Below are 288,358 nucleotides of genomic sequence, written 5' to 3'. Positions count from 1 at the left end.
GATCAAATCCCACGTCGGGCTCCCGGTGCATGGAGCCTGCTTCTCCCTCTGCCTGTGTCTCTGCCTCTCTCTCTCTCTCTCTGTGTGTGACTGTCATAAATAAATTTAAAAAAATATATTTAAAAAAAAAAAGAAAATATAGAGAATACCTTGGAATAAAAAGTCATTTATATCATGGTGTGTGTGTGTGTGTGTGTGTGTGTGTGTGTGTGTAAGTCCCACCATGCTAGTTTCATTTCTCTTGCCAAGTCTTTGCCTTAGGAATAGGTACATGATACAACTTCGACCAAGAGGTATAAAGGGGAGCCTGCTGAGAGGGCTTCGGGGAAGGTTTTCTTCATCCTTAAAAGAGGGACGAGAGGCAGGAATTTTTTGTTGTTGTTGCTTCTGGACATCACCATCCCCCTATGACTCCCAGATCTCTGCGGCCACCTTGGGGTCTGGATGGGAGGCAGACGAAAACAAGCTAGAAATGGGAAAGAGGGAAGTAGAGAAAAAACCTGGCTCCCAAATTAACTAACCAAATCACCACCCCTCCAGACAGCCTAGTGCCAAAGTTCTTAATAGATGGTTAATCAATGACTTTATTGTTCAAGCCCTGCTGAATTCCATTATTTGCAGCTAGCCTATCCTAACATGCCAGCTCCTCCAAGATACTGAAAAATCCAGAACTTTCTCTCTTTTCCTGTGGAATGCCTTTCTGTGAAGGCTCTGAGTATGCAGCAGAGTGAGAAGGGAACTTTATTAAACTCAATAAGTCAAATAAAATCTTCAGAAACATAGGATATCACTGGTTTGCTACAACCCAAACCTATGAGCTTCAAGTGGCTTCTCAGAGAGCAAACTATTTCTTTGCTTCCTTATAATGATACTTACCTGCTTCTAATATTATCATTTTATTATTTCTTCTTGTTACTTTAAAGCTGAGTTATTCAGAAGCTAGGTTAGAAATGACTCCAAGTGTCTTAGAGCTTACTTTGCTAAGATAGAAAATCATTTTAAAGATTATAAAAAGTTAAAGCAAAATGTACCTTTTGAGATTCTCTAGAGCACTGGTTTCAACCTTGCTGTACATTGAAACCATCTGAGAAAAAAATATTTTTATTTATTTATTTATTTATTTATTTATAAAGATTTTATTTATTTATTTATTTATAAAGATTTTATTTATTTATTCATGAGAGACACAGAGAGAAAGGCAGAGACATAGGCAGAGGGAGAAACAGGCTCCTTGCCGGGAGCCCCAGGCAGGACTCGATCCCAGAATCCTGGGATCACGACCTGAGCCAAAAGCAGATGGTCAACCACTGAGCCACTCAGGTGCCCCGAAAAAAAATTTTTAAATACTAATGGCTGGATTCCAGTCCCAGATTTTTAGATTTTATTGTTCTAGGATGTAGCCTGAGCACCAGGATTTTTTTAAGCTTCTCGGGTGTTTATCACTTTAATTTTTTTTAAGGAGATAGAAGTTTATTGAATATGCTATAAGGGAGCAATGAGCAGGACAGCAAAGGAGAGGCTGTCTGCCCAATGTATTTTAATTTTATAATATTTTAACTCAAACTTTCATTTTGGAAAAATTGTAATTGCATGATAGTAAAATGAACTTCATATCCTTCCCCTAGATGGTTGACATTTGGACATATTTGCTTTGAATAATTCACTTTATGATTCTTTGTAGTAACTTTCACTCATTTTAATACATTTATAACAATAAAAATGAAGCACTGGAAATAAATGTAAACTCTGCCCCTTGTGGTTATTTTTCTCCTCCCCCAAATGGTTATTTTTTTAAGCAAGTAATATATTCTCCTCTTCCAAAATATAAATCTATGAAAGGATGTACGGTGAAGGTCCTTCTGGCTTTTCTGCTCTGTCCGTACCGTTCTCTGCCCTGGAAGAAACCAGCCTCAACATTTCTCATGTGTCATTTTGGAGACATTTTATGCTCTCTTGTCTTTACTCTGTATCTCAGCTTGACCAGATTTCATGTACTTTACTTTCAAGATTTTATTTTTAAGCAATCTTTACACCCAACATGGGGCTCAAACCCATAGCCCTGAGACCAAGAGACGCATGCTCCACCTACTGACTCAGCCAGGCGCCCTTTGTGTACTTTCCTAATGCAAAATTACCTGGTCCTCGTTCCAAAGCACCTATTTCTTATAAAAAATATATATATTTATATATAATTTTATATAATTTATATATTTTATATTTTTATAAGAATATTTTTATATTTCTTATAAAAATATACATATAATATATTTTTTTACTATTTTTAAAATTAAAATATAGTTGACATACAATATTATATTCGCTCCAGGTGTACAACATGGTGTGATTCCACATTTACAGACATTACGAAATGCTTGTTACCATAATGTGTCACCACACAAAGTTATTACAATATTATGGACTATATTCCTCAGGCTGCACTTTACACCCCTGTGACTTCTTTATTTTATAACTGGAAGTTTGTACCTCTTAATCCTCTTAACCTAAAAAACAATTTCAGGCGTGCCTGGCTGGCTCAGTCAGAAGAGCCCACCACCCTTAATCTTGGAGTTGTGAGTTCAAGTCCACATTGGGTGTAGCGATAAATAAATAAAACTTTAAAAATAAATAAACAAATAAGCATTTTAAGTGAAAGAATTCCCTCCTGGTGGTTAAAAATTGATCAGCAGCAGAAGATTAATAATGAAAAGCAAGGCTGCCCTGTCCCCAGGTCGAGGCCTCTGAGAAAAAGCACTTTAAATCTTCCTGATTGTAATTCTTCTAGTTCTTACTTCTGAAATCTGAGTGTTACATTCATAGCCCCCAGTTGTAGAGTATCGACTGGAGAATTTCATCTCTTGACTTCCTGCTGGAGAAGATGAAGCTCTCACCTCCCTCCTCCTTTTCCTTTATAGTTAGAGGTATTTCATTGCTCTCATTTGTTCCTAAAGTATCTTTTTTTGGAAAGATACTAAATAACTATTTTCTAGCCATTTAGGTGGGGAGGATGATTTACTAATCATAGTGAATGAAAAGTAGCTCTTTCAAGTGATTGTAATCTGCCAAATGCTTTAGGGGAAAAAAAATAGCCTTTTCTTATGCTTAAATAAAGTGGGTAAATATATTTTGTTTGGTTGAGCTATGTAGTAACAAACCAAATCTTAGCAGACTCTTTTTCTGCTCTAGGGTTTGAGAGATGACACTCTTGGATTACCGTGGAGTGTGGATCTGTATCATGGGCTTTTGTGTTCTTGTAAATAGGTAGGCCTAAGATCAAAGTCGAAAGAACTGTGATTATAGTCTTAAACCATATCTTTATTTATTCATTCAACAAACACCAGGAAGAGCCAGAAACTCATGATCCCAGGATAAGGAAGACTCCATTGTTTCATGAGTACAGGGTTTTATTTTGGATTGATGAAAATGTTCTGGGGGGAGGCGCCTGCCTGGCTCAGTGGATAGAACATGTGACTCTGAATCTCAGGGTTGTTGAGTTTGGGTCCCATGTCGGGTGTAGAGATTACTTGAAAATAAAATCTTAAAAAAATAAACTAAGGAATAAAAAATGTTCTGGAACTAAATAGAGATGGGAGTTGCACAGTATTTTGAATGTAGTAAATACTACTGAGTTGTTCAGTTTGAAATGGTTAATTTGATGTACATTTTTTTCAACAAAAAAAAAGAGGGAGAGGGAGGAAGGATTCTGGGGCAAAATAGATTGGAGAAACATTCTTTTGTGTAGCCGTCTTAAATCTGTACATTGTGTCTGTCATATCAAAGTATCTGAGAGGTCTTACAGCAAAATTTTCTAACTTCCTCTAATCTAAGATTTCAACGTAATCTTACCCTAGACGTTCTTTCAATACCTGTTGACATTCTTTGGAAACCACTTTGGGAGATGCTTTTAAGGAAATTTATTTATTGGCATGGAAAGATGTTTGTGAGAGTTATGCACAAAGCAGCCACAACATAGTTAATGAATCATGATCACCTTTTTGCAAAAATACGTAAGTATATTCAGGTGTAGAGAATACACCGACAGGGGCACCTGGGTGGCTCAGTCATTAAGCATCTGCCTTTGGTTCAGGTCATGATCCCAGGGTTCTGGGATCCAGCCCCACATCGAGCCTGACATCAGGCTCCCTGCTTAGTGGAGAGTCTGCTTGTACCCTTCTCTCTCCCTCTCTCTCTCTCTTTCTCAAATAAATAAATAAAATCTTTTAAAAAGGGAAAGAAAGAAAGAAAATACACTGACAATTTATGCCAAAGTAGGTATCTGTTTCATATTCTAAAAAGTGAATGCTTTATTTTCTTTTATCTATATTTTAAATTTTGTCTACATGAGTATGTATTACTTGTGTAATTACATTTTTTTTAAAGATTTAGTTTATTTATTCATGAAAGACACAGAGAGAGGCAAAGACACAGGCAGAGGGAGTAGGCTCCTCACAGGGAGCCCGATGTGGGGCTCAATCCCTGGACCAAGGGATCACACTCTGAGCCAAAGGCAGACACTCAAACCCTGAGCCACCCAGTGCCCCTGTAATTACATTTTTTTAAAAAAGAAAAGAACTCTCTATGTATATTTATTTTTTCCCTGTACCTACCTACAAAAAAAAATCCTGACTTTTGTCCTTGTATTGTTGCAAACTTTACAAATTAAATTGTATCATTAAAATAACAGAGAAGGGGGTATTTGGGTAGCTCAGTCTTGATTTTGGCTCTTGGTTTTGGCTCAGGTCATGATCTCAGGGTCGGGAGATTGAGCCCGCAGCCAAGCTCCACACTCAGTGGGGAGTCTGCTTGAAATTCTCTCTCTCTCCCTCTCTGCCCCTCCCCATCCCACCCTCAAATAAATAAGTAAGCCTTTAAAAAAATGTAAATACCAGAGAAGGTAAAATTTCACAAGATGAACACAGCTTCAGACTCTGATTCTTTAGAGACGCATGGATTTGCCTATGCCATAGTTTTCCTCTTCCATTATTACAGCTAATGATCAATTAACAATTGCATAATCCAAATAAAACCAGAGGCTCTTCACAGTCCAGTCAATGAAGGAGACACATTTAAAGAAGTGCAAATAAGCAACAAAAAGTTGCCCCATCTACAAACACTTAAAGGAGGGACAGTGTAAAAGCAGTAGCATTACTTATGAAAGTCTCCTTTTTCTGTTGTCTGCAGTTCACCATGAATATTTGTTCCCTATTGTGTCTGTGACAACTGAACACGAGCTTAGTGGTCTGAAATAACGCAAGTTTACTATCTTAGAGTTCTGGAAACCAGAAGTCCAAATTAGCCTCACTGGACCAAAGGCAGGGTGTCTCTAGATTTGGCTCCTTCCAGAGTCTCTAATAGAAAATCCTTTTCCAGGGGCACCCGGGTGGCTCAGTCAGTTACACGCCCAACTCTTGATTTCAGCTCAGATCTTGATCTCAGGGTTGTGAGTTCCAGCCCCACACTGGGCTCCTGTGCTCAGCGAGGAGTCTGCTCGAGATGGTCCCTTTCCCTCTGCCCCTCCCCACTCTCTAAATAAATAAATAAATATTTAAAAAAGGAGGAAGAAAAAAAAAGGAGGAAGAAAGAAAGAAGGAAGGAAAAGAAAAAAGAGAAGAAAACTCTTTGCCTTTATCTTTCTTCCAGAGGGCACCAGCATCCCTTGGCTCCTGGAACCTTCTTCCCATCACCCAACTTCTTGCTCCTGTTGTTACATCTCCTATTTCCTTCTTTGACTTGCTACCTTCTTCATATAAGGATGTTAGTGATTATGTTGGATCCACCAGCATAATCCAGGATATCTTTTGAATCTCAAGGTCCTTAATTTGAGCATACCTGCAAACCTTTCAGTGTAGGGTAATGTACCCACAGGTTTCAGGGATTCGGATGTGGACTTCTTAGAGTGGGTATTATTCAGTCTACCATAGTCCCTGTTATTTCTTTGGAGCTTCCTGCTCCACCAAGCCCTATAAATTTCTTCCCCACACTCTGCTCCTCTTTCCACCCAAATGATCCCCTGAGACTCCTGCCCTTGTCCATCTGTCTTGCCAGAGCTCTGTTTCCAGCAGAGGCCTTAGCATCTTCAGGTTGGTCCCTCCACCCCAACCCTTCCTTCTCATGCACACAGCCCACAGCAGGGCATGGTCATCCTCTTGATCTAGCTGCTTTTCTTTTCTTTTTCTTTCTTTTTTTTTTTTTTTTTTTATGATAGTCACACACAGAGGGGGAGGGGGGGCAGAGACACAGGCAGAGGGAGAAGCAGGCTCCATGCACCAGGAGCCCGACATGGGATTTGATCCCAGGTCTCCAAGATCGCGCCCTGGGCCAAAGGCAGGTGCTAAACCGCTGCGCCACCCAGGGATCCCGATCTGGCTGCTTTTCTTACAGAACATTGTGATTATAATAGTAAGTGCCAAGTTATTCAGTGCATTCTCCATATGCAATGCTGAGTCCTTTATTATTTATTGGTTATGTTACTGGTTATCAATCCAAAAGCAGAGTATATTCATTATTTATGTCACTTCAATGATGATGTTGTCTTAAGTTTCCGTCCTAGGGCAGTATAAAGTAGTGCTTGAGAACACAGATACCCAAGCTACGCTCTCTGGGTTCAAATCCCAGCTCTCCAAGTTACTAGCTGCATGACCTCTGTTAACCTCTTATCTTAGATTACTCACCAGCTAAAAATGATCAAAAAATATCTACACCATCAGGTTGTTTTGAGGACTTATGTAAAATAAAGGATGTAGTGTGCCTCATACACAGTAGGTCCACAGCGTCTTTAAATACCCTTCTCCTGGGACCCCTAGGGTGGCTCAGCGGTTAAGCATCTGCCTTCAGCCCAGGGCCTGATCCTGGAGTCTCCGGATCGAGTCCCACATTGGGCTTCCTGCATGGAGCCGGCTTCTCCCTCTGCCTATGTCTCTGCCTCTCTTCTCTCTGTGTCTCTCATGAAAAAATATTTTAAAATCTTTAAATAAATAAATACCCTTCTCCTTATTTTTATTTAAGATTTTCTTATTAATTCATTTGACAGAGAGAGAGAGAGAGAGCACAAGCAGGGGGGGGAGCGGCAGGCAGAGAGGGAGAGGCAAACTCCCTGAAAAGCAGGGAGCCCGAAGTGGGGCTCGATTCCAGGACCCTGGGATCATGACCTGAGCCACAGACAAATGCTTAACTGACAGAGCCACCCAGGTGCCCTAAATCCCTTCTCCTTAAAGATCAGACACAGTATTCCAGGCCAAGTTTTCCCTTAGAGTGCTTACAGCCAGTGCCAAAAGATGAGATAATAGTCTTTATTTCCACTTTTATAGATAAAAAGACATAGGGATGATTTGCACAAAAGAGTAAGCAGTGAGTGAAGAACTTGCCTAGGACAAAAATTAAATACAGATACACACACACACACACATATATGTGTATGTATGTCTAAGTTTGGGAGGAAAAAAGCAAATCTTAGAAAAGCACAATGAATGAAATGACGTACTGTTAGAAGTAATGTATAGTCACATTTTTAATTTTTTTTTAAGATTTTATGTATTTATTCATGAGAGACACAGAGAGAGAGAGAGAGAGAGAGAGGCAGAGACACAGGCAGAGGGAGAAGCAGGCTCCATGCAGGGAGCCCAATGTGGGACTTGATCCCGGGTCTCCAGGATCACGCCCTGAGCTGAAGGCAGCACTAAACCACTGAGCCACCTGGGCTACCCATGTAGTCACATTTTTTAGAAATTAGGTACCAAATGAGGCACTTGGGTGGGTCAGTCTGTGAAGTGTCTGATTCTCGATTTCATCTCAGGTCTTGATCACACAGTCATGAGTTCCAGCCCCACCTTGGGCTTCACGCTGAGCATGGAAAAAAAAAAATAACTACTTTTTTGGTACCCCGCCCCAAAATGAACAGTTTCCATCTAAAGAGAATCACTATTTGCATTCTGGCAGCCTCCGCTCACACGTTCTGCTGAGCATATGTGTTTCATTTTGCTGCATACATCCTGCGGATGCATTCTGCTCCACCATCTGCGTCTTACAATTTCAACAGAATGTCATGGGCATCTATTTTACGAGTCATTTTACTCTGTATTTATTTTTTTTCATTTACAAACTAAGAGATGCCCTCTTAAATTTTTTATTTTGAAGTGGTTATAGATCACAAGAAATGTAAAAATAGTACAAAAGGTCCCATCCCCTAGCTTCCCCCACTGGTGACATCCCATGTAACCACAGAACATTTATCAAAACCAGGAAACTGACATTGGCATAATACAGTCAAAGAAACTACAGACCTTACTCAGATTTCACTAGTTTTTACATGCCTCATTTTTGTCTTCTGATATGTCTTTATGTATAGATCAGTGACATTTTTATCCTTCACAGTCTTTTTAGAAAATGCATTTGGGAGCACCTGGGTGGTTCAGTGGCTGAGCATCTGCCTTTGGCTCAGTTCGTGATCCTGGGGTCCTGGGATCGAGTCCTGCATTGGGCTCCCTGTGGGGAGCCTGCTTCTCCCTCTGCCTGTGTCTCTGCCTCTCTCTGTGTCTCTCATGAATAAATAAATTTTTAAAAATCTTTTAAAAAATAAAAAGAAAAGAGAAGAAAAGAAAATGGCAGTTGGGGCGCCTGGCTGACTCAGTCAGTAGAGCATGTGACTGACTCTTGGTCTTGCAGTTGTGAGTTCAAGCCTCACACGGGGTGTGATTCCTTTAAAATAAAAAATCCATATATTTTAAATCTATTTAGTTTTTTTAAAGATTTATTTTTTGTTTATTTATTTGTTTTAGAGAAAGAGAGCAAGCACATGAGCAGGAGAGGTAGAACGAGAAAGAAGAAGAGAGAGAACCTCATGCAGACTCCCCACTGAGCATGGAGCCCAATGTGGGGCTCAATCTCACGACCCCCAGATCATAGCCTCAGCTGAAATCAAGTGTCAGACGCTTAACCGACGGAGCCACCCAGGTGCCCTGACTGCATTTTTTAAAAAGGCCATGATGAGATAAAAACGTGATCAACACAGAACTATAAAGGACAGAATATTCCAGTATAATGTTTGCAGTTATTTTCCCCGGTTGTTTTCTCTGTATATATGCTCATCTTTTTTTTTTTTTTTTTTTTTTTTTAAACAGTAACAAAAGAAAGGATCCTCTGAGCTGTATGTTATATTTAAGATTGCTTTTAAAAGAATCATGGGTGGGGTGCGCCTGGCTGGCTCAGTGGGTAAGCATCTGCCTTCAGCTCAGGTGGTGATCTCAGGGTCCTGGGATCGGGTCCCCTGTCGGGCTCCCTGCTGGGGAAGGTGTCTGCTTCTCGCTCTGTCTCTCTACCCTTTCCCTTCTCTTTCTTGGCCTTCTCTCTCTCACTCAGATAAATAAATAAAATCTTTAAAAAACAAAATAATAAAATAAAATAAAATAAAATAAAATAAAATAAAATAAAATAAAATAAAATAAAATAAAAGACTCATGGGCATCTTGCCATGTCAGAGCCGATTCAGACCTGCTGCAGTGTGAAAGTGCACAGGATAAAACAGCTACTGTGTAGCTATTGAATTCTCATGGCTGTAGCAACCCCAATTTACATCCAGGCTCTAAATCTCTTTGGAAAAACCCACTGTCAGAAAGCCAGGACCCAAGCACCCCCACTGTCAGAAAGTCAGGACCCGAGCTACTGGGTGGGTGCCCTTCCCTGGCACAAAGGAGAGGACCTGTTCCCCCCCCCCCCCCCCGGGGGCCCCTTGTTCATCTTCCAGTCGCCCTAGCCCTGGCCGTGTGTGCTGCCCTCACACCTGCTCTGGCCTGAATTGCTGTTAACATTTACTAAACATTTTTATGAGACCTCCACCTTTCACACGTTCCAGCAAATTCATTCTGGGACCCCACCTCCCAGCCTTCCCTTCCCCCAAGGCCCACCAGGGCTTATTTCAGGTCTGATGTGACCGCTTCCATTTCTGTCTTTACGCATTTGGCATAAATATTTCTTGCAGCTCATAAACACCTGGGCCATTTTACCAGTGTCGTGAAAGATGTTTATGGCCCAAATATGAAAACTTTGTGAGAATTAAGGCCCAGGCGAACAGGCTGTGTTATTCTTGGAAAGCAGCATCTTCTAGAGAGGACCCCAGGCAGGCGGGGGCCCGGCGTGAGGGCGCAGGTGTGCTGGCCTACCTGTCCCCAGGTCCACCCCTGGCCTGGGATTCAGGCTCTCTGCTGCCTTCCAGCAAGCGGGTGGCCCTGCGGCTCCCAGGGGTTATCAGCTTCCTGTTGGGGTGTTTTTACAGCATTATTATGTTGCAGAGTGAATGAAGCAAAAGAAAATAGGAAAAGAGATTTTGGAGCGGGGAGGTTAATAAAAATCCATTTTGTCACTCGACAGCCTGCCCCCCGCCCAGCTTCCTCTTCCAGGGCCCTGAGTCTCTTTGTATTGACAGATGCCATTTGCTCATTTACGACGTGATAATAAAAACCTTCAGCCTCGCTCAGTGTTATTCTTTTCCTCCCCTGACAGGAGGGAGCCAAATGGCTTGTAGTCACCTCCACAGGCAGTTTTTCATTAGATAACTTTACAATGAACAACATTCGAAGGACATTTCGGAAAAGGAGCAGAATCTGATCCCAGAGAGAAAGATCTATGGAAAGTGGTAAGCACAGAGATGGACCCAGACAGGGCCCAGTGTGCCAAAGGACCCAGATTTTACACAAATAAGGAATATCCAACAAGCTGGGTGAATGCTGAGCGAGGATGAGTTGGAACCACCTACAAACCACGCGTAGCTAATTTTACACACGCGGTTCCCCTCATTTTTGCTGTTGTGTTATTTGTATGAAAGAAGGCATTTAAGCAGTAGTTGCTCAACTCCCAGCAACTTGTAATCCATCTTACACTTTCTTCTACGAAAACTTTTTCTTTAATTTCCTGTCATTAATTTGTACCTGGCATTGGAAGATCCTTTATTTTTATTTATTTATTTATTTATTTATTTATTTATTTATTTATTTATTTATTCATAAGAGACACACACACACACAGAGGCAGAGACACAGGGAGAGAGAGAGGCAGGCTCCATGCAGAGAACCCGATGTGGGACTCGATCCCAGGTCTCCAGGATCACACCCTGGGCCGAAGGCAGCGCTAAACCGCTGAGCCACCCGGGCTGCCCTGGAAGATCCTTTAAAGCACATTTTGAGGACTCCTAGTTTCTTATTCTAGAAATTTATGTTTTATAAATTGTCATGATTCATCAATCATTTTCAAGCATAATTCTTTTTTCCCAGCAGAGCTACCTATGTTTTTTTTTTTCTTAACACATATTATTATTAGTGCTTCTTAATTCCTGGTTCAAACCATTAAATAATTAAACCCACTAGCTTAAAACTAGGCCATATTAGACAGTTGTGACTCAGATTGTTCCATCCCTATATATGTCATTAGCTATATGACATATGGCTTGGTAGACAACTGATGTCTTTAAAAGGACACAGACAGGGCAGCCCGGGTGGCTCAACGGTTTAGCGCCGACTTCTGCCTAGGGCGTGATCCCAGGGTCCTGGGTTCGAGTCCCACGTCAGGCTCCCTGCATGGAGCATGCTTCTCCCTCTGCCTGTGTCTCTGCCTCTCTCTGTCTCTCATGAATAAATAAACAAAACCTTGAAAAAATAATAATAGCTAAGATTATTGAGCATGTAGCATGTACCCAGCCTGATTCTAAACCCTGTCTGAAGGATCCCTTGGTGGCGCAGCAGTTTGGTGCCTGCCTTTGGCCCAGGGCGCAATCCTGGAGACCCGGGATCAAGTCCCACGTCGGGCTCCCGGTGCATGGAGCCTGCTTCTCCCTCTGCCTGTGTCTCTGCCTCTCTCTCTCTCTCTGTCTGTGTGACTATCATAAATAAATAAAAATTAAAAAAAATAAAAAATAAACCCTGTCTGACCATGAACTCCTTTCATCCCCATCATCAACCAGTAAGTATTCTGAATATCCTCATTCTACAGGAAAAACTAAGGAAGTAGGCAGTTAAGTGGCTGAGAAAAAATACCAACAGCCCTACTGGTGAGGTTGTTGCCAGTCTTTCTCACAGGACGATGGTGAGCATCTTTGCTCATCTATTTTACACGCCCCCCCACCCCATGTCTGATTAATGCTAATGCCAGGTGTAGAGTTACCACATCAAAAGCCAGGTGCCTTTTTCATATTGGAAGATATTACTGCCAAGTTATTTAGGATTACTAGTTATTCTTCCTGCCTTTAGCTAAAGTCGTCATTTCTTTAGATAGATGATGCTTGGAAGGATGGATGGATGGATGGATGGTCAGGTAGACAGAACCCATTTTCTAAAAGTTTCTGAATTAACAGCGTTCGTGCTCGTTCTCACCACCTCCACCACCACCCCGAATGTAGAGCCTGGCCCAAAGGATTGGGATATTTTCCTGAAATTTTGGGACAACTATTTGGAGAGTACAAATCTCAGCTCTTCCTCATTTCATCTCCACTCTGTTAGCAAGTTCCAGAAACTTCTAAAATTCAGTTGTTTCATTTTCCTTCTTTCTTTCTTTCTTTTTTCTTTTTTTCTTTCTTTCTTTTTTCTTTCTTTCTTTCTTCCTTCCTTCCTTCCTTCCTTCCTTCATGTTATTTCTTCCTCATCCTTCCTTCCTTCATTCCTTCCTTCTTCTTTCTTTCTTTCTTCATTCCGTCCTTCCTTCCTTCCTTCCTTCCTCCTTCCTTCCTTCCTTCCTTCCTTCCTTCCTTCCTTCTTACTTCCTTCCTTCCTTCCTTCCTTCCTTCCTTTCTTTCTTTCTTTCTTTCTTCCTTCCTTCCTTCCTTCCTTCCTTCCTTCCTTCCTTCTCTTTCTTTCTTTCTTTTTTCTTTCTTTCTTTCTTTCTTTCTTTCTTTCTTTCTTTCTTCTTTCCTTCCTTCCTTCCTTCCTTCCTTCCTTCCTTCCTTCTTCTTTCTTCCTTCCTTCCTTCCTTCCTTCCTTCCTTCCTTCCTTCTTTCTTTCTTTCTTTCTTTCTTTCTTTCTTTCTTTCTTTCTTTCTCTTTCTTTCTTTCTTTCTTTCTTTTGTCATAAATTCATTCTGAGAGGTAATACACGCCAAATGGTGAGTCCCAGCAGTGCCCAGACTGGGAACGAGACTCCACAAGTTTTAAGCAAAACTTGTTCCCCGGAAAAACACTTGGTCATCAACATTCCTGGAGCACCGCCACCCCCCGCTTTTGCAATGAGCACCGAGCAGAGGCAAACTGATCTTACTTCAAAAAGGCAGATCAACCTGAAATGAAACGGGGCCTTCCAAATTCACAGTTCAACACTCATAAAATCTGGTAGTGACCACGAAGGCTGTGAGTGTCTGCACACCTTCATACTCAAAGAGACAGAACAGAAACTCACTTTAGCAATTCCTGATGACCGGTGGGCAGCCCTGTCATCTGTGAGCGGGAAGATCAAAGGCTTAACTCCAGGACGGGAAATGGGGAGAATTAGTGTCCCACTAGGAGCCTCTCGCCCCACCGTAAGCCTGGTGGTTCTTCTTACGATCATGAGCTATTTGGCTCTTAATTTGGGGTTTCATTAAGGACATATCCACACTTGAATAAGGGGAATGGGCATCTGCAGTTTCTTTTGAAGTCCGGCTGTTGGAATGAATTGTGATCTGGAACCCTCTGTATTTGCAAAGTCCGTAACTCTGTGCCTGATACACGGAAAACCCTTCGTAGCTTTGGCCACGACTTCTATTATTCAGATAACTCGATGGCAAAATTATCTGCAGGGTTCATGTAAATTGATCTTATCCTACTTTTCTGGGGGTGCTTTCTAGACATTCAAAGTGTACATGACTCGAAGACTCCTGGATGGTAAAACGTGGAGCTGGTTCATTAACCCCTGGGAAACTGGCTGAGGCTCCAAAAGCTGACATATTTGCCTGAGGTGGGATTTAAACCAGGGCTTTAGGAGCTTGTCCCGCCTTCATTCTGCTCCTAAGTCTACCGGGTTGAGCAATCGAAGTAACTGAGGTTTCTGTCCCCTTCCTGGAGCAGCCAGTACGTGGAAGAGATTGCTCGGCCCATGTCAGTGATCATCAAGCCCAGCCTGGCTGGAGCCCCCCAGACTTGGACTCGAAGCCAAACCCTGACACTTACAGCTGTGTGATCCTGGGTGAATCCTTTACTTCTCTGAGCCCCAAGGTCCCTAATTAAGTGCAAGACAGAGGTAATGATCTACACATTGCAGAGGCCCAACAGGATCAAAGAAAATTCAGTCTGTAAAGAATCTACACCCTATTGGATGTGGAAACACTGCTCTCCCTACAGCCCACCAGGTCCGCAAAGGTGTGCTTGTCCCAAGCCCCAGAACCTGTATTTATGCTGTGTTACGAGGCAAAGGGGAATTAGAGCAGCAGGTGGAATTAGGAATGCTTCTCAATGGACCTGAGATGGGGAGATTATTGTGGATTATTCCAGTACAACCCACAAGAGTTTTCTGTCTGTTTGGTATGTAGCAGGGGTCAGCAAATTTTTTCTGCTTTTGCTTGTTTGTTTTTGTTTTTAAAGATTGTATTTATTTACCTGAGAGAGACGGGGAGAGGGAGAGAGCACAAGCAGGGGGAGCAGCAGAGGGAGAGGTAGACCGAGCAGGAGCTGTTGCGGGGCTCCATCCCAGGACCCTGGCATCATGACCTGACCCGAAGGCAGATGCTTAACCGACTGAGCCACTCAGGCACCCCACATCATCTTTTTTCAAAATTCACGATTAAAATGTAAAAACCATTCTCAATTCATTGGTGGTAACAAAACCAACTAGGGGGCCTGGTTTGGCCAGCGGGCTCTAGTTTGCTGACTCCTCTACATGCAGATGTGCGTGCATATATTTTATTTCCAAAAAGAGGCTAATGCCATACATACACAGATTTTAATCCATTTTTAAAGACCATTTATTATGAACATCTTCTTACAGTAAGTTTTTAACAATTCCATGATTAGAACTGCATAATATTTTCTCATAAGAAATGTAAAATGTCCATTTCTATCTCTCACTGTTCTTTTTTTTTTTTAGATTTTATGTATTTATTCATGAGAGACAGAGAGAGAGAGAGAGAGAGAGGCAGAGACACAGGCAGAGGGAGAAGCAGGCTCCATGCAGGGAGCCCGATGTGGGACTCGATCCCAGGTCTCCAGGATCAGGCCCTGGGCTGAAGGCAGGCGCTAAACCACTGAGCCACCCAGGCTGCCCTCACTGTTCTTTTTTAAGTGCTGTAAGTACTGTCGTGCTAAAAACACTTTTGATCTTTGTCCATATCTCTGGTTATTTCTGAGGATTATTCCCCAGAAGTAGAATTGCTCTTACTTGGTCCATTTGGACCAAGGCCTTTGAAAAGGTTAATGGAATGAGATGTGATTTGGGCAAAGAAAGCAAACCCTTAACGTGGAGAAGAGTGTGGAGGGAAAGGGCTAGTCGAGGAGGGTCCTGGCTTGCCAGCTGGCGTCATATTCAAATCTGACCCTGCTGCTTACTAGCTGTGTGACCTCGTGCTGCCACTTGACCTCTCTGGGCCTGCTTCCTCATCTGTAAAATGGAGATCAAAATAGAACCCAGGGGTGCCTGAGTGGATCAGTCTATTAAGCATCTGATTCTTGATTTCTGCTCAGGTCATGATCTCGGGGAGGGGGGATCAGGCCCCAAGGGGGGGGTTTGTGCTCAGCAGGGAGTCTGCTGAAGGTTCTCTCTTCCCCTCCCTTCTCTTCTGCTCCTCCCTCCACTCATGCATGTATGCACACTTTCAAATTAAAAAAAGAAAAAAAAATAGAACCCCTTTCCCTTCCTGAGATCCTACACAGAACTGGCCAAGAGTAACTGCTCAATAAACAATGGCTTTGATCATTTTTATCGCTGTGACTACTACTCAGCTTGAATAAGAAGACTCCAATGCGGATTTGAATCCGCGATGTGCTTGATTGACTCCCAGGACCCTGGTTTTAACTCTAAAATTTAAATGAAAAGGGAAAAAAGTCAACAATGTCCTTGCTAGGAATCTCTAGCAATCTTCCAGCACCGACAGTAACATTATGTCCTGGGCTTGTCTGTGCACCAGGTTCTAGTCTAGAACCTGTGGGAGTTGGGACAGTTTGCCTAACAAGTTGAGAATCTGTGCCTCAGTCTCCCCATTTATTAAATGGGAGGTAATCACGCATCTCCTACTTGACTCCTGAGGATAAGATGAAGGAATTAGTTTGAAGCTCAACTAAAGAAAAAAGTCATGTTTCTAACACAGGAAGAACAGGTCTATTAGTTCAGACGGATGGTGCGGTTCAGCATGTGTCCATCGAGGAAGGTAATGCAGCGCGTCTACCATATATGTGTAGGCGTCTGGAACAGCGCCCTGCCGTCAAGTACGCTGATATTTCTGCAGCAAAAAAGTATGAATATTCACACAAGTAGTCTTGTGTCAATCCAGGTCAAGTTTTGCCACCAAAAAGTTCATATCCGGTGAGCTTTGTCTACCAAATGAGTTAAAAAATAACATTGTGTTTTTCAGCTCTTGTGCATACCTTTTTTATTTCTTTTTTTTTTTTTTTAAGATTTTATTTTTAGGTAATCTCTACACCCAACAAACTCATGACCCCAAGATCAAGGGTGGGACACTCCACCCAATGAGCCAGCCAGGCACCCCTGAGCTTTTTATCTTTAGGGTTTTTTTTTTTTTTTAATGTTTAAAAGATTTTATTTATTTATTTGAGAGAAAGAGAGAGCACAAAAGTAGGGGGAAGGGGCAGAGGGAGTTGGAGAAGAGGCTCCCCACTGAGCAGGGATCCTGTTGTGTGGCAGGCAGGACTCCATCCTAGGACCCTGGGATCATGACCTGAGCCAAAGGCAGTCACTTAACTGACTGAGCCACCCAGGCGCCCCTGAACTTTTTGTCTTGAAGTAACACTCTTCTACATACATTACATACAGAGTATCCTTCAGCTTGCACAATATGCTTATAAGATGGATACCATTATCACGCCCATTTTACAGATAAGGAACCTGAAGCCCAGGAAAGGTGAGTAACTTGCCCAGTGCCAGACAGCTGATAAATGGCAGAGCTAGGATCCCAATGCAGGGAGCCCAGACCAGAGCAGTTCCTAACCTGAGCCTTGTAGGTAGATTTTACACTGTTTGTGAAACTGGATAAGGATAAACCAAAAAACCCCCAAACCTTTCATGTTTATTTTCCCCGCCTTCTAACTAAAATTTGGTATCCCTTCTGTTTTGAATGTAAGCAATGAGCCACAGTGGTGTGAACGATGTCTGTGACTGTCATCAGTGGGAGTCACAGAATTTCCCATACCTGTTGCCACAGACATCTGGAGCTATCACTTATGCTCATCACTACTTTGAAATGATTTTTTTTTAAGATTTTATTTATTTATTCATGAGAGACACACGGAGAGAGAGGCAGAGACGTAGCAGAGAGAAGCAGGCTCCGTGCAGGAAGCCTGATGTGGGACTCGATCTCAGGACCCCAGGATCATGCCCTGAGCCAAAGGCAGACGCTCAACTGCTGAGCCACCCAGGCGTCCCACTACTTTGAAATTAAAAGAGTTTTTTTTTTTTTTTAAGATTTTATTCATTCATTCATGAGAGACAGAGAGAGGCAGAGACACAGGCAGAGGGAGAAGCAGGCTCCACGCAGGGAACCCGATGTGGGACTTGATCCGGGGACCCCAGGACCACGTCCAGGACTGAACTCAGGCGCTAAACCGCCGAGCCACCCAGGGATCCTCAAAATTAAAAGAGTTCTTAGATTCACCACTAGATGTTGTCATTGAATGGATTAATAAAGTAGCACAGACATTATTGTCACAAAATTTTAAAAGTATTTTGATAATTGCTTTTCAGTGTAATTGATTTCCTTTGGTTCAATTGGGCTTGTTTTTTTTTTTTTAAGATTTTATTTATTTATTTATTTATTTATTTATTTATTTATTTATTTATGAGAGACACAGAAAGAGAGGCAGAGACACAGGCAGAGGGAGAAGCAGGCTCCCTGCGGGGAGCGCGATGTGGGACTGGATCCCAGGACCTGGACATCATGACCTGAGCCAAAGGCAGACGCTCAACCGCTGAGCCACCCAGGCGCCCCTCCTTTGGGTATTAATCAATGCATTTAGAAACAGCTCTGAGAGGGATCCCTGGGTGGCGCAGTGGTTTGGCGCCTGCCTTTGGCCCAGGGCGCGATCTGGGAGACCCTGGATCGAATCCCATGTCGGGCTCCTGGTGCATGGAGCCTGTTTCTCCTTCTGCCTGTGTCTCTGCCCCCCACCCCCTGTGTGACTATCATAAATAAATAAAAATTAAAAAAAAAAAAGAAACAGCTCTGAGAAGGGGTCGATGGGTTTTACCAGACTTTCAAAGGAGTCCAGGGCCCAGAAGAAGTTGCCAATGCCAGGCCCGCCGCTGAGCTGTAACCACTACACCCTGCGGATCTAACAGGCACGTGCATTGAAAAAAAGGGCACACAAAGGAACACTACAGGTGTTACTGGTCATCCTGCGTGGTGGCATACTGGCTGACTTCCTTTCTATTTATGCACGTTTGCATTTCTGAAATCATTACAGTCAGCACGTACGACTTTACCATTCAGGAGAAAACACAGCTCTGTAAAGAAACAGCACATTCTCTTTTGGCTCCCAAGATACCCCCTACCAGACAGCAGCGACCACGCAGGCACTGACCAAGCTGCCCCTGAGGTCTGACTTCAAGGGATTTAATGAGAGCCAGTTGATCACACTTCCCCACCGTGCACTACAACGCAACAGCAGGCCCATCCCCACCCCAGCCGCCCTGGCCTGTGCCCACACCACAAAAGAGGGGGTCCTACTTCTGCCCTGACTCACCTCTTCCATTTCACAGAAGCAACTATTGCTGAGGCACGATGGCTAAAGATAAGGCCTTCCTCTTAGCGCTGTCCCGTGAATTAGCACGGTGCGCCCGGGCTCTTTCCGGCCCCTTTCTTTCTCCATCTCACACTGTGAGCTTCAACCGTTTTTCAGTTCTCCGCCGGCAGTTATTGTGGTCATGGCAGAATCAAACGGGACGCTGAGCACCAGTGACAATGGGTGGGAGTCACCTGCCCGTGGTGTCGGGCACTGGGAACGCAAAAGGAGAGACAAGAGAGCACTGGGTGAGGAGCAGGGAACCCCCGGATTGAACAGTGGTGATCCTGAGCAGGTTGGTGACCCATCCTACTCGGCTTCCGAGAGGTCCTGAACTTGGGATTTCTGAATCCTGCAGGACTAAAGTTAGAGCATCGCAGTGGAGTCTCATATTTTTATTTTTTTATTTTTATTTTTATTTATTTATGATAGTCACACAGAGAGAGAAAGAGAGAGAGAGAGGCAGAGAGAGGGAGAGGGAGAAGCAGGCTCCATGCACTGGGAGCCCGACGTGGGATTTGATCCCGGGTCTCCAGGATCGCACCCTGGGCCAAAGGCAGGTGCTAAACCGCTGCGCCACCCAGGGATCCCGCAGTGGAGTCTCATAAACACGGCATCGCCATCAGAAGGACCGTGATCAAACCCCGCAGCCCCAGATCGGCTGCCCCCGGGGCCTTTGCTGGCTAACCCCCACCTGCCAACCAGTTTCCAAGCCAGTCCCCTCTGTTCTGACACGGAGCACGTTTATTCCTTTGTGCACTTAGACTGCACCGCGCTGTCCTGCCTCAGTGCCTCTCCACAGGGCTTCCCCGCTAAGCGCTCCACTCCTTGGGGGCACAGGCTGGGTTGAGGCAGGGAGTTTCTTGCTGTGGATACGAGCACGGGTGAGAATTCTGCTTCTGTCAACCCCTGGTTGTGTGATCTTGGGGAAGGCACCTCTCTCTCTAAGCCTTTGTTTTGTCCCCTGTAAAACAGGTAGTCAGGGATTTGACTAAAAACTATTGAGGGCCGGGGTGGCCTGGGTGGCTCAGTTGGTTAAGCATCTGTTTTCAACTCAAGTCTTTTTTTTTTTTTTTTTTTAAGATTTTATTTATTCATTCATGAAAGACAGAGAGAAGGAGAGGCAGAGAGAGACACAGGCAGAGGGAGAAGCAGGCTCCATGCAGGGAGCCTGACATGGGCCTCGATCCTGGGACTCCAGGAGCACGTGTTGAGCCGAAGGCCGGCACCTAACTGCTAAGCCACCCAGACGTCCCTTCAGCTCAGGTCTTATCCCGGGGTCCTGGGATTGAGCCCTGCATCAGGCTCCCTGCTCCATGGGGCGTTTGCTTCTCCCCCTCCCGCTCATACTCTCTTTCACTATCTCTCTCTCCCTCTCAAATAAATAAATAAAATCTTAAAAAAAAAAAAAAGTATTGAAGCCTAATTATGTGGCAGGAATCCTTCTAGAGGCTGGAGATTGAGAACCTGACAAAAACCAGCGTCCAATTGAAGCAAGTGTTCTAGTTGGAGGAGGGGAATGGGAAGTGACAGGCACATAGTATAGTGATAATAGTCATGCACGTCATGTGGACCAACGAGAGGGTTCTCTGAGATGATGCATTTAAAGGTGCTTAGCATAAGACCTGGCTTGTGATAAATGTCGACAAATGACAGTATTGATTATTTTTCTCGGAAGGCATTCCCGATCCCCATGACAACTACCACTCCAGGCCTGGCTATAGGGCCTCTGTCTTGGTCCAACAACACATCTTGTGCACAACCTAATCATGACACACTTATGCTCTTGTATGAAAGTATCGTCTTATATGCATATGTGTTCCATAGTGACTTCACGGACTTGAAACATGAACACCAGGTGTTTGCTCATGTTTATATATGTTCAGCATCTCACCCAGTGCCTGGCCCATGGTTGGTACCAAATAAATGCTTGTTGGATTAAGCAGAGATCAAACCTAAAGAAAATGCCAAGGCCTCAAATGACATTTCTTAAAAATCTGTCTCAGGGCTCCTGGCCAACTCAGTCAGTAGACCATACAACTCTTGATCTTGGGCTTGTGGGTTTGAGCCCCACATTTGGTGTAGAGATTACTGTAAAAAAATCTTAAAAAGATTAAAAAAAAAAAAAAAAAACTTGTCTCAGGCTTATGTTGAAAGAGTCCTGTAGTAGCCAGCCACCAGATGGCCTTTCATGATCCTCACTTCCTCATGTTAATGCCATTGTGGAACCAATAGAAGATAGAGGACACGATAGTGTGTGAATTCCCTGATAAGGTCACACAAGGCATCATAACTTCTGCATTGCTCTCGCTCTTGTATCACCTGCTCTGAGGGAAGCCAGCTGCCATGCCATGAGGACCGTAAGCAGCTCCATGGAGATGCCCACGTAGTGAGGAACTAAGTCCTCCCACCAACTTGCCAACCATGAGAAGGCACCATTTTGAAAATAGATCCTCCAGCTCTAGTCAAGCCTTCAGATGACAGCCACCCTGGCCAACTGTTTGTCTGCAAGTTCACCCCACTAACCCACTCTGGAATTCACGGGCAGCCCACAAAAATTTTAAAAGAAATGTATTGGCAGAAATATAGCCAGCTGGGACTGAATGAGCAGAGACAGTACAAAAATGAAAAGAGAACTTTGACCCTTCAAACTTCTACAGGCAGGAAGCAGGCTGCAAAACTACTCAGCTGCAAACAGGAGCTACCTTTCATGAGAAAACAAAAATGACTCAGAGTATATAAATCCATGAATCCAGAGGGTGGACCCAAGAAATTTAGTCACTCACTCTAGGTTACAGAGTTAATAAGATGTAGAGTCAGGTTGCAAACTAAAGCAGTCTGGCCCTAGAATCCATGGTCCTCCCTTCTATGTAATGTCATATCTTTAATGGATAGATGGATGGACGGATGGATGATAGATGAATGGGTAGATAAATATAAAAACGGTATAATTTTGGTTCTCTACAATAACTTTTGTATTTTTTATTTATTTTTTTTACAATAACTTTTTTAAATAGCAAGTGTGATCGTATAAATACATAGGAGGTTAGAATTTTAGAGACCCTGACCTGGCATGTGTTGATCTGATGTTTGATTACCTCTATGACCATTCACTCAATAGGGCAGCCTCTGATCTTGAGCCTTTTCTTTGAACACAAAGAAAAATGCCAAGGAAGGTGTTAAAGATAAGGAAAGACAATAACCTTACTAGACCAGGTGTAGAAGTTTGTACTTCATCTTATCTTTAACACCCTGGAGTGGGTCTACCTCTTCAGACTTCATTTTATGCTTCATTCTTATTTTCTTTAGTTTTTTTCTTGCATAGATAGTTATAATGTACATGATCATTCTAAGAAAATCAGAACTGACCAAGAAGCAAAATGAAAACAGAGATTGCCCATAATCCCATTACCAAGAAATAGCCCCTGCTAGCAATGTGGTAGATTTTCTTTTCAGTTTTGTTTGGCTTTGTTTTTCAATGTGCATTATATTTGCATGATCTGTTGAAGGAGCCAGTTTGGTTGTACTTGAACACTTTTTTTGAAAAGGTGTCAGCATCTTTGTTTTTTTCTGGAGAGATTCCTACACCTATAGACGTTTTATTTCTTCTTTCTCAATAGTCTCAATCGTGGACTAATATAAATACACAACAGTGTTTCTTTCACCCCAGGTGGGTTCCAAAGAGTATTACATGGAAATATCTCCTTTAAAATCTTCACCGTCTTTCGTTTTGCTACCAAAAGTCTTGCCTGACACACTGTCTATGCATTATAAGCATAACTAATTAAAAAGTCGATTTACTTAGTCAACCTTTTGTTTGGAGTACGTGACAAATGGTTGACTGGTCATTTCCCTCTGAATTGACTGGATGGTTGGTATTGGGGATTCTTTTTTTCCCTACCAAACTGACAAGTTGTTTGAAATTGTGTGGGTACTGTCTGAATAACCACTCCATCTCATGGAGAAAACTTGGTAAATGATGGATCTTTCCAGATGACCAGAGTGTATATATATGTTTGTAGGCTACTCTGCCTTCCAAAGAGAGATATTTGGAACCAGTATGGGTGGATTAAATGTTTATCTAAATTCACTGCAACCGTGACATATTTTAACATAAAAACTGATGTTTATTGGGCTTTTCCTCAAGAGAGATTCAGGCTTCTGGAAAACAAAGATCAGAGTGCAGAAGTGAATAGCACAGAGAGTGGAGGCCTTCTCTCAGCCTGCCCACCAGATAACCATGGTTACCATCATTCATTTCAATGCTTTACATCGTGACCTATTGAAACAATTTCCGTACCCGCAGGAAAAGTGTGTGTGTGTGTGTGTGTGTGTGTGTAAACTAGAATGCTCACAGTTAAAGGTCATTATTTTGGGGCACCTGGGTGGCTCAGTCACTTAAACATCTGACTTTGGCTCAGGTCATGAACTCAAGGTCCTGGGATCAGGGTCCTGGGATCAAGCCCCCTGTCAGGCTCCCTGCCCCGTGGGGAGTCTGCTTGTCCCTCTCCCTCTGCCTCTCCTCCTGCTTGTGCACTCTCTGTCTCTCAAATAAATAAAAATAAAATATTTTTTTAATTAAAAAAAAAAAAGGTGGTTATTTCAAGATGGCAAGATTATGGGTGATTGTTTTTCTATTTCCTGTTGTATTTTCTTCAACAAATATGTGACTTGTATAGTTTTAGAGAACGTACATGGGCTACAAAACTCAATTTAAGGGGTACCTGGGTGACTCAGTTCTTTAGGCATCTGCGTTTGTCTGCAGTCATGATCTCAGGGTCCTGGGATTGAGCCCCACGTCAGACTCTCAGCTCAGTGGGGAGTCTGCTTCTCCCTTTGTCTGCTACTCCCCCTGCTTGTGCTCCCTCTCTCTCTCTCTCTGTCAAATAAATAAATAAATAAAATCTTTTTTTAAAAAAAGAGCCAATTTAATTCATTATATACATGTATTTGTTGTGGTTTATACACTGGAATGTTGGATTCTACACTATGGTATTTCATTATACAGAAGCCTGTGAATGTTGTATTGGTGGACTTTGGTTCTTCAGAAATTCCTCCCCCAAAAAGGAAATGTGTGTGACATGCACTCCGTAACTAACCAGGAAACCATAGTTGTGAAATGCACACACTGAGCGTCTGGTCTCATCTTCATAAGACTATTTCTTCTCTTTCTTCCTCTTCCTCTCTCTCCTCCTCTTCTCCTTCTGCTTCCTTCTTATTTTTCTTTAATATTTTATTTTTATGTGATCTCTACATGCAGCGTAGGGCTTTCAACTTACAACCCCATGATCCAGAGTCACACTCTCCCCAACTGAGCCAGCCAGGTGCTCCTCCTTCTTATTTTCTTTTTTAAGATTTTATTTATATATTTGAGAGAGAGAGACAGTGAGAGAGCATGCAGGGGACGGGCAGAGGGAGAGAGAGAGAGTCTTAAGCAGACTCCCTGTTGAGCAGGAGCCCAGTGAGGGGCTCAACCCCACAACCCTGAGATCACAACCTGAGCGGAGCCCAAGAGTCAGACATTTAACCAATTGTGCCACCTGGGCGTCATCTTATTTTTAATGGAATTAATAGTTGCCATTCTTTCTGGAAGATCTCAGAGCATCAAAATTCTGTTGGAAACAGACAATGCAGAGACTGAGGAAAGTAAACAGCATCACCCGTCACCTTCCCCAGAACCACAAACACCGCTCTGACATGGTAGCAGTTCCTCCTGAAGATGTCAGTTAGATAAACACTCCACCAAGTCGAATTTTGAAGGGTAAACCCGGGTACCAACTAATTTATTCATTTCTGATGGCTTGCATTCAAACATAAAAACAACCACAGTTATTATCACAGTTTTTGAGGGCTAGCGATATTCCAGTGTCGGGATGAAGAACCCTGAGTGCTCGCCAGACCTCCTTTACACTCAGAATTCCCATGTGAGTTAGTAGCTCCCCTATCTCCTGGCTGTGGGACCTCAGGCAAGTTACTTTACCTCTCTGTGGTTCTAGCTCCTCACCCATATAATGGGGACAATCATGCTTTTCATAGGGTTATTGTTGTTCTTTAATGAATTAATACATTCAGGGCATCTAGAACATTGCTGGACACTCTGTAAACTTAGCAACTGTTGTTCTTATTAGCCTCATTAAGAGGCAGAAACTCTTAAAGATCTTAAAGAATGTGCTCAAGGTCGGATGGCTAGACAGGAATGGATTCTGGATCTGAACCCGCCGAATTCCAACATGTGGGGCATTAATATCTAACAGGCCACACAGCAAGTATTTTAGGCTTTGCAGAACAGGCTGTCATTGACCTAACCACTCCATTCTGCTTTTGCAACATGCAAACAAGCCATAGACTATAAATACATAGAAGAATGGGTTTGGCTGTGTTCCAATAAAACTTTATCTACAAAAGTAGGTGGAGGGCCAGATTTGGGCCTTACTTTGCCAATCTCTGTATTTGCTACGTAACAGGAGCCTACAATGGCAGTAGACTCTCAGGCTTTAGCTGCACTGGAAAGAATCACTTCTGGACATACATTTCTTTCTGCTTCTGTCGTGTTTGAATTTTACAGAGGAGCCCGTGTTTAAAAACAGTATTGCTGTAAGTTAGGCAATGCTCTCTTGATTGACAGGGCTAACGCCTGCCTGCTTAAAGCAGATAAACAGAGAGAGGTCAGACATTTAGATTTTTTAATCAATATGGTCTTCTCTTGGTAATGTTTAATTGCATCCCTTTGCATTGGCTTTTAAAGTCCTTTGAGAATGAACATTGTCAGCATTGAGTTTCTTTGTCAATACCTAGATCCATGGGGGTCTTTTTTCCCTATGGGTGAGTTTTGACAAGTGTGAGATTAAGGCCAATCTTGGAAGCTTTCTGGAATTTTTTGGTGTTTGGAGATACTAAAAGTTTGCATTTCGAAAGTCGAGGCTGTTCTAGATAACCGGGAATCCCAGATCTGTGTGATACACTGGAATGTTTGATTCTACGCTATTGTATTTCATTACACAGAAGCCTGTAAAATGTTCTATCGGTGGACTTTGGTTCTTCAGGAATTCCTTCCCCGAAAAGGAAATGTGTGTGACATGCACTCACCACCAATACTGTCTTCCCAGCTTCAAATATTAAATTTTAAGGGGAAGCGAGAAAACCTGGGAGAAAGGCAGGGAGAGGGAGACAGAAAAAAAAAAAAAAAAAAAAGCTGTGGTTATACTTTTACCCTCTTAATTCATCTCCCTTATAGAAGACTCCACCCGGAAAGTTAACTATTCACATTATAGATAATACAGTGAAATTTGATCACTTGAACTAACAGAAATGGTTTAACTGGTTAATCAGCCTCATCCCTTATCTCCACACTCACCTTCCCTCTCCTATTTTGAAAAATAAACAGAGGACTTATGAGAAGTTGGGTGGGTCCCTTGGGGGCATTGGAATATCTGTGTTGGGGCGGAATCGTTGTCAGAGTGAAATGGAGAAGGAAAAAGACAATAACCACCAGGTGCTATCATGAGAGATGAAGGAAGCCCTCCCGCCCTGTCTTCACATTTACAAAGGGTCTAAAATGTGGACTTTTGACATTATCTTCAGAGTCCCACTCTGAGTCACAGAAAAAGGCAGGGAAGACTGAAACCGGGTAGTGTTTTCCATACACCTCTTCCTCCCCAAAATATCCCTGTGCTCAGTCCAACACCCTCATTTGTAATATCGATGCATATGTCAAATGCGAGCTTATTACTTTATAGTCCTCACAAGCTCCTAAGCTTTCTTTGTACTATTTTTACTTTTCACGAGGACAATTTTCAAGTATGCAAAAAAGTACAGAGAGTAGTGTGTATCCATGCACCCACACCCATGGTCTAGATGTAATACTCATTGACATTTTGCCATAGTTGCCTCATCAATCATTTCTTTTTTCCTTGAGCCATTCGAATGATAGACATCATGACTTTTATCTCTACGTCCCTCAGGTTGTGACTATAAAACAATAGGGAGGTGTTTTTTTTTTCAAATCCCATCACAGTTTTCCCCAAAATAGCCTTTACACCAGGTTTATTCAAGCCAGGATCCCCAATCAAGGACCATGAATTACATGGGGGTTGTTGTATGTCCTGTGGCCCTTGTAAAATCCAGAATACCCCTCACTCCTACCCCACAGTCTTTTTTTTCTCCATGATATTAATGTTTTTGAAGAGTCCAGGCTAGCTGTCCTGTTCAATAATCTGCCTTCAGGAAGATTTCATAAAGTTTAAGCTTGTGTCTCATCACCCAAGCACAGTAGATAGCACAGATGAATGCATGTTTTATTTTGTTTTTTAGAGAGAGAGAAAGAGCACACACATGTGAGCAGGGTGGGGTATAGGGAATAGAGGAAGAAGGAGAGAGAAACTCTTAAGCAGTCTCCATGCTGAGCCTGGAACCTGGGATGGGGCTCCATCTCACAACCCTGAGGTCGTGACCCGAGCCCAAACCAAGAGTCCAACCCTTAACCGGCACCCTCTGCATTGCTTTTTAGGATTCTTTTTTTTTTTTTTTTCCTTTTCTTGGGGGGAGGTCTGTTAAAAGTTATAACTGCATACATTTAAAATATTCTACAGTATTGTATACCACACAGTTTGTTTCATGTTTTTTGAAGATTTTATTATTTATATGAGAGGGAGACAGCAAGAGAGTACATGAGCAGAGAGGGGAGGGAGAGGCAGGCTCCCGCTGAGTAGGGTGCCTGACCCACGGCTCAAGTGGGGCTCAATCCCCAGACTCTGGGATCATGACCTGAGCTGAAAGCAGACGCTTAACCAACTGAGCCACCCAGGTGTATATCACACAGTTTAGCTGTAATGCTATACTTTTAATTGTTTCTTTATATATATAAAATATAATTATATATAATATAATACATACATATTACATATTATTATATTAATTAATAGCTATGATTGTATATTATATATACAGAATATTCTGTATTACAGAATATTACAGAATATTCTGTATTACATACACAGAACATATTATGCATTCTGCATACAATTTGTACAGAATGTATATAAACTGTGCATATTTAGAATGTATATGTACAGAGAATCTCAAGAAATGGAAGTGACATGTGACCCTCATAGCCACTGACTATATGTTCAAAGGTAAATGTGGGCTCATCCTTTTTTTTTTTTTTTTTAATTTTTATTTATTTATGATAGTCACAGAGAGAGAGAGAGAGAGAGGCAGAGACACAGGCAGAGGGAGAAGCAGGCTCCATGCACCGGGAGCCCGACGTGGGATTCGATCCCGGGTCTCCAGGATCGCGCCCTGGGCCAAAGGCAGGCGCCAAACCGCTGCGCCACCCAGGGATCCCAAATGTGGGCTCATCCTAATGTGAGGTGTTCTGGTTCACTCCATTCATCGTTATTTATTTCCAGGCATGTAATATAGTCATTCCTCCATCCAGAGCTAGCTGCCCTGGGGCACATCACCTGCAATATGAATTTATTTCCAGCTCTGCCGGACTGTTTTGGCCATGTCTGCACCGATACTGTCCTAATGCTTTGACAATCATTTCCTGGAGATTAAGCTGAATTATTTAGCCAGCAGCTTATGACTCATTTTTTCCCTTGTCACCTTAATTTCATGCCAACCTTTTCTGGGATGGAAGAGTTTTCCTCCTTCAGTACAAAAGCCCTCTGCTTGGGGTTAGTGTAGATTCTAATCTGTGTCACCTGGAAGGATTATTTGATCTGGAAAGGTCAGCTGAGCCACCCTAGATGGGATGAGCTACATCAGCAGTGGTTGTATTAAGCCATTAAGTGCTGGGGTGGTTTGTTATGAAGGAAACAGAGCTGATTTTTGAAAATGTTAAATTAATTGCTAACATTGAAAACTTAGTCCCATTCACGTAAGAATTCGGATCACTGGTTCTTTTGGCAAATGGGCAAGTGTGGCCACACTAGGCTTGCTCACACACATGGCTATAGGTAACTGGCTGAGACCAAGGTGGTAGGCCACTCCCACTTCTGCTACAGAGAGGGAAGCAGAAGCCCTTAGAGGGCCAGGTAGGGTCCCCCAACAAAACATATTGAACATTATGCACCAGGCACAGGATTAAGCAAAAACAGACACAGTGCCTTCCTTTGAATATTCTAGAAGGTGAAATAGATAGTAGTCAAGTGGACAGATATTAATTGTTCGACAAATAGTGACTGAGCCCTACCAGGTGCTAGACACGCTAGCAGGAGATAGAGCAATGAATGAAGCAAAGTCCCTGATCTCATGGCACTCACAGTGGGAGGCAGAAGGGGGGGTGGGCGGGGAGAAAGGGCAGGGACAGAGACAAGAAACAAAATAAGTGAAACAAATAACCCATTAGATAGCAGTATGAGCTATGGATAAAATTAGTAGAGAGGGGAACCAGGATCAATGGGTAGGGATTGCCATTTTATAGCAAGAGGTTGGCAAAGGTCACAGAGAAGGTGTTTTGGGGAGGGAGGGAGGAAGGGAGGTAACTGAGGGAAACTGCTGCAGGCCCAGGGAACCACCAGTGCAAAGGCCCAGTGGTGGGATCAGGCCTGGGGTACTTGCGGAGTGAGGAGGCCAGTACGGCCAGAGGAGCTAGCAGGACAGAGTGCCAGAGGAGCCACGGCCAGGGAGTCCGGGGGGCCAGCTTCTCCTGCACTGCACAGATGGACCGTGTCACCAGCCTACATCCTCACAGGCACCCCCTGCCTGCTATTGGGTAGAAGTTGGGAAGAGGGCAGACGGAGGCAGGAGAGTGCAGCTAGGAAGCCACTGCTGTACCTGGCCTGGGGCCGGATGAGCGCTCTGCGAGGGAGAGGATGGTCACTTCTGAACATTTGGATGGCGGAAGTGGATGTGTGGGTTATATGGGGACGACAGAGAAGGAGAGGAGCCAAGGAAGTCCCCTTGCTTTCAGCCAAGGGGTAGGAGGGAGCTGCCAGGAGCCAAGCTAGAGAATCCTGGAAGAGCAGCCGGTGTGGGGGACACCAGGAGTTTGGCTTTGAACATGTTGTTACCTTTGGGGGGCTTTTCTGGGCCTAAGCAGAGGTGCCCAGAAGGCAGTGGCTACTCAACCCCAGAGATCAGGACAGGGGTGATCTGGTGCTTTTTTTTTTTTTTTTTTAAGATTTTATTTATTTATTCATAAGAGACACAGGCAGAGGGAGACGCAGGCTCCCTGTAGGGAGCCTGAGGCAGGACTCGACCCCAGGACCCTGGGATCATGACCCAAGCCGAAGGCAGATGCTCATCCACTGAGCCACCCAGGCGCCCAAGCTGGTGCTTTGCCCAATGGACAGTTGGCGTGTACAGCCGTGGAGGCCAGATGAGACCATGAACAGAGTGGGCGCCACCAGAGAAAAGAGAGTCCCAGGACTGGGCTCTGGGCACGACAGCATGACAAGGGCCGGAAATGAGGTAGAACCAGCATGAGAGGCAAAGGAGAGGCTTGTGATCTGATAGAGGGGAACCAAGCAAATGTGATGTTCGGGAAGCCCAGACTGTGTTTCAAGGGGGGTATTATCAGGTTGAGGGCTGCCGGCAGGATAAGAAAGACGATCTCAGAGAATTAATTGACCATTGAATTTAACAGGGTGGAAGGGTCCGTCTCTTCCAGTCTCTGGCTTCATCCCCCTTCAGTTAGCAAAATCATCCATCCATTCATTCAAAATCTAAATCAAACACTGTGCCAGCCGGTCTCCCGGACGGCCCCCAATGCTTCCTGCCTCCCATCCAGAATAGGACAGGCCTGTTAACTGATAGGATATTGCAGGAATAAGGGTGTATGACTTCAGAGACCAGGTCTTAAAAGACATGAGTCTGGGATGAGTAGTGGTGGTTTTGCAACGTGGTGAATATACTAAAAACACACTGAATTGTGTACTTTACAAGGGTAAATTTTGTGGTATGTGAATTCATCTCAAAGGTAGAAAAATATGTATGTGTGTGTGTGTACATACATATAATAGAAACAATTGAGATGATGTGACTCAGATAGTCACACCAGTTACCACAATAAATGTAAATAAAATGAGTTATTCTACTTGACCAAAAAAAGTCATTGTCAGGATGCCTGGGTGGTTCAGTGGTTGAGCATCTGCCTTCAGCTCAATGGTGATCCTAGGGTCCTGGGATCAAGTCCCACATTGGGCTCCCTACAGGGAGCCTACTTTCTCTGCCTATGTCTCTGCTTCTCTCTGCATCTCTCATGAATAAATAAATAAAATCTAAAAAAAAAAAAAAGGCATTGTGACTCCCAGCTTGCTCTCTCTCAGGCCTCACTGGTGCCATGTTGTGAGGACACTCAAGCAGCCCCGTCGAGGGGTCCACATGGTTGTGCCATCTGGAAGGAGGGCCTTCCTCCCCTGGACAAAGCTTCAGATGACAGCACTCCAACCCCTACTTTACAGGGAACTACTGGCCAGAGCCACCTGAATAAGCCACTCCTAAATTCCTGACCCATAGAAACTATGAGATAATAAATGTTTATTGCTTTAAGACACTAAGTTTTTAGGTCATTTGTGACACAGCAATAAACAATACAAGCACCGACTCTGCTCTAGGCTCTGGCAATGGGAAAATGAGAAAGGCATATGATTGCCTCATGGACCTTTTCTCCATTACTGCACTCATCCCAGTGCGGGTTGTATCCCTGTTATCCCCACTTTCCAGGTAAAAGAACAAAGACCAAGCAAGAATAATGACATTGACCACTGTACGACTCCTAACACAGGGAGACAAGGGCTGTGACAGCTGCCTGAATTCAGGGCTGTACAATTGCAGAGGATGCAGCTTTTATCTTAGTTGAAAAGTATCACCAAGAGCTTGGGGTGCCTGGGTGGCTCAGTCAGTTAAGTGTCTGACCCTTGATTTTGGAAGGTCGTGATCTCAGGGTCATGGGATCGAGCCTCACTGTTGGGCTCCACGTGTTCAGCGGAGAACCTGCTTGAGATTCTCTCTCTCCCTCTCCCTCTGCTGCTGCTGCCACTCTCGCTAAGTAAATAAATAAAATCTTTAAAAAATAAAGTTAACCAAGAACAGAGGAGGTACACACCTGTCAGAATGGTTGAAAATCAACAACCCAAGAAGCAATAGATGTTGGCAAGGATTTGGAGGAAGGGGAACCCTCGTGCACTGTTGGTGGGCATGCAAACTGCTGCAGCTGCTCTGGAAATCAGTATGAGGGCTTCTCAAATAGTTAAGAATAGAACTACCCTACAATCCAGCAATTGCACTACTAGGCATTTACCGAAAGAATACAAAAACACTAATTCCAAGGGATACATGCACCCCAATATTTATAGCAGCATTATCTACAATTGCCAAATTATGGAAACAGCCCAAGTGTCCATCGATTGATGGAATAAAGAAGATGCGAAATATATACATATATCTATCTCACGTGGAATATTACTCAGCGATAAAAAAGACTGCAACCTTGGCATTTGCAACAACGTGGACAGAGTTGGAGAGTATAATGCTAAGTGAAGTAAGTCAATCAGAGAAAGACAAAAATGGTATGATTTCACTCATATGTGGAATTTCAGAAACAAAACAAACGAGCAAAGAGAAAAAGAAAGAAGCAAACCAAGAAACAGACTCTTAACTATAGAGAACATGCTGATGGTCCCTAGAGGGGGGATGAGGGGAGGAGGGTGACGGGGATGAAGGAGGGCACTTGTCATGATGAGCTCCAGGCGATGGATGGAAGTGCTGAATCGCTATATTGTATACCTGAAACTAATATCATACTGCGGGTTAACTCACTGGAATTTAAATAAAAATCTGAAAAAAAAAAAAAAAGAAGGAGAACAGGGGAGGTATAACCAAATACTCCTGCTGGAGAAGTATGACTTCAAAGCTTCTTGAGATGTATCCATACTAATATCTATACCCACATCCACACCCACATTCACCTCCACATCCACATCCTTATCTATCCATAGATAGAACTCTCAAAAATAAGAAACAAGGAGATTATGGAAGATTTTGCATCTTTAAAAAGTGTTTTCTGCAGAAAAATCTCATTATCTGTTCCATCGTTTCCTTCAAGTCCCAATTCAAATGTTACCTTGCTGATGGAACCTTACTGGAGATACTCCCATAATGAATTATCTATTCACTGAAAAACATTTATTGAGCACCTACTATATACCAGGCTTTTACAAGGAGTCAGGAACACATCAGGGAACTTTCCAGCCCTCGAGAACTAGGATCAGTATCTAATTGGGAGGTTTGCTGACAAGTACAACAATTTGAGTTCCACAAGCAGAAAAGTATACCAGGAGATGCTATATAGCTTTATGGCAGGGAATGCTACATTTGGAGAAAGGCAGAGCAGAAGGCGATGTTGGGGGGAAGAGGGTAAGGGTGGTGGTGGTATAATGGCTACAACCCTTAAAAGATCAGGGATTGTTTCATGGGCAAAGTGACATTTGAACTGGGTTTTGAAGGCTGTGTTAGTGACAAAGAAGTGGCCATGGACACTGTGCTATCTTGTTCTCCTGGCATTACTGAGCCATAACTGACAAATAAGAATTGTGCATGCTTGAGGTGTACAATCTGATGATTTGATACATGTGTGCAATGTGAAACGATTACTGCAATCAAAGTGATTAACACCTCCATCACCCCACAGAATTATCACATTTTTCTGTTTTTAATGTGAGAAATCACCATACATTTCACAAAAGAAGCATCACGTGGGTACACTCGCGTGTGGCAGATCAAGACAAAGCTTGTCCCCAAGGCTCCCAGGTCCATGTGAAAAAAGAATTATTACATAAAATTTGCTTTTCTCTTGTTTTTTTTTTTGTTGTTTTTTTTTTGTTTTGTTTTGTTTTTGTTAAAGATTTTATTTGAGAAAGAGAGAGAGCATGCAAGCGAGCACGAGTGGTGGAGAGGGAGAAGCAGGCTCCCCGCTGAGCAGGGGCTCGAACCCAGGACCTTGGAACCATGACCTGAGCGAGCCAAAGGCAGCTGCTAAGCCCCCTGAGCCACCCAGGCACCCCTGCTTTTCTCCTGTTAATCTGCCTGGTCTCAAATTCATTCTCATGCCCAGAGACCCTACAAGGTAGACAAAGAGTTTTGCCTTCCCTACAGTATTATCTTGCTTAGTTAACAGCCATATTTCATTGTCTTCCAAGTGAAACATTGTTAACATTGCCTTCTATGCTCTGTCCTTAGATGCTGTGCCAGCCAAAAGGGAACCATAGTCAAGGATTGAAGTCCATCCGAGCTGCTGGCCTGAGTCTTCCCAGGTAGGAGTGATAGGAGAAGGTCACATTTATGATAAATTGTCTTAGGATGGGCAGTCAGAGACTGAAAGGATGGATTAGCTCTGGAGAGGGGTGGAGCTGCGGAGACCAGCTCTGCGGGGCCCTAGAAGCCTGGACCTCCAGCCCTCCTTCCATTCTCTCCAACCCCACTGCTCTGTGGTCCACTGGCACCAACCCCCACACCCTACACTCTCCCGCTCTTCTGTGGCCAACCCAGCTCTGGGGAATACAGGAGCACAGCAGAGCCTCACTGGTCACAATCTATGGAAAATCTAAAGCAACCGTAGCTCCCACCTATTGAAAATTGTCCTCAACATGCCATATATACACATGTACGTGTATAAACTATTGCATGTGTAATGTGATACACGCACTATGTAGATGCATAAATAGATGCATGCAATGTTATGCACATGTGTATCCTTAAGATAACCCAACAAGGTAGGCACTGCTATTAGCCCCATTTTATAAATGAAGAAATGAGATACAGAGAGTGAAGGAACTTGGCCAACACCAAGGCGGGGGGAGGCTTGGGTTTGGCCCTGGACAATCACATTCCAGACTCCACAGACTTAACCACTATGCCATACACTGAAAGGGTTATGAACAGGTGAGGGATGTCATCAGAAAGCTTTTTAACCTGGTACACATTTGATTTGAAATATCAATGCATCTGAGAATATCTCAAGCCACCAATTCAGATTTCATATTTTTAATACCAAAATATTACACAAATATCAATATTGTAGTTCTTAGAACAAGCACCATATACAAGGATATTAAAATCTCCCAAAATGGCTCTGTAACGAGTACTCGCGAATTACAAATGAAATTTCAAAGGGGAGAAGGGTGCCTGTTGAGTAGAGTCCCAGACACAGGATGTGGTCGGGTAAAGGATTGTGATTCCACAGAAGTCTTTTCACTGTGTTTGTCCACGAAGAGGGAACCCATAATCTGCGATTTTATGCTTGCGCATGTCCCCCTTTTGATACACTTGCAGGGCTCCTATGGGGCAAGCTCCAGGCCAGGCTGTAAAAAGGCATTGTCCCCAGAACATATTTAAATTTCAAATACATGCCTAATAAACCCAAGCCCTGTGCTGATTAAATTCTCTGCATAGCTTGAAGGGTCATTTCATCTCTCTCCAGCCCGTTTGGAGTTTTGCACTGGACTTTCGTCCCACCTCCCTTCTGCCCCCAAGCCTGTCTTCCTTTTTCCTCTGCAATCGGCTAGTGGCAATTGGCCTAAAAGATATACCTTTCTGCTCTGGTTTGGTTTAAAAAGGCATTAATCTTGGTTATGGGGAATACTCTATGCTAATGTGTGTTTTATTTTCAGCAAGTCTTATTGATCTGCACTTTCCATTCTTCCTTATTAACGTCCAGCAGCCCAACTTTTAAAGGGTCAAATTTCAAAGAGACTACATCCTCTCCTTGGGAAGTACTCCCCCTCATATTTCTGGAAATACAAGTAGGCCGTCTGCCACTGATCCATATGCATGGATCGGTTCAGGCGAACATCGCGTGGTTTCAGGGCCCTGAATCTAAGGGTACCCAAAGGAGAATTTCTCAAGGTCACTGGAAAGCTTTTTTGAGAGCTAAGGGGGAGAAAAACGTTAAAATCACTTCTTCTAAATCCAAGATCTCTATTTTTCTGTTTTGGAACTACTTCAGCTGAACATTTCAATACTTGCCTGATCCCAATGCTGTTTATAGAAATGCTATGGATAGCAATTCCAAGAGTGGTCATTTCAGGGATGATTGCTAAGGGCAGCAACAGAAAATGAAAAGCTGAAGGATTATTCCAACTTCAGAACTTATCTTTCTAAAGTAAATTTCTTAACTAATATTTAAAAATATGGGCAGCCCGGGTGGCTCAGTGATTTAGCGCCGCCTTCGGCCCAGGGTGTGATCCTGGAGACTGGGAATCGAGTCCCACGTCGGGCTCCCTGCATGAAGCCTGCTTCTCCCCTGTCTGTGTCTCTGCCTCTCTCTCTCTGTGTCTCTCATAAATACATAAAATAAAATACTTTTTAAAATTTTTAAAATAAAAATATTAATTTTTAATATTACAGGAAGATTGCAAAGACGGTTTTGAGAGTTCTCGCATGCTCTTCACTCAATTTCCACTAATTTTAGCATCTTATATACAATGGTCCATTTGTCAAAATTGGGAAATTAACATTGGTGAAGTACCATTGACTAGGGATGCCTGGGTGGCTCAGCAGTTGAGCATCTGCCTTCAGCCCAGGGCGTGATCCTGGTGCCCCAGGATCGAGTCCCGCATCGGGCCCCCGCATGGAGCCTGCTTCTCCCTCTGCCTGTGTCTCTGCCTCTCTCTCTGTATCTCTCATGAATAAATAAATGAAATCTTTAAAAAACAAAACAAAACAAAAAAAACACTGACTGAAGTCTGGGCTTCATTATGATTTCATCTGTTTTCCACTGCTGTTCTGTGTTCTGTTCCAGGGTCCAGTCCAGTGTATCACATCACATTTTTCATGATATTTTCCTAATTTTATTTTGTTTTCGGCACTTTTTTTTTTTTTTTTTGCCACTCAATTTTAAAAAAAATCACTGGACAGTGGATTTTTGAAAAGAATCCTAAAGTCTATTTCTTCTAGTCATTCCTAAATGGTAGTAACAAATCTCACTAGTGATACACAGGAGATCATTTTAGGTAGTAAAATGCTGAATGTTTTTAATTTAAATAATTATATATATATACTTTAATGGCTTTTAGAAAAATATGTAACAAGCCAAGAAGACCATCTTACAGATATTATTTCCAAGGATGAGGCTCAATGAAAAAAGTGAGCCCTTATAAAGATAGCTTAAAGGAAAATATTAAGCAAGTTACTGAACGAGAGGATTCATAGGTGAAGGAAGGCTGGAGTTTGGAAACACTGATCACTTTCAAACCCTTCCTGATATACATGAGGGAAACTGAGGCCCAGGAAGGAGGTTGCTTGTCCTCTGTGGGTCCTGCCTCTCTGCAGACCCAGGGAACTGAGTGGACCTGTGCATCCTGCTGGGCAGTGGGTGCAGTTATGGGCATGAGGTCATTCTGGTCTGTGAGACAGGAGAGCAAATCCACCAGAGGCTTCAAGAAGGTTTTCCTCCATCTTTAAAGGGGACCCAGTCACCCACAGTGGAGCGGATCCATCAGCCACGGTGCCTCCATGAGAAAAAGGCTCCACGGGAACGAGGAATATGTGTTTATGTACCCCACAACCTAGGGATCACCAAAGCTTGCTGTCCTGAGGAAAAGGCGGGGAGAAGCGTGTCTGGTATGTGTGCTGCTGTCCATCTAAGATGGCCCGGGACCCAAATACATATATGTGTTTGCCTATATTAAAAAACAAATAATGAAAAAAAATAATAAAAATAAAAAACAAATAATGGAAAAATGAACGAAAAACTTTTAAAAACTGGTTACCATTATGGAATGGGAAAAGAAAGCAGAAAGTCAGGCCAGAACCTTCTCTGAAAATGTTTTACTTTTTTTTTTTTTTAAATGTTTTACTTTAGTCTCATTTAAGTATCTTGCCTAATGAAAACTTAAGTTCAGTTCTTAAGAAAGCAATCCCTAAAATTTGAAAACAGAATTAAAAAATTAAACAAAGGGAGTGCTTGGGTGGCTCAGTTGGTTGGACATTTGACTCTTGGTTTCAGCTCAGGTCATGATCTTTGGGTCATGGGATCGAGCCCCATATAAGGCTCTGTGCTCAGTGGGGAGTCTTCGTGGGATTCTCTCTCTCCCTCTGCCTCTGCCCCCACTCTAAAATAAATAAATAAAATGTTTTTTTTAATAAAATATTTTTAAAAACATTAAAGAACCTAACTGCATTTACTCAGTAGCATAACCACACACAGGGGAAAGATGTCAAGAGACTTAATACACATAATTCGGCTGTATATCTTTGGTGCTCTAAGGACAAAAGGAACTGCAGATAATGAATCTTTAGAACTATTTTTCCAAGGGCACCTGACTGACTCACTCGGTGGAGTGTGTGACTCTTGATCTCAGGGTCGTAAGTTCAAGCTCCACATCAGAGATTACTTAAATAAAAACTTTTTAAAGAAGAGAACTTAAACATCTATTTTTCCAGAATCATCAGATTGTTGGTAGTCAGGCTGATACTGCTATTCTTAGATGGTTATGTATGTATGGTGGGATAAAACAAGTATTTGTCTCCTAGGTTAAATAATTATCTGGGGGGGGGGAGGAGCCTTTTAAGCACAATCTTCTTGCTCATTAATGTGTATTTCTTCTATAAAATGTTGGAGAAGGCAAGTAACCTTCATGAAAACTGCCCCATAGTCTCATTGTTCAAAGAGAGCTGGTGTAACAATTGAATATCTTTAAGTTGTCTTCCTCTGTGTGCCTATGTATTTCTTTTATAAAACACATCATTCTGAATATATGTTCAGTAACCCATTTTTCAAATTTTTTTGTGACTGCATGAAAATCTTTTCATTTCCCTCAAGGGTGATTCTGCATCTGCTAGATTGTAAATGCACGAGGGCAGAGCCTTTGAACAGTATTTCTCCAACTTATTCCCATACCCCAATCTCACATTTTGCGCCATATACATATAACATCTATACAAGCATTTACTTAATGCTTCCCTTTAAAGCAACTCACATTTTGTTCTTAGCCTAACCTTATGCAATTGTCTTCTTGAAATTATAGCCTTGATAAACTAGCTATTCATTCTTCTTCTTGTTTTTAAGATTTTACTTTTTAGCTCTACACCCAATGTGGGACTCGAACCCACAACCCCGAGATCAAGAGTTGCATGCTCTACCGACTGAGCCAACCAGGTGCCCCTAGCTATATGTTTTTCTAATATGAATTAATGTAAATACATAACTAATACAACCCAAATGTTGGTGTGGGTATGGTTGTTGGTCATCTTGTATACACCCAGAGGTGTGTATGCCACATCTTGACAAAGTTCTATAGCATCGTGCTTAGATTTTAGATTGCATTATCAACTTTGTATATGTGCCTTCATTCTCTGAGCTTTAACACACTTTGAGAGAGTTGTGTGACCACCACACAATTAGGACACAGAAGAGTTCCTTCTGCCCCCCCAAATTCCCTCCTGCTGCCCCTTTGTAGACGTCTCTCCTCTGCACAGCCCATGGTCTCCTACTGTTGGGTCATCAAGTTGTTTCCTAGTTTTCTCTTTGATGATTAACTTGCTTCCTTTCGGCACTGTTGTGTTTGAAGCCCTCTGGGATAGCTTCGGATTGTAAGCAATCTGGGGCTTTAAGCACTTATATAAATACCCAGACAGACATAACTTACCTGGTTTTTCTTCTATTTCAATTCTCTGTCTCCCTCAAGATTTTATGCATTCATAAGGAAGTCATGGTCTCTCTTGTTTCTGAGCACAATCAAACGAAGGCAAACGGTGTAAACAACTCAAAGACGGAGTATCTCAGATCGAATACACAACACACTTGGAAGCCTGATTTTGGTTTGAGGCTTCTCTCTTTTATTCCCTCCGTTCTTCCCTGGGCTCTGGCAGTAGGCAATCCAGCCCTTATGCTAACAGTGCTACCCAGCATGTGGGCCACCTCTGCACTAGCCTGTGTCCCTGAGAGACATCACTAATCAATCACGGCCCCTTCAACTGAGCCCCTCTCAACCCAGCATTCCAGGCAGTGGGCTGGAGGTAGCCCACCAGGTGACAAGTCTTTGCTGTCCTATTTCAGTCTCCTGTTAAGGTCGAAGTAATGTCTCTATCTTGACCTGCTGGGTCTCTTAGCCCGCATACGGTCAACCTTCACAGCTGAGTTCACTTATCCCCCAGTGTAGAAGCAGGTCCAATCCCAGCTTAGTGCTGGGAGGAGGGTGTGACTAGAAAGGGTGGCACAAAGTAGTCCTTTGGGGACTGTTCTGTGTTCTTGACTGTGGTGACAGTTATACAAATCGGTGTATGTGTTAAAACACAACAAAATGCATACCCCCCATAAAAAAGAAAAGTTAATATTAAAATGCTAAGGTAAGTGAAAGTAAGGTGCTATTATTCCAGAGGTGATTTCGAATCTATTCTTATTTATTTATTTAAAATTTTTTATTTTAGGGGAACTCTGGATAGCTCAGTGGTTTAGTGCCTGCCTTCAGCCCAAGGCATGGTCCTGGAGTCTCGGGATCAAGTCCCACATTGGGCTCCCTGCATGGAGCCTGCTTCTCTCTGCCTGTGTCTCTGCCTCTGTCTCTCATGAATAAATAAATTAAAATCTTTAAAAATAATAATAAATAAATAATTTTTTTATTTTATTGGGGCACGTGGGTGGCTCAGCAATTGAGCGTCCGCCTTTGGCTCAGATCGCGATCCCAGGGTCCTGGGATGGAGTCCCATATCAGGCTCCCCACAGGGAGCCTGCTTCTCTCTCTGCTTATGTCTCTGCCTCTCTCTGTGTCTCTCATGAATAAATAAATTCTTTTTTTTAATTTAATTTTTTTAAGATTTTCTTTTCTTTTTTTTTAATTTTTATTTATTTATGATAGTCACAGAGAGAGAGAGAGAGAGGCGCAGAGACACAGGCAGAGGGAGAAGCAGGCTCCATGCACCAAGAGCCCGACGTGGGATTCGATCCCGGGTCTCCAGGATCGCGCCCTGGGCCAAAGGCAGGCGCCAAACCGCTGCGCCACCCAGGGATCCCTTAAGATTTTATTTTCAAGTAATCTCTACTCCTAGCATGGGGCTCAAACTCACAGCCCCAAGATCAAGAGTCACATGCTCTGCTGACTGAGCCAGCCAAGTGCCCTATGAATCTACTCTAATTTATTAACAGAAGGTAATGAACCAATTTCCAGCCTGGGTCCTCATTAGGCAGGTTGCTTGGCATGCGTTTCATATGTAAGTGTCCTTATGTCTTGACCTCAGGGAGGTTGGAAGGTGTTGGCCAAGGGCAAAGCCAACTATCTGGTTTTGAGCTTTTCTGTTTGGGCCATAGGTATTCTCATTTCCTGGCAGGCAGGGTCCTTCCTTGTGGTTGTTAACTGCCTGGGGACCCTAGAGCCCTCTCCCTGCTGGCCTCATTGCTCTGTCAACTCTTCACCCCCATGTGCTGCCCCTGGAGCATGGATCCCAAGTGTCCGGAGAGAGCCAGCTTTCTCCTCTTCTCCTCACTTAGCCTGGTCTGAATCTTGCCCGTCCTTCCTGCTCCCTTTCTGCCCCGGCCAACCCAAAGAGATGACTTCATTTCAATTCACACAGTGTCTGTCCTGATCTGGGCCAGAGGAAACCTTTCTGGGAATGGATTAGATCAGTGCTCTGCAGGGTCAGTTCCTAGAAGGGAGGGAGGAAACAGTGTCCCATCATTACACACGCTCCCCCCACAAGCGGTGTTTACCAAAGCTGTTCTGATGCCACCTACAGCCGTGGTTCTCCAGATGTGGTGCCAGGCCGGGACCGTCAGCAGCATCTGTAAGCTTGGCATGAAAGCAAATTCTCGGCCCTCACCCACAACTTAGTAAGTCAGAGACTCTGGGGGTGCCACCTGACAGCAAGTGTTTGCACAAACCCTGCAAGTGATTTTTGCATTTGCTGAGAAACACTAAGGTTTGAGAGCCACTGACCTAAAATACAGTCCCCATCCCCACTGCATCTTACAGGGGCTGTTAAATCCCAACCCCCGGGCGGGAAATGATGGCGTCTGGGACAAAGGTGGCAGTGATGGAGGGGATGAGAGATGGTCAGCCATGGGCTGTATTTTAGTGCTGGAACCAATACAATTCGCTGAAAAGCTTTGGAGGAGAATGCAAGAATTAGAATCACCTGGGGAGCTTTGAAAACTGCTGAGTCAACCCCCCGCAGCCCCTGATCGCGGGCATTGCTGTATGTCCCAGAGTCCTTCCAGACATTTCCTAATGTGCAGCCAAGAGTGAGCACCAACTTAGGAGAGCACTTCTCAAAGTGTGATCTGCATGGGGAACAGCTGGGGACCTCATTAAATGTCAGTAGGTGGTGGTGGAACCTGAGAGGCTTCATTTCTAACGAGCACCCATGCGATGCAGGTGTCACTGGGGCTGCTGGCCCGGGGACCACTCACTGAGGCCCAAGAGCAGGATCCCAGCCCCACCTGAGGCTCGTCAACCTGCCAGTTTCCTTTGTCTCACACCCTGCACCGAATCACAAGGTAAGTCCGGTCAACATTGCCGTGAGATATCCAGAGATTCACTGCTTCTCACCTCCTCCACCACTCCAGTCCTAGCCACCACCCACCACTCACCCGGTATATCCCCATTTCCAGGCTTCCCCACTGATGACTTGTCTGTGCAGCAGCCAGAATAACCATCTTAAGCCCTAGCTCAGATCACACCATCACTCTCTGCTCAGTTCCGATCACTGGTCTGACCTGGTATCTGCAATACCCCTCCTGTCTTTCTGACTTCGTTCCCTGCCACTCTCTCTCTCCCGTGTCTCTCCAGCTGTGCCAGCCAGAACCACAGGTACATTCCTACCACAGGGCCTTTGCATGTGCTCTTCTCACTACCCTGAAAGTTCTTCTCCCCTATCTGCATTGCTCACCGCCCACTTTATTCGGGTCTCTGCTCAGATGTCCCCTCAACAGAGAGGCCTGCCCTGACCATCCTATTTAATTAGCACTCACCCCCTGACACCCTCCACCCCCATCACTCATCCCCCTGCATTAGTGATCTCTTTTTGTGTAGCAGATTATCCTCAAACTTGATGGCTTAAAGCAACAGTAATGATTTATCATCTCACTTGGTTTCTGTAGGCCATGAATTCAGAAAGGGCCCGCAGGGGTGGCTTATCTCTCTCCATACTGATTGGGGCCTCAGCTGGCAGACAAAAAGGCTGAGGCCTGAGATCATCTGAAGGCCTCCCACTCACATGCTGGCTGTCACCTGGAACCCTCGGCAAGGCCTGTCCATGTGGCCCAAGCTTCCTTTCAACATGGTAGCCGGATTCTAAGGGCAAGGGTCCCTCCCAAGACGTAGAGAGAGGGCCAGGCAGCATCTGTATCCTCGGAAACCGCATTGCACGGCTCTACCTTTCTGTTAGATGTGGCTTCTCAGTCCACCCAAATTCAAGGGGAAGGGAATAGACCTCACCTCTGAAGGGAGGAGGGTCCAGGAATTTGCAGACTTATTTTAAAAGGCCCACATTCCCGGGATACTTGGGTGGCTCAGCGACTGAGCATCTGTCTTCCGCTCAGGGAGTGATCCCGGGGTCCCAGGATCGAGTCCCGCATCGGGCTCCCCGCAGGAAGCCTGCTTCTCCCTCTGCCTGTGTCTCTGCCTCTCTCTGTGTGTCTCTCATGTATAAATAAATAAAATCTTTTTTTTTTTTTAAAAAGGCCCACACTCCCCCTTACCTTGGCTATATATTTCCTTAGAACCATGTCACCTCCTGACATATTATGTTTCTATTTCTGTGTGTTTCTTGTCCTTCTTTCCCATCTAAATGTCAGCTCTTTGTGGGTCCTGATCACTCCCCTACCTGCTTGCTGTGCTGATGACCATGCATGAGGAATAGCAGGTGCTCAATATATACTTTTTGAGTGGACCAATTGCCACGTAGTAATGCCTGTTTGATCTGGAAAACAACTACACTGTTTTCTGGGATTCCAAAGACCCTGCATGAGGGAAGAAACAGTCTGCTAATGGAGAGGAGAACCAAAAAAGCTTGAGATTGGCTGAGATGTGTCTTGTTGTCATCCACCTCCTGGATTTATTCCTGATCTGTGGTTCAAGTGAGAGCCTCTTGCCTACCCAGACAGGCGGCTTGCTCCCAAAGGGGGAGGCCACCTCAGTGTCTGAGCTTTTTGCTGTCCCACACATAATGCAGCATACTTAAAATTCAGTGGCTACCTACACAAAAGACACCAAATGTGGTAGAAGAATAATAAAAGCTACTGTTTTTATTGAGTGTGTGCTGGGTGCCAGGTACTGTGTGAAACATCTGTGGGCATCAGCTCTTGATTCTCAAGAAGAATCACGTCGCTCTTAGGATGAGGACATTGGGACCAGAGGGATGAAGAGCAAGAGTCTGAAAAATGAAGGAGAAAAAAAAAACAGGTAAAGAAAAAAATTTATACTAAGGGCACCTGGCTGGATCCGTCCACAGAGTATGTGACTCTTGATCTCAGGGTCGTGAGCTGAAGCCCCACATTGGGTGTGGCGTTTACTTAAAACCAGACAAAAAACAAGAGTCTGACACACTGTTGGGAACTCAGTACATATCTGTAGAATGTCTGGATTCCCGTTGTCTGGTTAGGCCTCCACAATATATACGGTGTGGGAATATAGAATTGATGTATTTGACTTAGAGGTTAAATTGACTCCTCATTTGGCCATAGGCTGCCAGCACCTGAGATGCCACATCCAGACTCAAGCAGGGCAAGGCACATCACCTAGAAATACTCGGATACTGAGGTGCCTCCTATTGGGTAAGTCTGCTTTACTGTATCAATACTGGGTAGCACGAGGTAGTATTTTTGGAATTTTGTGCAAGGAAGAAAGATATGTATGTCTGTGTGATTCTCTGAGAATGGTGGCCCCTGGATTGTGTAAGAGATTGCTCCTGTCTTCAAGCAAGCTTTTTCTTCCATGGCCTCTCTGCTCCCTTTGGGGAACTCCTTCCCCTCTAGGATCTCAGGGAGGTTGCCAATCAAGGTGTCTTATTGTATAATCCGGCCCCCCCCAATCCTGAGATCAACCAATGAGAGAACTCTATTCCAGTCCCAACAACCAACACTGCCTCCCTGATCGGTTCAGAGATGAACAAGGGCTCACACTGAGCCAATCAGAGTACTCCCTGGGACTCTACCAGAGTTGGCATGGAGAATAAGTCGGGCTTTAAAGGTTGATGAAGGGAGTCCTGGGAGGCTCAACGTTTGAGCATCTGCCTTCAGCTCAGGGAATGATCCCAGGATCCTGGGATCCTGGAGCCTGCTTCTCCCTCTGCCTATGTCTCTGCCTCTCTCTGTGTCTTTCATGAATAAGTAAATAAATCTTTAAAAAGTAAAATAAAATAAAGGTTAATGAAAACTCCCCAGATACCTTTAGCTCCGTGTTATCCTCAGCTCCACCTCTGTCCCTGATAGTCAGTTTACTTAATGGCATTATCCTGAAGGCGATGAGAGATTTCTGGCCCTCCCCAGAATGGCCATCTGCTCTATACTGATTCACATATAGCAGGAATTTGATTAGGGCTGACAATCATAGGGCAAAAGAAAGTACTGGTCTCCTTTCTTTATATTTAGAGTATTATTTTTTAAAGGGGGGCCAGGGGGTGCCTGGATGGCTCAGTCAGTTAAGCCTAAGACTCTTGATTTTGGTTCAGGTCATGATCTCAGGGTCATGAGATCAAGCGGAGAGTCAGGCTCAACACCAAGTCTGCTTGAGATTCTCTCTCTCTCTCTCTCTCTCTCTGCTCCCCTAACTCCTCCCCTCCATGCTCACTCTCTCTCTCAAAAAATAAAATCTTTAAAAAAAAATATGGAGGGGAGCCTAGCTAGCTCAGTCAGTGGAGCGTGCCAGTCTTGATCTCAGGGTTGTGAGACTGAGCCCCAGTTGGCTGTAGAGATTACTTAAAGATAAAAATCTTAAAAAAAAAAAAAAAAAAGGAAAAAAACTCTGTTTGCATATTGGCCCCAGCAAAGACCACATTTAAATTTGGATGGTAGGGGGATCCCTGGGTGGCGCAGCGGTTTGGCGCCTGCCTTTGGCCTGGGGCGTGATCCTGGAGACCCGGGATCGAATCCCACGTCGGGCTCCCGGTGCATGGAGCCTGCTTCTCCCTCTGCCTGTGTCTCTGCCTCTCTCTCTCTCTCTGTGACTATCATGAATAAATAAATAAAATCTTAAAAAAAAAAAAAAAAAAAAATAATAAATTTGGATGGTAGGGGCAGCCCCGGTGGCTCAGCGGTTTAGCGCTGCCTTCAGCCCAGGGCCTGATCCTGGAGACCCCGGATCAAGTCCCACGTCAGGCTCCCTGCATGGAGCCTGCTTCTCCCTCTGCCTATGTCTCTGCCTCTCTCTCTCTCTCTATGTCTCTCATGGATAAATAAATAAAATCTTTAAAAAAAAAAAAAAGATGAAAAAAAAAATTTGGATGGTAAATTCCTGGTACTGACGTGTTTGAATCAGCCTCTCATGCTCATTCATGTCTATTGCACAGCAATTGCATGCTAGTCCCCATGAAAAGCACAGAGCACATATCCATGGAAGACACACTGTGCTGGGGCAGCAGGACATCAGAATTCAGCAACATGTCCCAGGGAAAGCCACTACTTCTAGTTTGGTGTATTTGCCATCAGACTTGTTTCAGTGTATAAAGTGACATATATTGGAGCCGCTGGGTGGCTCAGTCATTGAGCATCTGACTCTTGATTTCAGCTATGGTCACCATCTCAGGGTTGTGGGACCAAACCCTGATCTGAGTTGGGCTCCATACTGGGTGTGGAGCCTGCTTGGAATTCTCTCTCTCCCTCTCCCTCTGCCTCTCCTTTCTTTCTCTCTCCCTCTCTAAAAAATAATTAATTAATTAATTAAATTTTAAAAATAAAGTGACAGGACACTTGGGTGGCTCAGTGGTTGAGTATCTGCCTTCTGCTCAGGTCTTGATACCGGGGTCCAGGGATCAAGTCCCATATCAGACTCTCCACGGGGAGCCTGCTTCTCCCTCTGCCTGTGTCTCTGCCTCTCTCTGTGTATCTCTCATGAATAAATAAATAAAATCTTTTAAAAATAATAAATAAAGTGACATATTATTTATTATCTTTTAAGGGAATCATACTCTTCACACTATTTTTCAACTAACCTTTTCTTCAAACAATACATTCTAGATGCATGCCGTCCAGCACATTACCGTGGCCCTCATGTGAACATTTAAATAAATAAATTAAATAAATAAAAATCACACCTTCAGTTCTTCGGTTGCACTTTGCATATTTCTAGTGTTAAATGTGACTAGTGACTACCACACTGGACATAGAACATGCCCATCATCACAGAAAGTTCTATTGGACAACAGTAGTCCAGATAACTTTCTACATCAACATATAGACTTCTTACTTCGTTCCTATTTTTTTTTTTTTCTTTTTGGCCATCCCATCATTTTTCTAGATATGGACATCCAACAATAATATATTTAATCATTTCTGCTTTTGGATAGAGTTTGTTTCCAGTTTCCCATAGTTGCAAACAATGCTGCAAAGCACATCCTCATGTAGAAAATTTGATTCATCTGTGCTGTGTCTATGCAGAACAAAGTCCCAGAAGGGAAAATGCTCAGATTGAGAGTGTAAAACTCTACTCAGATTTTTAGTTTTTAAAATAAAACCTTGGGATCCCTGGGTGGCTCAGCAGTTTAATGCCTGCCTTTGGCCCAGGGCGTGATCCTGGAGACCCAGGATCGAGTCCCACATCAGGCTCCCTGCGTGGAGCCTGCTTCTCCCTCTGCCTGTGTCTCTGCCTCTCTCTCTCTCTCTCTCTCTCTCTCTCTGTCTCTTATGAATAAATAAATAAAATCTTTAAAAATAAATAAATAAATAAAAGAAAAGAAAACCTTTAAAAATAAAAATAAATAAATAAAATAATAAAATAAAATAAAATAAAGTAAAACAAAATAAAATAATAAAATAAAATAAAAAAATAAAATAAAATAAAATAATAAAATAAAATAAAATAAAATAAAATAAAACCTTTGTTCTCCAGGAGCTGAGACCAAGAGGAAATATTTTCATTGTTTAATATGTCTGAGTATATGTCAGTATAGAAGAAAGGAAAAGTTCTGTGTCTTTGGGTTATTTTAATATCCACAAATTATAGCAGTACAATTTATAAAGTTGTCAAGATTTGATTTTGAAGCCAGTATGGAAAGTAAAAAAATGCATACAGTCAAAAAATGTCCCTCAAAAAATCCCTTAAATGGCCAATAAAATACAGTCTGACTTTGTGCACATTATACCTTCTCTTCATAGGTCTGACATAGCCCGTCATTCCTCTGTGGCAGGAAGCACTGAGTGTTTCATGGGCCTTGAACCAAATAAAGAAGTAGCCTTGGTGGAAGGGCCACTGTGTCAGCTGTGCTGAAGTGTGCTGCTGCCACTAGAGCCAGGCCTGTTGCTGGCCGCCTCCCTCCCAGAACCTTCACTAACCAGATACAGGCAGCCTTCTGGGAGCCAGGACTTTTGGTGTTTCTTGATCCCAGGGCTGACCTCCAGCCTCTCACAGGAGAGGAGCAGTTTGTAAATCTTCCTATCATTGCTCTGTATAACACAGACTCTCCTCCATGCTGTATGGACATTTGCCATCCCATGTAACAGACAGAAAACTGTGGGTCCAATGTGGTGGGTGCTGGCCCAGGAAATCCTGCACATTCACAGCACCATCTCCCGTGAACACCCATGGGAGGTCATGTCTGATCTCAGCTTCTAAAGAGATTCTGAAGAGATTGAGAAGGAAGAGCAGGCTACTGCTGGAAAGGCCATGACCCAAGAGGAATTTGGGTGCTTATGGATTGCTCTGGCTGCTGAATCCATGAATCCACTGCTGCTCAACCCAAGGCCACAGGCTGGACTGAGGGCACGCAGGTGGCTCCCTGGGGAAGACCACGGTACTTGGCCCTCTACTAAACACTGGCCTGTGGCTCCCACTGCTCAGGCCACCAGATAGGCAGGAATGACAGCTCTGAGTGGCCTGAAGCTGTTCTTCCATGGAAGCTTAAACAGGAGACAGAAATATAGTTGGTGGAAGATGAAGTTTCTAGAAATAATAATAACAATTGAAGGACATTGTAGAAAGAGAGGGAAATTTTTTTATAATAGAGAAACTTAAATACAACCTGAGCCAGGTGATTAAAGTTAACATCAAAGGTGAGAAGTCACGTTGTTAGGATGTACCCCTGATGTGAAGTAATGAGACTGGCTTTACCTCTGTGGTCTTCCTCCCACAAATATATAACATCAGACAAATCCCAGGTGAGGACATTCTGCAAAGTACCTGACCAGTAATCTTCGAAACTGTTACAGAAAAAAAATAAAAATAAAAAAATAAAACAGTCTATGAATCTGTCACAGCCAAGAGAAGTTTAAATTTAGGACGACTACATATCGTGTGGTGTCCTGGATGGAATCCTAGCAAGAAAAAAAGACATTAGGTGAAAACTAAAGAAATATCAGGAAAAGCATGTGTGTTTATAATAATGAATCTATACTGGTTCATTAATTGAAATAAATGTACCATGCTAATGTAAGAGGTTAATAGTAGGGAAAACTGAGTGTAGGGTATAGCAACCCTCAATACAATCTTCACAACTTTTTCTGTAGAAATTCAACTGAATTTCTAAAATCCAGTTTTTTTTTCAGAATAATTGCTTAAAACAAAGACTTTCAGAGTTTATAACATAAGTAGTAGTAAAATTTATGACAAATACAGCACAGAAGTATTTTGGAAGCATTTTCCAACAAGGTTTTTACATTATATGTGAAGTATTATAATACCATTTGATGGTAGACTGTGATAAGTTAAAGAGGCATATTAGAAACCCTCAAGCAATAACTAAGAAATAAAAAGATATAGCCATTAATCCAACAGTGGAGATAAAATGGAATCCTAAAAAGTAACTCAATCCAAAAGAAAACAAGAAAAAATAAAAGAACAGATGAAGCAATATAAAAAAAAAAAGAGCAAGATGGCATATAAAAAGCATATAAAAAATTACTATAAGTATAAATGACCTAAATATTCTGTTAAAAAGCCAGAGATTGTCAAGCTGCATAAAAGGGCAAAAGCCAAGACACCAATTCTAAATATAAAGACACAGGGACGCCTGGGTGGCTCAGTGGTTGAGCGTCTGACTTTGGCTCAGGGGGTGATCCCAGAGTCCTGGGATCGAGTCCTACATCGGGCTCCCTGCAGGGAGCCTGCTTCTCCCTCTGTCTCTGTCTCTGCCTCTCTCTCTGTGTGTCTCTCATGAATAAATAAATTAAATCTTTAAAAATAAATAAATATAAAAACACAGATTAGAAGTAAAGAATTGAAAGAGAGACACCATGTGAATATTAAACATAGTAAAATGGAAGGCTATACTAATTTCAAAGTAGACTTCAGCACAAAAACTATCACCCGGGTTAAAATAGGACATTACAAAATGAAAACGGGGTTAATTTACTGATGACATAATCCCACATGTTGTATACTTTTAATAATACAGCACTGAAAGAATAATGCATGGAGGGGTACCTGGGTGGTGGAGTCAGAGGAGTGTCCGACTCTTGGTCTCAGCTCAGGTTGTGATCCTGATGTGGGATTGAGCCTCACATCAGGCTCCATGCTTGGTGCAGAGTCTCCTTAGGATTCTGTCTCCTTCTCCCTCTGCTCCTCCTGCCTGTGCTCTCTCTCATGGTCTCTCTTGCTCTCTCTATTCTCTCAAATGAAAAAATGAATCTTAAAAAAAAAAAAAAAAAAAAAGGAATACACGCACATGACATGGAACCCCAAACAAAAATAATCCGTTTGACACATAGGCTGGGAGTTTATCTGCGGATGAGTTCCTGTAAATTGAATTGCTGGGTCAAAGTTCATGATGATCTGAAATTTGGTAATTACTGCCAATTGCACTCAAATGAGGTTATATCAACTCAGACTTCCCCAATAATGGGGGACAAACAAGTGAAGGAACAATTGCTCTTAACAATGACTTAATAACAGCTAAGATTTTTTAAGCACCTGCTGTATGCCAGACTATTCCCACCTATTAACTTTTACTCTTAGGAGAGGGGCACTCTGCTCTGTCCCATTTTCTAGAGGTTAATAAAAGGAACTGTGAGTGCAGGGGACACAGCATGTTATGAATATCACGACTTCTAGATATCTTCACTTATACACATTTTTTATTTTTCCTGCGTAGGTGGGAGGCTAAAAATGGAAAACAGCGAATTCATCTTCCATGTTTCCCTCTCTCACAGGTGCTTTGCTTTCCTATTTTAGCTCGAGTCTGGAAGCTGCATTCCAATAAAATTCCAATAAATTTTCTTGATGGATATTGAAATGCAATTTCATATCGTTTCCATGCATCATGAAATAGCCTTCTTTCTTTATTTTTTTTTATTGTTCCTCCACCCCATTTAGCCGGAAGAAAGTGTTTCACCTTTCTGTGCCCATCCCCTGCATGTAAACTGAACACCTCGCCCCTCCCTTTCAAGGATTTTCAACCACCTCCACACCCCCACCCCACCCCCACCCAGCTTAACATGTTTCCTTCCATTGTGTAAAGAAAATTCCATGAATGCAGAAGCTGAGACTCATGAATTTTTTTCCTCCTCGAGGTGCTTACCTAAGATGAGCTTTGCGATTGGAATGCAAAGGGGCATCAAACAGAATCTCAATCGCATTAGAGAAGATAAGCAGTTATCAGATGGCTTGACTGATTGGGTGGCTAAGTATTTTACTAAGGAAGCCACTTTCAGTGTTGCATTCAAGGGGCTTAACAGGCAGGGATCTGGTCTGGTGAAGTCCTGTTGCTAACTTTTGCTTTTGGTAATAATCTTTTTTTTTTTTTTTTTCCTATCGCTTGCAGCCAACATGGATTTTGATTTTCCAAATAAAAAGGCTGGAGAATCTCCCTGCTTTCTTGCTCGCTGAGGCAGTCCCCAAATCACTGAGGTTATCCCCACTGTAATAGGAGTCATCTATCTTCTAAAATGAGGGTGTGGATCAAAATTAGGTTATTTGGGGGGTTTTCTCCCAACATACATTCTTCCATTTCTGCAAATAGAATCCTAAGGCCACTTGAGAGCCACTGGTAAAAATTCTGAGAGGCTCAAAATCCCAAATGCACAACTGCTCCCAAAAGCAAACTAATCATTTTGAATCAGTTGCTTTTCTCTCTGAATAAAGACAGTCTCGGCATTTTGAAAAATCCCATTCATGGGGCGAGATGTAATAATTATTATAATCATAAAAATGACAAGGATTTAAAAAGCCAGATGCCAACCGGGTGAGAATAGGGCTTAACAGGGCTTTGGGGCAGAGGGACCCAGGCAGGTTTCCCATCTGCAGTGAGTAACTTGAAGGGAAATCCTGACTCCAATTATAAAGCAAAGACAAAATCCCTTGAATCCTTTCAATACATCCATCTTCTCTGGCCAAATTGTGTTCTTTCTCCTCCCCACACCCTACGCCCTCCCGCATTTCCATAAACAATATGACTATCGGCTGAGCCCCTTGGTCAGCAAATAAAGGCAGAGGGCTAAGTAAATTTGCTTCCCAGCAATTATTTTTGTGAGGTCACGGAGTTAAGCATTAAAAGAACACTACTGCGGCCGGGGGTATTCAGTAACTGTATGATTTGTGCTCAAAACTGACAAAAGGACTCAGCCAGTCTTTTACTTCCATACCCACAGAAATCATTGACCACGGGGTCTTTGTTCCCTAAATTCATCTAAGAGGAATCTTTCACATGAACGCCCCTGCATGACAGCTAATCCCCTCCTGCACTCTGCTTCCCAAAGAAAAGTCCGTTTGGTCATTTGGTCTGAGTCTACACCTGCAAATTATCAGGATAATTATGATCTTTTAAAAAATGAAAGAAAGTAAAAGAAAAGACTAAGGGCTCGGGGAGAAGAAAAAGAAAAACCTACCAAGATCTTTAGTCTCCAGAGTAGGAATTAGCAAACTTTTTCTGTAAATGGGACAGAGGAGAGTATTTTCAGCTTTGAGGGTCATGCATAGAGTTTCTGGGGTGAGACCACTAACTCTGCCTCATGGGATGAAAGCAGCCACAGACAACACCCAAGTAAATGATGGTGGCACGTGGACTCCAGAACAACTTCGTTTATGGGCACCGGAGTTTGAATCGATATCATTCTCATGTGTCACAAAAATATTCTTCTTCTTTTATTGCTTCTCAACCATCTAAAAATAGAAAAGCCATTCTTAGCTCATCAGCAAATTTGCCCCCCCCCCCCCACCGGGGCCATAGCTTGTTGATCCTCCTTGATCTAGAAGAGCCAGCCTTGGAGACCCCTTTTGGTCTTGGAGATGTGGATCCTTCTTGATGGGTCTCACTACACTCCCGGGCAGCATGGACATTTGAAGACACGGATAATGGTTTCTGGATTTTTAATAACCTATTCAAAATGGAATGAGGAATTCCAGGAATTGAAGCCAAGAAACTGAACACCATGCCACGTGCAACGAAATGTCCTCATCAGGCTTTTAATAGCAAATTAATCCATCTAGATCCTGGGAAATTTAGCATTCTGGTCACAAAGAGAAAACTTGTCAGCCAGGTGTCTTCCTGTAAACCATGTTTCTCAGCCTCGTCCCTGTCGACGTGCTCTGTAGGGTGTCTAGCAGCATCCCAGCCTCTACCCACTAGACGCTAGGTGCACTCCCCCACTTGTGTTCCCCACTAGAAAATGTCTCCAGACATTGCCAAGTGCCCTGGAATTCAATCAACTCTGTCAGTAGAATTTTCCATGAGGATAGAAATGTTCTCTATCAGGGCTATTTGCCACTTGCGAGTACTGAGTACTTGAAATGTGCTAGCGTGCCTGAGGAGTTGAATTCTTACTTTTATTTTTTTTAACTTTCATTCCTTAAAAGTCAAATTTACGTAGCCACATGTGGCTACTGTATTGGATGGTCTACTCCAACTCAGGATCACCCCAGCACACTTGCAACCACCGTGTAGGATATGAGAGGCAGCACAGCTTTGTGTCTGCAGCAGGGACTCATCAGACGCCGATTCTGAGGTTCATTCATTCAGTTAACACATTTATTGAGCACCTACTGCATGCCTGGGGATAAATACATAGATGAACAGATGGAGGGATGCCTGGGTGGCTCAGTCAGTTAAGCGTCTGCCTTTGGCTCAGGTTGTGATCCCAGGGTCTTGGGATCAAGTCCTGCATCAGACTCTCTGCTCCCTCTGTCTCTGTCTCTCACAAATAAATAAATAAAATCTTAAAAAAAAAATAACAGGAGGAATAAAATCCCTTAGGGGACTTTTATTCTAGGGAGAAGACATACCAAAATATAAATTTAAATAAAGTAATTGAAAGTCATGATCAGGGCTTTTTGCAATAGAAAAAGTGGGTTGGGAGAGGTTCTTCTTTAGATCAGATCCGGAGATGGCTCTCCAAAGCACCATTTAAATTAAAATTGCAGTGTGAATTGCTTAACACAATGCAGGAAGCCTGGAACAGAACAAACACTTAATGAATATTACCTGTTCTTCCTTTTAAAAGCCAGCATTCCTTGACCTTGTATGACATTTACTACTTGTACTAAGTCTTGTAATCCTCCCACAATGTTACACCTATTATGCCCATTTTACAGATGAGGAAAACAGAGTCCCATTAATTTGTTCAGTATTACACATCTAGGCTATAATCGAGCTAGGATTAGACCCCAAGCTGTGCCTGCTATTACATGAATGTGAGCAACTCACTTGGATTTTCCAGAGCCAAAATATCCAGCATCAGTTTTTAAATTTGCCTTACACACAAAAGATAGGGAGATAATTAGATGCGCCTTCCTGCCCTAGGGAAGAAAGACTTCTACAGCCTTCATCTCTTGATTGAAATCTCCTAGCCACCAAGAATTCTTCGACAATAAATTGTAACTTGTCTTGAATGTATACAAACCTCTGGTTTCTAGGTACAGTGAAAAACATTGCCTTTGCTTCCTTATTCCTGAAATTGGAGAAGCTGGGTCAGCTGGGAGACTCTCAGCTGCAAACAAGTGAGAAACCATAACTCACCATTTCTGCAATAGCCCTGACACCTTGACCATCAGCACGAGGAGGCTGCCTCCGCTGACCGAATTCACACCAAGGTGATTTTCAAAAGGGCGTATATCCTCATCATCCCAGAAATGCATGTTTTAGGCTGCCCGCTAAAATTTCTTTCCAACCCCAAAATCAATATTCTGGGTCCTTTCTCAGGCATTTGCAGACATAATGCAGAATAATGCCCAGGACACATTGCAGTTTCTTTTTCTTTTTTCTTTTCTTTTTTTTTTTTTAAGATTTTATTTTTTGGTAAACTCCCCAATCCCGAGATCAAGAGTCGCACACGCAGCCAACAGAGCCAGCCAGGTGCTCCATACACACACTGCAATTTCTCATCTCAGCTCTCAGACTGTACACATGGCCTTTTCCGGTCTATTTGGTGCCACATTTCACACATCTTTATGCTTTTTGTTGGTGACTTTGTTGTTTAGAATGGCCCCCGACCCAGGGCTGAAGAGCAGGCTACTGTTCCCAAACATGTGCCTTGGGAGGGAAATCCTCATGCTAATTAGGCTTCCTTTCAGGCATGAGTTACAGTGATGTTGGCCATGAGCTCAGTGCTAACGAATCAACTATGTATATTAAAGAAGGTGTCTTTCAACAGAGACACACATAAAACAAGGTTGTGTATTGATTGGTTGATGAAATGTTGTGACCAGAGGCTCCCGGGATCCTAACCCCGTATGTGTTCTAACAGCAATGGTTCAGAATTTGAGAATTCAGCATTCACAGCGACTTTATAGAACACGGTTACATTGAATAAGGACAATCAGTGTATGTAGCTAACTTCGGGGGGTGCCAATCAGAACACACCCCCGGGGTGTAAACCCCCTGAGTGGTACCGCCAGTTCATACAAGTGAATCCCCGCTCAGAGCCGGGCCTAACAAGTACTTATTATACGTTGGCAAGGCTCATACTGCTGAACTTGTTTTCTCTTTTATGGCCTGAATTTTTAGCAAGTGTAACATGGAGTCTAGAAAAATCCTCTAGACTGTTTTATCAGGTACATCAAACTAGCGTAACCTTGGCATGCACCATAAATGGTGACAGCTGACACTTACTGAGTAGAAACTAGATGCTGGCCATTCTTGTAAAGGCTTTATTTGTATTGGCTCATAACCCTCCCAACCACTCTGTAAGGGAGATTTTATTATTGTGCCCATTTTACAGATGAGGAAACTAAGGTCTTGAAAGGCTAAAAATACTGGCACCACCTCACATAGGGAGCAGTTGAATCAGGATTTGAATTCTAAGCCCAGGCTCATAACCATAAAATTGGACTGTCGTCTGGTCCCTATGCCCTCTTTTGCCCTATCATGCCACCCTGTGCCTTCAGCAGGTGTCAAACAGAAAGGAGCACATCTGTTCTTTGAGTTCCCAGAAGATCCTGAAGGCTGGCTTTCCCAGCCTTTCTTTCTTTCTTTCTTTCTTTCTTTTTCTTTCTTTCTTTCTTTCAAGAAAGAGAGCCTGCAAGAGGTGGGGGCAGGGAGAAGCCAAGACAGAGGGAGAGAAAATCTTTTTTTTGTTTGTTTTTTTTTTTTTTGAGGGAGAGAAAATCTTAAGCAGACTCCCCACTGAGCATGGAGCCCCACACAGGGCTCATTCTTACAACCCAGAGATCATGAGCCAAAACCAAGAGTCTAATATTTAACCAGCTGAGCCACACAGACACTCCTTTGAACGCTATTTATTAAGTGCCTACTGTGTGCCAGGCACAATTTTAGGAGCTAATGGTGAACAAAACAGACACAGCACTGGCACTCACAGCATCTATAATAAGGCAAGATTTTAACAAGAATTTATACAAATCATTTAATTTCGCTTTTGAGCAGTGCCATGATGGAAACACGCAGGAATGAAGGGCAGGGAGAAAGCGGATATGGCTGTCACATGAGTAAGATGGTACTAGAGTGAAGAGAATGAGGTTGCAGATATGAGATAGGGCCAAATCGTGGGGGGTCTGGAGGGCAGCAGAGAATGGGGTCTCTCTCTTGACACAACCAAGAGCTATGGAAAGTGGAGGCTGTTTCCTCCAACCTATCTTTTTAAATTCAGACATATTTTGGGGGCACCTGGCTGGCTCAGTTGGTAGAGCATGAGATTCTTGATCTCAAAGTTGTGAGTTCATGCCCCACATTGGGTGTACAGCTTACCTAAATATATATTTTTTATATTTATATTTATATATATTATATATATAAACATATATATTTCACTTACTATAATATCCACCCTTTTATTTATTTTTTTTTAGGTAAGATTTTATTTTTTTAAGTACACCCATTGTGGGGCTGGAACTTACAACCCCACAAGATCAAGAGTCTGGTGTTCCACCGACTGACTCAACCAGGCACCACTAAAATTTGCCCTTTTAAAGTGTAAGGGGTATATTTGGGGTATATTCATCCAGTTGTGCAACCATCGCCACTGTCCAATTCGAGAATATTTTCATCATTCTTCTCTGACCCCCATAAGAAACAGTACCCACCAGCACTGACTCCCCACCCACCATTCCCTGGCAACAACTGACCTAATTTCTGCCTCTATTGATTTGCCTCTTCTGGATGTTTCATGTCAATGGACTCCTGCAGTATGTGGTCCTTCATGTCTGGCTTTTTCCACTCACCATCATGTTCTCAAGGTCCACCCATGTTGCAGCCCGTGCCAACACTTCATCCCTTTCTGTTTGTATGTTTTGTTTTGTTTCTACCAGTTTCTCTTTTGTTGTTGTTGTTTTAGTGTGGTTTTTTTGTTTGCTTCGCTTTTTGAAGATTTTATTTTTAAGGAATCTCCACACCCAACATGGGGCTCAAACTCACAACCCCCAGATGATGAGTCACATGCTCCGCCAACTGAGCCAGCCAGGTGCCCCTACAGTATTGAGAACTATATGCCCACTGTGGTACAACAGATCCTTAGGATTTACCATCTTCCAGGACTGAACCCTGTACCTCCTGAATAGTAGCTCCCTGTTTTCCCCTCCTCCTAGGCCCTGACAACCACTCTTCTACTTTCTTTTTTAAGATATTTATCTCTATCTATCTATCTATATCTATTTATTTGAGAGAGAGAAAGAGAGGGAGAGAGCATGAGCAGTGGCAGGGGCAGCAGCAGAGAAAGAGGGAGAAGCAGGTTCCCTGCTGAGCTGGGAGCCGCTGCGGGGCTCAATCCCAGGACCCCACAATCATGACCTGAGCCGAAGCCAGATGCTTAACCGACTGAGCCACCCAGGCACGCCTACTTTCTATTTTCATAAAGTTGATTATCTGTCATACCTCATATGAATGGAATTATGCAGTATTTGTCCTGGGGACTGGCTTATTTCGCTTAGCTCCGTGTCCTCTAGGTTCATCCCTGTTGCAGCACATGACAGGATTCCCTTCCTCTTTCAGACCAAATAATATCCCATCATATGAATATACCACATTGTCTTTATTCACATGTCGATGGACATCTGGGTTGTTTGCACACCTTGGCTATTGAGAATAATGCCGGAATGAATGTGGGTGTGCAAGTATCTCTTTCAGCACCTGTTTTCAACTTTTTTGGATAAACACCCAGCAGTGAGATTGCTGGATCGTGTGGTGATTGGTTAAGGAAGCTTCATGCTGTTTCTTACAGTGGTTGCCCCATTTTATAATCCCACCAACAGTGTGTAAGGGTTTCATTGCTCTACGTTCCTGTCAACACTTATTATTTTCAGGTGTTTTGACAGTGATGTTGCTAATGAGCACAAGGTGGTATCTCATTGTGGTTTGGATTTACATTTTCCTGATGATTCATGATGTTGAGTATCTTTTCATATGCTTGTTAAGCATTTGTATATCTTCTTTGGAGAAATACAAGCCTTTTGCCCTTTTTTTTTTTTTAATTTTTATTTATTTATGATAGTCACAGAGAGAGAGAGAGGCAGAGGGAGAAGCACCAGGAGCCCGACGTGGGATTCGATCCCGGGTCTCCAGGATCACGCCCTGGGCCAAAGGCAGGCGCCAAACCGCTGTGCCACCCAAGGATCCCCTGCTGCGCCACCCAAGGATCCCCTTCTGCCCATTTTTAAATCACTTTGTTTTTAAATTATTGAGTTGTAGGAGTTCTTTTTTTTTTTTTTTTTTTTTTAATACTCTTTTGCTCAGTGTAGGGCTCCAGCTCACAAATGACCCCAAGATCAAGAGTCACAGGCTTCACTGACTGAGCCAGCCAGGTTCTTTGTGTATTCTGAATACTAACCACTTATCCAAAATATGACTTGCAAATATTTTCTCTCCTTCTATCTGGGAAAAAACTCTGTTGAGGGATCCCTGGGTGGCGCAGCGGTTTGGCGCCTGCCTTTGGCCCAGGGCGCGATCCTGGAGACCCGGGATCGAATCCCACATCGGGCTCCCTGCATGGAGCCTGCTTCTCCCTCTGCCTGTGTCTCTGCCTCTCTCTCTCTCTCTGTGAGACTATCATAAATAAATAAAAATTAAAAAAAAAAAAACTCTGTTGATTGTTTTCTTTGCTCTGCAGAAGTTTTTAAGTTTGCTGTGGTCCCATTTGTCTATTTTTGTTTTTGTCTCCTCTGCTTTTGGTCTCATATCCAAGAAATCATTGCCTATTCCAATGTCATAAAGCTTTTCCCTATATTTTCTTCTGGGAGTTTCATAGTTTCAGATCTTACATTTAAATCATTGAACTAGGGAATCCCTATGGTTCAGTGGTTTAGTGTCTGCCTTTGGCCCAAGGTGTGATCCTAGAGTCCTGGGATTGAGTCCCACATCAGGCTCCCTGCATGGAGCCTGTTTCTCCCTCTGTGTCTCTGCCTCTCTCTCTCTCTCTCTCTCTCTGTGTCTTTCATGAATAAATAAATAAAAATCTTTAAAAAAAATAAATCATTGATCTATTTTGAGTTAATTTTTTATATGGTATAAGATAAGAGTCCACATTTATTCTTTTGCTTGTGGTCATCCAGTTTTCCCAATACCATTTGTTGATGAGACTATCCTTCCCTCGTGGTGTTGTCTTGGCACTCTTGAAGGTCATTTGACCTTATACACGAGGGCTTTTTCTGGTTCCATTGGTCTACTTCATTCTTTTTTTATGACTGCATAATATTGTATTGTATGCACGTACCATATTTTATCTATCTATTAATTAGACGTTTTTATCTATCTATTAATTAGACGTTTGGGTATGGGCACTAGGCTGTGATAAACACTCATGTACAAGTTGCTGTGCAGACATATGTTTTCAATTCTCTTGGCTACATACCTATACATAGGACTTCTAGGTCAATGGAAATTCTATGTTTAATATTTTAAGGAACTGGGGTTCCCTGGGTGGCACAGCAGTTTAGCGCCTGCCTTTGGCCCAGGGTGCGATCCTGGAGACCCGGGATCGAATCCCACAACGGGCTCCCAGTGCATGGAGCCTGCTTCTCCCTCTGCCTGTGTCTCTGCCTCTCTCTCTCTCTGTGACTATCATACATAAATAAATAAAAATTTAAAAAAATATTTTAAGGAACTGACGAAATTGTAATTTCTGTACATCTTTATCAACCTTGCTATTGTGTTTTTATTATTATTATAGCCATCCTACAGGTTATGAAATATCTCATTATAGTTTTGTTTTTTGTTTTTTGGGGGGTTTTTTTGTTCATTTTAGTTTTGGTTTGCATTTTCCTAATAATTAATGATGTTGAACATATTTTCATGCTTACTGACCATTTATATGCCTTCTTTGGAGAAATATCTATTCAAATTTTGCCCACTTTTAATTGGGTCATTTATCTTAAAAAGCAATAAAATTGTGAGGTTGTAAGAGTTCTTTATATATTTTGGATACTAGTCCCCTATCAGATTTATTATTTGTAAATATCTTATGACAAGGTGTTAATTGGGCAGTGAAATGATTAGAGTAATGGTATACAGAGATATCTTGGACAGGTTCATCCATTCCTACCTGTTTACCAGGGGATAGAGTCGATAATAGTACACATAAATTTCTTTGTATGTTCAACTTATCAACTAGAAATGGCACAGATTTTAAGAATATTATTGGTGGCTAGAACAGTGATACATTTTTAAGTACATAAGTTACCATATGTCAGATACTGTCTTAAGCATTTTACATGTTTTGTTTTGTTTTTTTTTTTATGATAGTCACACACAGAGAGAGAGAGAGAGAGAGAGAGGCAGAGACATAGGCAGAGGGAGAAGCAAGCTCCATGCACCGGGAGCCCGACGTGGGATTCGATCCTGGGTCTCCAGGATCGCGCCCTGGGCCAAAGGCAGGCGCTAAACCGCTGCGCCACCCAGGGATCCCACATTTTACATGTTTTAAACTCATTTAATCTTTCTGTACTTACTCTCATCTGCATTTTATAGATGCAGAAACTAGGGTATAAAGAATTTATGTACTTTGCCCAGGGTCACACAGGTAGTAAATGATGCAGCTCAGATTTGAATCCAGGCTTCTGGCTCCCAAATCTGAGTGTTTAACCACAGCACTGCAGGGAGTCTCATGGGCAGCTGGCGATCTTTCTTCTCATTTGGAATATCTTTCCTAGTTTGTGACCCAAGATAGGCTTCCAGCCTCAGCATTCTCAAATTGGATTGTTTAATGAGATAATTTTTCTTCTCAAAAATCTGTGATATGGGGATCCCTGGGTGGCGCAGCGGTTTGGCACCTGCCTTTGGCCCAGGGCGCGATCCTGGAGACCCAGGATCGAGTCCCATGTCGGGCTCCCAGTGTATGGAGCCTGCTTCTCCCTCTGCCTGCGTCTCTGCCTCTGTGTGTGTGTGTGTGTATGACTATCATAAATAAATAAAAATTAAAAAAAAAAATCTGTGATGTGTTGGCCACATCTCTCTCAACCAGACATTTAGAGATGGCTTTACAGCACATAGTCAGTCTCATTTGCATCACCCCAGAGAGGCAGCTTTATGTTGAGTGATTTGGGGTACAGTTTTTGCCATCAGGTGTTCCTGGGTTCAAATCCCAGCTCTGACACATGGAGGCTATATGACCACTGGCAAGTCACTTAACCCCTCTGTGGCCCAGGGTCTTCACCTGTTACATGAGGGTGCTAATAACTTCACACTTTATAAGTTATTTTGGAAGCTAAGTAGCATAATGCATTCAGGCACCCAGCTCATAGTTTATACCCCATTAAATAACTTTCAATTACAATGAGGAGAAGTAATTATACTTGAACAGCCAGGTATATAGATATTATCAGTTTCATTTTACTAATAAAAATATTTAGGATCCCTGATGATGGGGTCAAGGCTCAAGACCACACCGTTCTAAAGTGTCAGGATAGGACTTTTACTCTGGCCTTCCGACACCAAGTCTTGTGGGCTTTTCTACCGTCATACTCCCCAGAGTATCTAAGAATCAAACATACTTGCACCGTATGAATTATTTATTCAATTGGATTCTGGAAACACCATAAAATATTGCATGACTATATATATATATATATATATATATATATATATATATATGCTTCATAGACTTTTCTTTTTCTTCACATTTCATCCAGGGAAATGTAAAGATAATATTTTCAAAAAATAAATATATAGGTATAGGTGTATTTTCAAGTTAAATATAAATTTCATTCTGTTAGGGGATCCCTGGGTAGCTCAGCTGTTTAGCGCCTGCCTTCGGCCCAGGGCGTGGTCCTGGAGTCCCGGGATCGAGTCCTGCATCGGGCTGCCTGCATGGAGCCTGCCTCTCCCTCTCTCTCTCTCTCTCTCTGTCTCTCATGAATAAATAAATAAAAATCTTTTTAAAAATTTTTCATTCTGTTAGAAGGAAGTATGAAAACCAAATAGAGAGTGTGAAGTGCTGATATGACAATTTAATAACAACGAAGAAATAACCAAGATTCACTTATAAGATTTCATTGAGGAGTCAGTCAGGAAGGGTCAATATATATTGTGGCATATGTGTTTTTCTTTTCTTTTTTTTTTTTTTTTGCAAATGTGTTTTTCTTAAAAAAAAAAGAAGCTTCTCAAGTAAGGAGGATAGGAAGGATTAACCTATCTTCCAAGATTCCAAGATTAAACCTGAGGTATATCTGTCACACCTTCTGCTTTGTTCCCCATCACTGGTGGGTAGCACTTCTTGTAAGGGGGAAGGGGAAAAAAACCCCTCAGTCTTAAATGAGGCCTATTTCAGGAAGAATGTGGACTGATTAGTATAAATAAATAAATAAAATAAGACCACTGCATTTATTTGTCCAGAAACTCTCAGTCTTAAATGAGGCCTATTTCAGGAAGAATGTGGACTGATTAGAATGAATGAATGAATGAATAATAAATAAATAAATAAATAAATAAATAAATAAATAAATAAATAAATAAATCCACTGTATTTATTTGTCCAGAAACTCCTCTCCCTGCTGAGAAGCAAAAGTTGCTGGGCTTTGTTGATTCTCGCACTGTCCCTGTTAAATTCCTCACCAGGGAGGAGAGGCGTGTGAACAATCTCCAGGCACTTTCTGTCCAAACTCAGTGGAAAACCCGCAGGCCTGTCCGGGTGGTGAGCAGCCTGGCGGGGAGAGTGGTCAAGGATGTTCCATGAGGTTTCGTTGCACGCGGCCCAAGCAGCTCAGGCGAGTGAATTGCAGGAAGCAGCGCAGAAGCAGAGACGCTCCCTCGGAAGCTCGGCCAGGAAGGGGTGGTATCAGGGGGTCATAAATGGCCCTGTGGCTTTTCAGGACTTTATGAGCTCCCAGGCCTCCTCCACAATAGGCTGCAGGATGACTCTTAACACCTCATTAAGGTTGTTTTTTACCAAATGCTAATAATAAAACGGAGCCCTAAAAGCCTGGCTCATTTTGATTCAGAATCCTCTCCTCTGGAATATAAAAAGATGTCATAAAATGGAAATACAATGAGAGCCCACATCTTGGGGTAGACCCATTGAAATTTTCATGTTGACAGGAGTCCAGGGAAGTCAAGGGTAGGCCCCTGGGGTGGAAAAGTGCCTTCCCTTCCTGGCAAAGGTACCTTCAGCAACCCGCCCCCCCAAACAGCAATGCCCCTGAGGCCCCTAACCCCTGTATTGCTTTAACTCCAGCTATGAAATACTATTTTGAACTTTTTCTCTCTGATCCCAACACTGTTGTGATCATGAACCATCTCTGGAGGGGTTTTTTTTTTTTTTTCTGGAGTCTTTTTATTTCCTGTGTCGTCTACAGCCCCTATTAGGGCCAGAACAAATTAAAAAGAGAGAGAGAGAGAGAGAGAGGTTGGTGCTAACAAGAGGGGTATACTCACAAATCCCAGGACAGGGAGAAAAAGATACTGCAAATGAGCCCTGAAATCTGTTCTTATTTCTGAACGTTTCAGCGTGAGACAATGGAGCTCAAGGGGACCATCTTAGAGACCCACTGAGTCATGGTCCAGTGCTGTGGCCCTGGCCTGGGACTCCTCCTCTCTGCGCCTGCCTCTTAAGTTTGAGGGTGACAGGACCTGCCTCCAGGAGGTGGTGGATGTTCTGAGGCTTGAATGGGGGAATATGCTCCCTGGGGGCTCCGCCGACAGCCCTCAGTGAATGCTACTTAGTTTTTGGTTTTTTTTTTTAAGATTTTATTTATTTATTCATGAGAGACACAGATTGAGAGAGAGAGAGAGAAAGAGACACAGGCAGAAGAAGCAGGCTCCATGCAGGGAGCCCGATGTGGGACTCGATCCCGGGACTCCAGGATCACACCCTGGGCTGCAGGCACCACTAAACCGCTGAGCCACCCCGGCTGCCCTACTTAGTATTCTTTTGCCCACTCATCCAGCACCTATTTCCTGAGCACCTACCTTGTGCCCAACACTGCTACAGCATCAAACAAACAGAACAACCATACCTTCCTGGGCTAACCTTTTACTAGTTGTTCTCCAAGGCACATGACAGCAAGGGCAGGAGGGATCTATTCACGACTCTGCCCCTTGCTAGGCGTGCGACTACAGGTGAATCCCTCAAGCTCTGGGGTGAGGGGTCCCCCAGGATGTATGGGCCTTTTCTTGGTTTAGACCAGTCTCTCAACCTTAGCAATGCCATCTGTGGCTGGGAAGTTCTTTGTTGGGGGGTGCGGGCGGGAGGCCCGTTCCCTGCGCTCTGTAGGATGCTTAGCGACATCCGTGGCCTCTATCCACCAGATGCCCATTGCACTTCTCCCCAAGCTGTGACAACCAGAAATGTCTCCAGAACTGCCATGTGTCCTGTGCGGGTGAAGTTGCCCCTGGTTGTGAACCCCTGCTCTGAATAACTCTCTCAAGCTCCCCACACCTCGGTATCCTCATCTCTGTGCTAAAATAACAATCTTATCTAGTTCACAGATAGTTAGATGTGAGAAGTGAATGGAATAAAGCCCCGCCTGGCACATAGTAAGCCCTCAATAAAAGTGATCTATTAGCTGATACTGATGGTTTTCCATATCTCACCTCCGAAGAGGACTTTGGTCAGGGTTACCCTGTGCTCACAGGTGCTCTGAACTCTGATCATGCCCTGAATTTGGAGGGGGAACCTCGGCTCAGCCTGTCTCTCGTCCTCCCCGGGGCTGGGGCGAGCAGAACGGGCTTCGCGCAGCCACGCTGGTGTACATCTGTGAGTGATTTATTGACCGTCCTTCCAACTTGGCCTCTGCCAGTGAAAAGGTCCAGACAGTTATCGAAAATTAGACTTGACTTTTTAACACACAAATGCATTTCAGCTGCAAGTCTGACCCCTCGCGGGGCATTCTCCTACCATCCGGGCGAGCAAGTATGCTTGCTTCCGAGTCTCTTTTTGGAAGAAGGCTTCTGGAAACCCCAGAAATCCCAATTCGTGCAGGAGGCAGTTGGGGAAAGAAGGTTGAGAACAGGGCAGTTCCGAGCATGAGCTATGGAGACACAGACATCATCCCCGTGTGACCTTAGGCAAGTCACTTCAGGGCTCTGAGACTGTTTCTGAACCTGTCAAATAGGAACACCCCATTTGATTTGAGGGAGAAAAAGCAAGCAAAAAGCAGTCTTGCCTGACACATAGTAGAGCCCAAGAAATAGTGGCTAAATATGACAAAAGTTCTTGTTGCCCGCTGAGTCCTGGGATATGCTCGTCCCCCAGGTCCAGAGGAAACAGGGTGACTAATTTGTCCAGGCTGGGACTTCCTGGGGTTTAGCCCTGAAAATCTCAAGTCTCAGGAAATGCTACGGTCCTGGGCAAAGGACAATTGGGCATCCTTTGGAATGACTTTGAAAGTGATTTTCTGGTTCAGTGTCCTGGGCACAGAGCCCAGTGGGGTTAAACTGTGACTAGCTGGTGGTTTGGGAAAAGCCGTGAGCCCCTCGCCACATGGGCCGCTCAAGAGAGAATCTGCTTTGTGCGTTTGGAGAGGAGGTTTACGAGCACTCTTCGTGATGGTTTAATGGTCCCGGGTGATTTATCCTATCTGGAGAGTCATTGCTCTAAGGAGAAACCTGCTTCTCTAAGTTCTGCTTTCCTTTATCATCAAACCTTTCATCTTCCCTGAGAGTGGTCTCCATCCTCCATAAATAACCTTATTACGGCCACACAAAGGCAGGGCCCGGCCGCCTGTGAGACTGGACTTCTCAGCCTGTGGTTTCATAAACCAGTTCGACCAGAACCTGGGAATACTTAATAGGATCTACCGAGGATGTTTTTAAATGGATGGAAAGATGCAAGGGCACTGGGGTGGCGGCGGGTCCTTGGAATGATCGGGTCCTTGGAATGATAAGCTCAGAATCACACACAACCTGCTGTCCAAAGTGGTGGCTTAACAAGGAAGAAGGAATCCACTAAATTACCTTCTCCTGGACATCTCAGTACATAAAATGCAAGAATGCCTTCCCAGGGTAATGGAAATGTTCCATAATCTGTACCATCTATTACGGTAGCCACTCACCCCAAGCAACTATTGGGCACCTGAAATGGTGTTAGTAGGACTGAGGAACTAATTGTTAATGTTATTTAATTATAATTAATTTTAACTTAAGAGCTACATGTAGCAGCAGGTGGCTGCCATATTCAAAAGCACAGGTTTTATTTGTTTTGTTTTTGTGATTTTTTTGTCTGTGATTTTTTTTAAAAATTGAAATATAGTTGACACAAGGGCACATTAGTTTCAGGTGTATAACCTAGTGATTTAACAATCTATGTGTTATGCTGTGCTCACCACAGTATAGCGACCATGTGACGCCATGCAATGGTGTGACAGTACAATTGACTACATTCCCTATGCTATATGGACAACATGGTTTTAAAGCAGTAAAGACTGACGACAAAATATATCATTGTGGGGGCGCCTGGGTGGCTCAGCGGTTGAGCATCTGCCTTTGGCTCAGTTCGAGATCCTGGGGTCTGGGGATCAAGTCCTGCATCGGGCTTCCTGTAGGGAGCCTGCTTCCCCCTCTGCCTATGTCTCTGTCTCTCTGCCTGTGTCTCTCATGAATAAATAAAATCTTTAAAAAAAAGATTGTGAAGGCTGTGCTTATAATTTCCCTTTTATTTTTTTAAGATTTATTTATTTGAGAGAGATAGAGCACAAGCAAGGGAGAAAGGTAGAGGGACAAGCATTCTCCCCGCTAGGCAGGGAGCCCAATCCAGGACTCAGTCCCAGAACCTCGAGATCATGACCTGAGCCAAAGGCAGATGCTTAACGGACTGAGCCACCCAGGAGCCCCTATAAATTCCCTTTTAGATCCAACAGTATGAATGGACTTTTACTGACTGTATCAGAGCAACAGTCCTATGCTCTTGTAATGTGTGTGCGCTGGTTCCATCTGGTGAGGGGCATTCTGGGTCATTGGAGCCTTGCTTTGCTGTCATACCTGTGATGGTCAGCAGGAAATGGGTATACTTAGAAAGAACAGATTGCAAGAATATTTTTGTAAGAGAGCTATAAAAATGTGGGGCAGCTGGCTGGCTCAGCCGGTGGAGCGTGTGACTTGTGATCTCGGGGTCATGAGTTCAAGCCTCACATTGGACATAGAGATTACTTAAAAATAAGCAAATAAACTTTAAAAGTGAAAAATAATATATAACCACCCCCGCAGCCCCTATCCTCACAACCATCCTAAGTGCTCTAGGTAAGTTATTCTAGGCTCTTTCTTTCTTTCTTTTAAGATTTATTTATTTATTTACTTACTTACTTACTTCTTTATTTGGGGAGGGAGAGAAACTTCAGCAGACGCTGCATTCAGCACACATCATGCAGGGCTCTATCCCATGACCCTGAGATCATGACCTGAGCCAAAACCAAGAGTCAACTGCATAACTGACTGCACTACCCAGGTGCCCCGTTCTTGGCCTTTTTCTTTTTTCCTTTTTTTTTTTAGATTTTATTTATTTTTATTTATTTATTCATAACAGACACAGAGAGAAAGGCAGAGACACAGGCAGAGGGAGAAGCAAGCTCCCTGTGGGGAGCCTGAGCGGGACTCAATCCTAGGATCCCCGGATAACACCCTGAGCTGAAGGCAGATGCTCAACCACTGAGCCCCCCAGGGGTCCCCAGAGAGGTAGTCTAGTACAGTGCCTACAAGTGTAAATGCAGAAATTAGACTGGGTTTAAATCCTATCTTTGCCTGAACTTCTTGGCCTTTTACTATATACATTTTTAAAACTACATGTTTATGTATTTTTTTGTATGAAAATAGAATCAATTATGCATCCTGATGCATATCTTGCTTCATTTTTATTTTAATTTTATAGGAAGTCTCTTAAAACGTTTTTGTTGTAAAACTGTTAAACTGTACAGAATAAACAGAAAGTCCACATCATCTTCCTCCTTCCTTCCTCCTTTCTTAGAGAGTCACACGGTGATGTGTAGACAGGTCATTTTCTGTGTATTTATACCTATATAGAAATTCATAGTTTTTATGGGTGGGTGTTTAAAAATACATAAATTGGATCGAGCTATATATACTGCTCTATAACTTCCCCTTCTCACTTGAAATAATGCCAGCATTGGTACTGGGAGTTAATCTCATTCTCTTAACATTCTCTTAAACCACTTCATCCATCTGCTTCATGTGAATGAAGCCATTTGTTTAGCTATGCCTATCAAAAACAGAGAGAAAAAAAAAAAAAAAAAAAAAACAGAGCAAGGTGGGTTGTAATTTATGGTTACCAAAAGCACTGCGATGCACACTTCACATCTGCCATGCTGCCAAACAGGGAATACTTCTCGTGGATATGCAGCCCAGAGAGGGATTGCAAGGAAAGATGGAATTTTCATATAAATCCCCCTGTGTGTGTGCCTGGGTGGCTCAGTTGGTTAAGGGTCTGCCTTCAGCTCAGGTCATGATCTCAAGGTCCTGGAATCAAGCCCTACATCTGATTCTGGTCTCAGCCTGGGGCGGGAGTGGGGGTGAGGGTGGAAGACGGGGGGGGGGGGGGGGGGGGGTTCGGCTTCAATCTCCCCCTCTGCCCCTTGCCCCTCCCCCTACTCATTTTCATTCTTTCTCTCTCAAACAAAAAAATAAAATCTTTTTTTAAAAAATTGCCCTCTGGGATCCCTGGGTGGCGCAGTGGTTTGGTGCCTGCCTTTGGCCCAGGGCGCGATCCTGGAGACCCGGGATCAAATCCCACGTCGGGCTCCCGGTGCATGGAGCCTGCTTCTCCCTCTGCCTGTGTCTCTGCCTCTTTCTCTCTCTCTCTCTCTGTGTGACTATCATGAATAAATAAATTTTAAAAAAAAATTTAAAAAATTGCCCTCTGTACTGGACTGATGATGGTGCTTCTAAAATTATTTTCCTTACCAGAACCTCAGACATTGACCTTATTTGGATGTAGGATCATCATTCCGGACGTAAGTAGTTGCAATGAGGTTCTACAGGAGTAGAGTGGGTTCTGAACCCGGGGACTGGTGTCCTTGTGAGAAGAAATGAAGAGGGGTGCCTGGGTGACTCAGTGGTTGAGCATCTGCCTTTGGCTCAGGTTGTGATCCTGGGGTCCTGGGATTGAGTCCCACATCAGACTCCCCACAGTGAGCCTGCTTCTCCCTCTGTGTCTCTGCCTCTCTCTGTGTGTCTCTCATGAATAAATAAAATCTTTTAAAAAAACAAACAAAAAACAAAGGCAGTTGCTCTGCCACTGAGCCATCCAGGCACCCCTATGTCATTTTTCTGTTCCAAGATCTAACCCAGGAACCTACAATGAATTTTCTAAATACATTTTTTAAACTATTTTTAGATTTTTATTTATTTATTCATGAGAGACACAGGCAGAGGGAGAAGCAGGCCCCATGCAGGGAGCCCAACATGGGACTCGATCCTGGGTCTCCAGGATCCTGCCCTGGGCTGAAGGCGGCACTAAACCACTGAGCCACTGGGGCTGCCCTAAATACATTTTTAAAATATTTTTTAAACTTTTTTTTTCATTTCTAATCTTTTATTTTTTATTTTTAAAGATTTCATTTATTTGAGAAAGAGATAGAGCATGCACATAAGCAAGGGGAGAGGCAGAGGGAGAGGGAGAAGCGTGCTCCCCACTGAGCAGGGAGTCCAATGGGGAACCCTGGACCCCGGGATCATGACCTGAGCCAAAGGCAGATGCTTAACCAACTGAACCACCCAGGAGCCCCCCACTCCTTTAATTTTTTAATGAAAGTTCTAATAATCTTGGGGCACCTGGCTGGCTCAGTCAGAAGAGCTTGCAACTCTTAATTTTGGGGTAATGAGTTTGAATCCCATGTTGGACATAGAGCTTACCTTAAAAAAAAGTTTTAATGATCTTATATTTGGAAGTATTTCAAACATTCAGAGAAATATAAACACAATACAACAGATCTGTTTTATATCAGCCAGTTTTAATAATGTTAGTACCTACAAATCCATGATTCCTTATTTGCAATTGCAAACTATAAGAAGCCCTAAAAACCAAAAGTTAATGTGAGTCTGTTTATAATCCTCAGATTTCACCTAATTTGAAACACACATGTTTTATTGCAAATATATCAATGCATTTGATTACAAGGGTTGCCCCAGGTCCCACTGGGAACATTATGTAATATAGGCATAGGCACCATATTACCTTCCTAAAATCTAGAAAATTCTAAATTTGAAACACATCTGGCTCCAAGAGTTTCAGATAAAGCATTGTAGATCTCCATCAAATTAGTTTCAAATCTTTTTTAAAGAAAAAAGTCATCACAGATAAAGCCAACATCCCACCCATCCTCTATGATCTCATTTCCCTCTACCCCTTCCCAGAGAAAACCCCCAGCCTGAAGCTGGAGTTCATGTTCAGTAAATGAGGGGGAAAAAAAACATAAAATATAAAATAAAATAAAATAAAATAAAATAAAATAAAATAAAATATAAAATAAATAAAATAAAATAAAATAAAATAAAATAAATAAAATAAAATAAAATAAAATAAAATAAAATAAAATAAAATAAAATAAAATAAAATCGGTGCAAGAATCAGTTACCCACAGGGAGAAAAATAAAATTAGATCTCACCCTCGTGTCATAACAAAAATTGACCCAAAGGGTGAATTTTATGGTATGTGAATTATATCTCAAAACCAAAATCTATTCTGGATGATCAAAGACTTAAAAGTGAAAGCAAGTGTTGAAGATATAATATAGGAAAATGTTTTTATATGTTTGAGTTATGAAATGATTTTTTTGTCCTTTTATTAAGATTTTATTTTTAAGTGATCTCTGCACTCAGCATGGGACTCAAACTCACAAGCCTGAGAGCTCTACCAACTGAGCCAGCCCTGAAATGATTTCTTACATAAGACACAGAAGGCACAACCATGAAGGGAAAAAAATGAATAACACAACCACATTGAAATACAATAAATTGATTAACACAGTTATACCAGGGGACACCGCAAAGAAATTGAAAGGATGAGCTAGTTTATGCGAGAAAATATATTTATAATTATTAGAAGATTATCTGGATATGTAAAGAACGTCTGTAAATCAATAAGAAAAAGACAAAGAATTTAATAGAAAATGGAAAAAATACTTGAACAGGCATTTCACAGTAGAGGAAACACAAATGCCCAACAAATGTGCAAAGCAATTGTCAACCTCATGGATAATTAAAGATAATGGTTATGTAATAATAACTGCAGCAAGAAGATACAAATTAAAAGCACCAGATTAGCAAAAACTCATAAATTTGAGAGCATCAGTGTCGGGACATAAAACAACCAAAACTGTTTTACACTGTTGAAAGAAAAATTGGGGGTGAGGGGCAGCACCTGAGTGGCTCAGTCAGTTAAGCATCTGCCTTTGGCTCAGCTCATGGTCTCAGGGTCTGGGATCGAGCCCCACATGGAGTTCCCTGTTCAGTGAGGAGTATGCTGTCCCTCTGCCCCTCCCCTCACTCATGCTCTCTCTTCTCAAATAAATAAATAAAATCTTTTTTTTAAATAAACTAAAATTTTTATATTTGAAAGAGGAAAAGTAGCATAATGATTGAGGATATTGACTCCAGTAACAAATGTGGGTTGCATCTTATAGCTGAGTGATAGTGGCCAATATTTCTAGTCCCAATTTCCTCATCCCAAAGTGGGAATAAGAATGACACCTACGGGATCCCTGGGTGGCGCAGTGGTTTGGCGCCTGCCTTTGGCCCAGGGCGCGATCCTGGAGACCCGGGATCGAATCCCACATCGGGCTCCCAGTGCATGGAGCCTGCTTTTCCCTCTGCCTGTGTCTCTGCCTCTCTCTCTCTCTCTCTCTCTCTGTGTGGCTATCATAAATGAATAAATAAATAAATAAATAAATAAATAAATAAATAAATAAATAAATAAAAATTAAGATTTAAAAAAAAAAAAAAAAAGAATGACACCTACTTCGGGCAGCCTGGGTGACTCAGCAGTTTAGCGGTGCCTTCAGTCCAGGGCGTGATCCTGGACAACGGGGATCAAGTCCCACGTCAGGCTCCCTGCATGAAGCCTGCTCTCCGTCTGCCTGTGTCTCTGCTTCTCTCTCTCTCTCTCTGTCTCTCTGTCTCTCATGAATAAATAAATAAAATCTTTAAAAAAAAAAAAAAAAGAATAGCACCTACTTCATAAGAATGTGAGTGACAATGAAATTCTGGGCTCCTTCAAAGGTCATTTATACTAGATGGTCAAGGAAGTTCTCTCTAGAGAAGAATCTAGAACTATCTGGGCAGCACATTTCAGAATGACAGCAAGTGCAAAAGCCCTGAGGTAGGAAAAAGTTTGGCTTGTATAGGAAAAGTCAAGGGAGCCAATGCAACATGAGGAGAACGTGAGCACAGGGAAGAGTGATGGAGTCAGTGTCAGGAGCGGGGAGGCCAGCTCCTGCAGGGTTTTGAAGCCCCAGACCAGGTATTCCAGATTGTGTTCCAAGAGTGAAAGATAGTCGCTGGGGGACTTTGAACAGAGGACTGAGGGGCTCTGGGTTATTTTTTTAAGGTATAATTTACATATAATAAAATTATGTAATATTCTTATATAAAAATAAGTCAATTTGTTAGAATTTTATACTCACCACCCAAAAGAAGATGTAGATTTTTTTCCATCACTTCAGAAAGTTCTCTGATGCTCCTTTCCAATCGGCTCCCCTCCACCCTCCCACCGGCACTTGTTTTCTAACATATCATTGTGGATTAGTTTTGCCTTTTCTAGAAACTCATTTTACAGAAACAAAATCATCCAATAAGTCCAGCTCCTTTCACTCAGCAGAAAGTCTGTAAGATTTATTCCCTGTCATTGCTTGTCCCAGTAATTCATTTCTTGTACTGATGAGGAGTATTCCACTGTATGAACATACTACAATTTGTTCATCTGTTCTCCTGCTCGTAGGTATTCGTGTGGGTTTTGGTTTGGGGCATTATGAGCAAAGCTGCTATAAGCATTCTTTAAAAAAAAGATTTTATTTATTTATTTGACAGAGAGAGCACAAGCAGGGGGAGCAGCAGGTAGAGGGAGGGAGAAGCAAGCTCCCCACGAAGCAAGGAGCCCAATGTGGGGCTTGATCCCAGGACCCTGGGATCATGACCTGAGCTGAAGGCAGATGCTTAACCCCGTGAGCCACCCAGGCATCCCTTCTATAAACATTCTTGTAGAACCATTTTTCATTTATTTGGGGTAAATAAATATCGAGGAGGAGAATTGCTAGGTTGTAAGGTAGATGTACACTTCACATCATAAGAAATGTCTCGGGGCAGCCCGGGTGGCTCAGTGGTTTAGTGCTGCCTTCAGCCCAGGGCGTGATCCTGGAGTCCCAGGATCGAGTCCCGCGTCAGGCTCCCTGCATGGAGCCTGCTTCTCCCTCTGCCTGTGTCTCTGCCTCTCTCTCTCTCTCTCTCTCTCTCTCTCTCTCTCATGAATAAATAAATAAAATCTTAAAAAAAAAAAAGAAATGTCTCAACATTTATCCAACACATTTGCACCCTTCTACATCCTCACCCCCCGGGCATGAGAGTTCCAGTGACTTCGGGTCCTTGTTGGCATTTGACATTGTCAGTCCTTTTATTTTAGCCATTCTTGCGCAGGAGGCTTTCGGAAGCCGCACACAACTATCCAATATGGGGTGCTGTCTATTTTTTTTTTTAATTTTTATTTATTTATGATAGTCACAGAGAGAGAAAGAGAGAGAGGCAGAGACATAGGCAGAGGGAGAAGCAGGCTCCATGCACCGGGAGCCTGATGTGGGATTCGATCCCGGGTCTCCAGGATCGCGCCCTGGGCCAAAGGCAGGCGCCAAACTGCTGCGCCACCCAGGGATCCCTTTTTTTTTTTTTTATTTTAGCCGTTCTAGTGGGTGAGTCTACGGTGACATCTCATTATGGTTAGTTTGTATTTCCCCAGTGACTAAATGGTGCCAGGTATATTTTCATGCCAAGTTTCATTGTTACTAGATTTCACTGTGGCTGCTGGTGGAGACCAGACTGGAAATGTTCAACAGAAAAAGTGGGGTGTGCTTAGAAAGCTAGCTGGGGAGAGGGCAAGGAGGGATTCAAACAGGGATATGATCTGAGATACAGCCAGCAGGAGTTCCTAACCGGTGGGATATGGGTTGTGAGATTAAGAAAAGAATCAAGGAAATTGCTCAGCTTTTGCCCTGAAACCAGGAGGTGATGGTGATGCCCAGTCCCTGAGACGGAGCCCACCGGGGAGAGCCTGATCAGGACATGCTTGTTAATCTTGCAGGAGGAGATGTCTCTTGGGCCTCTCAATGGTGAGGTTGGGGGAAGAGATAAGCGGGTCTGGAACGCTTGATAGAGGTCACAGCTGAAATCATCTGCATCTTGAAGCCGAAGAGGTGGCTAAGGCCACCAGGCAATAATGTCAGCTTCGGCTGTTTTGGAATCACCTGGGGAGCTTTAGAAATAAGGAAGCCTGGGCCCCTGCCCCAGGGATTCTAATTTAATTGGCCTATAGGTGAGGCTCAGGCCTGAGGATTTATAGTAGTTTCTCTGATGGTTCTTTTTTTTTTTTTTTTTTAAGGTTTTATTTATTTATTCATGAGAGAGAGGCAGAGACATAGGCAGAGGGAGAAGCAGACTCCCTGCGGGGAGCCTGATGTGGGACTTGATCCCAAGACCCCAGGAACATGACCTGAGCCAAAGGCAGACGCTCAACCACTGGGCCCCCCAGATGCCCTTCTCTGATGATTTTAAAGTGCAGCGTCCTGGGTTTGAGACCCACTGATGGGAGAGAGTGGAGGGGAAGGGAAGAGCCTTGGGAGTCCTGGCACTTTGGAGGTGTCCCATAAGGTCCCTGTGTACCCTCCACCCCCTATGCCTTGTCTCATTCCCTACCAGCTCTCAGCTTCCCAAGCTTCTCTGGTTAAGTTCAACAATACGCATGCATGGGGGACTGGGAAAGAATGGACTGACTCTGTGCACCACAGAATCACTGGAGCCTTGAATCTCAGAGTTTGAAATGACATTAAAGGTCCCGTCACCTCTGTGACATGGGAAGTTTTCTGCCTCTGGCTGAGAGCTCCTCTCGTTGGGGTCTTGCTGTCCTGAGATAAAAGTAGGAAGAGAAAATAAGTCAGAGAAGAGCATTCCAGGGAGAGGGAGGGCTGGCAGCAGGAGAATCCAGCTGGAACCAGGGCATTGGTTTGGGGACAAAGCATTAGTTCCTGCCTGCCCCGAGGAGTGTTATTTTGGGGGCTATGGACTTCAGGGAACATTGATGCTGTTGGTGGAGACAATGTGGCCTTTCCTGGTAAAAGAACCTCTTTTAAACTTTTGATTTCTTTTCTGTGAGTCGGTTTCCTAAGGACTCTGGTTCCTGGTAAGAAGTCCTACTTTGGTCCGCCTCCTCCAAACCTGACTAGGACCCATTCAGAGAATCTTCCCTGGTCCAGGGAATCTTCCTCTGGTCCAGGCGGATACTTTCAGGGGGAGTTCACACTCATTTAAAAGATGGTATGTTGGAAACTCTCAGAGAGGCTATGCCTTTCTTTCCAAATAAAATTTTTACAAATAAAATGGACTCTCACCATGGACTCATTGTTCTTATATGTTCTAGGGGTGCCTGGGTGGCTCAGTGGGTTAAGCATCTGCCTTCTGCTCAGGTGGTGATCCCGGGGTCCTGGGATTGAGCCCTGCATCAGGCTCCCTGCTCAGTGAGAAGTCTGCTTCTCCCTCTCCCTCTGCTGCTCCGCTTGCTTGTGCTCTCTTACTCTTTCTCTGTCAAATAAATAAAATCTTAAAAAAAAAAAAAATCCCTATAGAGGGACACCTGGGTGGCCCAGTGATTGAGCCCTTTGGCTCAGGGCATGATCGCCGGGTCCTGGCTCAAGTCCTGCATCGGGCTTCCTGCAGGGAGCCTGCTTCTCCCTCTGCCTGTGTCTCTCACGAATAAATAAATAAAATCCTTTAAAGATACAATAAAATAAATCAAAATTTAAAAATCTATGTAAGTGCAGCCAAAAAAGAAGGTGATAAAGATAAAATATTCAATAACTTGTAAACGTTTTTCCTTTTCAAAATGTATTTATGTGGTGATGCAGTTTGGTCTTTCCAACTCTGTGGAAATCATTCATTTATTTTCCTCATTTTCCTGAAGCTCAGGGGTTTTCCCTTACTGGATCCCAGGTCTCAGACCCAGAAGTAGTAAAGTGTAGAGGCCACCCTGGGTCTTCCCATACCTCTCCCCAGGGACCCGCCTCCTCCCTGTCAGAAAACAAGAGGGTTTACCATCCAGGCCTGGCCCCCAGACTCCGTGCACAGCGGCCCAGCCTTTCGCAGCCTTGGAGTGGTCTTGCCAACAGAAGGTGAGCAGGAAAAACGAGGGACTCCCACATCCACCCTGTGGGACGTGGGGTGACATCACTCCCATAAAAGGGTGTGACAGCCTGTTAGTTGTTCCTCTACCTCTTAGTGGTAACAGAGAGGAGCACAGCACCATCCTCAGTGAAGAGCACAGGCCCCTGTGTGGTCATGTGACGAGATTCTGGTGGGGGAGGAGGGCCAGCCTGAGAAGCTTCTGGGGCAGCTCCTTCTGGGGCTACCCCCCTTCGCCCTCTTGCCTTCCTATTGGCCGGAGTGGGGATGTGGAGGAGAGCCCACAGGAGCTGGAGACAAGGCACCGCCCCGGCAGAGCCCCAAGATGGAAGATGGGGCCCAGGCAGTAAAGCTGTCATCCCAGGACAGCGGATGCTGGAGGTTGGCGTGTGAGACATTCCTTACGTTCTAGTTTAAACCGCAGGTATTGTGTGTCCCTGTCATAGCAGTCACACCTACCCCTAAACTACTACCAACACAGTGGCAGCTGGCGTCAGGCCCTAGCTGGTGCCTGCATCTGGCCCGAGTCCCCGACCCCACCCCACCACACCACCGCAGCAGACCTTTGGCCGGCCCAAGAGGCTCTCTTTGTGCAGGAATCAGCAAACTTTCTCTGTAAAGGATGGCAAATATTCCAGACTGTGTGGGCCGTGAAGCCCCTGTCACAACTTCTCCCCCCTGCACCAGCACCGGAGCAGCCCTGGGCCACACGGAAACACACGGGCGGGGCTGTGTTCCAATAAAACCCTACTTGCGGACACTGAAATTTGAATTTCATATCATTTTCAGGGCTCATGAGATATTAGTCTCTGATTCTGTTTCCAACCATTTAGAAATGCAGAAACCATTCTTAGAGCACAAGTTGTCCAGAAACATGCCTGTGGGTGAGGTTGGCCCACCCCTGATCTCAGGCAGTCCTGTAGCCGGAGCAAGCCATTTAGGGATGGACGTGTGAGCAAAGACGGCAAGCCAGAGTCAATCCCGATGTTTCTGGTGAGATTCATGGGAAAGAGAATCTCCTGCATTTCTTCTGGGGTTGCTGAGCACACAGCCTGCAAGCTGACCCTCCAAGGGGCTCGTCACGAGTTGGCTTGCATGAGCCAGGGAAGCAGATCCAGAGACTCAGAGGTCAGAACCTGATGACACAGTTCTGAGACCCTGGATTTATCCATACTTGTAGCCCAGAGGGGTTTTTGGGGGATTTTTTTTTTTTTTTTTGGTCATTTATTTTTGGTGTGGTTAAAAATAATAACATGAGATCTACCTTTTTAAAATAACCTTTAGGTACAAAGTCCAGTACTGTGAACTCTAAACACAACACTGGACAGCAGATCTCTGCAGCTTTTTCATCTCGTGTAACAAAAACTTTATACCCGCTGACCAGTACCCTCCCCTGCCCCCTCCTCCCCAGCCCCCCGCAACCTTGTTCTATATTCTGTGTCTGTGAGTTTGGCTACTCTGTATACTTCACGTAAGTAGAATCATGCAATATTTGTTCTTCTTTGACTGGTTTGTTTCACTTTTGCATGATGTCCTCAAGGTTCATCAAGACTGTGGTATATTATAGGATTTCCTTCTTTTTTTTTTTTTTTTTTTTAAGATTTTATCCATTTATTCATGAGAAACACACAGAGAGAGGCAGAGACACAGGCAGGGGAAGAAGCAGGCTCCCTGCAAGGAGCCTGATGCAGGACTCGATCCCAGGACCCTGTGATCACGACCTGAGCTAAAGGTAGACACTCAACCACTGAGCCCACCCAGGTGCCTCAGGATTTCCTTCTTTTTAAAGGCTGGGTAATATTCCTGTGTGTGTGTCTGTGCATCTGTGAGAGAGAGAGAGAGAGAGCTTCTTCATTCATCTATTGATCAAGATGTAGGCTCCTTCCATATTTTGGCTGCTGTGAATAACACTGCAGGGAACATGGTGTGCAGACATCTCTTCAAGATCCTGTTTTCAATGCTTTGGGGAACACACCCAGAAATGGGATTGCTGGATCATGTGGTGATTCTATGTTTAACTTTTTGAGGAGCCACCGTGCACCCTAGAGTTTTGACTCTGTGAGTTTTCCATTATATGAACCAAAGCATCAGTACAGAGGGGCAGTATGAGTGGCCTTTATTGCGTTCTGAGGTCTGACTGCCTGGGTGCAAACCCACCATGTGACTTTATGCAAGCTGTTTAACCTCTGTGAACCCCAGTTTCCTCATCTGCACAATCAGAATTTACTTATCAAGGAAATATTTATTGATGCTATAATATTTCTGACGCAGGGGGTGGAGTGGTGAGTAATTCAGAAAAATCTCATTCCTTGTGAAGCTTACATTCTATTTGAGAAGATAACTAGATTTTTAATTTTTTTTGATAAGTAGATTTTTTTTTAAAAAGATTTTATTTATTTTTTCATGAGAGACAGAGTGAGAGAGGCAGAGAATGAAGCAGGCTTCATGCAAGGAGCCCGACGTGGGACTCGATCCTGGGAGTCCAGGATCATGCCCTGGGCTGAAGGCAGGTGCCAAACTGCTGAGCCACCCAAAGAGCCCAATAAGTAGATTTTTTTTTAAAGGAAGCAAAATATGTGGGCAGCCCCGGTGGCGCAGCGGTTTAGCACTGCCTGCAGCCCAGGGTGTGATCCTGGAGACCCTGGATCGAGTCCCACGTCGGGCTCTCTGCATGGAGCCTGCTCCTCTCTCTGCCCCCCTCTCTCTCTTTCTCTGTGTCTCTATAAATAAATAAATAAAATCTTTAAAAAATTAAAGGAAGCAAAATATGTAACGAATTTTATAGAGATAAGCACTAAAGAAAAAAATTAAAATAGGGAAGAGTTATAGAAAGCATTAAGGGGGCATAAAAACATATGCAGGATGGCTTGGGAAAATATCTCTAGAAGCTGAGGTTTGAGTAAAAATCTGTGAGAAATAAGGAGCAAACCGTGCAGATATCTGTAGAAAGGAACAACGGTAACAGCAAGTGCAAAGGTCCTGAGGCTAGAGTTGCATAAATGTTTCAAGGACTAGCTAGGGGGCAGTGTGGTGGAATGGAGACAGCAAGAGTGAACGTAGCAGGAAATTACATTAGAAGTTGATGGGGCATGAATAAATAAATAAAATCTTAAAAAAATAATCTCCATATCAAAAAAAAAAAAAAAAAAAAGAAGTTGATGGGGGGGGCAGCCCAGGTGGCTCAGCGGTTTAGTGCCGCCTTCAGTCCAGGGCGTGATCCTGGAGACCTGGGATCGAGTCCCATGTCGGGCTTCCTGCAAGGAGCCTGCTTCTCCCTCTGCCTGTGTCTCCCTCTCTCTGTGTGTGTCTCTCACGAATAAATAAATAAAATCTTTAAAAAAAAATAAAAATGTTAAAAAAGAAAAATAGAAGTTGATGGGGGCCAGATGTAGGATCTTATACATCATAGTTAAGATTTTGGCTTTTATTCCAAATGAAGTGGGAGCCACAGGAGAATTTTGACCCAGGGAGGGATGCAATCTCACTTAGATTTTTACTTTGTGTCGTTTTGTTCAAGTAATCTCTACACCTAATGTGGGGCTCAAACTCATGACCCCAAGATCAAGAGTCACATGCTCTATGACCGATCCAGCCAGGCACCCCTCCATACTCCTTTCTTGGTCTCTCCTGAGAGACATTTAGCCTTAGGCTTAGGGCTGGTGGCTAATGTCCATGCCTGGTTAAGGGCCAGGATAAAAAATAGCAGCTCCCTGGAGGCTGAGGCAAAAGGCTTAGAAACTAAAAACTTTCCCAGGTTTTCTCTCTCTATTCCCTTCAGGATTGAATGCTCCCTACAGCCAGAGGCCTAATTCTACCTTTGCATCTAAACTGGAGTCTCCATGGAGTCAAAGGCTATGTTCTGATTTTGTAATTTCAACAATTTGGCAGCAAGCACCAGGCAAGGGAGGAATCACTAAGTGAGTGCATCGGTGAATGGATGAATGGATAGATGCATGGATGGATAGATGGACGCACGGATGGATGCATGGATGCATGGATAGATGCAAGGGTAGATGGATGGATGCATGGATAGATGGATGCACAGATGGATAGATGGATGCAGGGATGCATGGATGGATGGATGCATGGATGGATGCATGGATGTTTGGATGGATGGATGGATGGATGGATGGATGGATGGATGGATGGATGATGCATGGATGCATGGGTGGATGGATGGATGCATGGATATGTGGATGGATGCATGGATGGATGGATACATTCATGCATGCATGCATGGACAGCATACAGAAGAAAGGAAGGTGGGAAGAAAAGAAGGAAGTGTGGATTGATGAGTGGAGGAACGCATAAAAGGAAGGAGGAGAGGTGGGTAGATGGATGGATGGAGGAATGGTGAGTGAGTGGTTGGGTAGGTGAATGCATGAATGATAGATAATAATAGTGAACATTTTCTGAGCCCTTATTACAATTCATACAGATCATTTGATTTAATCATCCCCACCATTTTTAATATTTGGAAATAAGCTTAAAGAAGGTTAAGCTGTTGGGATCCCTGGGTGGCGCAGCGGTTTGGTGCCTGCCTTTGGCCCAGGGCGTGATCCTGGAGACCCGGGATCGAATCCCACGTCGGGCTCCTGGTGCATGGAGCCTGCTTCTCCCTCTGCCTATGTGTCTGCCTCTCTCTCTCTGTGTGACTATCATAAATAAATAAAAATTTTAAAAAAAAGAAGGTTAAGATGCAAGCCCACAATGACACTATATTCTGCTGGTTTCTGAGTGACCATGCTAAACCGTTATATCTAATGCCAAAAAATGGATGAGTAAATGAATGAAAGATTTGTCTGTAAATAGATTTTCTCCAAAGTATGTATGAAAGCTAAACAAGAAGAAGTGATCTGATCACTTTTCAGTGTTACCTTTACCAGGAACAAATCTAAAAATTCTGCTCCCGGGATCCCTGGGTGGCGCAGCGGTTTGGCGCCTGCCTTTGGCCCAGGGCACGATCCTGGAGACCCGGGATCGAATCCCACGTCGGGCTCCTGGTGCATGGAGCCTGCTTCTCCCTCTGCCTGTGTCTCTGCCTCTCTCTCTCTCTCTGTGACTATCATAAATAAATTTAAAAATTTTTTTTAAAAAATAAATAAATAAAATAAAAATAAAAATAAAAATTCTGCTCCCATTGCTTTGCAAATTGAACACCTTATATACAGAGTCTGGAGCATTAAAAAAACAAAAAACAAAAAACAGAAAAGATAGTACGGGTGTTTAAGGAGGCTCCAACTTTTTTTTTTTTTTTTAGGAGGTTCTAACTTATAAATTAGCTTGGGGCCCTTGACCATAAAAGGGTAGAAAAACTATGGATAGAGCAGCAGCTAGAGAGCCTAGATAGAAACCAGATTCTGCCCCTGGTTGTCCCTGTGTGACCAGAGAACTCGCATAGATGCTCTCCAGGCCTCAGAATCCTATCAGCCCAGTCAGTAGGTTCGACGATCATGAACGTTCTTTCCAGGGATTGTTCTGGTCAGGATTTGCACTCACCCTTGGCCAGCACAAGGTGGGGTCACACTGAGCCAAGAGGCAGCAATGATGGCATGAGTATGCCTGTGGGCTCCAGATTCACTCAACCTGAGCCTCTGATTCTAATTCTGTGTGGCGTTAGACTACTGATTTCACCTCTGTGCCTCAGTTTCCTCTTCTGTAAAATTAGACTAGAAGTAATCTACACACCATTGGGCCATTGGAAAGCATCATCATGCTGGGCCACTCGTAACATCAATTCAATGTCAGTTGTTGGTTTTTAAATTTGTTCTGTTTTTTTGGATCCCTGGGTGGCTCAGTGGTTTAGCGCCTGCCTTTGGCCCAGGGAGTGATCCTGGGGACCCAGGATCAAGTCCCACATCGGGCTCTCTGCATGGAGCCTGCTTCTCCCTCTGCCTGTGTCTCTGCCTCTCTCTCTCTCTCTCTCTCTGTGTGTGTCTCTCATGAATAAATAAATAAAATCTTTTTTTTAAATAAATTTGTTTTGTTTTTAATATTAATTCAAATATGAAAATGCATAATTCTGATCCTTCTTAATGAAGCTATTCTAGAGTATTCTAGAATAACGTTATTGTATATGTCCTAGAATCTCTTCTGCATAAATATAATCATTCCATATGAAGCATTTTTCTGCTACCTGCTCTTTTTGCTTGATAATGGGACTTGGAGGGATTTCAGCAGAGTGGATATGGCTCTGCCTCATTATTTTTAATGCTGCATTCTATTTTGTGGGTTGTTTGGGTTATAATTTATGTAGCTGTTCTTCCAAAGATGGATTTTCTTCTTTCCTTTAATTAATTTTTAAGCTCACTAATAATGCACGAACATACTCTCTTTGCAAAAACAAAAACAAAAACAAAAACAAAAAACAACACACACACACACACACAACTAAATCTAAAACATTATAAATAAAACTAATGTCCCCTTTGATGACCTGCTGACCCAACTTCTTTTCTTCCCTTCCCCAGTTAAAACCTCAGCCATCAATATGGAATGGAGGTTTCCAGAACTTTTTCAGTGCTTGTCCATACATAATTATGCATCTGTAGAGAGCAGATAGCACTATTTGTCTTCTGTGTTTTGCCTTGCAACTTGCTCTGACCGCTCGATAATATATGTAGAGCCTCGAAAGTCTGCTCATAGAGACTCCTCTCCTTCTCTTTAACTGCAGCAGAATATTTCTGCAGTTCGGATACATCCCAGGGCTTCATTGTTTAGTTCCCTCTTCATTGACACGTAGGTGGTTCTCGGTTTTCTTTGCTTACCAGTAGTGCTACAGCCCACATCCCTCTCCACGTGCACCTGGGACGTCCATTCAGCAGTTACCTGAAAGCCATGCACGGGATACAGAGTCATCAACCAAGAGGAGTCCCTTTTCCATCAGTTTAGGCTGCGGGACCCGGTAGAAAGAGGGCAGCAGAACCAAACAGAACTCACTTTAATCCCAGCCTCTGACCAACAGCTTTGAAACCCTGGGCAAAGGAACTTCTCTTTCAGAATCTGGCATCCTCAGCTGCACCCCTACAGGATAGCCTTAACTGGGGTGTCAGGCACCTGCCCCTTAGGGAAGCCTCAGTAGATACAGACCTTCACTGTTAAAAAGTAGTCTCTCGGGCAGCCCAGGTGGCTCAGCCTTTTAGCACCTGCCTTCAGCCCAGGGTGTGATCCTGGAGACCTGGGATTGATTCCCGCGTCGGGCTCCCTGCATGGAGCCTGCTTCTCCCTCTGCCTGTGTCTCTGCCTCTCTCTCTCTCTCTCTCTCTCTCATGAATAAATAAATAAAATCTTTAAAAAATAATAAAATAAAATAAAAGTGACACTAAAATAACAAGCCAAGGGTCCCTGGGTGACTCAGTCAGTGAAGCGTCTGCCTTTGGCTCAGGTTGTGATTCCAGGGTCCTGGGTTCGAGTCCCACGTGGGGCTCCCTGCTCAGCGGGGAGTCTGCTTCTCCCTCTCCCTCTGCCCCTCCCCCCTGCTCATGCATGTTCTCTCTCTCTCTCTCTCTCTCAAAAAAAAAAAAAAATCTTAAATAAAAATAAATAAGATAATAGACCAAGGTTTAAGAGAAACCCGGATACATCGATTTCCTGCCAATATGCCAGCAGTATGCAGTGAAACGTGGCAACGAAACGAGGGGGGACACTCTGGGAGGCTCATTCTGACACGTTTGGAGCTTCTCCCACTCACCCCAACCCGATAATTAATAGGAGCCAGGAGGAAGCCCCTGTATTTCTAAGTGCCGATTCCCACTGCACTGGCGCTCCAAACATCTGAAGGAAAAACCGTTTGTTAATTGCTGTCTAGACAGTTTATTGCGGCAATAAGATCAAAACCCAGAATCCTAAGGTTTGTGGTATGAATCATGCAGACTAAACAATTGTTTTATTGCATTTACAGAGAACTTGATTTATAATGTCACTGGGTAATAAAATTCCTTCATGGTTTATCCAAAATAATTTTGCTCCTTTTACACCACTCTGTGATAACTCCACCTCTCTGGGCTGTTAAAATGTGTTCTCTGTCACAGCTAAACAGTGTCCTGTCAGATGTCTCGTTGTCGAGGGCCAGGATTCATCCCGTCCCAGGAGAGCCCCTGTGATGTCAGGGCAGGCAGCCCGGCTGGGGTGGCCTCTGTAACCCAGCGGTCATAGCTGCGTCTGGTCACCCCAAGATGAGTGGACAATCCTGAGCCTAAGGTTTGTTGGCAAAGGCCAACTCCAGGGCTCCCCCTTCGCCCCTTCTGACCAGATCCTGGACCAGGGACAGAGCCAGCCAGTTCCTTGGTGCCTCGGACCTAGGGCTGACTTCCCCACTGCTTGCAGCCTGTCTGCACCTGATAACCTGTGGAATATGAGACAAGGAAGGAACAGGCCAACATGCACACATCCTAACTTCCCGCAGGCCCCACGGCTGCCCTCTGTTCAAAGGAGGAGCTCAAAGCTCTGAGAGTCTAAGTGGCTCGCTCAGGGTCAGATATTGGGAAGTCCTGGCTCTCCATGCTCCAAGGCCAGGGCTCTTTTTTTTTTTTTTTTTTAATTTTATTTATTTATGATAGGCACACAGTGAGAGAGAGAGAGGCAGAGACACAGGCAGAGGGAGAAGCAGGCTCCATGCACCGGGAGCCCGACGTGGGACCCGATCCCGGGTCTCCAGAATCGCGCCCTGGGCCAAAGGCAGGCGCCAAACCGCTGCGCCACCCAGGGATCCCCTAAGGCCAGGGCTCTTTTGGTGCCAGAAGCCACTCCTGGGGGGATCCCTGGGTGGCTCAGCGGTTTAGCGCCTGCCTTCAGCCCAGGGCGTGATCCTGGAGACCCAGGATCGAGTCCCACGTCGGGCTCTCTGCGTGGAGCCTGCTTCTCCCTCTGCCTGTGTCTCTGCCTCTCTCTCTCTCTCTCTCTCTCTCTCTCTGTGTCTTATGAATAAATAAATAAAATCTTAAAAAAAAAAAAAAAAAAAGAAGAAAAGAAGCCACTCCTGGGCATTTATTCCAGCAAGATGAAAACTGAACATTCACACTGTACGTGAACGTTTATAGCAGTTTAATTGACCGTAGGCCCAAAGTGGAAACAACACAGATGTTTCTCAACAGGTGAATGGTTAAACTGTGGGGCATCCCTATCATGGGGTGCTCTTCAGCAATAAAAACAAACTGCTGATACACTCAACAGCCTGGATGAACCTCGGGAGAATTATATGCATGAAAAAAAGCAAATCCGGGGGGCCTGGGTGGCTCTGCCAGTAAAGCATTGCCTTGGGCTCAGGCCATAATCCCGGGGTCCTCAGATCGAGTCCTGCTTGGGGCTCCCTGCTCAGTAGGGAGCCTGCTTCTCCCTCTCCTCCTGCCTGCCGCTTTGCCTACTTGTGCTTGTGGGCTGTCTCTGTGTCAAATAAATAAGATCTTAAAAAAAATAAAAAGAGAGAGAGAGAGAAAGCAAATCCCCAAAAGTTACATAATATAGGATTCCATTTATGTAACTCCTAGAAATGACAAAACTATGGAAACGCATGGAAATGCAGAACACATCAGTCCTTGACCCACCACCTCTCCCCACCCCCAGCCCCTCACCCCCTTGCTCCTGCACCCAGCCTCGGGGAGGGTGGGGCAGGAGGAAAGTGGGTGTGGCCACAAATGCACAACAGGAAGGATCCTTGTGTCTTGATTGTATCAAAATCAACAAGCTGGCTGCGATATTGTACCTGCTTTTGTAAGATGTTACCATTAAGGGAACTAGGTGAAGAGTACACCCAGCTATCATCTCTCTGTAGGATTTCTTTTTTTTTTTTTTTTTTTAAGATTTTATTTATTTATTTATGGGAGATACAGAGAGAGAGAGGCAGAGACACAGGCAGAGGGAGAAGCAGGCTCCACACAGAGAGCCTGATGTGGGACTCGATCCGGGGTCTCCAGGATCAGGCCCTGGGCTGGAGGCAGCGCTAAACCACTGAGCCATCCAGGGATCCCTTCTCTAGTGTTTCTTACAACTGCATGTGACTCTACGCATATCCCAAAATTCAAAGTATAAGTAAAAAAATAAAAATAAATATATATATAATATTGAATCATATCAAATTTTTGTGTTTATATGTCAAAAATGATTGAATATTGGCACTTTCACATGGTTCAGCCTAATACCTTTTTGCTACTCAACTGGGTTGGTAGCATCTAAAATGCAGTGTGGCAGCTTCTTTTTTCATTTCACTCTCCCCCTCGTAGAATATTCCATATCAGTACAAACAGCTGCCTCCAGCTGCAGAACTACAATGCCATATTATAGATGACCATAACTTATTTTGACAGTTTCCTCTAATGGACTTTTTGGTTGTTTCCATTATTTGGCTTTTACATACAATGTTGCAGTGTATTTCCTTGTACATACATCATTTGTCATGTGTTCGGTATGGATCTGTAGGATAAATTTCCAGCAGAATAATTGTTAGGTCAAAGGATATTGAACATCTTTTATTTTAGTAAATGTTTCCAAATACTCCTCAGGGAGGTTGAGCCAATTTTAACTCCCACCTACCAAGGCCATGTATGAGCAGCCTGTTGCCCCACACTTTACAGTGTTATCAAACTTTGGTATCTGCTAATCTGATAAATGGAAAAAAAGAGATATCTCAGAGGAATTTATATTTGCATTTTTCTTATAATGCCTCGGGGTTAAGAATCTTTTCTCATGCATCTCGCTAACCTAATCCACAATATTCATTTGCAATCTCTTTTTTCTTATTTGCAATCTCTTAAAGGGATTTTGTTTTATATTTCTTTTTATCACATAAGTATTTGCATTCAGTGGAAGATTAAGAAATACTTGAAGATTAATAGCCACACACCCAAGTCCCCACCCTTCTGAGCCTCACCCTCACCTCCTGAGGCTACAATGGACAAATGACAATGAGAAATCAGAAAATGTGCTTTAAGATGAGGAGCAAATGGAATTGGAGGTAGATGCGGTCAGTTCCACTAGAAAGCCCAGGGTTGCTTTCAGAGTTATTTTTATAGGCTGCTGGGGCACTAGATCCAAGGTCCTAGGAGCTTTGCTGGAGCCAAAGAAAAATATAGAACTCACAAATAGCTACAAAATGTATCATCGTGCTAACTGCTACCTGCTGCTAACCTGTGTCATTTTTAGGGATCTTTCCATCAGAAGAGCAAAATATTCCATTTTTAACAAAATCGATCATTGAACATTTAATTTTTGAAATGTTCAAAACGTATGTGTATACATTATATATGTATTATAGAGTAACATACATATAGCAAAGTTTAAAGGGCTGTTTATTATTCTGGATCATTTCATGTAAACAATGAGACATTCACTAAAACACTCCTTAAAACAATCATTGAAAAAGTATTTATATGAATTTACAAATCTAGACCAAAGGCAAAGACCTCTGCTGACCTAGTAATAGATCCAAAGACGGCAGAAGCTTCTTATTTTGAAAAATGGGTGGGACTCAAACTGATAAGAAACCTTTTATGCATTAGTGAATGCTAACTAGGAAGATAGTTGGGAACATTCCAGAAGTTTATTCCTTTTTTTTTTTTTCCTTTGCTCTCTCTTTGGGTGCTCCTCGATAACCATCAAGGCACTTGGAAACCTCTTTTATTAAGCTGTCCCATTGTATGCTAAGTTATGGTGGGCTCAAGACTGATCCCTTCACAAAAGTCCTTTGTTTGGGGATTCCTTCTATAAACTGGAACCCAGCGAGTTATGCTCCTTCTGGGAAGCTTTCCTTAGCTGATTATATTTACCTAAATGAGCATTATTTTCTGCCTTATTTTCTTCTTTTTCTCAAGTATAATTCAGATCTCCAGAAAGCGTGAGAAAGACAAGGAAATTGCTTGCAAACGACAAGGTATTTCTGGTTTCTAGGATTGAGGGTTTTTTGTGACAAGCATGTGCCACTTTTTGAAAAATTCTATGGGACAGTGGGGTTTTACAGAGGACCTGTTTTCACACACACACACACACACACACACACACACACACCCAGCGCTGGAAATGGCATGAAATGTTCTGATTTTGACATAGTTATCCTTGTCTACATTTCCTATTCATTTTCATCTTTCTTGTTTTGTTTCAGTAATCGGAATGGGAGAAGAAAAGGGTGAAACCAGCTTTTTCCTATTTGTCATTTTTATCTAGAATAAGATCTCCATTCTTTTTTTTTTTTAAATGGGACGGCTGAGTACTTTACAATTACAGAAATTTTTATTTTCAGTACTTTTTAAAGAAAATCGATGAGACCTTTAAGGAAAAAGGCTGAGCCCCATAAAATGAAAGTAGCAAAGGGATGAGATGCCAATGAAGGGAGCATGGGAGGGTGCTTGTCCCCTTAGGATGGGGAATGTCCCTCTCCTCCCATGAAAAGCAGCTTTCTTTTCATGGGAAACCAAGCCCCTGGGTTATTAGGTTCACAATGAGTTCCCCAGATGTAGTTCCCATGAGTGAGGATTCTCAGAGGAATAAAGGGAACCCTAGAAGCTCCTGTTTGTTTTGTTTTGTTCTTGTTTTAGTCAAGTTTTGAATAGGTAATGCTTCCAAGTGGTTCCAAAATCACCAAGTATAACAAACAGTGAAAAGTCTCCTGGCTGTCCTGCAGCCCACCTGTTTCCCTTCTGATAGTCAAACCCAACTACTTTATTTTATACAGGACACTGTTGGGAGGTCAATTGGGCAGACATTAGCAAATAGAAATATATATTCTGTTTATCCCCTTTTTTACACAATGTTATCGTACCTGACAGATCGTTTGGCACTTTCTTCCTTGCATGACCCATTTTATCTTGGCTGTTGTTCCGTCTCTACTCATCTCCATGCACGCAGAACCCACCCATCTTTTCTCTGGCTGCGTAGCGTTCCACTGCAAATGTACCTTAATCTATGTAACCGGTCCCAGTTGATGGACATACGTCCAGATTGGCTTTGATCTTTTGCTATTACAAACAATGCTCCCTGGGCTAATCTTAGTGGGACATCATGTTACACACGTGTGAGCAATTCTGAAGGGTGCATCCCTCCAAGTGCAATTGCTAGGTCAGAGTTTATTATCAGTCATTGATGCAGAGGCAGGATTTGAGACACACGTATCATTTGTAAAGCGAGCTTTTCTTTTCTTTAATTTTTTTTTTTAAGTAGTCTCCATGCTCAGTGTGGGTGGGGTTTGAACTCACGACCTGGAGATCAAGAGTCACATGCTCCACCAACTGAGCCAGCCTGGCGCCCCTATAAAGTGAGCTTCTCATATCTTTAGGTTTACACAATCTTAATATTTAAATATAAGTTACCCTAGTAACACATTAACAGGTTCTCCCTGTAGATTAAACTAATGAATAAACAATCCGGAAGGATAGAAAGGAAAATGTGAAAGTTCCCCCTTGAATTCCCAACCCCCTACCCATCACCACCACGGTCTCCTTAAAAGCCATTCACCTTCTCAAAATAAATCTCTGTGAGCCGTTAGTGCATACAGTTTCAGACCTTTCTACACATTTATATTTCTATTTATATACAAATTTCTTTTCTTTTTTTCTTTTTTTTCTTTTTTTTTTTTTTGAGAGAGAGGGGCAGAGGGCAGGGAGCAGACCTCCCGCTGAGCACAGAGCCCAGCTCGGCACTTGATCCCAAGACCCTGGGATCACGACCTGAGCCGAAGGCAGACGCTTCACCTACTGAGCCACCCAGGTGCCCTGACACTATAAGCTTTTTTTAGGAAAGAAAAATGCTCTAATTGATTTTCAACTTGCAAAGTCCCTGAGACCGTCCCAAACTGATTAAACTGAATTTAAAGGATCTGTAGTGGTAGGAGGAGCAGTTTTATTTGCTAATGAAATGAAGCTTTAACCGACAGGAGAATTGTTTCTGATCACTTTGCCACCCCATCCTGGCACTGGGTGACAATGTGCCTTTTGAGAAGGCAACACACCTGAAAAGAGGAGATTCTAGGCTCTCTCCACATCATTCACCTGACTGGCCAAAAATAAGTTCTGTCGGGCACCTTAATTAGCAGAGAGAAAAACAAATAGCCCTGCAAAGTCTTCTTCAACAGAGTCTTCTAGGTCAGTTCTCACCTGTGTGAGGTAGGGGCGGATGGTTGGAATTTGGGAAGGTCACTGGAGGGTCACTGCAGGATCTGCAGTTGCTCTAGTCACTGGAGCTAGAGGCCAAGGATCCCAGACTCTCCTGCTCATCACTCATGTGCTCCAGCACCGGATCTCTGAACTACTGCATGAAACCATCCATTGCACCTCTACGAGCTACCATCATTCTCTCATCCATACAGCAGAGGGACTTTCATCACTTGTCTTCCCATCCACTCTCACTCCCTCCAGTGGATTCTCCAATGGCAGCCAGGGTGGAAGTACTGAACCCAGAGTGAATCCCTTGAGTGCCCTAGGCAAGACTGCACAGATGCTCCCCGCAACCCTCGTATGCTGGCCTCACGGCCTTTCCCCTCCAGGCTCATTGCTGGACACTCCTTACTCAGCACCTTCCAGCATCAAGGGCTTCGGTTCCTTTTACTCTCCCTGGGCTAGAAGGTAGGATAATAGGTACAGATGGCACCTCAGAGGTCAGTGAGTCTTGCCAGGGCTCTCACTTGACAGAGAAAAAGTACAGCCCCAGCCTGTATTGCACGGCAATATCTTTTGTTTTGTTTTGTTTTAAGATTTTGTTCCTAAGTAATCTCTACACCCAACGTGGGGCTCGAACTTACAACGTGGAGATCAAGAGTCGAGTACTCCACTGACTGAGCCAGCCTGGCGCCCAAAGGCAATATCTTAACTCCAGCCCACCCACAAGGAAGTGAGTAAGACTCAACCAGACTCAACTAATCTTAAGTAACAGTGTGGAGTGGTGAAAAGCACCCACTCAAGGGTCATTCAGATCGTCTCTGTGGGTGATCTCCCCCAAGTTACAGACCAGCTCTGACCTCGGTCTGGAAAGATGGCGATAATCAAAGGTCCCACCTCAGGGGGTATTGCATAGATTAGATTGGTCAATGTGTCGATAGCATCAGGCCTGGGTAAGCATTCAGGAAGTGGGTTGTCCCGTTGTGCAAGCCGGTCCTGAGCCACAAAGGACAACCTGGGTGTGCAGAATGAGAAACCAAGCAAAGCAAGACTGCAAGGGAGGTCGTTTAATAACTCTAAGGCGAAACGTGGGCAAAAAACCAGAAGGCTGAACCAACTGAGCCCTCACATATCCAGCCCCAAATGTGGAGACGTGATCATGTAGCCAGCTTTATCTTTCTTTTTGTCATCTGTTTTGTGCACAACTATAGTAGTGCCTAGAGCAGTGCCTGGTGTGGTACGTGGACAAGAATGGGGCAGGAAGCCTCCTTGCATCCTGTGCCCCAGGTCCCCTTCTTGTCTCACTCTAGATCCCAGTCTGGCCTAGCACACAGCGGGTGCTCAAGAAATAGTTGTGGAGTGAATGAATCCAGATATGCGGAAACAACCAGATCTTGGAGTTAAGCTTTTCTCCCAGAAGTTTTGACCTCAGGTTTGAGCAGCCTCAGGCTAATTTGGCGACAGTTTCTCTGATCTTTGCCTCCCAGAAAACAAACATTATGATCACCAGAACTTTGGTGATAATATTGCTATTCAGCCTTTCTGGAACCTTGCATGTCTGTCTTCTTCAGCTCTTGCCAGCACATGTGAAGGAGCTACAATAGCTTTTTATGCACCAGGACTGTGAAATAGGCCACACAGGCAAGTGAGAGAAAAAGAAGAGAAAGAGACGATTGGCTGTTGTTGATGGAGACAATTTCTGTATAGAAAAGGTAATAGAAGGGCCAACTCCATCAGTGTCTTAATCCTTCTCTGAGCTGCTTGTCAACTAATTTAGTTTTGCAATTGACCTTCATATCAAAAGCAAGGTTATGCTGTTTTAAAACTTTGGGACAAGTGGCCTTTGTATTCCTGCAAGTTTTTCCTTCATTTTCTCTTGTTTATTTTATTTTTTTAATTTTGTTAATTTTTATTAAGATTTTTTTTTAAATTTTTAACTAGTCTCTATACCCCCACATGGGGCTCAAACTCACAGCCCCAAGATGCAGAGTTGCAAGCTCTACCAATCAAGCCAGCCAGGCGCCCCTTCTCTTATTTATTGTAAATGTTAAGAGCCAGGGCACCTGGGTGGCTCAGTTGATTAAGCATCTGACTTTGGCTCAGGTCAAGATCCCAGGGTCCTGGGATCAAGCCCCACGTCGGAGCTCCCTGCTCAGTGGGGAGTCTGTTTCTCCCTCTGTCCCTCCCCTGCTCATGCTCTCTCTCTTTCTCTTATAAATTAATTAAATGTTAAAAACCTTTTAAAATTAATTTTTCTTAACTTTTAAATTTATATTTCCACAGAAGGTTTTGGGAAAAAATTCAAATTGTAATATAAGTGATATATTCTCACGATCCAAAAACCTAGACAGAATAGGCATAGTGGAAAGATGCCCTCAAATCTTATTCCTGTCTACCCAGGCCCTGCCCTGAAATGTCCTGTGGATTCTTGTAGCATGTCTCCATGAAAATACACTTCCCCTGTTTCTTTTTCTCCCCCCCCCCCCGTTTCTTTTACATACACTAACATACTGTACACATTTCTTCCCTGCAGCTTGCTTTTTTTTCTCTTTGTCACATTACCTTGAAGATTATTTATATCTGTTTCTAGGAGCTTCCTCATTTTTTTTCTTTTTCTTTTTTGTTTTAAGTAGACTCCACACCAGGGCATCTGAGTGGCTCAGTGGTTGAGCATTTGCCTTCAGCTCGGGGCATGATCCTGGGGTCCTGGGATCAAATCCCACATCAGGCTCCCCACAGAGAGCCTGCTTCTGCCTCTGCCTATGTCTCTGCCTCTCTCTGTGTGTCTCTCATGAATAAATAAATGAAATCCTGAAAAGAAAGAAAGAAAGAAAGAAAGAAAGAAAGAAGAAAGAAAGAAAGAAAGAAAGAAAGAAAAGAAGAAAGAAAGAAGAAAAAAGAAAAGAAAAGAAAAGGAAAGAAAAAGAAAAGAAAAAAAAAGAAAGAAAAAAGAAAAGAAAAGAAAAGAAAGAAAAGAAAAGAAAAGAAAAGAAAAGAAAAGAAAAGAAAAGAAAAGAAAAGAAAAGAAAAGAAAAGAAAGAAAAAGTAGGTTCCACACCAGTATGGAGCCTAGTACAGGGCTTGAACTCACAACCCTGAGATCAAGACCTGAGTTGAAATCTAGAGGTGGACAGTTCACTGACTGAGCCACCCAGGAGCCCCATTTTTTTTCTGCAATTGAAACAGAGTTGACTCAGATCCCTCCATCTTTGAAACAACCACATTATATTCCATTTCATGAATGGACCATAAACTCTAGTCCTCTGCTGTTGAATATGTGTGTTGCTTCCTATCTTTTGCTATTGAGATGAGATGTCATCTGAATCTCCTAAGATGTCTTAGATATTTATGTGGACATATTTCATTCCCTCTATTGTGTTTTGATAAAATGATACATGTTTGTTATAAAAAATTTAAGCAATACAGATGTATATAAAGTGAAACTCTGCATCTGTAAGATACAGTAATAACTCAGCCTGAGTTCTTACTCTCTGGAGTTTTTTTTTTTCCCTCTGGAGTTTTTAACCCACCACTGTGAATAGTTTGGTGGTGATTCTTTTTCCATTCACACGCAAATACATTAGAATAATCTGAGGGGTGCCTGGCTCGCTCAGTAGGTGGAGCATGTGACTCTTGATCTCAGGATTGTAAATTCAAGCCCCACATTGGGTGTAGAGCTCACTTAAAGATAAAATATTTTTAAAAATAAAACAAAATAAAGGAGTCTCTGTAATAGTTCATAACATGTTATTTATATAAATTAAACATATACAAAACAGGTGCCTGGGTGGCTCAGTCAGTTAAGTGTCTGCCTTCAGGTCAGGTCATGATCCCGGGGTCCAGGGTCCCCCACTGGACTCCCTGCTTAGCGGGAGCCTACTTCTCCCTCTCCAACTGCTATTCTCCCTGCTTGTGCACTCTCTCTGTCTGTCAAATAAAAAAAATAAAATCTTAAAAAAATATGCAAAAAAAAAAATATGCAAAACAATGCTATATGTATATATAATGTATATTTAAAGACACATAAAAAAAAGTACATGTATAGAAAATAGATTGGAAGGATTCACTTTTTTTTTAGGATTCTAAGTAATCTCTACACCCAGCATGGGGCTTGAACTTACAACCCTGAGATCAAGAGTCACATGTCCCACTGACTGAGCCAGCCAGCACCCCAGAAAGTGGCCATGTATGACAAAGAAAGAAATGGGGGGCAGCCCCGGTGGCTCAGCAGTTTAGCGCTGCCTTCAGCCCAGGGCGTGATCCTGGATCAAGTCCCACGTCAGGCTCCCTGCGTGGAGCCTGCTTCTCCCTCTGCCTGTGTCTGTGCCTCTCTCTCTGTGTCTCTCATGAATAAATAAATAAAATCTTTAAAAAAAAAAAAAGAAAGAAAGAAATGGAATTAGAGGTAGAGATGAAGGGGAAGAATTGTAAAACAATATTCTACTCCTGCATGTTGATCTCATAGATAGTTGCACACGTGTGATAACATGTACACATACATATGTATAAAATTATAGATACACTCTGCCCTTCTGCTCCCAGGGCATCTCTTATAATCACAAGATACTAGAAACAGTCTAAATACTTAGGTATTGGTTAAGAGTTCTGACCACATTAATCATGGTCCATCCATATGGGGAAATGTGCAGCCGTTCAAAAGAAGGGAGTTGCTCTGCAGGTGGGGCTATGAAATGAAGTCCAAAATATTTGTGAAATGAAAAAAAGCAAAAAGCAAGACAGTGCATAAACAGAAAGGCCTGTGTGTGTGTGTGTGTGTGTACATGGACTCCCACTCTCAAAGGAGATACAAAGAAACTGTCCCTGGAAAAACCTAGCAGGAGGGAGACTTTGGTGGCTGGGGCATAGGGAGAGGCAGACTTTCTTTCCCTGTTACACCCATTTGGACCTATTAAATTTGCTAACGCATTCATGTATGGGTTGCAGAAATAAATAATAAATTTTAGAAAAGAGTCTGTGCACAAACCAATGAAAGCATGAATGGAGGCTCCGTGACAAAATGCAGGTGATAATACCGGTGAAGCATGGTCCTTCCTCACTAGGACATCCTTTGAGAGGCCCAGGCTCTGCTCTGGTTAGCTCTGTGACCATCAGCAAGTCAGCACACCTCTATGTACCTCAGTGTCTTCGTCGGTAAAATGGGGACAACAGTGTCACCCTCCCGCTAGTGGCATCGGGAGTAGGAAATGAGATCACGCTTGCACAGCAGTTGGACCTGTCCTGACCTTCTTCTTTTTCTCCTTGCTACCTCTGAGTATTTCAAACTAGTTGACTTCAGGAATCCAAAACATTGAAACGTCAGGAGACAGAAAAAATATGCTTAATTTTAGAGGTTGATCAAGAATCTGCCCGTGGTGGGGCTGCTTCTGGCTTCCCCTCCTTGTCTCTGCCTTCCCTGAAGAGAGAGCTGGAGACTCGAGGTTTCTACAGGCTGTGCAAATTGCCTAAGGGCCATCGGGCCAGGGCAACCCTGGGCCATTTGTTCAGCCTGTTCCTGTGTTTATACTACCCTGTTTAGCTTAATGCACATCCCAAGATTACCCCTAATACACATCCTCAGAAATGTTTATGGAAATTCTTTATAAGCAAACGGCTTTATTTCCCTTGAGTAGCTGCAGATACAAAGCAGTGGTCACTTTTTTTATTGACAGGCTTAAACACCTCGCGATGCCCCGGGGCCCCCACCCCGGGTGGATCTGTTACCCCAGCCCACCCACGCTTACATCGTGGGATGCTGCAGTTATGACAAGCCGGTGCTCGGCGGCCCTGGATCCGTCCTGGATTCCCAGCCCCTAGCCATCTTTCCAAAGCAGGATCTTTAGGCATCTGGCTCTTTCCTCTGCTGACGGTTTGGGGCAGCTAGGGGGAGGAAGAGGGAGAACAGAAGCTATTTGTCACCCCGCCCCAGCCCCCACCTAGAGTTCCTCCATGCCTATTAAGTGCCAGGCACTGCTCTAGGCTCTGGAGAATCTGCGGTGAGCAAGGCAGTTCTCGGCCATCAGAGAGAGAAATTGCATTCTTTTTTTTTTTTTTTTTTTAAGATTTTATGTATTTATTGATGAGAGGCAGAGAGAGAGAGACAGAGAGAGAGACAGAGAGAGAGAGAAACAGAGATAGAGAGAGAGACAGAGAGAGGTAGAGACACAAGCAGAGGGAGAAGCAGGCTCCATGCAGGGATCCCGATGGGGGACTTGATCCCGGGACTCCAGGACCACGCCCTGGGCCGAAGGCAGGCGCTAAACCACTGAGCCACCCAGGGATCCCCGAGAAATTGCATTCTGACGACAGAGGCAGATCCTAGGTGAACAACCAAGTACATAAACATGACAACTCCTCGGGGTGATCGGTACTGTGAGGACAGTACAGTAGTAGAAACCGAGGCAGTAAAGATCTGAGGGAGCAGGAGAGCCCACGTATCCAGGAAGCAGTAGGCAAGGAAGACCTCTACGAGGAGGTAATGTGGGGCGGAAACTGGAGTGAAGTGGGGAGAAAGCCAAAGTTCTGGGAAGGGCATTCCAGGAAAAAGGAAGAGCAAGTGCAAAGGCCCTGATGCTGAGATCACTTACCATATTGGAAGAAGAGCATGAAGGCGCATGCGGCTGGAATGCAGTGATCAGGGAGGAGAGTAGGAAGTGATGCTGGAGGGGCAGACAGAGACCAGTTTATTAGGGCCTTGGAAGCTAGAGCAAGGCCGTGTCGATTTTGTTTTGTTTCTTTTCTTGTTTTCTTTCTGTCTTTTTTATTCCAATAGATTTTGTTCTAATTTTAATGGAAAGCTCCTAGGAGCTTTAAGCCAGGAAAGATGTGATATGATCCATGTTTTTTCTTTTTTTTTTTTTTTAAAGATTTTATTTGTTTATTCATGAGAGACACACAGAGACACAGGCAGAGACACAGGCAGAGGGAGAAGCAGGCTCCATGCAGGGAGCCCGATGTGGGACTCAATCCCGGAACCCCAGGATCATGCCCTGGGCTGAAAGCAGATTCCCAACCACTGAGCCACCCAGGTGTCCCGTGATCCATTTTTTAAGGGATCCCTCTGGGGATGCCAGGCTGGCTCAGTCGACAGAACGTGCAACTCTTGATCTCAGGGCTGCGAGTTTAAGTCCCAAATTGGGTGTAGAGATTATTTAAAAAAGAGAAAATTGGTCTGCCTGGGTGGCTCAGTGGTTTAGCGCCGCCTTCAGCCCAGGGTGTGATCCTGGAGACCCGGGATTGAGTCCCACATCCGGCTCCCTGCATGGAGCCTGCTTCTCCCTCTGCCTGTGTCTCTGCCTCTCTCTCTACCTGTGTCTTTCATGAATAAATACATAAAATATTTTTTTAAAAAGAGAGAGGAAATAGATCCCTTTAGATCCTATATAGAGGATGATTGGTAGGTAAGGGAGTGAAATAATAATAATTAATTTAAGAGGCCACTGTTTGCTCAAGAGATTGTCCAAGAGAGGATGGATGATGGCTCATTCTGACATCTAACTCGTGGAGATGGAAGGAAAGTGGATGGTTTCAGAAGGGAAGTGTCCTAGGAGAGATACCGGTCAGGCTCACAGATGGTGTGAAATGGAGATGACAAGAAGAGATGAATCATGGGGCACCTGGATGGCTCAGTCAGTTAAGTGTCTGACTCTTAATGTTGACTCAGGTCATGATCACAAGGTCCTGGGATTGAGCCCTGCATGAGGCTCCATGCTCCACGAGGAGCCTGCTTGGGATTTTCTCTGTCCGTCTCCCTCTGCCCCTCCCCCTGCTCTCTCTCTCTCTCTCTCTCTCTCTCTCTCAAATAATTAAAATAAATCTTTAAAAAAAAGAGAAAGGAATCATGATGGTTGAGCAATGAAGTTGGGGTGCATTTTCATAGATGTGTAAGACCAGAAAAGGAACCCATTGGGTGGGGAGACCTATAGACATCCAAATGGTTGTGGCATCTAGAAGTATCACATTTTATTTTTTTTTAAGATTTTTAATTAACTTTTAAGGTTTTATTTATTTATTCATGAAGGACACAGAGAGAGAGGCAGAGACACAGGCAGAGGGAGAAGCAGGCTCCCCACAAGGAGCCTGATGTGGGATTTGATCCTGGATCCGGGGATCACGCCCTGAGCCGAAGGCAGAGCCCAACCACTGAGCCACCCAGGCATCCCAAGATTTTTAATTATTTTTAAGTAATCTCCACACCCAATGAGGGGCTCGAACTCATAACCCTGAGATCAAGAGTCACATGCTCTACCAGCTGAGCCAGCCAGGTGCCCCATGAAGTATATCACTTCAGCATTAATATTAGAAAGGCTCTGATTTGTGCAACATCCATCATGGGCCAGGCACTTTCGAAGCCTTCTCACACATGTTCTTTCACGGCATCCTTGCCATCATCCTGAGAAATAATGTGGCAATATTATCTTCATTTTTTAGGTGAAGTAGAAACACCAAACTGTCTGGGGCGCCTGGTTGGCTCAGTCAGCAGAGAATGCAGCTCTTGATATTGGGTCATGAATTCAAGCCCCACATTGGGTGTAAAGTTTATGTAATAAAAAAAAATGTAAAGAAAACCAGCAAATGGATTAAATAACCGGATTTGAACTCCTGCATGTTGGACTCTATGGGTTGAGTTTTCTACCCTCAAAAGAGACACATTGTAGCCCTTTCTCTAGGACCTCAGAATGTGACCTTATTTGGAAGAAAGGTCTTTCCAGAGGTAATCAAGTTAAAATGAAGTCATTAGGGTAGGCGCTAGTCCAAGATGACCCATGGTGTTTCGGGGAAATGTAGACACAGAGACAGACCTGAGAGAGGAAAGACCATATAAAGAGACTCAAGGAGAAGATGGGTGTCTACAAGCTAAAAAGAGAGATGTGGAACAGGTGTCTTCTTTGGAAACGCCTTCTTCTCCTCAAAAGAAACAGCCCTACTGACACCTTGGTCTTGGACTTCTGGTCTCCACAACCGTGAGACAATTCATTTCTGTGACTGAAGCCACCCAGCAACCTTAATGCCAGACCCAAACACCAGTACTCTTAACTGTTAAGTCATGTCCCTCCTCATCTTATGGTTTCTTGTTGGATTCTCCATCTTCTCTGCTAAAATAGATGTTTTCTGGACAGCTAAGATCATATATAGCTTACATCTCTAGTAACTGGTATGTAAAAGGCACCTAATTGATCTCAAATACTTGGTGTTTGGCTACAGTTTTGAGCTTGACCTTTCGATAGTGAGGATTGCCTTCCACTGAGACGGGGAGCCATCCATATAAAGGCTCAAGCTCCTGGGGAATTTTTATTTCTAGCCATGATATGATATCAATAAGTGGGCTGGCAAGAATTAGAAAGCTCACCCAAACAGGCTAGCGGAGGCGTGTTTAATAAAGGAGATTTTACAAAAATGCAGGAGGGTGTGGAGAATCCAGCAGCGGTGGTGCAGAGGGCCCTTACCTCCTCTAGGCCTGAAAAGGCAGCAGGAAGTGATCTTGCAAGGGCTGTAGGAGAGGGCCACCCCACAGGAGCTGTGGCTTCAGCCAACAGGGCACAGCCACTGTGATGTCCAGCAGGCCAGGGAGTCGATACCTCAACCTCACTCTCCCCCAACCTCCCATATCCAGGCCCTGTTCCCTCTTGGCTGAAGCCAGCAAAAACCCAGGTGTCACAGGAGCCAGTGAATGCAGTCCCCACGGGTCGGCCTCTGGGTGCAGAACACGGAGGAGAGCATGGAGAATGGATCACCAAGGTCAAATAGAATATTCTACAGACTCAGGATGTCCAGAGAGCTAACACTGGCAGGTCGACAGACCCCATTTCTTGAAAACCATCCAATCCCCGCTGGTTATTTATGTTGCTACCCTTCTGCAAGAACCACATAAAATATTTTACATGCTTTTAAAACTCATAAATGTAATGAAGCCAAGATGTTTCAGCAAATGTGCTTGACAGACAAATCCTGCCGAAGATCCGCTCTTAGCTGATGTCAAGACCAAAGGCGATCTCATGACCTGCAGAACATCTGACATGGAAACTAATAAATTCATCCCCTGGCCCGCGTGGCTCCCGAGATGTCCAAGCTGTCACTGGATCTTGAGACTGTATCTATTCCTTCATTTGCTTCCTGCCCTTGTCTCTTGCAAGTATTTACTGCTCTTTAAAAACTGGATTTGGCCACTTGGAAATGCACCAGTTTGCAAAAGCCAGGAGAGAGCCCTACACTTTGTTTGGTTGTGCAAACGACCTCCAAGACGAGCTACCTGAGACATTAATAAAAACTCATGTTCCCAAAATTTGGGTTGATCATTTCTAGGCAGCTAAGTGTAAAAAGCAGTAACAGTTTAACGTAAAATCTGGCATTCAAAAATAGCTGATTTGAGTATACAGCATGTGTCAAGTATGGCTCTAGCCTGTTACGCATAGTAATTGTATTCATCTTTCCAGCAGATGTATGATGCACGTGTTATTATTCCCATTTTACAGATGGGTAAGTGTGGCCCAGAGGCGGCCCAATCAGCTTTCCTGGAGCCACTTTCCTTCAGATAGAGCCAGCAGTCAAATCCAGGCAGTCTGATTCCAGGGGATTTTTTTTAAGATTTTATTTATTTATTCATGAGAGACATAGAGAGAGAGAGTGTGTGAGAGAGAGAGGCAGAGACACAGGTAGAAGGAGAAGCAGGCTCCACGCAGGGAGCCCAATGCGGAACAGGATCCCGGGATCACGCCTGGGCTGCAGGCAGACGCCCAACCGCTGAGCCACCTGGATGTCCCTCCAGGGGACATTTTTAACCTCTATGCAATGCCACCTCATAAATGAAAGATATTCTTGGGAAAATAGTTTAGGGCAGTGACATATGTGGATGGCATGGGTTTGGGTGGTTCAGTAAATGGGCATTGATGGTATATTTGGAAACTCCGTCTTCAGATCTGGAGCTCAGGCTGAGCCACGGTTCTGATACATGAGTGTGCCCAAAGGTCACAGCTTGGGATCTCTGCTAGGTGTCTGGCACTAGGGATACAAGATTAGGTCAAATGGATGTGGCCCCTACTCAGATGGCACCTACAGTCTAGAGAAGGAGAGAGGGCTTAGTCAACTAAGCTCACAAATAAAGTGAAATTGTAACCTATAAGTGCTAGTGGAGAGGTGTCCAGCTCTCCAAGGGCCATGCGAGAGGGAGCCTATGCTAGGCATGGAGGAAGGAGAGCCGGGACTGAGCTAGGGCTCATGTCTGAGTCATTAACGAGATTGGGGAAGGCAGAGTGTTTCAGGTAAGGAAGTGCAAAGGCACTGTGGTAAGAGAGAAAGTCTGAAAGGAAGCTGGCAGAGGCTTGGAGCCTGAAGGTGAGGAGGTCACAGAGATTTCGGAGGAACTGTGACTTCTTTCTCTGGGAGAAGGATCCTAAGGCACACACAGAACGTTTTATACAGTGGCAAAGGGTTCAGGGCTGGCCCCATCCCCACACTTTAGACCCTGGTTAAAAATTGCTGCCTTCCAGAGGAGCTTCATCTACACATGAAAGGGGCTCAAAAACTTTGAGGAGAAACTAGTATTTGTATCACAATAACTGGTGATATTAAGCCACCTGATAAATTAAGCAACAACCTTCCATCCCTTCCGTTTAGATTTTTCTCAGCCACACCCATCAGACCTCAAGCAAAAATAGGGAAGGAACAAAAGAATGGAAGAAGGTGGGGGAGGAGGCCGGAATACCCTGAGAATATTGGAACAGAAGCATAACTCGGGGGATCTCGGAGGCCTGAAATCCTGGAGAGAGATTATTCCCCATGCGGGGACGCACCAAAAACTCCACCTTGGGATGCTTCCCGTTTGATTTTCCGGCTCAGAAACTAGAATCATTTTAGGCCACTGGCTGAAGATCATGCCTTCGAGCAAAGGCAGGAAGTGGGTACTTGCTGTTCTTGATGGGATGGGCTATGGAATGTGGCAGGTCCGGGTTCAAATGCAGACGATGATGATGGGAACCTGGAAGGTCACTTGACCTTTCCGAGACTGTTTTCTCATCTGTAAAGCAGGCAGGATAGCAGGGCACTGCCCACCCTCTTCTTCCTCCTCTCTTGCCTACTCTGGGATTTTTTTTCTGATTATTTCTGCCAAACCATCAGGGCTAGTTCTCAGCCCTCCTCATGAGCCACACTCTTGTCAAGACGGCTCACGCATCCCCTTGCCCTAACCCTAACCCTAGAAGCATGTACTCTATCCCTAGGGCCATAGGTCCTCAAATATCCGACTGGCTCCTCTTCCCCACCCCATGGAATGCAGAAAGGGGGCTAAATCAGAAGGGGATACCGCCAACTTGCCCAACCAAATATATAAACCCACTTATTCCTGCGTCCATTCATTCGTTCACAAGCAATTCTTAAGCATCTACGGTCTGCTTGGCACTGTGCCAGGAGTGGGAATACAGTGAGTACACTGGACAGAGGCACGGAGCCTAGATTCTAATGAGGACAGACAGACAATGAACAAATAAGTGGGAAAACACCTAATACGGTGCAGGATGGTGGGGAGCAGAGAAACGAGAGCAGGCTGAGGGCGTGAGGCCTAGGAGTCACGAGGACCTTGACAGCAGGAGGATGTTTTTACCCGTGGGGTGGTCAGGGAAGGTCTCTGGAAAAGGGACATGAGGGGCCCCTGGGTGGCTCAGTCAGTAAGGCCCCCGACTCTTGATTGTGGCTCAGGTTGTGATCTCAGGGTTGTGGGATTGAGCCCCCCTGGTGGGCTCCGCGCTCAGCGAGGAGTCTGCTGGAGATTCTTCTTCCTCCCCTTCTTTCTCTGTTCCTCCCCTCCTTCCCCCAGCTCACAATGAATGAATGCATGGATGAATGAATAGGATCTTAAAAAAGAAAAGGGACTTGAGTGCAGAGACCCAGTGAAGTGAGGGGCGGGCCATGCGGGTCTCTGTTGCAAGTGCTGCAGGCAGAGGGAAAAGTGGAGCGAAGGCAGGAGCCTGGCCAGAGCACCTGAGCAAAGACGAGAGGGGTGGTGGCCGCGCAGAGTGGGGAAGAGGCCTGGGCATGGGAGCCCGGGCAGAGCGAGGACCCCTGGGGGGGAGTTCGGCTGTAGAAGCTCTCTGGCTTTGCCCGTACCCATAGCTTCCTTCCTCCTGTTGAAGGGTGTTCTCCTTCTCCCTACGATCCACCCTCCCGGACCCTCCTGCCACCTCAGAACCTTCCTGCTCTCTCTCCCTCTTCAATACTCAAGCTTGGGGATCCCTGGGTGGCTTAACACTTTAGTGCCTGCCTTTGGCCCAGGGCTGATCCTGGAGTCCTGGGATCGAGTCCCACGTCGGGCTCCCTGCATGGAGCCTGCTTCTCCCTCTGCCTTCTCCCTCTCCTTCCTCTCCCTTCTCTCTCTCTCTCTCTCTCTCTCTCTCTCTCTCTGCCTCTCATAAATGGATAAATGGAATCTTTAAAAAAAAATAAAATCTTAAAAAAAATATTCAAGCTTGCCTTCTGAATGGCATCCACCCCTCTTGCATGTCAAATCTCTCCCCTCTTTTATTTATTATTTATTTATTTATTTATTTATTTATTTTAATTTTTTATTTATTTATGATAGTCACACAGAGAGAGAGAGAGAGAGAGGCAGAGACACAGGCAGAGGGAGAAGCAGGCTCCATGCACCGGGAGCCCGATGTGGGATTCGATCCTGGGTCTCCAGGATGACGCCCTGGGCCAAAGGCAGGCGCTAAACCGCTGCGCCACCCAGGGATCCCTCTCCCCTCTTTTAAAAAATAAACACCCTTCCTTGGGGCACCTGGGTGGCTCAGTTGGTCAAGTGTCAGACTCTTGATTTCTGCTGGGGGCATGATCTGATGCATGGTGGGATCGAGCCCCATGTCGGGCTCCACACTCAGTGTAGAGTCTGCTTGAGATTCTCTTTCTCTCTCTCCCTCTGCCCCTACCCCCATGCCCTCTCTCTCTCTCTAAAATGAATAAATAAAATCTAAAAAAAAAGCCCCCACAACCCTCCCTTGCCCCCCACCTGCTGCCCTGTCTCTTTCCTCTCCTTGGGTGCCCCACTTACTCTGGGGCCCCTCACTTCAGCCTCCATCCTGTGTGGAAAGAGTCCTGACACGTGTCACTGAGAGCTCTCTCCTGGTCTCCCAGCCTTTATCTCTCAATCCAATAGGCATTTTGTCCAGCCCTTAACTTAATCTCGGAGCAGCATCAAGATACTGAGGAGTGTAGACAAGCCCTGCCTTCCTTCCTGGGAGAGCCCCTCGTTTACCCGGTTACCCGTCACTCACCCTCTGGGCTGGGCTTCCTGTGTGATCACAGCCCCGAAGCACTATCCCTTGTCCCTGGCTTCCCGGGGAGGCACCCAAGGACCTGCTCCCTTCCTACCAAATGCTTTCTCCCAGACCCTCCTCTGCCCATGCTTGTCCTAAACCTTGCACAAACCAGTGTCTCCCCACGTTCTATCCTCATGCCAGACTTCTGCTTTAAGGGCCAACAGCTTTCTTGAAAACTCCCATGGGCTTTCCTCCTGTGAGCCAAATTCTGCTGTAAAGGCAAGGTCTGGAAAAGGGACATGAGGGGCCCCTGGGTGGCTCAGTCAGTAAGGCCCCCGACTCCAGAAGCAAAAAATAGTCCTGCTGCCGTTCTACTGGCTGTGACAAAGAAATACGGAAATAATACAATGTTGAGTATGAAAACTCTTCTTCTTCTTCTTCCTTTTTTTTTTTAAAGATTTTACTTATGTATTCATGAGAGATACACAGAGAGAGGCAGAGACACAGGCAAGGGGAGAAGCAGGCTCCCCACGGGGTGCCTGATGTGGGATTCAATCCCAGGTCCCTGGCATCACAACCTGAGCCAAAGGCAGATGGTGAACCACTTACCCACTCACATGTCCCTTAAAACTCTTCTATAGAAATAATGGAACAGGGTCAGCAAGGGCAGCAAGTGATGGGGGTGTCCCTTCCCTCCCGGCTGCCACCGTGGCTCTCAGTGCCTGGCACATAGTAGGTACTCAGGAAATAGCTGTTGAACATGCACAACGTTGCAGCATTACCAGTAGGGTTTTCAGGTGGGCCAAGATGAGCATGTTTGCTTCAGGGTCATAATCTCCCTGTTGAGGATTGTCGTGGCTCAGAGAGGTCTTGTTGAAAACTGGGGGTGGGAGCAGCCCTCAAGGGCAACAGGGACAGGGTGCACAAGAGCGTAGGCCGTTGACACACTCCATGCCTCAGTGTTCCCATGGGCAGTGCAGCATCTAGAGGAGGGATTCTCAACCAGGGGGCAATTTTGCCTTCCTCTCTGGAGGACATGAGGCAACATCTGGAGACATTTTTGGTTGTCAGCCTCTAGGGGGGGAGGAGAGGAGGCAGGTTGCTACTGGCATCAAGTGGGTAGAGGCCAGGGATGCTGCCAAACAACCCAGCGTGCACAGGACAACCCCACAGCGAAGCATTCTCCGTCCCCAATACGGCAATAGTGCTACAGTTAAGAAACTCTGATCTTGGGTTTAGATTTAGGATGGTGGGAGGTGAGCACCTAGTTCCTCTGAGAATGCAGAGAAAGCTCTAAACCTTCTCCCCAGAAAAATGCCCCAGATTTGGCATACAGAGTCACATAACCCAATCACCCAGGGCACCTGCTTTATGAATCACAAAGATCATGAACTGTAGAGTCATGTTGGGCCTCATTTACACAGGGAACGTGTTTAAAATCTTGGCCACCATGTTGCAATTTTTTAAAAGGCAGATATATGTTTTCCCAACAACTGAGCAACTCATTTCAACATGGATTATTCTTTTTTTTTTAAGATTTTATTTATTTATTCATGAGACACACAGAGAGGCAGAGACATAGGCAGAGGGAGAAGCAAGCCTCTCAACATGGATTATTCTCCTATAATCTTTGATGAGATCTTTGGCCCCCTCTAAAAACAGGAAGAAGAAAAATGAAGTCGAAAAAAAGGAATACAAATAACAAAAGAAAGGCCATTTTCCCCTCCACCCATGGTGCACACCGGCACCATCACTGAATGAGCCACCTCATACCCCCAGCCGCCCCCCAGCCAGACGCATAATCTCATTTCATCCTCATAACATCCCTGCAAGCAGGAACCGTACTCCTCCCACTTCACAGTTGTGGAAACTGAGGCTCAGACAGGTGCCTCTGCCCAGCAGGTCAATGGTAGAGCCTCTGATCCCAAACTCCCTAATTCCAGAGTCTGATTTTCTCCAAGGCTGAGCCAGGGTCTCAAAAATCTGCCCCCAGGTTTGACCTTCTAGACCTTCCTCCTCTCTGATCTCCAAACTCTTCAAGCTCCTTCCTGCCTTGGGGCTCTTCCTGTCTTCCAGAATATTTTTCCCTCAGCTCTATAGGTCTCAGCTCAGAAGGATCAACTATGAGGGCACCTGGGTGGCTCAGTGGTTGAGCGTCAGTCTTTGGTTCAGGTCATGATCCTGGGGTCCTGAGATTGAGTTCCACACTAGGCTCCCCACAGGGAGCCTGCTTCTCCCTCTGCCTGTGTCTCTGTCTCTGTCTCTGTCTCTCTGTCTCTCATGAATAAATAAATAAAATCTTAAAAAAAAAAGGGGGGGGGAGTCACCCATGAACATCCCAAGAACATCCCAACTCAGGTGGCTCCACCTTGACTTACTCTCTGGTGATCTTGCCTTGTTTATGCCCTTCAAGACTCCCAGAACAATCTGGCTGTATTTGTGGATATTTTATTTTATTTTATTTATTTATTTTATTTTATTTTATTTTTTTTATCCATTTTCCCCACTGAGCTGTGAGCTCCAAGAGGTAGGACTTCCACTTCTGAATCGTGAGGCCTAGAACCCTGCCTGCCCAGCAAGGTGTATGAAGAAGCAAATGGATGACTAGTAGTCAGACAAGCTGATACAAAGCCTGCATTTGCTGTTTCCAAGGTGTGTGTCCTGGGACAGGTCACAGCTATCCCCATCCTTGGTTTCTGCATCTGTATAATGGGAATGATAATATCTATTTCTCAGAATTTGTTGGACAATTGAGGACATTGCCTTCAATTTAGCTGGAGCCAGTAAATCCTGATCTTTCCTGATAAACTCTTCTCCAGACCAGCCCTCCAGAACCTTCTCCCATACCTCCCAACCACACCCATATTCCCTATAAAAATATCCCAGAGGTATATAGGGCTTTCTGCATAGCTATGGAATTCTTTGTCAGGGGTCAGATACGGAGGACAATGGTGGATTTGCTCAGATTCAATTAGCGTTGCCTAGGTTTCCACCGAACAAATCAACCCTCCCCTCCAACAACATTTCTGAAACTAAATTCACTGTTTCTGACTCTCTCCCCTCTTGATATGCTCTCCGTCATGGTGAAAGGTGCTATTAATTGCAGCTATCCCCACTCCTACTTCCTCACTCCTGCCAACTTATTCATTCAAAAGCCAACATTCATCAGGGCGCCTGGGTGGCTCAGTTGGTTGAGTGTCTGACTCCTGATTTCAGCTCAGGTCGTGACCTCGGGGTGATGGGATGGAGCCCCATTGTAGGCTCTGTGCTCAGAGGGGAGTCGGCTTGTCCCTCTCTCTGAAGGCTCCTCCCTTGCTCACTCTCACTCTCTCAAATGAATACATGAAATTTATAAAAACCAAAAAAGCTAACATTTATCTAATACCTTTTGGGCGACACCACAGGGCTGGATTCACAGCCAGCTTGTTTTTAAGTCCAATGAATCAGGCGCCAAAGATCATAATGAGGTCATCGCTAACAACTGGCATTTATTGAGCATTTCTTCTACTGAGAGATACTTGAATACAGTCAGAGGTGAACAAACTTTTCCTGTAAGGACCAGGTGAAATATTTTAGGTTTTGCAGTCCCAGGGGCAAAACTGAGGATATTACATAGATTCTTTTCTCTTTTTTTAAAGGATTTTATTTATTTATTCATGAGAGACAGAGAGAGAGAGAGAGGCAGAGACACAGGCAGAGGGAGAAGCAGGCTCCATGCAGGGACCCCAACGTGGGACTTGATCCCGGGTCTCCAGGATCACACCCTGGGCCCAAGGCAGCACCAAACCGCTGAGCCACCCGGGCTGCCCTTACATAGATTCTTATGCAAAAGATAAAAAACAGATTTTCACAAACTTTCAACTGATGAAGTACAAAATATAATAATAATGGATTATAGTTTTTTCCAGTGCGGGTCTACTAATGAGAGGAATGGAATTCTTTGGGAGGATAGCGTCTTATTTGATGGAGGTTCAAAGTAAATGATCGTTCTCATGAGATAGATAGCAAACGTTCACCTGTAAAGATCATTCTTAGCTTGCAGGTCATGCAAAAATAAATAGTAGGTGGACTGGACCTTCAGGCCATGCTTTGTTTGATCCCTGGTATGGTGGTGAGGAAGTCACTTAGTTCTGAATGTCGGCCTAAGACTGTGAGACCTTGGGTATATCACTTACCTTTCTCATCTTAATGTCCTCACCTGAAAATGAGTATGATAAGAATAGTACATACCCCCTAGGGTAAATGATTAGACACATACCCAGTGAGTGCAACCATGCCTGGCCCCAAGTAACTAAATCCGCGAATCCAGTTACTTCTTCAACCCAATCTCCACCCCATCCCTGATACCCCAAACTTTCCCATCCTTGGGTCCCTCACAGCAAAATCTCCCTTATGCTCACCCTTTTCTCTGAATGTCCTTCCATCTTTTTGTTCTGTTTGCCTCTGGGCTCCCACTCCAGCCCTCTCAAGGGGTGGCTCATTCCCTCTGACACCACTGTCCACCATCCTGGAGTTAGGTTAGGTGAGCTCCTTGCTTATGCCCTCATTTCTCCCCCTTTTTTTTCCTCCCTTAAACCTTTCAGCCCATTGGAGGTCCAGAATCCAGATATTCCTATACACATCCCCTCCCCACTGCATCCTTCACAGTCACCTGAGATCCTGCCCCTCAGCTCTCTCTCTCTCTCTTTTTTAAAGATTCTTTATTTGAAAGAGAACGAAAGTGAGAGAGCAGGGGGAGGGTCAGAGGGAGAGAGAGAATCCCAAGCAGACTCCCTGCTGCATGCAGAGCCTGATGAGGGATCGACCCAGGACCCTGAGATCATGACCTGAGCTGAAATCAAGGGTCAGACACTCAACGAACTGAGCCACTCAGGCACCTTCTGCCCTTCAGTTCTTTTTTTTTTTTTTTTAAAGATTTGTTTATTTATTTATGATAGACAGAGAGAGAGAGAGAGAGAGAGAGAGGCAGAGACACAGGAGGAGGGAGAAGCAGGCTCCACACCAGGAGCCTGACGTGGGACTGGATCCCGGGACTCCAGGATTGCGCCCTGGGCCAAAGGCAGGCGCCAAACCGCTGAGCCACCCAGGGATCCCCTGCCCCTCAGTTCTTAAAGATTTTGTTATGTGACTCAGTATCTCGCTCACCTATAATAATTCTTGGTGTTGTGTAGATCCATGAAGAGAGTCCTTATCATGGCCTGGGTGCTCAGTTCTGGGACTATCTCCACCAGGGAGCTTTGCACACACTCCAGTGCTCATATTCTCCTCATTTCCGGTAATGACATCACCACCAACATCTCAACTCCAAACATCTCTCCCTTTGACCATGTCCCAGGATCTTTCTAGCTCAGTACCTTTGGGACCCCAAGCCCTCCAGTTCCTTGACCTTCCTATAAGCTCCACATTTAGTGGCTCTGTCACTGTTTCACCCTCCACGCCTTCCTGTCCTGCAAGGTGTGGATACTATGGTCCATCCTTACACTCCCCGACGTTCACCCCGAACACCCTTGCTGTTTTCTTTCTCTGCTGGCTTGCCCCAGCCTGGGTTAAATCTGACTGTCAGCCCATTCTGCATCTTCATGGAAACAACTGAGGAATCAGGGAACACCTAACTCTGAGAACTTGTCTTTAAGCATACCACCACCCACATGGACCCAGCCACCCCCCTGCATTTCTGTTTTCCACTCATGCTCCCTCTCTCCTGACAGTTTCACCCTTTCCTTTCTCAGCAATCTCTCCCCTTCCTCACTCTTATTTCTAACTTCATTGACCTGATGGATGCAACTCGTGGAGGACTTCCACATGCTCCCAAGCTAAATCAACCTATTTTACTTGATGTGCACCCAAATCTTTTCCTTCTGTGCTGTTTTGGATGGAGTGTACAGCACCATAGAATGGGCCAGCACCCCATCCCTTCCCACCTTTGTAGGATCATGGCTCTGTAGTCGGTCCTTTTCTCTCCTGCATCATCAACAACTCCCTTTCCCTTGGATCCTTCCTGTCCTCTTCCAACACCTGCTATGGTATCTCCCTTGAGCTTACATCCCACCCCCCCAAGCTCTCCTTCCCATCGCACTCTGTCTCCTTCCCCCCACTCACCAGAAAACATCTTCAGAAGAGTGGACCCTCCCCAGCCCCTCCTCCCATCCTTCTCAACCATTCTAATCAGCTTTTGCCCTATGGCTCCCCTGGAGATTCTCCTGATGACTGGCCATCTCTACGTGGCCCGAGTCAACGGTCGGCCCAGGGCTTGTGTGCTTTGAAACAGGCAGTGGATCTGTCCCTCTCTTAGGAAGCACATTCCTTCCTCGGCTTCCAGGACGGCTCTTTCTTCGTCCTGATTCACTGGTGGCTCCTCCTTCTTAGTCACCTTCCCAGGTTCCTCCTCAACTTCCCTCCGTTCAAGTCCGGGGCTCCTCAGGTCTCATCTTTGCACTTGTTTCCTCCTTATCTCCCTTCACTGGCCAGAAGGTCCCAACCAGTCCTGCGGCTTCAAATACCATCTCGTGCTGCTGTCACCAGACTGCAGGGCTTCCCCTCTAAACTCCAGACTGGAGTTTACTTCAGACTTCACTGCCTTGATAGGACTTTTCCACCTGAATGTCGAATTGGCATCTCAAACGTAAGTCCCAAACAAGTAGATCTCTCAACTGCAGGCATCCCCTCTACCCCACCAGGAAATCAGCTTCTCCACCAGCCAGCTCTGTTCATGCACACAGCACTACATCCTTCCGGGTGCTCAGGGCAAGAACCTAAGAGGCATCCTTGATCATAACAAGGCCTATCAGCCCCACAATCAGGGGTATCCCCTACTCCAAGCATCTCCTCATCACTTCCACTTCTGCCTTGATCTGAGCCTCCGGCCTGTCCCTCCTGGACCACTGCAGAAGTGTGCTGCCCTTCCCAGGTCTGCCTTTCCCCCTCTGTGCCCCAGCCCTCCATGGCATTCAGAGTTCTCCTAAAACCTAGGGGAAACGTGATTCCTCTGCTCAAAACTCTCCAACAGCTTTTCATCTAAGAAAGGGGGGAGGGGCAATGTTTTACTGCTATTGTCTTCGCATTAAGACATTAAGATGAAGCCTAGTAAATATTTCCGCTCTGAGATGTTTTTGGTGCAGGACAATTAAGACTGAAGCATTCTACTCCTCACCACTTTTGAGTTATGCTTTACATCTTTGAAATGTCCTAGTGGTTGTCCCTTAAGTGGCCACTGTGAGATGACACTTGAAATCAATGGGAAAAAAACAGCAGCTTTTGTTTGGCAGAAATATGCATATGTAAAACCTAGAAAAAGATGCTCGGCATCACTAATCGCTCCGGAACAGCAAATCAAAACCATAAGGAGACACTATCTCACACCCATTGGATGGTTACTATAAAAGAAAAAAAAAAACAAAGCCACAAAACAGGGGCACTTGGCTGGTTCAGTCAAAAGAGCGTGTGACTCTTGATCTCCGGGTTGTGAGTTCAAGCCCGTGTTGACTATAGAGATTATTTATATATATATTTTTTAATTTTTATTTATTTATGATAGTCATATCACAGAGAGAGAGAGAGAGAGAGGCAGAGGGAGAAGCAGGCTCCATGCACCGGGAGCCCGACGTGGGATTCGATCCCGGGTCTCCAGGATCGCGCCCTGGGCCAAAGGCAGGAGCTAAACCGCTGCGCCACCCAGGGATCCCTAGAGATTATTTAAATAAAAATAAAACAGAACCGAAAAACCCCACAAAATAACAAGTGTTGATGAGGATGCAGAAAAATTGGACCTCTGTGCACTGTTAGTGGGGGGAAGGGGTACATAGTTATTATTTAATGGGAATGGAGCTTCATAGAATTTCAGTTACACAAGAAAAACAGTTTATGAGATTGGTCAACAATGTGAATGTTCTCAATGCCACTAAACAGTACAATTAAAAAGGATTAAGATGTTGAATTTCATGTTATGTATATTTCACAATTTTTTTTTAATTAGAAAAACAACAACAAAAAAACCTAGATCACTAAAGCCGTACAATTCCACCCCCATGACCTCTCACTTACTCCACTCCAGCTCCACTGGCCTTTTTAAGGTTCTTCAAACACGTCAAACATGTTCCTGCCTCAGGGCCTTTGCACTGTCTGTTGCCTCTGCCTGGAATGCTCTTCCCATAGTTATCTGTATGGCTCACCTCCTTCATGTCTCTGCTCACATGTCTTCTTATCAGCAAGCCCTTTCCTGATCACCCTACAAAAAAGCATCTACTGACGTTCTCTATCCCTTTACCTTGCCTTAACTGTTTTTGTAGTGCTTGCTTTTGACATATATTAAAGGTATTTGTTTATGCGATGGCAAATGTGATGACCACGGCCCTGTCATGGCATGTCTAGTCTGGAAGGGGATGTGTCTTCAATTATGCCTTTCTTGACTTCATCCCACCCCAGCCCCATTCTAGGCAGAGGCAAGAACGGTTGTGGGCACCATTTTGCAGGAGCCCACAAGGCTGGCATTAAGCTTTCACACATTCTAGGTTGTGACTGTTTGAATTCTTCATCTCTAAAATTCTTAGCACCTGGCCCCAGGCCTGGCACATGATGGACAAAAGAATTATTCATTAAAAAAAGGGGGGGGGGGATGCCTGAGTGGCTCAGCTGTTGAGCATCTGCCTTTGGCTCAGGACATGATCCCGGAGTCCTGGGTTCGAGTTCCGCATCCAGCTCCCTGCAGGGAGCCTGCTTCTCCCTCTGCCTATGCCTCTCTCTGTCTCTCATGAATAAATAAAAATTAAAAAAAAAAAAAAAACAAGAATTACTCATTGAATGAATGAATTAGTAAATCAAATAATTCTGATCCCCAAAGTCTCACATATATGGTGGGTCAACTTAATATGATGAGAATCCTTAGATAAATATTCCTGCTGTAGCCTGAAAAAAATGTGGATGGGAAGGCTAGATGTTTCCCAAACACCAGTCACATGCCAGAGACTGGACAAAAATCCTTTCTAATTTTCAAAGCAATGCCACAAGGAGAGATGAGTCTCCCCGTTTACTGGGGAAGAAAACAAGGCAAAGAGAAGTTGAGACAGCCTGGAGAGAAACCACAAGGGCAAGACCCACCCCGGGGTCTGTCTTCGTGGCCTTGTCCGTGTTGTGGCTTTTGGACATTAACCTTCAGATCACCTGGAGGATGAGAAATGAATGAAAACTTTCCTTATGTTTAACTCCCGTCTGTTTCCTTGGAATATGATTCCTTCTCTTTTGCTGTCTTGATTTACTCCCCTGCACTCTTCGTCCCCCGGTATTTTTCTTCTTCCTCGTCTGCTTTCTTCTGCTCCTGTCTGTGCTTCGCCTCCCCTCCCTCCATGTAACCCCCAGTCCTTTTGTGACCCAACCAGACTGGGACCAAGCCATTTGTTTATTTCAGAGCCCGATCTGAAAAAAGAAGTTAAAATCTCTCCGCACATTAAAACAAAGAAAGGAACATTGTATATTCCCTTTCATGGTCAAAAGATGAGCCTTTCTTCCCCATCACAAAAATCCATTTAGGTGTTTATAGACCAGTTATCTTAACAATGACGGTCCTTTGCTTTTCTCTCTGTGCCAATTAACATCCTTAATTGCCTCGCTCCAACTGTCTCACTTTTTGTGTGTTGGGGAGAGTTTCCTGACAAGTTTATTTTCAATTATAATTTATATTGCAAAGACGGATAGATATTTATGACAGTAAACTTTCCTGCATGCTGGGCTTTTAGCTCTCTAAAGGTTTGTTATAATAAAGAACGCTTCTTGGGGCAAATTTACAGAAGCGACTTCTCAGTGATTTTTTTTTTTTTTAAGACAGTTTAGAATAAGCACTTTTGGGAAGGGGGAGGCAGTATTTGTGTCTGGTAGATTAAAAAGCAAGAGAAACCTTTAGAAAATGCTGTGGGTGCCAATGAAGAAATGTTTTAAGCAAAGAATGAATCAGAACTGTAAAAAAAAAAAAAAGAGAGAGAGAGAGAGAGAGGAAATGAAAAGGAAAGCATTTTTAGCTGAAAAATTGTTCAATCAATTGAACCTTCGACTTGTTTTTGAAAATCTATATATTTCTCCTGTCCAGTTACGAAATATGTGAGCGTCCTGATAAGCATGTTTATGGGCTTACCCATTTAGCCTGATCACTCATGTTACCGAGGCTCCTGTCTTGCACAAGAGCCCACAAAGGGAATAAGATAGGATTTGGAAAATGCTCTTGAAGGGTTGTGAATTTGTGAAACACCAACATTCATTTCAGGACAACTCAGGACAGGAGGCCTTAAGGAAAGAAATCCAAAATTTGAACAGAGCTCCAAGAACAGGATGGTCATTGAAATAGTATCCATGAAAAAAAAAAAAAAAAGAAATAGTATCCATGAGAAAGACAAACAACTCAAATGTATAACAGGGGCTGGTTAAGCAAATTAAAGGTTTGTTTCCAGAGTGAAGAAAATTACATTATAAAACACATTTACAATGTGTTTTTTTTTTTTTTTTTAATGTGGTGGGAAAGGCTTATGACATCCTGGCTCAGTAAAATAAACGGAACTCCAGACTGTATTTTCAAATTGATCTCAATTAATGTTAAAGGTATGATATTCATGGAAGAAAGATTAGAAGAAAATTCACTAGAATGTTATCTTTCTCTGATCTGCAGAGGAAGCAGATAAATTACTCAAATCATCCCATGAGCGAATATAAGATTGCAGTTGTGCAATCTTTGAGGGAAAAGGCAAGAATGCAGGGGTTTGATTTAGTTGGGGGAGGTTAAGAAGGCTCCCCTGGAAAAGATAAGAGGATTTGATTGTGATTTAGTATTTCAAGTTTTATTTAAAAAAAAAAAGTCTTACTATTAAAAAAAAAAGTTTTAGGTTGATGCTAACATGGTCTTGAAATCACATTGCCTATAGACCTGGTTTTTCAACTCTGGCGCTATTGACATTTTGGGTCAGATAATTCCTTGTGGTTGGGGCTCTCCTGGGCATTGTAGGGTGTTAGTAGGACCCCAGGCCTCTACCATCTAGATGACAGTAGCCCTCTTGAGTTGTGACAACCAAAAACTGGCTTCAGACATTGCCAAACATCCCCTGGGTGGGAAGGAAGCAAAATCACCCCCCATTGAGAACCTCTGCTGTGGACTTGGAGAATCAACATTCTCTACAGCACGTGAGTGCCTGCGATTGACCTCAAGACCTGCATGCCTGGGCTAGAGTGAGCTAGTCCAGTGGCTGAGGAACAAAAGTGCCCCTCGTATCAATTTTTTCATTCTTTGTCCATCTGTAGTCTTCAACTGAAGAACCGACAGGAGAAATTCTCTTTGCTGACATTTCTTTCCTGCTTTAATGAATAGTGGAGTATTAATACTTTTTTTTTTTTTTAATATACACTTGTAGGCTTCCATATATTAGCAGCAACTAGGAAGACTAATTAGAGCAGGAAATTGTTCGATACCAATTTGGGATGGATAAAATGGCAACATGTTGAGATATCAAAATGAGGGAGGAGGAACATAATCAGTTAAGTGGTGATTATTGCAATTAGCCAGCCTTTGCAACCATAAATCATCCCAACAGAGGGGCTCCAGGCCAGGACACTCGGAAAAGTGGACATTTGGCCCCATAATAAAGTACTCCTGGTGAATTACAAGCATGGTTTCTTAAGCAGTTTTAGCTCAACTTCTAAATCTCTAGAATTTGAAGAGTTCCTTCCAGAAATAAAGACTTCCATGAGGCAGGCAGATATCAAATCGATGAAAGTCCATAGCCTCCCAGAGGGTGATCCATGCTGAGAAAAACGCCCTTCTATACTTCCCGAATCCAAACCTCGCATTTCCCAAATTAAAGCAGCAATGGTTCCCATGTCGGTCCACGTGGCCGTTTCCTGGTATGAATAATTAGAGACCCAAAGAGGCATACTTTTGCAGGGGCAGATCATGATTTATGGACACCAGCCTTGCCACTTTAGCCTTTTCAAGCTTGTGATGCTGGGAATCCCACATAGGAAAAAAAAAACACCCCCATATTTATGGTCCTTTCAATTATAGGGATAATCACATATCTAATTACCTTCCTAAAAACAGCTTGTTTAGGTGTGCTTTACATAGCATAAAATTCATCCCTTATATTTATATGTTATGTACAGTTTGAGAATTTTTAATAAATTAATACAATTGGATGGCCATCCATTTGTAATTGCCTTGTTTCCCCAGTTTTGGTAAAATACAATTTTACCATCTCAACCGTCTTTAGGTGTATCATTCGGTGGTATTAAGAACATTCAGGGGATCTCTGGGTGGCTCAGTGGTTTGGCGCCTGTCTTTGGTCCAGGGCCTGATCCTGGAGACCCAGGATCGAGTCCCGTGTTGGGCTCCTGGCATGGAGCTTGCTTCTCCCTCTGCCTGTGTCTCTGCTCCCCACCCCACCAAGTCTATCATGAATAAATAAATAAAATCTTTAAAAAAAAAAAATTCACAGGGCTGTGCAATCTCCAGATCTCTATCTTGCAAAACTGAAACTCCATACCCATTAAACAACTCCCCATCCCCCCTTCCTATAAGTACCTCACGTAAGTGGCATCAAATGGCATTTGTCTTTTTGTGACTAGCTTATTTCCTTTAGCGTAATGTCCCCAAGGTTCATCTACATTGTAGCACGTGCCAGAATTTCTTTCGTTTTTAAGGCTGAATAATTCTTTGTATGTATACACCACATTTTGTTTATCCATTCATCTGTGGGTGAACCCTTGGGTTGCTTCCACGTTTTAGCTCTTGCGAATAATGCTGCTACAAACATGGGTGTACAAATATCTTTTCATGTCCCTGTTTTTGGTTCTTTGGGGGCACACACCCAGAAATGGAAATGCTGCATCAGATGGTAATTCGGTGTTTGCTTTTTTTGAGGAACTGCCATACTGTTTTCCATAGCGGCTGCACCAATTTATATGCCCACCAACGGTAATTGCCTTTTAATACTTTATCTTATATTCAGGCCTGCAAAAATCATTTACCATTGACGGATTCACTCATTATTATTTATTGTGACTTCTGTGTTCTATTGCCGTGGCTAAGGGCTTGGGACTCGGTGGTGAAGCCTCCGCGTGGCCTGCCTGGTGAAAAAGAAGCAATAAACGGATATACAATTAAATCTATAATCATAAATTTTGAACCATGCGATAAAAGGAAAGTCTTGGCTCCTAGCAGACTAAGAGGTGAGACCCGATTTGGATGAGGAAAGGTGGGTGTTAGGCAGGGAAGGCTGAACTGAAGACTGGAAATTTAGGAGGGAAGGGCAGAATGAGGCAGGAGCTCTGAGCTTCATGAAACAGGAATAAAAAAAGGCTTTTAATGAGGATGGGATTATGTATCCCAAATAACCTCATTGACAGTAAAGCCTCAGTTTTCATAGACTGCTTGCCTGAAAGATAAAACAAGAAATGAATTTCCCAACAATTCCTGCCCAGGGCAAACAGTGAAAATGATTGGATTATATAAACCCAGTCACCTAACAGAAGGCATTAAAAAGTTTAATACAATCTTCTACTTTGATCTTTGTTTTTGTTTGTTTGTTTGTTTGTTTTTTCCCTAGTCCTACTCAGGTCTTTTGGCTGTTCAAGGAATAATAAATAATCCAAAAAACTGCCTTTGATTAGGAACTTGCCTGTAGCCCTCTATTCTCCATTCACCCTCTCCTCCCCTCTAGGGTCTTTCCTCCTACTCCTGCTCGCTGGCTGCAGCTCACTGTTGGAGGTAGGCTCAAAACCTGTACTGCATCCTTTTCTTGATATGAAGTTCATGGAACGTTTCTTTTGGAGAAAAACTTCTCCTTGATTTTTACATGTAGAATTTACTTCTACAGAGCCTGGAGTTTTCCAGGACAGTTTTAATGTTGCACAAGTTTTCTTTTACCCCAATGTTTCCTTGTTTTTATTTTCTTGTCTGCATTCAGCTTCAGGTGCATGACAGGTTTGGGGATACGGTAAGAATTTTGGAGCCGAGTTTAGGGATCAACCACCAATCAGCTCAGCCACTTCCTAATTAAGTCACTTCACGTCTCTGAGCCTCAGTTTCCCTGGGAAAATAAAACAAGGGAGTGTGTGTTTAGGGAGTCTGCGGCACATAACAGCGCTCAAACAGTAATTATTATCATCATCACTTGGAGATGCAAGCGGCAGTTTTTTGACCTTGTTCTAAGCAGAAATGATGAAACTAACAACTAAAATAATTATAAGAAACCTTACCTTTAATGAAGTTTTCTTTAAGCCACTAATATGTCTTGAGCTATAAACCTACTGTACATTCATTTAGATTTCTCAATTACATCTCCTGCCACACCATGTTAAACAGAAAAGGTGTTAGGAATATAAGTAAATTAGTCAGCAAAGCAGGTGTTAATTGGCTTTTTTACTCAGTATGAGAATTCTAAACAGCTTCCATGTATTATTAAACCAAATTCTTACCTTCCCAACTTTGGCCATTGACTGTAATTCTATCTTTTTTGCTTTAGGGGACTTACATAAAACAAAGCGAAACATTTTCAAGCGGAGACTCAAAAATTGGAGGTTAACCTTCTTTCAGTAAGTTTTTATTGATGGCCATGAATATCAAAAAGATGATCAAGCTGATTTATTCTCCTCCTTGGGATGTCCAAATACCCAGGTGAATGTATTTATGAGCCCAGCATTCTATTTTGCTTGCATTTCTGATGAGCTTACAAGAAACTCTTACAAGCTGGGAACTTGATATATAACTAATGGAGCAAATGCAAGGCACAAATGTGGATGGTTTACAGTTCTCTTACAATGAAGTAAAAGCCAAATAAAGACGCAGGCCCGGAGGCGTCATGGAAACACCAATCACAGACTGAGAAGGCTGAAAATTTCATCATTTATTCGACATTTTTTGAGCATTTACCTTGCGCGAGGCAATTAATGGAATTAAATATAGGGATTTACTGTATCAATGCGTATACATGTAATATTATACATACACAATTTTAGAAAATGCCAGGTATCCCGGCGTCAGGATGATGCAATCACTCTGAACTATACCCCTTTTTCATAATGAAGTCTTTATTGCAAAAAATTCCAATAAAGATTAGTTTAGTGACACTCAGATACTCTAACAGTACTCATTGCTATTGCATGGGAGATGTAAGAGCATTGTCTCAGCAATAAAATATGATGTTATCAGACATTTATGGCTTTGTGGGGGAAAAAATGCAATTGCTTGCTGTTTTGATATTATCTCTGACTATACTGGCCTTTAATCTGCCTTTTCAGTATTTGGTTTCAGTCATTTTAGAGTGAAAATAAACCTCCAAACCAAAAACCAAGGTCGCCTTTTAACAACAAACCAACCTTTGTGAATATGAATCCTGGGGTTGGGGGGCGGGGGGAGAGGCTATTAGTTAGCATTTCAAGAAAATAAATCATGGTAAAAGGATAATCTGAAATTTTGGAAATTCCAAGCCACTTGCAGAGTTGCGATGGATTGGGAAGGTCGAATCAAATCAACCACCATGTTCACTCTTCTTCAGGCATCTAGAAATTCCATTTAAGCATCGCAATCAAAAATAAGATGGAAGGTGACACAGGTCACATCCCAGTTTTTTGTTTGCAGGTTTTTTGTGTTTTTTTGTTTGTTTGTTTGTTTGGTTGGTTGGTTTTGGGTTTTTGGTGGTTTTTTTTTTTTTTTTTAATTGGTAGATGTAAAAATCAAGCCAAACTGTTCCACTGAAAAGACCTTCCAACCCCGGCTTGCGCGGATATCAACCTTCCAAAAGTGATTTTTGGAGCAACGCCACCCCATACGCTCCTTCCAAAAGTTTTACGGACGCTCCTGGTTTTGAATAAGCACACGATTATTTTTATTCTTCTCTCCAAGGACTCAGATAGCTGGGGCGAGGATGGGTCCCCCCTCCGATTTCGTGCACGATCCAGCCAATCTGAGCCCGGATGCTAATTAGTTGCGCTCCCCCGACGAACACGCCTTTGTCGCCGGCAGGGCCGGACTACAAAGCCCAGAATGCCTCGCCCCTCCCTGATCAATGAGGGCTTATTTAAATGATCTCTGAGGTCTTGGACTCAGGCCAATCAGCTGTCAGGGCTCATGATAAATCGCAATGCATTATTGATAATAATAATTACTGGGACATGCGCGTTCCGGCCGAAGGGGGGTAAATTTCCCAACTCCAGGAATTTGTGGCGGAGTGGGCAAATAACCGCGGCTCTCCAGGCGGCCCGATGCTCGCACCATGTCGAGGCGCAAGCAGGCGAAACCCCAGCACATCAACTCGGAGGAGGACCAGGGCGAGCAGCCCCCGCAGCAGCCGGCCCCGGAGTTTGCAGATGCGGCCGCAGCGGCGCCGGCGGCGGGGGAGCCGGGTGAGCCGGGCTGGGGCGCGCGCCGGGGGCGGGCAGCTTCGCGGGCGCTCGCCGGACCCTGGGGGGCGCGGGCTTCGGGGGGCCGGCGCCTCGCAGCGCGCATTCTGGCAGGCACCGAGGTCGGGGGGCTCCGTGCTGGGGGCGCGAGGCACCCTCGCCCCCCGCCCCCTCGTTAATTCCACTTTTTTTTTTTTTTTTTTTTCCTCCTCCGCTTCCCTCTCTCGTGTAAGTTTCACCCCCAGGTCTCGTAAGCCTGACCCCCACCCTCTCTGCCCCTCAATTCCTGAAAGGTTCCCTCCTCGTCCCTCGCCCCTTAATTGGTTCCACTCCCCTCGCCGGTAGCCTCCTCCCCCCGCCCCCCCCCCACTTGTAACTTCGGTTCCCCTCCTCCCTCTCTGGCGCCGCTTTTAAAAAGAAAGACCCCGGGGGTTCCCCACCTTTCTCCCTGCCCCCCCCGGGGGGGGTGTTCTGGGAGGCTGGAGACGGGGCGCGCTCCTGGAAGGCCCCCCGGGGGAGGGCGATCTGTTGCACGCGCCCCTCCAGGGCCGGGTCGGGCCGGGCCGGGCCGGGAGGGCAGGGGGAGGGGGCGCGACCTCTCCCCACCTCCGGGAGCTGGGGTGCGGGCCACCCGCTCTCTGGAGGCCCCGAAGAGGGCTGGCGGGGGGAAGGCGCAGGATCGCTCATTAAAAAAAAAAAAAAAAAAAAAAAAAAAAATTAAGGTTTTAGCTTTTTTTTTTTTTTTTTTTCCCCGTCCTCGCTGGGCTTTGCCGCCTGCCGATCTTCGCCCTAACCTTTCGGGGCCTGACCTCCAGCCATCTTTGATTTCCGACTTCCTAAAAATAACCGCGGCGCGCGGGAGGGGCGCGGGGCTCGGGGCCGGGGGCGCGGGGGCGCGGGCGCGCGGCGGGGTGCCCCGGCCTGGAACCCTGCGGGGCTTTTCCGGGGCGCCCGGCTGCCCAGAAGCGCGCCCCGGGGGCGCGGGGGGGGCGCGGAGAGGTCGGGCCAGGGCTGGGCGGTCGCGGCCGGGGCGAGCTCCCGGGGCGGGGAGGCGCTCGGACCCCGGCCCCTTGCGGAGGAGGCGGCGGGAGCGGGGCGCGCGCCCACCCGGTCCCCCCCCCCCCGGGCCCGGCCCGCCAAATTGTCGCCTGATAAGTTTTTAGCTGCGCGTGGGGGGAGGGGGCGTTGTTAGCCTCCTCTGGGGCCTTGTGGGTCGTTTTCCCTCCTCCCCGCCTGCTTTCTAATTTCTCAGCCGCCCGTGGGAGTGTGCGCTGCAACCCCAGCCGCTGGAAGCCACCGCTCCGACGGGCGCTGCTTCGGGGCTACCTCCCCCTTCTTGGGGATGTAGTGGGTTTCCCGAATTTATAATGGGTTTAATGTAAATCCCTGTTTTTTTTCTTTTTTTCTTTTTCACACGCACCCCCCCCCCCCACGTTCTCCACCCCCCCACCCCCCTACCCCCAGCCCGCAAATAACATTTTTCCAGGGCAAATGAAAGAGATCAGCTCGACGAGGGGCGGCTGTGCGTTTTCGGGGCGTCTGATGGTCTGGGCGGCGCGCACCCGGGGTCCCAGGGGGATGGACTCTCTTTGTGCCGTGGGTGGGGGGGCGGTGGGGGGAGAGCGTGCAGAGGCTCGGTCGCCTGGCCCACCTGGAACAAAAGGGTTAACCCTCCGCCCGCCCGCTTCCTCCCAAGAGGAGGGGCGAGCTCCGGGCTCTGACCCCTCCCCTGGTTCTGCTCTGACCTCCCCATTCTCCAGCCCCCTTCACTTTTGGTGGGCGCACGCCAGGGGCGCTTTGGGTGGTGGTTGGCACCTTTGCGGGGAGCGTGTCACCGGGCGGCTTCTTCAATGAGCGCGGCTTGGAGTTGGCAGTTAACCCGAGCTAGGCTGGGGCTCTCCGGCCTGGCTGTGCGCTCCGCTCCCTCCACGATTTGGGGGCGGCCGTGGGGGGGTCGTTATCGATCGCTGGGGTCCGAGCCGACCGCCGAGTTGCGCGCGGGCGCCCCCTGGAGGCCCTGCCCGGAGCCACACGCTTTGCGGAGAGGCGGGTCCCCTCGCAGGTACCGGCTCACACCTGATGGGTGGGACGGGCTGCGGGGTGGGGATGCCGAGCGCAGGATGGGCGCCCCTGGCAACTTCAGCCACTGGCTTGCGCGAGCCCGGGCTGTACCTGCTGTTCTCTGGAATTCTTTTCAAGAATTCCTCGATCCTAGAATGTGTTTGCAGGATCTCCAGTTGCCCCCACGGGACAGAAGGTAGCTTCCCCGGGCAGTTTAATGACTGCCTTTTTCATCTGAGCAGCCTGTCTGTAGGTACCTATCTGTATGCTCAGTACGTATAGCTGTATAGAGAGACACACATAGATCCATATAGGCAGATCTGTATAAATAGATAGATACATAGACCTGTGCAATTTTAAAAAGTTAAAAGACTTGGGCCCGGACCTATTTTGCAAAACCAAATTTGAGATCCACTTGTAAAGAATGCAGTTCTTGAGGGAGGAAGGTGGAGTTTGGAGATCAATTAGCAGATCAAAAAATCTGCAGGTGGGCAGTGGACTCACGCTACATATGGGGGGAAATTAGCATTTTCTCAAAAGAGTTTCGAAGGCCCTTTGTGCTAAACTGGATTACAACCATCAACGATTAAGATCCCCAAGTTTCAAACAACTGCCTCGCCCCAGTTTCTAAACTGAAATGACCTCCCCTGGCTATAAGGATTTTGAGAAGAGGGCACTTGGAAGTCCCCGTTTTAATTGTGGGAGAGGGAGAAATCTCGTTGACAGTAGCTTGCGTGTTGCAGGCCGACTCTCTGTGTTTCGATCATAGTTTCTGATAGAGAAAGGGGCTCCAGCTTGCCCGGAGCCCCCTTTGTTCCGTTAAAAATGAATTACACACATCGGTACTTGGTCATTTCAGCCTCCACTAGCTTCCTCATGGGTGGGGGGTGGGGGCGTGGGGAGCCATCTTGGGAGCAGGAGATGGAGTTAGCACTTCCTCTTTTTAAATGAAGTTAGTGTTTTGGTAAGGTTTAGAGATGTGCATTCCAGTCTGATTGTATGACTTTCAGCTGTGTAACTTTGAGACCTGTCCAATTACTCTGAGCTTTTGGATTTTTCCTTTATACAAAAGGAGGTAGAGAGTCCTGTTCAGAGAATTTCAACTGCAGAAGACCCACTGTGTGCTGGCAGCGTGATCAGTAATTAGTTTTGTTCAAAATAACAATGTTTTCGGTTTTATTTGCGTCAAGAGAGTTCTGAACTGCCAACTGAGATGATTCTGCAGTTTTTAAACTGTAGCCTAAGTAAGTGCTGGACACCAGGCTGGGACCTCAAGTACATTATCTTTAACTCTCATTTGTACTCATTTTAGAGTAAACAGTAGCTCCGGGTTGAAAATGGCTTGCTCATGGTTGATTTTTAGCCATGCTTTGAATCCAAGGAGCTGTTTATCATGATCTGACTCTGGTTGGTTATGAGATGGGATTTTCCATCAGTTCCTTTGAAGGAGCCATGATGAGTGTTTAGCTGGTCGAATTTGACGATCTCTTCTCCCTTTTAACATCTGAGATGTGCTTTTGGGACCTTACATTTAAGAGGTCTTTAGGAAGAGGGTTGGAAATAAAACAGTGTTTGCATTTCATGCTCTGGGCCTTAGGGCCCTGGAAAAATCATGGGGAAGAGTTCAACAAGTTCCCTCTTTCATCAGCCCTTAACCTGTTGTACTTTTGGTTCATCAAAGAAAGCATCTAAACCATTTTAAAAGACTAAATCCAAACAAGTACTGCATCTCCAGTTACCACCATCCTTTATTATTTTTTTTTCCAAGTGAATTTCATGACTGTCAAGTCTTTGTTCTGGGAGTGACTCTGTAGAAGGGACTGACAAAAAAAAGTCCCTGCCTGCATGGAGTTTACAAGTTTGCTTAAAAGATGAGCCCCAGTTGAAGGAAAATGGGACCTATCTCTTAATGTAAATAGCAGAACTCAAGACACATTAACAGCTGTTACAACCTTCTTTGATTCTTTTACTGTTCTTCCTTTTCAGCAGAGTCCCTGAATTTTGATCCAAGACTGTTTGGAACAAGTTTTTAGCTCTTAATTAAGTAGAACTTAATTATAGCTCTGATTTGCCATGTATGAATTGAGTTAAAGCCTTGTTACTTAAGTGTTTCTGGATTGCTGAATTGAGATGTAAAATTAAACCGGTAAATGGGAGCTTTCTTTTAGCTGGTTCAAAGGAAATCTTTTACTTTTGTTTTTTGGTAAGCAATTATCCTGTGGGTGGGGGAGGGTTGAAGATATTGTATACTTTAGATAATCTACTCATTGTGATTCTTTTAATATAGAAATGGGGAGGGAGATAAGCTTGAGTCATAATGCTTTTCTCAAGATTATACAGGTTTTATTTTTTAAGCATTTTCGGGTCTCCAGAATTTGATTGGCTTCTAGTAGATGAGCTTTTCTTCTATACAATAGTAAGAGTATTTTCTATCCATTTGGCAGTGATTGAATCTAAGACCCCTGCTGGGTTTACTGCATTCTTCCAACTTATTGGATAACTAGATGCTGAGAGATAACATTCCTAAAATTCGGAGTGGGGGTGGGGTGGAAAGATGGGAGAACTAGTTGCCGGGTAATCTCTCTGAACTTTGCTTTTTCCTTTCGGGAAGGGTTAACTTAAGCGGAGCAGGCAATTGTTCATAACTCAGACCTCTTACTCTCGGGCAAATAAGGCTTCGGTATTTGCCAGCGGTGGTCTGGATGTAGAAGTACGTTTTACTGCACATGCATTCAGAGCTGCCGCTGTTTTAAGACTCAAGTGGGATGTTGCTGGCTTTGCATCCAGGCTACAGAAGAGGCCAGCCTGTGTATACAGTGAAGGCAAGCTGGTATTCAGGTTGTAAATCACTCTTGGAAACTGTTAGATCCTTCTAGTGCCGAGGGCTTAACCTTTTTTGTGCCATAGATTCCTTCTCAACAGAATGTATTTTTTTTTTAAGCAAAAAATACACAGAAAATACCAAGGAAGTAAACTGCATTGAAATGGTTATCAAAACCCAAAGCATTTACAATATAATAACATGCTTCTTTATGAAGACATTAAATAAGATTAGCACAGCTGGTCAGGTGACCCAGAATTCCCGGTAATGTAACAGCATTCACATCATATGAAAAGATCTGCTTTTTCTACAAATAACACCGTGGGGTGTTTCCTACATTTGTAATGGAAAGAAATGTTAAATTTTAGTTTGGATTAGTGAAAACAAAGATTTTTTTTTTCCTTCTCTAATTTCATGGACTACAGTTTAAAGAATGCTAGTTTAGAACCTGCTTTCAATGAAGGAATATTGTCCCCAAGGGGGTAAACATTTTTTGAGGGAGCAGGGACAGAAAACTTGGTAAGTGTGGATTGTAGCCTTCCGAAGGACCGCAGTGCATAACATATAAACACAGACATATTTGTGGTATTAAAATTTCAAGGAGGGGGCCGGTAGTTAGGAAAACAAAGCTTTAGAACCCTCCATAGAAGCATGAAATAAAGTTTGAGAAACTCTGTTCTAGAAGAAACCAAATGAGTCCACCAAGTTGTAGTGCTCCTCTAGATAGTACTTAAGAATACAATCCCTGATCTTTTTCTAGTTAGCAGCTTGTTACCTGGAGCCACTTAATTATTCCTGAGCCTCAGTTTCCACGATGACAAATTGGGATCGAGGACGCTGGCTTGATTTCGTGGTTGCAGAGATGAGTGGGTTAAGGATGCAATAGCATGTGCTGTGTTGTTTGTGGAGGGTGGTGGTGGTTTTCCTGACAGTGGAATGGGAATTCTTGTATGGACTTTATTGGAGATTTCCAGAAGTTAAAATGGTGGAGTCCAAGGGCTTTGACATGCTAATGAAAAAGAAACCATAGTACAAAAGTGGATACTTTGAAGTTTTCTCTTACATCTCAGTCTGTGGCCTTAACGCTCCCAAGAGCTAGAGCCCACCAGTAGTTTCTCTTACTTTAGACGGAAATTTTCCCCATACATATTTATATCTTTATCCACAAACACAGATGGGACCACAGATAGACAGCCCCTTCTCTTCTTCCTCTTGAAATAAATCCTGGGCAGTTGTCCTCCAGAGCAGCACATGTAACCTAGATCTGCTTGATTTTTGTAGTCTCCTTTTTTTTCTGTACCCTGATGTATTTAACCTGAACCTTATGGCTTGACCAGAGTTTGCTGTTTGTTAATATGAGAAATGCATCCCTGTATTTCATACAGTAAATTCCCAACAAGGGTCAAAGGAGAACTGCACTAACCTGGTGATGTAGCCACAGGGCTCAGAAGGAGCTGTATCTCTTTGTAGGCACCTACCAATAGTGTGTATTTCCCTCCCAAGAGGAACTTGTTCAGAAGTTCTACTTTTTGAAGTTCTGGATACATAGTTGCCAGAATTGCTTTTCCAGAAAGAGTGCCCCATAACACCTACTCTAACACCTCATTTCAAGTACTGGGAAAGTGTAGGGATAGATCTTATATTCTGGGAATTGACAAATATTTTTAAGTTGATTCTTGAACTGTAACTGGGAACAGTATTAGGACTGCAAGGAAAGAGGTGTACTTACCTATTGAACTTCACCTGGAAAAGTAGCAGGGGTGCGTTGTGTCCTAACTTTTAAAGTCCCTTCTGAGAGTCCCAGAAAGATAGTAGTGTGTGTCCTAGCCCTCTTTTCCCTTCCTTGCCAACTATTTTTTTTTTTTTTTTAAGATTTAGTTTATTAAAAAAAAAAAAAAAAAAAAAAAAAAGATTTAGTTTATTTATTTGTAAGAGACACAGAGAAGTAGAGACACAGGCAGAGGGAGAAGCAGGCTCCCTGTGGGAGCCCAATGCGGGACTCATCCCAGGGCCCCAGGATCATGACCAAAGGCTCAAACCCTGAGCCACCCAGGTGCCCCACCTTCCTTGCCAACTCAACCCCTCAGGCTTTTCTGTGGTCCTTGGTGTGTCTTTGAGAGGAAAGATAGTTGCAGTGTTAACAGAAGAAACATTATGTATGGTAGGAAGGAGGGAGGATCTGGGTGTCCCAAGCCTGGGTTTTAATATTGACCCTGCAGGGGTTTTTTGTTTAAGACTTTATTTACTTATTCATGACAGGGAGAGACCTAGGCCTAGGGGAGAAGCAGGCTTCCTGTGGGGAGCCTGATGTGGGACTGGATCCCAGGACCCCAAGATCACTCCCTGAGCCAAAGGCAGACACTCAACCACTGAGCCACCCAAGTGCCCCCTTGCCCTGCAGTTTATCAGTTGTATTACCTTGGGCAAAATGAAGTCCTCTGTGCCTCAGTTCCCCTCTTGGTAAAACAATAATAGCCCCTACCTCATAGAGTTATAACCTATGAATTGTTCAGAATTATACCTGGCACATAGTAAGAATTCAGAAATTATCTGTAACTATTTTTTAATTGTGCTACCTTGGGCAAGTCATGATACCTGAATTTGTTTTTCTCATCTGTAAATGGAGCTGATATCGAATCGGTTGGATGAATACAGTATGAGGTACCAAGAGGTCCCTAGTTGGAACTACAGACAGTAGTACCAGGGTCATCTTTTCACCATTGGGTCCCTATCTCCCCTGCTTTGGGCACAGTAGGAGGTGGGAAGTATTGGGAAATGAGTTAGGCATTCAGTGACCATTTTTATAAGCTTTGTTCTGTTTGCCCAGCTAACCATTTGAGCCATTAGAGATAGAAGATGTAGAGAAACTCTTTCCTGAGCACCTGCATATCTGCACTTTGCCCAGATCCCATCCAGGATGGTGTCAGGCACATTAGTAGGTACTTGACACATTTGTTGTTGTTTTTTAAGATTTATTTATTTATTTGAGAGCAAGCAAGTGAGCACACAGAGGGAGAGGGAGAAGCAGACTCCCCACTGAGCTGGGAGCCCAGTTTCGGGGCTCAATCCAGGACCCTCCGGGGTTCGTGACCTGAGCCGGAAGGCAGACACTTAACTGAGCCACTCAGGCCCCCTGACACAGTTAACTGAATCACTTGACTTAACCCAGGCATAGCTACCTTATGAGGCTTTCATGATTATGGATGTTTCAGGCAAATTTTGAAGGGTAAGGCTACCATATCAGACCTGTTGTTCACAGGTAAGTGCTGGAATAACCCTAACCTGCTTTCCCTACCCTGGCAGTCCAGACCTGTTTGTAGCTAGCTGTTGGCTCTTTCTCCCTGGCCCACCCCTAACCCAAACACACCTTACAAAACTTCATGTAGGCCACCTTAACATAAATGTTAAAGAACCACTTTTTGAAACTCTGAAATCTATAGATGTTCTCAAGAAAAATACACTTTCCTTTTCCAAGATCTGTTCTTTCCCCATACTCTGGACTCTTCTGTCAAAACCCCATAGTTTTAGGGAGTACAGTCCCCCAAGGAGTTGAGAGGCAAACTATATTAGTCTGCTTTTAAAAGTAATGATTTCAAAAAAAAAAAAAAAAAAAGTAATGATTTCTTAAAAGTGATGTGTATCTTTCTTGGCCTTTTCCCATGCATTCGTACGTTTCACACAGGTTTTATTTTAAACAAAAAATGGTCACATTTTACATATTCTGCAGCCTGTTTCTTTCACCTAACTCTCTCCATGTTGGGGCATACAGAAGTTATATGCCACTTTTGCTGTGTGAGTGAATCAAAATTGATAGTAGCTGCTAGAAAAATTTCTGTTAAAAAAAAACCCACAAAAAACAACCCTTCTTACATGGGTCTTTGTGTACTTGTGCAATTATCTGTGTGGTTTAGAGCATACGCCAAGCGTTGCTGACTCCGAGGCATACCTCTATGACTTCTTAGTGGGGGAGTGTACGTATAATCGGATAGCCAGGAAATGAGAGCAATAAAGTAGCTTAGAGGCTCTTCCCCCAGCTTTTTTTGCTTTCAGGACCCAGGCATCTGGATAAAGCCACAGCAAGATGGGCATTTTAATGTGCTTGTTAACATTAACCCTGAAGGGAATAGGACTTAATTACAAAAGAAATCCATGGACTAAACCTTTTTAGGGATGTAACTGCCCAGAATAGGAATATGTTTGATTTTTGATATTTCATTTCAGATAAATAACAGTAGTCGATGTTGCAAGTACAGGGATAAGAATGAAGCCCATCGTTCCCATCCCCTCTTTCCATTCTCGGGCTTCTCTCTTGACATAATGGTTTATTAAACCCTTTTAGTGTCCTGACTATTAAGGCATTTCTCTAGTTGTTGCGTGATCTGTAAGGTCATCAAAGTCTTTAGTCACTGCCTTCCTAGAACATGAAATCTTTCCTTTTGTCTGTGTCTCCTAGGATAATATTCCTAGGAGCATCCACTTGGCCTTCCTGTGTGCATGTGCCCCGTGTGCTGCTCTCCATGTTTTCAGTGAATTTGGCACTGCTATCATGATTGTTGGTGCCCTGAAAGTGGGAAGGTGCCCTCGTTGACACTGAGTGATTTACAGCAGTTTCGCTTTCAGTGGCCCCAAGATGGGGATGATCGGCCATATTTGAGCAGGTTTCCATTATTTATAGTCACTGCGTGAGACCCATTGGCCTTTGCAGGCTCACTCTGAGTGGGGTGCAGAGCTCCAAGGGGATTATTTAAATAATAATAAATTGTAGGATTTCCTAGGGTTTCTGTAACAAATTGCTACAAATCAAATGACTTAAAACAACAGATTGAGGCTAATGGTTCTGGAGGCCAGACGTGTGAAATTGAGGTGTCGGCGGGGATGGTTCCTTCTGGAAACTGAGGAAGAAACCGTTCCAAGCCTCCTTTCTATCTCCTGTTGGCTTCTGGCACTCCTGGCTTCCGGCCACCAGGTTCCTTCATAGGGCCTTACTTGTTCCATCTGTCCTTTCCCTGTCCCTTTAAGAACATCAGGCGTTGGGTTAGGGACCCTCCCAATTACATTTGCAAAGATACCGTTCCAAATAAGTTCACATGCACAGGTGCTGAGTATAAGGACTTGGGTGTCTTTTGCGGAGGACACAGTTCAACCCACAACACAAGTGGTTGGTTCAGTCAGTCCTTTCGGGTGCCTGGGTCCCTCTGACAGTCTTCTCCCTGTTAGGACACAGGTCGTGAAGTTGCGGTTCTTTCCTAGAAACCGCCCCCCTACCCCCCCGCCCCTTCTTGGGCACCATTCTTAGCTTTTCCTCTCTTGTCCCAGGTGCTCCAATGAACCACCCGGGGACCGGCAGTGAAGCCAACAGGGATGGAATGACTGCAAAGAGGACTCGTCGGGAGGAGACTCACATCTGTGAGAAATGCTGTGCAGAGTTCTTCAGCTTCTCGGAGTTCTTAGAACATAAGAAAAATTGCACTAAAACCCCACCGGTGCTCATCATGAACGACAGCGAGGGGCCGGTGCCTCCGGAGGAGTTCCCCGGGGCCGCGCTCGGCCACCCGCCGCACAGCCCAGGCGGTAAGGAGGGTCACAGGGAGGATGGCGGCGGCTCGGGGGAGCTGAAGGAGAAGCTGGGTGCCGAGTCTGTCGTGTACCTGAAGGCCGAGACCGCCCTGCCCACCGCGTCCCAGGACATAAGCTATCTACCCAAAGGCAAAGTGGCCAACACTAACGTCACTCTGCAAGCACTGCGGGGCACCAAGGTGGCGGTGAACCAGCGCAGCGCCGAGGCGCCGCCAGCCCCCGTGCCCGGCGCCAGCAGCATCCCGTGGGTCCTGGAGCAGATCCTGTGCCTGCAGCAGCAGCAGCTGCAGCAGATCCAGCTCACCGAGCAGATCCGCGTGCAGGTGAACATGTGGGCCTCGCACGCCCTCCACTCGGGCGTGGCGGGAGCGGACACCCTCAAGACCCTGGGCAGCCACATGTCCCAGCAGGTTTCCGCGGCCGTGGCCTTGCTCAGCCAGAAAGCCGGCAGCCAGGGCCTGTCTCTGGACGCCTTGAAACCAGCCAAGCTACCTCACGCAAACATCCCTTCCACCGCCAGCTCCCAGGGGCTGGCGTCCTTCGCCCTGAAGCCCGACGGGACGAGGGTGCTGCCGAACGTCATGTCGCGCCTTCCCGGTGCTTTGCTACCTCAGGCCCCAGGCTCTGTGCTCTTCCAGAGCCCTTTCTCCACCGTGGCGTTAGACCCGTCCAAGAAAGGGAAGGGGAAGCCACCGAACGTGTCCCCGGTGGAGGCCAAACCCAAAGACGAGGCCATCCTCTGCAAGCACAAGTGTAAGTACTGTAGCAAGGTTTTTGGGACCGATAGCTCCCTGCAGATCCACCTCCGCTCCCATACCGGAGAGAGACCCTTCGTGTGCTCTGTCTGTGGCCACCGGTTCACCACCAAGGGCAACCTCAAGGTGCACTTTCATCGACATCCCCAGGTGAAGGCCAACCCCCAGCTCTTTGCCGAGTTCCACGACAAAATGACGGCAGGCAATGGCATTCCCTATGCACTCTCTGTACCCGTCCCCGTAGATGAATCGAGTCTCTCTTTAGACAGCAAACCTGTCCTTGTAACAGGGACCCCCGGTCTAGGGCTACCTCAGAATCTCTCTTCAGGGACTAACCCCAAGGACCTCCTGGGCGGCCCTCTGCCCAACGACCTGCAGCCCGGGACTTCCCCAGAAAGTGAGGACGGATCCCTACTGTCTGGGGGGGGGCCAAACCACACTTCCCCGAGGGTTGGTGGCTTCCAAGGGAGTGGGACCCCCGAGCCGGGGTCAGAGACCCTGAAATTACAGCAGCTGGTGGAGAACATCGACAAGGCCACCACCGACCCCAACGAATGTCTCATTTGCCACCGGGTCTTGAGCTGCCAAAGCTCCCTCAAGATGCATTACCGCACCCACACCGGGGAGAGGCCGTTCCAGTGTAAGATCTGTGGCCGGGCCTTCTCCACCAAGGGCAACCTGAAGACTCACCTCGGGGTTCACCGGACCAACACGTCCATAAAGACGCAGCACTCGTGCCCCATCTGCCAGAAGAAGTTTACGAACGCGGTCCTGCTGCAGCAGCACATCCGGATGCACATGGGCGGCCAGATTCCCAACACGCCTCTGCCCGAGAACCCCTGTGACTTTGCGGGTCCCGAGGCCGCGATGGTCAGCGAAAATGGCAGCGCAGGTGCCACCTGTCACGATGACGTCATCGAGAGCATCGACGTGGACGAGCTGGGTCCCCAGGACGCTTCGGGCAGCTCCCTGAAGGTCCCCGTGCCGCTTCCCAGCGTCCACTCGGCATCCCCCACTCTTGGGTTCGCCGTGACGGCCGCCCTAGATGCCCCGGGGAAGGTGGGTCCTGCTCCTCTTGTCCTGCAGCGGCAGAGCAGCAGAGAAAACGGCTCGGTGGAGAGCGACGGCTTGACCAACGACTCGTCGTCCTCGGTGATGGGGGACCAGGAGTACCAGAGCCGAAGTCCAGATGTGCTGGAGACCGCGTCCTTCCAGGCCCTGTCCCCGGCCAATAGCCAGGCAGAGAGCATCAAGTCCAGGTCTCCTGATGCTGGTGGCAAAGCAGACAGCTCCGAGAACAGCCGCACTGAGATGGAAGGTGATAGAGCTTTGGATTTAACTTAGGTCCATTTTGGGCACAAGGTCATCCAAGAGGCACCTGGGTTGAACTTGGCAAATGGACAGTATGATGTATGCAAAGCAGCTCCTTTGTAGGACAGTTAGCCTCTCTGTACTTCTGGGTAGAGGGGAATTAGAACTACTTCTGTCCTAGCACTAATGATGTCCTTTTATTTATGGTGGTTAATGCAAATTGGGTATGGACAGCACACTTGTTGGTTCTTAACTTTCGTGTTTGAGCCCCAGGGAGACATTGGGTAATCTGAAGGAAATGATCCAGTAAGGAGAATGTTTGAGAAAGTGGGCACTGCTGTTTGGCCAACTGAGATAAGCCATAGTTTCTTGAGTCTGAGGTCCCACTCCCTAACCTAAGGTTCATAGACTAATAACTTTTGGCGGGGGAACGGGGGGGGGGGCAGTATGAGGAGGAGAATCTAATCCATTTTAAATGCACATATAAATTGTGGGATACCAGTTGATAGCATTAATGGTGAAATGGAAGAACTGCTACATCGTAGAATGAAATAAGGCTGGTGTCCCGACATACTTGAAAGATAACTTTTTATAAATAGTTTTTATGTATTTTAAGTAAACTCTACACCCAACATGGGGCTCAAACCCACAACCCTGAGATAAAGAGTCACATGGTCCACCAACTGAGCCAGCCAGGCATCCCTTAAAGATAACTGTTAATGCAGGAACTTGAATTTCAGTAGTTGTGGTGTTGCCTATACCTCTACACCAAAGTGGTGACTTTTTCAAAGTATTTGAGTCGTTACTCAATGGGCAGGTCAATGGGCTCAAGAGGAAAGCTGCCTCCAAAGTACACATTTCCCCAAACCTCCTCCTAGGCTCTCGGTAGGCGGTTGTCCTCAGTCAGAGCGCTTTTTTGGTTTGAGAAGGATGGAGTATGGGATGATAAAGGTTTGGGGTTTCTTTTCTCTGGATACCAGGTCGTAGCAGTCTGCCATCAACATTTATCCGAACCCAGCCAACCTATGTGAAAGTCGAAGTCCCTGGTGCATTTGTTGGACCTGCTACCATGTCCCCAGGCATGACACCTTTGCTAACGGCCCAGCCACGCCGACAGGCCAAACAACACGGCTGCACACGGTGTGGGAAGAATTTCTCCTCGGCGAGCGCTCTTCAAATTCACGAGCGGACTCACACTGGGGAGAAGCCTTTCGTGTGTAACATATGTGGGCGAGCTTTTACCACCAAAGGCAACTTGAAGGTGAGTCTCTTCAGGCTCTCAGTGGGGATGGGGCTGGGTGTCCTTACTGGTGTGAATCCATCTATGATGAATTTTCCATGGAGACCAACGGGATGCTGTATAGTCACATCCCACAGCTGGCTCTCGAAATATGCATGTTTTCTCCTATCACTGTGTCTCTGAATTGAGATACTTCTTACTGACAGTGTCTGATGAAATTGATAATATAATGAAATTGATCATTTTTCCCCTAATCTTAGCAGCACCTGAAATAGTGACACATTTTGCAAATACTGCTCTGTAGGAACGGGGCACATGGTCTATTGGATGCTCCTGTATCTTAGTATAAAGTAGTTACACGAAGGGTAGTTTTCCCTCCAATATTGGGGCCGACCGTAACCTCTCAACAATAATTCTGTAGATAGGTAAAATCCAGTCTGGAAACAGATGATAAATGTCACAAAGGGGTGACAGTATTGACAACTCACTGTTGGATTTGTGTTTGCCTCCGCACTTGGTGACCACCCTGTATGTTGGTACCTGTTTTCTTAGCCTGCGAGAACTAAATACCATGAGTTAGACATGTATAGGATAGCCGTACTCGAGGAGTTAAAGAAAAGAGCCTCCAGGTTATCAGCTGTGCTTTTAAAAACCAGCCGCTAGGTCCTTCCAGAGAATGGCCTCTATCTAGTGTTAGATTCCACCTAAGATTTTACCAGGGAGATGGGGAGGAGACTTGCCCATATCAGGAATGACAGTGGCCTGTATAAGAACAAAGCATTGGGGACCTCGGGTTTTCCTTCTAGTCCTGCCTGTGGTTTACATGAGATGTTTTCTATATCTCTTTTCCACTTTTTTTTAAAGTTTTATTTCTTTTATTTATTCATGAGAGAGAGAGGCAGAGACACAGGCAGTGGAGAAGCAGGCTCCATGCCGGGAGCCCGATACGGGACTCGATACCCGGGACTCCAGGATCGCGCCCTGGGCCAAAGGCAGGCGCCAAACCTCTGAGCCACCCAGGGATCCCCTCTTCTCCACTTCTCTGCAGGAGTAGAATAGTTGAGTTGAATTCTTGTGGCTCAAAATAAAGGTTAAAACTTCTTGAAGTTGACCTATAAGACTGTCTATCATTTAAAAAGTTAAACACACTTCAAAAACAAGCTATATTCTTTTTTTTTTTTTAACTTTTTAGTTGGCGAACATGTCAGGGAAGGAGCATGGAGTAACTTAATCTCTGGTACCAACTAAATGAGTTCCTGGTCCCTGGGATCAATCCAGGGAAGGTATGGAGCTCTTTTTTTTAAATTTTTTATTTTTTTTAATTTTTAATTTATTTATTTATGATAGTCACAGAGAGAGAGGCAGAGACACAGGCAGAGGGAGAAGCAGGCTCCATGCACCGGGAGCCCGATGTGGGATTCGATCCCGGGTCTCCAGGATCGCGCCCTGGGCCAAAGGCAGGCGCCAAACCGCTGCGCCACCCAGGGATCCCGAGCTCTTTTTTTTAAAAAGATTTTATTTTATTCATGAGAGACTTTTTTTTTTTTTTAAGTTTTATTTCTTTATTTATTCATGAGAGAGAGAAGGCAGGGACACAGGCAGAGGGAGAAGCAGGCTCCCTATAGGGAGTCTTATGCGGGACCCGATTCCAGAACCCCGGGATCACACCCTGAGCCAAAGGCAGATGCTCAACCGCTGAGCCACCCAGGCGTCCCTGGAGCTCCTTTTGCTGCACACATGGCTTTGGGCAGATGGCTCCTCATGGTTCGGTTTCCCAATCACGGGATAATGGTAGCAACAACTTCAGAGTTGTCCAGGAGATTAAATGAATTGTATTAGTAAAGCACTTCAAGTTAAGCCTGTAACATCTTAACCACTTATAGCAATTAAGAGCAAGTTATGTCTGAGCCCACTGGCAAGACAGCGGCCAACTTCTCAAGATGTCATCCTGTGGATTGAAATTAGGTTACTTGAGCAACGTTAACACCCACCACATTTTCCAGCTCGCTTTAAAACTTGAAAGGGATTTAGAAACTCAAAAGCTAGACTAGGAAAATAATTCTAGAAGGGAGGCCAAGGGAGCACCTGGGTGGCTCAGTGAGTTGGGCATCTGTCTTCAGCTCAAGTCATGATCTTGAGGTCCTGGAATCAAGCCCCAAGTCAGGCTCCCAGCTCAATGAGGAGTCTACTTCTCCCCCCACCCCTCCCCCTGCTTGTGTTCTTTTAGATAAATAAAATCTTAAAAAAGAAAAGGCCAAGTAGAAGGAGCAATAGGTAGTAGGACTTATCATCAGAAGAGCTCTTGACTTGTCTACCACCCTAGAATAACTTAGCATTCATTCCCCATGACCTCTGTGGTGGTGATTACGATCATTGACCTACTGTGTATTTGGTAGGTCAGCTTCATCAGGGCAGTGTTTTGTTCAAAGGTTCCTTTTTTTTTTTTTTAAAGGATTTTATTTCAGAGAGAGAGCACAAGGGGGGGGGGTGGGGTGGCAGAGGGAGAAGGAGAACCAGGATCCCCACTGAGCAAGGAAGCCCAATGTGGGGCTCCATCCCAGGACCCTGGGATCATGACTTGAGTTGAAGGCAGGTGCTTAACTGACTGAGCCACCCGGGTACTCCCAAAGGGTATTTCATTAACTCAAGTTTTTATTCAGGTAATTGTAGACTCCCATGCAGTGAGAATTATTAGATCCTCCCATACTTTGCCCAGTATCCCCCACTGGTAGGATTTTGCAAAACTGAAATGTAAATAATAACCAGGGTATTGACATGGGTGCAACCTACTGATCTTATAGGTTTTCCCATTGTATTTGTTTTTTTTTTTAAAGCTTGTTCTTTTTCTATTTTCCAGTTTTTTAAAAAAGATTTTATTTATTCATGAGACACACACACTCACACACACACACACACACACACACACACACACACACAGAGAGAGAGAGAGGCAGAGGGAGAAACAGGTTCCATGCTGGGAGCCTGATGTGGGACTTGATCCCGATCCCGGGACTCCAGGATCACGCCCTGGGCCAAAGGCAGGCGCTAAACTGCTGAGCCACCCAGGGATCCCCCCTTCCTGTTGTATTTGTACTCAGTGTGTGTTTATGTGTTAAGTTCTTTACAATGTTATTACCTGCGTAGGTTTATTATTCACAAATTTTAACCCCAGTGCTTGAGAATGGCTGGTGCATAGTAAGTGTTCCTGTAATTTTGCTTACGTGAACAGTGGGATGGGGACAGAATTGGAGCAAATGTCTCTGCCTTGGTTGTCTTAACTTGCCTCTAGGCAGGAATGTGGGCCCATTGTTGCCAAATCATCTGATTTTCCGCCCCCCCTCCCCCCACAAGAGAACAGGTATCTGGATTTTTTTAATGTTCAAACTCCTATGCAGACAGACTGGCTTGCCCACGTGCACACTATCACATCTCTGTTTTGGTGGAAACCTTTCTGTTCCTATCCCCCATAGGTCCACTATATGACGCATGGGGCGAACAATAGCTCGGCACGCCGTGGGAGGAAGCTGGCCATCGAGAACACCATGGCTCTGTTAGGAACTGATGGGAAGAGAGTCCCTGAGATGTTTCCAAAGGAAATCTTGGCCCCTTCGGTGAACATGGACCCTGTCGTGTGGAACCAGTACACCACCATGCTCAATGGAGGTCTGGCCATGAAGACCAATGAGATCTCTGTGATCCAGAGTGGGGGGATTCCTACCCTCCCAGTCTCCCTGGGGGCCAGCTCCATCGTGAACAACACCACTATCTCCAAGATGGATGGCTCCCAGTCTGCCATCAGTGCTGAAGTGGAAAAACCAGGTGCTGCCGACAGTGTCCCCAAACACCAATTCCCTCACTTCCTTGAAGAAAATAAGATTGCAGTCAGCTAAGCTCTTTGTCGAGGGAGAAATGCAGGCAGAATGACCTCTAAAACTCTACTTTTTTTTTTTCCTTGTTAAAAGAACCCATCTCCTCCTGTTTTTCTTACTGATGTGCAAATGATGTTTACAGTTGTGATCACAACCTCAGGCAAGTCCTACAATCAGATGTTGTTATGCTGCTTTGCAAAAAAAAAAAAAAAAAAAAAATTGAAAAAATCGAAAAAAATCAAAAAAGAGAAAAGAAATTGAAAAAAGAAAAAAATTGAAAAAGAAAAAAACAAAAAATACTAAAACATATACAGACTAGAATTTTTTTTTCTTTAATTTTGGAAAGAAGCGGGTCCTGCAAAGTAGCGTTGTTACTTGCGACAAACTGTATACATAAAACCTTTGTACAACCAAGAGTAACTATTTCCAAAGACTATCCTATTTCAAGTTGGAACTTACTGAACTACAATGGACAAGACAACTGTTAGCCTAATTGGGGGAGGGGGTACTGTATACTTCCCTGGTGACTGTATGCGGGTACATGGACAAGATCTGGCATCTGTTTAGGGACCTGTTTCATATGACACCCCCCCCCCATCCCTGTACCCATCCTTCCTTTTTTTTTTTTTTTTTCGTTCCTGAATGTACTTTTTTTTTTTTTCTTTAAGGTTGTAGAATTACAAAATTCCTTCAACCTTGGGACCTTAGGTAGGATACCCTCAAATGGACTGGTTTAGTCCTTAGGGAGTCAATGTGTGTTGCTGCTTATTTAAATAGAGTTCATTCGGAGCCCCAAGAGTGCCAATGTACTCCCTACGCTTTCCAGATGCCTCCTTCCTGAGCCACCAGGAGGGCTAGGCACCTAAGCAGGGACCCTCAGGTGACTTAATTTGGTTCGCCAGTGCCTACTCGATCAAAGACCCGGGTTTTCCTTCTTGAAGAAAATCACGGAAAGGGCATATTTCTTACAGGTTCACATACTACTTTGTACAAAAAAATGTCCTTGGTGCAGCTTATGCCAAGTTAGTATGAAGATTGTTCTTGAGTATTGCATGAAGGCTACGATGTTCAAACGGGCAAGTCATGGGTGTGAAAGCTTTAATTTATCTACCTCATTTATTTTTTATTTTTGTAGCCATAGTGTCTATTTTCCTATTTTATGACCGCTGAAGTGTTCTGACGCCCTGTCTTAAACCTGAGTTGATGTGTGGTGGGAGCAGCTGGACGTTGACGATACTTTCATGATTCTTTTTTTTTTTTTTTAACTCTCACCCCCCCCCCCCCTTTTTTGTATATGTAATGATGAAACATGCTCTGATGGTTGAACAAGGAAGGAGAAAGAAAGACCTTAATTTCCAAGTGGAGAATCTCCTTCTTTGTGGAAAAGTAGATCAAGACTGTTAACAAAAGTTGGTCTGTGTTATTGCACCTGACTTTAGGATCCAAAAATTTTTTTGCCACGTTGTGCCTTTCCTTCTGGAATTGTAAGTTGAGAACACAATGCTAGTACCTGTTTACACTGTGAAGTGGATATTGTTACAGAGAACACACCAGAGCCTTTCTCCCTGTTAAGCAAATCATGCCCGAGTGAATGTATGATCTGTGGAGAAACCCCTGTAGTTTTTACCTGCTGATGCTGTCTGTCTTGTTGGAGAATAAATTTTGGATGTTTTTTTTTTCTTTCCCCCACGAGGTGCGTATGTAAGTTTTTCTGGTTCGTTTCTGCTCTAAACCTGATAATTTTTTTTTAAAGATTTTATTTAAGAGAACCTGAGAACACAAGCAGGGTTGGAGGTGCAGAGGGAGAGGGAGAAGCAGTTCTTCAGCTGAGCAGAGTTCAATGCGGGGCTCCATCCCAGGGCCCTGGGATCATGACCTGAGCTGAAGGCAGACGCTTAACTGACTGAGCCCCCCGGGCATCCCTAAACCTAAGAATTTTTATTTTAACTATTATTTGCCCTCCTAACCCTTCAGGTCCTAGAATCTAAGATACACAAGTGGTTACATCTATGCTGGACCCATTTCTCAAGCACACACAAATAACGACTTGCTGGTTGGTATATTTTTTTTTAGGATAAAAGGACAACAAAACTATTGTTTTGTCCTAAAAAAAAGGACAACAGTTTTGTTAGAGTAAACTCAAGCTACAGAACTTTTGCTTGTGCTCACTTGTAACCACAGAAAGCTTATCATGCCAGAGATTACCCCATATCTACCCATCCGGACCTGGTACGAGTCATTGGGCAGAGAGACACTATTTCTTTACCATCTCATTCTGAATGGACTGCTGAGAATCCTGTAGAATATGGCACTTTATTCCAAGGGAAGATTCTTTGAGAGGGTGGTGGAAAAGGTACTGGGGAGAGATGCAAGGGCAAGGGCAGGTTAATGTCCCATTGGGGAAGTACCATGTTATCTATCTTTTGCTGTGTTTCTCTTTGCAAACCCAGTGACAAGCACCAGCATCAGGCTCTAGGAGAATCTTAAGGATGTGGGTGCGACTGGATCTGTGCATGGATCCTCCTGATGCTGGAGAAGGCCAGGGCTTACGTTCGCATAGCCTTTAACCTGATACGAGCCCTGCATAGCTGTGTCCTTTGCAGGTGGATGCTCTCTCCCCCCTCCAAGGGTTGTTGTCTGTCCTTTGGCATCTAAACTCCTCTACAATTGGTGTGAAGTGCTCACTCTGTTTATTGTGAAAGCAAGATTAACCCAGCCCTTCTGATAAATTGAAATGCAAGTATCGAAACCAATAGGCCCTGGTGCCGAGTATCTCTACTGACCCTTTCTCCCACTTGATAACCCACAGTGAAGTTTTCTATCAGGATTGAAATGTATGAGGATGATCTTTACTTCAGTAAGAAAGATAATGTGTCATCTCCTTCCGGATGTATTTCAGACGTCTTTCCAGTCTTTCCAAGGTCCGGTCATCCTTTTTAAATACCTGCAATAATACAAAAATGTTTAATCAGCTATTGCTATGCAGTACCCCTCTTTCCCCCAAAGTATTAACTAGTTCTGATCATCGTTGTGGCATCGTTTTCCTTCCACCCAGTTAACCTCAGGGTAGTTTCCTATCTGAGGGATTGCTAGGGCAAAAAGATGCACGTTTCCCCATGTGTTTGCAGTTGTTGGCGTAAGCGTGCATTATATCTGGTGCGTCTTTTCTCCACCCTAATCTTTGAAGCTAATCCTCCAGTAGGTTGTGATGTGAGCACACCACTATAGTCCAGTACACTGTCTCTGTTGAAGGAGCATAGAGAATAAGCAGTACAGGTGTCCTAACTCAGTCTTTTGAAACCTGCCTACCTCTTCGCATTTCCCTTTATGGGTTCCCTGTATTCAAAGCTGTTTTTCAATACCTGATGGGAAGATTTAAAGGAATCTCCACTTCTCCACCTTGAACTGTCAATGGTATCTCAATGAAACGGGGAAAAAAAGAATAAACTTTCATATTTCCTCCTGACCCTCTGCCTTCGGTTGCACTCCCAGAACCAGTTTGAAGACCGTCTTCTGGGAAAGGAATTATTGCTTTGCATGGGGTTGTTGGCGTTTGCAGACAGGGTCTGGGGAGGTTGGAGTCGGCCCCTCTCTCCAGGTTGAGTTTGTACCTTGTTTGGCCGGCAGAACTGGCCTAAAAGCTGTGCAGAAGGGGAGGGCAGTGTGGGGAAGATGGTGGTTCCTCCTGTTAATGTCTGGCAGCACCTGGTTGAGCCAGGTGCTAAACCACAGCATCAAGGAAGGTGAAATGCCTGCCTGTTTACAGGAAGCTCTTCAGTCATTTCAAAGGCAACCCTCACAGCAATACGACCTGCTTACAACGCAGTAGGTGGCTTAAGCCCAAACAGGAAAGCTAATGTATGCATGTCTGCATACATAGAACTTCCAGAAACAGGTGTCAGGGGAAAGGATGGGTTCCTGAGCTAACTGGCTGGTCATTTGGGAAGGAAGTTCAGGTCAACACTTAGCCTGGGTCCCCTGGGGCAAGGTCATTTGTAGGACCTCCTACCTCATCTGCAAAATGGGGAGAATTTGATTTATAGGATTGTAGAATTAGAGGATTATGGTGAAGTTAGACAAGTTTGAAAACCATCTGGGACATGGGAAGCATTCAGTATGATAGCAGCCCTTGTCTCTCCCATTTGGCTCAGAAAATCGGCACTGTCTTTAGGCAGAGTGTGTCCCCACTCTGGGTCAGGTGGATTCTCAATTCAGTGTGTTGAGACTGAGGGGGTCACCTGGGTCAGGAGATGCCCAGCAGTGGGCAGCTCCTTTATCTTGAAGACAATGTAGCTCATAAACCGGAGGGTGTGCGTGTGGTGGCCTCTTTCCTCATTCCCTAATTGGTTGCATTAAAAGTGTAAAGAGCAGGGGGGAGATACAAGATAGTAGGGGTAATTCTAAGGGTGGGTTTCTAGGTGTCTTCAGAATGGCTTCACATAAGCAACAGGGTTTCAGCAGGGTTTACCAGATTTCCTTGGTTCCTGCATGTACATTTTACCCCCCCCCCCCCCCACTACTGCCATCAACACACCCTAAGCATTTCCTTGGTGTTGTGGAAGTTCATTCTGAATCTATCAAAAAGCTGTATTTGGCTAAGTCCATGTTTCTGACCTTGAGTTAAGTTCAGATCTGAACACTACAGCAGCAGGTTCACACCTTTGCTTCTTGCTTTGGTATCACTCCCCCATTTTGCAGTTTCTGCACCCAAATGTATTTAAAGAGGGCACTTTTTCTAGTGGAGAAAGCCTATACCTTTTGCAGAGCCTTGATCCTACCAGTTCCCCCAGTTCTGTTCTCTTTATTTCCAAACAAAATCATGAAGCAAATAAGGAATGCCTATTTCTTTTTTTTTTTTTTTTAAGATTTTATTTATTCATGAGAGATACAGAGAGAGGCAGAGAGAGAAGCAGGCTCCATACTGGGAGTCCAATATGGGACTCCATCCTGGGTCTTCAGGATCACACCCTAGGCCAAAGGCAGGCGCCAAACTGCTGAGCCACCCAGGTGTCCCTGACTATTTTTGAAAAAATAAATTTGCTGTTTATTGCTCTTGCATAACAAATCTCTTTGGCATTGATTTTTTTTTTTTTTAAGATTTTCTTTATTTATTCATGAGAGAGACACACAGAGGCAGAAACACAAGGTAGAGGGAGAAGCAGACTCCCTACTAGAAGCCCGATGTGGAACTCGATCTCGGATCCCAGGATCACTCCCTGAGCTGAAGGCAGATGCTCAACCACTGAGTCCCCCAGGCGTCCCTGGCCATTGATTTTTATTTGAAGTCACAGGCAGTACATTATTCATAAATGGCAGAGAATGTCATATATCTTTCAGAAGTATCTAAAAGTAAGTGAATCTTCAGTTGAAGGAAGTATAAATTCAAAAGTGAGTTTTTAAAGAAAAGCCTAGGAAAGGTTTAGATAGAAAATTAAAGTACATTTTGCCATAAAATGTAACTGTCAGAGTGGCATGACCCCAAATACAAATTAATGATCCTATTGAATTTGTATTTTTTTAAATTAAGGTATATTTCACATATTAGTGTCCAGCATAGGACATAATGATTCAGTATTTGTACTTTGTGAAATGATCATAGTAATTAGGAATGCCCATTTTTATTTTTTTATTTTTTAAAGATTTTATTTATTCATGAGAGACACAGAGAAAGAGAGGCAGAGACAGGCAGAGGGAGAAGTAGGCTCCATGCAGGGAGCCCAACGTGGGACTCAATCCCGGGACTCCAGGATCAGGCAGGCCCTGGACCGAAGGCGGCGCTAAACCACCCGGGCTGCCCTCTTTTCTTTTTTGAAAAAATATTTATTCATGACAGACACAGAGGCAGAGGCATAGTCAAGCTCCTTGCAGGGGACGAGGGACTCAATCCCCCAATTGGGATCATGTGCTGAGGCAGAGGCAGATGCTCAACCGCTGAGCCATCCAGGCGTCCCAAGGAATGCCCATTTCTATTTTAAAAAATGGATTGGCTTTCAAAGCAACCAGTCTAATATGCCCAAGGAAACCATTGCTTTTGGTCAAGTATGACTGTTTTGTAGGGATTTATGATCTTGCCACACATGAAAAACTTCAGAATTTTGCCTAAAACAAGCCCCCAAACCAATTAAAGAAAAAAAAAAAAATCCTAGGTCCCGTATCACTGGGCTGTAATAAAAGACTATTTCTGAATATTGAAAGAAAAACGGAGCATTAGTTAAACTAGGCCAAAATCGGGATAAGGAAATTTACCTCTCAAAAAATGACTTAACAGTTATGATATTTTAAGATAAAATCTTGCAAATGTGTTCAAAGAAGCATCAAACTCTGTGTAGTCAAAAGTGGGGGCCCCCGGGTTGCTCAGCTGGTTGGGTTCAGGTCGTGATCTCAGGGTCCTGGGATGGAGCCCCGCAGCACCAGCAGCACCAGCACCGGGCTCCCTGCTCAGCTGGGAGCCTGCTTCTCCCTCTCCTGCCTCCCGCTCTGCCTGCCTGTGTGCTCTCTCTGTATGTCAAATAAATAAATAAAAATTTTTTAGAGTCCAAAGTTTTTGAAAGTGACCCTTATGGGAGAAGAAACCTCCCAAATGACCTGCAGAACTGCCCCTCTGTCCCCTCCCCTATTACTTCCACCCTCCAACCTTTTGTAAACAACTTACTTTAAGCAGAGTGAGTTGAATCGTGTTCTAAAGACTGAGGTATGAAACAAAGATGAGCTTAATTTTATCCTGAGTGGATTATTGTGGGTCTTTAGAAGCTATGAAACCTGCTGGTACACGCTCTAGCTATTACCAGCGTTGAAGACGCTTGTCTTCTTTTTCCTATTTACTTCCCATAAATCAGTTTTGGGGCTTCCATTTTTGTTTTCTAACATTTGCTGATAACTCTGGGGAAAATTATTTCCACTGACTTCTCGAAATGTCCTGAGTTAATTGACATCTCATCTTCATTTTCTCACATGGCGAGGACCCCAAAGAATGAGGGGAGGAGACGCTCATGGAATTTTAAGATTGCTACTCTTGGGGATTGCAGAGGCCAGTGAAATAGGGGGGAAGTAGGAGGAGGCTTAGGTGGCCAATTTTCTATTTTTATCAAGTAAGGATGATTAACAACAGTGCAGCAAATGCCTCTTTCACATCCACGTGGCATTTTACACTCTTAAAACGTTTACTTGTTGATTTGCTATCTACTCTTAATTTAAAAAGGGACAATCATGGCTCCTACAAATATAAAAGGACACATGATAAAGATTTTACTAACGGATGTATAGCTGATTCAAAGGAGAATCAACCCCCAAACCACAGGCAATCGGGGATATTGAAGTGAATTTACAGAGGTGGAAAACACAGTATCCACAGGGCAATAATCACTTGCATTCCACTGAATAAAATTCATTTGCATTTCTATGGGCAAGAGTCATGGGTATTACTGTGGTTTCTCAACAGGGTTGTGAAATAGCTCAAAGACAATGAAAGGCACAGGTAGCCTGGATAATAACTTCTCGAAACCAGCAGTCCTGGAACTGGGGAGCAGGCATTGTGTGTACCTGTTAACTGTATCCCCAGCGCCCCGAACATTGTAGGTCCTCAATGAAGATTACTTGAATGAACGGATGGCTGGTTAGATGGATGGATGGATGGATGTTCTGTGGAATTTCCCCTAAACTCTCTTGTGTCTTTTTGGAGGTAAAAATAGTATGCACAAGTCAAATATTAAATCCTAGGTTGATACTGTTGCTTCTGGAAAGCTCTTAAGGAGTTCTTATTTTAAAAACAGAGTGTGGGGGGGATCCCTGGCTGGCTCGGCGGTTTGATGCCTGCCTTTGGCCCAGGGCGTGATGCTGGAGACCCTGGATCGAGTCCCACATCAGGCTCCTGCATGGAGCCTGCTTCTCCCTCTGCCTGTGTCTCTGCCCCTCTCTGTGTGTGTGTGTGTGTGTCTGTCATGATAAATAAATAAAATCTTAAAAAAATAAAAATAAAAACAGAGTGTGTGTAGGGGTGGGGGCGGTGGGTGTGGGTGTGAGTGTGTGATGGGATGGGGAGCAGGAGATTAGTGTTAGAGGCACAGGCTTACGAGAGGTTTAAAAATTATTTAACCTCACATTCTAGAGTGGTGGTTCTCCACCAGGGACGATTTTGCCCTCCAGGACATTTCACAATATCTGAAGACATCTGTAGTTGTCACAATCGGGCGGGGCGGGAGGGACAGGGAGCTGCTGCTGACAGGTAGTGGAGAGAGACCTGGAATATGCTAAACATCCTACAATGCACAGGAAAGCCCCCAGGATAAAGGAATATTCAGCCCAAATGTCAATAGCGCCAGATTAAACAACTCCATTCTAGGGAATGCCTAGAGCATTCACCCAAAATCATTCAGAGAGAAGATTCTAGACACCCAAAGAACATCATTTCTTCTCCCCGCCCAGCTGGAGTTTACCCAAAAGATTCTTAATAATTCTGAGTTCCGGGGGGGCCGGGTGGCTCAGTTGGTTAAGAGTCCGGCTCTTGATGTCAGCTCAGGTCATGGTCTCAGGCCGTGGGTTTAAGCCCCACATGGGCTCCATGCTCAGAGGGGAGCTGGCTTGAGAGTCTTTCCCTCTCCCTCTGCCCCTCCCTGCTCAAGCTGTCTCTCTCTAAAATAAACAAATCTTTAAAAAAATAATTCTGAGTTCCCATGTTCTCTGCCTCCATATCATCTATGGTTGTGGCCTTGACCTCTTGTCTACTTACTGCCAACATGGTATAAACAGCAGGAGCCAGCTTGGAGATCTATGTAAACAAGGCTTCATGGTGGCGCTGTACTGAGATCTCAAAATAGATTATGGCCTCAGCCTACCATCTGTTGGTGGGGTTGGGTGGCCTCTATGCACCTCAGTGTGTCTGCTTTCTGGAAAGCAGAGGCTGGACTAGGTCGGCTTATCTGCCAAAGACCCTTCTGTTCCAGGTATCAGTATCAGGAGCTTCCTGTACTCAGGGCTTGCTGGATGGAAAGGGCTCTCAGGGGTCACTAGAGGAGGCTGTTCCTCTGCAAGCAGAACCCCGAGGTGACCAGTCCTAGGACCATGGGGAGGAGGCAGGCCTGGGCCAGGAGGAGGGAAGCGGTGTCCTGCTGAGTGGCACCCCTGGTTCCCCTGCCATCCAAGTACTGCCCTGTCCTCGGCCTGCTCTCCTGGACCTGAGCACTGCTCTCAAAGGCCCCAGGGGTCTCTCTCCCACCTCTTGCATCCAGATCTCTCTCAAGATGAGATAAAAGCTTTTAAGTATCTCTCTTCCTGGGGGTCGCCTTGCTGAAATCTTGAAAAGTGTCTTCTCCAATGCTTATGAAAGTGTACTAAAAAAAATTTGGAAAACACAAGAACAATAAAAATTGTCCTTTTAAAAATATTTTATTTATTTATTCATGAGATACAGAGAGAGGCAGAGACATAGGTAGAGGTCCTTTTTTCTTTTTTAAGATTTTATTTATTTATTCATGAGATAGAGAGGCAGAGACATAGGTAGAGGGAGAAGCAGGCTTCATGCAGGGAACCCGATGTGGAACTCGATCCCAGGACCCTGGGATCACGCCCTGAACAGAAGGCAGACACATTCATTCAACTGCTGAGCCACCCAGGTGTCCCTCATCCTTCTTTTCGTAGGAAAATGTTATTACCTCTGGAGAGTAAGAGGGGGCTCCTTGGTCTTTTAAAAATTACTTATTTAGGGGTGTCTGGCTCAGTTGGAAAAGCATGCAACTCTTGATCTTGGGGTCATAAGTTTGAGCCCCACATTGGGTGCAGAGATTCCAAAACCAAACCAAACCAAAAACCAAAAAAACTTTAAAAAGAAAATAATAAAGGGATCCCTGGGTGGCGCAGCGGTTTGGCGCCTGCCTTTGGCCCAGGGCGCGATCCTGGAGACCCGGGATCGAATCCCACATCGGGCTCCCGGTGCATGGAGCCTGCTTCTCCCTCTGCCTGTGTCTCTGCCTCTCTCTCTCTCTCTCTGTGTGTGACTATCATAAATAAATAAAAATTAAAAAAAAATAAATAAAAAAAAAGAAAATAATAAAGAATTATTTACGTAAAAACATTGTAAAAGTGATACACGTTCACTAAAGAAAAAATAGAATAGATAAAAACGAGGAAAATTGTAAGATGCACCTGGATGTACCACACTAATGCAAGATGTTAATGACAAGGGAACTGCTGAGTTTGGAGCAGGGTGGGGTAAGGGGGTGGGGGATGGGAAGGTGGGGGGGTGGAGTAGATGTGGGGGGGTATATGGAGCTCCTGCTATCTGCTCAAGTGTTCTCTAAATCCCAAGCTACCGAAAAAAAAAAAAAAAGTCTATAAATTAAACTAGATTTTAAATATCTACCTGGAATCCTTTTGTCCAGAGACAATCACTGGATAAATACTGCGGTGCTCATTCTTTAATTAGGGAAAAATAAGTATATTCTTAGCAGTAGGGAGAGGAGGAAATTTTTTTTTGGAGGGGGGAGAGGAGGAATTGTAATAGCAAACCTTCCATGAGGATTACCACATGCGTGCATTGTGCTAAGTGCTTCCTATTCCCATGACCGCACTGAGCCCTTCCAATTCTGTAATAAGCCTTACAGAGTGCTTCGTCTGTGTGGCCACTCTTCCCATTGTTTTATATTTACAATTAACTCACTTAATCCTTGCAACCATCCTGTGAGGCTTGTATTATCCCCCACTTTACAGGTGAGAAACCTGAGGTCTGGCAGTTTGGAAGTTGTCTCTGATTCTGTGGTTGGGAGGTGGTGAAAGTGATGTAGGGTCTCTGATGACAGAGCCACTGCTATTACTCCAGATTTTAGAAAATGAGAGCTTGGAGATACCTGGAATCGGGATTAGTAGGTGGCTGGAAGTGTCCTGATTCAGCTGATCCTGGGAGGCCCGTTGTCCTGCTTCCTGGAGCGTGAAACGCAAGGCCCTGGAGCCCAGCTCAGCGCCTTCCTAACCACATTGCCTTGTGCAGGCCACTCTGAACTTCGCTTTCCTCACCTGTAAAATGGGTGTGATTTAGACCTAGCTGGCGGAGCTGCTGGAGGATTAAATATGGGACCCCATGCACGTTTTAGGTGCATGATAAAAACCAAAGCTCACCTTTCTCGAGCCCCAGCTGTGTGGGGGACGCTGGGTCACAATCTCTGGTCTTTTCTGTGAGCCTGTGTGGTGGCAGAGTGGAGAAGAGGGCCTGGGGTTTGTAGCTGATGTGAGGTGGGTGGGGATCAAGGGGGACTTCCAGGGGAGCAGGGGGGGGACAGGGTGGGGCCTACTTTGATGCCATAATCAGTGTATCCAGGTGTTTACATTTCCTCTACCTCAATAAGCATTTATTGAGTGTTGACTGTGTGCCATGCCATGTGTCCAGCACGGTTGCAGATCCGGGAGAGAAAGCAGAAAGCAAAGCAGACCAGTCCTGTTGGCCAAACAATGCTGCCTCCCTTCAGAAGTGCAATGCAGCACCTCTAGCCGCCTGCTTCTCTTCATGAGGAGCTTCACTCCGACATGAGATAAGTCACACTTCTCGGTTTGGGATCGGCCTTCCTTCATCCAGGATCCCAGACACATACCTAGTGGCTCATAGCAGACACATTAAAACACACCCATATTCCATGTGAAATCTATGAAGTGTGACTACTTAAGACTTTGCTTTAGTTACAGCAGCGTAGGTTACAAGGTTTTACACTTTGAGGCTCTTCAATTACATATAGATTTTTAATTTCCTCCTTCCTGTCTTTCCTTCTGTCATTACGACTCATTTTCTGTTCTCAAAGGTTTTTTTTTAGATTTTTATCCTTTTTTTTTTTTTTTTTTTTTAAGATTTTATTTATTCTGAGAGACACGGGGCAGGCTCCACGCAAGGGAGCCTGACGTGGGACTGGATCTCAGGTCTCCAGGATCAGGCCCTGGGCGGAAGGCCTGTGCTGAACCGCGGAGCCACCCAGGGATCCCCGGTTTTCAGTTTTAACAGGCACTTGAAAGTTAATGGGTTCTAGGCCCTGTGTGGGACAGTGTGTGATGTGGGTCTGAGTGGAGGAAGTCAGGTGTGTGCGTGAGATTCTCAGCATGCTTGAATGTGTCCGAGTGACAGACGGGCAAGTGTCAGCCCCAGAGGTAGCTGAGGAAAGGAGTGTGTGCACGTGTGTGTGATTGTGAATCCCAGGGATCCAGGTGGGAGCCTGAAGGTGGGAGATGGTAAATAAAGGATGGTGGGTGAGGGGGTCTGAAAGTGGAGGGAGGTAGGGTGCATGTCTCTGTGCGATTGTGATTCTGGGGCACATGTGTGTGAGGCCTAAGATTCAGGATGGGTAGATGAGGGAAACCAACAGCAGGTGAGTGTGGTAGGGTGTCCAGGTGTGAGATTGTGTCAGGGTGGGGTGGCAGGGTGTGTGTGCGTAGGTGTGCCTGCATGATCCTGAACGTCAGCGAGGTGGCAGGGTGAGTGCGTGCAGGTGTGCATGCGTAACCGTGGGTGTTGGGGAGTGCGCAGTTGTGCACATGTGACCGTGGGTGTCGGGGAGCGGGGTGGCCGGGTGTGTGCGCAGGTGTGCACGCGTGGCCGTGGGCGTCGGGGAGCGAGGTGGCCGGGTGTGTGCGCGCGCAGGTGTGCACGCGTGGCCGTGGGCGTCGGGGAGCGGGGTGGCCGGGTGTGTGCGCAGGTGTGCACGCGTGGCCGTGGGCGTCGGGGAGCGAGGTGGCCGGGTGCACGTGTGGCTGCGCGTGGGGGTGACGGTGGGGGGCAGGCGGGTGGGCACGAGCTGGCGGCCGCGGGGCTCGCGCGTGGAGACGACGCTGGCGGCCGCAACGGGGGCTGCGGGGGGGGTGGGGGGAGCGCGGCCCGGCGCGTGCGTGGGCTTGGGGCGGCGGCGGCGGCGGGCGGGCGCGCGCACGGCGGGGCGTGGGCGGGGGGCGCGTGGCCGGTGGGCGCGCGTGGGGGGCGCGCGGCGCGGCGCGGCGCGGGCGGGCGGGGGGCGGGGACACTGCGGCGGCGGCGGCGCGGACAGGGCCGGCCGCCCCCCGTGGCAGGCGCGGCGCGGAGCTCGGGCCCATGGTGCGCCCGTGTCCGTCGGTCGGGCCGCGCGGCCGGCTCCGCGCGTGGCCCGGCGCTCGCGAGCTCGCCCCCTCGCTGCGGGCCCGGCCCGCCCGCTGCCGCCGCCTCCTCCCCCGGGGCGGCGCGGTGCCGGCGGGCGGCGGCGCGGAGGCCGGAGCGGGCGGCGGCCCGGGCGGCGCGGGGGGCGCGGCGGCCAAGGCGGGCGGCGCGGGCGACATGACGGACAACATCCCGCTGCAGCCGGTGCGCCAGAAGAAGCGGATGGACAGCAGGCCCCGCGCCGGGTGAGCGGGGCCCGGGGACGCGGCCGCCTTTGTCCGCGGCCTGACAGGTTGGCCGCGCCCGGCGCCAGGAGCCCGCGGCCGGCCGGGGGGGGTGCCCGGGGGGGTGCCCGGGGGGGGCCCGGGGGCGGGGCGGGGCGGGGCGGGGGGCCGCTCCGGGACCCCCGGGACCCCCGGGACCCGCCGCCCACTCTCCCTCCGAAGCCGGGAAGCGGACCCGCCCGAGCGCTGTTTACGCGCGGAGCCGGGCCGGGCCGTGCCTTTCCACCCTTATTGTTTCCTGGTTGCTCCGGGGCCCCGCGGTTGCGGCCTGGCCCGCACCCCACGGCCGGGCGCCGGGACCAGCCCTCGGGAGCCCCGCGCGCCCGGCTCGCCGGCCGGACCCGGCTCGGCCTCCTCCGCAGCCCCGCCGCGGGCTCCCCCGGCCGCGCCTCCGCGTCCCGGCCCGGGGAGCCCCCGCCCCCCCCGCCCCCCCCGCCCCCCGGGCCCCGGGGGGATCGGGAACCGGCGGCGCAGGGGGCTGGGCGGGGCCCCTCCGGGTCGCCCGGGGCACTCGGATCCCTCGCACTCCGGGAAGGGGCCCCTGGCGGGGGGGGGGGGGGGGCGCCACCTGCTGTGCCTTTCCCGCACCTGCGGCCCGGGGCAGCCTGCGCGGAGGTTCCCCCCTCGTGGAGAGCAGAGCCCGGGGAGGGTCTGCGCCCTGCCGACCTCCCGCGCCCAGGACGGCAGTGACCTGTTGGGACCGTGGCGGGGACTGTGCCTGCGACTGACTTACCTGGGGGCTGCTTAGGATAAATGCATGTTCCCTGGCCCCAGCCAGGCCCCTGCCAGCCCCTGCCAGGCCGCCAGTCGGTAGTTCTTGGGGGCGGGGGGGGGGGCCTGGAATGTGCTTTTCCCCGGGGCCGCCCAGGTGAGGCTGACGTCCCAGCAAGGCTGACCCCGGCCGCGGGGCGGGGCTGCGGCCTGGGGCCCGCCCTGCCCCTGAACATCCTGCAATCCCGGGGCATTTCCTTGTGGCCGCCGCCGACTGCGGCGTCCGGGGCTCGGTGCAGGGGATGGGGAGGCCGAGCCCTCGCGGTGGCTAGCTAGCTTCCAGCAGGTGTGCGTGGAATTAAAAAAAAGAAAAGAAAAAAAGGAATGATTCCAGCTGCCATTTTGTGGGGTCTTTGTCCCCGTCTTCCTTGAACGTTCTGAAGGGCCCTGTGGGTGTAGAACCGAGGAGGAACCGAGCTCAGCGAGGTTAAGGACTGCAGGGGAGGGAGATGCTGCAAAATGGAGATTGAACCCAGAGATGCACCCCCGCCCTCCCCATCTCTGCCTTCGCTGTTCTTCCCCCCCCTTCCCCCCCGCGAGTTTTAATCCTGATACTCAAGGCTAAAGAATGATCATTAACTGGAGCTCTATGCCTGGATGGTGGCTGCGTGTAGTATACACGCTCATTAATATTTTGATGAATTTGTGTGATGAGTGGACTCAAGTCCTCTAGTTATTAATTCGCGTTTAAAACAATTATGTGATGCCTACTATGTGTAGGGGAGGTGTCAGGTGGCTGGAATGCAAAGATTAAATAAGCCCTGTCCACCGCGAGCAAGGCTCCTGACACTGGCTGTGCATTGCAGTCACCAGGGGAGCTTAACAGTTACCATCCCTGTCGTGTGTGTGTGTGTGTGTGTGTGTGTGTGTGTGTGTGTCTTGTTAAACCTTTGAAATAATCTGGAGTGGGGGGAGACCTGGGTGGCTCAGCGGTTGAGCGCCTGCCTTTGGCCCCAGGGCTGATCCTGGAGTCCCAGGATCCGGTCCCACATCGGGCTCCCTTCATGGAGCCTACTTCTCCCTCTGTCTGTGTCTCTGCCTCTCTCTCTCTCTCTCTCATGAATAAATAAATAAAATCTTAAAAAAAAAAAATCTGGACTGAGACCTGGGTATCTATTTAATTTTTCTAAAGCTATCCCAGATGACTTTACTGCGCTGTGGTAGTTGAGAACTCCTGATTGAGTGCATGAGAGAAAAATGCAGATAATTACTTAAAAGTGATAATTATCATGATAGAGATATAGGTACTGTTAATATGGAGGTTCAGCCAGAGTGGTGCAGATGGTTAAAAAAAACGTGTTTGAAAAAAAAATGTGTTTGGAATTGGAAAGGAGGATCACACCCCGGTTTAGAATTTACCACTTTGAAACTAACGTGTTTCCTGAACAGTGACACAGATTCGGATTCAAATCATGTATCAGGAGAGCCAGGCATTTGCATATATTTGTGTTTAATTTGTATTTTTTAGGAGTAGCCACATCAAGGTGGGGGATCTTGATGTTTGGAAACACTTTGGGAAGCAGAGTGGTGGAAAGGCTCCCTGAAATGTAGTGCAGGGGGAGTGTTAAAGGAAGAAGAAACTAATACAGGTGTTTCTGGACTTTTGAAGGGGTTACATCCGGATAAATCTATTGTAAGTTGAAAATATCTTGAGAGTGCATTTATTACACTTAACCTACTGAACATCATAGCTTAGCCCACCTTAAATATGCTCATAACACTTAAGTTAGCCTACAGTTGGGAAAATCGTGTAACATAAAGCCTATTTGATAACAGGGTGTTGAATATCTCATGTAATGCATGGACTACTGTACTGAAAGTGAAAGACAGGATGGTTGTATGGGTGTGGGGTGGTTGTCAGTGTTACCAGTATTTACCTTTGTGATTTCATGGCCAGCTCGGGCTCATTGCTGCCCGTCATCACGGGGGAGGATCTCATCACCGGGAAAAGATTACAGTTGGAAATACAGTTTATATCAAATGCATAATGATTTTGAAAAAAGCCAAAGTCTGAACAGTCATAAGTCAGGGACTGTCTGTCATGGGCCTGGCTTTCTGTGGGGTGTTTGACATAAATAGCCCTGTTTTAATCTTCATAATGACTCTGAATTTTGGGAGTTAGTTTCCTTATTCTATAGACAAGGAAATTTAAAATTCATGATGTTAAATAATTTGTTTGAGGTCCCAGAGGTAGCCAGTGTGAGGGGGTGGATTTGAACATAGGCGACTCACCTCACCTAAACGGCTCTAAGCTGTAGAATGGTTGGGTTTTTATGGTTAGACCAAAAAAATCTAGGTGCCGGGAGTCCCAGGGGACAGAGTGTAATTAACACAGGGGTCACTCAGCATATGTCGCCAGGACTTGCAGTTTATTTGCTGAAGGAATCGCGTGGCTCCAGTGCTGTTTTGTCTCTCTTGAGAACGTTAGTGCATCCTGATGCCGGGAAACTTTTGCAGTGGTTCAGTCAGGAAACGTGGCATGTGCTCCGCATGGCTGGAAAGCATTCTGGCTTCACGTGCTTGGTTGCTCACTGCATGGAATTCCCTTTGTGGTGAGACACCAGGCATTGGTTGTTAGGGGTGTGGGTTCTGGAGTTGAGCTTGGTCCAAGCCCAGGCTCATCACTGACCAATCATTTCACTTGGGGAAAATTATTTTACCTTTCTGCGTCTCATTTTTTTCATCTGTAAAGTGGGATGAATAAGAATTATGGATACCTCAGAGGGTTGTTTTTAATCCATATAAAGCTTCAGATAGTAAGCACTCAGTACAACGTAGTATTTGCTGGGGCTAATGGTGATAAATAAAATAGACCTTTGCATCGGGTTTGCTATTGGAGGCTCTCCAGAATGCTCCTTTGAGACGAAGGGGCCCTTGATGCTGGGACATTAAAAATACTGTAGATTTCCTTGTTCTGATCAAACCTGGGAAAATGATTGACTGCATTAAACTATTCCAACCAAGTGTGTCGAGGCCCTGGTGTGCTATTGTAGGGCAAGGAGCTTGCGCTGTGGTTGAACTAAGACTTTACCTTTGGGCTTTGTGGCCAGATTGGGTGAGGATGCTTTGATTTTTGATGTATTTGGACTAGGAACTAGATATGAACTGGGATTGGAAAGAGCTGATTAGGTTCATATTCTACCAGGGTTTTTTTTTTTTTTTTACAATTTTATTTTAAAGATTTTATTTATTTATTCATGAGAGAGAGAGGCAGAGACATAGGCAGAGGGAGAAGCAGGCTCCCTGTGGGAAGCCTGATGCAGGACTCGATTCCGGAACTGGAATCACGACCTGAGCCAAAGGCAGATGCTCTACCACTGAGCCACCCAGGTGTCCCTAAACAACTTTATTGAGGTATAGTTTATATATCATAAAATACTTATATAGTAAATGTACAACTCATTGATTTTTAAAAGATATTTTATATATTTGAGAGAGAGAGTACCAGAGCAGGGAGGGGGAGAGGGAGAGGTAGACTCTTCACTGAGCAGGAAGCCTGATGTGGGACTCGATCCCAGGACCCTAGGATCATGACCTGAACTGAAGGCAGATGCTTAACTGAGCCAGCCAGATGCCCCACAATTCACTGATTTTTTTTTAAAGATTTTATTTATTTATTGATGAGAGACAGAGAGAGAGAGAGAGAGAGAGAGAGAGAGGCAGAGACACAGGCAGAGGGAGAAGCAGGCTCCATGCAGGGAGCTCGATGTGGGACTCCATCCCAGGTCTCCAGGATCACACCCTGGGCTGAAGGCAGGTGCTAAAGCACTGAGCCACCCAGGGATCCCTGATTTTTTTTTTTAAGTAAGGTTATAGGGGTCCCTGGCTATCTCAGTGGGAAGACCGTGAAAATCTTGATCTTTGGGTTGTAAGTTTGAGTCCTGCAGGCTGGGTGTAGAGATTATTTAAAAATAAATAGATAAAATTAAAAAAAAAAAAACCACCTTCAGGTGATAGAGTTTGTACAGCCATCACCACAGTTCAGTGTTCAAACACCTCCATCACCCCCAAAAAGCTTCCCTATGTCCATTTGCATTTAAAGCCACTGATCTGGGGTGCCTGGGTGGCTCAGTGGTTGAGCATCTGATTTTGGCTCAGGGCGTGATCCCAGAGTTCAGGGATAGAGTCCCACATCCGGCTCCCTGTGAGGAGCCTGCTTCTCCCTCTACCTGTGTCTCTGTCTTCTTTCTGTGTCTCTCATGAATAAATAAATAAAATCTTAAAAAAAAAAAAAAAACCCACTGATTTATTTCCATCAGTTTGCATTTTTTGGAAATTTCATATAAATGGTATCATGCAGTATGCTGTCTTTGTGTCTGATTTCTTTCAGCACAATGGTTTCAAAGTGCCTTTTTATTGCTTAATAGGATTCCATTGTATTTTTTAAAAATATTTTATTTATTTATTCATGAGAGACACACACAGAGAGAGGCAGAGACACAGGCAGAGGGAGAAGCAGGCTCCATGCAGGGAGCCTGATGTGGCTCTTGATCCTAGGACCCTGGGATCATGCCCTGAGCCAATCTGTCCACTTGTCTCTCAAGGCCACCATCATCACTTACCTCCATGGGTAAGTGGCCAGTGAGGTCTCCACTCTGCAGCCAGAGCAGATGTGGCCAAATGTTCTTTTTTTTTTTTTTTTTTTAAATATTTTATTTATTTATGACAGATACAGAGAGAGAGAGAGGCAGAGACACAGGCAGAGGGAGAAGCAGGCTCCATGCACCGGGAGCCCGATGTGGGATTCGATCCCGGGTCTCCAGGATCACGCCCTGGGCCAAAGGCAGGCGCCAAACCGCTGCGCCACCCAGGGATCCCTGCAGCCAGAGCAGGTGTGGCCAAATGTTCTGATCATGAAAATGTTTTGCCCGAAGCCCTCTTGTGGCTTTCCATCTCTGTGAGGCCCTGTGCTGTCCTCCATGGTGGTCATGAGCCTCATCTGCCTGTTTACCTTCAGAGTTAAAATAATTAGAATTAAATTTAAAATTTAGCTCCTCAGTGGCACTAGCCACTTTTTGGTAGTTCCCGCCCACATGTGGGCAGTGCCTGCATGTTGGACTCTGAAGGTACGTGCATTTCCACCATCACAGAAGGTTCTGTTGTGGCTCCTGCCTCCTTCCACTATCATCTTCACATGCTCTATGGTAGAGTCTGGCCCCTTTCTCCTCTAGCCACACTGTGCTCGGTATCTCCTCCTGGGCTCCCCCTTGACACAGGACCTTTGGACATCCTGTTCTCTGCCTAGAATGCCCTCTCCCCTCTTCACTTACTCAAAGCTCAGTCTTCCAATAAGCCTTACTGCAGTCTCACATCCTTAGGGGAGGGAGGCCTTCTCCTGATGTTCCTGATAAGAGATCAAATCCCCCTCAGAGCCTCTGAGAACCTGCCCCTTTTCCGTCTCACACAGTTGGAATACGACATGTGCTCGTGTGATCATTCGGCTGGGAACACCCTGGGGCCCCAGTTGGTGACAACTTAATCACCATCACACAGAGTAGGTGCCCAGTAAATCCTTTTTGAAAGAAGGAAGACCTGAAGCTGATCTCCAGTTTATGATCTGGGGAGCGGATAACCTTTTCTAGATGGTCCAGGAAGAAGTCTGTTGGACGTTCTCAGATTGCTGCTTACTCATTCTTCTGATGTGACTCTGTGGCTCAGAGAGCTTCACTGGTTGATGGCATCAAGTCTTAACCACATGATTTGAGCACCGGGGGTGGGGAATTTGGGGTACCAGAAGGGAGCTGCAGGCAAAAAGAAGGCACCCTGGGTCCCTTCTGCCTTTGTCTCTTTTCCTCCACTAAGGGATAGCAGCTTAGGTGGTGTTTGGGCCTGTAAGGTGAATTAGTTCTCATCTTTAAATACAAGACTCATATTCTAGTGAAGAGTTTTTTTGGTGGGTGATTTATGTGAAAAACCTTGTGTGCTATTTTTTTTTTAAAGATTTTATTTCTGTTTTATATATTCATGAGAGACACACAGGGAGAGAGAGAGGCAGAGACACAGGCAGAGGGAGAAGCAGGCTCCATGCAGGGAGCCCAATGTGGGACTCGATCCCAGGACTCCAGGATCACGCCCTGGGCCCAAGGCAGGCGGCTTAACTGCTGAGCCACCCAGGCGTCCCCCTTGTGTGCTATTAATGTAAGAAGTCAAGCATTTAATGGAAAAGAATTTTAAAAAAGAAAAAAAAAAAAAAGAAACCTGGATTGTTCCAGGGGAGGATACAGCGTGTATGGTGTGGTGTGCAGAATAACAGCCCCCTGGACCTGCCAGTGTGTGACCTCTCATGGCAAGAGAGACTTTGCCAATGTGATTACGGTAATGATTTTGAGATGGGGAGACTGTCCTGGATTAGCCAGGTGGGCCCAGTGTCTTCATAAGCGCTCTTGAGAGGAGAGTGATTCTGAGAGAGATTGAAAGACGCTCCATTGCTGCCTTGAAGATGAAGAAGGGAGCACACAGGGGGCGTCTAGAAAGGGGAAGCATCAAGGAAACAGGCCCCAGAGGGGACCCGGCCCTGCTGACATCTTGATTGGAGGCCTGCGAGACCTGCTGTGGACTCCTGACCTTCAGGACTGTAAGATAATAAATTTATGGTTAGTGGTTACTGCAGTGAATGGTGGCCGGTGCACATGAGTGTATCCCGTAAGCCCAGGGGACACATTCCCGGCCTGGCTTCATCTCCCGGGGGCGAGGGGCAGTGGGGCAAGATGGGGGGGCACCTCCTGCTCTCAAGGCTCATGCTTACCTTTTGCTGGAGGCTGCAGAATTTTTTTCTTTTTAAAGATTTTATTTATTTTTTCATGAGAGGCACAGAGAGGGAGAGAGGCAGAGACACAGGCAGAGGGAGAAGCAGGCTCCCTGTAGGGAGCCCGATGTGGGACTCGATCCCAGGACTCCGGGATTACGCCCTGAGCTAAAGTCAGATGCTCAACCACTGAGCCACCCAGGCATCCTAAAGAGGGTGCAGAATTTAAATCAACATGTGGCGTGACCCACTCCCTGACCACGGAGGAGACCAGTGCTTACGTGGGATCTGCAATGTCTTGGCTCTAAACTGAGGTTCCCTTGCCCAGGCTGCACGGCGCCCCTTTGATGCTGGTATTTTTTACGCTCGTTTTCCTGATAAGGAAACTGAGGCTCAGAAAGGTTAAGCAGTTAATCCTGGCCAAGAACGTGTGGCACAAACTGACTAGAACTCAGGTGAGCCTGCCTCCCAGTTAGGAGAATGTGGGGTGTATCTCAGAGCAGGTGTTCGGTCAGCGCTGTTCCCCCAGTGTGCTTGTCCTCAGTTGAATTCTCTTTCCCTCCGGGAACAATGAATGTAGTTGTTGTGGGGGTTTTGTTTTGTTATGTTTTGTTTTGTTTGCCACGTGGCAGCAGGGTAGAGAATTTGGGAGTGGCAGCTCTTTACGGTCTATCACATCTTCAAAATGCTAGGAGAATAAAGATAAGAATTTTGTAGGCTACAGTCTTGAATACTCAGGAGAGACTGACACATGGGTTTGTGGGTTTGTTAGTTAAGAGTTTGGATCCCAGGGGCACCTGGGTGGCTCAGTGGGTTAAGCATCTGCTTTGGCTCAAGTCATGATCCCTGGGTCCTGGGATCAGGCCCCGCATTGGGCTCTCCGCTCAGCTGGGAGTCTGCTTCTCCCTCTCCCTCTGCTGCTCCTCCCTGCTTGGGTTCTCTCTCTTTCTTAATCTCTCCTCTTTCATAAATAAATAAATAAATGAATGAATGAATGAATGAATGAAATGAAAGAAAGAAAGAAAACAAAGGAAAGAAAGGAAAGAAGAAAGAAAGAAAGAAAGAAAGAAAGAAAAAAAGAAAGAAAGAAAGAAAGAAAGAAAGAAAGAAAGAAAGAAAGAAAGAAAGAAGGAAAGACATTGTTCTCCTAGCCTGGAGAGTGTGACTGAGCCTCATGTGGACTCTTGTTCTGAATTGCATCATGTCCTCTTCTTTCTTTTCTTTTTTTAAGATTTCATTTACTTGAGACATGAGAGAGAGAGCACAAGTGGGAGGTAGAGGCAGAGGCAGAAGCAGACACCTGACTGAGCAGGGAGCCCATCACGGGGCTTGATGCCAGGACCCTGAGATCATGACCCGAGCCAAAGGTAGACATTTAACAGACTGAGCCGCCCGGGGGGCCCCATGTCCTCTTGTTTCTGGGTGTCTGTAGAGGGTCTAGGTGAGCAGGAACTCTAGCTGGAAAATGCCCGCAGAGGACTTGATACCACTAGAAGCCATCTCAGACCTCACATGACTAAGCCTAGTGACAGGGCTGTGGCAGGCTGTGTGCTCCTATGCAGCAGTCCTCGGCACCGTGCCAGGACCCAGGTCCATCAGCAGTGTGGATTTCACTGTTTATCTGAAAGAAGAAAAAAATGCCAACGCAGGGAGTTCTTCTTATACATACCTTTATTCCACTGAAAGGTCTGAAGCTGTCCCTCTAATATGTGGAGTTATTTTTTTTTAATTTTTATTTATTTATGATAGTCACAGAGAGAGAGAGAGAGAGAGAGAGGCAGAGACATAGGTAGAGGGAGAAGCAGGCTCCATGCACCGGGAGCCCAACGTGGGATTCGATCCTGGGTCTCCAGGATCGCGCCCTGGGCCAAGGGCAGGCGCCAAACCGCTGCGCCACCCAGGGATCCCCGCTGCGCCACCCAGGGATCCCAAATGTGGAGTTAAAATGCCCTTTCTCTTCTTTCTCTTTTGACACGACGGCGGTAGTATTAGACATTGTTTTTGGTTGATTCCCGTTGTTCATGGTGGTTATGTTCCAGAAGGCCCATGCTAACCCTGAGTTAGCGAATACTGAACCATTGCTCCTAGGGGAGGTGCAGAGTTAGTTTTCTGCAAGCCTCTGCTCATGTTTTACCTTGTTTTAAAGGCATATATTTTTTTTAATTTTTATTTATTTATGATAGTCACACACAGAGAGAGAGAGAGGCAGAGACAGGCAGAGGGAGAAGCAGGCTCCATGCAGGGAGCCCGATGTGGGATTTGATCCCGGGTCTCCAGGATCGCGCCCTGGGCCAAAGGCAGGTGCCAAACCGCTGCGCCACCCAGGGATCCCTAAAGGCATATTTTGGTTTAAAGACACTGTATTTGGTTCATTAACGTTGATTCATTAACATTGAACTCATGACCAAGGGCACTGCAGCTCACAGGCTGCCTGTCCTGAGGACACTGGACAGCATGTCAGCCCTGCGCTTGGGGGCCATTTCAAATAGTGATGTCACTAACAAAAAGCTCCAAAATGCAAAAAAGCGTGGCACTAAATAGACCGTGGGAAGGACACGTATGTACAGTATGGAGCTGGGGCCGGACGGCAGTGTTGCCTTGTTCCACCTCCGCTGGGGAAGTCATGAGGTGATATAGATGTTATGTCACCCCGCACATGTCCACGAATGACCACACAGTGCTTTGAGTATTAATGTTGAGGTGATGAATGTTAGGTAGTAGATAAATTTGCAAATGCAGAAACCACCAACCATGAGGCTTGAGTGTATGTGTGTTCTTTTGACCCGGCGGAGGTGGTATTAATTTTACAGTGTATATTGGTGTGTTTGGGGCAGGATGGAGGAGGAGGATGGGCTGATCGGTGAAATCGATAGACCCCAGCCCTTCCCCTCTCCGTGGTGGAGTAGACAGTTGTGTAAACAGCTCTTTGCTCCCTTGGACCAGAGCATTCGGGACAAGCCTTGGCAGCGGCCCATTGGAAAGTGCCCTCAGTGTCGTTTGCCAGTCAGCCCAGCTGCACTCGTGCCATCCATTTCCTGTTACGGAGTCCCTGCCCAGCCCAGTCCCAGGCCAGGCCCCCCCATGGGTGGTGACACCAGGGGATGTGGAATTACAGGAATTACAGATCCAGGCAGGGATGTGGAAGGGTAGAGGTGGATATGGGAACCATGCTTCCGGGGGCTTCCTGGAGAAAGGCCAGTTATGGGAGACCCTGCATGCTAGTCTCAAGGAAAGAGTGTGGCCATTTGACCTTGACCTAAGGCACCTTGCAACGAGGTGTAAAGCAGAGGCAGAGGCACTGGCCAAGCCTTCTTTAGACTTTTGGCTGTTACTTCTCAGAATAGAACTTTCTTTTAGGGAGCACCTGGGTGGCTCAGTGGTTGTGCGTCTGCCTTCAGCTCAGGTTGTGATCCTGGGTCCTGGGATCGAGTGCCGCCTTGGGCTCCCTGCAGGGAGCCTGCTTCTCCCTCTGTCTATGTCTCCGCCTCTCTCTCTGTATCTCTCATGAACAAATAAATAAAATCTTAAAAAAAAAAAAAGGGAAAAGAAAGGATAAAGAAAACCCTTTCTTTTAGCATCAGTACCCAGATGCAAACGATGAAAGTCCTGAATTAGCTCTGGTGGTATTTTGTGGCCACTTTTGGGAATGGATGTGGAGTGCCTTCAGCTTTACTTATAACAGTCATTTGACTTTGGTTTAATTTCCAAAGAAAGAGACTACTTGTAATATTCTTATAGATGACTTCTATCTAAAGAGCTAGAACAGTGCGGAATTCTTTTTTTTTAACTATTTATTTATTTTAGAGAGAAAGACAATACAAGCAGGATGGAGGGGCAGAGGGAAAGGGAGAGAGAATCTCAAGCAGACTTTGCACGAAGCGTGAAGCCCACGTAGGGCTCCATCCCGGGACCCTGAGATCGTGACCTGAGCTGAAACCAAGAGGTGGAGGCTCATCTGACTGCACTGCCCAGGCACCCAGAACAGCTGATTTCTTAAACTAGTATTTGTTTTCTTTTATTTGTGTGAGTTGGAAAGATGGATGGAGAAACATCGCCAAAGATCACTTAGAGTGGCTCTTAGCCAGACATTGAAAGGCTAGCAATTATTTTTATGGTTCTTTCTGTTTTTGCCAAGTGATACTTGCTTTCTTTTTGTAGTAGTATTAGGGAGTTTCCTTTTAGAATACACGTATGTGAAAAACAGAATCAGTATGAACCCGAAGTTCATGAGGTTGGTTCATAGATGTGCCCCTGGTCGTGTCTGATATTTAGGAAGTGGCAGCCCATGCTAAGATGTTGCTTTTAGTCTAAAAATATTATAATATTGCTATAAGGAGGAGGAGATGGGATAATCTGATTTTGCTAATAGAGAAAAACATTTTTTTTTTTTTTTTTTTGCCAAGTTATCCATGAAAAACATGATTTTTTTTGGTAGGGGGAAAACATGATTTTCAAACAATAGTTTACCAGGTTGATTTGGGATCTGAATGTTGCTTTTAAAATCATTGTATAAACAGGCAGGCGGGGTAGGGGGGGAGGGGGCTTATGGGAGAGGCGGTTGGCAGGGGCCCCAGGGAAAGAGAGGCTCCCTGTGGGAAATGGAAGGGTGGCCGGATGCTCTTGTCACTGCAGTTAGATCTCTGTGGCATTTGCTTAATGCCAGGAGGAGGAGCCTGTTGGCTAGCCTCCCTGAGGAAGAAGTGTGGAGCATGGACAGTGCTCTCCCCGTAGATTGGGGCCTGGAAGGATCTCCCACCCTCCGCCGGGCCATCTGCTGTGACACAAGGTGAAGTCAGACCTGGCCAGGTTAGGCCTCAGGAATTCTCAGCCTGGGGCTTGACAGTCCTCCATTGTAGGGGCTGCCCTGTCCACTGTAGGATGCATGACAGCAGCCCTGGCCTCCGGCCACTGGATTCCAGCAGTACCCTCCACCCAGTCGTGACAACCAAAAATGTCTCCAGACACTGCTGAGCCGCCCCCTGTGCCAGAGGTTGGGGAGTGGGGGTGGGAGTGGGCAAAAATGCACCTGTAAGGAGCCACTGGAGTAAAGAGTAAATATTCACTATGCTCAGCCGTGTCCCTTAGTGTCCCATGAAGGTTGCCTCATACTCTATCCCTTTCTTTCTCTCCTTTTTTTAAAAACTTATTTTAATTTTTATTTAAAAAATATTTTATTTATTTATTCATGAGAGACACAGAGACACAGGCAGAGACACAGGCAGAGGGAGAAGCAGGCTCCCTGCAGGGAGATCCATGTGGGACTGGACTCCAGGACTCTGGACTCCGAGATCACACCCTGAGCCAAAGACAGACACTCAACTGCTGAGCCACACAGGTTTCCCCCCCCCACCTTTTTTTTAAAGAAAAACCTGTTAGGCAAGAAGTTCATGTTTGGGCTGTTGTTCAGCTTTCTGATTCAGTGACTACAGAAGCCTTGAGTGGTTGCAAGAGAGGCATCCAGGAAGTGTTAGGGGCTGAGTGTTTCCCTTTGCAGATTCTTTGCTGAAGCCTCAACCTCCAGTACCCCAGATTGTGACTCCTGTATTTGGAGATAGAGGTTTTAAAAAGATGTGATTAAGTTAACATGAGGCTAGAGGGCCCGCCCCTAGCTGAAACCTGAGCTGAAACCAATAAGGCCCGCCCTATTCCAGCCCGACTGGGTGTCCTTGTGAGAAGTGGAGACTAGGACACGCAGTGGGATACCAGGGGTGGGAGGAAAGAGCAGGGCTCAGGAGCAAGCCAAGGGCAGAGCCCAGAAGAAACCAAACCTGCCCACACCTTGATCTTGGACTTCAAGCCTCCAGAACTGTGAGGAAAATAAACTTCTATTTAAGCCGCCCAGCTGGTGGTGTTCTATTATGGCAACCCTAGCAAACTCATACAGGAAGTACTTTATTTATGCCCATTTTGGCAAGTGTGGTATCTGTCAATGTTATTAATAAACCTTAATTCTAAATTGATGGTGAGAGACACCTGGGCAGCTCAGTGGTTGAGTGTCTGCCTTTGGCTCAGGTCATGATCCCAGGGGTCCCGGGATTGAGTCCCTCATTGGGCTCCACGCAGGGAGCTTGCTTTTTCCTCTGCCTATGTCTCTGCTGCCCTCTGTGTATCTCTCATGAATAAATAAAATATATATATATATTTAAGATTTTATTTATTTATTCATGAGAGAGAGAGAGAGAGAGAGAGAGAGAGAGAGAGGCAGAGACACAGGCAGAAGCAGGCTCCGTGCAGGGAGCCCGATGCGGGACTCCATCCCAGGACTCCAGGATCATGATCTGGGCCGAAGGTAGGTGTTAACCGCTGAGCCACCCAGGCATCCCTAAATAAAATCTTAAAAAAAAATTTGATGATGAGCTCCTTAGCAATTTTCTCTAAATGGTCTTGTCTCAAGACCTCTCAGTGAGCATGTTGCAAAGTCATGGGAACTGGAGCTGACCCTCCCTACTAGTAACCTAAAGCAGGTACCTCTGAGAGATGGAGGGGTTGAAGGCACTGTCCCCTGCTGCTTCCTTTTGCTTAAAAAGTTCACAGTAGTCACATATCCAGGTTATGCTTTCTATGGCTTCTTGTTAGATCTAGTCATTTGGATTGTGCTAGAGGAATCTGAGGAGAATTTTAATAGTTGCTAGCCACCATTGTGAACTTATTAGGTGCCCAGCACTGTTCTAGAGTTTTAAGTAAGTCGTCCTATCTATACCTCCTGACAATCCTACATTACAGACAATGAGACCGAGGAAAAAAGGGTCTTTTTTTTTTTTTTAATTTTTATTTATTTATGATAGTCACACACAGAGAGAGAGAGAGGCAGAGACACAGGCAGAGGGAGAAGCAGGCTCCATGCACCGGGAGCCCGACGTGGGATTCGATCCCGGGTCTCCAGGATCGCGCCCTGGGCCAAAGGCAGGCGCCAAACCGCTGCGCCACCCAGGGATCCCTCTTTTTTCTTTTTATAATGGTTTTGGTTTAGAATGACAAAGACTTCATTTCATTTTTTTTGTTTTTATTCTATTTTTTTAAGATTAATTTATGTATCTGAGAGCACTTGCTCATGCGTTGGGGGAGGGGAGGAGCAGAGAGAGAATCTCAAGTGGGCTCCCCATTGAGCACAGAGCCTGACCCCTGACTTGACTTCACGACCCTGAGATCGTGACTTGAGCCCAAAGCAAGAGTCGGACACTTAACCAACCGAGCCATCGGGGAGCCCCTCATTTCAGTTTTTTTAAAAAAAACTCATTTTATTTTGAACTTAGATCATAAATTGTGTTTTGTGACCTGCCTTGATGACTTCTGCTATTTGACTCCTTTCTGTAACATACATTCCAAGCAGGTGATTTTTGTTGAGGAGGAGGGGATTGAGGGGTTGTGGGCCTTGACAAAATGGTCACATCACAGCAGCTTTCCTCTCTGACCAAGAACCTTCTTCTTATGTAGCTTACGTTACAAAGGAAGGGTAAGAACATATAAAATTACTTTCTTTTCATTGTAAAATGAGTGTGTGTGTGTGTATTATTATTATTATTATTTTATTTATTTATTTATTTACTTATGATAGTCACAGAGAGAGAGAGAGGCAGAGACACAGGCAGAGGGAGAAGCAGGCTCCATGCACCGGGAGCCCGACGTGGGATTCGATCCTGGGTCTCCAGGATCGCGCCCTGGGCCAAAGGCAGGCGCTAAACCGCTGCGCCACCCAGGGATCCCTGTGTGTGTGTATTAAAGAACAATTGAAGAACAGAAAGGACTGAGGAGTGAAACACTGGTGTTAACGTTCCCTCCAAGGACAGCTGCCCCCTTTTTTTTTAAGATTTTATTTATTTATTCATGAGAGAGAGAGAGAGAGAGAGAGAGAGAGAGAGGCAGAGACACAGGCAGAGGGAGAAGCAGGCTCCATGCAGGGAGCCCGACATGGGACTTGATCCTGGGTCCCCAGGATCAGGCCCTGGGCTGAAGGCGGCGCTAAACCACTGAGCCCCCCAGGGCTGCCCAACAGCTGCCCTTTTAAGGGCACATCTCAGAACATCTTAGATACCCTGTTTGCTCCTGGTCTTGTTTCTGGGTGTACATTGTTTTATGAATTAGAACCATGTAGCAGATGTGTTTTTATTTCCTGTTGTTGATTTAACATTTTAATTTAGGGCTGTCTCTGTATCATGAGGTATGTTGTAAATGGCATCTTTAATGGCAACATAGTATTTCTTTAAGTAGAGGTGGCTAGTTTACTTTAACCAGTGAGCAGGGAGCCCAGTTGTGGGACTGGATCCCAGGATCCTGGGATCATGACCTGAGCTGAAGGTAGACGCTCAACCAACTGAGCCCTTTAGTTTCATTTTTTATTTACTTTTATTTTATTTTATTTTATTTTAAGATTTTATTTGTTCATGAGAGACACACAGAGAGAGGCAGAGACATAGGCAGAGGGAGAAGCTGTGGAGAGCCTGATGTGGGACTTGATCCCAGGACCCCAGGATCACACCCTGAGTCGAAGGCAGATGCTCAACCACTGAGCCACCCAGGCATCCCTGCTGTCACAAATTAGAGCTTCATCTAGGGAAGGTATCTTGGCATAAGCTCTCTCCTACATTTGGAATTTTTTTTTTTTTTTTTTTTTTTTAGATTTTATTTATTTATTTGAGAAAGAGGAGGAGCAGGTAGGAGGGGCAGAGGGACAAGCAGACTTTCCGCTGAGCAGGGAGCCTGACATGGGACTTGGTCCCACAACTTAAGGATTGTGACCTGACCTGAAGACAGATGCTTAATAGACTGAGCCACCCAGGTGTCCCTGGAAAATTCTTTTTAAAGATTTATTTATTTATTTTAGAGAGAAAGAGAACAAGAGAACATGGAGTAGGGGAGGGACATAGGGAGAAGGAGACAGAGAATCTTCAGCAGATTCCCACTGAGCATGGAGACTGATGAGGGGTTCAGTCCCATGACCCCAAGATCATGACCTGAGCCGAAATAAAAAGTTGGATGCCCAACTGACTAAGCCACCCAGGTGCCCCACATTTGGAAAATTTTGATAGGCTAGAATCTTCAGTTTACTGGATTACATGGAGCACATGGTTATCTAAGGACTCTGTGAGGCTCTAACCAAATGGCTTTGTGGAAGGGCTCTTTCACCCAATGAAAGCCAGAGTTGGCTTATGTTCCAGGGTCAGGATATGGGTGATGGCCTTCTTCGCCCATCTATTTTTACTTTGCCTTTTGTCCAGTGTGTGTCCATGAGATTGGGAAGGTTTAAAAAGAGAAAAAGAAGTAAAAACACACATTTTTCTTTCTCTGTTTACCACAAATGGGGCTTCCTGTTGATTGATGTGTGAGAGGGGTCCGTGTGGAGGACAGAAAAAACCTATGATTGGCCGGGGAGATGCTCACTGCCCAGTATATCCTCTGTAGATGTACTGGGTGGACTGGACCGATCACCATCCATTCTGTCGTATGTTTGGTAGTTATATAAGGTATGTTTGGGAGTCTGCAAGCACTTGATAAATATTTGTTGAATGAATACAAGAAAATCTTCCCATAGATGGTTGCCGTGACAGAGCTGTGTGTAGACACCAGGGCCAAGTGCAGTAAGGTCTGGCTTCCCTGCAGAGAGCGGAGGTCTGCGGCGCAGTAGCTGGAGCCCAGGGTGGCCCGCACGGTGATGTTAGAAAAGGTGTGAACTCGCTGCCTGGGGAGTGCTCTTCCCCACCTGAGCCGACAGTGTGCCCGACCCTCAGCAGCTCCACTACCTGCTTCCAGACGTCAGCATCTTACAAGGGACTCGTGTTGTAGCCTCTGGCATGTCACGGGCAGGCACCCTTAGAAACGTCTGTCTTGGCCTTCCTGGGGCCGGCCCGGTGCCAAAGCCACGCCCGAGGTGGAGCCGGGCTGTAGCAGTGGCTGCAGTCCCGTCTCCATGGGAGCAGGGGAGGAGCCGGAGTCCCCGCAGGAAAGGGCTCCCTGTGGAGGTGCTGGCTCTCCAAGGCCAGGGCTGGTTGCCGAGGATCGAGGACCATGAGAGGTTGAGAGCGTGGATTCGAGCAAGACTCTCTTGGTGCAAGTGTGGTGTCTGCCACTTACTGGCTGTATGACCTTGGGCAAGTGAGTTCCCCTCCCTGTAAATGAGCATGGTAATAGTGCAGTGGTTTTGAGGGGGAATGAGTTGGTGTGTGCAGAGCGCCCAGCCCCCAGAGCATGTGGCCCATGGAAGCAGAGTAGGCGTGTTAGCCTGGTTAAGGCTGACGGTGCTGGGGAGTGGAGCCAGGCGGCTGCCGGGGACCCTTGCTGTGTCCCTGCTGTGTCCCTGTCGTGGGAGGCCTAGGTTGCTGTCTAGACAGTTCGGAGGCAGCTCTCCGATGCTCCCGTGGGGTGAGATTTCCAAACGCCGTGGTTCAGGGCGCTGGCTCTGAGGTCAGCCTGTTGGACCCGCGGCTGGCTCTGTCCTCACCCGCCGCAGGACTCTTGGGGATCCAGCTCGCTCATCTCCAGGAGGGCGAAGGTCTGCCTTGCAGGACTCTGGTAAGGGTTAAGGGAGGTGACACGACTGGCTCTGCTGTGGCACCCACCTGGTTTAGGACCCGTGAGCAGGTGGCCCAGATACAGTGTAAAAGCACCTGGTAAGGCAGCAGGTGTCTGGGTGCTGGGGGGGGGCAGGGGCGGGGGAGAGGCTAGGAGAGGCTTCTCAACCCACACAGGGCAACTGAGCGCCTCCTGTATACCAGATCTGGAGTGTGAGGCAAATAGTGTCTGGTTTCTGACCTCTGGGCTTGTGGCCAAGATCCGAGGCTGCAGGCTGTCAGCTGTGTGCTGTGTGGGGAGCAGGGTGGGGTTTTTTGTTTTGTTTGTAAATTAAAAAAAAAAAATTACACAATCATTGTCACATAGTTCACTGTTTAAAAGGTACAGAAGGTGTGTGTGTTGCAAACTTAGCCTCCCTTTGCCCCCACCCTTGGCTACCCTGTGCCCTTCCCAGGCAGCCCCTTATCAATTTCTTCTGTGTCATCCTAGAGAATTTTTAACCATTTTCCAAAAGAAGGCCCATGCATTTTATATTTATCCACCTAAACACACACACATAGATTTTGATCTTTTTTTCCCGGTTGCTAATATACCTCACACAGCAGGACATATTTCTTTCACTTAACAGTACACATTGGGCTCGTTCCATATTGGTACATAAAAAGCTTTTCCGTTCCTTTTTTTTTTTTTAAATGGTTTTAAAGGATTTCATTGAATGGATTTACCATACTTAATATAACTAATCCACCATTGATGGACACTTAGGTTATTTCTAATGGTACATTATTACTAGCAATGTTAGGGTGAATGACGTTGAACATGTCTTTGTGCCCATGTTAGAACATACGTAATGTCTTGAAGGGGAATCAGTGGGTCAAAGTGAATGCATTTGTAATTTTGAGAGCTGTTACCGGCTTGCCTTCCCCCAAGGTTATAGGATTTAGGCTCCTCCCAGCAGTGAAAGTGTCTGTTTGCCCATCCTGACCAACACAGGTTGTTAAGCTTTTTGATTTTGGTTATCATGCAAAGTAAAAAATGACACCTCAGTGTGATTTTAGTTTTATATAATATCTGAACATTGCATCAGTTACCAACACTTAGAAGCTGAGGGTTTGTGCTTCAGAATCTGTGCTTTTTGTCTTTAGCTTGAAAAATCTCATGGTCTGTTGTGTGAAGCTTGTGTGAGAAAGTATCCTGGTCGAGCTAGGGTGGCCTTCCTTCCCGCAGGTCTGGGCTCCTCAGTGCGCCCTGTCCCTCCAGACCTTGTGTTTATTTTTGTTCATTTATACATTGCTTGCTGGGCTTCCATAGATTTGCATGTTCTAGAAAGAAACAGTCAAGTAAAGTCTAAGGGAGAAGAGAGCCCCTTTCTCTTTGTGACGAGCACATGGTTGGGTTTTGAAGGATGAGTAGGAGAAGCGGAAGGGGTTGCCCAAGGAGATCTCGGGTGAATGAATCTTGCACAGGGGTTGGAAGTTGGAGAAGAGCAGAGTTCTGGAGCTCATTGGCTTTGGCTTGGTCACAGAGGACCTGGGCTGAAGGGAGAAAGGCTTGGACTTGAGTCCACGTTGATTTACTCATTGTGGGGCTGGAATGCAGTATGAGGTGTCCTGCACTGGTGAGCAGCAAGAGACCACTCAGGAAAGACTTACAGCAGGAGAAATAGGGAAGGTGACAGATCCTGCCACCCGTGACTGCCCCTTCCCCCAGGAGAACCAGAATTAACAGTCTGGTGTGTGTGTGTGCTTATGTGTTTCTCAGCATTATTTTCCCATGAATATACTATCCTTGGTTATTTTTCTTAAAATACAGCATAATAAATTGCATATCTCTTGCTTTATGTTTTCTCCCCCTCCTACTTTGTCACTTGGCTCTTGCTTGCCCTGTCCGTGTGTGCGTCTGCTGTATTCTTATTGGTACAGGTCCACTGTTCAGCTGGTTCCTCTCTGATGGGCATTCATTCGTGTCTAGGGTTTTGCTTTCTGGCCGCTGTGAGCATCCTTGTACCTTTCCTGTTGCTCACCCGTACCCTAATTCATACACAGTCTGTCCCTCCAGGTAGACTTGCTACATCAGAGGACCTGTTTTCATTTAAAGAGAAATTTCCACATTGACTTGGCTTTTTTCTTTGATATGCCCTGGTTTTTCCACCAGTCAGTAGCACTGCTGTGTCCAGGGATATGTTCAGACTTCAAAGTACGAGCTTCCTTTTTTGCATTCTTTCTGACTTAAAATTTTATTTCAATTTTTAACTTTTAATGATTTTACTTATTTATTTTTTTAAAGTAATCTCTACACCCATTGTGGGGTGAGTGTAGAGTTACTTACAACCCTGAGATCAAGACTCCCATGCTTTATCAACTGATCCAGCCAGGTGCCGCTGACTTTGGACTTTATATTCCCCTAGTTAAAAAAACAAAAACATAACATTTAGCCTCCTAGATGTTTTTAGGATACAGGTCAAAATTTTCCCTTATACCTTCCTTTCCATGCCTTCCAGCAACCCTCCTCCCCCAGCATGTAGGCTTATTAATAAGTTGAGTTCCATTCTTTAGACTTGCTGTCCAATATGGTACACACTAGATATATGGGGCTATTTAAATTAATGGAATAAAATTTAAATCTCACATTTGAGTGCTCAACAGTTACATGTGGCTATGGCTGCTGTGTTAGACAATGCAGATAGAGAACATTTCTGTCACTGTAGAAATGTATCAAGACAGTGCTGCTCTAGACTGGATTCTCAAACTCAGGATTGTTGGCATTTGGGGCTGCATAATCCTCTGTGTGGGGCTGTCCTGTGCATTGTAGGGTGTTTGGCCTCTACCCGCTAGATGCCAGTGGTACCTCCCTGCACCTGCAGTTGTGACGACCAAAGGTCTCTTGACATTGCCAAGTGTCCCCAGGGCAGGGGGGAACGCCCCCCCCCACCAAGCCCTCCTCTCCCATTGAGAACCAGTCCTGTAGACTTTTTTTTTTCCATATTGCTTTTAATTTTTTTCTACATTCTGACTGGATCTTCCCAGCATCAGCACAGAGACTATAGCTTCCTAGACTCTGGCTTTGGGAAAGTTCAGCACACCATGCGGGCAAATCAGCAAGTATTTACTGACCGCTTGCTGATTGTGGTTACACCCAGAGCAGAGATGATCATTTCTTTGGAGGCCAGCTCCTTGTGACAGTAGTTACCTTTTCCAGAAACATCATTCCCTTGGCACTTCCCGCTGTAATAATTAGCTTTCCCTTGTATTTCAGCCAGATTGTGTGAAACCTTGCACATCTGGTCAGCAGGCTGTCCACCATCAAAACCTTTGTTTGTTTTAGAGTGAAATCATAAGCAAATTTACTTTGGTTTTCCTTTGTTTAAATGGCCTAAGTAGAAGCAGTGTAAACGAAATTATTTCTGGCCTTACGTCTTTACCTAGTTGAATAGCTGTTGCTATCAACAGGTGAGAGCATTGTTTTATGTTTTCTTGATCTGAAAAAAATTAGAGAAATATATGTACTATTTGTTGAATGCCTACTTTGTGCTAGGTATTATCCTATGCGTTTCATATATACCACCCTTCATTCTCATAGAAATTCAGCAAGGCAGGTCTTACTGTCATTTTACTGACAGAAAAGTGGAGATCACAGAAGAGGAGTAGCCCAAAGCCACACAGCCAGTGTGGAGCTGGCCTGGGCTTTGTACCCAAGTCCATTTGACTTAAAAGCTGGTGCTCCTAAAAAAAAAAAAAAAAAAAAAGCTGGTGCTCCTTATTCTACCCCTTACGATCCTGCTTTTTTTTTTTTTAAGCTTTTTATTTATTTATTCATGAGAGACACAGAGAGAGAGAGAGAGAGAGAGAAAGGCAGAGACACAAGCAGAGGGAGAAGTAGGCTCCCTGCAGGGAGCTGACGTGGGACTCGATCCCGGGTCTCCAGGATCAGGCCCTGGGCTGAAGGTGGCGCTAAATCGCTGAGCCACTCGGGCTGCCCTGATCCTGCTATTTTGAGATTGTGGCTCTCACCTGTCATTTCTTCTTTAGTTTCTCCATTAATTTCTCATTTCTTAAAAAGGTTTTATTTATTTATTTGAGAGAGAGTGATTGGGGGTGCAGAGGGAGAGGGAGAAGCCGAATCCCCACTCAGTGGGGAGACCATAATGGGGCTCGATCCTGGTCCTCAGGCCTTGGCATCATGACCTGAGCTGAAGGCAGACACTTCACTGACAAAGCCACCTAGGTGCCCCTAATTTCTCATTCTGCCTTGTAGCACATCTCCCTAGCCCACCTAGAATTTTTTTTTTTTAAGATTTTATTTATTTATTCATGAGAGACACAGAGAGAGAGAGGCAGAGACACAGGCAGAGGGAGAAGCAGGCTCCATGCAGGGAGCCTGACGTGGGACTCGATCCCAGGTCTCCAGGATCACACCTGGGCCGAAGGCAGGCACCAAACCGCTGAGCCACCCAGGGATCCCTGGCCCCATCTAGAATATAAGAATTACTTTATGATGGCAAGTGACAGCTTGGTTTGTTGTTAAGAAATAATAGGAGCAATTCATGACACTAGGGTGACAGCTGCCACAACACAGCTCTAGGCATCTGCCCCTCTCGGGCCTCCAGGGGACTGGAGTCTATACCATAGACTGGGTGTGGTGGTGGCAGCCACGAGGGGTAGAGGGAGTCTCAGATATAAATCCAGATGTTGAGGGGATCCCTGGGTGGCGCAGCGGTTTGGCGCCTGCCTTTGGCCCAGGGCGCGATCCTGGAGACCCAGGATCGAATCCCACGTCGGGCTCCCTGCATGGAGCCTGCTTCTCCCTCTGCCTATGTCTCTGCCTCTCTCTCTCTCTGTGTGACTGTCATGAATAAATAAATAAAATCTTAAAAAAAAAAAAAATCCAGATGTTGAGAGGGAGCCTGGCTGCCACTTTTCCTGTTTGGGGAGGGGAGGGGGGAAGACCTTGGTCACTTGGAAATTGGCCAGCCCACAGCTTCTACTGTGGGATAGTAGTTCCCCAAACCTGGGCAGGCAAGGCTCTAGCAGCAGTGATAGGGTCTCAGGTAATTCATGGACAGGAACTAAAGTGCATTGAGACCTGCAATAAGGTACTTACTTCCTTTTTCAATTTTCCTTCAATGTTTCTAGCCCTTTGGGGGCCAACTTTTTATTTTATTATTTTTTAAAGATTTTATTTATTTATTCATGAGAGACACACAGAGAGAGGCAGAGACACAGGCAGAGGGAGAAGCAGGCTCCATGCAGGGAGCCCGATGCGGAACTCGATCCCAGGACCCCAGGATCACGACCTGAGCTGAAGGCAGACACTTAACTGCTGACCCACCCAGGCATCCCAGGGCCAACATTTTTTTTTTTTTTTCAGGGCCAACTTTTTCGCAGCAGACGCTCGCTATTGTCTCTGCAGTATAAACAGGAGAAGCAGCAAGAGCTGCAGGCTGAGAGCCACCAAATCTAGCCTGAGTTTAGTAACACTGTTTGCTTTTCATTGTGCTGATTTTGATGTTTATGTGTTCATGGCAGTGATACTGGTTTTCCATTTGTGACAGTAGTACAAAGTTACCTTTTGAAATTTGCATAAATAAAAAAATTTTTAAAAATGAAATTTGCATAAATAAAATCTAGGGCAAGAGTTCTCATCTCAGGCACTACTTGTATTTGGGGTTGAACCATTCTTTGCTGTGGTGGTGGGTGGGGTGGGGTAGAGTTTGTCCTTTGCACCACTGGATGTTTAGAAGTGTCCCTGAAGGGATCCCCAGGTGGCTCAGTGGTCTAGCGTCTGCCTTCAGCTCGGGGCCTGATCCTGGAGACCCAGGATTGAGTCCCACGTCGGGCTCCCTGCATGGAGTCTGCTTCTCCCTCTGCCTGTGTCTCTGTCTCTGTGTCTCTCATGAATAAATAAATAAAATATTAAAAAAAAAAAAAGTGTCCCTGGGGGGGGAAAAAAGTGTCCCTGGAGTCCCCCCACTAGATGCTGGCCCTAGCCCCTTTCCCCAGTTGTGACAACCAAAAATGTCTCTGGACATTGCCAGGTACTCCTGGGGTGGGGGGACCAGAAGTGGCCCTACTGAGAGCCACCAGTGTAGGGTAAGCAAGTTTAGCCAGTACATGAGGTTAGAAGGTAGAGGCAGCTGGATATTACAGGAAATGCTGTGTGTGTTTGAACACCGCTTAGCCTGATTTCTGTCGGTTGTGAGGGTGACTTACTGATGCTCATGTGGGGGTCCTTTGGTGCTGATACCAGATAGAGTGAGGTGGAAGGAAGTGTCTTGAAAGAGATGTTCTGAAGCAGTGCTGTCCAGTGTGGCTTTCCATCGTGCCGGAATGTTCTGAATCTGCACAATCCAGTCTGTAGCTTCAGGCCACATGTGGCTATGGAGCACTCAAAATGTGGCTGGTGGGAACAGAGGACTGAGTTCTTCTATTTTAATTAATTTAAACGTAAATAGCCACAGGTAGTAGAAGCTACCACGTTGGACAGTACCGTTCTAACAAAAACAAAGGCTTTTACGGTGTTGACTGCACTCTTTAAAAGCTTACAGTTGGAGACGCACAAAAGCAATAGGATTGTCTTTTTTTTTTTTAAGACTTTATTTAATTTATTTATTAGAGAGAGTGAGAGAGAGAATGAACGGGGGAGGGCCAGAAGGAGATGGAGAAGCAGACTCCCTGCTGAGCAGGGAGCCCGATGTGGGACTTGATCCCAGGACCCCAGGATCATGACCTGAGCTGAAGGCAGATGCTTCACCAACTGAGCCACCCAGGAGGCAGACGGGAATATCAAACAGGAGGCTTGGGGCAGTGGTTATCACAGACCCAACTAAAGTTGGCTTGAGCAAAAGTAAAAACCAGTTAATTGATTCCTAAGGCTGAAAAGCCCAGGGAATGGACAAATGGGAAGACCTATGCGCTTTCCAAAAGTGTCAGGAACCTTTGCATTCCTCCTGGTGACTCTTTTTTCAGGCCAACCCTTTCCTAAACTAGAACAAAGTGGCCACCTGCACCTCCACGTGCTTTCTGCCACCTTAGCAACCTCAGGGTGAAGGGTACTTCTTTCCTAGTGTTTCTGGTGCTCATCTCAGCCAGGGGTCTCGCTGGCCTTTGTTGAATCCATCACCATGTCAAGAGTTCTGCTTGGCTATGCCTGGATCCTTGTGCTCACCACCCCTGGGGCTTGGGGATGAGGCTGGCCCAGCTATCTCAGGAGGAGAGATGGAGGGAAGTGACTTAATAAATTATGATAAAGGATAATTACAGGGTAGAAGACGACTCTGGGGTGGTCTGGGCTGAGGGAGTGGACCCACAGAAGGATGCACTTGAAAGGAAGCCCTTCCCCAAGGCTGGAGTTCGGATGTAGTTGGAGATGGTGTAGTTCAGTTGAGGCTGTTGGAAAGCAGGCCGAGAGCCTGTCTGCAGGCATGAGGCAAGCAGAAAGGGGTTCCCCGGGTGCAGGAGGGGCGGCAGGCACAGCTGGTGGTTGACACCTTGGATGTGCAGTGGGAATGAGACGCCGGGGGCTGCAGTGACCAGAGGACTTTGGGAGACGAGCCTGGAGGTGAGGGCATCAGGGTGCTGATGCAGAGGAGGCAGGATGTCCATTTTGCGAGGGCCCCGAGAGAGTCTCCACAGTGGGGCTCGGAGAGGTCTCCAAGGGACTGCACATCCTGGGGGGGGCGGGTGCTGGGCAGAGCCTCATCGGATGGCCCTACATCCATGCCACCGATCCACTGGATGCCTCTGCCTGGAAATCACAGGAGAGCCTCTCCTCCAGCCCTGGGCCCCCAGGGTCCTCTGCCGAGAAAGCGTAGCATGGTTGTACACTGTGAAGGAGAGCGCAGGGAACTGCGGTCGTTCTCCCAGAGCAGGTGACACAGGGTGGCTCTGGAGCCGAGAGGCAAGAAGTTCATGACGGGCGCACAGATGCGTGGGGGTGAGGCAGGTGGGGCACCTGATGAGCCTGCAGAAGGGCTTCTGTACCAGCAGCATGACAGCCGTTCCTCTCCCGGCCCCTAAAGATTCTTCTGACTTTATGAGATGATGAGAGCTAGGGAAAAAAGCTGTAAAAGAATTGTGCTGCTGCTGCTGTTTGTGGCAGTGCAGGGTGCTCTCAGGCTCTTAGCTCAGGATCTGGAGCCCACAGGCCTGGGCTTAAGGCCAACTTCCCCCACTCCGCGTGGAGCAAATGCAGTAGTAGATGTTGGACAAATCACCGAGGCCTCTCGAGCTCAGTGCCTCCACTATGAAAATAGGGGCAATGCTTGTATATACCACATAGGATTATTATGAACGTTAAATGAGATAATGCATTTCTTTTTTTTAATTTTAATTTTTTAAAAAGATTTTAATATTTTAGAAAGAGCAAGCACATGCATCAGCGCAGGGAGGGGGCAGAGGGAGAGAGACAATCTCAAGCAGACTCCATACTGAGTGTGGAGCCTGGTACTGGGCTCCATCCCATGACCCTGAGATCATGACCTGAGCCGAAATGAAGAGTCACATGTTCAACTGACTGAGCCACCCAGGTGCCCTGATGCATTTTTTAAAAAAATATTTTATTTATTCATGAGAGACAGAGAATGAGGCAGAGTCATAGGCAGAGGGAGAAGCAGGCTCCATGCAGGGAGTCCAACGCGGGACTTGATCCCCAGGCCTGGGATCACACCCTGAGCCACCCAGGTGTCCTGTGATGCATTTTTTTAAATGTTTGTTTAAAGACAGTACATTTCTATGTCTGTAATGTTTTGAAAATTTGTACCTACTACCCCCACTCTAGTCTAGACTGCTGTCCCTGCCTGTCTGGATGATGATAGTAGCTTCCTGAGTGACCCCCTGTTTCTTCTTTTTTTTGGTTAATATATAGCTTTATTAGGATACAGTTCTCATACCCTGAAGTTCACCTATTTGAAGTGTGTAATTAGCAGTTTTAAGTTTATTCATAGAGTTGTGTTAACCATCACTACAATCAATATTCAAGCATGCCATTACCCCCAAAATAAACCTCATACCTCTTTTTTTAAAAAAATATTTTATTTACTTATTCATAAGAGGCACACCAAGAGAGGCAGAGACACAGGCAGAGGGAGAAGCAGGCTCCATGCAGGGAGCCCGATGTGGGACTTGATCCGGGGTCTCCAGGTTCACACCCTGAGCCGAAGGCAGACACTTAACCGCTGAGCCACCCAGGTGTCCCATTAACCTCATACCTCTTAATCTGTTTTTACTCTGAACCCACTGCAGCATCTTCTCTACACAGCAGCTGGAAGGAACTTTTAAAAGTGTCAGTCAGGGCCACCTGGGTGGCTCAGTCGGTTAAGCGTCTGCCTTTGGCTCAGGTCACGATCCTGGGGTCCTGGGATCAAGCCCCACATCCGGCTTCCTGATGGGGGAGGGGCACCTGCTTCTCCCTCTGCCTCTCTGCAGCTCTCCTTGTTCCTGCTTGCACTCTCTGTCAAATAAATAAATCTTTAAAAAAAAAAATAAAGTGTCAGTCAGATCATGACACCTCCTGCTTGTAAGCCTTCAATGATCCCCACTGTGCATGGAGTAAAATGCAGACTCCCTGGCCCAGAGACGAGGCCCAGTGTCCTCTGGCCGCTCTTCCTCCTTCTTCCTCCTTCCTTCCTGCCTTCCCCTGTGGTTGGTACACACCTGCCTTTCTATGCAAATGTGTAAGCAGCTCCCCACCTCTGGATATTTTTTTTTTTAAGATTTTATTTATTTATTCATGAGAGACACACAGAGAGAGGCAGAGACACAGGCAGAGGGAGAAGCAGGTGCCATGCCGGGAGCCCGATGCAGGACTCGATCCCACGACCCCGGGATCACGCCTTGCCTGGGCTGAAGGCAGATGCTTAACTGCTGAGCCACCCAGGCGCTCTGCACCCCTGGGTCTTTGCTCTCGGGGTTCCCTTCTAATCTGCCCAGTGTATTCCCTTGCACGGTTGCCTGCCTGTTACTCCTTGTGTCTCAGCTCAGCTGTCACACCAGCCACCCTGACCACCCCATCTTCGCAAGCCACACCCTTCCCCCATGCCCTCTTTTTGCCGGGGGCCTGCTTTTGATTTTTGGATGGTGGTTTAGTGTCTGCCTCCCTCCACTAGAGTATAAGTGCCAGAGAGGGGAGGAGCTGTCTGTTTTGTTCACTTCCAAGTGACCAGGGGAGGGCCCAGCACAATGAGTGCACAAGATGTCGTAGGTGAATGAACAGGTGACAAAAAAGAGGCAGTGATTTTGCATTATCGTTGCTGTTAAGTGTTCAATAAATACTGTTGACTTGAAAGCCGAGTTGATCAAGTGTTGGAAGTGTGCAGGTTATGATACCCGGCGCATGCAGACACGGAGGAAATGCAGTAACCGTCAGATTGGCTGAATGAGATGGCCTCGGGGCTAGTGATGTTGGGCTCCATGACACAAAGTTTTCATTTTATCCTGTGCCAAACACTTACCCTGTTTTGCAGTGGGGCTGTGAGGAAGCAGAAGGCAAGGATCCCGTTCCAACATTTGGTCCCCACAGACCTGGCGTAGTACTTTGTACCTGCTGGACGTTTAATAAATGCTTGCTCTTAGGAAGTTAGCTGGGAAAGAACCACAGTGTGTCCCTAGATAATATGAATGTAACTAAAGAATACATGGGAAGGGGTCTCCCCACTTCTTTCCCAAAGGGAGCCAGTGCCAGAGCAATGCTGCATTTGAAGCATGTCTGCATGAGTATCCTCTTGCTTTCGTGCAAAGAATCGCATCCTGGGGGCACGTGGGGGGCTCAGGGGTTGAGCATCTGCCTTTGGCTCAGGTTGTGATCCTGGGGTCCTGGGATCGAGTCCCACCTCGGGCTCCCGGCATAGAGCCTGCTTCTCCCTCTGCCTGTGTCTCTGCCTCTCTCTGTGACTCAGTAATAAATAAAATCTTAAAAAAAAAAAAAAAAAAAAAAAGGATAGCATCCTGGACACACCTCTCAGCCTCTTGCTTTTTGATTTAGTGTATCTTGCAGAAGAGGGTGGTTTAGCACACACAGCCCGCTCTCTCTCTCTCTTTTTTTTTAAAGATTTTATTTATTTATTCATCTCACACACACACACACACACACACACAGGCACACAGAGAGAGAGGGGCGGGGGTGGGGGGCAGAGACACAGGCAGAGGGAGAAGCAGGCTCCATGCAGGGAGCCCGACGTGGGACTGGATCTGGGGTCTCCAGGATCATGCCCTGGGCTGAAGGCGGTGCTAAACCCCTAAGCCACCGGGGCTGCCCCAGCCCGCTCTCTTCTTGAGAGACTTGTGAATGTTGATTGCAGCAGCCCCCCTCTGATGAACGGTGAGGTGCCTTCCCAGGGGCCTGCTGCAGTGACTACCCTGCTCCTTTGTCCTGGCGCGCACTCCTGCAGGTTAAGTCATGAATCGGCTTAACCCGGTGGCCTGCCGTGCAGAACCTGCTAAGACGAAACAGACAAAACTCATAGAAACAGTCGGCCTGATGCCTGGTTTTCTTAAATCCATTCTTCAGCTTTCTTTAGAAACCTGGAACTATGGGAGCCATCATTACAGGATCATTACAGGATGGGGAGAGGATTGCTGGTCCACAGACGGCTCAGTCATGACCGGCAGGATGGTTTCCACAAATAGAGAGGTGTGCTCCCTGTCAAATGCATCCCCCCGCCCTCCTCCCTGCCTCCTGCATTCATTCAGCACTCGGTGCATGTCCCCACATGGCCAGCCTGGGTGCTTCCCATCCACAGGCAGCAGTGGCCTTGGACTCCTCGAGGCTTCTGTCTTTGGCCTTTGGACGACTTAAAACGGGGCCGATGCGGATGAGTTACTAGAAGTGAAGCCTGTCCTTATCACTCCACTCCACCCGAGCACCCATTTACTGGAATGAAGATGCTATTTTTAAGAAAGAGCATTGTGTTTCATCATGGAAATTTTGAGCATCTGGGCAGGCAGCTTGCTGATACCCAGGGACCGTGTTTGCTCTGCTCTGTACCCCAGCACCCCACCAGGACCTGCCTGGCCCATAGGATGAGGGGGAGAAGGGTGGGCCTCGGTGGATCACTAATGGCATATGTCATAATCTCCTTGTCGGCTTGGTTTCACTTCACTTGGCAGTGTCACAAGGGACTGGCCGGACTCGGGTTTCTCCCTCCTGGCCTGTGTGTGTGGGAGCTGAGGCCAGTGATTCGGCTGGGGGTGTTTGTATCACAGTGCCTAGGGGGGCTTGTGATTCTTGAAATGCCTTGTGTATGGGCTCTCTGGAAGGATGAGCTGCCTTTTTGAGGTGTTTTCAGAGTGTCTTTGTTCTGCTGGAGCTGCCTGCTTTGCCCTGCCTGGTGTGGGGCACCCGGGAGCAGGTGTCCTAATGAGCTGACCTTGCAGGACAGCCCAGACAGCTGGGGCGGGAGCGGTCAGCTGGCCCACAGCTGGCACCCTGGCCCGGCTCCAGGGGACGCAGGCCCTGAGCCTTTGTCTTCCTGGCTGGCTCCTCTGGGGTGTCACTGAAAGGAGACCCAGGTGTGGAGAGGAGATTCTTCTCCTTCTCCTTTACCTGGTTATCTTGGTAGAACCAGCAACCCTGACAGCATGGGGTGCTGGAGAGACACTAGGTTTCTGAATAAGATGGAAGTGGTTCAAGGCCAGACTCCTCTGTTTCTCACATCCTGGCAAACTTGGGTGCTTTGTTTTTTTATCTTTTTTTTTTTTTTTAAGATTTTTATTTATTTATTCATGAGAGAGAGAGAGAGAGAGACAGGCAGAGACACTGGCAGAGGGAGAAGCAGGTTCCATGCAGGGAGCCCGACGTGGGACTCGATCCCAGGTCTCCAGGATCACACCCTGGGTTGAAGGCGGCGCTAAACCGCTGAGCCACCCAGGCTGCCTTTTTTTTTTTTTTTTTTTTTTTTTTTTTTTTTAAAGCAAAGAGACATTTATTTGGGTAATTAGAATTGCAATTTGGGAAACACAGATTGAGGTAGAAGTCTGAATTAGGTTCTCCCTAGGTGCTCTATTTAACTGTTGCAAGCTTTCCTCTCTCATCAGCAAAATGTGAACTTAATAGTGGTAATGTGTTGCTGTACCTTTACTTTTTAAACTTAAATCGCATTTTAAAAATGAATCTTATGGGCAGCCCGGGTGTCTCAGAGGTTTAGCACTGCCTTCAGCCCAGGGTGTGATCCTGGAGACCTGGGATCGAGTCCCACGTCGGGCTCCCTGCATGGAGCCTGCTTCTCCCTCTGCCTGTGTCTCTGCCTCTCTCTCTCTGTGTCTCTCATGAATAAATAAATAAAATCTTAAAAAAAACCCAAAAAACAAAACAAACTTTAAAAAAAATGAATCTTACACTTTGAAGTAAGTAATTGGGGCTTGGGCGCAAGGCATCTTCTATCTGGATCACAGCTTCTTAGAGGCCTTGGCTCTGTTTTCCCCTCTCATGACAGACCAAGCCCCATTGGTGGCTGATGTCCTGACCCAGTGAAGATGCTTTAGGGAAAAACATTCGGAGAAGAGTGGACAGGTGTGGACATGGCCTTGACAGCATGACTTTGTCTTCCCCACAGGTGCTGTGAGTGGCTGAGATGCTGTGGCGGAGGGGAACCCAGGCCCCGCACTGTGTGGTTGGGGCATCCCGAGAAGAGGGACCAGAGGTACCCTCGAAATGTCATCAACAATCAGAAGTACAACTTCTTCACCTTTCTTCCTGGGGTACGTAAGGCCAGAGAGCACACCCTTTTTGCCCTTCTCACACCAGATGTAAGCACTGGGTACCAGTTTTAGGAGACCAAGATCCCTGTGGCTGAATTGCCTGTGTGTTTTCCAGGCTGCCTTAGCTGCTGGCTGTTCATCTTTGCTGGTCCTGAGTACCTGGCGGGGCGGGGGTGGGGTGAGGTGGGGAGGGTGGGGGCTGCCTTCTGAAGCTAACTTCACATTTATTTGGTGTATTAGGCCCAAGAGTGAAAAAGATATTTTAGGGACCTTAGCATTATAACTGAAACACCAAATAAAAAAAAAAAATCCCACAAAAAACCCAAAACCCATCAGTCCCTAAATTCTCCCCCTGTCATCATGAAATGCATATTCACTGTAGTGTAGTCGGGAGATACAAGAATAGAAAAATTTTTAAGAGGTGGGTTTTAATCCTACTGTCCAGAGAGAATTTCTGTGGATGTTTTTGCTAATGAGCATTTCTGTTCTGTTTGGTATTTTACGCTCTGGAGTCCTAGCCTTCCCACATGAACTTAGACCAGGCTGTGCTGCGTACTCTAGAAGCCTCCCCACCTCCCAGGCTGAAATTGAGTACCTATTTTTATCCAGCAGAGCTTCCAAACACACACCAGCTGACTTTAGAAGCCACGGCAGCAATCAGTTCCAGTGCTAGAAGGGAAAAAAAAAAAATAATGACTCTTTGATTTATGGAGAGCGATTACAGAAGCACAAATGTGTAACACTGTAGCTTAAGGTCAATCTGAATGTTGTTTTAAGGGCAACTCTGAATACATTGGTTGCTACCTTCAACCCTCCTTCCTCCTCCCCCCAAATCTCAGTATCTTAAATCGAGAAAAATTTATTTCTCATTCATGGAAATTCTGGTGTGGACGGGACCACGCTCTCCCACGTTGGAGCTGCGCTGTCTGGAATACAAGGCCACCGGTATCTCGATGGCCGAGCAAGAGTGAGGTGGCCGAGAGGTGCCGAGAGGTGCCTCCTCCTACCTCCTACTTGCCTCGGATGGACGCGTCATTGGTGCCCCACGGCCCCGGCCTGGGTCCTGCGGCGCCCGCCCCACTCGCCGCGCGGGGTGCAGCGGGGATTCTGCTGCGTTTCTTTACGGTGTTGAGGCCATGTGGGTGGGGATGATTATTTGCCTCTTTTCTTTTTCTTTCTTTTTTTTTAATATTTAAAATTTTTTTAAAATTTATTTATGATAGTCACACAGAGAGAGAAAGAGAGAGAGGCAGAGACACAGGCAGAGGGAGAAGCAGGCTCCATGCACCGGGAGCCTGACATGGGATTTGATCCCGGGTCTCCAGGATCGCGCCCTGGGCCAAAGGCAGGCGCTAAACCGCTGCGCCACCCAGGGATCCCTTTTTTAATATTTATTCACTCATGAGAGACCCAGAGAGAGAGAGGCAGAGACACAGGCAGAGTGAGAAGCAGGCTCCCTGGAGGAACCCCAATGGGGGACTCGATCCCAGGACCCCACGATCACGCCCTGAGTGGAAGGCAGATGCTCAACCACTGAGCACCCAGGTGTCCCTGCCTCATTTTCTTTTTTTTTTTTTTTTTTTTTTTTTTTTTTTTATAAATTTTTATTTATTTATGATAGTCACACAGAGAGAGAGAGGCAGAGACACAGGCAGAGGGAGAAGCAGGCTCCATGCACCGGGAGCCCGACGTGGGATTCGATCCCGGGTCTTCAGGATCGTGCTCTGGGCCAAAGGCAGGCGCCAAACCGCTGCGCCACCCAGGGATCCCCCTGCCTCATTTTCTTGATCAGTCTCACAGCAGAGGCATTTCCCAGTAAACCTCTTCACCTTCTGAGGGGCCTCCCTGTACTTAAAATAATTTTTTTAAAAAGATTATTTATTTATTAGAGACAGAGAGAGTGCACAAGCAGGGGGAGAGGCAGTGGGAGAGGGAGAAGCAGATCCTCCTGCTGAGCAGAGAGCCCGACGTAGGACTCAATCCCAGGACCCTGAGATCACGACCTGAGGTGAAGGCGACGCTTAACCGACTGAGCCACCCAGGTGCCCCTAAAGTAGTTTTTGAGAACTAAGTCATAACAGGGGCACCTGGGTGGCTCAGCGGTTGAGCTGTCTGCCTTCGGCTCAGGGTGTGATCATGGGGTCCTGGATCAAGTCCCCCATCGGGGTCCCTGCGGGGAGCCTGCTTCTCCCTCTGCCTGTGTCTCTGCCTCTCTCTGTGTGTCTCTTATGAATAAATAAATTAAAAAAAAAAAACCTAAGTCATTAGAGATAAAGTTGAAGCCCCCTGTCTATCTCCCCCCCCCCCCCCCGGGGGTACCCCCTCTCTTGAATTTGGTGTTTGTAATTTCCATGTGTGTCATTATATATATTTTTACTTTTACAAGTGATGTTTTGATTGCCCATGTGTGTGTTTCCCTAAACAATGGAAGTGCTGAGACCTCACCTGGAAGGTACTGCGGGAGTTGGGTTCTCGCGTAGGACGGCATTCCAGCTGCTGCCCACCTCCCGCTAAACCATCCTGACCCCCTCAGACAGGCCTGACTGACTTCCTCTCTCTCTGTCCTCATCCCAGGTGCTGTTCAACCAGTTCAAATACTTTTTCAACCTCTATTTCTTACTCCTTGCCTGCTCTCAGTTTGTCCCTGAGATGAGACTCGGTGCGCTCTACACCTACTGGGTCCCCCTGGTGAGTAAATTGGCCTCGTGTGTTCAGTGACCTGGGGGCGGGTGGGGGGGGGCGGATGTTGGGAAGAGACACTTCTTTGTCACCGGGCATCTGGAATGGGGTAGGGTCTTTTAAGAGACAGGACGCCCTGCAGACCTCCCCTTCCCCGAGATGTTCCTGTTGAAGACACTTTCATACGCCACCAAGATCAGACTAGTGGGGGAAGCCTGGGCTCCTCATTCATGCTCTCCACCAGTTGTTCGGTCATTCATTTCTTCACTGCCTACTTACTGTATATTTCACCCACCTGTCGACTCCAGGGACCCAGTGGCAAGTAAGAAAGGTAAACCTTCTGTCTTCATCCTATTGGGATTCTCAAGATCACGTTTTCTGTTTATGTCGCGTCTGTCAGCGTGAGGGTTTGAAAGTACCAGCTTCTGTGCTCTGTGTGCGAAATCAGAACTGACCAGAATGCCCCTCCATCCCCTCCCTTACCTCCTTTTTTTTTTTTCTAAGATCTTATTTATTTATTCATGAGAGAGAGAGAGAGAGAGAGAGAGAGAGAGAAGCAGAGACAAGCAGTCTCCATGCAGGGAGCCCGATGTGGGACTTGATCCTGGGACTCCAGGATCACACCCTGGGCTGAAGGCGGCGCCAAACCGCTGAGCCACCGGGTGTCCCTCCCTTACCTCCTTTTGGCAAGTGGTTGGTTATCGAGCACCTGCTCTGGGTCAGGCACCGGGCCGGGTGCAGGGGACACAGTGTTGAATGAAATGCATAAAAACTCTTGCCCTTGTGGACTGGGTTTTCGGAGGGGATACACAGTAAGCAGATTAATGAAGTCATTTCTAATTGCGAAAAGTGCTGCAAAGGTTATAGAATAAGGTCACAGGCTAAATAAGCTATCCCAGGCACATTTGATATTTGTTGAATAATTAAAGGTGGGGGTGTGGAGGGGCAGCCCTAGCCAGTGGTGTGGCCAAGGGAAGCCTCTTGAGGAGGGAACGGGCAGAAAAGAGTAGGAGGGCAGGAGTATTCCAGGTAGAGAGCAGCAGTGCAAAGGCCCTGCGGTAGGCATGTCTCAGAGCATTAGAAGGACAGGAAGCAGCCCAGTGTGACTGGGGTGTGGGAGAGGGTGGAAATGACATGTCTTTTTCTCCAAATATAGGCTATTTCTAAGTTAAGTGGCATTTGGGGGAACACTTGGATTCTGTATTCACAAATATTGTTAAATTTCTGCTCGGGGAAAGATTGTTAAATAGAAAAGATTTAAGCCCTTCTTAAAGAAACAAGAACAGAATTTTTTTTCTTTTGGCGGCAGGTGGGAGATGCTACGGATTTGGTGTGCAGGCACTTACAGCGTAGAGGGAGCCAGTGGCTAAGGGCCCCCCTCGTGGGTAGGTGTGCACACACTGAGTGCCGCCTTATCAGACAAGTCAGGGCAGCAGCACCAGCCCTGAGAAAGGAGAGGGGATTGATTTTTCTCACATGAACAGTAGCGGTGCCTTTGGGATGGGATGTGAGGAGGTAGGACCCTAGAAGCTGGAGCAAACTTTTGTCGCGCATCCTTCCCTTGCATAACAGACGTTCCTGTCTGTGTGCTGTGCTCTTGCACACGGACCGGAGCGCTGCAGACTCAGAGGCCGGGCTGATGCAGTCAAGCCTTGGGAGAGCTGGGGAGCTCCTGTCCCGTCCCAAACGGAAGGCGCTACTGCAGGTGCAGACCTGGACCAGGGCAGCTGCGAGACCCAACAGTTAGAAACTTGCGAGTTTTATATGAAATACCCCAATTTTATTTGAGTTTTTTAGTTCCTCTGTTCACTACATACCTATACAGAGTCAAACCCTAAGTGACTTATTTTTAAAAAGTTAGTCTCTATATAAAATACAGTTTATCCTGTTGCCTTTTATTGGTTACCTTTTTGAAGTATAGTTATTTGAAAGGTAATCCATTCACATGATGCATGGAACATAAAAACATCCCTAGTGAAAATGTCCCTCCTGTCCAGTCCAGGTGGGCTGGAGCACGTGCTGGGCACTGGGGTGGCCTAGAGGACCCCCCCAACCCCCTTCTAAGTCAGAGGGCCCGGCCCCAGCTCCTGCCTATGTCTTCCCCTGAAGTGATGTTTGGAGTGAAGCCCGGCCTTCATCACACAGTCATTGTGTCCCCTGGCACCTCTGCCATGGGCCCGGCTCCCGGCCGACTCACCTGTTTTCCCCAGAACTGTGGCCACAGGCAGGTTGACAGCAGCCTCCGGAGGCCCTGAGGTCTGTGACTGTGCACCTGTATCTCTTCTACAGCCAGCTTTTCCTGCGAAGGTTTAGGACTGCGAGGGGCTGTGGGTCTTATTGTTTTGCCTCTTCCCAGGGGCTGCAGAGAAGGTTTGGGGTCAGAGAGAAAGTATGGCATCTATTTCTAGGTGACCACAGCTGATTTCCCCCTAAATTTTTCTGTGCAGAGTCAGTTTCCAGTTCTGGACAAGAACATGTTTTAAAATGTCTCTGCCCCAAAAGGCTTCTCGTTTCAATCCGAGGCTATCAACAGGTGCAGTGGTTCTGAATGAGGGATGAGGGCCACGTGGCTTAGGTGTGGTTCCTGGCTACACTTTGAGAAATCCTGTAGTTTGAACCTCAGTTTTCTCATCTGTAAAACAGGGACGAACACTTCTACTTCCTTGGCTTGTTGGAAGAATTAAATGAAATACTGCAAATGGGATTTGGTGGAGCCTCCTGTTGCTCCCAACAGACAGAGAATTCTCAGGAAATACTCTCATTTGAATTTTAGAATTCTGGTGCTAGTGACATTGTTAATTGGGTGAAGATTTAGCTTTTGATAACTTTTTTTCTTGATACTGATGTGTTAGAGGGAGAAACTCCTCAGTTTCTGAAATAATCCATAAGATTGTTTGTATGAGGACCAAATAATCTAGATTTTTTTTTTCTGTTATTATGCACAGATACTACATTTGCAATGTAGTGGGTGTTGACATTTGTCAACACCCATGGAAACAGCACCTCAGTCAAAATACAGAACATTTCCATTAGGCTAGTTCCCTAGTGCCTCCTTCCAGTCACCCCCTCCTGAACCAGAGGAAACTACTTTTCTGACTTCTAGCTCATAGATTTGTTTTGCTGTAGCGAATCTATGTTTGATGTACAACTTTATAAAAGGAGGCTTAGCACCTTCAGATTTGCTTGTCTGGGCGCTATCCCTGCCTCTGATTCCTTTACAAGCTCAGACAGCCCCAGTCCTCCCTACTAAAGCCTCTCTCTAAATATCTGTGGATATTAAGGACCTCTGAAGTTGCATAGTTGGAATTTATTTCTGGACTATATTTGCATCTCTTTGTGAAAGCATTTTCTAGCCTAAGGGATGGCATGTCCTCTGGGATTAATAGGAACTGTGTATTTGTTGGGGGGGGATTTGGGGGAGTCAATATGATAATTTAGGAGACGGTATTTATTTGCAGCAGGGAGGTTAGCTGCTCCTGTCTTTGTGTGAGCACACACTTTCCATTAACATCAATGGGATTTAGCTTGGCCCACGCAGAGAGAAATAGAAACTGGAACATTTGAAAAAACAAACAGCAAACACCTGGGTTCTGGCCCAGAACAAAAGGGCAGCGTGGGAGGGGTAGGGGTTCTGCACACTGGGTCTGTGCTCTCCCAGAACAGGTTTACTCCCCCCTCCTGGTCTGGTGATGCTTTTATTCTGAAGTGTACCAGTTTGGGTCTGGCCGCAGCCAGTACTTTACATCTGATTGGAAACAGGAGTAATCCTTGATTGTAAAGATGAATGAGCCCTTAGAGGAGTTTCACAAAGCCGGCACATCTCTGGCTAGATTTACATAAGAGATTTAAAGTCCTTTGAATCGAAGTTAATATATTTCACGGAGTAAACAGTATGAAAATGAAACGCTCAAAGAATCACCGCTGCTAACCTTCAGGGTGATGGCGCTTGCCGCGTTTTTTTCAAAAAGGACTTTAAAAGGAGATGACAAGGCTATTTTGTAAGAAAAACGAATGAGCGTTCTTGCCTTTATTGACACGAGAGTGCAAATCTGGATGGAAATAGATTCTTGTTACGGCTGACTCACACACCGGTCCCCACCACATTTTATGAGTTGGGGTGCCTGGCCTGGGAAAGGTCGGGCCGTTTCAAATGTTCTTTTTATTAGTTGCTGCATATGCAATTAATACTCCAGTGTGTTTTCTTTATAAGTATTAAAACATTACAGAGAAGACTGAAGTCCCGTCTGGCCCCTTCCTGCCCCTGGGTCTCTTCCTCGCAAAGGAATCTAGCCAGGAGTTGAGGAGATCGGGCACCTTCGCCGACGAGTAGGGTGGCTGCCCCGCGCGTGCACGCCCGGCGTCCTGTTGTGTTGTGAAAAGCTGATCTGCCTCCTTGGCAGGTCGGTGCTTGGGACGGACCTCGTTCCCTGAACTGTCTCCTGGTGTTCCATCTTAGTGGCTAGTAGGTTTTCCAAGTTTCTCTGGATGCACAACAGTGTGGCTGGCAGGAGCGGGGACTCTGGAGCCAGCTTCTTCCGGGCCTGTCACTTGGGAGCTTCACGTCCTTGGGCAAGATGACCTAACCTTTCGGTGCTTCCGAGGCTCCGGCTCAGCAGGCCCGAGCGTAGGGTCGAGGGGATGTAGCACGCTGCCAAGGACGCCCCGCACGTGCCTCGCGAGGCAAGCATGTTAGCGGGCACCGTCACCCTGCCGTTGCCTGTGGACGGGCCACCCTTCTCCTCTCCGAAACCGTGTGGCAGTGCTGAACAGGGACGCCCTTGCAGAGGTGTGTCAGGGTGCAGGAGGGGTCGGAGAAGTGGGCTTGCTGGCGCGCTGGGGGCGATCGCAGGCCCTGCCCTGCCGCCCTCCTGTGCGGCCTCTGGCCTCTTCTGTCCCCGGCACCAGAAGAGGAAGGTCGCTTTCAGCAGGCCTCACCCTCTCCCCCCTCTCTCCACAGGGCTTCGTGCTGGCTGTCACCGTCATCCGGGAGGCAGTGGAGGAGATCCGATGCTATGTGCGCGACAGGGAGGTCAACTGTCAGGTCTACAGCCGGCTCACGGCGAGAGGTCAGCCTCCCCGCTCCCCCAGGGCCACCTCCTGCCACCCGGCCTGGGCCCCAGGGTTGCAGCTCCTTCACGGGCCACGGGGCCGGTGGGTGTGTGGACACTGCGGGGTGGGGCATTCACTCAGTTGCTCGCACCAGGGAGGCCACCATGTGCCTGGGGCTCAGAGGCCTCTGTCCCCCAGGCTGCCACGGTCTTTCGTAGAGCTGGGCCTGTCGTTGGCTTACTTGTGCGGCGTCAACCTGGAATTAAATTTTGTTCGTTGGGCATCCTCTTCTGGCTAACCCTGTCCCGTTGCTGTCCCTGGGGTGACTGGGGAGGGAAGGAGGCAGCTCCTCTCATGCAGATGCTGCAAAGTCTGTCTGATAAGCTTTAAAAGATATTCTTTCTGCATCACAAAAACTAATGCTACAACTTTGCGACATTAGTTTTTATTTTTGTTTTTTTAATTAATTAATTAATTAATTAATTAATTTATTTATTTATGATAGTCACACACAGAGAGAGAGAGGCAGAGACACAGGCAGAAGGAGAGGCAGAGACACAGGCAGAGGGAGAAGCAGGCTCCATGCACTGGGAGCCTGACATGGGATTCGATCCCGGGTCTCCAGGATTGCGCCCTGGGCCAAAGGCAGGCGCCAAACCGCTGCGCCACCCAGGGATCCCGCGACATTAGTTTTTAAATAGGCACCAGATTTGTATAAACACCGTATCTGTGAAGATTTCCTTGAAAGGCATTGTATAAATCCTGAAAATTAAGGTGGAGAGTGTAGATAGTAAGACCCAAAGAAAAGCAACTAGATAGTCTTTAATTGTTGAATCCCTTGCAAGATGCCTGCATTTTAAATCGGTTGGAATTAAAAAAAACAAACAAACAATACTCCATTAAAAACCCACAAGGCAATGCCGCCAATGTTGACTTCTTGTTTCAACTACAGATTCTATAGGAGATTACCTGTAAGGATGTGTTCAGAAATGAGAGCATGTTACCTAAATTTCCCAAAGATGACTGATCCCATTCAGTGATTAGTCATGTTTTAGGAAGCAGCAGAGATGGAGAAAAGCTGTGCCTTACCTTCAGGACATTAAGAATTCTGGAAAAGATGAGATAGATGTCTCAGGGAGGGTGTATCGGAGTCAAGTGTGAATTGCTTTCCCATGCTTTAGTCTTCCCAAGAAGGCGTCCACACATGATTTCAGGGTTTTGCATAGAGTTTTCCTTATAGGAACAATGTCGGAGGAAAATGTTTTAGGCTCAAAAAAAAAAAAAAAAAAAAAAAAAAAAAGGTCCTCAGAAGACATGAAAGTATTTCGGTTTAGTATGTTTAAATAATTTTTGTTTATTTATTAATCTGTGTTTAAATAGACTTTTATAGTTGGTGGTTTTAGCATTTTGCAAGTCTCTGGGAGAGGTAGGGGATGTAGAGTTGGTATAAAAATGCTTTATTATTGCTAAACTACTGTATTTAGGACATTTTGCTATGTAAAGAAAGAAAACTCAGCATAATCTTTGCAAAGGCAGGTGGCTTGGGCTTTCCACGTGGGTAATCAGAAGACCCCTCTGGAGGGTGTTTTTTGTGGTTCGTGTATATTAAATCCTCCCTTAATAACATATTCTGACTATAACATTTAAAATGCTAGGCAACCGACAAAAGCCCCTTTCGAGAGGGTACGGTGGATCTCTTTAGAGGGATTCCATTCATTCATCTATCCAGGCTCCAAACCTTCTTTGGTTCTTTTCATATTGCAATTGCTTTTCCCGTGAATGATTTTTCTGCCCTCCCCTGCAGACCCCCTTCTCAGCTCCTGCTTTATCTTCACTCAGTTCTTGGAAAGATCCTAAGGAGAATTGGCAGATGGCTCCAGCATTAAAAACTTGTCTTCCTTTGTTGGTCTCCTTTTGTGGCCGGTGGTTTCCATTGTCATGCCAATGCAACAGTAGGGGAAACCGAGCAGAGTTCTGAATATTAACCCAGCCCCTGCTCGACCATTTGTTCTGAAAGCCCCAAAAAAGCACTGAAGAAACTGTCAACTCAGAAAGTGATGGAGGTGAGTTTAGTTATTTGATACATTTTAGGGGGTGGGGAAGGGCGAGAGAAGGAAGCCCCAACTAGAAGATTTCAGAGAGAGGAAGAGAAAGAAGGCTTTTTGACCTCACTGTTTAATTATTTACTAATTTTCTCCAGTGAGGCTTTTCACCAAGGTCTTCCTTTACTAAGTTTCAATGCAAAATGAAACAAATATATGTATGTATCTCCACACAGGACTGTTTCCTTTTTTAAGACTAGTATTTTAGAGTTCAGAAACCTTTAGAAGCCAAGATACCAAGTCCCGATCGCTAGGTTACAGGCTACAGTATTAACCTGCCTTCTGCATCATTTCCTGATTAATAATAGCAGTACTTGTGCTGATATAGTTTTTGAAAGTTGGGGGGTAATAATTTCTAACTAGGAAAAAAAAGGTTAAAAAACCATGTGGTGAGCTCCCACATGCTCTTCTATCCATTGTTAACATTTTGCCACGTTTGCCTTTTAATATTCTCTCTCTCATTAGAGAATTAAGTTACAGACATTATTTCCTTTATCCCTAAATACTTCAGTTCTTAATTGCTAATAGGGTATTTCTCTCACATAACACAGTACAATTATCAAAATCAGGAGATGCAACATTGGTATATTACTATTACTCTAATCTGCAGTCTTTACTCAAAATTTACGATTTGTTCCTGAAATGTCCTGGGTTTTTTTTTTGTTTGTTTGTTTGTTTGGCCCCCGCCCCCTCCAGTGCCTAAAATATTTTGTTTTAAACAGCATTTTTTTTTTTCCTGGTGCAGAAATCAGTACAGGTTTGCCAGTGGCATTTAATTGTCCTTGTTCCTTGATCTCCTCCGTTTTCTTTGATATGACATTGACATTTTGAAAAGGACTGGCCAGTTTCAGGAAGGTTGCTTTGTAGGTTGTCCCTCAATTTGTGTTTGTCTGATTTGTGAAAATTAGGTTCATGACAAGAATTTAATGTGGTTTTAGGAAAGCCAGTGGCACAGATTCTTGTTGGGACTTTGCCAGAGTTTTAGAGGCATTATGGTAATCAAATTGAAAAAATTTCAAACTTTGAGAAAAAAGTAGATTCTAAACAACTAAAAACCCTGAAAGTAAGGCACTCATCACTGTGAGGAAAAATAGTTGATACTTTTTTGGTTTTTTTTTGGTTAATTGCTACTTCCATTTAGATCATCTTATTTCATTCAAATAATTTGTTGTCTAAAAAAACACACGAATTAGATTAATTTTTAATACCCTTGTCACAGTTTAATAAGAAATATTTGAAGTATTTTAATACCTCATGTCAAAATGACCTTTTATTCATTTTCTTAAGAATTTTTTTGACTAAAAAAAAAAAATTTTTTTTGACTACCACCTGTCTCAAGTTTACGATCAGTTTCCATATTATAGAGATAAACACAGGGCTGGGGATTCTGGGAATTCATAATTTAGTGAAGTATCTAGATGTTTATTTATTTATTTTTAAAGATTTTTATTTATTCATGAGAGAGAGAGAGGCAGAGACACAGACAGGGAGAAGCAGGCTCCACAATCCCGGGTCTCCAGGATCACACCCTGGGCTAAAGGCGGCGCTAAACCACTGAGCCACCCAGGCTGCCTGTATCTAGACATTTAAATAGATAATTTAAAAATGCAACTAATAATTTTATATTAGGGGTGGGAGTGGGGTGGTTCTTACAGAGAGTGTTCCCTTTCTTGATCACTGTATTCCTTGTTCTCAGCACAGTGCCTGGCAGTTGAAGAAAGTGGTTCTGAGCCTGTGCTCTGCCTGGATTCACGAGTCCTGCTTCCACCTGCACCCTGCTCTGTGGGCAGGTCCTTAACCTGTCAGTAAATTGGAGATAATAATAGTGCCTACCTTTTGAGAGTTGCTCTCTATATAACTCTTATATGAAAGAATGTAACACTGTGCCTGGGAGTTGCTGTATGCTCAAGAAAGGCAATGGGGATGGTATTGTAGCAGGGGTCCATTAAATGTTGGTGGATTTGAATAAATGAAGTATGAGCCAGTGGTCATGGGAGGTTATGGGACCCCGTCAGAGAGGAGCTGATACATCTTCTCTGAAGAAGTGATCTCATCTTAAATCTTACAGGGTGGAAGAGGGCAGGACTGACTGGCTGCGTGTTTGTGGTGGTCAATGCAAAATGAGTATATGGGACCTTTGTTCAAAAATTAAGAATTCAAGATGGCAGCAGGCGAGCATGAAACCAAGGCTCCTGTAGGAGCCTTCTGAGCATGGGGCCCCATGCTAGTACCCAGATCACACATGCATGAAGAGTCTTCCAGTGGCCACAGGTGTGATGGCTGGGAGTGTGGATTGCTTACGCCCAATTCTGGTTCTATCTTGCTCTTCCCATTTAGGCCATATTTCCTGAGTCTCCTTCTTGGGAGAACAGAGGAGAAGACCATGTAGGCAATGATGGGCCTGACACTGTGGGAAAGTTCATTCTGTGGTCTAGGAATCTCTGTACAAGGGCATGCTACAGGGAGTTGACGGCATTGGAAGTATTTGAAAAATTCTGTCAAAATTGGAAAACCATAGAAAAAAATGAAAGATTACCCACCGTAAGCCAGCTATAGATGCTGGACAAGGTCTAGTGTGTAAGTTCTTAAATAGCCGTGTGGAGGTGGCTTTTACAGATGGAAAGTGCGAGGGCCCAGGAAGGTGCCTCATCTCAGCTCAGTAAGGGTGGGGCTGTGACTCGAACCTTGGCTTATCTGAATGCACATCCTAAGCCTTTAGGTCCAGGCACCTACAATGTGCCAGGAGTTGGAATATCTCACCAATAGCTGTGATGTTCAGCCTTAGCACATATGCTACAGGAGGGGTTTTAGATTTAAATTATTTTAAAACATGTTTCTGAGTCCAAAGGAATCTATTAATCCAGTATCCTCTTTTTTTTTTTTTTTAAGATTTATTGATTTAGTAGAAGGGAGAGTAGGGGCAGGGGCAGAGGGAGAGAATCTCAAGCAGACTCCCTACTGAGCGTGGAGCCCAACCGGGTTTGATATCAGGACCAGCGGATGAGGAGCTGAGCCTAAATCAGGAATCAGATGCTTAACAGACTGAGCCACCCAGGCGTCCCAAGCATCCTTTCTGGGATGGATAAGCTTATTTTTAGACAAAGTTGTTGAAAGCTCAGTAGGGATCATGCTTTCAGATAAATAAGTGTCCCCTCTCCTTCTCCTTGAAATCCACATTTGTAACATGATCAGAGAGCCGAGGGAGGTTCTTAGGAGTTTTATAGGGCTGTCTTCTCTGGCAGCATTCAGAGGTACTAGAAATACCAAAGTCAAAGAAGACAGGGTTTTTTTTTTTTTTTTTTTTAAGATTTTATTTATTCACTCATGAGAGACACAAAGAGAGGCAGAGAGAGAAGCAGGCTCCCCACAGGGAGCCCAATGCGGCACTTCATTCCAGGACCCCAGGGCCAAGACCTGAGCCAAAGGCAAACACTCAACCAGCCACCCAGGTGCCCCAGATGACAGGGTTCTTGACTTGGGAGCAGACCCAGCAATACGTCTGATTACTGGCAGAGATTGGGGTTGAATGAAGAAGGAATAATTAGTAAATGGATTGTTTCTGTGTGCTTTGCCCAAACCAGAAGTTTAATTCTGAGGCTGGAGGGGTTCGCCTGGATTATCACAGGTGGTGAGGGCAGTCGGATTTGCATTTTCACCAGAGGAATTCTGAGGGTCTTCTAACCAGGAATGTTTTCCCAGACTAACCTGTGATCCTGGGCTAAAAGAGGCACGCGGATAATTAGCTTTGAAAGAAAGTGCAAACAGAGGTACAATTAGCACAAGTGCTGGTGCTTCTTTCCTGCTGGGGACATCTGGACACATTGAGAGCCAGAAGTCATAAGCTGAAGGTCTCCATGAAATGGAGAGAATCCTTCCCATCTTCAGTTTTGGAGTACCATGTGGTGTTAACGACCAGCTGGTATCTATCTTTTTTCTCAGGTAGTTGTCCATCTTTCCAGGTGCTCTGCTCACCCTTTCCCAGGTACAGAATAACCTCAGGACCTCACCTCCTCTTAAGAGTGGTATCTTTTTTTTTCCAATTTAATTCAAGATCTATTTTTGGACTATTATTTAAGATTACGGTTCATATGACTGAATTTTGAGGTCAAAGGATGTAGGTGTTTTTCTCTTTGGCAGTTTTATCCCGTTGGAGTTTATCAGGAGAAAGTAGGCTAGTGTAGGGAAATTGCATGTGTTCATTAATGGGGCAGTGTTTAGCTCGTGCGTTAACTAAACTGAAATTCTGTATTCTTAAACATAAGTACCATTTGTGTTGTCAAAGTGAGAGAACACTAAGATATGTTTTATACTTTTTTATTTTATTTATTTATTTTTAAAGTTTTATTTGTTTTAAGTTTCAGATATTTATTAATCAGTGTCACCCCCAAGACAATACACCAACATGGTTTAGGCATTTAGAGGGAAAATATTTCCTGGGTAAGTGGAAAATCGTGCAGCTGGCTTCCGGAAGACCTTCCTTCTAAGCATCTTTAGAGTGAAGCATTTCATTTAGGAGTCTGGGCCCTCTTCAGTTTGCTGTAATCGACATTCACCAGGTAGAACTTGTATTGATCACTGGGACCCCCAGTTCCAGACTTCTGGGATATTCCCAACTGACTTCCCTTCTCAACTGACATCTGGATTGAACAGTGCCAGGTGCGAGACATACAGTGCTGCTGTAGTACCATAGTACCTCCCGCTCCAGTAAATGCAAAGAGGGGGATCACACTCTTAGACTCCTGGGCCCCCATCAAGGACCTGGCATGACTTGGTTGCAGCTGAGGCCTCTGGGCTGGAAGTAAAGGTCAAATCTGTAAGGTGCCCAACACTAAGCTGTCCCTGGCCTGATGGGACGTCCTTGTTTTCTTTCTTTTTTTTTTTTTTAGAGAAGAGAAATACAGTGATGGTCTTTTTTGATATTAACTGCAGTAAAAGCACTGCAAAAGTCCTTTGCCAAGGAACTCAAAGATGGTTCAGGAAGCGGAGAATTCCTCTGCCCAAACTTCTCTCATTAAGATTCAGAGCATTCAGGGATGCCTGGGTGGCTCAGCAGTTGAGTGACTGCCTTTGGCCCAGGGCGTGATCCTGGAGTCCCAGGATCGAGTCCCCACATCAGGCTCCTTGGAGGGAGCCTGCTTCTCCCTCTGCCTATGTCTCTGTCTCTCTGTGTCTCTCATGAATAAATAGATAAAATCTTAAAAAAAAAAAAAAAAAGAGATTCAGAGCATTCGTTTTTACAAGTCTCCTTTAAGACAGATCTTGCCAGACATTTTCTCACACGTTCTCCGACAGAGGCAAAGTTGTTTCAGACTCATACATTTCTTTGTTTTTTCAAAGTACTCAGTTTCACTTTATTACAAATCGTTGGTGAACTGATCTATTAATTAAAAAACAAAAAAACAAAACAAAACAAAAAAACCCCCCAAAACCTCCAAAACAATCTCACATGCACATCGCACTGTTATCTTTCCCAAAAGGTATTCCCTCCCCCACCACCGGGGTGTGGGTCTGTTTCTTCATTATTGGGCACCAGAAGCAGGGAGGACCATTTATATATTTATTTTAAAAGCCTCTGTTGGGTATAAACTTGTTACATTTAAGCCTCAGCCTTTCTTTTTTAAGTTCCCCCTATTTTAAACAAAAGCCCCAGGAAGCGGCCGTGGAATTTATAATAATACTTTTCAACCCTTTGCCTGTTTTCAAATAAGTCTTTTCTTAGGCTCTGGGGAATGCAGACAAGTCTCTTGGAATATGAAAATTTCAACTTTAAACCTATGAACTCTGCTGGGTCTGCAGAGGCGTTTTAATGTCAACCCCAGGAAATGTACACACGCTGTAGAATTTACAACTCATCACTGTCACAGAGTGTGAGCTCAAGAGTAATCCATTAACCAGGGTTGGTGCATAGAGATTGCTGCTCAAGCTCTCCAGAAGCAATCAATGTCCTGCATGCACGATGAAAAATAGAAGTAGGGCTGGAGGTGTTTGGGGTCAAAACAGAGGCCCACACATACTAGTGCCCCGGAATTTATTTTTAAAAATTCTCTTTTTTTTTGCGGGCTGTTCCGCCGTTTGACTGAATTGTCATTTGCTTGTTTCGACTCAAGGGAAACATCTGGTTTCTCCCTGCAATGTAGACAAACTGCTCTTATTCTGAAGCTGTCATCCATGAAAAGCATGGTTTGGGCTCAATAGCTTTGCTTATGAAAGGCTTGGGGTCCATCTCTACAGAAATAAACAGCTCTTGTAATTGGAATTTTGTTCCCTGTTATAAACTCTGGCTCAGAGGTGACTCGGGTAAAGTGTCGAAAGCCGAAAGGGATAAATTTATTTTATAGAAGGCATTTAATGATTTAGGATGTGGCCAGCAGACAGTTTTCCACTTAACCTCTGTAAAAATCTCTTAGCCAACTTCTGTAAAGTTTCTGCAAATGTATCTAAAAATCCCAGAGGCTGGAGGTGGGAGGCTGGGTGTTAGAGGAAGCAGAAGAGAAGAGTGGTCTGGGGGGAGGGAAGTGCTGTGGCGTCCAGTTCTCGGAAGGGGGCCAGGCTTTCCTGTGCACCGTGTCCTGAAGATGTTCCTGGGTGTTCGACTTTTGTTCACAGGCAGCTACGTCATTTGTGGGACCCCGTGCAAAATGAGACTGCAAGGGCCCCTTGTTGAAAAGTTATTAAGAATTTTAAGATGACAACAGGTCATTCACCTGAGGGGGGTGCCCGTGGTGAATACACAGGTCGCTCACCCAGGGGGGCTACCTCGCCTTCCACCTTAGGAACCTCAAGGAAGGTGAAAGGAAGAAGGGAAGGGAAGAAGAGGGGCTTGGGAAGCGTGTCTGCTGACTTCTCAGTGGGGTGTTGGGAGAGTATTTTCTTCCAGTCGGAGGATGGGCAGTAGGGGACTGTCCTCTCTTTGGAGATGGGTGATACTCGCTGGAGATGTGCTGTTTTTGTTAGGTAGACGAGGAGCTCTGCCAGAGAGCATCAGCATCTTGCTCTTTCTTTTGCGAGAAGTCTGTAGAAAATTCAGAATTGGCGGTTAATGTAAGTTTAGACATGTGTTTGGAGCCCTCTCCGCAATCTGAAGTGTTTTTCATTCAGCGACTTCATCCCAGCCCCTGAAATGCCAGCATGAGTCAGGCTCCCTTTGTCCCCTTTTTCTCCCGCTTCCCCCCACCACCCTGGCCCCGGCAGCCTGGCCACTGCGAGGGCCTTTATTCACACGTCCACAGCCGACCGTGGTACCTGGCGGAAAGCCCAGTCGACGGTAGACGGTAGAACAGCTGTACTGGTATCTGCTTTCCCTTCTCTTTTCTTCCTGCCACTTTTTCTGCTTTTCGCTCTTCTGGTTTTATGTATGTTCTTCATTCAGAACCCACACGGACACACGCTGACCAGGTGTCCTGCACCTAGGCCTGAACCGCACGTTTTCGATCGCCAGCAAATGGCACAGTGGGCAGGGGGATCCAAGTTTATGGTCAGGGCTGTGCGGTGAGCTTGATAGAGTGGGAGAGTCTGAGGATCCCCCTTTGTTGAAGCTGCAGGATCCCCCCACCCCCACCCCAATACCCATATGCTAACAAGGGAGCCATGGCTAGGAAATCAAGGGGCCTCTGGGCCGCGTGGCTCCCGCCGCCCTCTTCCCCGAGACGGAGCCTGCTGGCTGAGACAGATACAGTAGGAGAGCTTGTGTGAGGGATCGGCCTGCTGGCCCTAGTCAGGATCTGCTCTGCAAGCACAGCGGATTAAAAGGGGTTTTTGTTGAGGTAGAGCAGATGGACGGGGGAGGCAGAGTTCACATTAACTGATCATAAATCATGACTCCGCGGTACAAGGGAAAGATCTGGGTCTGGTCACTGAGAAGTTTGAGCTAATTTAATTTATTATTCTTTTTTTTCTTATTAGAAGAGCACCTCATGCTAATAATAATAATAAAAAAAAAATCACTGTGAAGAATTTAGAAAGTATGTGTGCCAGAGAAAGGGGTAGATTCCCTGTGTCCCCAGAAAGACTCCCTCTCCAGGTCCTCCAGCACAATCCTCCTGAATTGGTCTGCCCTGCCAACATCCACACGTGTACCTATATGGTTATGATTTAACAAGACTTCACATGCATATTTCTCTTTGAGTTAAATAGAAGACCTGTAGCCAGGTCTTGAAGGTTGGAACACAGACTCAAGGATCATTTGGGTCAGGGCACCAGCTTCAATTTTTGTAATAAAACCGAAGACAATGTGTAAATTTATGTTTGGGAGCGCCAGGGCGAGCTCAGGTGAAGGAAACGTTCATTGGCACAGAGGGCCACGTTGAATTTATGATCTTCCTTCCTTCCAGCAACGCCTCCATAAACGCCCCCCACAAGGGGAGCGTGTCTGAGCATATGTTTTTTGTTGCCCCCTAGTGGGACCAGAAGAAAGTTCAGGCAGGAAAAGAATTCTGTACATTGGGCCCTCTCTCTTCCCCCATTTTTTTTTCTTTTTTAAGATTTTATTTTATTTATTGGAGAGAGAGCATGAGAACAGTAGAGCATGAGCAGGGCAGAGGAAGAGGGAAAAGCAGGCTCCCCGCTGAGCAGGGAGCCCAACGGGGCTCGATTCCAGGACCCCAGATCATGATCTGAGTTAAAAGCAGATGCTTGACTGACCGAGCCACCCAGGCCTCCCTCTCTTCCCCCATTTCTAATGCTCTGACTCTGGATTGGTAGATGTCGTCCATTCCCTCTGCACATGTTTTGACATAATGAATACTTTGAGGCTCTTGTTCTGTCTCTAGCAGGCTAGGGCTCAGGCCCGTGATTTGAATTTAGTCCTGGGTTTGGTGAAAACGAGGCACGTGAAACACTCACGTTGTAGTGAGAGAGATGCCCAAACTGGGAGAGTCTAGAAGTCCACAGAACAACCGAGGGTTGGTCCAGTTCATCACCACTTGCTGTGTTCTGTCTAGAAGTCATTATTAGTGTTTGTGTGCCTTCATTCTAGTGCCAGTTCTACTGACTGCTACCATGACAAAATTTAATTGAATGCAAGAATTAATTAAAATCAAACCCTATGCAACCTATTTGAAAAAGTTGTTTCACCAGAAATAATTGGAATGCTACGGAAAATCTTGACAGTTGTAAATTATTAAAAAGACACTTTGGGGCAGCCCCGGTGGCGCAGTGGTTTAGCGCCGCCTGCAGCCCAGGGCGTGATCCTGGAGACCCTGGATCGAGTCCCACGTGGGCTCCCTGCATGGAGCCTGCTTCTCCCTCTGCCTGTGTCTCTGCCTCTCTCTCTGCGTCTCTATGAATAAATAAATAAAATCTTTAAAAAAATTAAAAAGACACATTGAATTATGTGAAAAGTATATGTTACTGTGAAAAACTCTGAAAGCCTGGAGCCGTACACTCATGGTTTCATTAGTGTCTTTGAGTGCTTCGTAAAAGTAAAGAAGCTCAAGCTAGCAATCCTACTTTGTGAATGTTGGGTTTTTGTTGAATGAATGAGTACAGGGAGGGAATAGAAGATTCATGATTCCCATCCCACTTTTGCTCTCATTGCTGGATAAAATTATACTTTACTGAGGAGGCTTGAGAGTCCTCTTTACTTCCTTTCTTTCTCGGCTGAACGTTTGTAGGTTAAATGGGCTTTTTATGAAAAGCCAATGACATTAAGATTTCATGGTGTTGCTCCCTTGTGCAAGAATTTGACCCATCACCAGAATCAAGGCCCATCTCCTCCCCGGGCTTGTTCATAGGACTGACTGGCCCTTCCAATTTTGTCTCTCACTGTCCCTGTCTTCCATGCGGTGCTTCTGGCTCTGCTGAAGGAGGTGCAACCTGTAGCCACACACAACACATAGACTACTCACATGCACCACTTTCTCCCATCTCATGCTTTCCTTTCATGGGTTACTGGTAACCAGTGTCCTTTATCTGGCCAATTGCCGTCTCACCTCTCTTGCAGAGTGTGTGTTGGCAGCTCCCCTTCCCCATCCCTTCATTTATTGTTTACTTGTTGCCTCCTTCCTTCCATGGGGATGTGAGTTCCCTGTATCCCCCACCTCTGGATCACCTGGCCTACACCAGGCATTCAGCAAATGGTGCTTCAATGTTGAATTCATGATCAGGAAACTTCTGTATGCTGAGCAGTCTTCTAGGTCCTCTTCCAAAGGGAAGATTTCCCTCCTTTCTGTTCCTTAGCACCCTGGACTCACCTGCATTATTTTACACACTATTTTGTGCTAACAGCATCTGTCTGGCTCTTTTTCTTACCAGCTCATGGGTTTGCAAACTACAGCCTGGGAGCCAAATTCAGCCCACCATTTTTTTCTGTTTGTTTTGTTTGTTTTGGTATGGCCTGGTTGCTAAGAATAGTTTTTAGCCTTTGATGGGGAATGATTGTTGGCAGAGTTGGAACCTTGCCTCTTGGCCTACAAAACCTAAAGTGTTCACTGCCTTGACCCCTCACCAGCACATGTTTGTTGACTCCTGCTGGAGACCAAGCATTTTTTTCTAGGATAAGGGGACTGTCTTGCATCTTTGAATTCCCATGACATAGCACTCAGTAAATGTTTTTTGGTGTTGAACTGAACTCACTGTGTTTTTTGTTTGTTTGTTTGTTTGTTTTTTAATTCATGCTCTGGAGTCAGATAGGGGTGTGACTGACCTGTTCTAACTGTGAGGCTGGGGAGTGAGGTGGGGATGGCACAGGTCCGATCCTACTTCCTTTGTCTGAAAACTTCAGACGATAATACCCGTTTCTGATGGTCAATGTGAAAACTAAAGGAAGCTGTCCCTGTGTCACTATATATACAGTGCTTATTGCAGGTGTAGTGTTTACTGTTAGCTGTTCCTGTTTATCTAGATAAACATTAAGCTGAAGTTGTGTGGTCTGATCATAATCACATAAAATATATAGCAACCACAAATTTCAAAAAAAATCAATCATTTCAGGATGACTTCTTTCTTTTCAGTGGTTTCGAAAATTAAGAGTTGACCTTCTCAGGGGGTCGGGGTGGCTTGGTCAGTTTAGCGTGATCTCATGATCTCGGCCCTGGTCATGATCTCCAGGTCACGAGATGAAGCCCCACATTGTCGTTGGGCTCCATGCTCAGCAGAGTCTGCTTGTGAATTTCTCCCTCTGCCTCTCGCCCCACACAAGTGTGCACACGTGCTCGCTCGCTCTCCCCCACTCTCAAATAAATAAAATCTTAAAAAAAAAGAGAGAGAGAGTTGGCCTTCTGTCCATGGATCTGACTCTTAATTTTATTCCCCTTTTCTGTGTTGTTTTTTGCTTTCTTTGGTTTTGAGGTTGAATGAATCTCACGGTACCAACTCAGAAAAGCCTCTAAGGTGCCATTAAGACAGAAGGCCTTCTGTGAGTGGGTGAGATGCCCCTGGGCTCTCAGAGGTGGGGATTCATTCCTGGAGTTGTCTCTGTAGCAGCTGAATCTCTCCCTGGAGAGGCAGGCGATGCTGATGAGCTTGGCTGGGTCAGGGAGAGACATCCTTCTGGGTGTGCCATGTTGACCTCGCAGGCTCGTGGGCACTCTACAAAGGCATGAGGACTTGAAACGCATTCATACATGATGTATCTTAGACCTCTTTCCTTGCAGGGACGGTGAAGGTGAAGAGCTCCAACATCCAGGTTGGAGATCTTATCATCGTTGAGAAGGTAGGTGGGATCCTGTGGTTTGTGAGTGGTTGCTGTGTGAGTGTGTAAATGGGAAGTCATTGAGCCACTTCATAAATCCTCGCATGTAATTTGTTTATCTGGTAGATGAACTCAATGTAAGCTTTTTGGGATTCTCTCCTACAGCTTTGCCTGGGGAGGAAGATTTCTTTGCCATGAGACACCCACAAAGAATACTTTTTCAAGTGTACGTATGCTGGTTAGCCAAAAATTCTGCTTACAAAACACAAGTACAAATTTTGATTTTGTATTTGATGTATTTGTTTTGGTGTCTTTAAAAAGAAAAAAAGCAAAAAAAAGAAAAAAAAAAACTTGCCATAAAATCTTTCCTAGAAGTTTGCTTGCTGCATATGCATATAGAAATATTTGTCATTTACCATTTGAGCAATTTTAGTTTGCGTTCTTTGACTTAAACATCGTGTTTTCCTGTCATTTTGTAGGGAGCAGGGATGAAGTATAATGTGAGAATAATAAGAAGGCCTGAAAATGCGTTTTTAAAAAATAGCGCCATTAATACATTTGTGACTTCAGCAAACACTCACATCTCTTTTTGCCGCCTGTTTGGAAGGCAGTGGGTTTTGGGGGTGGCCCTGCAGAGGCTTGGAATAATATTTGATTAGAAAAGGATTGTATGGTAACTTGTTTCTGTAGGAAGTGAACTATGCTCTCTTAAAAGGATTAAATCCAAGAACTCAAAGTCGATTTGAGGTAAAGTGAAGCTCTTCTGGGTGGCAGCTCTGAAGAACCACACAAACCCTTTATGTTATTACATACTTTTCTGTTCATAATTAAATCGGGGCTGCCGTTGGCTTACATGGAGAATGGCTTTTGTTGCTCCTTACTACTTGACTTCCTTATTAAAATTCCACTCAAAGCCAAACATCAAGCCAGAAAATTGGTAGGAGCAGAAAGCGTGAGCGGAGCGTGTGTGTGTCTTTGGTTTCAGCAGACCGCCTGGAAGAGGGCCAGCGAGGGTCGCCGGCTGTAGGGCCCCGGCCCTTCTGGCTGGAATTTCAGGAGGTGATGGTTGGATTCTCCAGAAAACTAGCAGCTCTCTTTCCGAGATAAGATTTCAATCGGGGATTAGTCAAGTAACAGCAGCGTGCAAGATTTTTCGGATTCAAAACAAAATAAATCCTCAAATCTGTCTGTGACAAAGGCAGAGACGTGAATGAGGCTGTGGGTCTCGGTGGCCCCCCTCCCGGCCAAGGGGCCCCGGGGGCGGGGAGCGGAAACCCCACACACGGCTATTCACCGTAACAGTCTTTCTTTTCATTACACAGAACCAGCGGGTCCCTGCTGACATGATCTTCCTGAGGACATCAGAAAAAAACGGTAAACATCTGGGATCAATTTTGAAAATAACCATTAACCTTTCAGTGGTAATTTGGCAAAATAATCATTTGAAAATGGAACAGAAGTAGATGATCATTTCGGAGCCATGGAGGCAAATCAAAAACATCTCTTTTAATAGAGCCGTCTTTTTTTTAAAAAAAACAAAAAACAAAAACAACAAAAACAACAAACGTTTTGGGTGCTCGCAGGTCAATAGATTTTGATCATCACAAAGATACAGTTAGTACGGCCCAGGCCGAGTCCCTGCTGGGGGATCCGCACGCAGTGGCCATGGTTTTCCTCCCTGGGCTGCTGTTGGGCTCACCTTCAGGGCTTGGCAGGATCGGGAAGCGCATCCCATAAATGGAAGCACACAGAAACCCTCTCTCTCTTCTGTGGAAACACCAGGAGATGTGTGACCGTAGAGAAGTTGGGGACAGAGAGAGGTAGGTGGCCTCTTGGGCCATGCCTGCCCTTACCCCTCAACTTATTTATTCTCACAGCCCCCTTAGACCTGAGCGGGCTGCTCAAGGCTCCTACAAGACCTACTCATTCCCAATTCTTTCCCAGTGTGTTTGACCCCATGGCCTGCCCACCCCATCTGTTGACTCTAAATCTCCCCACTTTTTTTTTTTAATTTAAGCTGTTTTGAGGAAATAAGGCTGTTTTTCTCTCACGTACAGACACAATCAGATCTTTGACCATCTGAAAAAAAAAATCACATTTCTATTCCTTCAAGACTCCTGGAACCTACTTTATTATGAGTCAAATAAAAGTATACATGAAATTTTATGCTAATGATCAATTAAAGTATCCGGAGATGAAGAAGAGGATGCTAGATTAAAAGTCTTCTTTTAAAATCTACTGCTTTGTCCTCAGTTGGTTCTCATGTCCTTGTCTGTGAAGATAGAGCATTATGGATTAGGGTCCCTGAAATGCTCCCTCCCCGTCCCCCCTCAAAAGATTAGACATGCTTTTCCTGGACAGTGCCCAGAGCTCTCAGCTGCAGTGTCTGCGAATTCACTGCCTTCTGGGTCTGATGAGATACACGGCTGACTCATTGCTGGGACTTGCACATCAGACTGAAATAGGCATCCACATGCAAGTGGGTAATGAGCATGTGCTTTTGTAGCACTTTCTGCACTTTGAGCAGTCTGCCAGGATCCGCTGCGGAGTCCTCACTACGTGAGGTTGGTGCTGTTCTGCCCATTTTTACACTCAGGGAAACCCAAGTAGTGAGTGGTACAGCTGGTCTTGAACCCAGGAGTCTGATTCCTACCTGACAAGGTGTCCATATCTCTGCCCAGCATGGCCTTGAATGCCAGCTGCTCTGTGCTAGCCACCATGCTGCGGGTTCTGGCACCCTAACTCTTTACAGCAAGCTCCTGAGGTCTGTGTTCCTCCTCATGTTATAGACAGGGCCCGCTGGTGTTTAGCAACATCAAGAAACCAGCCCAGGTTCCTACTGTGAGTGAATGATGGAGTGCGGATTTGAATTCAGATCTTCTGACCCGAGAGCTTACAGAGGGAGTGGGAAGTGGGGCATTCGTTTTCCCTTTTGGTTGTTGGCCATCGATTTGGAGTTTTGCAAAGGCCAGAGCTGGAACTACTCAGAGCTGCCAAGGGAAGGATCCTTGAATCGAAAGCAAATAGTGCCCACCCTCATCCCACAGGGTCTTGTTTCCTGCGGACGGATCAGCTGGACGGGGAGACAGATTGGAAGCTGCGGCTCCCCGTGGCCTGCACGCAGAGGCTCCCCACTGCTGCCGTGAGTAGCTTTCCTGCAGAAGGACAGACTGACATTGGTGTCCTTGGAGGGCTCTCAAATCAGAGGCCCTTGGGGCCTGGATGTGGGATGTCAGGTGTGAAGGAGGGCTGATGGGACAGGGTCCCGGGGGCCTAGAGCACCTGTTGTTTCGTCATGTGGCTGAGCGAAGTGCAGGTGGGGTGCTTTTTTGGAGGGAAGCTCAGTATCTTAAGAGGCCTCAACAAGGTGCCTAACGTAAAGCTAGAAGGTAAGGCGGGTGTATCGTTCCTCTGCACAGGGCCTCCTGAGACTTCTCGTCTTACTGAGAACCCATACCACAGTCCTTTCCTGTTGGCATCAGGGGCAGGATGGTGCCTCTTAGGATTTCCAGGGGCTCCTAACTATAGTTAGAATCTCACTGCTCTAGAATTCCTGGTTAACATACCAGTAAATGTGAGCACTGCCCTAATGATCTTTCATGGCCAGTGACGAATGAAATAGCACCGGTGCATTGTAGAGCAGTGAGTTTCTGACTATGGTTAGGAGCCCCCTGGGAATACTTAAAAGGCACCATCCTGCCCCTGAGATGGGGTAATCTAATGAGAGGGTCCTGATTTTTCTGGATGATTCATTTTAACTTCCTGGTAAGATCTCTCCAAAGAAAGCTTTCTGATCTTCAAAATGATTTGAAGGATTCTCTTTAAGAGACCGTCTAGAAGAGCTTAGAATCATGAAGGAGCTTGCCTGTGTGCTGCACAGAGTTGCAATTTTTGGTGTGTGCTGGGGATGCATCAGTTCAATAAACACACATGTTGCCCCCCACCACCACGCGGCCACCCCAGTCTGGCCTGGGCCTGGACTGGGGTCCCAAGACGGAGGAGATGCCACTGTCTTTGCTGTCAGGAAGCTCTTCTTTACTGGGCTGGAGGGATCTCAGTAGGGAGGAGCAATTTAGCAAAAGAACTATATGAAAGGATGACCTGGGCATCACATGAATATATTCTTGTTTTTTAAAAAAATTAAATTGGGGATTCCTGGGTGGCTCAGCGGTTTAACGCCTGCCTTCAGCCCAGGGCGTGATCCTGGGTCCCGGAATTGAGTCCCACATCGGGCTCCCTGCATGGAGCCGGCTTCTCCCTCTGTGTCTCTGTCTCTGTCTCTCTGTCTCTGTCTCTCACTCTCCCCCCATATCTCTCATGAATAAATAAATAAAATCTTAAAAAAAATAAATTAAATTGTATGGAAAGCTGTAGAGGAAGAAGTCAAAAGTCTTGCTCATGGCCTCTGCCCCAAACCTTACCTGCTTTCCTCCGGGGATCATATAAAGTCAGTGGTGATCTTTCCAGACCTTTGCCAGCACACTTTCCTACAAATATATAACTGTAAACTTGGTGAGGAGAGCTTACCTTATACATGTATGGGATCACGCTGTATTTGTGATCTGCAACTTTTGTTCCTGTCTACTTTGAATGTGTCTTGGGATCTTTTTTTTTTTTTTTTTAAGATTTATTTATTTGAGAGAGAGAAGGGAGATGGGGCAGAGGGAGAGAGAGAAAGTCAAGCCCCCCCCCCGCCCCAATGTGGGGCTCGATCTCATGACCCTGAGATAACGACCTGAGCTGAAATCAAGAGTTGGACACTCAACTGACCATACCACCCAGGCACTCCTCATGGCCTTTTCTTATTAGTACATAGAGGCCACAGAATAAACACATCTGCATATGGGGTCCCCCAGCTAGTTAGTAGAGGGCTCAAGCCCTGCCTATGGGGGCAGCCAGTAGCCTCTGCCCACCTCCCTGTAACCCAATCTCCTGATTGGAGATTTTTTTTTCAGTTTTTTAATTGTGGTAAAATACACATCAAATTTATCATCTTATCCCTTTAAAATGTGCAGTTCAGTGGTGTTAAGTACATTCACATTGTTGTGCAACCCTCACTCCCATCCATCTCCATGCAAAACAGAAACTCTATAGCCATCAAACAATTCTCCGTTGCCCAGTCCTTGGCACCCACCATGTACTCTCTAGATATGAATTTGATTGCTCTAGGGATCTCATAGAAGTGGAATCATACAGGATTTGTCCTTTCATGACGGGTTTATTTCACTTAGCATCATGTTCCAAAGGTTCATCCACGTGGTAGCCTGTGTCAGAATTCCCTTCCTTTTGGAGGCTGGACAATATTCCATTGTATGGATGTATCCCATTTTCTTTATCCATTTATCCATTGATGATGCATGGGTTGTTGCCATCTTTTGGTGGTTGTGAATAATCCTTCACGAACATGGCTGTGCAATATCTTTGAGGTCCCACCTTCAGTTCCCAGCAAGAGGACTGCTAATTATACAGTAATTCCCTGTGAAGTTTTCAAGGACCCACCATACTGTTTTCCAAAGCAGCTGCACCATTTTACATTCCTACCAACAGTGTACGAGAGTTCCAATTTCTCCACATCCTCACCAATACTTTTTTGAGAGTAGCCATCCTAATGGGTGTGAGGTGTTCTTTTTTGCTTTTTACTCCTCTGCCTTTTCCAGGGCTTTACACAGAGTAGGGCCCAATAACCACTTGTTGACTGAGCAAGGATTTCCATTGGTACGAACAACTCTTGGAAACTGCAGTGTGACAGAAGGGGGACCTTGGCTGTCAACCAGTTTAGGAAACACTGGGTGAACACAGATAAACAGGCATCTTTACTGTGGAATCTGTCAGGGTGTTGTGGGATATTGTGTGTAGCGAGTCCTAAAACTTCATTCATAGAAATTTTTTTTCTTCTTTTTTCCACTGGCCCTGTAGCTTTGAGAACCTGTTTGCTGTTTGGGAGATAGAATTACTCTTGAAAAATAGTGGGGGGGGGGGCTCCCAAAATCTCTTTAATCATGAACTTTAACTCCATAATGTTCCCTCTGTTGAACAGGATCTCCTTCAGATTCGATCATATGTCTATGCAGAAGAGCCAAATATCGACATTCACAACTTTGTGGGAACTTTTACCAGAGTAAGTAGGCTGAGCCTACCAGCCTCGAACAGCTTCAATTACCTCACAACATAGAGTCAAGTATTGTTATAATTAATGTTACTCTGTTGTGTGAGGGCAGGTACTCTTCTGTCCCCTTCAGACGTATCCATGACCTCTTCTACTCACTGAAGTCCTGGCTGGCATTGTAAACAATTTTTAAGCCACTTCCCAACTTTTAAGGATAGAAATTTAATTTGGATTTAAATTATTTGAAGACTCTGGGATAATAGATTTATAGAATCCAAATTAAATTCATGGTCTCTTTCTAGAAGCCATAGGACTGGCCAGCAAAGTGCTGTTTTTGTTTGATTTGCTTCTGCATTTTACTTCTTCATTGTAAGACATGTCTTCAGTATTAGAAGCCTGTCCTTCTTCAATCATGAACAGCTTTTTCATGTATTGCCATGGGGGATGAAAACCATGCCAAGGACAGTGGTTTATGAGCTTGATCCTCCTCTCCTGGCTGAACTATGGCTTTCCAAGTAGGGGTCATCCTCTCTTCCTCTCTTAGGAAGAGCAGGCTGGAAACAGCCCGTGGGTTCTCTCAAATCCTCGGTAGGTAAATGCACGTCTGTTGGTCTTTTCTAGGAGGACAGCGACCCTCCGATCAGCGAGAGCTTGAGCATTGAGAACACGCTCTGGGCCGGCACTGTCATCGCGTCGGGTAAGGGCGCCCTTTTCTGAGGAATGTGTTAGCAATTTGAAAAGGAAAGAAAATCCTTTTGTATAATTAGAATAATCATCTGTCAGTTGGGAAAATTAGTCGTCGGTCAAACAGTGTTTTCCACTTGCTCCAGCCCCTCCAGGGAATCTGACTGACATCTAATTGCCCCTCGGACACTTGTATACGCCTGTAAGAGAAGCTGCTCTGGCCGGTGGACTGTTCTACAGCATCCACTCTGGGAATAGCCCTTAATTGCCACCTGAGATTGACATTCTAATCTCTACCAGAAATTGGGCCAGCCTGATGTTCTGGCTGGACATAGTGTCCGTGGGGGCTCTTGAGCTTGGTCCTGCCCAGTCAGGGGCCCTGGTGTCCAGGAACGGGCCACTGGGCCTGAGCTGGAGCCTTGGTGTTAAACACCAGGATAATGTGGAGATCGGTGCCTTTTTGTTTTGAAAGCTGGGATGGAACTGAGCAGAAGCGTCTCCAGGGGTTGAGCAGTGTCTGCAACAGCAGGGGTTGGTATCAGTGGGGTGCTCCCCTCATGCCTTACACCCAGTTCACTTACCCCTCCCAACATGACCATGCGGGAGGAGTGCGAGTAGTACTCCCATTCTGTGGGCGAGGAAATCCAAGCTCAGTGAGGTTAAGTAACTTGCCCAGGGTCACACAGCCAGTTAAAAGGCAAAGTTGGGACTTGAACCCAGGCACTTTGCTCCAGCAGTGGAATGTACTGTGCAGCTCTTGTTATTATCTTATGTTACATGTATTATGTGACAGTGTATACTACTATTAACAGAAAATCACACTACTGGCAACATCCTGTCTTTACTGTTGGAGGATCACTTTTTCCCTCCCAAGCACATCTCCCTCCTCTCAAATTGTGTTCTTTTGCTTGATGCTGCTTTGCGGCTATTTGGTACAACAGATAGTCAGGATGCTCTGCGGCTGGGGAAGGGGATGCGGAGCTCAGGCCAGCACAGACTAGACCGGGGCCGCCTTGCTCACCATCCACAGACCAGACGGACTCCTTCCTGCAGATGGACAGAGTTGAGCGCTCCCTTTAGGCCATCTGCCATTTTTCCTCTTCCATCGCCTGTCTGCATTTGCAGCCTCATCTGGAGTGTCCCTCAATTCCTCCTGATAGCTAAAGAAGTGAGAAATGGGTCCTTAAGGTTCTTCCTGCTGCACCATGGCCTCACCCACACCTGAAGCCACACCCACACGCCCACACCCACCAGCACCTGGAGCAGCCCTTCCCCACCGTGTGTCCACCCACCTCTCCCAGAAGTGGTTACTCTTCCTTCCCAGTTTTTCTCCCCTCTAAAGTCATTTGTTAACAACTATTCCCTTTATTTTTAGATTTATTTATTTATTTATTTATTTATTTTTTAAATATTGTATTTATTTATTCATGAGAGACACAGAGAGAGAGTCAGAGACACAGGCAGAGGGAGAAGCAGGCTCCCTGCAGGGATCCCTATGTGGGATTCGATTCTGGAACTCCAGGATGACACCCTGAGCTGAAGGCAGATGTTCAACCACTGAGCCACCCAGACATCCCTAATTTTTAAAAATTAAAAAAAAGATTTTATTTATTCATTTGGGAGAAAGAGAGCACGAGTGGGGGGTAGGGGTAGTGGGAGAGGGAGAAGCAGACTCCCAGGTCCGCATGGAGTCCTTGCAGGGCTGGATCCCAGAACCCTGAGATCATGACCTGGGTGGAAGGCAGATGCTTAATCCACTGAGCCACCCAGGTGCCCCTAATTATTCCTTTTAATCTTTAATAATTTGTCAGAAAAATAAGGAGCCTGTTTTGATTTGCATTTCCTAGAGTACCTGGAAGGTTGGCCCTCTTCGTGGTCTGTGTGGTCTCTTCCTTTGTCCTGGACATTCTGTGCCCTGAGCTGTTTTTCTGTTGTGGTTCTTCTGATTCCCTTATTTGTTTGTGAGAATTTCCCATTTCTGGTTTTTGAAAAGATTTTATGGTCTATTTGATATGCAGCAGTTCCATGGTGTTATTATTCTTGTTAGGTGATAGAAGGTCTCTTGTTACGGTTTTGATGTTTATTATTTTATTGTGAATATGGGGACCACTGACCATAAATGTTTTGGTCAGTCTACTTTGTTTCTTCTTTTTCTTATTAACTTGTAAGCATGTAGGGAGAGTATCAAACTGTCATCTCATGTGTGATGCAAATCTCTTTTCAGAGTTTATTGTTTGTCTTTTGTTTTTGTCTTTGATGTGCTTTGTTTGGTTTTTCCAGATAGAACTTCTAAATATTGATGTTGTCCTCGTTTCCATAGAAACAGGATTCCTAGGGCAAAGGGCATATACATTTTACATTTTGGTTCGCCTAGCAAACTTCCTTCTTCTGAATCACACTCCTGATAACCTGACCTTATATGTGCATCCTTGCCAACACCATGTTCAGTTGGACTTTTAAATTTCTGCCTATGTGATATATGTTGAATAAATATCTAACATATTGATTTGCTTTTAAAAGTTATTTGTGGGGGTTCCTGGCTTAGCTCAGGTGGCGGAGCATGTGACTCATGATCTTGGGGTTGTAAATTGAAGCCCCATGTTGGGTATAGAGATTACTTCAACATTTTTTTTTAAAGATTTTATTTATTTTTTTGAGAGACAGAGAATCCCAAGCTGCCTCTGCACTGAGCATGGAGCCTCATACAGGACTTGGTCTCACAGCCTTGAGATCATGACCTAAGCTGAAATCAAGAGTCAGATGCTTAGCTGATTGAGTCATCCAGGTGTCCCAAAAATAAAATCTTTTTTTTTTTTTTTTTTTTTATTCATGAGAGACACAGAGAGAGAGCGAGAGAGGCAGAGACACAGGCAGAGGGAGAAGTAGAGGTAGAAGCAGGCTCCATGCAGGGAGCCTGACGTGGGACTTGATCTTGGCACTCCAGGATCATGCCCTGGGCTGAAGGCAGGCGCTAAACCTGCTGAGCCACTCAGGGATCCCCCAAAAATAAAATCTTAAAAAAAAAAAACAAAAACAGTCATTTGTGAAGTTGGACTTTTTTTTTAATGTTCCCTCTTCATTTGCATTTTTTAAAAAAGATTTTATTTACTTCTTTATTTACACCCAGAGAGAGAGCACAAGCAGGGGGAGTGGCAGACAGAGGGAGGGTGAGAGAGAAGCAGGCTCCCTGCTGAACAAGGAACCTGATGGGGCACTTGATCCGGGGACCCTGGGATCATGACCTGAGCTGAAGGCAGACACTTAACTGACTGAGCCACCCAGGTGCCCTCATTTGCATTTTCTAAAGTGTATATGTGAATTGTCAGTTTATGCCCTGTGTCCATTTTTGCTGTTGATGAGTTCATTTAAAAAATGATTTCTAAGAACGCTTTGTCCTAAGCATAGTATCCTTCTGTTTGTTATCTTAGTTGTAATTACTATCTCCCAGTTGACCCCATTGGTATTTTGGCACAAAATTGAAAATTTGTATATCCTCGAACCAATTGATTTTTTTTCCCCTTATGGTTTCTGGTTTTTATGACATGCTGAGAAAATCTTACCTGCTTTAAAATTAGAAAATACCCTGATTTGGGGGGAGGATGCTTATATAGTTTCATATTAAAATATTTGAATTTATCTAGGTTCATGGAGTGAAGTTAGGAAAACTTACCAGCAGAGGGGCCTTACCTTGGCTCTAACCTGAGCACTGGACACTTGTGCCCAGTCTGTGCTTGTGGCTCTGTGCAGACACTGCCCGCGGGGACAGGAGGTGTGTGGAAGGAGAAAGCACACACCTTGGGATGGAGAACATAGAGGGTGTGAATGGAGATCAGAACATGAGGAGGTAAAATTCAGAGGCGCCTGGGATGTGCCCCTCTCCTTACCAAGCAGGCACGTGAATGGTACGCACGTCATTTCTTGCAGGCAGACATTCTTCTTCCCTTTTATTGAAAGGTAGCACGAATACAGAAGAGTAACTGAATCCCAAACAGTACCAATGCTCAGATCAATAATCAGGATTTTGTCAGCCTCCCAGAGGCCTCCTAAGCTGACTTCCAGTCCCCTCCCGCCCCCCCCTCCCGCCGCCTCATACAAGGGAAACAGCTACCTTTTTTTTTTTTTTTTAAGATTATTTGTTTATTTGAGAGAGAGAGAGAGAGAGAGCAGAGCTAGGGAGAGAGAACCTGAGTGGAGGGGGAAGGGTAGAGGGAGAAACAGACTCCCCGCTGAGCAGAGAGCCTGATATGGGGCTGGATCCCAGGACCCTGAGGTCATGACCTGAACTGAAGGCAGATGCTTAACCGACTGAGCCACCCAGGCACCCCTGAAAAAAGTTGTAAAGGATTCTTAAAATTCCATTCTAAGTACAGTCTGTTCCCCAATGTGAGGCTCGAACTCATGACCCTGAGATCAAGAGTCCCATGCTCTACCGAGTGAGCCAGCCAGGACCCCCTAAAAAACTTTTCTTAATGTTCTCTATGTAATGCTGCCACGCTGCATTGCTAGGTCTCAGTGCTGCAGCGGCATGGGCATGCCGGAAAATCCTTGCCTCCACCCTCATGGCATTTGTAGTTTAATCTTAATGCAAATTATAGAGGAGTTGAGAGGAAATGGGGGCCCTCTCTGAAATCCCTCTGAAGCCAGTATGAAGGGAAGTGATTGAAGTGATTGGAGAATTCTGAGTTGGAGGGACTTGTCAGCTTTAATCTCAAGAGAGGAAGGGTAATGAGTCTTTTATTTATCAGGTTTTTTATTTACGAAATGTTTTGCTGCCATTCTCTTGTTTTGGTCTCAGATCATTAAATGGGGATTTAGTGGAATGAAGAGTTGAGTCTCAGAGAGGTTAAGCAACTCACCTAAGGTCATGCAGCCTAGGAGGTCCTCCTCCTGGAAGGAAGAGAGTGGAGAACAAGCTGGGATCTTGAAGTTGGGAGAAAAGATTTCAAAGTTTGTGATTGGTGGGAAGAGAGAGCGCAGTGATTCCAATGACCTGGTGGCATTACCCGCCAAGCCCTTCAGTAGGTTTTGGAGTGAATCTGAGAAGCTGGATGTTTACTATTTCCTAGTTGGCCTCAGTTTCCCGCGCTGCTCAGTGAGTAGTCACCTGACTGCATTCTCATCCTGATGCAAGCATGAAGCTCTTTGCAAGCCATTTCCTCTGGTGCTCCACCCAGGAAACGGCCATCGTTAGGAATCTTAATTCTGTGAGATTTCACCTCTCTCTTCTCCTTATAGTCTAACTCCCGTGTTTTGGTTACTCTGCTGTTACCACTTGGAAGTTTAAAAAGAAATGAAAAAGCTTGCCAGGCGGTGCTTAGGGTCCAGCTGCGTTGGCTGACCTCAGTGTGTAGAGGATGCAGTTACCATGGCAACCCTGCAGTGTGGGCTGAGGAGTCATGGGGTGGGATGGGGGAAGGATGGGGGAGGGATGGGGAGGGGTGGGAGGGATGTGGAGGGATGGGGCGGGAGGGGGGAGGGATGTGGAGGGCTGGGGGCAAGATGGGGGAGGGATGGGGAGGGGCTGGAGAGGGATGCGGAGGGCTGGGGGAGGGCTGGGGGAGGGATAGGGAGGCTGGGGAGGCCGGGGGTTTGGCAGAGCAGGTGTTAGGACGGAGCCCAGTTCTTTGCAGACTCTCCAGTTTGTTGTGCCTTCCCTGACCCCAGTCTGTAGGCTCAGTCTGTGGCCCTGCAGGCCGTCGCGCCATGTGCACCAGGCTGCACGAGTTTTTGGACCCCAGCTGGTCTAGACCCTGTTTGACGGGACTCGTCCTGTGGTCACATGCTTGAATGTCGCGGCCCCATGTCTAACTGCTAAAAGCTCAGTCTTGGGGGTAGCATCTGTCCTGTCGTGGACTGGGAACAGAGGCGTCAGAGAGTGGGCACTGACCCCAGGACCACGCTGTCATGGAGAGGTAGGGAGAACTTTGTGTGCTACCGACCGCCGCAGTCTGACCTGGAGACAGCAGCTGGCCGGGTGGAGAGGATTCTGCGCTCTGTCCCCTGCCAGGATGAGAGGGGGGCAGGGGGCAGAGGGGGTGTGGAGAGGCTCAGGTCAGGAGGTCTTGAAGGGGGGGCGGGAACCTGCCCCTGGATAAAGGGCATGCCCATGCTTGACACCTGCTGGTAATACCGTGGGGAACACGGACTCAGTGTCACCAGATTTCCCAATTTTCTAGGAGAAGCCAGGATTCTCAGGTTCCTGTATTTAAAAGTTGGCAATGACCTCAGAACCTTTAAAGCCCAGTACAGACCAAACCAGCACGCGCGTGTGGTTTCTCTCTGGGTGACCGTGGCCGGCGTTTGGATCTCGTGGAGGTGGCTCTGGCCTTGGGCACAGGCAGGCCTGGGGAGAAGGGCCGCTCTCATTTCAGCCTTGGGGGAGGCCTCAGGGTTGGCCGGTGCCAGTGGAGGCCCTCATTATTAGGAACCCTCTTGAACCCTGGACGTCGGTGACGGAGACCGACCACATCTGTGCAGCAGCGAGTGCAGTGGCTGCGTGGCCGCCCTGGTCTGACCATCTGCTGTGGCCGCAGGCCTGCGTTCACGGGGCCACCATCTGCCCAGGAGCCAGCCAGGGGGCCCGCCCCGGCCTGCCATCTGCTGAGCCTTCCTGGAAGGGAACCGCATTATGTGCATTAAGCTTGGAGGGGGGACTTCAGTGTCTCCTCCCGGGGCTCTGTCGGGGACACACGGTCCCTTGCTTCACCTGGGCTTGGGCTCTGACCAGCTCTGTGGGAAGCTCTTGGAGGCTTTGTGTCTCCTCGGGGGGAGGAGAGGTGAGGTGTTTGCTGTCCCTGCACAGACCAGATTGCTTGTGTTCCTCGGAGCCTCCCTGAGGGCTCAACCGGGCGGGGGTGGGGATGGGGGTGGGGGGGTGTCAAGCTCCTGCTCAGGCGTCCTCAACCCCGGGACTGCTTCTCTGCCCACCCAGTACCACCGGGCAGTCTACTCCAGCTCCTTCCCAGTCTGTTCCTCTGCCTGATTGTCGCAATGGCACCTTCCATTGTCCGTGATGACCTCCTTCTTGTCTCCTCCCTTCATTGTCTGTCTTCCCCACTGTGTTGAGCGTTTGTGTGGCGTACACTGAAAAGGGGAGACAAAGGTAAATTTTTAATAGGGTTACCAGGTTCACCCCAAAACAGATGGCTCCCCATCTATATACTCCTGCCCACTCCAGTGAGTTACGACAGGGCCCATGTCTCCACCTCTCGGATGTTATCAACCTGTGGAATTTTTGTTGTTGTCCTAGAGATAAAAGTGGCTTATTTTGCATTTCTTTGATTATTCAGGAAGTTGAGCATCTTTTCTAACGTTAACTGGCCTTTTGTGTTTCTGTTATAAGTCATCGATTTTTAGAAAGATTGATAATGGGGGGAAGGCAGAGGGGGTGGGGGAGTTCTCAGGAAAGGGTTGTCCGGACAGACATCCCCCAGGTATTCTAGAGTTAGACACAGAATCCGAACGGAATCAGACTCAGCGGGAAGAACGCTTAAGAAGAGTGTGTTTGGAAGTTTCCACAATAGCTTATGAAGACTGGAATGTTCTAAGCGCCTCTGGAAGCCTCTGAGGGCAGAGGCATGAAGGCCAGACCTCTGCCCCCCCCGCCCCCCCGCACCCCTCAGCTGTCAGGCTGCTGGACCCGTAGACCAGCCCTGAGCAGCAGACCTTTGGGCGACCACGAAGGCGCTCGGTATCCTCGCTGTGCCTACTGAGCGCTTGAAACTGTGGCCAAAGTGTAGGGAAGACGGGGGACTGGATATACTAGTTCCGGTTGAATTTAGATTCGGATGGCTGCCTGTGGCTGGTGCTCCAGTGCAGGTGGCCGGGGTGGCCGGGGTGGCTGGGGTGGCCCGGGGACCCTCATCCACATTAACGTTTCTTTGCGTTGTGTTTAGGTACTGTTGTGGGTGTTGTTCTTTACAGCGGCAGAGAACTCCGGAGTGTCATGAATACCTCAAACCCTCGAAGTAAGGTGTGTACGCGGTCGTAGGACGCATTTCCTCGTCAGAACTTTCTGACCTGACGTCCCCTGATGCTTGGTGTTGGCGGGTGAGGAGTGGGATTAAAGACAGGAACACCTAACCGTGTTACTTCCTTTATATAAGCTTGCTGTCTTCTCACGTGGGTGTGTGCGCACCTGTATCCACACGCATCCACCTAACTCCACACGCATCCGTGTACCACATATGTGTGTATTCGTATGCATGTATGTGTATTCATAAAATTTTTAAAGATTTTTAAATGTTTTCTTTTTTTTTTTTTAATTTTTATTTATTTATGATAGTCACAGAGAGAGAGAGAGAGGCAGAGACATAGGCAGAGGGAGAAGCAGGCTCCATGCACCGGGAGCCCGACGTGGGATTCGATCCCGGGTCTCCAGGATCGCGCCCTGGGCCAAAGGCAGGCGCTAAACCGCTGCGCCACCCAGGGATCCCAAGATTTTTAAGTTATACACTTGAGTACTGACTGTGCGCCATGTGTTGTGCTGCATCCTTCACATGCACCCATTTAGTCCTCCCCCCCACTGGCCTGTGAGCCCAGGTGCTTCCATAGGCTCGTCTGAGCCGGTCAGTGGCCTTGAGAAGCACTGGGTCCTGGCTTCCTGCAGGGTGAGGAAGGGGCAGGCTCAGACCCAACCCCCAAACCCCCCAACTCTCCCCCCAGCCTTTTGTCCCCTTCCCCTAAGACTGGCTGTGGCATGGCAAACGGGATTGGCTCTACTATCTGCTTGGCGGGCCCGTTATCACTCATTTCATGTCATGACCTGACCCTCCCAGCCCTACCCCTCCTCCAGTTTTTTTTTTTTTTTTTTTTAAGATTTTTATTTATTCATGAGAGACACACAGAGAGAGGCAGAGGGAGGCAGGCTCTTCGCAGGGAGCCTGATGTGGGACTCGATCCCCTGACCTGGGATCATGACCTGAGCCGAAGGCAGACGCTCAACTGCTGAGCCACCCAGATGTCCCACCCCTCCTCCAATTTTTAAGACTTAGCCAGAAATTGTAGAATGATCTCCTTTGTCAACATCATGAACAGACACTATATTTCCCAACTTCTGGTCATTGCCACCCACTGTCAACGACCATCGTTACAACTAGAATGCCATTTATTCCGTGTTTTAGCCTTATCCTAGATCACGTTTCTGTGAAGTTATGGCTTTGGTGTGCTGGTTATGTGTTTTTGCATCCACATTAAAATAAATTTGTAATTATTAAAATCATCGTGTTCATTAATGCAGCCTGTAAACATCTGATACCACCAGTGTACATGCCCTGAACTGTCAGGAAGCGCTGAATCAGTGCGTGGTGCAGTTCCGAGAGTGTGAGACTGAGCTGTTTTACAGGCTGCAGCAAAAGATGGTAGAGGTCCCTCCGTGCTGAGCACCACCAAATGCAGTAGTAACCTGCTTATGTGTTTCCAAGTCTAAGTCTTCTTCTTCTTCTTTTTTTTTTTTAAGTCTAAGTCTTCTTAACTGTTAAATTAAAAAATTGAAATCAGAATTCTTTGAGGTCTGTTGGATGTCTGTTAGGAACCCTGGCCCTTGGAGCCCAGTGCTCTCAACCAAAGATACAGGGTTTGCTTGGTCCCACTGTCTCACGTGGGGGGCAGGTGTTCTTGAGTGAAGGACCAGTTCTCCAGGTGGGCTCTGGGTTGCACCAGCTAACCACAGGCTCCCTTTGTGCACCGTCCCACAGATTGGCCTGTTTGACCTGGAGGTGAACTGCCTCACAAAGATCCTCTTTGGTGCTTTGGTGGTGGTGTCACTGGTCATGGTTGCCCTTCAGCACTTTGCTGGTCGTTGGTACCTACAGATCATCCGCTTCCTCCTCTTGTTTTCCAACATCATTCCCATCAGGTAAGCGGAGAATGAGCCATGACATTTTCTTCTCTTTACTCTTTGAAGAATGCTGACAGGGGACAGTCAGGAATGTGAGCCACGCTCTGTTGTTCTAGCAGCAGAAGTGCACTTCCCCTCTGCACCAACCTTCCATGAATTAGTCTTCGCCCAAAAGATCTTGCCTTGCCGACTCAATGCTAGGATGTCATGTAGAGTCCATCTTACCTACCAGCTCAGGAGGTTGGTGGTGGCACTGGGAGTGCTGTTGTGGAGAGAGACCCTGGGCTCAGTGGGAAATACTGTGATCGATGAGCAGTGGTGGCACATGCAGTTGTTTGCATGCCTCCCTTGGAGGCTGAATAAATGCTCTTATAAAACGATGTAAATAATAGATTGTCTTAGTAGGAAAAACCAAAGATTCACAATGGCAGAAGAATAGGGTCAAAATCACTTCTAATCTCACAACTAAGTGATAAGTGCTTAATTTGCTACATATTTTTTCTAGCCTGCTTTCTGTTTTAAAGGGGGATTCTTTTAACTCTACATAGAATCTTTTTTTTCTTTAAAGATTTTATGTATTTATTCATGAGAGACACAGAGAGAGAGGCAGAGACACAGGCAGAGGGAGAGACAGGCTCCTTGCAGGGAGCCCAATGCGGGACTCGATTCTGGGACCCCAGGGTCAGGCACTGGGCTGAAGGCAGACGCTCAGCTGCTGAGCCACCCAGGCGTCCGTACCTTTTTTCTTTTTTTTATTTTTATTTTTATTTATTTATTTTTTTAAAGATTTTATTTATTTATTCATGATAGTCACAGAGAGAGAGAGAGGGGCAGAGACACAGGCAGAGAGAGAAGCAGGCTCCATGCATCGGAAGCCCGATGTGGGATTCGATCCCGGGTCTCCAGGATCGCGCCCTGGGCCAAAGGCAGGCGCCAAACCGCTGCGCCACCCAGGGATCCCCCCCCCTTTTTTTTTTAAACAGAGTAATGTGTTGCAAATAACTTTGCACATCACATATACTGGCACCCCAATATATTTTAGAACTGTTCTATTTGTATATTCTAGGCTTAACTATTTAGCTTTATATTGTTGGGAATGTTTTTCCTACTTTTCCTCATTATTGATGTTTAGTAAGTCATTATTAAAATAAATCACATTTTTTTCCCTGAAACTTCTAGTACTTATAATCTCTATCTTAAACTCGATATATTGCATTATAATTCCTCTTGCTCTTTTGCATATTTATATCAGCCCAGCTAGAATTCATGTTTTCCTGAGGATAGGGATTGTAGTTTTGATACCATGGTGTCCCTAGAACAAGGCCGCTCCCCCTATTTATGCTCTCTCTCTCTCCCTGACAAATAAAATCTTAGAAAAAAAAAAAAAAAGTAAGACTAAGACAACTACTTTTTCAGTATTTTTTATTTTAAAAAATATTTTCTTTATTTATTTGAAAAAGAGAGAGAGCACACATATAGAAGGAGGAAGGGATCAGCAGACTCCCCGCTGAGCAGGGAGCCCACATGGGACTCGATCCCATGACCCTGAGATCATGACCTGAGCTGACTGGCTTCACCAACTGAGCCACCCAGGCACCCCCCTTTTCAGTATTTTAAAGGCATTTTAAACTTTCATTGTTCTATTTTAATCTAAAACAGAATAGCTTTGAAACAGTGATGATTTGTTCAGTGAGATATCCGGTAGTGCCGCTGACTCTTGTTACATCTGTGGATCCGGCCACAGGGGTGTGTTTCTACAGGGAGGGATTCCAAATGTTATGGCACAGATGATGTGTCATAGAGTCCTCGCCGTCTTCAAGTAGTCACAAGGAACCCCACAGATATCCCGTTAACCTGTTGGCTCTGATTTTCTGACTAGTCTGCGTGTGAACCTGGACATGGGCAAGATTGTGTACAGCTGGGTGATTCGGAGGGACTCGAAAATCCCCGGGACTGTGGTTCGTTCTAGCACCATCCCTGAGCAGCTGGGGAGGATTTCTTACTTACTCACGGACAAGACAGGTGAGCTGTTTCCTGGGCCTTCACAGGCTTCCCGGTGAGAGCAAGGGCTTGGATTCTCTTTCTGGAGAGGTTTGAGATGGATGCTTGCTGCTGTTTTATTTTCTTCACCTTTTTCATCTCCTGTCCATGTTTGTGTCTGCTCAAAGTTCAGATTCCCTCAGGATGGAATCTAGGGTAGATCATGGGCCACTGTCTCAGCCAATGGAATGAGTCAGGCCCCCTGACTGACCCTTCTCTGGACCATCCCAGGGAACGAGGGTGGTCATTTTCCCCACGGAAACCCAGGAGGGCACTTTCAAAAGAAAAGGATTTCAGATCTGGGCCCATCAAATACTATAGACATCTCCCCAGCAGGGGCAGTGCTGAAACCAGTGTAGCAGACAGAGAGTGGGAAACTCTCAGAAAGTTTCAGCCGCCCTTCGTGTGAATAGAAGCCCCAGGATGTTGACACAGTTACTCATCTGTCTTGTGTTTTAGGAACTCTTACCCAGAATGAGATGGTTTTCAAACGGCTCCATCTAGGCACCGTGGCTTATGGCCTCGACTCAATGGATGAAGTTCAGAGCCACATATTCAGTATTTATACCCAGGTAAAACCTTCTGTTTTGATACCTGAAACAATTCTCTTGCATTAATAAATGCTCACCTGTATTGAGATATTATTCATAATACCATATAATTCACCCATTTAAAGGGTACAATTCAGTGGTCTTTGCTGTATTCACAGAGTTGTGTAACTATCACCACAATCAATTTGTCTCCATCACCTGAAAAAGAAACCCCATCCCCGTTAGCCATCATTCCCTATTCCTTCCCAACCACCTCTCTTTTTACCCATCAAGCCTTTATGTTTTGAGTGAAATTTCAGTTATATCCCCTCCCCCAATCTCTCTCATTCCCACAGTTACTCTGCTCTACTGAAATGCTTTATGGATATTAGGAAAAACCTTAGAGAAACTTGTTTGGCCAATAACTGGTGCCAGAAATAGCACTGTGAGCCTACTGGTTAGTTTTACTGGCTTGGCTTGATTAGGAGCCAAAGCAACATGAATGAGTGATCCGCTCATGAAAAGGTCACAATCAGCTTCGGTTTCTGGTGTGTATTCAACTCTGTGATCACGTGAAAGGGATTAACGTATCAGAGATGGCCTACGACTTCTCTGCTCCCACATTTGTTTCCACAAGGCTTTTCAAAATCAGTCTTTTTTCAGAGAAAGGTATTAACTGGAAAGTGCCCTAATATTCCTGAAAAGTTCTATCAGTGGGTCCCTACCTCGGCTAATCAGAATTGCTAGTGATGTTTTAAGAACAAAATGGAACAAAAACAAAAGGAAGGATGATGACTTGGGGCTCATAGCTGAGGGGTTCTGAATCATTAAGATTAGGGGAGAGCTGGGCCTCTGTGTTTTAAAAGTAAGATGACACCTGAACAAATGCCTTGGTGTTTCTGAAACACGTCAGGCCCGACGGATTGCTTATACCAGCTACATGTTACGGCACTTGTCTGGAGATGAGAATAAAGAGGCCATGTTTTGCTTAAATTGGTCAAAACACATGATGATTTTATTGCCAGAGGCCAGTTAGAAATGCAAAGGAAGTATTTCCCTATAGGGCATAAAGGTGGAACCCCTGAATACTTCATGCCACAGTTACATTGGGCATTTCATTTTCTGGAACATTCACTGACAGGCATGTCCAGATTTCTAGGGTTATCTCCTGCAAATGGCAGAGCAGGGGATACAATTTGGAAGTTGGAGTGAATTTTAAATGGAGGACAGTTCATTTGATCCATGTACTGTCATCCTCTAATGCCTCCCAGTGTGGGCATTTGTGGCTTGTCTCCAAATGGATCCATGGACCATTTTCAAAGATATACTTTAGGACTCTTAAAAATTCACGAGGACTTAGTTGGACAGGAAGGAAAAACCACATCCAGCCCCCTGTCCCTCTCGGACCTGTCTTCCTCTGGGGCCCTGGGGCCTCCACAGCTCGGTACCGGCCCCTGTGTATCACTCTCTGGGTGGTCCCCTCCTCCCCCAGCTTCCATCACCCTGCAGGTACCAGTGGCTCCCATCTCTGTCTGCGGCCCCAATCTGGAGCTTTAACCCCGAAGACACCTGCATGCTTGGCATGGCTGCGTATGGATCATAAGGACAGTATACTTACAGTCCCGACTTTCTTCCCTCATCCACTACATCTGCTTCTCTTCCAGAGGTTCTTGTCTTTGTAAGTGCCACCCCCATCTGCCCTACTGCTCCCTCCAAAGATTTGAGAGATGCCCCTTCCTTCCCCATCCCTACCCGCCTCTGGTCCCAGGCCCTTTGTGATATCTGCTCCCACCTGCTCATGTGTTTGGCCTTATGTGTTCATCCCTTCTCACTCGCTAGGCCAAAACTACACTCTCTGTTGCTTGGCTGTGTACAGGACCACCACCCTCCTGCCCCACACAGTTTCCCTGCTTTTCCTCTTGCTTCCCTCCTGGGAGCACAGAGTCCCCTTTGTACTGTTAACTCTGTTTTGGGGTTGAGACTTTCATGTGGTCCAGGCATGACTGCATCCCCACTCCGTCCCTCCTGCCGTCACCCTCTCCTCGGCTCAGTCCTTCAGCACTTTGGATAGGGTGAGCTGCCTTGTTTCTGTGTCTCGGAACAGACTCTTCCCTCTGAACCATTGATCTCAAATGCCTTCTGGGCGCCACCTGAGGGGTTCCACTGTGTGAGCTGTCACGCTTACCCGTGCCTGGCTGAACAACCCCCTCTCTCCAGCCCTCTCCTCAGCACTGCTGGCCGGCTGATGATTATACCAGCTTCATAGTCGTGTGTGCCCGCCCCACCCCGGCAGACACACCCTTGCCCATTTTGGTGGTGTTTTAAGAGCTCGTGGTATTTACAGAAACCATCCCTTCTCAGAATATTTGCATAGTTCAGCTTTTATGGTCCATTTTTGCTTTAGCACAGATAACACTCTTTGTAAAGTGTTAAAAGTCAGAAAATGACATTTCTTACCCACGAACGCTACCCCATTCTCCCCTCCTTAGCGGAAGCTCATAAATTCATTCGCCCATCCTGGCCTTGGATTTAAAATAGCTGAGTGTTACAGGATTAGGTCATCTCGAGGCTGGTGTGAGCTCAGAATTACAGTACCCGCCCACCCTAGCCAGGTGTGTGCATTCTTCTCTCACGATGTCTAAAAGCATATGAATACTTTCATGATGAGGCTTATGAAGGCTTTCCCAGGTTTTTAAAACAGCTTTATGGAGGTGTAGTTTACCTACCATAAAATTCAGCTATGTTAAGTATCCAAGTCAATAATTTTTTTTAAGTAAATTCACAGAGTTGTGGAACCATTACCACAACCCCAAAAAGTTTCGTCAGAGCTCGTTACAGTCATTCACTGGACTTCAGAGTTTCATGATGAGATTTGATGCTGGTGTTTCATGAAGTCCACTATTTGGAACTTCTGGTCAGATCACTTGGGACAATAAGAATCTCTAGACCTATAGTGCTAACAGGTGAGTCAGGTGATTCCAAAGTACAGCAGCATTTGAGAACAGCTACCATGAATCTGAGGTTTGCCCTGTTTTTCAGAACACCAGCGTCTAAATCTGTGGACCCCAAAACAGAGATTGCAAGATGACCCATTGGAATGCCAGAAGAAAAGATAGAGCATGTGTTTGCTCTGTATTTTTGTCTTCAAAATTAAAAGCAAAATTTAAATCTTAACTATTAATAGCATTGAGATCGACCCCGGGAACCCCCCCCCCATATGTCAGATGAACATCTGTCGGGTCTAGTCCTTGGGGTGTCCTGTGGAAGGAGTCATAGGAGTCAGAAATCTGCAGTGGTTTATTTTCAGGACACTGAAATGTAGTTTGCAGGTGACAAGTGTCCACATGACCAGTTTAAGGGGTGTCATTGAACTAAATTAACCTCATAAAGAGGTGGCTTTCAAATGTTTCTGCAGGAAGACTCCAGATTATTAGTATAAACCTGAATGAACTGTAAGGAAATATCTAATGCATTTTGAGAAAAAAAAACCACAACGGGCTAAGGAGATAGGATGACTTTTCCTTTGGCTTATTTATTTATTAGTACCTTAAAAAAATTGAGATATAGGGACATCTGGGTATAGTTGGTTAAGCATCCAATTCTTGGTTTTGGCTTGGGTTGTGATCTTGGGGTTGTGAGATCGAGTCCACATTGAGTCCTGCATGGGGCTCTACACTCAGAGCAGAGTCTGCTAAAGTTTCCCTCTCCCTCTGTCCCTCCCTCTCGCATGCCTGTTCTCTCTCAAATAAATAAATCTTTTTTTTTCAAATAAATAAATCTTAAAAATTTAAAAATTGAGATGTAATCCTCAAGGACAGTATTTACCCATTTAAATTGTACAATTCAGTGTTTTTTAGTATATTCTCAACACTGTGCAAACATTGCCACTATCTGATTTCTGAACATTTTAATCACCCCAGAAAGAAACCCTGTATCTCTTAGACTCCCACATCTGCTCCTTATTCTCAGCCCCTCATAACCACCAGTCTACTTTCTGTGTCTGTAGGTTTGTCTGCTTTTTTGGACATTTCATATAAATGGAATCCTACGATGCCTATTTCTTTTTTTAAAGGTTTTATTTACTTATGAGAGACACACAGAGAGAGGCAGAGACACAGGCGGAGGGAGAAGCAGGCTCCATGCGGGGAGCCCAACGTGGGACTTGATCCTGGGTCTCTAGGGTCATGCCCTGGGCTGAAGGCGGCGCTAAACTGCTGAGCCACCGGGCTGCCCTGTACCTGGTTTATCTCGACAGCTTCACATAGTCTTGAGCTTCTTCCAGGTGGAAACATGCACCTGCGCTTCATTCCCCTTTATGATGGAATGACGCATATGACCATTTGAAGTGTAATTTTGAGTCTATAAATGCTCAGTGTTCCTTACCCTAAATGTATTACTAGCTAACTCTGTGAAAAATGCAGTTTTTCATTTTTATCCTAACATTTCTAGAATTCGTCTTTTGTTTTATAAAGCACAAATATGTTTACAAAGTTAAATATACATAGGGAGGATACTCAAGAATTTTCTTTCCCAGGTGTATTATGTGATCAAAATGTTTTGAGACAAGTGTTTTGAGACACTGTATCTATATTTATATCTATATTCCTGGGCCTTACTGCACTTTTTAGCTTTAGGGTAAAAAAAAAAAAAAATATATATATATATATATATATATATATATATATCTTAAAGTCTTTATTGGTTTCTGAGAAGCATTTCCAGTTAAGAACCACTGTTAGAGGGATCCCTGGGTGGCGCAGCGGTTTGGCGCCTGCCTTTGGCCCAGGGCGCGATCCTGGAGACCCGGGATCGAATCCCACATCAGGCTCCCGGTGCATGGAGCCTGCTTCTCCCTCTGCCTATGTCTCTGCGCCTCTCTCTCTCTCTCTCTCTGTGACTATCATAAATAAATAAAAAAATTAAAAAAAAAAAAAAAAAAAAAAAAAGAACCACTGTTAGAATGTCTTTTCAGACTTTCTTTTTTCCACTCATGTCAATGATGACAATCATTTTTAATGGTTTTATTTTTTACTTTTTGAAAGGTTTTATTTGAGAGAGAGAGAGCATGAGCAGGGGGAGGGTCAGAGGAGGAAGCAGGCTCCCCACTGAGCTGGGAGCTCCACTCAGAGGCTCGAACCCAGGACCCTGACTGAGATCATGACCTGAGCCGAAGGCACACACTTCACCTACTGAGCCACCCAGGCACCCCTCAATGGTTTTATAACAGGGCCAGGGCTGGGTAAGGTGGCTGAGCTATGCGCCCAGGGAGCAAAACTTAATGAGATGCAAAAAAAAACAAAAAAAAAAACAAACCTCCCACAACAACCCAAAATATAGTGATCAAGATAAAATCATATTGTAATGCAATGTTTAACAAAATTCAGTGTAGAACCCCATGATGAACACAGCTGTGAGATTTGAGATCGACAGGATCCAGCTCTGCATTAGCATAGCAGAGTCTCACCAACCTGACCCTAGTCCTGGCCCTAGTTTTTATGGTGTCAGTGGCTTTATACCCTAGTTCTCAGCCTTGACATCACGACACATTGGGCTGGATCATTGTGTGTTGTGTGGGCCACGCTATGGCTTGTAGAGTGTTGAGTAGCATCTTTGCCCTCTACCATCTGGATGACTTTTTTTTTTTTTTTTAAGATTTATTTATTCGTGATAGAGACAGAAAGAGAGAGGCAGAGACACAGGAGGAGGGAGAAGCAGGCTCCATGCCGGGAGCCTGATGTGGGACTTGATCCTGGGACTCCAGGATTGCGCCCTGGGCCAAAGGCAGGCATTAAACCACTGAGCCACCCAGGGATCCCCTGGATGACTCTTTTTTTAAAGATTTTATTTATATGTTCATGAGAAAGAGAGAGAGGGGCAGAGACATAGGCAGAGGGAGAAGCAGACTCTCCATGGGGGACCTGATGAGGGACTCGATCCCAGGACCCCAGGGTCACAACCTGAGCCAGAGGCAGACGCTCAACCACTGAGCCACTCAGGCGTCCCCCATCTGGATGTCTCTAGTGGCCCCTTGACAACCAAAAATATCTCTGGACACTGCCTGATGGGGGGCAGAAGTGCCCAAGTTGAGAACCCCGGTGTTATATGGGGTTCAATTTCAAGAAATTGAAATTTGTTGCCTTTGTCATGCTGGAAGATGCCTGTTAAGTAGTGAACACTGTGTTTATTCAGTCACCACACGTTCTGTAACTCAGTTGACTCATTCAGAAGTACTGGCTCTGAGCCCGTCTCTGTGGGGGTGGCCCTTTGAGGTTAATGAGCTATCAGCTTTGAGCTTTATTTGGAGGAGCAAAGCGGGGCTATTGGAACAGGAATTCTTCCCCTTTGACATAAATGTATTTTTACCAGTTGCCACCCATTCACAGTATCCATTCTTATGAACACTCCTGAAGTGGTGATGTCTCGATTGCGTTTAGAAAGAAAATGGGTGTTCGTGGTGAATCAGCATTTCCTTTTTGTATTAATCTTTCGTCTAATTCAGACTGGAGTTCTTGTTGGGAAGTGCCCCTGCCATGGATCGCTAGTGAGAAGTGGAGGCCTCGCGTTCATTGTCACCTGTGTGTCTCGTGTTGGCTGGGATGTGTAGAATGGCCCTGGAGCGTTCTGTGGTGTGAGGTAGCCCCCCAAGGGCCCAAGTCAGGGGCCTGTGTACGTGGAGGCCTTAATTTCTCCTTCCAGCTCCTGACCTCATGCGGAGCTCTCCACAAGAGGACCAGTGGTTTCTCCCCGGGGCAGAAAGAGTTGTAACCTGCCCCTGTGGATCCCACATCTGTTTTTGTTTTCCCCTGGTATTTTTTAAGTAAGGAGAAATGTGCGTAGGTTAAAGGCCTATGTGGAGGAGGCTGCAGATAAACACTGTATGATGTGAAACTCTTCCATATGGGGAATGTGAGGATGTTTGAAGACTGGGCCCACATACGGATGCTGGCGGAGCCCCTGGTAATTACCAGCACCTTCATGGTGGAGGTGGATTGCCATTTGGTGTATGGATGAGCCTCTCCTTTGAGAATGAAAAGACAGTTTCAGAATCCACGATTTGAATTCCTCCTCCCTGGAATGTCTTTGGTTGGAAAGAGGGACAAGTATTAATGTAATAGAGAAATAAATGGGCGTGGAGATGTTACACCCGTGGCCCATGATGTTGGTTGGGGCCCTTCACCCCCATCTCCTCTGATTTGTTGGCAGCTGGCTCCCTGGTCTGGAAGCCAGGTCTTTGTAGAAAATCTGGCCTGCCGTGTTTCTCTCTTTGCATTGCTCTTGACTGGCTTCACCTGGAGGACAAAGCCTCAAGGCTCCATGTCATCCCACATTTGAAATACTAGGGGAAGTGTTTCTGTGGACACGAAATCCAATTGCGTGTACAACCCCGATGTGTGTGTGAGGGACACCCCCCGCTTGTCCTTCAGACCCACTGCTACTAAAACTTGCCGGTCACGGCAATAGCGTTCATCCTCAGAGGTCTGGTTACTCCCCTTAATGTCAAATAATAATTTGCTCCAGGTGCCAAGGAATGTGGGCAAAATGAAGACACGTGGCTGCGGCTAGAACATAAATTACAGAGCTTAGAGAGAACGTTCTGGACTTAGTCTTTCCAGCGGAGAGAACCTTTCTGCAAATCTCCAGTCCTTGTTATAATTTTAGAGTTAAATTCTTTATAATTAAAAGCACTTGGCAAATAATGATTCATTTAAACTGTAGTTCTGATTCATTACTCTAATTACCGTAACCACGCAGTGCCCTTTGGCCTGGAAGTGAAACTCGTGTCCTCTTGACACCAGGGGTTAACAGAGCAGGAAGCCAGAGCAGTATGTGTGCCTGCATGACCAGAATAATTTAGTAATTGTCTAATTACCTGGGGAGTCTAATGCCACTGCTAAAAATAGTATTAAAAAATTAAATGAAAGTCGTATTCTTATTTCGCGTGACCCATCTGTTCTCTGTTTTGGGCAACCATGTGTTCATGGGTATAAAACGCGATTCACTCTGAGGGATTGGATCGGTTCTCTTCTGTTGGATAAAATATGTGTCTAATGGAATGCAGCATCCGGGAAGTCCAGAGACATGTCTAACTTCAGGGACTCAGCTGTGGGGAAAGACCATCGCAGGGATTCCTTTGGTCCAAATCTGTGATTTAAAACCTGGGAGGATATGTTGGTCAATTTGATATTTGCTTCTTCCTGGAAAAAAGAAAAAAAATCATGGGGGAGGATGCCCCAGCATCACCATAAGAATACTGAGTTGTTAATTTGTTCACTTGCTCAGCATATATCTGTGCATGCCGGCCACTGCCCTGGGTACTAGGCTTGCAGTGATGAACAACACACACAGACAAGTCATGTTCTCATGGCTTAACAGGAGAATCCTCAGGTGAACAGGCCTGTTTTTAGACTGAACATGGTATCACACGTTGCAGTGTGGAAGCATGACTTCCGATGGGGCAGACAAGGGGTCACCATGAACTGAGGGGCTCTTGGAGTAGGTAATGTTTGGATTGAGACCTCAGTGAGGAGACAGAGTGAGCCAGCCCTGCTGAGACCTGGGAAATGATGTTCCAGGCAGAGGGCAAGGCCGGTGTGGCCAGAGCAGAGAGAGGAGGAGGGAGCTTGCAGAGGTGAGTGGGCTGATCAGGCCGGCTACATGGACCATGGGAGGGCATCTGAGTTTTACTGCATACCGAGTGTAGGACAGCTCCCGCAACAGAGAATTATCCTCCCCAAGTGTCAGTCGTGGCACCTTGAGAAGCCCTGGCTTCATACACCAGCCTCCCTCTGTCAGACGCCCCTGACATCACCCTGAGGAGGACGATTCCCATGTTCAAAGATAGAATTACCCACATTCACTGAATTGTAATGTTTTTCTCTGTTTTGCATTTGGATTTTTTTTTTTCCAATTGTAAATGATCGGGTCCCTAAAAATTACGTGCCATTTATTGCAGTGTCACTGTAGATGTCTCTAAGAGCTATATTAAAACCCTGGAAAGCAAAGCAACATCTCCACATGGTGGTTCTTCCCCATGTTCTAGACCCTTCTGTGTCTCCGGTCATCTTCCTTGTTCATTTCTCTTTCCTGTTAGCAATCCCAGGACCCACCTGCTCAGAAGGGCCCCACGCTCACCACCAAAGTCCGGCGGACCATGAGCAGCCGTGTGCACGAGGCTGTGAAGGCCATCGCACTCTGCCACAACGTGACTCCCGTGTACGAGTCCAATGGCGTGACCGACCAGGCCGAGGCCGAGAAGCAGTACGAGGACTCCTGCCGCGTGTACCAGGCGTCTAGCCCAGATGAGGTAAATAAGCCCCAGGCAGAGGCGGCGAGGCACACAGAGCCGCCGTGCCCGTTTTCCACGTGCCGGAGGTGGGGTTCCCTAAGGTGGCCACCTGTCAGCGGACCCGAGCCGGGAGGATGCCGTGCTGCTAGGGAAACACCTTTTCAGGTGTGTGCAGGACTCACTTCCCTCTAGAACAAATACTCTTGGGCTTGAGCTATATCCCAAATAAGCAAAGAGAAAGAGATCTTGTTTGTAATTCAGATGGCCAGCACATCAGGGGTGCAAGGTCTCACACCACACCCTCCCTTTCTAAAAAATCCCAGCTTTATTAAGATCTAGTCCACGTACCAGTCACTCATTTAACATACACAGGTCAGTGTTTGTTTCTGGTATATTCTAGTACGCAAGTATATTGTGCAACCGTTGCCACAATCCCTTTGAGAACATCTTCACCACCCTAAAAGGAAGCACTCCGTCCCATATTCTCCTGGGCTCCTGCCCCTCTGCCCGAGCCCATGGCCACCACCGACCTATCCACCATCTCTCTGGATTTGCTTATTCTGGACATTTTATACAAATTGAAATGTACAGTATGTGACATTTGTGTCTGGCTGCTTTCACTTAGCATTGGTATTTGAGATTCATCCATGTGGTGAATCAATCCCTCAGGCCTTTTCATGGATCACTAATATTCCATTGCATGGGTAATACTACATTTTGTTTATCCATTCATCAGTTGGTGGACATTTGGATTGTTCCTTCTTTTTTTTCTTATGCTGTTTTGGGTAATGCTGCTGTGAACATTTATGCACGGGTTTTTGGGTGGATGTACATCTTCATGTCTCTTGCTGTATCTTTAGGAGTGGAATGGCTGGGTCGTATGTTAACTGCATGTTTGAGCTTTTTGAAACCACCACGCTGCTCTCTAAAGTGGCCACATCATTTTGCATCCCCACTGACAATGTGTAAGGGTCCCAGTCTCTCTCCTCCTTTGCCAACACGTGTCCTTGTCAGTCCTTTCTATTCTGGCCATCCTTGTGAATGCAAAGTGGAATCTCCTGTGTGGTTTTAGTTTGTGTTTTTCTTTGGTGGTTTATGATGCTGAGCATCTTTTCATGTGCTTATTGGCTATTTGTGTATCTTCTCTCCAGTGTCCTTTGCCACCTTTTAAATATGTGTCTTTTTGTTGTTGAGTTGAAAGAGGTTTTTTAAAATACATTTCAGATCAAAGACTCTTACGGGATCTATGATTTGCAAGTATTTTCTCCTACCACGAAGGCTTTTTACTTTGGTGATGGTGTCCTTTGAAACCCTATAGCGTTTAGTTTTGATCAAGTCCAGTAAGCCACGTGTTTTATCGTTGTTCTTTCTATGCAGGCATATTCTCTTGCTAGAACCAGAAGGACTCATGGATTCCATGTTGAAGAGCAGAGGGTCTCGTAGCATGGTTGCCCTTTCTGGTTTTCTGTAACCAGCCCCTGACTGCCCTCCCTCCCAGGGTATCGGGATGTCCTGTGATGGGAACACCCTCTGCATGAAAATAGGACCTTCTTTGTCTTCCTCACTTGAGTGATTCAGACACAGGGATAGTTCACCAAGCTGGCAACATCCTGGTCTTTTTTCCTTCTCTCTCCTTACCTTCCAGAAAACTTGTATTCTGATTATGAGAGCCATTACTTTTCAGTATAAAACATTTGGACTTCTCAGACAACTCTGAAGAAGAAACTGGGTCAACTCATTCTTGAAAGATGACAATAGGTAACTTTCCTTGAGCATTTGGTGCCCATCTGATCCCATTTGAATACTTTCCGTGTAATGTCTCATTTAATCTTTCTAGCACCTATGAGGCCCTGTTGTGACTCCCATTTTTAGAAAAGTCAAAGACAGGTTAAATATTTAGCCTAAAGTCACATGGATCTTTTTTTTTTTTAACTTTAAATCTTGGAAATAATTTCAGACTTACAACAAAAAAATTGTAAAATTAGTACAAAGTATTCCCCTTTACTAAAACTTCACTCCTGATTTCTCAAGTGGTAACCTTTTTCTACCTGTGCTTTATCATTCTCTCTCACCTTGGAAGAGTCAGCTGCAGACCTGATCCTCTCTAACCTTTAAGTATTTTATTTTATTTCTTCCTAAGAAACAAGGACATTTATCAGAATCAGGAAATTCACAGTGATACGGTACTATTACTTGTCTCGTAGGTGTCATCAGTTATCCCACTGACTTAACTTACTTTTTCACCAAAAATTTTCCTCCTCAAATCAGAATCTAACCAGGAACGCACAGTATATTCAGTTGCCATACTTCTAGTCTTTTTTTTTTTTAAGATTTTATTTATTTATTAGAGAGAGAGCATGTGTGCCTATGCACACAAGTTAGAGGGGAGGAGGAGAGGCAGGGGGAGAGGCAGAGGGAGAAGCAGTCTCCCCACTGAGCAGGAAACCTGATGTGGGGCTCGATCCCAGGACCCTGGGGTCATCCCTTGAGCCAAAGGCAGATGCTTTACTGACTGAGCCCCCCAGGTGCCCCTCATATCTCCTGTCTGTTTTAATGTGGAATGGTTCCTCAGCATTCCTCAACTTTCATGGCCTTCACACTTATGAAGAATACAGACCATTATATTGGAGAACGAATCTCAGTTTGGGTCTGATGACATTTTTTTACGGTGAGGACTCCGCTTATTGCATCTTTGGTGCTGTCCTCAGTGCGTGTTATAAGGAGACACCTCCTGTTGGTGTGTCCTGCTCTTTGAGATGCTAACTTGGGGTCCCTTAGTACAGGTAGTGTCCCCAGGTTTCTTCATGGTAAAGATGCCTTGCTAATTCATCTTATGATGGTAGCCCCCTGACTGACAGGACTAGGGTTCCAACCCAGGGAGGGTGTTGTTTCAACCTAAATTCTTAGTCACTCTACTAAGTTAACTTCTTAGAAGCCACAAATAACTGTTTTTTGTTTTGTTTTGTTTTGTTTTGTTTTGTTTTTTAAGATTTTATTTATTTATTGGGACGTCTGGGTGGCTCAGCGGTTGAGCATCTGCCTTCAGCTCAGGGCGTGATCCTGGGGTCCTGGGATCGAGTCCTGCATCGAGTTCCCTGCAAGGAGCCTGCTTCTCCCTCTGCCTGTGTCTCTGTCTCTCTCTCTCTCTGTGTCTCTCATGAATAAATAAATAAAATCTAAAAAAAAAAAAGATTTTATTTATTTACATATGTATGTATGTATGTTTTTATAGCAAATGGGGTCAGGGGAGGGGCAGAGGGAGAGACTTCCAAGTAGACTCCCAGCTGAGCACAGAGCCCAGTGTGGGACTCGATCTCATGACTTTGAGATCATGACCTGAGCCAAAATCAAGAGATGGATGGATGCTTGACTGACTGAGCCACCCAGGCACTAAGAACTTTTTGACATGCGATCTTCCAATATATTTGCATATATTTTTTGCCTAGAAAAAATAGGAATTTTTAACATAGAGTTTTGTACCTGTATTTTAAACAATATTTCATCATGCCCGTTTAACAAATTTTTTGAGTACTCTTAAAAGACAGCTTTCTTTGACTGCTGTTTATGTTTGTATGCCAGTATATGTAACTGTTCTCCTATTGTAGGAAGTTAGGGTATTTCTAATCTTTAGCACAACATTTTTTTTTTTTATTGGAGTTCAATTTGCCAACATATAGCATAACACCCAGTGCTCATCCCACCAAGTGCCCCCCTCAGTGCCCATCACCCAGTCACCCCAACCCCCTGCCCACCTCCCCTTCCACTACCCCTTGTTCATTTCCCAGAGTTAGGTGTCTCTCATGTTTTGTCACCCTCACTGATATTTTCATTTTCTGTCCTTTCCCTTTATTCCCTTTCATTAATTTTTATATTCCCCAAATGAATGAGAACATATAATGTTTGTCCTTTTCCGATTGACTTATTTCATTCAGCACAATACCCTCCACGTCCCTCCACGTTGAAGCAAATAGTGGGTATTTGTCGTTTCTAATGGCTGAGTAATATTCCATTGTATCCATAAACCACATCTTCTTTATCCATTCATCTTTCGTTGGACACCGAGGCTCCTTCCACAGTTTGGCTATTGTGGACATTGCTGCTAGAAACATCGGGGTGCAGGTGTCCCGGCGTTTCATTGCATCTGTATCTTTGGGGTAAATCCCCAACAGTGCAATTGCTGGGTCGTAGGGCAGGTCTATTTTGAACTCTTTGAGGAACCTCCACACAGTTTTCCAGAGTGGCTGCACCAGATCACATTCCCACCAACAATGCAAGAGGGTTCCCTTTTCTCTGCATCCTCTCCAACATTTGTGGTTTCCTGCCTTGTTAATTTTCCCCATTCTCACTGGTGTGAGGTGGTATCTCATTGTGGTTTTGATTTGTATTTCCCCGATAGCAAGTGATGCAGAGCATTTTCTCACGTGTTTGTTGGCCATGTCTATGTCTTCCTCTGTGAGATTTCTCTTCATGTCTTTTGCCCATTTCATGATTGGATTGTTTGTTTCTTTGGTGTTGAGTTTAATAAGTTCTTTATAGATCTTGGAAACTAGCCCTTTATCTGATACGTCATTTGCAAATATCTTCTCCCATTCTGTAGGTTGTCTTTTAGCTTTGTTGACCGTATCCTTTGCTGTGCAAAAGCTTCTTATCTTGATGAAGTCCCAATAGTTCATTTTTCTTTTGTTTCTTTTGCCTTCGTGGATGTATCTTGCAAGAAGTTACTGTGGCTGTGTTCAAAAAGGGTGTTGCCTGTGTTCTCCTCTAGGATTTTGATGGAATCTTGTCTCACATTTAGATCTTTCATCCATTTTGAGTTTATCTTTGTGTATGGTGCAAGAGAATGGTCTAGTTTCATTCTTCTGCATGTGGATGTCCAATTTTCCCAGCACCATCTATTGAAGAGACTGTCTTTCTTCCAGTGGATAGTCTTTCTTGCTTTGTCGAATATTAGTTGCCCATAAAGTTGAGGGTCCACTTCTGGATTCTCTGTTCTGTTCCATTGATCTATGTGTCTGTTTTTGTGCCAGTACCACACTGTCTTGATGACCACAGCTTTGTAGTACAACCTGAAATCTGGCATTGTGATGCCCCCAGCTATGGTTTTCTTTTTCAATATTCCCCTGGCTATTCGGGGTCTTTTCTGATTCCACACAAATCTTTTTTTTTTTTTTTTTTTTATTTATGATAGTCATACAGAGAGAGAGAGAGAGGCAGAGACATAGGCAGAGGGAGAAGCAGGCTCCATGCACCGGGAGCCCGACGTGGGATTCGATCCCGGGTCTCCAGGATCGCGCCCTGGGCCAAAGGCAGGCGCTAAACCGCTGCGCCACCCAGGGATCCCTGATTCCACACAAATCTTAAGATGATTTGTTCCAACTCTCTGAAGAAAGTCCATGGTATTTTGATAGGGATTGCATTAAACGTGTATATTGCCCTGGGTAACATTGACATTTTCACAATATTAATTCTTCCAATCCATGAGCATGGAATATTTTTCCATCTCTTTGTATCTTCCTCCATTTCTTTCAGAAGTGTTCTGTAGTTTTTAGGGTATAGATCCTTTACCTCTTTGGTTAGGTTTATTCCTAGGTATCTTATGCTTTTGGGTGCAATTGTAAATGGGATTGACTCCTTATTTTCTCTTTCTTCAGTCTCATTGTTAGCATATAGAAATGCCACTGATTTCTGGGCATTGATTTTGTACCCTGCCACACTGCTGAATTGCTGTATGAGTTCTAGCAATCTGGGGGTGGAGTCTTTTGGGTTTTCTGTGTACAGTATCATGTCATCTGCGAAGAGGGAGAGTTTGACTTCTTCTTTGCCAATTTGAATGCCTTTAATGTCTTTTTGTTGTCTGATTGCTGAGGCTAGGACTTCCAGTACTATGTTGAATAGCAGTGGTGAGAGTGGACATCCCTGTCTCGTTCCTGATCTTAGGGGAAAGGCTCCCAGTATTTCCTCATTGAGAATGATATTTGCTGTGGGCTTTTCGTAGATGGCTTTTAAGATGCTAGCACAACATTTGTACACATTTCCAGGGAGCATACTTACACCTAGTATTTCTAGAAATGGTGTGAGTGGGTTCATTAATTCAGCAGGCATTTTGGAGTGCCTACGGTATACTGGGCACTGGGGAGTCAGCATTTAACAAGACAGCAGCACCTGTCCCCAGGGTGGCGGCAGGGGCGAGATGGTGGAGGACGTGAGTCTTGGGATCCCAGCTCCACAGTTGGGTGACCGCTCCTCGCTGCATCTTCACGCATCTGTGACAAGAGGGTTGTTGTGAGCTCCTCAGCAGAGAGTCTGTCCTGTGGGTCCCACGGATGGAATATTTTTAAGGCTTGTGGTATAAATCACCAGATAATTTCCAGAATTATTTTTTTAAGATTGTATTTATTCTTGAGAGACACAGAGAGAGAGAGACAGAGACACACAGGCAGAGGGAGAAGCAGGCTCCCGGCAGGGAGCCCGATGTGGCACTTGAACCCAGGACCCCGGGATCATGACCTGAACCAAAGGCAGATGCTCAACCACTGAGCCACCTAGGCACCTCCAGAATTATTTTTAAAACCCTTTTGCCCTTCCATCAATGGTACAGGGACTTCCAGTTATTTTTGTTGTTTATTTTAAGAAGGAGGGAGGGAGCTTCTCCAGTTGATGAAGTGTTTTAAAGGTCCAGACTCATTGGAGAATATTGGGGAGCCAGAGCTGGGTGGTGGTTTGGGGATACCGCAATGATAGCCTTTCCCAAAGTTCAGAAAGGAAAGAACATTTGGATGTGACTTTCCCTGTCTGGTAGCTTCTTTATCCTTCTCAGGGACACTGGAATGTGGCACCAGGGAGGCGACTCCTTGCAGTCGGCTTGGTGTTTGTGGAATACCTCAACTAGGAGCCCAGTTCATCCGTGACCACTGACGCTTTAACGGAGATTTTTAGGGGTGAAAAATGTTGTAACCCTTGGCCAAATACTGAGATGGGCATAGTGTGCAGAGAAAGGGAGGAGGGGGATGGAGGATGGATATGGATGATTCATCCCATTTATTCGGACTTGTGCTGTAGTCGCCAAAAACTTCAGATTTGTCCTCCTTTCTCCACTGAATTTAGTCTGTTGGATCTCGCTTTGCCATTTGGAAATGGGAGGCAATATTCCTGAGTGGGGGATGTTTGGAAGGGCCAGGTTCTTGGTAGTTGTGCACTGGGAACCGGTCGGTAGCTTAAGGGTGTTCAATAGGATTTGAATTTATGAGCTCCTAATACTGGCTATTGATTGACTTGCATACGGGAGCTCCCTAATGCCTGTCCCACACTCCCGGTTCCCACTGAACTTGGATATATTTGTTTTAGGGCTGGGCAGAGCTTTTCCATGAGGGTAAATCTTTCACAGAATGTTCTGTGCTTCTCGGCTCTTGTTCATTAATTATACTCGGATTCAGATTTGTTCTTCTAAGATTCTGAGTAGTGATTGAAAAAAAAAAAGGTATTTTCTTTGGTCTTTGGTGTTTCCACAGAGGTTGATGTTACCATCTTAGTATCTTTCTTCCCCCCAACAACTTTATTATTGCACAGCTATTTCATGTTTATGGCAGAATGTGTGAAAATAGAGTTAAGAAAAGGAAATAAAAAGCAAACTGTAATCCTGCTACCTAAAGGTGTGACCACTGTTAATATTTTACTGACCTGCCTTCCAAACTATTTCAGGTGTGTACTGCAGAATACGAATCTGCGTGTGCAAATAACGCCATGTGACAGAAAGGAGGCTAGATCTTGGTCCAGTGAAATCTTTGAGAGCTGTGCTGTTTCTAAATCCCTGTAGGATTCCACCTAGACTTGGCTGGGTCGAGAATCCTACCTTTGAAATTCTATATCAATAAAACATTGCTGGTCTAGGCAAGGTCAGTGTCTGGAATACACATAGGAACCAGGATTCGTTTTACTTTAGAGCTGCCGCAATAATTTCTGCCAGTTGGGGAAGGATTTGTTTCGTGTAACAGAAAGCAGGATTTCCTAAATTTCTTTCCTGTGCACATTCTGCTTTGGAAGGCTTGAAGGCTTGAAGTGTCTTTATTCAGCCATTGATTACAGCCTGAGCGGCGCTGGGCCCGGCCTGCCACCCTACAGTAACCCCTGCTCCCCCACCCCCCGGGGGAAATGAGACGGATGCAATCTGGCCAGAGAGAGATGCTCCTAAAGGGCTCAGCCTGCACCACATTCTATCACCTTCTGGATATTTGGCAGCATTGGGAGTGGGACACAGTGGGAGAGAGGGCAGGGGGCTGGGGGAGCTGGTCCTAATGCCATTTTTATTTTTTATTTATCCCCCCCACGCCATTTTTATTTTTTTATTTTTAAATTACTTTTTGTTTTTTTTTCCCAATGCTGTTTTTAATCTATTTGTTTCTTGGCATGAATAGTCAAGGGAGTGCTCTCCATCGGGCCGGTTGAATCAATCCTAGGGCTCATTTATTTGCCTTTTCCAGGAATTCTTTCCTATCGAGAAAACTTTCCCTTAGGCCTTTAAAATCACAAGGACTAATGTGCTCATCACAGAAGAAAGTAAAATTGTAGATTCAAAAAAAGTTGATAAACATTAATTTTATTCCACTACCTAGAGATTACTGTTTATGTTCTGCTATAGATTGTCCCCAAATTTCTGCATCTATATATAGAAACATAATTGCATGTTTCTGCACTACAGAATCCTACAGTAGCACGAGGATGGAAGGAGCATGAATCCAGTAACATCCTTTAGCAAGTCTCCTTGGTTGTCCTACTCCTGTAGGATTTCTGTGTGCGTGAGTGTGTGTGTTTGTGTGTAGGCATGCATGTGTGTGCACACCTGTGCCCTGTGAGCATGTGTATGTGTGGACTTGTGTGGGTGTGGGGTGTGTGTGACGTGTGTATGATTGAAAGTTTCTTCATGCCTTGGCCATGCCTTGAATGGCTCACTCATTTCAGAGCAATTAATTGCAAGTTCTGGGTCACGTATAGGATGTTCTGCAAGGCTGCCCCAGGCTGCCGGCATAGGGTGAGACTCGTCTCCTTCTTACCCTGAGACCTTCGTTCTTGCCCTCGCTATGTCCCTCCCAGACGTCTTCCTCTGAGACACCCAGTGTTACCAGCATCTGAGGATCCTTGCAGAAATAATTCTTTATGTGTATTAGAATTTTCCTCACCTCTCAGTTATTAACATATCTTTTAAAATTTAAAAGCACAGTTGTAAATTATAGACTCAGTTCTGCACCTTGCTCTCAGTGCTTCAGTACTTGGAGCATCACGGAGTTGTGACTTTAGCAAAGGCCTGAGTTTTCCTAAAACATGGGGGTACTGTGCATTCCCATAGTCTCTCAGTGGCAGGTCAGGACCCTCCTGTCCACTAACTTTCATGGAAGGTGAGGGCATCACACTGGCCTCCTGACTCCCCAGGTGCAGTTGCCGGCTTTGTTTAACTGCCACATGCTGACTTTTTATTTTATTATGGTTTTTAATTAAAAATTTTATGTTACTATTAATTCCAGTACAGTTAACCTACAGTGTAAAATTAGTTTCTGGTGCATAATATAGTGATTCAGCACTTCCATCCATCGCTCGGTGCTCGTGACAGGTGCCCTCCTTCATCCCTGTTACCTGTTCCCCCATCCCCCTACCTCCCCTCTGGGGACCAGCAGTGTGTTCTCTAAGGTTAAGAGTCTGTTTCTTGGCTTGTTTCTCTCTCTCTCTCTCTTTTTCCCCTTGCTCATTTGTTTTGTTTTTAAAATTCCACACATGAGTGAAATTATTTGTTATTTGTCTTTGTCTGACTGACTTATTTCACTTAGCCTCATACTCTCTAGCTCCATCCATGTCATTGAAAATGGCAAGATTGCATTATTTCTTATGGCTGAGTCATATCCCCTTGTCTATATATATCTACTTATCACCTTTACTTTATCCATTCATCTATCAATGGACACTTGGGCTGCTTCCATAAGTTGGCTATTGTAAATAATGCTGCTATAAACATATTTTGGGGATAAATGCTCAGTAGTGTGATTACTGGATCATAGGGTAGTTCTGTTTTTAACTTTTTAAAAATTTTATCCTATTTTTTTATTTAAATTTTTTTTCTTTATTTTTTTATTTTTTATTTTTATTTTTTTTAGATTTTTAAATTTATTTATGATAGACAGAGAGAGAGAGAGGCAGAGTCACAGGCAGAGGGAGAGGCAGGCTCCATGCCGGGCGCCCGACGCGGAACTCGATCCCAGGACTCCAGGATCGCGCCCTGGGCCAAAGGCAGGCGCCAAACCGCTGAGCCACCCAGGGATCCCCAAATTTTTTTCTTTAATTAACATGTAATGAATTACTAGTTTTCAAAGGTAGAATTTAGTGATTCATCAGTTGCATATAATGCCCAGTGCTCATTCCATTAAGTGCCCTCCTTAATGCCCATCACTCAGTTACCTCATCCCTCCACCCACCTCCTCTCCAGCAACCCTTAGTTTGCTTTCTAGGCTTTCTAGAGTTAAGAGTCTCTTATGGTTTATCTCCCTCTTTGTTTTTGTCTTACTTTATGTTTCCTTTCCTTCTTCCCCTATGTTCATCTGTTTTGTTTCCTTTTTTTTTTTTTTTTTTTAAAGATTTTATTTATGTGTTCATGAGAGACAGAGAGAGAGAGGCAGAGACACTGGCAGAGGGAGAAGCAGGCTCCATGCAGGGAGCCTGATGTGGGACTCGATCCCGGGACTCCAGGATCATGCCCTAGGCCGAAGTTGGCGCTAAACCGCTGAGCCACCCAGGGATCCCTTGTCTGTTTTGTTTCTTAAATTCCACATATGGGTGAAATCATATGATATTTGTCTTTCTCTGACTGATCTATTTTGCTTAGCATAATATCCTCTAGTTTTTATTTTTATTTTTTTTTTTAGTAATCTCTGTGCCCAATGCAGGGCTCAGACTTATGACTCCAAGATCAAGAGTTGCATGCTCTACTGACTGAGCCAGACAGGCACTCTTACTTTTAACTTTTTGAGGAACCTTCACACTGTTTTCCACAGTGGCTGCACCAGTTTGCATTCCCACCAACAGTGCAAGAGAGTTCCTTAGTGGAGTGATTTTAGGCCATCAGGGGGCTGACAGCAGTAAGAAATGGGCATCTGTTGTGCCAGGCACTGTGCTCTGGGCATCCCTTATGACCCAGTTACTATGATCGTGCCCATTTTTCAGATGAAGTGTAGGTTGGCTAAGGGGTATCCCCAAGGCCATGTGGCTGGTTAGACTAAAACCAGGCAGCCCACATCCAGGGGCTGGCCATGTGACTCTGCAGTACTGCTTCTCTGCCCATGGGATGAGGACTTGAACGTACTTTGTCGCTCATGAAGCACTACGGAGGGATCCCCGGGTGGCTCAGCAGTTTGGCGCCTGCCTTCGGCCCAGGGCCTGATCCTGGAGACCTGGGATTGAGTCCACATCGGGCTCCCTGCATGGAGCCTGCTCCCTTTGCCTGTGTCTCTGCCTCTCTCTCTTTCTGTGTGTCTCTCATGAATAAATAAAATCTTAAAAACAAAAACGAAGTACTACTGAGTGCTGTGTACCTGTGTGAGGAGCTTAGGGCTGGTACTGGGTGAACATCCAAGTGTCTGGTATTCTTGCCTGTTCTGAGCTAGTAGTCAGGTCTGCCTTCTTGCAGGCTCAGTGAAGTGTGTTTTTTGGTGCTTTTTCTCATTCTCATTTTGGGAAGCTTCCATGCTTGGTGCTAAGAAACCTTCCAGCATACCCCAGAAGCCTTCCCACAGAGTGTTTTGTCTTCACCACCCATCTCTTTGGGATCTTGTCCTTAGGAAGACCAACAAGGGTACATTTCTCTTCTAGTCTCCAGTGACCTTGAAACAGCCTCCTTACAGATAGCCCGGGAGATAATAAGCAAAGAGCTGTGTGCACAGGTCTCTCTCCATGATGGCCTAGTCTCAGGAGGGCATACCTGTGTCCGTGTCACCATGCTGGGAGATAGAAAAGGATGGCGAAGATACAGCTCACCTAGAAGCAGATTTTACTTTTAGTTCCCCTCCCCTGAATTATAAGAGTAACATAACTTGTTACAGAAAAAGTAAACAGGGGCGCCTGAGTGGCCCAGTCTAAGTGTCTGACTGCAAGCTCAGCCCTTGTGGAACCCATGAGGTTTTTTCTCTCCGGGGCCACGTTCATTTCTCAGGGGTGTGTGCTTCCCCCGAACACGCCTTCGTACCTGTGCTCCAGGCCCCCAGACAATGACTGCATTCAGACACAGAGCAGAGAGAAAGATTTAGGAGGTGGGTGGGCCTTTACCATGGAGCTGCTGAGTCCTCGGCTGGCGGGGGATAGAGAACAGAGGTTGGGAACCTAAGGAGAAAACCCACCCTCAGTGTTCTTTGTTTTTTTTTTTTTTTTTTTTTTTTTTCAGTGTTCTTTGTTAACCACAGGGGTAAGACTCTTGAAACAAAGTCTTAGTTGCGCAGAAGAGAGAGGGTGCTGTGAGTGTTTTAGGGACACTGTAGGAAACTATCAAGTGACTCATCCTTGGGTATTAGCTCCCCCGTGGCCATAGATGCAAAAATTCTGTTCCGTTTTTCCTTAGGGTTGACCCAGAACGGAGTTAAGGAAATAGTCATTTCTAACTGGCTAAGCTTTTCTAGAGATGACATCATTCTTTTCAAATACTAATTTCCAGCAGACTAAGTGATAGGTTAAATTTCAAGTACTGGGTCAAAGAAACTTGGACCAGGGAGTGGCCTTTTATTCCACCCTCTTGCCCACAGATTTTTTTTTTTTTATGTCTGTCTGTCTGGGTTTTTTTTTTTAAGATTTTATTTATTTATTCATGAGACACACACACAGAGAGGCAAAGACACAGGCAGAGAGAGAAGCAGGCTTCCTGCGGAGAGCCCAGTGTGGGACTTGATCCCAGGACCCCAGATCACGACCTGAGCTGAAGGCAGATGCTCAACCACTGAGCCACCCAGGCGTCCCCTGCCCACCGATTCTTAAGCAAAACTGGCCATGTTTTGTTTGCTCCATGCTGTGTTTAAAAAAAAATAAATTAAAAAAAATATACGTACACACACACACACATATCTGCAACAATATTTTAAAAACCACTTCATGTTATCTAAAAACCAGCTTTTCTTGAGAAAGATCAGATCTGTGGAAATGGTGGGCCCAGTTTCTATGGGGCAGTGGTTAGCTGAGCTGGATGGCTGCTGCCTCAGTTTACCCCTCCCCGTGGGGCCCGCCCTCCTCCTGTCTGCTCCCTGTCCAGCCCCCAGTGGTGCATTGTTGAATCAATTTCCTAATTAAGTAAAGAATACTTTAAGTCTGTGGATACATTCATAGCCTAGAAAGGCTGGATTAGGGCGGACTGGCCAGCCTTTGTGAGCCGGGGTGTCGATCTCCTTGAATGCCACCAAAGATATCAGATTCATGCGTGCTCTTACGATTACTGCGTATCCTGCTTCTGACAAGAATTCAGGGCTCGTTAGCCTGACCTGGCATCTCTCCCAAGCACACATTCCCCAGTACAAAGGGAAAATTATTAAAACTTGTCACAGGTGGTTTATTGCTGACCCACAAATGATGAAAAAGCCCTTTCATGGATCCTTTTGGCATGAATTCTTCAGATGGGCATTTTAGGGAGGGAGCGCAACAGCCTGTCCTTTTGATTTCCTGACCCAAACCAGAACACACAGGCGGCTCAGGAGCCCAGCTCCCCACCCTCCATCCCTTCTCAGTTTTCATTTGATTGAGTTAATTTATTTGTTCATTCATTCATTCAACCTTAACGGGGTTTCTTTTTCTGCTGCTGCTCTGACCTCTGGATGTTCTGATACGAAGCCCCAGAGACCCCACTTCTGGCTGTTAAGGATGTTGAGACCCAAGACCCCCCAAATCCTTCCTGGTTGGGTGATACGGAATGATTCTCTTGAACGGAAGCTCGGACACACCAGGACAAGAAGTAGCCTCATTCTATATCATCTTGTTTTGGAAAGAAATGCAGTTTTTTCTCCTGACTCCTGAAATGTTTGTTGCTGCTGCAGTTGAGAAGGGTCAGAAAGCACCCCGGTTCCAAACCAGCCCCTTCTCGGTAGGACCTCAGGGATTTCTGTTGAAAGTAGCTTCAAATTAACACTGACTTAGGTTAACAAGGGCCAGAGATTGGAAGGCGAGAATCGGAGACTCCTAACCCCCGACCCCCACCACGAGGCTCGTGTCCTCATGTCCCCAAGGAGACTTGGGGGGTTTTGCTGAGGAAGTTGGGCCCGGGATGGCAGGCAGCAGGTGGCTGGTTCCCTCACTCCATTGAGAGATTGACTGCAGAACAAAGTGCAGATAGAAGGTGTTTGCCTGCAGGTGTAATTCATCCATCAGCATTTGTCACTGTGTGTCATTTAGACTAACTGTTCCTCTAACACAGTCCCCAGGGTCCCTGGCATGGGGGCTGGGCTGGCCAAGGCTAGAACTGCCTCACAGTCTTGGAAGCCATTTCCAGGTCTGGACTTTCACATTCTTTCTCGAAGTGAAGAGCAGGCTTTGGGGGAATGAATATATTTCCTCGAAGCCCAGCACCACCAACTTTCCACAACAATAAAATAGGTTTTTAAGGGGTGAAGTAAGAGCAGCTTGCAAACAAGAATGGAAAAACCCCTTTCACCACCAGTCATGTTTGAAGGCATCCAGAAAGGGCTTTTTCTTCGTTGCTAAATTGGTGTGTAAGGATGCAAACTTAAGCCTTTTCAGCTTGTGTGTAGCTGTGTATTTGTAGTACCTTATGTTGGGGTATGTGTCTGCTTAATCACAATTAAAAATAACTGCATGTACATGATAAAAATCTTTCAGTAGCACAGAAGGATGAAAGTAGAAGTATCGCTTGTCACGTGTGGCACCCTACGAACACGTTACATACAGATGGGATTGTGTATACCCATCTTCACTTTGTTCACCTTAGACTTTGAGAGATGATTGTTAGCAGGTAAGACAGGCCCTAATGAAAGTCGGAGTCATTGAATTAAGTCAGTAAATGAATGGGTTTCCGCAGACGGATGTAGGCTAATAGCAAAAAAGCCCCCAAACAATCCTTCCTTGGAGGTGGAGGTCAGTGTGACAGTATCTTGTATTCATGTGAATCCTGCTTGACTTGTTGTGACATGATTCAAACAGGGTAGAGCTTCCCATTCTTGAAGACCGACCTCTTGCTAGCGTAAATTCAGTTCGTGTCCGAAATAGTGACCTAGTTAGGTGCCTGAGCATAGCCAACTAAGGATGGATACACACAGTGTTTATTTTTTATTTTTTTTTTTTTAAGATTTTATTTATTTATTCATGACAGTCACAGAGAGAGAGAGAGAGAGGCAGAGACACAGGCAGAGGGAGAAGCAGGCTCCATGCACCGGGAGCCCGATGTGGGATTCGATCCCGGGTCTCCAGGATCGCGCCCTGGGCCAAAGGCAGGCGCCAAACCGCTGCGCCACCCAGGGATCCCCACACAGTGTTTAGAGCAGGAAGGGAAATGGAAAGTAAGCCACCTTGAGCCCTGCGCTTTGCAGAGGCTGGAGGGAGTGGGGGCTGGAGGCAGAGCTGGGCTGGAATCTCGGTTTGATTCTCCCCACTGCTTCAGGGAGTAGTTAGGGCAGCCCAGGAGAGCCTGGGGTGGGGGTGGGGGGTTCTGGAAACAAACACAGAACAATGGAACAGCAGGTGTCTGCTTGTGCAGTCTCTTGGTAGAAGGAAAGGGGAGCTCAGGAAGCACCCTGAGGAAATAGAAGTGTGGGCGTCTGTGGTTCCCTGGGAGAGTGACTCTCACTGCCTCCGGCCCCCACAGTGACACTGTGAAGTACTGCAGACGGTTACAGAGTAGCATAATGGGCACCTGTGTACCTACTTCCGGGCTTTTAAAGATAATAAAACATCTCAAGAAAGAATTGAAAGAATTGACACCTCCCATGTACCCGTTTCTCTGTCACCCTCTGTCACTCCCCAAGTCTGCTCTTCCCGAAAACCTGCCTCCTTTTCTTCCCCTAAAGATTAAGTTTTATAGGAAGAAACGGGGAGGGCGGGTACTTTTCTTTTTTAGACTCCACACTCTTGGACTTGGATCAGAATAAAATAGCAGCTTGTTTGGCATTAAAATTGGAACCTGGTCTTATGCGTTTCCTATCGCTGCTGTCACACGTTGCTACAAACCTGATGGTTTGAAACAATACAATTTATTATAGTCGTGTAGGTGAGAGATCAGATCCAGGTCTCCCTGAATTATAAGTAGGGTGTCAGCAGGGTGGCCTGCGTTCTCCCCGGAGGCCCCAGGGCTGAATTTGTTGCCTTCCCGCTCCTGAACGCTGACCCCATTCCTTGGTCTATGTCCCTTCCTCGTCTTCAAAACCAGCACCATCTCCTCTCCCTGACCCTCCTCTGCCCGCAGTCTTCTCTCTGGCTACAGCCAGGAAAGTTCTGCCTTTTGAGGACTCAGGTGATCACACTGGGCCCACCTGGATAATCCAGGGCAGTCTCCGGTCGGTCGCCAGGTCCTCAGTCTTCATCACCCCCTGCCGAGCCCATTTTGCCCCGGAAGGTGACACATTCACATGTCCCAGGATTAGGATGTGGGCATCTTTGGAGGTGGGCATCTTTGGGGGCTGTTACTCTGCCTCCGCACATCCCGTGCGGGTCCATTACCCACTTGCCAGATGATTCCAGTGACAGCATGTCAGGGATGGACACCTGAGTGCAGCCAGGCACCCCTGAGGATGCGCTCATGTGCATGCGCCCCGGCACAGGCCCCTGTGCTTGGCAGCTGGTACAATGACCCAGGATTGGCAGTTTCCCTGGGGCTTTTTCCTTGGCTCAGTTAGACCCCGGATGAGATCCTGTGTCACGGCTGCCAGCTGGGAGCAGCCCACGACACTTGCCACTCTGAGAACCCGTCATTTAGGGCATCCATGGGGCACACGGAGGGGGGCTCTTCATGCTTGTGTCTCCTTCCTGGGCAGTGGGAGGAGGGGACGCCCCAGCTCCCCTCTCTGTCCCTACCCGAGCTTTTCCACTCTAATTTCCTTCTCTGCCTGGAGACCTCCGCCAGATTCACCTGTGAACAGGGGCTTTCTTTTCTTTTAAAGATTTTATTTATTTATTCATGAGAGACAGAGACACAGGCAGAGGGAGAAGCAGGCTCCATGCAGGGAGCCCGATGTGGGACTTGATCCCAGGATCTGGGGCTGATGTTCAACAGCTGAGCCACCCAGGCGTCATGGGGCTTTATTGTCTTCACAGGCTTTTAAAACATGCAAATTGATTGTTTACATGTAAGAGGAGATCTCAGGGACCGGTCCAGAGGGCCAGATTTCTGGTTTTTCTTGAGAAGCTGGAAGCTCTGGCTATCCTGGGCCGCATTCCCTTGGGGCAGCGTCCTTCATCAGCACGACACCATGTCACTGCCCCTGTGGACATGATGCAGGCTCCCCTTGCCACGGTCCCCTCCCCCCAGCCCTCTTCACTCCCATGCACAATCAGTCTGGCCCCTGTCTTGGGTTTACAACACCCCCTGCCTTTGACCTGAAGTGAAGCAAGCCTCGCTGAGGCTGCTAGAAGGTTCCAGGTGGCGACAGAAGCCGTGCCTCCAGGAAGTGCAGTACGTGGTGGGTGGGCTTTTGTGCCAGGTAAACCCAGGTACCCACCCACCTGGCCTAGCTGCACCAGTGCCCAGCAGCATCACCTCGTGCAACTGAATTGTAATAATTACTTCACCAAGCACCTGTTTGATCATCGTGTAGACCAATGATCTCACCCCCACCCCCAGCAGTACTATCTTCTGGGGTGGGATAATCCTGGAAGGGGGTGGGTGGGAGGCTGTCTGCTGTTGTGGGGTATTTAGCAGCATGTCACAGGCAGAGACCAGGAGGTGTCAGGAGCTCACACCCTTTTCTCCAGTTGTGACAATCAGAAATGTCCCCACACGTTGCTGCAGGTCCCATGGGGGCAGAACAGCCAGGTGGAGACACCTACCTGGCTGGGCATTCGCCAGGCTTAGCGGAGAGTCTGAAGGCCCAGTGCCACCCTGCCCCGCGCTCTCCTTTCCTCATACTGCTGTGGGCTCTGTGCGAATCCCCCAGAAGTGGTCACACTCCACCCTGTGTGTTCTCTCTGCCACGGCTCTGGCATGCAGCCTGCTTTGGGGCCTGGAAGAGAGGGTGAGCTGTGCCATGTAGATGGTGGCTGGGAGGATGGCGGGGCCTGCAGCCCCCCAGGAACCCATGCTGTCACTAGCCGGCCCGGCCTCCCCCAAGGATGCAGGGACTGCTTGCACTTGGCCGGTCGCTGCAGCCCCTTCCACCTCTGTGTTCATTTGCTTCACCTGTGGACGGGGACCCTTGGCTGTGTATCTGACCTTCACCTAACCGTGTCGCCTTTAGGTGGCCCTGGTACAGTGGACCGAAAGTGTGGGCTTGACCCTGGTGGGCCGAGACCAGTCTTCCATGCAGCTGAGGACCCCTGGCGACCAGATCCTGAACTTCACCATCCTGCAGATCTTCCCCTTCACCTACGAAAGCAAGCGCATGGGCATCATCGTGAGGGTGAGTTACCTGCCTTATGACTTAACATGGTTAAAACACCCAAGTCTGCCGTGTGTCCCTATAGCTCAACATTCTTTCTTAACCCTTTCTTACCTTATTTCTTGAGACTTCTGTTGTCGTGACCAACAAGAGAATATAATTGCCTGAACAGAAAGAATGTTACTAGTCTCTCAATTGGACAAGACCTCAGATCTTAGAGTCTTAGAAACTAGGTCAGCTTCTGGTTAACATAGTTCTAGAGGGAAAGGTATAACTAACTAGAGAGAGAAAGCATGCACATACCCTGGGAGGCGGGGAGGAGCAGAGGGAGAGAATTTTTTTTTTTTTTTTTAGAGATTTTACTTAGTGTTTATTTGAGAAACTGCATGAGCCCGAGGGGGGAGGGAGAAGGAGATTCCTCGTGGAGCAGGGAGTCCCACGTAGGGTTCAATCCCAGGACCCTGGGATCATGACCTGAGCCAAAGGCATGTGCTTAATTGACTGAGCCACCCAGGTGTCCCGAGAGAGAGAATCTCAAGCAGGCTCCTCAGCCAGTGCAGAGCCTGATGCTGGGCTCAGTCTCATGACCCTAAGATCATGACCTGAGCCAAAAATCAAGAGTCAGTTGCTTAACCCACCGAACTACCCAGGTGCCCTGCAACTACTACTTCTGTCCAGTTTCAGAACATTTTCATCACCCCAAAAGGAACCCTCATACCCATTAAACAATGACTCCCCATTCCTCCTTCATTCTAGTCCCTGGAATCGCCAGTCGACTTTGTGTCTGTAGGAATTAGCGATTCTGAATACTTCATGTAATTAGAGCCCTGTGATATGTGACGTTTTGTGTCTGCCTTTTTTCATTCAGCAGCATGTTGTCAGGATTCGTCTCCCTTGTAGCACAAATCAGAACTCCATTCCTTTGTACGGCCAGGTAATTGCTTATCCACTGGTCTGTTGATAGACATTTGGGTTGTTTCCCCCTTTAGGCTGTTGTGAATAGTGCTGCTGTGAGCATTCACGTATAAGGATTTAAATACCTCTTTTCAGTTCTTTTGGGTATAGGCCTAGGAGTGGAATTGCTGGGTCATGCTGGGTCCATTACCCACTTCCTGGATCATTCCATCTTTTTTTTTTTTTAACATTTTATTTATTTATGATAGACATAGAGAGAGAGAGAGAGGCAAAGACACAGGCAGAGGGAGAGACAGGCTCCATGCTGGGAGCCCGACGTGGGATCTGGGCCAAAGACAGGCGCTAAACCGCTGAGCCACCCAGGGATCCCCCTCATTCCATCTTTGTATGATTAACCTCCAAATGGTTTTCTGTAATACTGTACCCTTTTACATTCCCACTAGGAACAATAGGAAGGTTCCAATTTTTCCACATCCTCACCAACACTTTTAAATTTTCTTTTTCATTTTTTTTTTTTGGTTATAGCCATGTTTGTGGGTGGGAAGTAGCATTTCATTGTGGTTGTAAGTTGTATTAACTTAATGACCAATGACATTGAGTATCCTTTTGTGTGCTTATTGGCCAATTTTATATCTTCTGTGGAAAAATATATATTCCAGTCCTTTGCCCATTTTTTAATTTGGTTACTTGTCTTTTTGTTGTTCATTTATAAGAGTTCCTTATATTGTCTAGATATTATCAGAGATGATATGCAAATGTTTTCTCTTATTCTGTAGGTTATCTTTTCACTTTCTTGACAAAATTCATTCGATTGATAGAAGTTACTAATTTTGAGGAAGCCTAAAATTTTTTTCTTTTGTTGCTCTTGACTTAGGTGTCATATCCAAGAATTTATTGTTAAATCCAAGGTCATGAAGATTTACCCTTCTATTTTCTTTTAAGGGTTTTGTAGTCTTAGTTCTTTAAGTCATTGATCCATTTTGGGTTAATTTTTGGAGATGGTGTGAGGTAGGGATTCACCTTCATTCTTTTGCACCTGTATATACAGAGCTATCCCAGCACCATTTGCTAGACTGTTCTTTCTCCCTTGAGTAGTCTTGGCCCTCTTGTTGTAATTCAATATTTTAAATGGTTTTTCGTGTGTACAATCATAAGAGTTACTGGAAAAAAATATAGTAATTGTTCCACATCATCATTTTGTCATATTTATTTCAAATTTTGTTTTTACATATTTTTTAATAATATATATATTTTTAATTTTTATTTACTTATGATAGTCACACAGAGAGAGAGAGAGAGGCAGAGACACAGGCAGAGGGAGAAGCAGGCTCCATGCACCGGGAGCCCGACGTGGGATTCGATCCCGGGTCTCCAGGATCGTGCCCTGGGCCAAAGGCAGGCGCCAAACCGCTGCGCCACTCAGGGATCCCTGTTTTTACATATTTTGAAACTTTTATTGAAATACAGCATACACAGAGAATAGTGCAAACATCCTAACTGTGCAGCTTACGTGTTTACACAGCACACCCATGGAACCAGCATCCAGAGCTAGGATCAGAATCCCACCCATCATTACTCCAGCAGCTCCCTTGTGCTCCTTTCTGGTCTACATCCCTTTCCCCACAGGGATATATATAACCACCCTCCCAACCTCTATCCCTGATTAATCTCTTTTTGAGATTTTTCTTCTTCTATAAAAGAAATCATGCAGTAGATTTTCATGTTTGAGTTCATTTGCTCACATTTTATTTTGTTTAAAAATTTTTTTAAAGAAATAAAACACCGTGCATTCAGTTGAAGGCCCATCTGCCCTTCCTGGATGTGCTTTCATTTCATTCCTACAAAGTTCATAGTCTTTGAGGCATTTTAAAGTATTAAGTATTTTAAAATACTGTTATCAGACATGTTTGGCTATAAATGATGTGTATTATGGTTTTGCATATTTTTATTCTAAGTGGCATTGTATCATTCATTGCCTCACTTCCTGTTTTTAACATTTAAAAAAACTTTAGGCTCATACATTTAATCCTACTTTGTTAATTTTAGCCATCTTAGAGTGTTACACTGTATGAATGTACCTCTCTTCCTTCAGTTGACTGGAGTTCTGTTGATACACATTTAGATAGTTGCCACTTTTTTTGGCATTAGAAACAGCATTGCCATGCACGTCCTTGTCTCTTCTGGTCTCCAGTATACATGATGCTATGTCTCTGTGGAATATGTCCAGTGGTCGGATTGCTGGGTTGGCAGTCTATACATCTCTACCTTTAGCAGGTATCACCAGCTTTCTCCCCCCAGCAGAGTGCTTGGGGGTGCTAATCTTGGTCCCACCATTCCTCTATATCCTCTCCACTATTTAATAATGTCAGACTTTTAAAATGTTGTCACTATCTTGTCTTACCATTTGCTTTTTTTACTCAGAGGACCATATTTTCCATTCTGGGAAGTGGTTCACACACCACTGTGTTCAGTGACTCTTAAACTTGGCTTATCATCAGAAATACCAAGGGAGTTTTCTTTCTTTTCTTTTCTTTTCTTTTCTTTTCTTTTCTTTTCTTTTCTTTTCTTTTCTTTTCTTTTCTTTTCTTTTCTTTCTTTTCTTTTCTTTTCTTTTCTTTCTTTTCTTTCTTTTCTTTCTTTTCTCTTTTCTTTTCTTTCTTTCTATATTTAATTTATATTTATTCATGAGATAGAGAGGCAGAGGCACAGGCAGAGGGAGAAGCAGGCTTCATGCAGGGAGCCTGACGTGGGACTCCATCCTGGGTCTCCAGGATTACGCCCTGGGCCGAAGGTGACACTAAACCACTGAGCCACCCGGGCTGCCCCCAAGGGAGCTTTAAAAATGTGGATTACTTTTTCCCATCTGGACCTGTTTTGGGATTGGGATGGTTCCTTGCCATTTGTAGAGGTTTTTTCTCATCGTTTAGCTTGATTGGAGAAAACTGCTTGAATCATGGGGCAACCTTGGAATGACTCATCTTATTTGTTTTGTTTTTGAAAGAAATGAGGGTTCCTCTCCCCCCTGGTCTAAGTGTTTCATGCCTTAAAGATCAAAGAGCTGTAGATCTTGTTATAATAAAGCTGTAATAGCGGTATGAGTAGTTAGTGATCAGGGTAATTAGTAGTAGCAGAGGTACTAGTAGCAGCAGTAATAGTAGCAGCTGTAGGAATAGCAATAACATAATGATAGGTAACACTTAATGATGCTTATTAATTAAGCCAACAAGGTAGGTACCATTATGATTGGCATTTGACAGAGGAGAAAACTGAGCTGTAGAGAGGCTAAGAAGTCTCCCCAAGTTGACATAGCTGGAGAATGGTGGGGCTGGAACTGGACCCCAGATAATGTGGCCCCCAGGTCCATGCTCTTTAAGCACTAGGACCTGGGAGTTTGAGTGTGGTGAGAGAGGGACATTGAAAAGTTCATAGAGCACCTGTAGTAATGTTGTGGTAGTGTATCGTGTGTTGCTGCATAGTAGATTACCCCACACTTAGTGGCTTTAAACAATAGAAGGTGGTATCTCACGGGGTCTGCGGGTCAAGAATCTGGGTGCAGTTTTGTTGGGTCCTTTGGCCTATGGTCTCTCACAGGGTGCCGACATCCAGGGTTCAAATGAGTCACGATCCACTTCCACATAAAATCAGTATTGTTGGCAGGACTCAGCTCCTTGCGGTTGTTGGACTGAGAGCTTTAGTTCTTCACTGTATTTGGCAGGAGAGCCACCCTCATTCACTGCTTCCCGGGCTTCTCCATAGGTCAGCCGGCTTCATCAGAGTGAACAATGAGCATGTGAACAAGATGGAAGGCACAGTCTTTGTATCTTGATCTCAGAACTGGCCTTTTCTCACTTCACTTTTGCATCACTAATTAGAAGCAAGTCACTGGGTCCTTCCCCCTACTCATTGGGAGTGGGTCTCATAAGGGCATGAATACCAGGAGGTGGGGGTCATTGGGAGCCATTGAAGAAGCTGCCTCGCCTCTGCCTAGAAGAAACAGCTCCATGAGCTGTTGTGATGACCCAATGACAAAGCATGAGTGTGCTTTGAAAATGACACATTTTAAGGGATTTTTACATGCCTGATGCTAGTAGGTACTTTCAGACTCAACAGGACACACATTCTCAGCAACTTTTTAGTGGGAAGTGAGCTTTTTCTCCCCTACTGGTGCTGCTTTTCCCACTGGCCCATACCTGGCCTGCCCCATGGCTTCTAACCTGTATCTTGGACACACATCTGATGTCAAGAACATCCGTGGCTTGAAAGCAGCACCACAGATCAGGCGGGTGGGTGTTTCCTGGTGAATCAGAGTCATTATCTTCCGCAGATTTACTTTTGTCCCAGCTTTTATGTTTTCAAGTTCCAGGACCATGGGCTCTGCTGCAGTCATTTGAGGGTTGACTCATCCTCAGATAGTACCCAATATCAGCCATTCTAGGATAAGTGAGCAATATCCCCCACCCTTCCCTAAGCTGTGAAGGGCTCTCATTCCCAGATATGAGTCATATTTTATGAGCTGTGGCCCGTGTCCTCTCACAGCAGGAGCAACAGGACATACTTGTTGGATGGGCAAATCATTATTTTAAAAACAGCACCCCCCCCCTCCAAGGTTATAAAAACCAAACCAAACCAACATTTAGGACATTCAGAACAAATACATGTATAAGGAAAGAGCTCAAGCTACTCATCTCTATCTCCACCACCCAGGGATGACCTCTCTTCCTTTTTCAGAGAATTTCCTCTTGTTTTTTTTTTTTTTTTCTACACGTATATGAGTGTAAACTTCCACACACATTTTTGTAAAATTGAGATTGGATGTCATAGAAGGCTTTCTAAACTCTCCTCACATTGAACAATATATATGGTGAAAATTTTCTCATATCAGTAAAAGGTGATTTTTATGCTTTTAATGTATTCATGGTGCCCTATTGAAAAAAATGCACCATTATTTAATTAAATATTCCTTTCTTGGAAACTTAGGGTTTTCATCTCTCACTACCAAAGTCAGTTTGTGAGCATCTGTCTTTGCTAGGCTGTCTTTAATGAAATGCGTGTTTTTACTAAGTTTTCTTGTTTGCTGACATATCTCCCTCTTTATCTGTGGTTTTGACAGGTGGAAATCAGCCTCCAGGGCGTGTGGGCCACTTTTCCACTCTGTAGAAATCTCCTAAACTCCTCCAATGAAGTGGTTCTCATCCTGGGGCCATTTTGCCTCTAGGGGACATTTGAAAATGTTGGGAGACCTTTTGGTCATCACTACTCATGGTGGTATTACTGACGTCAGCTAGTGGGTAGAGGCCAGAACAGCCTCCTGACAAAGAACAATTCCCCCTAAATGTTACTTGTGCCGGGCCAACAGCTCAGTCTGGATGCACCCATAGATCCTGCTCATTATTTGAAAATACCTGGCCAGTTACCCAATGCAAGGAAATGTTAGCTCAGCTGTAAAACGTTTTGGCTTAGTGACTGTTCACAGTTAGGGATGTGCTCTCAGCTGGTTCATCAGCCCTTCCAGATACGTGTGAGCTCGTGGACGGTACTTGGCAGGTACCTCTTGCACTCACAAAGCAAAGTCTTTTCTTGGCGTGAGTCTCTGTCTTCTGAGGGTTTCTCTGGGGCTTTTGTGCTTGTCTCTCTGAAGGAAGGCTGCATTGCTGGCTTTGTTTTTCTTGTGTACAGATGTTCCACTGACCGCCCCCCACCCCCACCCGGCCAGTCCCACGTGGAATGATGGAGGCGGATCATTGCTGTAGATCATACCCTTGTCATTGTTTGAATAAAACAGGCCTTTGAACGGGGGCCAGAATCAGACCACAGTGGAAAAAGATGAGGCCCTAAGACAATGCAGTGCAACCAGCAGCTCTCTGTAAATTTACAGGGTAATCTTGCCATAATATGAGAGCGAAGTAACCTTGTGATGAACTGGGTGGGAGGAAATGAGTAACGGGAGGAGACAGTTGATACGGTGTTTATATTGGACCGGGCTGTCCAAGCTCTCCCGAGCACCCTCTGCAGGAGAGGAAGCCGGGGAGGGGGACGCCGTTTCCTACAGTTCTGTTATGAAGTGCCATTTGGGTGAAGGGAAAAGGGAAGAAAGCCCTGGGATGCTTTCATGTTCAGACCCCACAGCTGTCTTTGGCCTGAGTCAGAGGCAAGCAGAGGCGTAATCCGTCGAAGATGAAGTGTGCCCTTCTGCTTTTAAGACACAGGTGCCTCTTGGGGGGAGGAGGGCAGTGGACGCTTTTACGAGTAAGCATGTGATTCTCAAAGATGGTCTGTGATTAGAGGGCATTAGAAAGCCATTTTAAAGAAGGAAACTTATACCACTAATTTGGCTTTGAGTATTTGCTTCATGTTTAGTAATGAGTTCCCGGCACACAGTCTGGGGTTCCCAGGACAGTAGAACTGAGGCATGAGGTGGTGATGGCCATGCTCTGTCCCCTTGCCCATCTCTGCTGCCTCCAGGATCCCTGGGATGGGAGTTACCAAGGAAGGAATGTCAAGGAATAAGAACCAGGGATTTTTACCCCATTCCTCAAAGGCAGGATTTCTCAGCCTCAGTACTGTTGACACTGGGACCAGATGATTCTTGGCTGTGACTGCCCTCTGCACTGTGGGATGCTTCGCAGCATCCTTGGCCTTTACCCACTGGATGCCAGTAGCACCCAGCCCCTCGTTGCGACAATCAGATAAGTCTCCAGATATCAGCAGATGCAAAATCCCCTGAGCCAAGCTTTGGTCTCCACACATGGTACACTCAAGGGATGTCTAGAGTTCCCGTCACTCAGAACTGATGACAATGAATGGACATCGTCTGTGTGTCCAGCTGTTGGCTGTGTGCTCTGTGTAGATGACGTCAATTAAGCCACAATAGCCTGTGTGGTAAGAGGGGTTAGTGTTCCTGTTTTACAGTTGAGAAAAGTGATGTTTAGGGAAGAATGTCCAAGTACACACAGCTGAAAGCTGGTGTCGGGTCTAAGCGTTTGACACCTGGGCTGTGGTGTTACCTGCTTCCCAGACAATCTGGTCAATGTGAACAAAAACCCGGATAATTTGATAACTGGCTAGGTCCTAAGGTAGACATAGGGGTCTGGAATGACCAGGATCAGCAGTTCTCAATGAGGGCAGTTTGCTCCCCAGGGGACATTTGTCTGTGTAGAGGTGCTGCTGGCATCTGATGGGGACAGTACAGGGATACTGTAAAAGGTCCTGCAGGGCACGGGTCCCCCCCACACAGCAAAGAACTCTTCAACCCATGTGTGAATGATGCCAAGGTAATTACCTTACTTGCTCTAGACAATTACCTTACTTCCCCATTTTTTCAGGTAGACCACAGTCTGGTGATCCTGGCAGTCCCGTGTATAAATTTAAGATGATCTTCCAGCGTGGGAGTCCATTCCTGTTGGGATACTAATAACTAAAACAAAGTTCTTACATCCTTTTGATCTTGCTTTCATCATTTAATGCTTTTCCAAATGCTTTGAGTTTTCTTCCATTTTCTTGTGGCCTTTGCCCCAAAGTGAGGCTCCCCCACCCCCTTCTCGCTTTTTATCTTTGGCCAAGTGAGAAAACATTAGCGTCCGCTAAGTACCCTTTGTACGCCGTCTGCCATGGGAAGTGGGTACTGGAGCAGAAAGCGGATGTTCCTCTTGGATACTCATTCTGCTGGGTCCCCTCTCTAGGATGAATCAACGGGAGAGATCACGTTTTACATGAAGGGAGCGGATGTTGTCATGGCTGGCATCGTGCAGTACAATGACTGGCTGGAGGAAGAGGTAAGTGGGGTGTGGGGAGTGAGAACCATGTTCTGGAGGCTGCCCCTTGCATGGTGTGGTGAGAATGGTCTCTGTACTTGCTACCTGTGCTACCTGTGCCTACGTAACAAATCACCCCCGAACCTAGCAGCTTAGGACAACACACTTATTTCTCATGGTTTCTGTGGGCCAGGGATGTGTACACAGCTGAGCTGGGTTCTCAGGGTCGCTTGAAGGGTTTCTTGGGGCCAGGGTCTCATCTGAAAGCTCAGGACCCACTGCCAAGCTCACTCAGCTGCCCTGCGCCAGAGTCCGCTCCTCACTGGCTTCTGGCTGGAGGCAGGTACCACGAGGGTGGGGACCAACGGGGCGGGGGGGACACGTCACAGGCTGTCTATCCCGGTTCACGATGTGGGGGATCGGCCACAGCAAGGAGGGAGGAGACCCTCAGGTTTATCAGGCCATTTTTTTCTTTATCTTTCGGCTCCAGATAGGAGGATGCACATTTTTCATTCAGTGATACTATATTTTCAGAGGGTTGCAAACTCAAATACTAGCAGGGCCTGGGCAGGTAAGTCAAATAAAATAGGCTGCGGATGTGTTTTTCTAACAGGGTCACATTTTGTGTGTTGGGATATCCTTCACGTGACGACTGTTTTCTGGGAATACACAGAAGCAGCTGCTTTTCATCCATCACCGGTTGTGGTTATTTGGGAAAGCAAATGTGGTTTTGTCAGACGTTGGGTTTTTCTAACAAGCCAGAGATCCAGACTTACCTGGGAAGTCTTACGATGTTGACTTAAATTTTGAGACCTATACCGTGCCAACGGAAGAAAACCCACACCTAGGTCCTGTTTGGCCTGTGGCCTGCCGTGTTGCAGCCTCCCTTGAGAAGCTTTGCTTCAGGGAAGGTTGCTTTAGGGGAAAGCCGTGTTCTGACTTGCCAGTTTCCCTGTGGCCCTGGTAGGGACCTGTCCACTGTAGCGTCCAGCCCTCCTCAGTGGGAGTCAGGGGCTTAGAGGCAGAGCCCTCAGTGTGGCTCTCCACTGACCGTGGTCTGCTTCGCAGTGTGGAAACATGGCCCGAGAAGGACTGCGGGTGCTTGTGGTGGCCAAGAAGTCTCTAGCGGAGGAGCAGTATCAAGACTTTGAGGTAAGTGGTCCTAAGACCTTTCTCTTACTTTTTGCAGCCCTCCGTCACCTCCCCTGTCATACCTCCTCCCTGTCTCCCCCTAGAGCTCATGCTGCTCTAGCCATACTGCTGATGTCCTTTCTGAGCACCCCAGGCTCACTTATGTCTCAGGGCCTTTGCACTTGCTCTTCTCTCTGCCTGGAACTCTCTTCCCACACAGAGCTCTGTGGCCTGCTCCCTTGCTTCCTTTGAGTCTCTGTTCAAATGCCACGGCCTCTGAGAAGTCTTCCCACCTCACTGCTCACCACATCCGTCACCCACCTCACTTTCTTTACTGGTGCTAGTCAGATCTAGGATGACCTTGTATCTATGTTTATATCTAACATTCTTCTTCGTATCTCCTTCCCGACATGAAATCTTTTCCAGAGCAGAGACCAGTCAGTCTGGTTTGCTCTTGTATTTCAGTACATAGGATAGTCCTTGACACAGAGTATACCCTCTGGAAATTTTGAAATGAATCACCCCCTTGGAGCCCTCATTTCTCTAAGTTGTAAAAAGTGTTGAACTAGATTGTTGACTTTCACAGCCATGAGTTCCAGCATAATATGTCTGGTTTATTGTCCTCTTGTCCTATAAATTGTGTGTTTCTTAAGGGAAGCATCCTTGCATCCCCAGGCCTGGCACAAAGCCCAGCATGTGCATGGGGATATGACTATAAGGGAGAAGGGTGTGGCTGGGGACAGGCTTCTGGGGTCCTTGTCCTGCTCCACCCAGAGGGGCTGTGTCTGAGTCTGCTCCTTCTTTGTGCCTGAGTTCTTTGTAAAGTTTTATTAGCAAGAGTTCTGGCTCTGATAAATCCTACCGTGCTTTCAAGTTTAAAGGCTTGTGTTTGAAACAACCCAGCAGGGGATTTTTCATTTTCTTCCATGTTTTTGCTAACCCTGTCGGGTCGCTAAACTGAAGGGCTGGGTCAGTGGCCTTTGGAGATGGGACTTTGTCTTCAGAAAACCCGATGATCGGGGGTTCCTGGTCACAAAGTATATGTTGTGTGGGGGAGAACCTGCTGGTTTTTTTGAGATCTTGAGTTGTACCGATCGTTGCAACAGCCCAGAGAGGTTGGGGCTGTTATTGCTGCTTCCTGGATGAAAACAGGTGAGTCTGAGATGAATTGAGCAACTTGCTAGAAGTTGCACAGCAGGTTAGTACAGAGGAGAGGGGAAACTAGGGCCTATCCGAGTGTGGGCTGATGAACCTGGAAGGGCACTGGAAGTCTCAGTGCATCCCTTTGAGGTCCACCCACGTTTTGGGGTCCCCCGCATGGTGTTCTACTCTCCACACCCACCAGCCTGGCCCCTCCCCACCCTAAAGAGCGGCTCTGTCTCCTGCTGTGTCACAGGCCCGCTATGTCCAGGCCAAGCTGAGCGTGCACGACCGCTCTCTCAAAGTGGCCACCGTGATCGAGAGCCTGGAGATGGAGATGGAGTTGCTGTGCCTGACGGGGGTGGAGGACCAGCTGCAGGCAGACGTGAGGCCCACACTCGAGACCCTGAGGAATGCCGGCATCAAGGTAGGGTGAAGCTGCCTGGGACCCGGCTTCAGTGCGGATATTAGTGAGGGGGATGGGAGGGAGAGGTAATGGAGCCAGGAGGGCACGGACGGCAACCCACAGCCCTGGCTCAGATGGGCCACGGCGTCACTCCCGCTGGTCCAGCCCGGCTTCTGGGAGACGGCTCGTGTGTTTGCTTTTACTGCTGTCCCCCGCACTGGGCTCCACGAAGGTGGGCCCACCTGCATCCCCCATCCCTCCAGCATGCTTGGGGCTTTCACATTCTTGTTGAGTGACCGGCCGGCCAGCCGTCTTCCTGTTGTCTGGGTGAATGAGTGGCCACCCAGTGGACTGACTGCTTGCACCAACAAACTGCCATATTGATACCGTTTGGGGCCAAAAAAAAAAAAAAAAAAAATCCAGGCATTTAGTCCAGAGAGGCCGGTAGAGGGCGTCTGAGGAGCACGCTGCATTTGAAAGGACCTGAGCGGAGCATCAGCGACCCACTGGCTTGAAGCTCCTGGACGGCGTCTTTGCCACCCGCCTCCACCCACAAGCAGCTCCCCGTTGCGTCCTTGGGCCGGTCGTTGGCACAGGCTCCAGCGAGCGGGGCTGCAGTAGGAAATGAGCTCCGGCCGAGTTCGTGCCCACGGGGGACCCGCCCGCGTGGGGGGCACGTTTTGTTACGTTTCGTTGTAAACCAGATTTGGCCCACGGGCCTCGTTCATTGCAAGGGGATCGTCAGCAAGATCCCATTATTGGAGCAGTGGTCTGAGGTCAGAGGGGCTTGTTTCTCTCGCACGGTGGCACTTAGATTTGTCGCTGGCAACTTCTGTAGACCTCCGGTGTCCCAGGTTTTGGCATTCGGGTCTCTGCTCCTGGCTCTACCCTGAGCTGCTCCTCAAAGCTGTTCTCTCCAAAAGGCAGGGTGTTTTATTCCCAAGCGTGCAGACGGGACTTCTGTTTCTGGTTTCCCTGGTCAGACAGGAGGGAGAAGGGGGTGTGGGGGCGAGGGGCCAGGGGAGTCTGGAGGTCGGCCCAGCACAGCCCCTTCACAGGCGGGACGCTGCTGGAACCTGGAAGATTTCTGCTCCAGCCCCTAAGCCGACGCAGCAGCCGAGGCCGAGCAAGGTGGGCAGTGTGCCTCCGGGCCTGGGGCTCAGGTCTGGGCGCCCACCTGCGGTGCCCCCTGTTGTCCCGACGTGGGGGCACTAGTCACATGGTGCGCTGGTGACTTGCCATGGTTTTCTAGAGTTAGAGCCTCCTTGCTCCTTTCCCAATTTGCTCTCCTACAACAAATCCTGAAAACTGGCACCGGACTGGGATCTCTTAAAATAATATTTTTTTTACGGCCAGATGGGAGGTGGAGAGAAGAGGCTGATGCCCTTCAGGGTGCAGCCCAGAGGCAAGGGCCCCCCCAGAGGGCCCGGGGCCTGCGTCATGGCTGTCCCACTGCCTGGGGTGGTCCTTGGCAAGTGGCTTGACTTCTCAGGGCTCCGTTTCCTGCCTCACAAAGTTACTGTGAAGGTCAAACACGCTGAACGTGGACAGCACTTGATGGGTGCCTGGCGCTGCGAACTCTCGGGAAGCCATCGCCGCTCGCTTTCCTGTCCCTCCCCCACTGCCAGCACGTCCTTTGTCCGGTGACTCAGCCTGCGTCCTTCCCCGCTGTGGGTAGGGACAGCAGAGGGGTAGCCGGTAAACGAGCGGAGCTGGAAGCACGTTCCAGAGTTTGGACTCTGAAGACCTGGATTCTGGGTCTGTTTGGGATAGGAGCTAGCTGTGTGGCTCTGGGGCAAGTCACCTGCCCTCTCTGAGCCCGCGACAGTGACATGCAGAATGACCTGTTAGGAGGTTCGGAGGAGCTTGGCACATTCACTGTTGGCTTAACCCAACACATAGACTGTATGTAACGTGACAAATCAGTGTTTCCTGCAGGACATGGAAGTGACCCTTCACCCATACGGCCATCCCCTTCTTTGAAATTATTTATTGCTTTAAGAAAAATTTCCAGAAGAGGGATGATGAGGTCAGAGGTTGTGCTTCATGATGTCTGTTGAAGCGTGTGGTCAAATGCTTTTGTAAAAGTGTTGCACCAGCTTCCGCTGCCACCAGCAGGGGTTCCTTGGGGTCCTGAAGCCCTCAGAGTGGGGTACTCCTGGGGTGTGTTGGGGACACCATGAGTCTCGAGGTAAATGGAATAAATGAGGATTAGCTCAATGTTCTTGGAAACTGACCTGACACAGGTTGCAGGCTGGCCTTCCCCACGGACAGAGCGGGGCTCCTTTCTGCTGTGATTGCAGGTTTGGATGCTGACAGGGGACAAGCTGGAGACAGCTACATGCACTGCGAAGAATGCACATCTGGTGACCAGAAACCAAGACATCCACGTTTTTCGGCTGGTAACGTGTCCTCCGCACTGGGGCCTTGTAGGGCCGATGCTGCAGTTTGCCCTGTAACCTCAGGACCTGACTGGGGACCCCTACAGAGGGGAGGGAGGAGCGTGTTAACCACCCAGGGTCAGGGAACTTAGAGCATTGGCTTGGGGGGAACTGCTGTGTGGCCCCAGTGAGGCTGTGGGCTTCCTTCTGGTGCTGGTTCAGAAGCGCCTCGTTACGGCCCTGTGTGCTTAACCTGCTGGGGCTCATGGTCCCTCGGAGAAGCTGGCACAAGGCACATTCGGGAGGAACGATGCAGATAAACCTGTCCATGTGAAATTGTGCATAGGAGTCCAGATTCCTCTGGACCCTTGAAGATCAGGTCCTTGGATAAGGAGTAAATTCCAGGGGTGCCTGGGAGGCTCAGTCGGTGAGGTGTCTGCCTTCGGCTCAGGTCATGGTCCTGGGGTCCTGGGAGGTGAGGGGTGGGAGGTCCCCTCTGGGTGTGAAAAGTCATAGCAGCCCTGCTCCTGAAATCGGAGTGCTCACACCAACAACCAGAGGGGCTCTCTGCCTGTTCCGGGAGTTTCCCCTTGACCCCCCTGCCTTTGGTCCACAGCACACACAGCCTTCAGGAGAGCGGCAGTTTTGGGAACGGCACAGCGTTGTGTCGAGGCGGATACATTTAGTCTTCATTATACACGGATTCCAGATTTGCAAATGCACTTACTTGCTAAAATGTGTTCGAAACCCAAAAATCAGTCCTCAGGGCACTTTCAGAGTCCTCCGTGGACATGTGCAGAGCAGTGAGAAATCGTCGTTGCCTGATGCGCACATTCCCAGCTGGGGTCAAACAAGGCGATTCCCTGCCTTCTCTGCTTTTGTACTACACGCAAGCACAGTAGTTTAAGATTGACCTAGTGCCACTTTTTTTTTTTTTTTTTGCATTTTTGTGCTGTCAGTGATTTCACTGTTTCACATCCCCCCCCCTCCCAGCACACTGCTGGAGCGGTGTCCCTAAGTACAGGAAGGTACGATGCGACTTACAGAGAAAGTCCATGTGTTGGATGAGTTTCCTTCAGGCAGTTCTAGTGCTTTTGGTTATGAGTTCAGTGTTAATGAATCAACAATATGTATTTCTTTTTTTTTTTTTTTTAAAGATTTTATTTACTTATCCATGAGAGACACACAGAGAGAAGCAGAGACATAACATAGAGGGAGAAGCAGGCTCCCTGCGGGGAGCCCGATGCAGGACTCGATCCCAGGACCCCGGGATCATGACCTGAGCCAAAGGCAGACGCTCAGCCACTGAGCCACCCAGGTGCCCAACAGCATGTATTTCAAAAGATGTGTTTAGGGGCACCTGGCTGGCTCAGCCAGTTAAGCAGCTGACTATTGATTTTGGCTCAGGTCGTGATCTCAGGGTGGTGAGATCCAGCCCCAAGTCAGGCTCTGTGCTGAGTGTGAAGCCTGCTTACGATTCTCTCTCTCCCTCTGCCTCTCCCCCGCTCATGGTTTCTCTCTCTCCCTAAATAAAATCTTATATATATAGATATATAAAGATGTGTCTAAACAGAAACACATATATGACAAGGTATCGATGGACAAAAATATTGTGGCCAAAGACTCACAGAAGCCTGGCCCATATCTCCCCTCAAAGCAATGAATGGTTCCTTATTTACTAAGTCAGTGTTCATAGTGACTCTTATTAATATAGCGTAACCATTGAAAATAACGAGAAATGGGCTGTATGTCGTATATTCCATATTCTCCACATTCTGTATATTAGGGGTTGCAAATGACAGTCCATGTGGCCACCTGAAATAAAATTTCATTTTATTTTTTGAAAGATTTTATTTATTTGAGAGAGAAAGAGAAAGCACAAGTAGGGGGAGGGGCAGAGGGCGAAGCAGACTCCCTGCTGAGCACCCAGGCCCCCCCCCCCCTCGACCCCCGGGATCATGACCTGAACCAAAGGCAGACGCTTAACCGACAGAGCCACCCAGGCGCCCCTGCAAATAAGGTTTTATTTAAACACAGATGCACCCACTTGCTTGCCTACTGCCTGTGGCTGCTCTGGCGCTACAACGGCAGAGCTCAGTAGTTGGACAAGAGCTGTAAGGTCACGGCGCCTGGCCTGTCACACAAAGGTCGGGCACCCTGCTGGACACCCGGTTTCTGACGCCTGCCTCCCAGCCTTCCAGATGTCGTACTCCGGGCAGGCTCGCCGTGCCGTCCTTTCCGTGTGTGCCCAGTGCAGCCGTGACTGTGCACCTCATAGGGCCGTGTGACAAGCACACGGGGGACATCCATGGGGAGCACCTTGCACGTGGTCAGGCGCAATCACTGTTGGCTCTTCGGTTACATGGGTTGCAGCCGTCCCGGGGGAAGTGCGGGGTGACAGCTGGTGTACAGGCTCTCCCCATTCCCACAGAATCATAACAGACACGGTTGAATTTGGCTCTCGGTCCGGCGGCAGGGGAGGGGCGGGGGTCCTCGGCCGGGGTGGCCATTGTCCTCCCACCGGCTTCAGGAAGCCACTGTTTGTTGTTCTCCTGTCTCCGGAGAGCAGAGCCTCCTCCACCCCTCTGTTCCCTTCCAGGTGACCAACCGCAGCGAGGCCCACCTCGAGCTGAACGCTTTCCGCAGGAAGCACGACTGTGCCCTGGTCATCTCGGGAGACTCCCTGGAGGTGGGTGCAGGGACCCCGCCAGCCGGCTCCTCCCGGAAGTGCGTGCCCCTCCCTGCTCGGTGGGGGCAGTGACCACCACCTGCCCCCCTGCCCCCCCGCCCCCAGGTTTGCCTCAAGTACTACGAGTACGAGTTCATGGAGCTGGCCTGCCAGTGCCCGGCCGTGGTCTGCTGCCGCTGCACCCCGACCCAGAAGGCCCAGATCGTGCGCCTGCTGCAGGAACGCACCGGGAAGCTCACCTGTGCCGTAGGTAGGCGGCTGCCTGGGCGGATTCATTTCTGTAAGTCAGGGGATGGCTTCCACTGCCGTCTGCCTCAGACCCCCCGGGCCACTTCACTCAGGTCGTGACACTTTCCCCCAACAGACTCTGGCTCTATAATTATTCTTATTTTTAGTATTTCCCTTTGAGTGAGAGTAGATAAGGACGCTCTAGGGCTCTTCTCCTTAACTTGCCCTTCCTTTGCTAGTGACGCAGGGAGCAGCGCACAGAGGGCTGCAGACCACAGGCTGCGGTGCTGGGGCTGGGTTCCCGCCAGTGCTGGTTCCACTCCCTGGGGGCCCGGCCCAGCTTCCGTCTGCCCGTTGGCACAGTGGGGTAACCAGCACTCGCATGGTGCTCATGAGGATGGAAAAGGGGTAGATTTAAAAAGTGCTGGCCGCAGGGCACGTAGAGGCTCAGGAGTGTGGTGTCCGTCTCTGCTGCTGGGGGGATGCTTCTCCCCGCACCTCACAGGCCCCAGTGTGGCGTTGTAAACACCTGCCACCACGCCGTGGCTGGGGCTCTCGTCGGTCACCTGCTGTCCCTCTGACGCTCAGCTGCTCTGTGAGACAGGAAGCTGATACTGTGGGGTGTGGGAGTGATTAAATGGAGCAGGGCAGAAAAGGCTCTTAGTAAGCAAGCACCCAGGGAAAGGCAAAACGTGCATGATTGTCCGAAGTAAGAATGAAATGTGGGGGTCCTGTTTCTCGCCTCTCCCCAATTTCCCGACTTTCCTCTCTGGTCCGTGTGACCCACAGGTGATGGAGGCAATGACGTCAGTATGATTCAGGAATCCGACTGCGGCGTAGGTGTCGAGGGGAAGGTGAGTGCGGGTGCAGGGCATGGGGGGCTGCTCGCTGCCGAGTGGGAGCGGTTGGTCGGGGCAAGGGCGTCAGGTGGTCGTGCTGGGCTGGGAGCTGCTCTGCTCCACGAGCTGGAGCTGCATTTCCCCTCAAAACAGCTTTCATGCTTCTGAGGATTTAGATTAGCATGAGGAAGCCTAAGGAACCAAAAAGCATGATCACCTGGTTTTGTTACATGGGAATCAGAGATCTACATCACTCTACATCGTCTACAGATGACAAGGGCTGATTTTTCACGTGCCAAGACTTAAATTAAGAAAGAGTGTTTTGCTACATTGTTAGGGCGCTGTGAATGTACTTCACACTTTTCCATGGCGGCCGCAGTGTCCATAAAAGCATCAGTTATCACATCATGTGCTGATATCTTGGGGTTTAGGGAAGAATGTGGCACCGTTTTGCCCCTCACGAAAAGCTGCAGTTTCTTAAAGTTGGTGTATTATAACAGCTTTTCTCTTTCTGTCCTTGTCACCTGTGAGCTTGCCTTAGAATTTACTCTGTTCTAATTTGTGACCCCTAAATGGCAATAGGCAAGAAGGTTGGTTACCAGGTTTGCTAGAACTTTGTGTAAAACAAGGGTACCGAGGCTCCGAGGGAGAGCTGGAGATGCTCTCCTATGCGTTTTGTTCCATACCTTCATGAATTGGGCGAATCCATACACTTTTTTGTTTCTCTTTCCACCCTTTCTGGTTTTGTGGTTCTCATCCAGTTGACAATTATTTGAAGTTACAGAATTCAGTGAACTTTGAGATGTTACTGGAATGGACTGTTTTAATGCCATCTGCCCCGTTAGTGGCATCCATCACACACCGTTTAAAATTAGAGAATTCTAATGGATGCACTTCTATAAATGTGCAAAGCTTATGTTCAAGAACGTTCCATTTGGTATTGTTGGTAGCCTCAGCATCCCTTCCCCCAGCCTTACATTTCACTTAAAGGAACTGAGTATTGTCAAGTGCCTATCTCTGATGATTCTTTGCTTCTGATACACATTATGGGGTGCGCCTGCCCCCCAAGGCCTAATACTAGATCCATTTGACCTCCCAATTACAACTATCTATGACTTAGAATGTTTTTTATTTAAATAAATTCCACCTTTTAAATCAAATTTAGGCTTGGACCACCAGCCGAGTACAGCTTGAAACCAAAGAAGCCCTTCGTAGAAGTTTTCCAAAGATCTCCTTACAGCATCTTGCTTTTTCAATTAAAAAAAAAAATGCACTTGCTCTGACTTCTTGTGCTTCTGACGGTGCCCAATTTTATCGGATTTTAGGAAGGAAAACAGGCTTCCCTGGCTGCAGACTTCTCCATCACCCAGTTCAAGCACCTCGGCCGGCTACTCATGGTGCATGGCCGGAACAGCTACAAGCGGTCAGCCGCCCTCAGCCAGTTCGTGATCCACAGGAGCCTCTGTATTAGCACCATGCAGGTGGGTGGGCCGTGGTGCTCTGCCCTCGGGCACATGGCTGTCATGGAAAAAGCCTGAAACCAGACTGTGCTTTGGGGCCTTTACCCTACCCCGGGAGGTTGTTTGTTTATTTTCCCACCTGACCAGTTTGAATCCCTGCCTTGCTCACAGTTCAGCTGATAGACCTCAGATTGCCTAAGATCCTTCCTCCAGGCCGTCCCTCCTGTGGGGAGTGGATGTGTGCATTAGCACTGGTGCGTCTCGAGGGCTTGGCGTGAAGTAGGTGTGGGGTAAATGCCCAGAGCCATTGTGATTGGCTTTCCAGAGGGAGAAATGCAGAATTAAAGGCTGGGTGAATAGTCTGGTCCTGAGTTTTCCAAATGAAAATGAGGGCCACAGAGAATAACCACAAAAGAAGAAGGACTTGCTTTTCTTGAGCTCTTCCTATATACCCTGGGCGCCAGGCTAGCGCTCACAATACAGCATCTTGTGTGCTCCTCACAGTAGTCTGAACCATGTCCATTATACAGATGGGGAGTCTGAGGTTCAGCGAGGGTGAGAAATGTGTGCAGTGTCCCTCAGGGGTTTGGTCTGCATCAGTGCAGGGACCCCAGACCTGTGCTCCTCCTCATGGTGCCTCCTCGAGTGACCTCAACCTCGATACAGGGAGGCCTGTGCTGCCTCCACTTGCAAGGGCTCTCAGGTGGGACAGCATAGCCCGTGGCCCGGAGGTGTCTCACCGATGTCACAGTTCAGCCTCCAGCCACCCCGGCTGGGAGTTGAGCTTGGTTGTTGCGATTATTCATCTTCTCAGGAGTAAGAGCCTGCTCCCATCTTGCTTCTCACAAAAGGATTCTAGAGTATTTTCCCCACCTTCTCTCTCACCGACTCCTTTAACATCTGTCATCGGGCTTAGCAATTAAGCGTATACGAGGAAGAAGGCCAGAGGGTGGGAAGGAACACATCTTGGCTGTTGAAAATCTATTGACTGGTTCCCCTCTATGGACATTTGGTGAAAATATCGCAAGTAAGTAGTGAGAACATAGGGATGATGTGACTTGGAACCCATATCTCTTTCTGACCACATCACCAAACATCTCTGAGAGCTTGAGCAAGTCACTTTACCCCTCTGGGCCTCAGTCTTCCATCCATGCAATGGGGATGACGAGACCTGCCTTGCCTCTCAGACAAGGCTACTTTGAGAAGCAGGGTTCTCTAAGGCATCAAGTGCGAAGGCATCCTTACCGCTATTAATAAGAACAAAACAGGGTGATGTATACAGTAAGGTGACATTTTAATCTGTGGGAAAAGGCACTCCATGACGACATAAAAGGCATCCTGCCTTTCTGAGTAAGTCAGCTGGTGCTGCTGTACGTGCATGGGACCTCCCGCTCTTCTGGCCTCATCCGTGCCCGATGTGGGTGATTTTATGTTTCCAACATCTAGTGCATTTGTGAGCCTAGGAGCCTTAAAGTGATTTTTTATCAATGTGATCTACACCTAAACAGCTGTTACAGTTCATCAGACCACATCTGTACTTGTATGTTAGCTCATGAATTGTGCTAGATGTTGCTGTGGTTAAATCACCGGGAGATCAGTCAGCTTGTCCCTGGGCATGCACACAAAGGCTGAGCTGGGTGAGCCGACTGACTGTATGTTGTTACTCTGAACATCAATTTAGAAAAAAATTTCAGGGTGGGCAATTGTTGTTTGAGCCTTAGAAGCAGGCCCTTCAGCCCTGTCCACTGTGCTGAGAGTGGTCGGCTGAGGGCAAGTCCCTGTTAGAGCTGAACCTTGACCTTTGTCTCTAATAGACGTGGCCATAGCGTTTTATTTTCCCTAAAATGTTCTCTCCAAGGTGAAGGCTCTGGGGCCAGCCCAGCCCTTTTACAGGAAGGAGGCTCTTGATGTTGATGTATAAAACTACACACCAGATTCTGGACATCTTGACAAGTATCCTTTCTGGGCTGCAGCCTGGCCGTGGTGGAAAGTCATTGGAAAGGTGGCTTTCACCTTCCAGTTCTGAGGTATGACCAGGGCTCAGCTGCAGCCGCCCAGGACCTCGGCCCCACGTGGCACCTGGGTTTCCAGCTCTGTGCCCAGAGAACACCCACAGCAGGCAGCTGGGGTAGATGCCTCTGGCCACACACCCCTTTTGATCATGAGGCTGGCTCAGGCACTCATATTCAGCTTTTGAAAAGCCTCAAGTTGCCTCTGGCCTCTTTTTGGTTTTATGTGACTAGGAATTAGCTTTGAGGCCACTTTTCTTCCATTAGCCTGTAGATGCCCAGAGAAGGAAGTAACAGCATCTCTGTCCGATTTATCTCCCCAGCCTGTCTTTCCCTGCCAGTAGCTACTGTTTTCCAAATCAGGAAGTAGACATTCCAGCAAGGGCTTGGAAGTGTCTTTTTTTTTTTTTTTTTTAAGATTTTATTCATTTATTCTGAAAGAGAGAGCACAAGTAGGGGGAGCAGCAGGCAGAGGGAGGAGGAGACGCAGACTCCCTGTGGAGCAGGGAGCCTGATGCAGAGATCGATCCCAGGACCCTGGGGTCATGATGTGAGCCAAAGGCAGACACTTCACCCACTGAACCACCCAGGTGCCCCTGGAAGTGTCTTTATTGCTCTTGTCTCATCATAACAATTTCCAAAAACAGTAAAATGTGTCCTGTGAAATGGGATGCCTTCTCTGCAGTCCCACCTCTGGGGTAGCTGGTGTACATCCTCACGGTGGGGGTATCTTTCCCTGTCCATGTCCATATCTGCGCAACTTGTTTATCGGTTGCCTGCCTCTGTGGGCTGTCAGGAGCTGTCAGGAGTGTGGGTTCCGGACACAGAGCTGGGCTTGAGCCCCGCAGTGCCGTTCCCCTACTCAGATTCCCCATCTGTGGCATGCAGGTGATATTAGGACTTGATCTCATGGGTGGTTCTGGAGATTCATGGAGATCTCATAGAGGATTCCTGGGTCCAGCCTGTGTAACTTTAAGTTAAAGTTACTTAAAGTCAGTGTTTACAGAGGGGCTGAGAGTGGCCTCTGCAGTGAAACCCCCCAGGAAAGACTCCTGGCTCCTGTCACTTAGGAGCTGTGTAGTCTTGGGCAAGTCACTTCACCTCTCTGTGCCTTACTCTTGTCATCTGTAAATAGGGGTTGATGATAACAGTGCCTACCTCATAAGGTGATTGTAATTGTGAAAAGATCTGATTTACTTAAAGCACTCACAACTGTGCTGGTAAAATTTGTGCCGTGTTAAGTGTTGGGTGTTATTTCATTCTATACGCATAGGAATTTTGTCAATATTTTTGGTAACATCCTCCTTTCTCGTTGGCACAGGCTGTCTTTTCTTCCGTGTTTTACTTTGCCTCCGTTCCTCTCTATCAAGGATTCCTCATCATTGGGTAAGGAAATCTAGGCGCAGGGTATTAATTTTTTTTTTTTTTAATGTGAAACCTCCCTAAAATGCCACAGATGAGAGAAGAGACGTGGTGTCTAGACCGTTTAGTCACCAAGTTGCCAGCAGTGCAGTTTAGAACCTTCTTGAATTCATCAGTTTTTGAGCTGGCAAGCCTGTAACCAGATTGAGGAAGTGGAGTCCGATATGTTTGTGGTTCAGAGCACTTGGCCGTGTGTACCTGGGAATGGAAAAATGCTTGCCCGTGAGAGTCTGAGCCGACTGGTGATGGGCAACCAAAGCCAGAGCAAAGGTTCACAGACTCAGTGATTTCACTGTGGTCTTAGAAAAAGTGAAAGAGGAGCTCTGGAAAGTACCATCCCTGCCATGGACCCTAGTAGAAGGTTCTGCTGCCTGGTCTCAGTTTCTAAGGCAGGCCAGAGCCTTGATGTCTCGGGGGACGCACCCAACAGAGTTTTATGGCTGCGTGCCACTGACTTGTTAGAGTAGCACTTAAAGTGTCACCTGGACGTTTGCTGCCATCAGACCCATCCCCATTCCTGACTTGGAATTCATGACGTTCCTTTTGATCCTTCAGAGAAAGTGCTCAGTCTGTGAATGACCCAGGTAGGTGGAGTTTGATTACCATGTGCCCTAGAGAGAGACGCATGTAGGGCGCACTCCTGGTCGTGAACAGGTGGGAAGCACAGAAAGGCTGGCTGGCCCCAGGGGAGAGTCATAGGAAGGACACCTTCCTCCTTTTTATATTGACCAGTTCAGTCTGAGAGTAGGCAGTGGAATTCTGCTGGCTTCTCATGTGGAAAGCAGACAGTCTTTTGTCAGGTCCCAGAAGGATGAAAGGACATGCCAGAGTGTAAGCATGGGGGCTCCCGGAGCTTTGCTCCACGTGGCCTCCTGTGACTGGATCCCTCGTCCCTCTACTTGCGGTCTCCCCTCATCACTCAGCTCCAGCTGCACTGGCTGCCTTGCTGTTCTTCGAACAAGACACACACTCGCCTCTGGGCCTTTGCACGTGCTGCTCTCTCTGCCTGGGATGCTCTTCCCTCCATTTGCGCATGACTACCTCTCACCTTTTACAGGTGTTTACTCAAATGTCACATCCTTTGGGCACCCTCTCTAAAATCACACCACCCCCATGACTCTCTCCCTCTTCCCCATTAGAGTTTTCTTCTTAGCACTCACCTGCAACACACAGTGTAGTTTATCGACTTTGTTGACTCACTGACTAGCATGAAGGCTCTCCGAGGGCAGTTGTTTCTGATTCTCCAGTGCGTAAAAGTAGCCCGGGCACAGAATGGGCAGTGGATGGTTGTTGAATGAATGGGTGGGAATTGGGCTCCAGAGGCTGGAGAAACAAATTGCTCACTTTCCTTTGGCTGGGTCTCACCTGTGGTGATTTCTGCCCCCACCCCCAGGTACTCCACCATTTACACCATGTTTCCTGTGTTTTCCCTGGTCCTGGACAAAGATGTCAAGTCGGAAGTTGCCATGCTGTATCCTGAGCTCTACAAAGATCTCCTCAAGGTTCGCTGGACTCTTCCTTCCCTCCTTCTTTCCTTCCTCCCTTTTCTCCTCTCTCTCTCCCTACTTTTTTTTTTTAAGATTTTGTTTATTCGTGACAGACACAGAGAAAGAGAGAGGCAGAGACACAGGCAGAGGGAGAAGCAGGCTCCACGCAGGGAGCCTGACATGGGACTCGATCCTGGGACTCTGGGATCATGCCCCGGGCTAAAGGCAGCGCCAAACTGCTGGGCCATATGGGCTGCCCCCTCTCTCCCTACTTTTAACTTAATTCACACAAACCCTCCATATTTGAACACATTGATTTGAACTGGTGACTGCTTAGAGGAAGGCGTGGGATTTTTTTTTTTTCTTAAAAAAGTAGCATACGCACTTGTAAAGAATGTTAAACAGTACAGTAATATGTAAACTGAAAACGAGGCAACTAACAACTTAAAAAAAAAAAAGCCGCTGACTGTTCCATCCTGCAGCTTGTGTCTGCTCTTGGAAACGTTCTTGTGTTTGCTTCTGAAAAGTGTGTGTGGGTGTGTGGGTGTGTAGGGAGTGTGTGCTGTTTGTGCTGTTTGTGTTGTATGTGTGTGGTGTGTGTGTGTGTGCATATGATTTCATTTATTTGTCCTCAAGGAATTTTACTGAAGAGCAGATTTATTTCCACTGAATACCAGTTCTCCTTAAAAAAATGTGATTTCTCTAACTTGTTCAGATATGTGCAAGACACTTCTTTTGATGAAAACAGGCAGGTTGCCTCTTTAGTGGAGGAGATGCATGGGGCAGCTGACACACTGGGCAAACCAAGCGCCATAACCTGCTGTGTCTCTCTTTCTCACTTAGGGAAGACCATTGTCCTACAAGACCTTCCTAATATGGGTTCTGATTAGCATCTATCAAGGTAAGGAAAGGGAGACCACCTGTTACCTCGTGCTAAGCCTTTCTTTTGTCTGTACAGCATGAAGAAGCTCCAGCTGGAACCCTGAACTTTGGTTAGGGGGCAGGACCATGCACCCCAGGGAGGTGCTCAGCATGTCCTGAGGAACTGGAACGTTCAGCACCGTGATAGATCTGTGAGGTGGTACTGTCTGCTTCGTGAGAAAAAGTCAGAAAAAAAGATAACGGATACCGTTCAAAACCTGCCAACACACGCAAACCATTGTAACAAAAAACAAACAAAAAAAAAACAAAAAAACCATTGTAACAACAAAAAAAAACATTTGTTGCTTTCTGGAATGGTCTGATACTTTTTTGGAGGCCAAGTTACAGTTTTTGAAAAATGCATTTACTTCAGGGGCCTCTAGGGAGGGTCCCTCAGATTGCAGCGACTTTGTAAGATGACTTTTAAGTATAGGAGAAGGAAATTTCAAAACCCCTGTTGGCGCTTATTTCTAGTTTTATGCATATTTTATAATGTGCACATAACTGTGCAGTAGTCCTAATATGTCCTGTCTATGTCTGTCTGCTCAGGGACCAACATGGTTCACAAATATATGTTGTGTATTGGGGAGGTCTCACTGGGGGGACCTGTAACCAGAAGATATAGAAACCATCGAGGCAGGAGGTTAAATTGTCCTTAAAAAATTGAGGAGGGGGTATTTTTTTTTAAGATTTTATTTATTTATTCATGACAGACACAGAGAGAGGCAGAGACACAGGCAGAGGGAGAAGCAGGCTCCATGCAAGGAGCCTGACGTGGGACTCAATCCCGGGTCGAGGAGGGGGTATTTTTAAGAAGCGGACCAAAGCATCATATATGCATGTCGATTTTTGCAGCGATCTTTTCTGTATAGAGGTTCGTAAAGAACGAACAGTGAAGCTCCATTTCACCCCCCATCTCGAACCCCATTGCAGTGGGCAGTGACTCGAGGAGTTTTGGGGTTTAGCGTCTATAGTATTCTTGTGCTGTGTGTAGTTTTGATCTGGGTGAGCACTGCCTGTCTGCTTTCTGCTGTGCTTGAAAAATATGTATGTGTACCCTCCTCCGCTTTCCTTTCTTGCCTGGGTATGTGATGCTCTGAGTGTCTCTCTGTTACCGCTGTCATTTGTGTGTGTGTGTGTGTGTGGGTGTTAGAGAAACAGGTGACCCAAGATGCACAATCCTAACTCTTCTTGAGGTAATGGTTCTCTACCGTCGAGCGCATCCGCGGTGGTGAATCACATTGTAGTTGACAGCGTTACACTGTTGTAAGAGAAGATCTCTGAAGGTTTTCATCTTTCAAAGCTGAAACTCTGTCCTCGTTCCTTTCTGCCTCTAGGATGTGACTACTTTAGATTCCTCATACAAGTAGAAGGTCCACAGTATTTACCTTTCTGTGACTGCTGACCTCTGCTGTTTTAAATCCTGGATTTAAGTTTAAATTTCTCTTTCTTGTTCCATCCACTCCAGAGTTACTCTCTGCAGCCTCTTTTTTTCCCATCTCTCCATCCCCCTCCTCGTCCCTCTCTCTCTCTTCCTCTCTCTCTCCCCCCCTTTCTCTTCTCTTCTCTGCAATTATAGACTCCTTATTCTATAAGGTCCAAAACGAAAATAGGAAACTAGAATGGGATACCTGTTTAAAACCTCCATAAAGCTAACCACTCATCAACCTCATTTATAGCAAGTGCCATCTTTCATGCCTAAATTGAAAATACACAAAAAGGAGCCCCTCCTGGGAGTGAGCCCCAGGAGCCCCAGGTGGGGAGTGTGGAGGGCAGCAGCTCCGGGCAGGCAGAGCCGTGTGGGATCGTGTGGGACCCTTGTGGGGCCATGTGGGATGTCAGCTTCCTCTGCCTTCCCAGGGAGCACCATCATGTACGGGGCCTTGCTGCTGTTTGAGTCCGAGTTCGTGCACATCGTGGCGATCTCCTTCACGTCGCTGATCCTCACGGAGCTGCTGATGGTGGCCCTGACCATCCAGACATGGCACTGGCTCATGACGGTGGCCGAGTTGCTCAGTCTGGCCTGCTACATCGCCTCCCTGGTGTTCCTACATGAATTCATCGGTAAGACCCCTCCCCCCACCCCCCCTGCAGCTAAAGCCTGGCAGTTGGGCCCAGGGGATGCATCACGGGCTCCTGGAGGAAGGCTGGACTCATCCTGGACTCATCCTGGGCTCTGTGTCCAGCAGGCCTGGGTACTCAGCTGCCCCCGTTTTGTGACTGGCGTCCCCTTGGGGCGAGCGGCAGTTGTGAATCAGCTTCCTGCAACGGAGGCTGTCGGGCGTGATGTCAGTAGCGTTTCCTTTGAAAAGGACGCCGTGTTAACTGGCTTAGAGGGAGTCCATTCCATTCAACAAAGACCCGGTGGGTTTCTCCAGGGAGCTGGTCACTGCGCCGGGCTCTGGGGGCCTCTGGAGAGGTCATGTCCAGGTTTTGTTCATGAATGAACGATAGGCCTGCAGGATTTGTCCTTCTCATTAGGTTGAAAAACTCCACCTTACCCTGAAAGCATCTCTCATCACTCCTCTTTATTGATCATCAAATGTTCCTTGAAGTTTTGGTAAAGGTAAAAGGAACATCCTGTGAGATCTGAAGTCTTGGAGCAGGTTCACACTTGTCCCGAGAATCAGAATGGGTTTCGTGAGCACCTGCTGTGTGCTCAGTGGCTGGGGGTGGTAGGCCCTGCCCCCTGGGAAGCTGCCACAGGCCGGGTGGGCTCTTAGTGGGACCGGGCCAGCCGCCCGCTCCCCATCTCATGCTCTGCTACTGCGGAGGACCACGTGCTGTGCTCTTGAGGAACCCTCTGGACTGCGGGCTTGCTGTCCTGCAGCAGAAGGCTGCTTCTGAAGCCCCCACCCAGGGCCACCCCCGTTTCCTGCTTAGCACCGTCTTTAGACCCGACCCCGTAGGGGCTTTGGTGACCATCCCGGAGGGAAAGGGAAACTGTTTTGGGGGTTGGAGTGCTTTCTGCTCTCAGGCGGCTGAGGGGGGGTGGGGTGTACAAAGAAAAGCCCCAGCCGTCAGCATCTGGATCACACACACCTGTAGGAATCGTTTGCGTCCATGGTTTTCTTCCCCTGGTGTTGGAAGCAGCATTTCAGCGGCTGTAGATTCAGCTGCGGAAGCAGGTCAGAGAGACAGGAGGGAGTGGGGCGAGTCCAGGCCCTGACACAGAGCCGAGGACAGGGACTTGAGCCAGGAGGCCGTGTGTCAGTGACGGGAGACAGCTCTCCCCCGGGATAGCCGTGCCGGCTGCTCCTGAGCCATATACACAGGCCTTCCAGAACATTCCACGTGCTCACAGCCATCTTCCCGTTTGCTTGCAGATGTGTACTTCATCGCCACTTTGTCGTTCTTGTGGAAGGTCTCCGTCATCACTCTGGTCAGCTGTCTGCCCCTGTACGTTCTCAAGTATCTGCGGAGACGGTTCTCCCCGCCCAGCTACTCAAAGCTCACGTCGTAGGCGCGCGCTGGCCCAGGGCACGGCCTCTGCACTCTCCTGGTGGACAGAGATCAAGTTGCGTTTTTATTAACCGCCACCTGCAGATCCTGCAGTAATCGCTAACACGTGCGCGGGGTCCCGACGCCGAGTGGACGGGGAGGTTCCTGGAAGGGGCCCCCGTGGGCCTGCTCGGGCCCCGACGGTTCGGCCTTGAGTGAATGTACATATGTTAAAGCCGGTGGCTCAGCAAACGGAGTTACAAGTGGGTCACTGTGCAAGCTTCCTATGACTTGAATTTTGTTGTCATGTGATAAAAAGTTTCTGTCCAGTTGACGATTGTTAGAGGGGTTTTGGTTTTTGTTTTAAACAATCCCGATGTATGTGTCCTCTTCACGTCTTTCTCGCTCTTAAAAACCCGTTTCGGAGAAATGTTAAAAAGCGCTTGGTATGGACTTGTGGGAAAAGACAGTGACTTTGGTAAACAGTTTATCCGGATAGTAATCTCAAGGTGGACATGCTAAGCGTCCTGTCCGAGACAGCTCTGCTTACTGAAGCCACACCGGCTTCCTAGGGTGACATGGGGCAAAGGAGAGGAGAGAGAGAGAGAGAGAGAGAGAGAAAGAGCGAGCCATAAATCCAGTCTGTTCTCCCTCAGATTCAGCATCTCCAGCACTTGACTTAGCTTCACCTGCCACCTCGTAAAAAGAATTTCAAAGGTGTTATCCCGCTTTGTTCGGACCTGGTAACAATTATAAAGCCTGTGGCTCTCTGAGGACACCCTCAGCCATTTTCAGCAGTTGTTTTAGCAGGAAACGTGCCACTGAACAGCTCCTAAACGTGTCGACAGAGTGATAAGAGACTCAACTAATTCTTTAGACAACGTCGCACATGTGGCTCGGCCCCTCGGAGTGTCCTGAGTGCGAGGTCAGGGATGGGGGTTCCTGCTTCCACAGAAATCTGTTTCCTATCAGGAGGCTGGATGACAAAGGCAGAGGCATCTCACCGTGTCGCTGTTCCTCGTTCGTCGGCGGCAGCTTCAGGCAAGGAGCCCCCCGCCCCCCATCGGGGAGGAGGCCCCGGGGCCGCCACTCTGGGGGTCTGGGCTCCGGGGCGCTGCCTACGGATTTCAAGGGGGGACCTTGCTGAAAGGCAGCCAGGGGTGGAGAGTCCTCCCCCTGCCAGGACAGAGGACACGCATGTGTGTTTCTTATAAAGCTGTGGCTGCTCGTTTCAGAGGAAGAAGGGAGTTTCAAGCCCCGGACGTGGCAGGGCAAGGATTCTTGGGTTTTCAAGTCACTCGGCGCCGCAGCCACACATGCAGGCCATCGGCGCGGTTGGTGTGTGTGCCAGAGCTGACCGTGTTTGGGATCTTGGGTGTGTGATTAATTCCCTCAGCCCTTCAGCATGACGCTTCTCGTGTGCGCTCCAGGGATGGGAGCTCCAGCCTGGCGGCAGGACCAACCTGCCCTGGGGGACGGGGGGGGCGGGAGGAGCAGGAGGTAGTTCCTTGCCTGGGGAGCACTCTCGACGTGCTCGTGGGTTTATGTTGCCCTTTTAAGACTTTATATAAAGAGGACAGTAGGTTTCAGGCACTGGTAAGCGGGCTGTGACATCGCTTCTGTTTTAAGATTGTGCATTTCCGCAGTGTGTTTGCCTTCCTGGGCCAGCCGTTTCTGCCCAACGGAAAAGACCTACAGAGGATATAGGTTGCAGCGAATGAGTGGTTATTTAGGAATAGGACCCTGGTCCAGAACTCTCAGGAACGTGGAACAGGTGTGACTTCTTTCCCGAGTGATGTTCTGGAGTTTTCAAAGGTAGGGAAGGGTTGCGTCGGGCTCCGAGTTTCACGCTTGCATTGGAAGTTGGAAGTCCGATTGCATTCTGAGTTTGCAAAACCCTGAGCCTGGCCTTCTTCACGGGCAGGTGACGGCCCCTGCAGGTCCTGCCTTGTGGGACCACGGTTGGGAAATGTGAGACACTCCCAGGAGCTTCAGGGAGGTGGTCTCTCTCTGTCCCAAGTCCCACCTTTGATCCAGGTGTGGGAGTTGACTTTTGAGGTCAACACGTGAGATACCCCGGAAGGAAGGAAGCTTCTCAGAGAGGCTGAAGCCGCCCCCGCCCCCGGAGGCTGAAGGAGGCTTGTCTGTGCCATGGAAACCCTCGTTCCGTTGTGCCAGCCGCGCTCTGGTGGAGGCAGTCAGGGGCCAGAGGCACCCAGACCCAAGTGGCACCCAGACCGCCACGCGGTGGAGCGGCCCGTCCAGGGCCGGAGCCTCCAGTCGTCTGAGAGCACAGGAAGCTTACCCGGGCCCCGCAGACTGACCCCAGCGGAGAAAGGGCACACGCGCGTGCCATCCTAGGTGTGGGGGAGACACACGCACCCGAGCTAATTTCTAGGAACCTCCTGAGTTCGTAAACCTTAGGCATCAGGATTCTTTTGGCCTTTTTCTTGGTTTACCAATCTGGAAAGAATTTAGGAAACACCACTGACCCCCCTCCCCTCCCCTTGGACCTCGGGGCGGGGTGGGGGGACCAAAGTGTCTGACAGCTGATGTAATTTGAGGCCGGACCCCCCACCCCACCCACCCCCCGGCTCGCAATCCGTGTTCAAACGTTTCTCCTTAAAGCAAAAATGACAAGTCCCCCTGCCCTCCTGACACCACTATGTATTTCTGTCGCAATAAGCACTTTCATTACTTTGTGATGACTCCTAGTCTGTTTCTCGGATGGCTGTGTGCGCGTGAGGACAGCGGGATCTCTTTGTGCGTTCTCCTTTTTCCCTCCTTCCTTCCTCTTACGCAAATGACCAGACAAGCTTCTTCCGCCTTCAGTGATTTCCGATGCCTGACAGTGTTGATCCCAGTTTGGAGGGCGCGCAGGCTCACGTGCGTGTTGCCCGTGGTGCCAGGCGAGACTGGCCGTGCCGACCGAGCTGCCTGGGGCGGCCGGCTTGGCCCCGGAGCGAGGAGGGGGCACCCCCGGGAGCATCTTGACATCGGAGCAAAGCAGCTGTTGGCAGCCACCGGGGGCTGGGATGCTCCCACCGATGGGGTTGTTATGTCCAGGTCCCAGGCCAGCTTCCCGTACCAAGTGCAGCCCTCTCGTGCAGCAGCGATCTTAAATACCGACGTCTGCTCCCCCTGCCCTCGGTGTGCTCTCCGCCGAAGGCCGCCGTTACTCTGACAACTTCTGAATGTATTTTGAGTTTTGTGCTCACTGGAAATCGACACGATAATGCCTATTCCTTCTCCGGACTTTTGTTTTTATACTTTGTTTTGTTTTTACTGGGGGTGGGGATGGGAACGCCCTCATGCCTTTACGGGGCAGCATTTTAAACCTCTGCCAAATTTGCCGATGGGACCTACACGTGCTTCCCCTCTATCCTGTTGAAGGCGAACACCTGTCATCTGTTTTTGATCTTTAATCTTCTGTGTGTTTAAGTGTGTGTGTGTGTGTGTGTGTGTGTGTGATGTCACCTCCAGTGTTTTGATGCGATACTTGGTTTGCATTAAAATCCCATTAACTCCCAGCTTCGGTTTCGTGGAAAAGCGTACAAGGAGCTTTGTAAATACAACAGATTTTATTTCTCCTCCCTTCCTTGAATGTAAAGCCTCTGATCGTGTATCCTTCTTGGGAAATAATTTCCATTAATGTATGTTCATTATGTCTTTGAATGGACCTGAGATGCACACCGGAGGCCTGAGCTCCTCGCCGTCTGCTCAGGCCACAGCTTCACCTGCCGCTCCGCCCCGGTCACCGCGTGGTCGGAGGTGCCCTCCGTTAACGTCCTGGGCAACGTCAGTGAATCCTGCGTTTGTGGGGGGGTGGGGGGGTGGGGGGAAGGCAGGTGGGGGGTGCGCACACCAAAAGATTTGTGACTAATTTATTATTTTGTTGCGATGGGGCTGACTGTTAACTCTCCTAGGAGTCCGGGCCTGCCTCATGAGTAGGTCACTACGTGTGATCCTCACCAGGACAGCGTTTGTCATTAGAGGGAAGCTCTGGTCCAGGATGCTTTAATTTAGCAGGGACTCCCAGATGATTTAAATTCTCGATCCTGTGATGATACACATGTGATCCTGCGTGTTTCTGAGCAGTTCTCCTTTCATTGTCTGCCAGCCTGGCCCGTTGCTGTTGCCCAATAAAGCTTGTGTACTTTATGCCTTTGGGGATCATTTTAATTTGTGTGGAAACATGAATTCTGGTGTCAAAATGAAGGCTTTTTTTTTTTATTCTAATGCTCCTAGTTTTGTGTGTATCTCATAGTACACAAAGTGTGAATGACTTTTTCTCCAGTTATTTCGATTTTTGGCAAAAAAAACAAACAAACATGCCTTGTTTATTATTCTTACTGTTGTCTATTCCAGACCTGTCAGCATTTCAAAAGGTGATCCGATACAAATAGGAAAAAGGGGAACGTTTTAGAAGATCCATTTTTTGTTCGTTTGTTTATACACCTAGTCCTTGATCAGTTTAGATACCTTTTGAAAAAAAAGTGATAGAAGATTTGGGAATGCGGTCACCTGTGTTTTAGGCAGAGGAGGTTTGTAGGCTGTTGTGCAGGAAGCAGAGGACGTGTTTTGTAAATCTTCCTCGGTGCTCCTCACCTGGGGGTGCCCACGATCCTTTTCCTGAACCCCGACCTGTCAAAGCAGCCAGCCAGAGGCTGTGAAATTCCATGGGCGCGCAGACACCGCTCCCCGCTCGCCACTAGGGGGAACTTGAGATCCAAAGACCTTTATGTTTCCTGTTTTCAACCCCGGGAGGGTCCACCAGCCCGGCTGCTCTGTTCGAGACGCTGCTTTCATAGCTCAAAACTGATTTCATGGCCAACGTCTCTGTTAAAAACAGACATTTCTTTTTATGTTGTTGACCAGACTATTTTGCTGGACTTCGCTTAAACACACACACACACACACACACACACACACACACACTAGGGTTGGAAGGGGTGGTGGTGGTGGTGGTGGGAGATGAATATTTATTTGATCTTGGATATTTGTATTCTTGAATATTTGGCAGCCGGGAAGACTTGCCCTACTCCTTATTCAGGCTAATAAGGTTTTGAGACGAAATGTTCCAACACCCCAAGTACTTTAACTGTTTTTGTTATGAAACGTTTCAGGGTGACATGAAGCCCTGCGGTATTTGCGAGGAGATCTATAAATGATGGATTTGCTCACCTCAAAATAGAACTGCAGTCGCTCCAAACTTTCCAGAAGTCGAGCACAGTAACAGAATTCATTCAGGACTTGCTAATTTCCTACTTGAAATGGGTTACATAACAAGAACGGTCCCGCCTTCGGGCCTCGCAAAACTACCCATGTAGTGATGGTGAAATGTATCATTAAAAGCTAGAAATAGCTTTGCTAAACTCTGGGAAAAAAAAGAGGAGGTTTTTTTTTTTTTCCCCCTGATAGCTCCCCCTCTCCTTCACCCAAACATTGCATAATGTTAAAAAAAGTCAACTCTTTCCGTGGGATTTAATTTCATTCTCCATGTGGCTGCGGTTGGAGGGGTAACTTCAGCATTTTGGGGGCTGGCAGATTTTTGGAGGATCACGCATCCCCGGATCGGTTTCCATTCGAGGCCATAGCAGACAAATACGCCTGATTCTGGGGTGCCCCTTTCCCTCCTGCCCCCCCTCTGGTGGATGCGTTCTCTATAACGTAGCGTCTTTGCAGAGAGGAATGTCAAAGCCAAGCCACCCCTCAGCCTTCCGTGTTGAGGTTTGGACTTTGAAGTGCATTCCCGCTAAGATTTGGGGTAATTGAATCATACTGTGAAGTCACTGGCTCCGCAACCTGCGCCTGACGGCGGGGCAGGCCCTGTTTCTTTGAATCAGCCTGCAGGTTCTGTTTGCTCACGCCGGGAGCTTGGTGTTCCGAGCCTCTGCGGTCCATTTTCAAGAGGTTTTTAAGAGCAAAGCATTTTCTTTTCTTTACTTGGGTCCGGATACGCCCAGGAATATTTTTCAACTTTCAAGATTGCAGAATCCTGAAAGAGTAAGGGTGCCAGGGGTTATATGGAATACACTGACTTTTTTGTCATTCATTCACCATTTACTGAGCACCTACTATGCGTTGGGTGCTGACCCGAGGGTATTGATCAGGTAAGACGAGAAAGTGATGGAGGGAGGGAAGTGCCCTTCAGGGATGGGCCCACTGAAGCAGGAGCCTGAAGGATGGAGAAGAGGGAGTCGTGGCAAGGTCTGGCGGAAGCTGCGTTTGTGTAGTGCAAAGGCCCTGGGGTTGGAAAGGCTGGGTATGTGGGAGGTGCAGAAGGAGGGGCACATGGCTAGAGCGCTAAGACCAAGGGGGGGAGCATAGAGGAGATGAGGGCAGGGACATAGGCCTGCAGACCATGGCATTCAGGCTAAGGAGCCCTGAGAACTGAGCAAGCGTTATTCAAGTTTGCCCGCTGTGCTTGAACTGCGTCTGCAAGGCCCTGTTTCACTGCCTCACTGACCCATCCCTGCCTGATCTCATTTCCACTTCTGTGGTCTGCAAAGGCTCCGGGGAGACCCACCCCTCCCATTGGAATCAACCCACTCTCATCCCTGATATTTTTTGTGATTTTATTGGCATAAGCGACCCTATTAAATAAAGGGAAGACGAAGCTGGTCCTTGGATGAAATTCTTGCTTTTCCAGCAAATACTACCAAGGCCTTCTGTTCTGCTTGGGGTGTAGTTGGCGGCTGTTCATTCGCGAGTCCTGGAAAGCAGGCCACCTAAGAAGTGGGAGGTGAGTCCGGGAGGAGAACAGGTAGAGAAAAACCCCACTGGGTCACATTCTTCAAAGCTGCCACATTTCCAGAATATGCCCGCTTGGGTCTGATTTCGAAGAGGAAGGCTTTTGCAGTCATGAACTGCGTGCGGGAGCCCAGGCTGTGTTCAAATTCCTCCCGAAGAAAGAAGGAATAACGAGAACAGGCTGTGGAAAAGAATGTAGTTAGTGTCTTAAAGATGGGCAAATATTCATTCTCATTTGTCCTTTTATGTGAAACAGATTTTTAAAAAGGCAATTGGAGTAGCTAATGACATCCAGAGCCCTGTT

The 288,358-nt window shown here is 46.2% G+C and overlaps 2 protein-coding genes and 1 long non-coding RNA gene across 5 annotated transcripts; 2 read left to right on the top strand and 1 right to left on the bottom strand.

Moving 5' to 3' along the window:
• The first annotated feature begins 121,514 nt into the window (after positions 1 to 121,514).
• SALL4 (spalt like transcription factor 4) lies at positions 121,515 to 141,415 on the top strand. 2 transcript variants are annotated; one of them, XM_025470427.3, is made up of 4 exons: positions 121,515 to 121,863; positions 132,059 to 133,072; positions 135,366 to 135,646; positions 139,096 to 141,415. In XM_025470427.3, exons 1-4 carry the CDS (start codon positions 121,734 to 121,736, stop codon positions 139,513 to 139,515), a joined length of 1,845 nt encoding a protein of 614 aa, XP_025326212.1. In that variant the 5' UTR covers positions 121,515 to 121,733; the 3' UTR covers positions 139,516 to 141,415. The 2 variants fall into 2 exon arrangements, with proteins under 2 accessions (XP_025326212.1, XP_025326211.1); XM_025470426.3 differs by having other exon boundaries at positions 132,059 to 134,392.
• A 198-nt stretch (positions 141,416 to 141,613) lies between these two features.
• Positions 141,614 to 150,793, bottom strand: LOC112674127 (uncharacterized). Its single transcript, XR_003145237.3, has 3 exons — positions 150,601 to 150,793; positions 150,333 to 150,498; positions 141,614 to 142,438 (listed from the first exon to the last, which is right to left on the bottom strand). It is a non-coding gene; the product is annotated as an uncharacterized LOC112674127 (long non-coding RNA).
• Positions 150,794 to 152,679: 1,886 nt separating this feature from the next.
• On the top strand, positions 152,680 to 285,462 carry ATP9A (ATPase phospholipid transporting 9A (putative)). 2 transcript variants are annotated; one of them, XM_025470424.3, is made up of 28 exons: positions 152,680 to 152,835; positions 184,443 to 184,587; positions 187,162 to 187,275; positions 192,224 to 192,332; positions 206,009 to 206,067; positions 207,369 to 207,420; positions 209,094 to 209,188; positions 212,084 to 212,164; positions 212,774 to 212,849; positions 220,732 to 220,808; positions 222,532 to 222,692; positions 224,554 to 224,696; positions 225,174 to 225,286; positions 234,336 to 234,548; positions 252,941 to 253,102; positions 261,676 to 261,768; positions 262,816 to 262,899; positions 264,275 to 264,445; positions 266,728 to 266,826; positions 269,405 to 269,494; positions 269,600 to 269,744; positions 270,512 to 270,576; positions 271,887 to 272,042; positions 275,352 to 275,416; positions 276,846 to 276,954; positions 277,783 to 277,840; positions 279,721 to 279,924; positions 281,187 to 285,462. In XM_025470424.3, exons 1-28 carry the CDS (start codon positions 152,768 to 152,770, stop codon positions 281,321 to 281,323), a joined length of 3,144 nt encoding a protein of 1,047 aa, XP_025326209.1. In that variant the 5' UTR covers positions 152,680 to 152,767; the 3' UTR covers positions 281,324 to 285,462. The 2 variants fall into 2 exon arrangements, with proteins under 2 accessions (XP_025326209.1, XP_025326210.1); XM_025470425.3 differs by lacking the exon at positions 152,680 to 152,835 and adding an exon at positions 170,323 to 170,479.
• The last annotated feature ends 2,896 nt before the right edge of the window (positions 285,463 to 288,358 follow it).

The sequence above is a fragment of the Canis lupus genome, chromosome 24, assembly GCF_003254725.2.
Source record: "Canis lupus dingo isolate Sandy chromosome 24, ASM325472v2, whole genome shotgun sequence".
In the NCBI taxonomy this organism is placed as follows: Eukaryota; Metazoa; Chordata; class Mammalia; order Carnivora; family Canidae; genus Canis; species Canis lupus.
Note: the sequence above shows the minus strand (reverse complement) of the source record. Positions and strands in the feature narration are given on the sequence as shown.

Coding starts and splice junctions, on each gene's coding strand:
- ATP9A (XM_025470424.3), top strand. CDS start 152,768: ATGACGGACAACATCCCGCTGCAGCCGGTGCGCCAGAAGAAGCGGATG. Junction 272,043..275,351: donor TCTGTATTAGCACCATGCAG/GTGGGTGGGCCG, acceptor TCGTTGGCACAG/GCTGTCTTTTCTTCCGTGTT. Junction 279,925..281,186: donor GTTCCTACATGAATTCATCG/GTAAGACCCCTC, acceptor GTTTGCTTGCAG/ATGTGTACTTCATCGCCACT.
- SALL4 (XM_025470426.3), top strand. CDS start 121,734: ATGTCGAGGCGCAAGCAGGCGAAACCCCAGCACATCAACTCGGAGGAG. Junction 121,864..132,058: donor GCCGGCGGCGGGGGAGCCGG/GTGAGCCGGGCT, acceptor CTCTTGTCCCAG/GTGCTCCAATGAACCACCCG. Junction 135,647..139,095: donor CCACCAAAGGCAACTTGAAG/GTGAGTCTCTTC, acceptor TATCCCCCATAG/GTCCACTATATGACGCATGG.